General features: G+C 45.7%; 3 protein-coding genes across 8 annotated transcripts in view; 1 reads left to right on the top strand and 2 right to left on the bottom strand.

Annotated features, from left to right (window-relative positions):
• LGALS12 (galectin 12) overlaps positions 1-12,058 on the bottom strand; it is a 131,333-nt gene extending 119,275 nt beyond the window's left edge. The window contains exon 1 of one of the 6 annotated variants that reach the window (XM_063944869.1): positions 11,915-12,058. In XM_063944869.1, coding sequence (XP_063800939.1) covers positions 11,915-11,959 — 45 coding nt within the window. In that variant the 5' untranslated portion in view covers positions 11,960-12,058. Of the gene's footprint in view, positions 1-10,468; positions 10,573-11,605; positions 11,760-11,914 lie in introns of those variants that run through there. The other 5 variants (XM_063944870.1, XM_063944871.1, XM_063944872.1 and 2 more) reach the window with 5 other exon arrangements.
• Positions 12,059-96,622: 84,564 nt separating this feature from the next.
• LOC134968684 (paraneoplastic antigen Ma1 homolog) lies at positions 96,623-97,489 on the bottom strand. The gene has a single exon (XM_063944201.1). It carries the CDS (start codon positions 97,487-97,489, stop codon positions 96,623-96,625), a length of 867 nt encoding a protein of 288 aa, XP_063800271.1.
• A 20,266-nt stretch (positions 97,490-117,755) lies between these two features.
• On the top strand, positions 117,756-276,200 carry LOC134970028 (solute carrier family 22 member 6-A-like). The gene is made up of 10 exons (XM_063946145.1): positions 117,756-118,139; positions 119,289-119,392; positions 119,518-119,672; positions 180,988-181,156; positions 182,942-183,065; positions 192,065-192,180; positions 224,368-224,582; positions 225,342-225,450; positions 275,376-275,579; positions 275,893-276,200. The coding sequence occupies exons 1-10, from the start codon at positions 117,756-117,758 to the stop codon at positions 275,975-275,977; spliced, it is 1,665 nt and encodes a 554-aa protein (XP_063802215.1). The 3' UTR covers positions 275,978-276,200.
• Positions 276,201-288,358: the final 12,158 nt, after the last annotated feature.

Here is a 288,358-nt window from a genome sequence, read left to right as displayed (position 1 = left end):
ACACCGTGACTGAGGAGTGAGGGGGAGGGATGCAGACGGGCAGAGGAAGCAGGACTCCAGCCTAAGAGAGTTAGCCATGCCAAGTCTCCAGCAGCAGCAGATCCCAACAGGTTGGAGTGTAACAGCAGCAGCCAGCAGCAGTGACTCCAGTAAGACACATCTGTCTGTCACCACTGTTCTGTCCCTAATACCAATCTCTCCCGTGCCCTGTGTTCTTTCATGTCCCTGTCACCCCTGGCCTTGCCCTGTTACCCCTATCCTGGCCCTGTCACCCCTGTGCTCGCCCTGTCAACCGTATACTGGCCCTGTCACCCCTGTCCTGGTCCTGCCACCCCTACCCTGGCCTGTCACCCCTATCCTGTCCCTGTCATTTCTGTCCTGGCCCCGTCGCCCCTGTCCTTGCCCCGTCACCCCTGTCCTGGCCCCATCACCCCTGTCCTGGCCCCGTCACCCCTGTCCTGGCCCTGTTACTGCATACCCTCCAACTACCTTTTTGGCAGGTACAGTACCAGCAGCGCCTCCAGACCCCTCCCCAATGCACCACACCTTCCCCTCCACCACATGCAGCACTCCACCCCTCCCCCACACGCTGTGCCTCCAGACCCCCTACACCACCCACGGCTCCCACTCCTCCGCCCCTCCACCACCCACAGCACCTCCAGACCCCCTCCACCATCCACCCCCCCATATATGTCCCCCCCCCACACCTGCCGCCCTCCACCCGCAGCATCTGCAGACACCCTCCTCCATCTGTGGTCCCCCCCTTCACCCACCCACGGCACCTGCCCCTCCACCACCTGCAGCGCCTCCGGACCCCCTTCCCCATCTGCCGCACCACCCGTACCTGCCCCTCACCCCTGTTCTTGCCCCGTCACCCCTGTTCTGGCCCCATTACCCCTGTTCTGACCCTGTCACCCCTGTCCTGACCCTGTTACTGCATACCCTCCAACTACCTTTTTGGCAGGTACAGTACCCGCAGCGCCTCCAGACCCCTCCCCAATGCACCACACCTACGCACCTTCCCCTCCACCACATGCGGCACTCCACCCCTCCCCCACACGCTGTGCCTCCAGACCCCCTTCACCACCCACGGCTCCCACTCCTCCGCCCCTCCACCACCCACAGCACCTCCAGACCCCATCCACCCCCCATATATGTCCCCCCCCCACACCTACCCCCCTCCACCCGCAGCATCTGCAGACACCCTCCTCCATCTGTGGTCCCCCCCCTCACCCACGGCACCCCCGCACCTGCCCCTCCACCACCTGCAGTGCCTCCGGACCCTCTTCCCCATCGTACCTGCCCCTCCCCCACCCCCGGCACCTCCGGACCCCTTACCCCACCCCCGGCACCCCCGCCCCTTGCCATCCCACAGCACCTCCGGAACCCTTCACCCATCCACAACATCCCCGCACCTGCCCCTCTCCCACCCGTGACACCCCTGCCCCTCCCCCACTTGCAGTGCCTCCGGACCCCTCCCCCATCTGCAGCCCCCACTCATCTGCCCCTCCCCCACCCGCAGCACCTCCCGACCCTTCCCCATCTGGGCCTCCCCCCGCTTCCGCCCCCCCTCCACCCGCAGCATCTACAGACACCCTCCCCCATCTGCAGTCCCCCCAGCACCCGCAACATTCTGTACATCGTGCCCTGCAGGTGCTGTTCACGCCGTCGCAAGGGGCTGCGCCTCCTTCACCATAGCACGCCCTTTCATTGTGCAATATTTAACCACTAGCAAAGGAATGCAGGTAATACTCCATATAATGCAAATATTGAACCCCAGAAAGGCATGCAAGGGTTAAGGGGGCGTAGCCCCTTGCGACGGTGTGAAGAGCGCCCGTAGGGCGCGATGAAGCACCTAATATATATATATATATATATATATATATATATATATATATATATATATATATATATATATATATATATACATATATACACACACACACATTATATATATATATATATATATATATATATATATATATATATATATATATATATATATATATATATATATATATATATATACACATATATACACACACACACACACACACACAGACACACAGAGGACTGATCTCCCTCATATTTTAACTATTTTAACCATTTGTATTTTAATTTGCATTTACACTTGTTATCTGAAATCTGCTTCTGTACTAATTATCACTTGTTTCTTTTTAACCAAACTGCATTTGCAGTGCGTTTTAATGTATTAACAATAACCATGTTAGGATCTTTTACATTCACACTACCTATCTTTACTATACACTAACCTTAATCATTTCATTCATTTGTTTATTCAACATCTGTCAAAATTGGCTATTATTTATTTTGCAAAAAAAATATATATACCATATATAAATACATATACAGTATATACAACCTTTTTTCATTTATCAATAACACTATCCAGTAGCACCAGAGGTTTTTTACTCTAGACAAAGTATCGAACTTGTAGAACTTAGCAAACGTGTTCGACCCTAACCAGGTAGCTGCTCGGCAAAGCTGAATAGCCGCGACACCTCGGGCAGCCGCCCAGAAAGAAATCCCTTTACGGGTAGAGTGGACCTGAACAGATTTTCGAACTGGCAATCCTGCCATAGAATAAACATGCTGGATAGTAAGCCTGATCCAGCAAGAAATTGTCTGCGTAGAAGCAGGACACCCAATCTTATTGGGATCATAAAGGACAAACAGTGCGTCCGACTTCCTGTGACGAGTAGTTCTCTTCACATATATTTTCAAAGCCCGCACAACATCCAAGGACTTTGAGGTAATCGAGGTGTCAGTAGCCACTGGCACCACAATCGGTTGGTTGATATGAAAAGCCAACACAACCTTTGGAAGAAATTGCTGACGCGTTCTGAAGTAGGGCTCTTGTGCGACAATGTAAGTAAGAAACTTTATGTCCACCTCCAGTAAAGGTTCGAACCAATCCGATTGCAGGAACTGCAGCACCACATTAAGATCCCAAGGTGCCGTAGGAGGCACGAAGGGTGGTTGGATGTGCAGAACCCCTTTTAAGAATGTCTGAACCTCAGGGAGAACAGCCAATTGTTTCTGGAAGAAAATGGACAAGGCCGAAATCTGGACCCTTATGGAGCCCAAACGTAAGCCCACATCCACACCTGCTTGCAGAAAGAGGAGAAAACGTCCTAGTTGAAACTCCACCATAGGAAACTTCTTGGATTCACACCAAGACACATACTTTTTCCAAATCTGATGGTAATGCTTAGACGTTACTCCCTTCCTAGCTTGGATCAGAGTAGGAATGACTTCGTTCGGAATGCCCTTCTGAGGTAAGCTCTGGCGTTCAACCTCCATGCCGACAAACATAGCCCTGGTAAGTCTGGATAGGCGAACGGCCCCTGCTGTAGAAGGTCTTCGCGAAGAGGAAGAGGCCTCTGATCCTCCAGCAGTAATTCCGGAAGATCCGTGTACCAAGCCCTTCTTGGCCAGTCCAGAGCAATGAGGATCGCCTGAACTCGTTCTTTTTATTAGTATGAGAATCCTTGGGATGAGTGGAAGTGGAGGGAACACCTACACTGACGAACACCCATGGAGTTACCAGGGTGTTCACCGCCACTGCTTGTGGGTCTCTTGACCTGGAACAGTACCTCCGAAGCTTCTTGTTGAGGCGAGAGGCCATCATGTCTATCTGAGGTACACCCCATTGGCTTGTTACCTCTGCGAATACCTCCGGGTGGAGGCCCCATTCTCCTGGATGGAGATCATGTCTGCTGAGGAAGTCCGTTTTCCAGTTGTCCACTCCCGGAATGAAGATCGCCGACAGTGCCCCCGCATGCCTATATACCCAGAGGAGGATTCTTGTTACCTCTGACATTGCAGCTCTGCTCTTCGTTCCGCCCTGCCTGTTTATGTAGGACACCGCTGTGACACTGTCCAACTGAACCTGAATGGCTTGATCTTGCAGAAGATGTGCCACTTGTAGAAGGCCGTTGTATATGGCTCTTAGTTCCAGAATGTTTATTGGTAGGATAGATTCCTGACTTGACCACTTTCCTTGGAAGTTTTCCCCCTGGGTGACTGCTCCCCAACCTCTGAGACTTGCATTCGTGGTTAGAAGGATCCAATTCTGAATCCAGAACCTGCGGCCCTCGAGTAGGTGAGAAGTCTGCAGCCACCAAAGGAGTGAAATTCTGGCTTTCGGCGACAGGCGTATCTGCTGGTGCATGTGAAGATGTGATCCGGACAACTTGTCTAGGAGATCCAGCTGGAAGAATCTAGCATGGAATCTTCCATACTGCAGAGCCTCTTAGGAGGCTGTCATCTTTCCCAGAAGGCGAATGCACTGATGAACCAAAACCCGGGCTGGCCTCAGGACATCCCGGACCATTGACTGGATTACCAACGCTTTTTGCACTGGTAGAAACATCCTCTGTACTACCGTGTCGAGTATCATCCCCAGGAAAGGTAGTTTCCTTGTCGGCTCCAAATGCGATTTTGGAAGGTTCAGGATCCAACCATGATCCCAGAGTATTTGAGTTGAGAGAGCAATACTCTGCAACAGCCGCTCCCTGGAAGATGCCTTTATCAGTAGATCATCCAGATATGGAATTATGTTCACTCCCTGTTTGCGGAGGAGCTTCATCTCTGCCATCACCTTGGCGAACGCCCTCAGTGTTGTGGAGAGGCCAAATGGCAGGGCCTGGAATTGGTAGTGACAGTCTTGTAGACTCCATCTTGAACTTGAACACCCTCAAGTGGGAGTTCAATGACTTTAGGTTCAATATTGGTCTTACCGAACCGTCCGGTTTCGATACCACAAACAGGTTGGAGCAGTAACCCTTGTTGTGTAGGTGAGGTGGAACCGGAACAATGACATTTGTTTGTACCAATTTTTGAACAGCTTCCTGCAGAATTGTACTTTGTCATAGAAGCTGGTAAGCCGAATTTGAAAAATCTGTGCGGTGGGAGTTCTTGAAATTATCACATATCACTATATTTGATACCAGCCAGCATCAATACCCATGAAAATGCTTTTATAAATTACTCCATACTTCTATAAAAACAATTTATATTTCATTTACACTGAGGAAGCCGCCAATCCATAGAAGGCGGGGAAACGCGTCTGTACGATCTCCCAGCTCACGGGACACAGTTACAGATCACACATTTGCCGGTTTCTTACAGCATACCCCATTGCCAGAGAGAAGGGGTGAAAGTGGTGAGAAGTGACCGTTCACGGACTCCAGATAAGGCTGCCGGGGAGAGCTCCAGCCGGGAGGGACATTATACCATATCTTTGATTTCACAGGCATGCTGAATGGTCCAAAATTACACCCTGGTAATTAAACTGCATATGGAAGCTATGGACTTCTCACCTTAATGCTGCATGGTTATGCATGAACGGTTTTCCTTATACCAGGTGCGGTAAGAAAAAGCCACTAATCAAGTTAAAAAGCTATTATATGCTGTGTGCAAATTATAAATCAAAGAGATAACAGCTTGTAAAGTGCATGATTCATACTAACATCACGTTTTGTGGAGTAATTATCAAACGCGCTGAATGCTTTGTGAAGAAAAAGTCACAAAGTTACATAAGATAAGATAACAGACATTGAGTGCAAAATATTAACAGCTTGTGACGTGTCCGATCAGGGCCGGCTCCAGGCCTACTAGCACCCTGTGCGAGAAAATGTAAAAGCGCCCCCTCCCATAGCGCGCGCTCCTGGAAAAGTGTGCGTGGCCTCCTGAAAAAAGTGGGCGGGGCCTCACAACTTCATATTATCACACTACAAATAAATAAATATATTTTCACACCCCCTCTATGCACACAATTAGCAGCATTACATATAACAGCTACAGTAGTGTTCCTTACACACAATGTCTCTAGTATAGTGCCAGCTACACATAATGTCTACAGTAGTGCAGTGCCAGATAGACATGACATGCACCGCAGCAGTGCCAGCTACACATGACATGCCCCCAGCAGTGCCAGCTACACATGACATGCCCCCCAGCAGTGCCAGATAGACAGGACATGCCCTGCTGCAGTGCCAGCTACACATGATATGCCCCCCAGCATTGCCAGCTACACATGATAGTGTTCACTCTAGGATTTTTTTAGGGCAGGGGTGCTGATCACGGGGAGGGCACATTTTGCATTTGGGAGGGCACATATTTAAGTTAGAAGGGCAAAATTATGTACATACTGTAATGCTTGTTGCTCCGTTCAAAATCATGGACCTTGCGCGCCGAAGTCGCGCATCAAAAATTTAGGGGCGTTGCTTCGTGGGGAAGGGGCGAGGCCACATAATAGTGGCAATTCGCATTACACCACACAGTAGTGCAGCTAATACACATTGCACCAGGTAGAACCTCCTATACACACTGCGACAGGTAGAGCACGTTAAGACACTTTGCGCCAGGCAGAGCACGTTAGACACTTTGCGCCAGGCAGAGCACGTTAGACACTTTGCGCCAGGCAGAGCACGTTAGACACTTTGCGCCAGGCAGAGCACGTTAGACACTTTGCGCCAGGCAGAGCACGTTAGACACTTTGCGCCAGGCAGAGCACGTTAGACACTTTGCGCCAGGCAGAGCACGTTAGACACTTTGCGCCAGGCAGAGCACGTTAGACACTTTGCGCCAGGTATTGCACTGAGACATGGGAACACTACATGATATGCCCCCCAGCCGTGCCAGCTAGACACGACATGCCCCCCAGCCATGCCAGATGCACATGACATGCCCCCCAGCAGTGCCAAATGCACATGACATGCCCCCCCAGCAATGCCAAATGCACATGACATGCCCCCCCAGCAGTGCGAGAAACATAATTGCCCCCACAGTGCCAGATACATAAATGCCCCCCACAGTGCCAGATACATAAATGCCCCCCACAGTGCCAGATACATAAATGCCCCCCACAGTGCCAGATACATAAATGCCCCCCACAGTGCCAGATATGCCCCCACAGTCCCAGATAGATAAATGACCCCACAGTGCCAGATACATTAATGCCCCCTCACAGTGCCAGATAAATGCCCCCACAGTGCCAGATACATTAATGCCCGATCACAGTGCCAGATAAATGCCGCCACAGTGCCAGATACATCAATGCCCCCCCCCCCCCCAGTGCCAGATATGCCCCCACAGTGCCAGAAATGCCCCCACAGTGCCAGATACATTAATGCCCCCCCACAGTGCCAGATAAATGAATGTCCCCCACAGTGCCAGATAAATGTCCCCCACAGTGCCAGATAAATGTCCCCCACAGTGCCAGATACATTAATGCCCCCCCCCAGTGCCAGATATGCCCCCACAGTCCCAGATAGATACATGACCCCACAGTGCCAGATACATTAATGCCCCCCCCTCACAGTGCCAGATAAATGTTCCCCACAGTGCCAGATAAATGTCCCCCACAGTGCCAGATACATTAATGCCCCCCCCAGTGCCAGATATGCCCCCACAGTCCCAGATAGATACATGACCCCACAGTGCCAGAAATGCCCACACAGTGCCAGATACATTAATGCCCCCTCACAGTGCACAGATAAATGCCCCCACAGTGCCAGATAAATGCCCCCCCACAGTGCCAGATAAATGAATGCCCCCCACAGTGCCAGATACATTAATGCCCCCACTGTGCCAGATAAATGCCCCCCACAGTGCCAGATAAATGCCCCCCACAGTACCACATATGCCCCCAGTACCTGCCGTGCCGAGGGAGGGGGAGTGCTGCTGTGCGCGCCGCTGTCTGACACAGAACTGTGCGCGCTGTGCGGCGCCAGTGTCTGACATCAGACGCCGGCGCCGCATAGCGCACACAGCTCACTAACAAGCGGGAGGACAGCAGGGGAGATCAGGGCCGGCTCCAGGCTCCGACATGGCGGCGCCCTTTAAGGGTGGCGCCCTGCGCGGCCGCTCGAGTCAAACATGCCTCGAGCCGGCCCTGTGTCCGATTCATACTAACACTACGTTCTGTGGAGCAATTACCAAATGTGCTGAATGCTCTGTATTATAGAAGCTAACAGATGCTGAGTGCAGATTATTAACAGCTCGTGAAGTGCATGATTCATAGCTTATGTGGAATAACTAGCAAGCGTATTGTTAGTTCAGGTGGTACAATGTATCACTGAAGATTACAATAAAGAGACTTTGTTGCCATTAGCTTTTTAATGCAGCTGCTCGTATTTGTTGCTTTTTAGTGAATGTAAAAATTACTATATTGTAAATGAAATATCAATTGTTGTTATAGAAGTATGGAGTAATTAAAAAAGCATTTTTATGGGTATTGATGGTGGCCGGTATCAAATATAGTGATATGTGATAAAATGTATTAAAATAAAAATCTACTACAGATTAAATAGCGCTTTCCTATTGTTTACTTTTTTCTGTCCTATATAAGGGGTTTAAAACCGATTACCCCTGGGAAAGCAGCTCTTTTTTTCTGTTCAATAGTGGCGCCTGGAATTTCATTTAGTTCTTGAAATTCCAGCCTGTACCCCTGGGTAACAATATCTTGGGGTCTAGGCATGACGTTGCCCAGATGTGACTGAAATCTCTTAGTCTCGCTCCCACCTGCCTGACTTCCAGGCTGGGAGGTCCATTGTCATGCTGAAGTTTTTCAGAAATCAGAACCTGGTTTCTGTTCCTGGGAACCTGTCGCAGCAGGTTTTCTGGATTTTCCACGACCTCCTCGAAAGAAGGTGGGGGAACCTTTGGATTTATTTTTGAATTTTGCGGTCCGAAAGAACTGCAGATTAGGTGTAAGATATGATTTCGTAGCCGGTGGAGCTGTGGAAGTAAGAAATGTCGACTTACCCGCCGTTGCTTTGGATATCCATGTATCCAGTGCATCCCCAAACAAGGCCTCACCTGTGAAGGGTAGGTTCTCCACACTTTTCTTGGATTCTGCGTCTGCCGACCATTGTCATAGCCACAGACCTCTGCGTGCCGAAACCACCATGGTTGAGACTCTTGCATTAAGCAGGCCAAGGTCCTTCATGGCTTCTACCATGAAACCTGCAGAATCCTATATGTGACGCAAAAACAAGTCAATGTCACTCCTATCCATGGAATCTAATTCATCAAGTAAGGTGCCTGACCACTTTACTATGGCCCTAGAAATCCACGCACAAGCGATAGTGGGTCTCTGAGCCACCCCTGTAGTAGTGTATAGTGATTGGAGTGTAGTCTGAATCTTTCGGTCAGCGGGCTCCTTTAAGGAGGCTGTGCCAGGGACAGGTAGAACCACTTTCTTTGACAATCTAGATACATTAGCGTCCACTATAGGCGGACAGGCGGACATTCCCACTTCTTTCTATCCTCGTCAGGGAAAGGGAAAGAAAAAAGCATTCTTTTAGGGATTTGGAAACTTTTCTCTGGGTTTTCCCAGGTGTTTTCAAATAAGGGGTGTTACTCCTTAGAAGCAGGGAAGGTAACGGAGGATTTCTTATTTAAAATAAGTCTCTTTATCCTGAACAGGTACCTTCTCAGTGATATTTAAAACATCCCTAATTGCCTCAATCATCAGTTGCTCCCCCTTAGCCAGGGCTGCACCCCCCCCCCCCCTCATATCCTCCTCACCGTCCCCTGTATCAGAGTCGGTATCAGTGTCAGCTTGCATTATCTGGGCAAGTGTACATTTTTTCGGGTATGCAGAGGGGTTGAGAGACGTAGCAGAGGGGTTTGAATACATCATATCCTCATTTTTTCAAACACTGCGTCTCTTACTCAGTATATGACACCTTAGCTGGAATTTGAGATATCATTCCCTTTAAGGCATCCACCCATGCGGGTCGGACCGAGAAGGCTGAGAATTACATTACAGTCTTGAGTACATGGAATAGACTCCTCAGGAGAAGCTATACATTCTGCTGCACAGGACACAGAGTCCCTAGACATGCTAAAGTGGTAACACACTTAGACACACAGGAAATTGTCAGACACAGTTTCCCCCAGAGTACCTTCAGAGAGTCACAGAGTATTAGGAGCCAGCCACACCGCGCCCTTGTAAACTGTTATTATGATAAAAACCCGGCGCTAACTAGCTAGCCTTAATAGGGTAGCTAGTACTATTATCACACTCCCCCCTGTCTATAACACCCTGGTACCACAGAGGTATTGCTGGAGTTATGTGGAGGGCAGCACTCCCTGCCAGCGTCGCTTCAGTGTGATCTGCAGGGAGAAAATGGCGCTGGTGAGTGCTGGATCCGCTCTGAGAGGAAGCCCCACTTCCTGTTATGGCACGCGGCTTCCCGCACTTATTCTTTATACTGGCCTGAGGTTTTTTTATGTGTTAACAGCGGGTTTAGCCCATGTTATCTAATGTGACCAGTGTAGGGTGTTTATGCGCTGGCTCAGGACACCCCTCAAACGTCGACATGTGCATGTTGCTGAGCCTTCCAGGAGCGCAGCCTGTCAGAGCTGCCCTCCAACCTTTGTGCCGCCATACCCGTCGGCGACCCACTAATCGGGACGCAGGCACTGTACTCACCACTCTATCTTCTGGCTCTGTTAAGGGGTGGCGGCGTGCGGCGGGAGTGAGCGGTCGCCTCGTGGGCTTGCGATCATTTACCTCAGGAGCTCAGTGTCCTGTCAGCAGAGTAGAGAACCATTATCCCCCCCCCTCCCTCCCCATTCCCCCTAAGTCCCACGAAGCAGGGAGACTGTTGCCAGCAGCCTTCCTGTAAAATAACAAACTCTAGAAATAAAAAACTAAAAGAACTCCAAGGAGCTCCCCTAGCTGTGGCCGGCTCCTCCGGGCACATTTTCTAAACTGAGTCTGGTAGGAGGGGCATAGAGGGAGGAGCCAGCCCACACTAGTAAACTCTTAAAGTGCCAGTGGCTCCCAAAGGAGCCACCTATACCCCATGGTACTAAATGAAACACCAGCATCCTCTAGGACGTAAGAGAAATACAATTGATATTACTCCTGAAGATTAATATAATGTAATAGCTGGAACTGTGCTACCAATAATGTCCACAATGTTCAATTACTATATACTGCAAATTATTCTCCACAATAAATTATTTAATCCTATGTAATAAAATGCTAACGCTACCCCTCACCTCTGTGGGTGGAATTCAAGTGTTTTGTGCACCGTTTGCCACCCAACAGAGCAATTCAAGTGTTACTCCATACAGGAGAGCACAGCCGCCGGCGCTGACATTACTGTTATGTTGTTCTGTCATTTTGACGTGTTGAGAACTAGTAAGACAATAAGAAACCACAAAGGCACCAACGCCTGCGGAGCAGTTTCATATAGCACCCGTATGCTTTAGTTTTTATTCACTGTTGATGGCAGTACAGTATGTAAAAAGATTGTGGTGGGGGCCAGTTTGCAGAATACCTTATTTTCTCACCCAGATGATTTAACAATAATAATAATAATAATAATAATAATAATAATACTAATAATTTGCACTTAGGAATAGTTACTTTACTGTTTTCTATGTTACACAAGAGAGAACCTTATTCATGAAAATAAAATGGTCCAGTTGCGCCCATCTATCTTCTACTTTGTGTACCAATACAAGCGTCTAATATATTCTAACTGTCCATAGTCTGCAGTTTTATATTGTAACTCAGTAGGCAATCACCATAGCAGATAAGAACTTTGCTACCTCTAACCTCTCACTACTAGCGCGTCCTGATGTCTGCAGCTTTTGCATTGTCATCCTGACACAGTATTCCCATATGCTGGTCTTTTGCATTGTCATCCTGATCCTGACACAAGTTTCCAATATGAGTTACTTTCTCACAAGTTAAACTTTGTACATTGTTTCTCCCCCCTCCCTCCTCTGTAACTTCTGGCACTGCTCCAGGTACATGGAAGCACCACGTGTCATGTATGACAACGCTGTGTGTGGGCAGCAGTTGGCTGCTGCACTTGCAGGAAATGTATAGTCCTCCCTTATATTGCCCTTACAGTGTACACACCGGGTAGAAGACAGGCGGCTGTAGCAGCAGGGAAAGGGGATCCATGTCTGTCTGTGCTGGGCAGCTGGTAATCACAAGTCACAGCAGCAGGGAAGTGATCAGAGGAGGATACCACCACGCCTTATTAACTTAACCCATCTCCTGCTGGAATTAAACAAACCACCGCTTCTTCATTAAGCTGTGTCTTCATTCACTAGTACATTATGCATCATACTCAGTCAGTAGCAGACACTGGACCTATATAATTCACTTGCATCCTGCACCCATATCTAACTATCTGTTTCTGCAGCAGGCCTACACGTATTTGCAGCAAGGAGCTTCCATCATAGCAGTTTCTCTGTGTACAAACCATGACCAGTTATTATCACCAGTATTTCACAAGGTGATTCCCATGACTATAATAGTGTGGCAGACATACATTTTAAGTGTTAAACTTAGTTAATTATAGTAAGTACTAAATGGTGAAGTGAAAGGTTTTTTTTTTAAATAAATTATATGTACTGTATGTTAAAGCAGGGGCGTAAGTTCATCCCAGTCGCCAGGAGGCAAAATGGAAGTTTAGTGCATATATACATATACACACAACTTACAGAATTATATAGATAACACTCTCAGATGGTCTAGACCAGGCATGTCCAAACTGCGGCCCTCCAGCTGTTGTGAAACTACATATACCAGCATGCCTTGACCCAGTTTTGCTGTCAGAGAATGCTAAAGCTGTGTCGGGGCATGCTGGGATGTGTAGTTTTTCAACAGCTGGAGGGCCGCAGTTTGGACAGGCCTGGTCTAGACCACAGGTTCTCAAACTTGGTCCTCAGGACCCCACACAGTGCATGTTTTGCAGGTAACCCAGCAGGTGCACAGGTGTATTAATCACTCACTGACACATTTTAAAAGGTCAACAGGTGGAGTAAATTATTTAAATTGTGATTCTGTGAGGAGACCTGCAAAACATGCACTGTGTGGGGACCTGAGGACCGAGTTTGAGAACCTATGGTCTAGACCACAGGTACTCAATCTTGGTCCTCAGGACCCCACAGAGTGCATGTTTTGCAGGTCTCCTCACAGAATCACAAGTGAAATAATTAGCTCCACCTGTGGACCTTTTAAAATGTGTCAGTTAGTAATTAATACACCTGTGCACCTGCTGGGTTACCTGCAAAACATGCACTGTGTGGGGTCCTGAGGACCGAGTTTGAGAACCTATGCTCTAGAGTCTAGAGCATAGGTTCTCAAACTCGGTCCTCAGGACCCCACACAGTGCATGTTTTGCAGGTAACCCAGCAGGTGCACAGGTGTATTAATTACTAACTGACACATTTTAAGAGGTCCACAGGTGGAGCTAATTATTTCACTTGCAATTCTGTGAGGAGTCCTACAAAACATGCACTGTGTGGGGTCCTGAGGACTGAGTTTGGGAACCTGTGGTCTAGAGCAGGCATTCCCAACCACTGTCCTCAATGCACACTAACAGTGCAGGTTTTAGTGATATCCAGGCTTCAGCACAGGTGACTTAATTAGTAGCTCAGTTATTTTGATTTAACCATCTGCGCTGCAACCTGGATATCACTAAAACCTGCACTGTTGGTGTGCCTTGAGGACCGTGGTTGGGAATGCCTGGTCTAGAGGGACCGGAGCCTGCAGTGAATTGGCAGGGCTCCAGCTATGCTGTGAGACAAAGCAGGGCCGGATTAAGATTTGGGGGTGCCTGGGGCACTTAAGACAGTGGGGCCCCAATGGAAGGTGGAGGATGTATTTTAAATTGTGCATACCTCCCAGCATGTCCCATTACAGGAGGGAAAAAATACTCTCTACCTGGACTTCCCACTTAATATATGATTGACGTCACCTGTGGTGAACTATTTAATTGATAAGAAAGGTACTTCAACACAGGGGGGATGTAGTTATGTGACCAGCGGTCAGGTAACCACCGGTCACAATACCGACGGCTACATCCCTCCCCCTCTAAATCACGACAGTCGGCATGTCGACTAACAGGGACTACTCCCACTCGTGGGCGTCCACGACACCCATAGAGTGGGAATAGAACCTGTGGCGAGCGCAGCTCACCACCAAACCCGCAAGGGCTTTGTTGTGCTTGCCCCCCACACCGGTCAACCATACCCAACCCAACACAGGTGATTGATATCATAAATTAAGAAGGAAGTCCAGGTATAGAGCATTTTGGGGTAGATGTATGATCACCTCCTTACCGATCGTTACAGCCGCTGTGTCTATTTGCCACCTTATCGCGGTGATCCGTCTGCATAGATCACCGGAATGTATGACCCCCTGGCCTGGCATCATAGCGATGCGCTATCTCTCTGGTCCGGTGATGTGTCTGTACGCGTTCGTTGTGGTCCCGTGTTGTGGAACCCTTCCAGCCTTGCACGTCTTCCTGCGCATGAGCGATTCATTTAAGTACTCCAGGGATCTGAGGCCAGCATGGCAGCGCGCATGCGCTGTCTCCCCAGCTCCCAGCGACCTGTGCAACGTGACCCAGCGCATGCGCAGAGAAGTCCTAAGGACGCAGAGGGCTGTCAATAAAGTTTTATAAAAAATAAAAAAAAACACATGAAAGCAGCTACAGTGCTGCAGCACCAGCCCTGACCTGGCGAAGTGGCAGAGGGGACTTAATGAGCGGTGAGTGACAGTCCTGCCGTTAATACATCAGGGGGGCAGCAAATAGGTATAGGCACAGCGCCCCAAACGATGCGACACCATGCGCATTGCGATTGCCTAAAAATCCCGCTGTGAACCGCATCATACATAGCAGTGATGCGGTAACAGCAGGAGTTAGCGTGCGCTATGTGCAAAAAGCACATAGCGCATGTTCTGCCCCTTTGTCCCTCCTGGAATGGGTCATGGTGGGAGGTATAGATTGTGTATATTAAATTTAAACCAATGGTGTGTATTAGTATTAACTAATAGTTTAATAATGCCTGGGTACTGTTTATTGCTCCACCTAATTGAAAGACAACTATTTTATAAACTTTTCTTGTAGTAAAACAAAGACAACTTAACCTTAAAAATACACATAGAAAAATAAAATAATTTATCTTGTCACATGCAAGAATAGCAGCAACCTCTGTACTACTTACACATTGGAACAGGACTCAGGAGGACTCTCTGTGTGTGTCTCTATCTCTAGACCAAAATTGTTTATTTGCATAACAGTTTACACAGGACTCAGACACCCAGGCAGGGAGGAGGAGAAGCTGGGATCCCTCTGTCACTTACAGCTCTCTCCACCCTCCTATCCTGTGGCCAGAAAGTCTCTGCCTGCACTGCATACTGTCCTGCTCACATTCTGGCTTCTGGTTCTGCTGCTGCACAAGAAGGAGAGTTAGTGATGTCACTATGCTCCAGCCAGGATGCCCCCTGACCAATGCAGTATGCCCTGCATCCCCCCTTAATCTGGCTATGTGAAAAGGCTAGTGGGTCAGGGTTAGACTCATGAGATTCAGTTGTCTGCAGCATGCAGAATCAGCATTCACCAGTGGGTCCATCTCACAGTCCAGCAGCGGTGGGTGCACCATCAGTTGCTGCAGCACAGGTTGGTTGGTACAAGGTGGGAGCCATAATCTCCCCTATTGCAGGTGTTAGGGCTCCTGTGACAGAGACGATTAACTCTGCTGCAGCAGCGGGTGCGCCACAGAGCTTCGTTGGAAGAGCAGCGGTCACACTTGGATACATACAGGAGCTGCTGTACATGCAAGGGCCCCTTCAGGGCTTGGAGCCCGGAGGCAGATGTCTCCATTGCCTCTGGAAGTTACACCCCTGTGTTAAAGTATACTTATTGCATCTAGGGGAATACTGTGCATATTATACAGTATATACACTGCCGTATGTTCAACAGGCTATACCAGTGGATCCCAAACTCGGTCCTCAAAGCACAGTATCAGTTCAGATCTTAAGGATTTCCATGCACAGCATATTAAGCACAAGTGACTAGATTAGTACCTCAGTCAGTTTAATTATGCCATATGTGCACAAGCATGGATATCCTTAAAACCTGGACTGTTAGGGTGGCTTGAGGACTGACTTTAAGAAACCATTGGTTATACTACCTCAAACTTAATATTTCCAAAACAGAGTTAATTATATTTCCACCGGCCAATAGCAGTTACCAACCTGATATTTCTATCACTGTTGAGAACTCAACAATCAACCCTACACCAGCTCGCTGCCTAGGTGTCATCCTTGACTCTGAACTGTCCTTTGTTCCCCACATCAATCTGTCTCAAAATCATGTTACATGCATCTAAAATACATATCCAAAATACGATCATACCTTACACAAGACACTGCTAAAACTCTAATCCATGTTCTCATTATTTCCTGCAGTGATTATTGCAATAGTCTTCTTACTTGTTTTACCAAAAAGAGACTCTGACCATTACAATTCATTCTGAATGCAGCTGCGAGGCTATTCTTCCTCACTAGATGTTAATTGTCTGCAGACCCACTATGTCAGTCCCTCCATTGGTTACCTGGATTCTACCGTATTCACTATTAAATACTTTTACTCACACACAAGGCTATTAACCATACTACACCAACATACATCTCTTCTCTTATCTCAAAATATCTCCCAACCCGTCCCCTTCGCTCTTCACAAGATCTGTATCTCTCATCCACACTCATTACTTGCTCCCATGCACGATTACAGGACTTTCTTCGGGCTGCACCCACTCTGTGGAATGCCCTACCACGTACAATAAGACTCTCCTCTAGTCTCCGAACCTTCAAGCGTTCCCTGAAAACTCACCTATTCAGACAAGCTTATCAAATTCCAGAACCACTCACTTTCCTATCCAATTATATCACCTCTGTACACTCCACACATATCCTCCACATATTTCATAATTGAGTACACTTCTCCTTGAGGGCTCTCTCTAGACGTCACCCACCAATTGTGGTCCGGTGGTGAGACATTGATTGAACGAGTGCCAAGATGCTTCCCTAGATGTAACAGACAAAAGACAGGATAATTACTATTCCTCTCCGGTCTCAGCCAAACACCTGTGCGTATTACAAGACCACCTTTCTCGGGATAGAGTGGATGATCATCCCTGGCACTCTTGACCTCAGATTCCGAGTGTCACCTATAGGTGTTCAGACACTAGGTGATACTACAACTCTATCCACTGGCTCTCGGAAGGAAGAGAGATAGGAAAGAAACAGACAACACAGAATATTTTCACCACTGGTATTTGCACCACTGGGAACAGCATCAGCAATCGTGGTCTATAACAGATGATAGAACACACCACCCACATGACTCCCTACGTCTTTCTAGCCCTAAAAGAGAGCCCAACCAACTAGGATCTTTATTCACTCAGCCCCTAACTCAACCAGGCTTGGTGTAAAACAATACATCCGTCTACAGATGTGGTGCACTAATTGGCCTTTCCCTTATAACTATTTTAAACTTACTAATAAATCAACTCAATATGGTAATAACAATAGCACAAAACAATCACAGTAAGGCAGGAGACAGTTCACTCTTCTATTAACCAATATGTCGTTTTAGTTATCCACATTGGTTCACTAGCTGAATGTACTTTTAAAGGTTCCTTTCTATTTTTGCTGGCCGGCCTCTATAGCTAGGGTACAGCACACATGGGGGCCAGGCAGCCCTAAATACAAGGGTAAAGGGACAGTTCCACCATGGGAATTATTCTGTTAGCTGGGCCTACAACTCAGATTTACCTGTGGGGGAATATACAAAAACCTTACTTAAAGGGAGGCATAGGGGCAAGGTGTGTCCAGGGCCTGGTGCCCAGGGGTCACTGTTCTGGGGCTTAGGCCTCAGACTTACTGTCTGCCTATATGGGGGCACAAAGGTGACCAACCATTGTGCCCCAGGGGGGTCACTTTAATTAATTAGGGTCTCGGGCTTTTGCCTGCCTACGTGGGAAAACACTAGTGAACCGGGTCTAATGTCCAGAGTGATTACAAGGGGCTCAGGCTATGGACCATTCTAAACTGCATACAGTTACCTGGGCCTAATGCCCAAAGTCACTTTATTCAAGGACTCGGACTCTCTGCCCGCCTATCAGCAGCAAATGCCTAAAGCCTGACTGTGCCCACAGGCCTAGTACCTGACACCTGGTGGTCTAGGGGGAAGTAAAAGTACTGTTGGTACTGCTGGCCCACAACTGCTTGCCAATATCATTGTGATAGGCTGCACTGGGGTGCTTCATATAGCTCCTTTGCAACCCACCACTGCAGTCCTCTCTGGTCCTCAGCTCCACCTTCCGCCATCTGCCAACGTCCTCAAAGCGCTGCCATGTTTACTTACCAAAGATCCAGTTGGTCTCCCAAAGACTCCAATCACTACTAGCACTACTTTAACTTACTAAGGTTTATTATAAAGGTCAGATTGGTAAAGCAGTGAGAACTGAAGCAGTGTACCCCTGGTGACTTCAGGGGGACCTTCATTATTGGGAGTACAACACATCATAGTCAAGTAGTGTTGGCTTGCTTATTGAACCTTCTTGCAGTATAAAGTGTAGTAGAAGACTTTAACTGGCTATTCAAGTTCCTACGATATCATATGAGCATCTTCTAAGCATTAATGAGCCCATTGGCATGTTGGGGAGATGTATCAAACCTGGATAGAAATAAAGTAGAGAGAGATAAAGTACCAACCAATCAGCTTTTAACTGTTATTTTTCAACCACAGATTGTAAAATGACAGAAGATGATTGGTTGGTACTTTATCTCTCTTCAAGGTTTAATACATCTCCCCCACAAGGAGAAAATGAGAAAGGTGATTATTTTTTTCTACCTTAAAGAAGGAAAAATAGGATTTTGATAACCCACCGGTAACTCCTTTTCTCCTAGTCCGTAGAGGATGCTGGGGACGATATCAAGACCATGGGGTATAGACGGGATCCGCAGGAGACATGGGCACTCTAAAGACTTTTCATTGGGTGTGAACTGGCTCCTCCCTCTATGCCCCTCCTCCAGACCTCAGTTGTAGGAACTGTGCCCAGGGAGACTGACATTTCGAGGAAAAGATTTACTTAAATTAGTGGTGAGATATCTACCAACTCACACCCTCAACCATGCCACACACGTGGCATTCCACATAACACACGCCAACAGGCATGAACTAATTGCAGCAACATGGTGAGACCAAGATAACACAACTTGTGTAACTGTAATAACTAAACTGCAGGTAAATTACGCACTGGGACGGGCGCCCAGCATCCTCTACGGACTAGGAGAAAAGGATTTACCGGTAGGTTATCAAAATCCTATTTTCTCATACGCCCTAGAGGATGCTGGGGACGACATCAAGACCATGGGGTCTATACCAAAGCTCCAGTACGGGCGGGAGAGTGCGGATGACCCTGCAGCACCGATTGACCAAACTTTAGGTCCTCATCGGCCAAGGTGTCAAACTTGTAGAACTTAACAAATGTGTTTGGCCCTCACCAAGTAGCTGCTCGGCAAAGTTGTAATGCCGAGACCCCCCGGGCAGCCGCCCAGGATGAGCCCACCTTCCTAGTGGAGTGGGCCTTTACCGACGTCGGTAACAGCAATCCAGCCGTAGTATGAGCTTGCTGAATCGTATTTCTAATCCAACGTGCAATAGTCTGCTTGGAAGCAGGACAGCCAATCTTGTTGTGATCATACAGGACAAACAGAGCCTCTGTTTTCCGTATACGAGCTGTTCTAGCAACACAGCTTTTCAAAGCTCTAACCACATCTAGAGACTTTGACTCAGCGAACGTGTCAGTAGCAACTGGCACCACAATCGGTTGGTTAATGTGGAAAGAGGAAACCACCTTTGGAAGAAAATGTTGACGAGTTCTCAACTCTGCCCTATCTTCATGGAAGATCAGGTAAGGGCTCTTGTGGGACAAGGCCCCCAATTCAGACATCCGCCTTGCAGATGCCAACGCCAAATGCATCACCACTTTCCAAGTGAGAAACTTCAACTCTATTTCTTGTCGAGGCTCAAACCAACCCGATTGAATTATCTGCAACACCACATTAAGGTCCCATGGTGCCACTGGAGGCACAAATGGAGGCTGGATGTGCAGAACCCCTTTCACGAACGTCTGAACTTCTGGAAAGGAGGCCAATTGTTTTTGAAAGAAAACTGACAAGTCCGAAATCTGGACCTTGATTGAACCCAATCTAAGGCCCGCATCCACACCAGCCTGCAGAAAATGGAGAAAACGTCCCAACTCAAACTCTTCTGTAGGAGCCTTCTTGGTTTCACACCAAGACACATATTTTCTCCAAATACGATGGTAATGTTAGACGTTACTCCTTTCCTGATCTGAATAAGAGTGGGGATGACTTCCTTGGGAATACCCTTTCGGGCTAGGATCCGACGCTCAACAGTCATGCCGTTAAATGTAGCCGCGGTAAGTCTTGATACACACACGGCCCCTGTTGTAGTAGGTCCTCTCGAGGAGGAAGAGGCCGAGGATCTTCTATGAGCAACTCCTAAAGATCTGGATACCAACCCTCCTTGGCCAGCTCAAACTCTTGTTCTTCTTATTATTTTGAGAACTTTTGGAATCAGTGGAAGTGGAGGGAAAACATATACCGACCGAAACACCCACTGGGTCACCAGTGCATCCACTGCTATTGCTTGAGGTTCTCTCGACCTGGAACAATATCTCTGAAGCTTCTTGTTTAGACGAGATGCCATCATGTCTACTTGAGGAACTCCCCAAAGACTTGTTACCTCTGCGAAGACTTCTTGGTGGAGGCCCCACTCTCCTGGATGGAGATCGTGTCTGCTGAGGAAGTCTTCTTCCCAGTTGTCCACTCCTGAAATGAAAATTGCTAACAGAGCTCTAACATGTCTTTCTGCCCAGAGGAGAATCCTTGTCATCTCTGCCATTGCCGCTCTGCTTTTCGTTCCGCCTTGCCTGTTTATATACGCCTCTGCTGTTACATTGTCCGACTGGATCTGCACGGGATCTTGAAGAAGATGTACCACTTGTAGAAGGCCGTTGTAAATGGCTCTCAATTCCAGAACGTTTTTGTGAAGGCAGGCTTCCTGACTTGACCATTTTCCTTGGAAGCTTTCCCCCTGTGTGACAGCTCTCCAGCCTCGGAGACTTGCATCCGTGGTTATTAGGACCCAGTCATGAATCCCAAACCTGCGTCCCTCTAGTAGGTGAGAACTGTGTAGACACCACAGGAGCGAAATCCTGGCTTTGAGGGACAGGATTATTTTCCGGTGTATCTGTAGGTGGGATCCGGACACTTGTCCAACAGGTCCCACTGGAATACTCTGGCATGAAATCGGCCAAACTGTATGGCCTCGTAGGCTGCTACCATTTTCCCCAACAACCGAATGCATTGATGGATCGATACGCTTGTTGATTTCAATATTTGTTTGACCATTTTCTGGATTTCCAGAGCCTTTTCCACTGGAAGAAATACTCTCCGTACTTCTGTGTCCAGAATCATCCCTAAAAAGGACAATCTTGTCGTCGGTTCCAACTGCGACTTTGGAAAATTCATGATCCAACCGTGTTGTTGGAGTATTGACAGGGAGAGTGCGATGTTCTGCACCAACTGTTCCCTGGATCTCGCTTTTATCAGGAGATCGTCCAGATAAGGAATTATATTGACTGCTTTTTAACGAAGGAGAACCATCATCTCTGCCATCACCTTGGTGAATACCCTCGGTGCCGTGGAGAGTCCGAACGGCAACGTCTGAAACTGGTAATGGCAATCCTGTACTGCGAATCTCAGATAAGCTTGGTGAGGAGGATAAATGGGAACATGCAAGTAAGCATCTTTTATGTCTACTGACACCATGAAGTCCCCCTCTTCCAGACTGGAAATCACTACCCTCAGGGATTCCATCTTGAACTTGAACCTTTTCAGGTAGAGATTCAGATTTTTCAGGTTTAAAATCGGTCTGACCGAGCCGTCCAGCTTCGGAACTACGAAGAGGCTTGAATAAAAAACCTTCTCCTTACTGTGCCAAGGGTACCAGGACAATGACCTGATCCTGACATAATTTTTTAATTGAATCCAGATTTGGCTGAAAAGTTTCAGACGTGCTCCCACCCGAGCGGACTCCCGCAAGGGAGCCCCAACGTTATGCTGCAGATTTGGCAGAAGCAGGGGTGGACTTCTGCTCCTGCGATCCGGGAGACGCTGCGGATTTCTTTCCTTTTCCCCTTCCCCTACCTGCAAAAAAAGGGGAGACCTTTGGCCTTTTTGTATTTGTTGGGCCGAAAAGACTGTATGTGAGAGTGATGTGTCTTCTTCGCCGGTGTAGGAGCATAAAGCAAGAAAGTCGACTTACCTGCGGTAGCCGCCAAGACTAACGCATCCAGCCCATCACCAAACAAGGCCTCACCTTTATACGGGAGAGCCTCCATATTTCTTTTGGAATCTGCATCAGCATTCCACTGGCGAATCCACAATGCCCTCCGAGCCGATACTGCCATGGTAGCGGTTCTTGATCCCAAGAACCCAATATATTTCATGGATTCTAGTACGTACGCAGCAGCATCTTTGATATGACCTAACGTTAGGAGTATCTCGTCTCCATCTATTGTGTCAATGTCTAATGACAAGTTTTCTGACCACTTTTCAATAGCACTACTCACCCACTCACAGACAATGGTAGGCCTGAGTAGTGTCACATTGGCCACATCAGTCAATCACCTCACTCACTTGCGGTCTGTCGGCTCCTTAAGTGAAGCCATTCCTGGCACAGGGAGAAACACCTTTTCTCTTTTATGACAGGGCCCTGTCTAAAATGCGGGGTGACTCCCACCTTTTTTGGAAAAAGGTAAGCTGCCTGATATCCTTTTGGGAATCAGAAATTTCTTTTCAGGTTAAATCAGACCTGAGGTGGAGGGAAAATTACATTACTTCTTTACTAAAGTAAACCCTCTCCTTGTGGTAAAAGAGGGGGCTTCGTAACTTCTAACACCTCCTTTTTAGCCAAAACATGTTTTGAATGCTTTTTTGCTAACTTAGGACCTATTCTCCTGGAATCACTAGTGTCGACATCAGTTTGTACTACTTGTGCAAATTTGTATGTGACCCAGAAAGGTCCCTGTGGATGAAAGGCAGAACTATTAAACAAAATCACATCTTCAACAGATTATTTTCATTTTCTGCATGAGATTCAGTCCAACCTCTTACTGATATGATTCACACTATCATGTAATCTTTCACCCAGTCAGGCTCTTGGTGTCATATTACACCTCTGTGTCCCTAACATGTCTCCACAGAGTTCCCTGCCACAGACATGTCACACACGTGCAGAACCACACCACAGACACTCCGGGATTTATAGGGGACAGACCCACAGTAAAATCTGTCAGAGGGACACAGATAGGATATTGCCAGTTCACAACCCAGTGCCAGTAACACAATGTCTGTGAACACAAAATGCCCACTGACATTCAGCGCTTTTATAATGTTAATCACACAATTATATAGCACCAAATTCACTGTGCCCCCTCCTGTTTTGCACCCTGATACTTGTTCAGTAGTGGAGGAGGACCAGTGTTGTCTCTGCAGCCTGAGGAGAGAGAGAGAGAGAGAGAAAATGGCGCTGAGCAGTGTGCTGGATGACTGAGGAGGAAGCTCCACTCTTCAATGGTGTGTTTCTCCTCAGCTTTTATGAGGTAATTTTTTATACTGGCGGGGGCAGGACTGTGCCTCAGAAACTTATGCCCCTTATTTATGCCAGTTTCCATAGGTTTCATGCTGCCCAGGGCGCCCCCCCGCGCCCTGCAGTGCCTGTGTATGTGTGGGCAATATGGCGCGCTGCGCTCCCGCCAGCCATGCGGTACCTTTAGCCGTCACTTTCTTGATTGAAGATCTGTCTTCTAACACTCACCTGTCTTCTGACTTCTGGCTCTGTGAGGGAGGTGACAGCATGCTGTGGGAGTGAGCATCTAGGCACGGCTAGCATTCAGTTCCCTTCAGGAGCTAATGGTGTCCTGTCAGCCAGAAGCAGAGCCATGAAACTCTTTAGGAAGTTGGTTCCTACTTCTGCCCCCTCAGTCCCACGAAGCAGGGAGTCTGGTGCCAGCAGATCTCCCTGAAAATAAAAAACCTAACAAGTATTTTCAGAGAAACTCAGTAGAGCTCCTCAGAGTGCATCCAGTCAGCCTGGGCACATTTCTAAAACTGAGGTCTGGAGGAGGGGCATAGAGGGAGGAGCCAGTTCACACCCAATGAAAAGTCTTTAGAGTGCCCATGTCTCCTGCGGATCCCGTCTATACCCCATGGTCTTTATGTCATCCCCAGCATCCTCTAGGACGTATGAGAAAGTGTATAAACTGCAATATTTTGTTTATGAAACACGGTTTCTACGTGTAATAGATACTAAGAATATTCAGTCAGCAATTGGCTCCTCTTTGCCATAAATATCTGTAAATCTGAATGTGTTTGGCTCTGTCTACTGTGGCTTTGTGTGAGGGGTGAAGCCCGCAGAAAATGCGAACGCGGCAAATGTCAATCAGGCAGAGGTGTTCACGGGGCAGGGGCAGCAATGCTCCGTTTCCTAGCCAGAGATGGAGTGTTGCAGGGGCGTGGCATCAAAACGGGGGACGTGGTGGCGTGAATGGGGGCATGACAGGGGAGTGAACGCGGCGGCTACGTGACATCACACGCAGCTGCTGTGATCAGAAAGATGGTGACGGGCCTTGGCAGGAGACAACTCTGATTTCTACGATCAAGCAGAAATTGTGATGCGATCACAATTTCTGCATGATCAAGGGGGTGCTGCGGCAATCAGCGTGCTACTTAGCTGAATTTGCAATCCAACCTGAATCAGGCCCTGTGTGCGTAATCTCAAAAGCATACTTGCTTTTTCTCACACTAGGGGCCGGATATAATGCATTATGGATCTTAAGGCACATTTCAACTCGCACCTTCTCGCACTTTGAGAATGTGCGAGTTGTTGACAAAATTCACATATGTAATGCAGTGCGAGTTTTAGTTAAAAACTCTACCTGTATGCGAGGTCTGGCGAAAATGTAGAGCTGAAACCTAGTGGTTAAATTCGCACCTTGTAATGCCTGTCACGAGAGGTCCCGGCATTCGATGAAATGAAAAGGAAAAATAATGCTAGAAACCCGGTCCACGCAACTGAAGGTGATCCATGTTTACGCATGGATCCCCTTTCTCTGAATGCTGGGACCCCTCGTGACTCCTGTCACCAGGGGACCCGCCAGCCAATCAGGGAGCGCCACATCATAGCGCTCTCCTGATTGGCTGTGCGCTCCCGGCCTGCCAATCTGGCGGAGCGCATAGGCTGTAATGGGGAAAGATATCCCTATGGAGGGAACCTGCAGTCTGTGGTAGACTGCAAGGTTAATTGAGGTCACCCACAAGAGGACCGATCTATGCCGGATATTAGGTGAGTATAATTTTTTATTTATTTATAGGTATTCTACTGGACAAGGGAACGTGATTGGCTGTGTGGGATGTAGGTATTTTTAAGTGTGTACGAGTGTGTAAGTGTATGTTAATAAAATGTTACTTTCACGGTGTGTGTGTGTGTGTGTTTGTTTAAAAAAAAGGGGACCCCTACTTCTCTTCCCCCCCCCCCCCCCGTATTTTTGGAACCAGGACCGGTCCAAGAGCCCGGTGCTGGCTGTTAAAATACGGGGAACCCTCTCATTCCCCAACAGGGCCGGCTCAAAGACTCAAAGAGCCTGGGGCTGGTTATGCTTGTGGGGGGGAACCTGCGTGTCTTTTTTTTTTTTTTTTACTCTTTCTTTACCTTTACAGGCAGAAGCATGCACGAATCTCATTGATCTGTGCATGCTTCTGTCAAAGTCACCTACCTGAACCTGGTCTATTTTTAGACTAGTTTTTGGTAATGTTTTGTGTGCGAGTTACAAACTCTCCTAGAATTACATTACCCGAGATCTATCTGTTGTATTGGAAAACATCTGGATGCGAGATGTCATGTGCAAGTTTTTAGTAAAGCCAGAAATATGCAAGTTTACTCACATTCGCACCCCAGTACATTGGTCAAGTTTGCAAAATGTGCGACTCTAGCGCTAAACTCGCACATTTGTGCAAACTCGCACTCCATTACATTTGGCCCAATGTCTGGGATGCTCACAAATCTTGTGTGGCTCTCTCGGAAGAGTAGTCAAGTCTACAGGATGTTGCCTGTGGCCACCCAGTGTCGCCCACTTCCTGAGTGAAGTGTGCAGTCAGTGATGTGATTCGCTCTGAATTGCGGCATTGTGCAGCTCGCTTTACAGTGCTGAGAATTGTGTAATTGTACAACAGGGGTCAGATCCACAGTGATGTGATCATGCCCCCACCGCCCACTTCTGACACACCACATCCCCTGTATCACAGACCTGGCTGTTCCCTCAAAAGTGAACGATGAACTGCAAAACAAAATATACATACGTAAATTATTTTTTTTTAACTATAAACATATTTAAAAAGCTCATACTGCGGAATTATGATCAAATTCAAATTTCAAACCACTTGTGACATTCGAGCATCTGTAATTATACTAACAATAGCCTAATATTGCTGAATAGAAATTTTTACATTAACCATCTTTAAAGTTGTTCTACTATACTTTACCTGTCTGTCTAAGCTACACCAAGCTTGTTCTGTCTCTCAGTACTTCTCACACTGCATTTATTAACTCAGCTAAGCCTTGTCTGTTTACACTTACAGTACAACGTGGCTGTCTTCTGACTAGTGTGCATACAATAAAGCTATGATTTGAATACTCATCGCATTATATCATTGTCTCTTTTGTTTTTAATCACTTCATACCATTCATATAAATATGCCCAGGGCCGGTGCTAGGGTGTTCGGCGCCCCCCTGCAAACTATAAATTTGCGCCCTCCGATATTCCTTTGGCGCGCTCCGGGAAAAGGGGTGTGGTCTCACAAATAAGGGGCATGGCCACACAATAGTACCCCCATTTAAAATTACACCACAATGTAGCACAATCTTATTAATCTTATACGTAATGCCCCACACGTAGTAGTAGTGTCCTTATATCTAATGCATCCCAGTAATAGTAGCATCCTTATACGTAATGCCACCCAGTAGTAGTAGTGTCCTTATACATAATGCCCCCCCAGTAGTAGTAGCGTCCTTATACGTAGTGCACCCCCAGTAGTAGTAGCGTCCTTATACGTAATGTCCCCCCAGTAGTAGTAGCATCCTTATACGTAATGCCCTCCCAGTAGTAGTAGCATTCTTATACGTAATGCGCCCCCAGTAGTAGTACCGTCCTTATACATAATGCTCCGCACAGTAGTAGCATCCTTATACGTAATGCCCTCCCCCCAGTAGTAGCATTGTTATACGTAATGCCCTCCCAGTAATAGTAGCGTCCTTATACATAATGCCCCCAAGTAGTAGTATCGTCCTTTTACGTAATGCCGCCCCCAGTAGTAGTAGCGTCCTTATACGTAGTGCACCCCAGTAGTAGTATCATCCTTATACGTAATGCCCCCCCCAGTAGTAGTAGCGTCCTTATACGTAGTGCACCCCAGTAGTAGCGTTGCTACACGTAATGCCCCCCCTGTAGTAATAGCGTACTTATACGTAATGCCCCCCCCAGTAGTAGTAGCGTCCTTATACGTAGTGCACCCCAGTAGTAGTATCGTCCTTATACATAATGCCCCCCCAGTAGTAGTAGCGTCCTTATACGTAGTGCACCCCTGTAGTAATAGCGTCCTTATACGTAATGCCCCCCCCAGTAGTAGTAGCGTCCTTATACGTAATGCCCCCCACAATAGTAGTAGCTTCCTTATACGTAATGCCCCCCCCCCAGTAGTAGTAGCGTCCTTATACGTAATGCCCCCCCCCCAGGAGTAGTAGCATTCTTACATGTAATGCCCCCCCCAGTAGTAGTAGCGTCCTTATACGTAGTGCACCCCAGTAGTAGCGTTGCTACACGTAATGCCCCCCCTGTAGTAATAGCGTACTTATACGTAATGCCCCCCCAGTAGTAGTAGCGTCCTTATATGTAGTGCACCCCAGTAGTAGTATCGTCCTTATACGTAATGCCCCCCCCAGTAGTAGTAGCGTCCTTATACGTAGTGCACCCCTGTAGTAATAGCGTCCTTATACGTAATGCCCCCACCAGTAGTAGTAGCGTCCTTATACGTAATGCCCCCCCAGTAGTAGTAGCGTCCTTATACGTTATGCCCCCCCCCCAGTAGTAGTAGCGTCCAAATACGTAGTGCACCCCAGTAGTAGCGTTGCTACACGTAATGCCCCCACTGTAGTAATAGCGTACTTTTACGTAATGCCCCCCCAGTAGTAGTAGCATCCTTATACGTAGTGCACCCCAGTAGTAGTATCGTCCTTATACGTAATGCCCCCCCCAGTAGTAGTAGCGTCCTTATATGTAGTGCACCCCTGTAGTAATAGCGTCCTTATACGTAATGCCCCCCCCAGTAGTAGTAGCGTCCTTATACGTAATGCCCCCCACAATAGTAGTAGCGTCCTTATACGTAATGCCCCCCCCGTAGTAGTAGCGTCCTTATACGTAATGCCCCCCCCCAGTAGTAGTAGCGTTCTTACATGTAATGCCCCCCCCCAGTAGATGCGTCGTTATACGTAATGCCCCCCCAGTAGTAGCATCCATAAAGCGCGCGCACAGACATAACACACACACACACACACACACACACTTCTCTCTCACCCTCCACTTACCTAAGCCAGTCTCCCTCTGTACAGCAGCCTGGTCCGTGTAGCCACGCCCCCTTCTGGCCCGTGTAGCCACGCCCCTTCTGGCCCGTGTAGCCACGCCCCCTTCCGTCCCGTGTAGCTCCGCCCCCTTCTGTCCCGTACTCGGCGCTGTCACACAGCACAGGTGAGGGGAAGGGAGGGAGGAGGCTTTTCATGCTGCAGGTGCCCGCTGCCAGTGCCCGCTGCCAGTGCCTGTCATACAGTGACAGACACAGCACTGGCAGCAGCTGCAGCAGGAGGGGGGACAGGACGGCGCAGCAGGGAAGGGAGGCAGACCAGGGGAAGCGCCTATCCGTCCCAGCGCCTCCCTGCACTGCATCCCTTTGCTGAGCGGGTAGCGCCGGGCCTGAATGTGCCTTAACTAGAGATGTGCACCGGAAATTTTTCGGGTTTTGTGTTTTGGTTTTGGATTCGGTTCCGCGGCCGTGTTTTGGATTCGGACGCGTTTTGGCAAAACCTCCCTGAAAATGTTTAATCGGATTTGGGTGTGTTTTGGATTCGGGTGTTTTTTTTCATAAACCCCTCAAAAACAGCTTAAATCATAGAATTTGGGGGTAATTTTGATCCTATAGTATTATTAACCTCAATAACCATAATTTCCACTCATTTCCAGTCTATTCTGAACACCTCACACCTCACAATATTATTTTTAGTCCTCAAATTTGCACCGAGGTCGCTGGATGACTAAGCTAAGCGACCAAAGAGGGCGGCACAAACACCTGGACCATCTAGGAGTGGCACTGCAGTGTCAGACAAAATGTCATAAAAATTGGCTCCAAACATCACATGATGCAAAGATAAAAAAAAAAAAAAAAAAGAGGTGCAAGATGGAATTGTCCTTGGGCCCTCCCACCCACCCTTATGTTGTATAAACAGAACATGCACACTTTAACAAACCCATCATTTCAGCCACAGGGTCTGCCACACGACTGTGGCTGAAATGACTGGTTGGTTTGGGCCCCCACCAAAAAAAGAAGCAATCAATCTCTCCTTGCTCAAACTGGCTCTACAGAGGCAAGATGTCGACCTCATCATCATCCTCCGATTCCTCACCCCTTTCACTGTGTACATCCCCGTCCTCACAGAGTGTTAATGCGTCCCCACTGGATTCCACCATCACAGGTCCCTGTGTACTTTCTGGAGGCAATTGCTGGTGAATGTCTCCAAGGAGGAATTGATTATAATTCATTTTGATGAACATCATCTTCTCCACATTTTGTGGAAGTAACCTCGTACGCCGATCGCTGACAAGGTGACCGGCTGCACTAAACACTTTTTCGGAGTACACACTGGAGGGGGGGCAACTTAGGTAAAATAAAGCCAGTTTGTGCAAGGGCCTCCAAATTGCCTCTTTTTCCTGCCAGTATACGTACGGACTGTCTGACGTGCCTACTTGGATGCAGTCACTCATATAATCCTCCACCATTCTTTCAATGGTGACAAAATCATATGCAGTGACAGTAGACGACATGTCAGTAATCGTTGGCAGGTCCTTCAGGCCGGACCAGATGTCAGCACTCGCTCCTGACTGCCCTGCAACACTGCCAGCGGGTGTGCTCGGAATTCTTATCCTTTTCCTCGCAGCCTCAGTTGCGGGAGAATGTGCAGGTAGCTGTTAACGGGTCATGTTCCGCTTGACTTGACAATTTTCTCACCAGCAGGTCTTTGAATCTCTGCAGACTTGTGTCTGCCGGAAAGAGAGATACAACGTAGGCTTTAAACCTAGGATCGAGCACGGTAGCCAAAATGTAGTGCTCTGATTTCAACAGATTGACCACCCGTGAATCCTGGTTAAGCGAATGAAGGGCTCCATCCACATGCCTATCGGAATCGCTCCGTCTTAGCTCCTCCTTCAATCTCTCCAGCTGCTTCTGCAAAAGCCTGATGAGGTGAATGACCTGACTCAGGCTGGCAGTATCTGAACTGACTTCACGTGTGGCAAGTTCAAAGGGGTGTAGTATGGCTGACCGACGCCGGGATCCCGGCAGCATACCGACGCCGGCATCCCAGCGGGGAGGGGCGAGTGCAGCAAGCCCCTTACGGGCTCGCTGTGCTCGCCACGCTGCGGGCTCGGTGGCGACCTGCGGTCGCCATGGGTTCTATTCCCACTCTATGGGTGTCGTGGACACCCACGAGTGGAAATAGTCCCTATTGGTTGGCATGCCGACCATCGGGATAGTGAGCCTTCGGGATGGTGGAGGAGGTCATGTGACTGTCGGTCAGCAGACCGCCGGTCACATGAATACCACCCGTTCAAAGGGTTGCAGAACCTTGCACAACGTTGAAATCATTCTCCACTGCGCTTGAGGTCAGGTGCATTCCCCCTCCTTTGCCTATATCGTAGGCTGATGTATAGGCTTGAATGGCCTTTTGCTGCTCCTCCATCCTCTAAAGCATATAGAGGGTTGAATTCCACCTCGTTACCACCTCTTGCTTCAGCTGATGGAGGGCCAGGTTCAGGAGTGTTTGCTGGTGCTCCAGTCTTCGGCACGCGGTGGCTGAATGCCGAAAGTGGCCCGCAATTCTTCGGGCCACCGACAGCATCTCTTGCACGCCCCCGTCATTTTAAAAAAAATTCTGCACCACCAAATTAAATGTATGTGCAAAACATGGGACGTGCTGGAATTTGCCCACATGTAACGCACGCACAATATTGGTGGCGTTGTCCGATGTCACAAATCCCCAGGAGAGTCCAATTGGGGTAAGCCAATCTGCGATGATGTTCCTCAGTTTCTGTAAGAGGTTGTCAGCTGTGTGCCTCTTATGGAAAGCGGTGATACAACGCGTAGCCTGCCTAGGAATGAGTTAGCGTTTGCGTGATGATGCTAGTGGTGCCGCTGCTGCTGTTGTTGCTGCGGGAGGCAATACATCTACCCAGTGGGCTGTCACAGTCATATAGTCCTGAGTCTGCCCTGCTCCACTTGTCCACATGTCCATGGTTAAGTGGATATTGAGTACAACTGCGTTTTTTAGGACACTGGTGACTCTTTTTCTGATGTCTGTGTACATTCTCGGTATCGCCTGCCTAGAGAAGTGGAAACTAGATGGGATTTGCTACCGGCGACACACTACCTCAAGAAATTCTCTAAGTCCCTGTGAATTAACAGTGGATACCGGACACACGTCTAACACCAACACAACTGCCAAGGCCTGAGTTATCCGCTTTGCAACAGGATGACTGCTGTGATATTTCATCTTCCTCGCAAAGGACTGTTGGACAGTCAATTGCTTACTGGAAGTAGTACAAGTGGTCTTCCGACTTCCCCTCTGGGATGACAATCGACTCCCAGCAGCAACAACAGCAGCACCAGCAGCAGTAGGCGTTACACTCAAGGATCCATCGGAGGAATCCCAGGCAGGAGAAGACTCATAAGACTTGCCAGTGACATGGCCTGCAGGACTATTGGTGTTCCTGTCTAAGGAGGAAATTGACACTGAGGGAGTTGGTGGTGTGGTTTGCAGGAGTTTGGGTACAAGAGGAAGGGATTTAGTTGTCAGTGGACTGCTTCCGCTGTCACCCAAAGTTTTTGAACTTGTCAATGACTTCTGATGAATGCGAACCAGGTGACGTATAAGGGAGGATGTTCCTAGGTGGTTAACGTCCTTACCCCTACTTATTACAGCTTGACAAAGGCAACACACAGCTTGACAACTGTTGTCCGCATTTCTGTTAAAATAATTCCACACCGAAGAGGTGATTTTTTTTTGTAATTTGACCAGGCATGTCAATGGCCATATTCATCCCACGGACAACAGGTGTCACCCCGGGTGCCTGACTTAAACAAACCACCTCACCATAAGAATCCTCCTTGTCAATTTCCTCCTCAGCGCCAGCAACACCCATATCCTCATCCTGGTGTACTTCAACAGTGACATCTTCAATTTGACTATCAGGAACTGGACTGTGGGTGCTCCTTCCAGCACTTGCAGGGGGCGTGCAAATGGTGGAAGGAGCCACCTCTTCCCGTCCAGTGTTGGGAAGGTCAGGCATCGCAACCGCCGACACAATTAGACTTTCCTTGGGGATTTGTGATTTAGAAGAACGCACAGTTCTTTGCTGTGCTTTTGACATCTTAACTCTTTTCAGTTTTCTAGCGGGAGGATGAGTGCTTCCATCCTCATGTGAAGCTGAACCACTAGCCATGAACATAGGCCAGGGCCTCAGCCGTTCCTTGCCACTCCGTGTCGTAAATGGCACATTGGCAAGTTTACGCTTCTCCTCAGACGCTTTTAATTTTGATTTTTGGGTCATTTTACTGAACTTTAGTTTTTTGGATTTTACATGCTCTCTACTATGACATTGGGCATCAGCCTTGGCAGACGACGTTGATGGCATTGAATCTTCTCTGCCATGACTAGTGGCAGCAGCTTCAGCACTAGGTGGAAGTGGATCTTGATCTTTCCCTATTTCACCCTCCACATTTTTGTTCTCCATTTTTTAATGTGTGGAATTATATGCCAGTAATATTATTATATCAATAGCAATGGCCTACTGTACTGTACAACTATATACTGTTGGTCACCAAAATGCTGCACTGTACTACTATATATACTGCTCACAAAAATGCAGCACAGATATGGAATGGATACTTGCAGTGACACGGAGGTGCAAGATACAGCAATGGCCTACTGTACTGTACAACGATATACTGTTGGTCACCAAAATGCTGCACTGTACTACTATATATACTGCTCACAAAAATGCAGCACAGATATGGAATGGATACTTGCAGTGACACAGAGCTGCAAGATGTAGCAATGGCCTACTGTACTTTACAACTATATACTGTTGGTCACCACAATGCAGCACACTGAGCACAGATATTTGCAGCACACTGAGCACAGATATGGAGCTTTTCAGGCAGAGAACGTAGATATTTGCAGCACACTGAGCACAGATATGGAGCTTTTCAGGCAGAGAACGCAGCCACGTCCTCTCCGTTCAATCTCCAATGCACGAGTGAAAATGGCGGCAACGCGCGGCTCTTTATATAGAATATGAATCTCGCGAGAATCCGACAGCAGGATGATGACGTTCGTCCGTGTTCGGGTTAACCGAGCAAGGGGGGAATATCCGAGGCTGCCTCAGACCCGTGTAAAATGGGTGAGGTTCGGGGGGGGGGTCGGATCTCGACGAACCGAGCCCGCTCATCTCTACTATATACTGTTGGTCACCAAAATGCTGCACTGTACTACTATATATACTGCTCACAATAATGCAGCACAGATATGGAATGGATACTTGCAGCAGTGGTGCAAGTGGGCGGGTACGGGTGGGTACGGCGTACCCGTAAGAATTTCGCCGTGGGTACGCCATACCCACACCGACGGGCCGCCGCTCCTCTTCCTTCCCTCCCTCCCCTGCTCCACGCCGCACCCGCCGTCCCCGCCGCACCGCCGCTGATGTGAGGGAAAGAGAGCGCAGCCTGCGCCTCTCCTTCCCCTCAGTCTCCGGTGGGTGTTTCAGTTTACTTCAGCGCCGATCCGTGAGCCAATCAGAGCTCGCACCGGCGAGCTCTGATTGGCTCACGGATCGGCGCTGAATTAAACTGAGACACCCGCCGGAGACTGATGGGAACGAGAGGCCAGGCTGCGCTCTCCTTCCCTCACATGACAGACAGGACGGCGACGGCAGCGGCAGCGGTGAGTAGGGGAGGGGGGCATGTTTACCTGGCACTGGGGGGGCATGTTAGACCTGGCACTGGGGGCATATCTGGCACAGGGGGGCATATATACCTGGCACTGGGGGATATCTGGCACAGGGGGGCATGTTATACCTGGCACTGGGTGATATCTGGCACTGGGGGGGCATGTTATACCTGGCACTGGGGGATATCTGGCACTGGGGGCATATCTGGCACAGGGGGGGTATATATACCTGGCACTGGGGGATATCTGGCATAGGGGGGCATGTATACCTGGCACTGGGGGATATCTTGCACTGGGGGCATATCTGGCACAGGGGGGGTATATATACCTGGCACTGGGGGATATCTGGCACAGGGGGGCATATATACCTGGCACTGGGGGATATCTGGCACAGGGGGGCATGTATACCTGGCACTGGGGGATGTCTGGCACTGGGGGCATATCTGGCACAGGGGGGCATATATACCTGGCACTGGGGGATATCTGGCACAGGGGGCATATCTGGCACAGGGGGGCATATATACCTGGCACTGGGGGATATCTGGCACAGGGGGGCATGTATACCTGGCACTGGGGGCATATCTGGCACTGTAGGGGCATTTCTGTATCTGGCACGGGGGGCAATGTATATCTGACACAGTGGGGGCATTTGTGTATCTAACACTGTGGGGCAATGTGTATCTGACACTGTGAGGCAATGTATGGCACTCTGGGGGCATTTCTGTATCTGGCACTGTGGGGCAATGTGTATCTGGCACTGTGGGGCAATGTGTATCTGGCACTCTGGGGACATTTGTGTATCTGGCACTGTGGGGCAATGTGTATCTGGCACTGTGGGGTTATATGTATCTGGCACTGTGGGGCAATGTATATCTGGCACTGTGGGGCAACGTGTATCTGACACTATTGGGGTCATACGTGTATCTGCCCCTCCCCCATATGTGTATCACGCCCCCATTTTCATTGGCCACGCCCCATGTGGCATTTGGCCACACCCATTTTTTTGCGCGCGCGCCCAGTACCCGTAAGACATTTTTTCTACTTGCACCACTGACTTGCAGTGACACAGAGCTGTAAGTTACAGCAATGGCCTACTGTACTGTACAACTATACACTGTTGGTCACCAAAATGCTGCACTGTACTACTATATACACTGCTCACAAAAATGCAGCACAGATATGGAATGGATACTTGCAGTGACACAGAGCTGCAAGATACAGCAATGGCCTACTGTACTGTAAAACTATATGATGTTGGTCACCAAAATGCTGCACTGTACTACTATATATACTGCTCACAAAAATGCAGCACAGATATGGAATGGATACTTGCAGTGACACAGAGCTGCAAGATACAGCAATGGCCTACTGTACTGTAAAACTATATGCTGTTGGTCACCAAAATGCGGCACTGTACTACTATATATACTGCTCACAAAAATGCAGCACAGATATGGAATGGATACTTGCAGTGACACAGAGCTGCAAGATACAGCAATGGCCTACTGTACTGTACAACTCTAGCCTTAACACAAAGGTTCCCAAACTGTGTGCCGTGGCTCCCTGGGGTGCCTCGGGACACTTGCAGGGGTGCCCTGGGTTGGTGGTCCAGGACCAATTCAAATTATTCATGGTCAATATAATAGGCAAAACCAGTGCTGGTGGCTGCCAGTCATAAAATATGTGGCCAAACAGAAGCAAATCTTGTCCCTCACCACACAACTGACCCTAAGGATAACATATAGAGTAGACGCAATCTACTTTATGTAATATTTCTTTCTAAATTTCTCAATAAAATATTTTTGGCCTAGGGGTGCCGTGAAAAAAATTCTGATATTCTAGGGCGCCGTGGTTCAAAAAAGTTTGGAAACCACTGCCTTAACACATACATCTCTCATGCAACATAATTCTTATGTACCCCATACACTTGTGAGATATCAGGTACAATCCTTAGATTTCGACCACATCTGTGAGTTAATTCGCAGGATTGCATGCACATTTCAGGTACCATGCGACGCGATGCGCGTGCACGCCGGTCGAATGTCGCTTCTCAAGATATTAAGTGCTGCACTTAATATTTATCGCATTGCAGTGTGATTGCATGTGTTTTTACAAACACATGCGATATATTGCACTGCGATGCACGATGGGCACCCGCCCGGGAGCGGCCAGAGGCCGCTCCCACTTGGCGGTGACATGCCCATCACGTGATTACCATATGATCTATCGCATGATCGCATGGTAATCACTGAACTGCCGATGCGATGCCCCGCGATGTTGTGTAGCGGGGGCATCGCACAAGTGTATGGGGGCCATTAGGGGCAGATGTATTAAGCATGGAGACGGCATGGAAGTGATAAACCAGTGATAAGTGCAAGTGATAAACGCACCAACCAATCAGCTCCTAACTGTTAATTACATATTGGAGCTGATCAGGGGCGTAGGGAGGGTGGTACAAGTTGAGCTTGAGCTCCAGGAGCCGCTGGGGACAGAAGGCGCCGGCTCACTGCACAGCTGAGAGCTGGGATCTCGGGCAGGGGTAGGAGGAGATGACTAGGAGAGAGGGAAGGGGTGGCCATCACAATGCCTGCATGTTGCATATCACTGAGTGCACAGTACAGAGAGTCCAGTGCAGTGCAGTGTGGAGTGTTGTTAGGGAAGAGGGGAGGTTTGGAGGCTTGTCAGAAGAACTTGCCTGGCTGTCAGGCATCTGCATTCAGTGATCTGGAACATGCAGGCCGTGTGGTGGCCACCCTTTCCTCAGTCCTTTCCTTCTACTCACGGAGGTCCAGCCTGTCAATCACATAGAAGCTCCGCCCCTCCAGGCTGGAACGAGGAGCTGCTCTGCTGCTGCCCTCTTGGTGAGAATTAATGTGTGTATACTGTGTGTGTATGTCTGTGTATACTGTGTTTGTGTGTAAATGTGTGTGTATATGTCTGTGTGCTAATGTGTATACATGTATGTGTGTGTTTATGTGTATATATATCTTTGTTTACAGTATGTGTGAGTATATGAGTGTGTTTATGTATCACACAACAAGAAGGGCGCCCGTAGCCCTATATCCTATGAGAACTTCCTAATCCTGCACAATTCAGAAAGAAAGAGGAGAGTTGCTAACCCCTAAAAACAGAAACAAATGCAAAGAACCAATCTGTGCGCAAAAGGATCACAATTAAAATATAATTTATTAAATTAATAATCCAATATTGGAAGAATTAAAGAGAATAAAATCTTTAGGAGTGACCACACAAATATAATAGCAAAATTTCACTAATACATTAAAAGACCATCTAAATCTCATATATTAAAACAAAAAAGTATCACAATCTTTCAAAGATGTAACTATCCCAAACTGATAATATTGTAACAATTCAGAATGTATTCCCAGATCGCAGTCTCACTTCAGTGCACCGACTCAGTACTTTTATATAATGTCCACACTGGCTGGCCAGCCTGTATTTAAATGAGATGTATATTAGCTCACTGGAATTCATCCAAAGAATCCGTTAATTGTTATGTGGAGTGTCTATGACACAATTCCAGAGCTTAGATATTGAAAGGAAAGTCACCCTGCAGTTAGAACCGCTTACATACCGTCCCAGCCAGGGAGCGTAGATGATTGAAAAGTGTCCCGTCCAGCTAAGCGGCACCTGACCTCCCGTGCCGCTGAAGTAGATAGCTGTTCACTGGAGGGTATTGGTATCAGTCGACCGTTGTTGTCTCTCGCCGGCACCCGCACTGGTAGCCATGTCGGGATAACCCAGGACCTCCGCTGTCTCTGTTTCACGAACCGGCATTCGTCATGCTGCCTGGGTGCTAACCAGATAGCGCGGCTGGATAGTCCTTTATAGCCGTAGTCAGATATACGAAGTCCCTTGCAACGGGTTAAGATTCTGTGCTTATTACCCAGCAATAGGGAAGTATTTGATGGTCCAAGTAAAAGGTCACTCCAAAGCCGTCAGCTAACGCGTTTCTCGACCATTAACCCCGGTCGTTTCATCAGAGGAAGGATAAGATAAAGGAAGTTCCAGTCCAACTATATTTAAAGCCCCAGGATAATTACCCAAATACAAACAGCTGACAAACTTAATCACACATGTGAATAGTTGAAATAATGTAGAGACCATGAAGTTTATACATCCACATAGCACAGGGGTGGCCAACCAGTCAGAGACAAAGAGCCAAGAAATCTTGTTAGGTACATCAAAGAGCCAACTTCAAGCCGAAGGCGCACTTGCAAAAATGGGGTGTGACCTTGTGCCTGCTAGGCCACGCCCCTGGTATAAAATACATTAAAAAAGCCAGATCCAACATAAAATACAATGAAAAAGCCACTTCTACATCAAATAATTGAAAAAGCCAGATCCGCATAAAATATATTGAAAAGCCAAATTCACATAATACACTTCAGTTCCCCCATGTGTCACTCCAGCCAGCACCCGCCTGTGTCACTCCAGCCAGCACCCTCCTGTGTCACTCCAGCCAGCACCCGCCTGTGTCACTCCAGCCACCACCCGCCTGTGTCACTCCAGCCAGCACCCGCCTGTGTCACTCCAGCCAGCACCCGCCTGTGTCACTCCAGCCAGCACCCGCCTGTGTCACTCCAGCCAGCACCCGCCTGTGTCACTCCAGTCAGCACCCTCCAGCCAGCACCCTCCTGTCACTCCAGCCAGCACCCGCCTGTGTCACTCCAGCCAGCTCCCCCATGTGTCACTCCAGCCAGCACCCGCCTGTGTCACTCCAGTCAGCACCCTCCTGTGTCACTCCAGCCAGCACCCGCCTGTGTCACTCCAGCCAGCACCCGCCTGTGTCACTCCAGCCAGCACCCGCCTGTGTCACTCCAGCCAGCACCCGCCTGTGTCACTCCAGCCAGCACCCGCCTGTGTCACTCCAGCCAGCTCCCCCATGTGTATTTGGCTCCCTCAGTTCTCAGTCCACGTAGTGCTGCTGCATGTCTGGCTGGAGTGCAGCGGTTTACAGATCTCTTGTGGTCACGTGACTTTGAGTGTTGGGAGCCACATTTGAATGAAGAAAGAGCCGCATGTGGCTCAAGAGCCACGCGTTGGCCACCACTGACATAGCACATCCAAATAATATGATGATATTCAGGAATGGAATGAAAAACTAACACATATATCCTATTTATACATTATGATCATATAGTATTACAAATAATATTATAAAAATGTGTACATCAAAAAATATATAAATATTACTCTAGAATGTTGCACAGATTACCAATCAAATAATGATATATACGTAAATAAAATCTATAAAGACGTGATTTCATTCATTTCTAACCTAATGAGCATACATAATTAATTAAGTTTTATTTTATTTTAATTTTAATTTTATTTGTGCAATGAGGTTTCAACATAAATTAAAAAAGTGTGTCAAATAATAACAAAAGGGTCGGTCTGTGGAGTCGACGGAGGGGCGACCCACACATACAGGAGAGATATATTTAAACTCATCCAAAATGTGTCCGCCGCCCATCCGTCAAAACTAAACACACAGCCTAAATAAACTAAAAATATACATAAATGGTATATTATTAACCCTATATTCTGTGAAGGAAAAAACTGTGAGAAAAAAAAAAATATATATATATATATATATATATATATAATACATGTGCTACATATCCCTAATTACTATAAATTATATTAAATATATCCATATTCTGCACACCTGTGTACACGTAACACTACATACATACACCCATGCACATATATCTAAATACCTATACTATATTAACGCTCAAACTACCTACAGACTACTATATTACAAAAACCCATGTTTTGCAAAACTAAAATCTGATGATTTAGAAAAAGAAGGAGAGAGATCCAAAAATCTTTTCATTTATCAATTTCTTACTGAACATCAGAACCTTAAGGGGTCGTTTGACAAGTCAAAGGAATATTTAGACATTATTAACTTCAACTGTATCATTAAGACCTTGTGGGGATAATGGTTGTAGCTGAAAGATCCAAAAGGCTTCACGCTTGCAAAGTCTGTTGAACCTATCACCCCCCCTAACAGTGGGCTTAACTTGTTCAATCGCTCTTAATGTAAGGCCTTTTAGATTCCCCTTTTGACATAAATTGATATGATTAGAAAGAGTATGTGTTTTCATACTCTTCATAATGTTACACCTATGTTCAAGGAATCGCACATGTAGGGGGCGTATAGTCCTAGGGCAGTACGGATGGTGTAATGGTTAGCATTACTGCCTCACAGCACTGAGGTCATGGGTTCGATTCCCACCATGGCTCTAACTGTGTGGAGTTTGTATATTCTCCCCGTACTTGCGCGGGTTTCCTCCGGGGTACTCCGGTTTCCTCCCACAATCCAAAAATATACTGGTAGGTTAATTGGCTCCCTACAAAATTAACCCTAGCGTGAATGTGTGTGTGTGTGTGTGTGTGTGTGTGTACATGTGGTAGGGAATATAGATTGTAAGCTTCACTGGGGCAGGGACTGATGTGAATGGCCAAAATATTCTCTGTAAAGCGCTGTGGAATATGTGTGCGCTATATAAATAACTGGTAATAAATAAATAAATAAATAAATAGTCCTCCCCACATATTGGATTCCACAATGACACTGAATTACATAGATTACATAATTAGATCTACAATTCAGATATGTAGTAATCTCAAATTCTTCTTTGGTTACATGTGACTTAATAGTGGTACATTTATGATCAACATTTGGACACGTCAGACATCTGTCCTTCCCACATTTAAAAAATCCCTTTGGTTTAGGAGGTAATCTAAATGTATGTTCCTTAGTATCTCCAGTAGATACTAAATGATCTCTTCTAAACATGCTTGGTGCTAATCTCTGTTTCAAATTCTGTGCCTTTTTAAAAACCACTGGATTCTTATCAGAAAATAAACCTTCTAAAAAACGGTCTGATTGTAAAATAGTGAGATTCTTGGAAATAATCTTCTTAATCTGACCCGCAGCTGAATTATATTGTGTAGTAAATGTGGGTAATTGATCAGATCTCCTATCTTTTCGAAGTGTTCTATTGTCAGGATTTAACATCAATGATCTAGAGTAACTTGAGGTATGTTCTAATGCCTTATCAAGGAGGTGGGTCGGGTATCCTTGTTTAACAAATGACATATACATGTCCTTGGCCTGTATATGAAATATTTCTTCAGAGGAACAGTTCCTTCGTAACCGAAGAAACTGACCTTTGGGAATGTTGTTTTTCCAAGGATTATAATGACTGCTCTTGTAATGTAGATAATTACCACAGTCCAGCTCCTTGATATATGTTGAAGATTCTATTTTCTGATCCTTAATATGGATGGTAATGTCTAGAAAATTTGATTAAGATAATCAGTGAAACCTACTAGTGATCTAGTGTCACCCTCCCAAATAATGAAAATATCATCGATAAACCTGCCATAGAGGACTAGATTCGCGCCAATGATGTTATTAAGAATAAACCTCTCCTCAAACCAACCTAAAAATAGGTTGGCGAAGCTTGGCGCAAATCTAGTCCCCATGGCAGTCCCCTTGTTCTGTAAGTAGAACCGAGAATCAAAGGAAAAATAATTATGTTCTAAAATGAATCTAATGGAAAGTAATATAAAATGACGTAAACTGTCAGAGACTTCCGGATCACGTGCCAGATAATAATTAATGGCCACCAAACCCCATTCATGTGATATGTTCGTATATAAGGACTCTATGTCACATGTAAATAATAAATATCCATCTTTCCACTTAACTCCTTCTAACTTCTGTAAAAAGTGAGTCGTATCCTTTATATGTGAAGGGAGAGAAATAACATATTTTTGTAAGTGAGCATCAACAAAAGAAGAATGGTTAGCTGTAAGAGATCCTACTCCAGATATAATGGGTCGACCTGGGGGGGAAACTAATGTTTTGTGCATTTTTGGGAGATGGTAATAAATTGGAATAATGGGATATGGTGTCCACAAATAATTCCAAATATCTTTGGTGATAACTTGTTGTTCTAATGCTAGATCAATCAGAGATTTAAACTCTTCTAAAAAGACACCTGTGGGATCAGCAGGTAGCCTCTTATATAGAACATCTCGTCATTAAGTTGCCTGTAGGCTTCCTTAAGGTATTCGGTCTGGTCTTGAATGACTTTGTCAGCTTGTTTGATTATAATGGCCTTATCTTTAGTAAGATTCTTAAGTGCCAATCTTTCTGATTTAGATAGATTATCTTTAAAAGACTTTTTTTCTTGTTGATCACATAAACGTTTAAAATCTCGCATGGTAGTGGAGTAGAAACCCTCCACAAAGGGACCTCTATGCTGAAGTGGATAGAAGTCTGACGCTTTCTTGAATTTCGATATTTTCTCACTACTAGAACTTTTAGTATCGAATATTGTAATAGGTTCTAAAACTGACCATCCTTCATTTTCCCCAATCAGCGACTCCAAAATGTCTAACGATAGGATATCATCCTTGTCAAGACAGACTGGGGTGCCTACAATTTTTTGTTTCTGTAGAGATTTCATTGTAAAATATCTCTTGCGACTTAGAGTCCGAGTAAATGTATTCAAATCAACAAATAATGTAAATAAATTTGGTTTGGTTTCCGGGGCGAATTTCAAACCCTTATTCAAAAGGGTGATTTCACCTGAAGTAAGGGTCTTAGTTGAAAGATTGAAAATACCCCTATTAGCTATCAGTTTCTTGGATTTTTTTGATTTATCTGACTGCTTGTTTGATTTCTTAATTCCTCCTCTACAGCCTCGTATTCTTCCTCTCTTCTCCTTTTTGGAGTGTGTCTGTTCCTTATTAACTCCCTCTGATTCGATTGTTGTAATTCTCAGAGTGATGCATTTCTCCTGTCTAAAAAATGAACCGAGGACTGTCCTCCTTGATCTGATCTGTCTCTGTAGGTCAAAGAATTATCATTTGTGTAAACCTAGCCATATCATTCCGAGTTCTCTGATGTCCCCTAGTGGATCTCTCATAATAATAATCATTCACATCTCTCCATGAAGTTGTCTCAAGACTCCTATTCCCCATACGATTCCTAGCTGTACCTGAATCGTATCTCTGTCTATAACTAGATTTCCTCCTCCTTTCCTGTCTATTGCCAAATCTCCCTGAGACTGTCTTTTGTTCATTATAATCCATAGTAAATTTACCAGAGGGTCTATTAGGAGACATATCTAGTCGTCCATTTCTTGATGGTGTTCTAAACCTCCTATTGAACGTACGAACTTGATCTAATAATCATTCCTATCTCGATATAATTTCTTATCCTTAAGGGCAATGAGAGTTTTCTCAAAGTCCTCTACTTTTCTATTTAATTTAATATCTTTAGCATCAAATTCTGGATGTTTAGAAAAGGCAAAAAGAGACTCCTGTACCCTCTCAATCTCCTCCTGAATTTTGAGAACCTTCTGTTCTCTGTGTTTAATCAAAAGTTTCATAAGGTTTTTTGAGCAATTATCTAAAACTCCATTCCATTCCTGAGTAAATGTAGAATCATCCTTAAAGGAACAGGACTTGAATATTCTGAGACCCCTTGGGATCATGTCTTTATCAAGATACTTTTGTAGTGTAACTTGATCCCCACCAATGATGTGTCTCAGAAATAAACAAGTCCTCCAGTTCATTGAATAAGGAAAACATGTCTGTTTTATCACTGTTCCCAATTGGTTCTAAACAAGTGGACTCTTCCTTTAAATAATTCTGCCTTCTTTCAAGTCGTTCTGATAGACATTTCAGCGAAGGCATTATAGTTATATTAAATGAATTATGTTATATACAATAAATACAAATAATAAAAAAAATATAAATATATAAAAAACAATGTTCACTAGGATATATTTAATATAATTTATAGTAATTAAGCATATGTAGCACATGTATTATATATATATATATATATATATATATATATATATATATTTTTTTTTTCCTCACAGTTTTTTCCTTCACAGAATATAGGGTTAATAATATACCATTTATGTATATTTTTAGTTTATTTAGGCTGTGTGTTTAGTTTTGACGGATGGGCGGCGGACACATTTTGGATGAGTTTAAATATATCTCCCCTGTATGTGTGGGTCGCCCCTCCGTCGACTCCACAGATCGACCCTTTTGTTATTATTTGACACACTTTTTTAATTTATGTTGAAACCTCATTGCACAAATAAAATTAAAATAAAATAAAACTTAATTAATTATGTATGCTCATTAGGTTAGAAATGAATGAAATCACGTTTTTATAGATTTTATTTATGTATATATCATTATTTGATTGGTAATCTGTGCAACATTCTAGAGTAATATTTATATATTTTTTGATGTACACATTTTTATAATATTATTTGTAATACTATATGATCATAATGTATAAATAGGATATATGTGTTAGTTTTTCATTCCATTCCTGAATATCATCATATTATTTGGATGTGCTATGTGGATGTATAAACTTCATGGTCTCTACATTATTTCAACTATTCACATGTGTGATTAAGTTTGTCAGCTGTTTGTATTTGGGTAATTATCCTGGGGCTTTAAATATAGTTGGACTGGAACTTCCTTTATCTTATCCTTCCTATGATGAAACGACCGGGGTTAATGGTCGAGAAACGCGTTAGCTGACGGCTTTGGAGTGACCTTTTACTTGGACCATCAAATACTTCCCTATTGCTGGGTAATAAGCACAGAATCTTAACCCGTTGCAAGGGACTCCGTATATCTGACTACGGCTATAAAGGACTATCCAGCCGCGCTATCTGGTTAGCACCCAGGCAGCGTGACGAATGCCGGTACGTGAAACAGAGACAGCGGAGGTCCTGGGTTATCCTGACACCGCTACCAGTGCGGGTGCCGGCGAGAGACAGCAACGGTCGACTGATACCAATACCCTCCAGTGAACAGCTATCTACTTCAGCGGCACGGGAGGTCAGGTGCCGCTTAGCTGGACGGGACACTTTTCAATCATCTACGCTCCCTGGCTGGGACGGTATGTAAGCGGTTCTAACTGCAGGGTGACTTTCCTTTCAATATCTAAGCTCTGGAATTGTGTCATAGACACTCCACGTACCAATTAACTGATTCTTTGGATGAATTCCAGTGAGCTAATAAACATCTCATTTAAATACAGGCTGGCCAGCCAGTTTGGACATTATATAAAAGTACTGAGTCGGAGCACTGAAGTGAGACTGCGATCTGGGAATACATTCTGTATTGTTACAATATTATCAGTTTGGGATAGTTACATCTTTGAAAGATTGTGATACTTTTTTTGTTTTAACATATGAGATCTAGATGGTCTTTTAATGTATTAGTGAGATTTTGCTATTATATTTGTGTGGTCACTCCTAAAGATTTTATTCTCTTTAATTCTTCCAATATTGGATTATTAATTTAATAAATTATATTTTAATTGTGATCCTTTTGCGCACAGATTGGTTCTTTGCATGTGTTTATGTATGTCTGTGTGTATACTGTATGTGTTTATCTGTGTGTGTGTGTGTGTGTGTGTGTATTTGTGTGTTTATGTGTGTGTTTGTATGTCTGTGTATATTTGTGTGTTTATGTATGTCTGTGCCTAAATGTGTGTGAATCTATGTATGCATGTATGTATGTATGTATGTATGTATGTATGTATGTATGTGTGTGTCGTGGTCAGTGGCGCACCCAGGGGGGTTTCCGAGCACCCAGAAACCCCTCTCCATTAAAAAAATAATATTTTTTTAATTTTTTTTAATTTTATTTAGCTGCATGAGTATTATTAATGGCTGTCTAGCATCCTCTGCAGCCTGCTGTCTTCCTGGTGGCACTTGTAAGTGCAATAAAAGTTAACTTTATTTTAATTATAGTACATATATATACATGTGCATACATATATACACATGTATATACATACATACATACATATAAACACACACACACACTTATGATATATATACATGTGTATATATACGTGTACAGTATGTGTATATATATATATATATATATATATATGCATGTTTAATATGCTATGTGTACGTGTATATGTATGTGTGTGTGTGTGTGTGTATATATATACATATATATATATATATATATATATATATATAGATATATATAGCAAACAGAGTATCCGGCACTAGGAACTGTCCCAAAACGAGACTGGCTTGCTCGGGTGCCCTCCCCTAGGGACCAAGCCCTGGTATATATTCGATAAACAGATGAGGCGGCAATCGGAGACTTGAAAACACAGCAAAAGTGTATTAGATGTGGATCAACGTTTCGGGGATCCACATCTAATACACTTTTGCTGTGTTTTCAAGTCTCCGAGTGCCGCCTCATCTGTTTATCGAATATATATATATATATATATACACACACGGTATATATATCGGGTGGTCTTCAGTATGCCGACTGATGGGATCCCGGCGCACAGTATACCGGCGCCGGGATCCCGACAGCCGGCATACCGACAATTGTTCTCCCTCGTGGCATGGCCGTAGCATGGCGAGTGCAGCGAGGCCGCAAGGGGCTCATTTGCGCTTGCCACACTGTCGGTAAGCCGGTGGTTGGGCTCCAGGCGCCGGTATGCTGGTCGCCGGGAGCCTGTCCGCCGGCATACTATAGTGAACCCTATATATGTGTAGATATGTATATATATATATATATATATATATATAATATATATATGTATATATATATATACACACACACACACACACACACACACACTAGTTTTACGGACCCAGCATATACTGGGTCACCTCAGTCCCCACCCCCGTGATTGGCTCCACCCAGTTCTGGAAACCCCCCCATGCAAGTCCTGCGTTTGCCACTGGTGGTGGGTGGGGGCGCTGTGACATGACCCTGCTCCGGGTGTCATGTCTCCACGCTACGCCTCTGGAGCTGATTGGCTGGGGCGTTTATCACCTTGTACTTATCACTGGTTTCTCACTTCCTTATGCCTTCTCCAGGTTAATACATCTGCCCCAATGTTCTTAATTTCTCCACCTCTACATTCTTTGGGATCTATTTATAAAGTCCTGAAAGACACTATCTCCAGGAAAAAATTGCTGTTTTCTCAGGATGGTGATAGCAGGTGACAGTAAAGGAAAAATAATATTTATTACTAAAATATAATAGCAGTTTTCCCTTTAAAAAATAACATACCTCCCAACTGTCCCAATTCCAGCGGGACAGTCTCGCTATTCGGACACTGTCCCCTGTCCCACCCACAGGCAGCAGTGTCCCACGGGCATGGAGTGCAGCTGGGGGATCCTTTGCAAAGCAGCGAGTGATCACTGAATAGATGCAGAATTTATTCAGTGCTGCGAGGTGAGCAGGGGGCTGCTTAGGGAGCGCTGGGCACGCCCCCACAATGCAGAAAAACGGATACATGTTCGATGCACATGTATTAATATTGTAAAAATACGAACATCTGTTACCAACTTTTTATTGTAACATCTACAATGTTTATGGCATATTGTTATGTAATTGATCTATGATCCCGCAATAAAATTTTTTTTTAAAATAAATAAATACACTTTCCCCAGCGATATTGACTGAACAATTGGGACGACAATGTTTTCTATAAGGCAGAAAAGTGATTCTTTCTTTTTTTTAAATGCATTTTATCTTGTTCCTCCTTTATGTTTTGTGAGCTTTTTGATACGAGTTATTGGTAATGTGTAAACCAATTAAAGTAAACAAGTTTTACTGCCAGGTGCAGATATTTAATAACATACTGTATTTATAACATACACGGTGAGGTCACATTATTATGACCACCATCCAATAGCCAGAGTAACCACCGTGTGCAGCACGGACAGCAGATAGACGGGTTGGGAGTGACTCAATAAGGTGCTGGTAGGTTGGCACAGGTATCTGGAGCCATGCTGACTGCAGGGTATGTGGCAGAGGAGCCGACGTTCACCTCTCACATCAATGGCAAGTGGTGCTTTGCAGTTTCCATGTCGATTATTCGCAAAGGTGCCATTTGTCCAGTCACGATACACCTTCACCACAGCAGCATGCAAACAGTTCACCAACTGCGCTGTTTCAGAAATACTGACACCCTTGGGCCAAAAGCCGATAATCATCCCCTTTGCAACTCTGATAAATCGCCCCTTTTACCCATGACAGCAACAAGTGATATGTGAGCAGACAGCCTATCGCACACCTTATATACCCACCAAGCCAACGTACGACATGTGACATACTTCATGGGCTAGGCGCTGCCGATGTCAAATGTAGGAGGTGATCATAATAATGTGACTCGACCGTATATATGTAATACAATTATGATTGGTATATGTTACAAAAAACTATTTTATTTATTTTATAAATGCTAGTGATTGTTACCAAACAATGGGCCTAATTCAGATGTGGTTGGAGATAATCGGTGCTTTGTGTCACAGGGTGCAACTCCAACCACATTTAAATTTGGCCCGATATGCCCCCTGAACCATTTTGATTCTACTAGGCAAACATAACTGCTTATATGTGGTTATGTACTATTATTGGTGAATGGTTGAGCACACTCAGATGAAGTCAGAGAAGGTCCCTGTTTCGGCAGGCTTCCAGTGTAGTTCATGAGGTGATTAACTATAAGGTATGTACACTGTTATACTGAAGGTTTTTTGCTACCGTTTGCCTGTGGCTTTGCTCACGTGGATGTCTGTTATTGTTCAGCAGAAATTAATTTTACAAAGACAGTACAGCCATATAATATTGCATTGTATATTTTATATTGTACACCTTGATCACAAAATTTCTTTGTAAACAATATGTGCAGTTTTTCCTTCAGGGATTTACAGAAAAAGATGCTTGGGGCTACTCACTCGTGAGCAAGCCACGTAAAGCTGCCCATGGGAGAAGCAGCTGGTCCTGAGATCTACGCATAAGTGGAACTTGTGATTGGTGCTTCTCTGCACTGGGCCATTCTTTCGACATTGCTCAAAACAGTCTGCGGGTGGTCCAGGGGATAACTCATTGCTGGTCTAGGCAGCAGTGGGCCCCTTATTCCTCAGGGCCCCAGTGCAATGCACATGCTACACCAATGGTAGTCCTGCATCTGGATCGCCTGCAGCCGTGAGCATTTGCCCCTGTGACTTGTTGATCATCATAGCATTGCAGACACCGAAAACTGCAGGCACTTTAATTGAAAAGGAAAATTGTATGGGATAAGGGTTGTACGCAGAGGCAGAACTCTGGGAGGCAACTGAGTCAGCTGCTGCCGGGCTCCTGCTTTGAAGGGGGGCACCTCCTTGTGTTCAGCGACATTAATCAATTAAGCTAATTGACAGCAGCCGGTATCTCTTCTGTAGCTGACTTCCCCACTAGTCACTACACCTTACAAATCACACCCTCTTTATTATAGATACACTGGAAGCAGACCCCTTACTGATGAAGCTATTTGCTCCTATAAAGGAAGCATGATAATTCTAACTATATGAAGGTATTTCTCTGACAATTACAAGTAACTTCATATAGTTAGAATTCTCATACTTTCTATGCAAGAGCAGATATCTCCATCAGTAAGGTGCATGTTTCCAGTGTAATATGCTGTGGGTTCTAATCCTGGATATGACACTTGCAAATTAATTGTCAGAGAAATAATCAGCATTGTGAGTGACTAAACAGATCTATGTAGTGTGTGGGTGGACCCCTACATAGTTCCGGCTAGTTGCAACGGTTTTGTAGTAGCTTCATATAGTTATAATCTGCAGGCTTGCTATGCAGGAGCAAATGTGTGTGTGTGTGTGTGTGTGTGTGTGTGTATGTATATATATATATATATATATACACACACATATATATATATGTAGAAAGAATAGAGGCGGCACTCACGCAGACTTTTGCAGGTGTAGAAAGGTCAGTTTAATATACCGACATGTTTCGGGGACTTGCCCCGTCCTCAGGGCCTTGAAGACGGGGCAAGTCCCCGAAACATGTCGGTATATTAAACTGACCTTTCTACACCTGCAAAAGTCTGCGTGAGTGTCGCCTCTATTCTTTCTACATGCATACGAGGTAATACCTCTGGGAGGGCACCGCAGCGTCTACATCCCTATAGAGGAGTGCCGGGACTTTCTGTGCATATATATTAGTGATGTGCACCGGAAATTTTTCGGGTTTTGTGTTTTGGTTTTGGATTCGGTTCCACGGCCGTGTTTTGGATTCGGACGCGTTTTGGCAAAACCTCACCGAAAATTTTATGTCGGATTCGGGTGATCCCATAGTATTATTTACCTCAATTACCATAATTTCCACTCATTTCCAGTCTATTCTGAACACCTCACACCTCACAATATTATTTTTAGTCCTAAAATTTGCACCGAGGTCGCTGGATGACTAAGCTAGGCGACCCAAGTGGCCGACACAAACACCTGGCCCATCTAGGAGTGGCACTGCAGTGTCAGACAGGATGGCCGATTTAAAAAATAGTCCCCAAACAGCACATGATGCAAAGAAAAAAAGAGGCGCACCAAGGTGGCTGTTTGACTAAGCTAAGCGACACAAGTGACCGACACAAACACCTGGCCCATCTAGGAGTGGCACTGCAGTGTCAATCAACACAGGATGGCACTTCCAAAAAATTGTCCCCAAACAGCACATGATGCAAAGAAAAAAAGAGGCGCACCAAGGTGGCTGTGTGACTAAGCTAAGCGACACAAGTGGCCGACACAAACACCTGGCCCATCTAGGAGTGGCACTGCAGTGTCAATCAAGACAGGATGGCACTTCCAAAAAATTGTCCCCAAACAGCACATGATGCAAAGAAAAATGAAAGAAAAAAGAGGTGCAAGATGGAATTGTCCTTGGGCCCTCCCACCCACCTTATGTTGTATAAGGACATGCACACTTTAACGAACCCATCATTTCAGCGACAGGGTCTGCCACACGACTGTGACTGAAATGACTGGTTGGTTTGTGCCCCCACCAAAAAAGAAGCAATCAATCTCTCCTTGCACAAACTGGCTCTACAGAGGCAAGATGTCCACCTCATCATCATCCTCCGATTCCTCACCCCTTTCACTGTGTACAACCCCTCCTCACAGATTATTAATTCGTCCCCACTGGAATCCACCATCTCAGGTCCCCGTGTACTTTCTGGAGGCATTTGCTGCTGGTTAATGTCTCCACGGAGGAATTGATTATAATTCATTTTGATGAACATCATCTTCTCCACATTTTCTGGAAGTAACCTCGTACGCCGATTGCTAACAAGGTGAGCGGCTGCACTAAACACTCTTTCGGAGTACACACTGGAGGGAGGGCAACTTAGGTAGAATAAAGCCAGTTTGTGCAAGGGCCTCCAAATTGCCTCTTTTTCCTGCCAGTATACGTACGGACTGTCTGACGTGCCTACTTGGATGCGGTCACTCATATAATCCTCCACCATTCTTTCCATGGTGAGAGAATCATATGCAGTGACAGTAGACGACATGTCAGTAATCATTGGCAGGTCCTTCAGTCCGGACCAGATGTCAGCACTCGCTCCAGACTGCCCTGCATCACCGCCAGCGGGTGGGCTAGGAATTCTTAGCCTTTTCCTCGCACCCCCAGTTGCGGGAGAATGTGAAGGAGGAGATGTTGACGGGTCACGTTCCGCTTGACTTGACAATTTTCTCACCAGCAGGTCTTTGAACCTCTGCAGACTTGTGTCTGCCGGAAAGAGAGATACAACGTAGGTTTTAAATCTAGGATCGAGCACGGTGGCCAAAATGTAGTGCTCTGATTTCAACAGATTGACCACCCGTGAATCCTGGTTAAGCGAATTAAGGGCTCCATCCACAAGTCCCACATGCCTAGTGGAATCACTCTGTTTTAGCTCCTCCTTCAATGTCTCCAGCTTCTTCTGCAAAAGCCTGATGAGGGGAATGACCTGACTCAGGCTGGCAGTGTCTGAACTGACTTCACGTGTGGCAAGTTCAAGGGGTTGCAGAACCTTGCACAAAGTTGAAATCATTCTCCACTGCGCTTGAGTCAGGTGCATTCCCCCTCCTTTGCCTATATCGTGGGCAGATGTATAGGCTTGAATGGCCTTTTGCTGCTCCTCCATCCTCTGAAGCATATAGAGGGTTGAATTCCACCTCGTTACCACCTCTTGCTTCAGATGATGGCGGGGCAGGTTCAGGAGTGTTTGCTGGTGCTCCAGTCTTTGGCACGCGGTGCCTGAATGCCGAAAGTGGCCCGCAATTCTTCGGGCCACCGACAGCATCTCTTGCACGCCCCTGTCGTTTTTTAAATAATTCTGCACCACCAAATTCAATGTATGTGCAAAACATGGGACGTGCTGGAATTTGCCCAGATGTAATGCACGCACAATATTGCTGGCATTGTCCGATGTCACAAATCCCCAGGAGAGTCCAATTGGGGTAAGCCATTCTGCGATGATCTTCCTAGTTGCCATAAGAGGTTGTCAGCTGTGTGCCTATTCTGGAAAGCGGTGATACAAAGCGTAGCCTGCCTAGGAACGAGTTGGCATTTGCGAGATGCTGCTACTGGTGCCGCCGCTGCTGTTCTTGCTGCGGGAGGCAATACATCTACCCAGTGGGCTGTCACAGTCATATAGTCCTGAGTCTGCCCTGCTCCACTTGTCCACATGTCCGTGGTTAAGTGGACATTGGGTACAACTGCATTTTTAGGACACTGGTGAGTCTTTTTCTGAGGTCTGTGTACATTTTCGGTATCGCCTGCCTAGAGAAATGGAACCTAGATGGTATTTGGTACCGGGGACACAGTACCTCAATCAAGTCTATAGTTGCCTCTGAATTAACGATGGATACCGGAACCACGTTTCTCACTGCCCAGGCTGCCAAGGCCTGAGTTATCTGCTTTGCAGCAGGATTACTGCTGTGATATTTCATCTTCCTCGCAAAGGACTGTTGGACAGTCAATTGCTTACTGGAAGTAGTACAAGTGGTCTTCTGACTTCCCCTCTTGGATGACGATCAACTCCCAGCAGCAACAGCAGCAGCGCCAGCAGCAGTAGGCGTTACACTCAAGGATGCATCGGAGGAATCCCAGGCAGGAGAGGACTCGTCAGACTTGACAGTGACATGGCCTGCAGGACTATTGGCTTTCCTTGGTAAGGAGGAAATTGACACTGAGGGAGTTAGTGGTGTGGTTTGCAGGAGCTTGGTTACAAGAGGAAGGGATTTAGTGGTCAGTGGACTGCTTCCGCTGTCACCCAAAGTTTTTGAACTTGTCACTGACTTATGATGAATGTGCTGCAGGTGACGTATAAGGGAGGATGTTCCGAGGTGGTTAACGTCCTTACCCCTACTTATTACAGCTTGACAAAGGCAACACACGGCTTGACACCTGTTGTCCGCATTTGTGTTGAAATAATTCCACACCGAAGAGCTGATTTTTTTTGTATTTTGACCAGGCATGTCAATGGCCATATTCCTCCCATAGACAACAGGTGTCTCCCCGGGTGCCTGACTTAAACAAACCACCTCACCATCAGAATCCTCCTTGTCAATTTCCTCCCCAGCGCCAGCAACACCCATATCCTCATCCTGGTGTACTTCAACACTGACATCTTCAATCTGACTATCAGGAACTGGACTGCGGGTGCTCCTTCCAGCACTTGCAGGGGGCGTGCAAATGGTGGAAGGCGCAAGCTCTTCCCGTCCAGTGTTGGGAAGGTCAGGCATCGCAACCGACACAATGGGACTCTCCTTGGGGATTTGTGATTTTGAAGAACGCACAGTTCTTTGCTGTACTTTTGCCAGCTTAAGTCTTTTCTTTTTTCTAGCGATAGGATGAGTGCTTCCATCCTCATGTGAAGCTGAACCACTAGCCATGAACATAGGCCAGGGCCTCAGCCGTTCCTTGCCACTCCGTGTCGTAAATGGCATATTGGCAAGTTTACGCTTCTCCTCAGACACTTTTAATTTTGATTTTTGGGTCATTTTACTGAACTTTTGTGTTTTGAATTATACATGCTCTCTACTATGACATTGGGCATCGGCCTTGGCAGACGACGTTGATGGCATTTCATCGTCTCGGCCATGACTAGTGGCAGCAGCTTCAGCATGAGATGGAAGTGGATCTTGATCTTTCCCTTTAACCTCCACATTTTTGTTCTCCATTTTTTAATGTGTGGAATTATATGCCAGTATCAATAGCAATGGCCTACTACTATATTTACTGCGCAAAACTAAAATGCACCACAGGTATAGAATGTAGATGGATAGTATACTTAATGGATGACGAGTGACGACACAGAGGTAGGTACAGCAGTGCACTCTGCACTGTACTCCTCCTATATAATATTAATTATACTGGTGGTCCCCAGTCCCCACACAATAAAGCAGCACACTGAGCACAGATATGGAGTGTTTTTCAGGCAGACAACGGGATGCAGTCACTTTACCTCCAATCATAATCCCGACGGACTATATACCGACACCCATTGACCGATGGTCGAAATCCCGACAAGGTCTAAATACCGACACGGACTAAATACCGACATGTAAAATACCGACAAGGTCTAAATACCGACATGTAAAATGCCGACAGGTCGAAATACCGACACAAGTTTTTCATGATTTTTTTCATTAAAACCGACTTGTTCATACTTTACCGTCCCAGTGGACCTGGAGGGGGAATATAATAGTGTGCCCGAAGCATGGCGAGCGCAGCGAGCCATGCGAGGGGACGCGGTACACTTTATATGGTGTCCATGTTGATTTATGTCGACATACACACAAAAAAACATAAAAAAATGCATGTCGGTATTTCGACCTGTCGGCATTTTACATGTCGGTATTTAGACCTTGTCGGTATTTTACGTGTCGGTATTTAGTCCGTGTCGGTATTTAGACCTTGTCGGGATTTCGACCATCGGTCAATGGGTGTCGGTATATAGACCGTCGGGATTATGATTGGCGGGATTTCATACCGATCCCCAGACAACGTATACTGGTGGTCACTGTCAGCAAAACTCTGCACTGTACTCCTGCTATAGCTGCTCCCCAGTCCCCACAATTAAGCAGTGTGAGCACTCAGCACAGATATATTATGCAGCACACTGAGCACAGATATGGTATGGAGCGTTTTTTTCAGGCAGAGAACGGATAAAAACTGGTGGTCACTTATCAGCAAAACTCTGCACTGTACTCCTCCTAACAGCTGCTCCCCAATCCTCCCCACAAATAAGAAATAAAGTAAACCAATCAACTTCTACAATAAACGGAGAGGACGCCAGCCACGTCCTCTCTAGAGATGAGCGCCGGAAATTTTTCGGGTTTTGTGTTTTGGTTTTGGGTTCGGTTCCGCGGCCGTGTTTTGGGTTCGACCGCGTTTTGGCAAAACCTCACCGAATTTTTTTTGTCGGATTCGGGTGTGTTTTGGATTCGGGTGTTTTTTTCAAAAAACACTAAAAAACAGCTTAAATCATAGAATTTGGGGGTCATTTTGATCCCAAAGTATTATTAACCTCAAAAACCATAATTTACACTCATTTTCAGTCTATTCTGAATACCTCACACCTCACAATATTATTTTTAGTCCTAAAATTTGCACCGAGGTCGCTGTGTGAGTAAGATAAGCGACCCTAGTGGCCGACACAAACACCGGGCCCATCTAGGAGTGGCACTGCAGTGTCACGCAGGATGTCCCTTCCAAAAAACCCTCCCCAAACAGCACATGACGCAAAGAAAAAAAGAGGCGCAATTAGGTAGCTGTGTGAGTAAGATAAGCGACCCTAGTGGCCGACACAAACACCGGGCCCATCTAGGAGTGGCACTGCAGTGTCACGCAGGATGTCCCTTCCAAAAAACCCTCCCCAAACAGCACATGACGCAAAGAAAAAAAGAGGCGCAATGAGGTAGCTGACTGTGTGAGTAAGATAAGCGACCCTAGTGGCCGACACAAACACCGGGCCCATCTAGGAGTGGCACTGCAGTGTCACGCAGGATGGCCCTTCCAAAAAACCCTCCCCAAACAGCACATGACGCAAAGAAAAAAAGAGGCGCAATGAGGTAGCTGACTGTGTGAGTAAGATAAGCGACCCTAGTGGCCGACACAAACACCGGGCCCATCTAGGAGTGGCACTGCAGTGTCACGCAGGATGGCCCTTCCAAAAAACCCTCCCCAAACAGCACATGACGCAAAGAAAAAAAGAGGCGCAATGAGGTAGCTGACTGTGTGAGTAAGATAAGCGACCCTAGTGGCCGACACAAACACCGGGCCCATCTAGGAGTGGCACTGCAGTGTCACGCAGGATGGCCCTTCCAAAAAACCCTCCCCAAACAGCACATGACGCAAAGAAAAATAAAAGAAAAAAGAGGTGCAAGATGGAATTGTCCTTGGGCCCTCCCACCCACCCTTATGTTGTATAAACAGGACATGCACACTTTAACCAACCCATCATTTCAGTGACAGGGTCTGCCACACGACTGTGACTGATATGACGGGTTGGTTTGGACCCCCCCCAAAAAAGAAGCAATTAATCTCTCCTTGCACAAACTGGCTCTACAGAGGCAAGATGTCCACCTCATCATCATCCTCCGATATATCACCGTGTACATCCCCCTCCTCACAGATTATCAATTCGTCCCCACTGGAATCCACCATCTCAGCTCCCTGTGTACTTTGTGGAGGCAATTGCTGCTGGTCAATGTCTCCGCGGAGGAATTGATTATAATTCATTTTAATGAACATCATCTTCTCCACATTTTCTGGATGTAACCTCGTACGCCGATTGCTGACAAGGTGAGCGGCGGCACTAAACACTCTTTCGGAGTACACACTTGTGGGAGGGCAACTTAGGTAGAATAAAGCCAGTTTGTGCAAGGGCCTCCAAATTGCCTCTTTTTCCTGCCAGTATAAGTACGGACTGTGTGACGTGCCTACTTGGATGCGGTCACTCATATAATCTTCCACCATTCTTTCAATGTTGAGAGAATCATATGCAGTGACAGTAGACGACATGTCCGTAATCGTTGTCAGGTCCTTCAGTCCGGACCAGATGTCAGCATCAGCAGTCGCTCCAGACTGCCCTGCATCACCGCCAGCGGGTGGGCTCGGAATTCTGAGCCTTTTCCTCCAGACTGCCCTGCATCACCGCCAGCGGGTGGGCTCGGAATTCTGAGCCTTTTCCTCGCACCCCCAGTTGCGGGAGAATGTGAAGGAGGAGATGTTGACAGGTCGCGTTCCGCTTGACTTGACAATTTTCTCACCAGCAGGTCTTTCAACCCCAGCAGACTTGTGTCTGCCGGAAAGAGAGATCCAAGGTAGGTTTTAAATCTAGGATCGAGCACGGTGGCCAAAATGTAGTGCTCTGATTTCAACAGATTGACCACCCGTGAATCCTTGTTAAGCGAATTAAGGGCTCCATCCACAAGTCCCACATGCCTAGCGGAATCGCTCCGTGTTAGCTCCTCCTTCAATGTCTCCAGCTTCTTCTGCAAAAGCCTGATGAGGGGAATGACCTGACTCAGGCTGGCAGTGTCTGAACTGACTTCACGTGTGGCAAGTTCAAAGGGCATCAGAACCTTGCACAACGTTGAAATCATTCTCCACTGCACTTGAGACAGGTGCATTCCACCTCCTATATCGTGCTCAATTGTATAGGCTTGAATGGCCTTTTGCTGCTCCTCCAACCTCTGAAGCATATAGAGGGTTGAATTCCACCTCGTTACCACTTCTTGCTTCAGATGATGGCAGGGCAGGTTCAGTAGTTTTTGGTGGTGCTCCAGTCTTCTGTACGTGGTGCCTGTACGCCGAAAGTGTCCCGCAATTCTTCTGGCCACCGACAGCATCTCTTGCACGCCCCTGTCGTTTTTTAAAAAATTCTGCACCACCAAATTCAAGGTATGTGCAAAACATGGGACGTGCTGGAATTTGCCCATATTTAATGCACACACAATATTGCTGGCGTTGTCCGATGCCACAAATCCACAGGAGAGTCCAATTGGGGTAAGCCATTCTGCGATGATCTTCCTCAGTTGCCGTAAGAGGTTTTTAGCTGTGTGCGTATTCTGGAAAGCGGTGATACAAAGCGTAGCCTGCCTAGGAAAGAGTTGGCGTTTGCGAGATGCTGCTACTGGTGCCGCCGCTGCTGTTCTTGCGGCGGGAGTCCATACATCTACCCAGTGGGCTGTCACAGTCATATAGTCCTGACCCTGCCCTGCTCCACTTGTCCACATGTCCGTGGTTAAGTGGACATTGGGTACAACTGCATTTTTTAGGACACTGGTGAGTCTTTTTCTGACGTCCGTGTACATTCTCGGTATCGCCTGCCTACAGAAGTGGAACCTAGATGGTATTTGGTAACGGGGGCACACTGCCTCAATAAATTGTCTAGTTCCCTGTGAACTAACGGCGGATACCGGACGCACGTCTAACACCAACATAGTTGTCAAGGCCTCAGTTATCCGCTTTGCAGCAGGATGACTGCTGTGATATTTCATCTTCCTCGCAAAGGACTGTTGGACAGTCAATTGCTTACTGGAAGTAGTACAAGTGGGCTTACGACTTCCCCTCTGGGATGACCATCGACTCCCAGCAGCAACAACAGCAGCGCCAGCAGCAGTAGGCGTTACACGCAAGGATGCATCGGAGGAATCCCAGGCAGGAGAGGACTCGTCAGAATTGCCAGTGACATGGCCTGCAGGACTATTGGCATTCCTGGGGAAGGAGGAAATTGACACTGAGGGAGTTGGTGGGGTGGTTTGCGTGAGCTTGGTTACAAGAGGAAGGGATTTACTGGTCAGTGGACTGCTTCCGCTGTCGCCCAAAGTTTTTGAACTTGTCACTGACTTATTATGAATGCGCTGCAGGTGACGTATAAGGGAGGATGTTCCGAGGTGATTAACGTCCTTACCCCTACTTATTACAGCTTGACAAATGGAACACACGGCTTGACAAATGTTGTCCGCATTTCTGGTGAAATACTTCCACACCGAAGAGCTGATTTTTTTGGTATTTTCACCAGGCATGTCAACGGCCATATTCCTCCCACGGACAACAGGTGTCTCCCCGGGTGCCTGACTTAAACAAACCACCTCACCATCAGAATCCTCCTGGTCAATTTCCTCCCCAGCGCCAGCAACACCCATATCCTCCTCATCCTGGTGTACTTCAACACTGACATCTTCAATCTGACTATCAGGAACTGGACTGCGGGTGCTCCTTCCAGCACTTGCAGGGGGCGTGCAAATGGTGGAAGGCGCATGCTTTTCACGTCCAGTGTTGGGAAGGTCAGGCATCGCAACCGACACAATTGGACTCTCCTTGTGGATTTGGGATTTCGAAGAACGCACAGTTCTTTGCGGTGCTTTTGCCAGCTTGAGTCTTTTCAGTTTTCTAGCGAGAGGCTGAGTGCTTCCATCCTCATGTGAAGCTGAACCACTAGCCATGAACATAGGCCAGGGCCTCAGCCGTTCCTTGCCACTCCGTGTGGTAAATGGCATATTGGCAAGTTTACGCTTCTCCTCCGACAATTTTATTTTAGGTTTTGGAGTCCTTTTTTTACTGATATTTGGTGTTTTGGATTTGACATGCTCTGTACTATGACATTGGGCATCGGCCTTGGCAGACGACGTTGCTGGCATTTCATCGTCTCGGCCATGACTAGTGGCAGCAGCTTCAGCACGAGGTGGAAGTGGATCTTGATCTTTCCCTAATTTTGGAACCTCAACATTTTTGTTCTCCATATTTTAATAGGCACAACTAAAAGGCACCTCAGGTAAACAATGGAGATGGATGGATACTAGTATACAATTATAGATGGACTGCCGAGTGCCGACACAGAGGTAGCTACAGCCGTGGACTATTGTACTGTACTGTGTCTGCTGCTAATATAGACTGGATGATAATGAGATGTAGTATGTATGTATAAAGAAGAAAGAAAAAAAAAACCACGGGTAGGTGGTATACAATTATGGATGGACTGCCGAGTGCCGACACAGAGGTAGCTACAGCCGTGGACTACCGTACTGTGTCTGCTGCTAATATAGACTGGTTGATAAAGAGATGTAGTATGTATGTATAAAGAAGAAAGAAAAAAAAACCACGGGTAGGTGGTATACAATTATGGACGGACTGCCGAGTGCCGACACAGAGGTAGCTACAGCCGTGGACTACCGTACTGTGTCTGCTGCTAATATAGACTGGTTGATAATGAGATGTAGTATGTATAAAGAAGAAAGAAAAAAAAACCACGGGTAGGTGGTATACAATTATGGACGGACTGCCGAGTGCCGACACAGAGGTAGCTACAGCCGTGGACTACCGTACTGTGTCTGCTGCTAATATGGACTGGTTGATAATGAGATGTAGTATGTATAAAGAAGAAAGAAAAAAAAAAACCACGGGTAGGTGGTATACAATTATGGACGGACTGCCGAGTGCCGACACAGAGGTAGCTACAGCCGTGGACTACCGTACTGTACTGTGTCTGCTGCTAATATAGACTGGATGATAATGAGATGTAGTATGTATAAAGAAGAAAGAAAAAAAAACCACGGGTAGGTGGTATACAATTATGGACGGACTGCCGAGTGCCGACACAGAGGTAGCTACAGCCGTGGACTACCGTACTGTACTGTGTCTGCTGCTAATATAGACTGGTTGATAAAGAGATGTAGTATGTATGTATAAAGAAGAAAGAAAAAAAAACCACGGGTAGGTGGTATACAATTATGGATGGACTGCCGAGTGCCGACACAGAGGTAGCTACAGCCGTGGACTACTGTACTGTGTCTGCTGCTAATATAGACTGGTTGATAAAGAGATGTAGTATGTATGTATAAAGAAGAAAGAAAAAAAAACCACGGGTAGGTGGTATACAATTATGGACGGACTGCCGAGTGCCGACACGGAGGTAGCTACAGCCGTGGACTACCGTACTGTACTGTGTCTGCTGCTAATATAGACTGGTTGATAAAGAGATGTAGTAAGTATGTATAAAGAAGAAAGAAAAAAAAACCACGGGTAGGTGGTATACAATTATGGATGGACTGCCGAGTGCCGACACAGAGGTAGCTACAGCCGTGGACTACTGTACTGTGTCTGCTGCTAATATAGACTGGTTGATAAAGAGATGTAATATGTATGTATAAAGAAGAAAGAAAAAAAACCACGGGTAGGTGGTATACAATTATGGACGGACTGCCGAGTGCCGACACAGAGGTAGCTACAGCCGTGGACTACCGTACTGTACTGTGTCTGCTGCTAATATAGACTGGTTGATAAAGAGATGTAGTATGTATGTATAAAGAAGAAAGAAAAAAAAACCACGGGTAGGTGGTATACAATTATGGATGGACTGCCGAGTGCCGACACAGAGGTAGCTACAGCCGTGGACTACTGTACTGTGTCTGCTGCTAATATAGACTGGTTGATAAAGAGATGTAGTATGTATGTATAAAGAAGAAAGAAAAAAAAACCACGGGTAGGTGGTATACAATTATGGATGGACTGCCGAGTGCCGACACAGAGGTAGCTACAGCCGTGAACTACCGTACTGTGTCTGCTGCGACTGGATGATAAATAATGATATAAAAAAAATATATATATCACTACTGCAGCCGGACAGGTATATATTATATAATGACGGACCTGCTGGACACTGTCTGTCAGCAGAATGAGTTTTTTATAGAATAAAAAAAAAAACACCACACAAGTCACACGACGAGTGTTTAACTTTTTCAGGCAATCACAATATAGTATACTACTAACTATACTGGTGGTCAGTGTGGTCAGGTCACTGGTCAGTCACACTGGCAGTGGCACTCCTGCAGCAAAAGTGTGCACTGTTTAATTTTAATAATATGTACTCCTGGCTCCTGCTATAACCTATAACTGGCACTGCTCCCCAGTCTCCCCCACAATTATAAGCTATGTGAGCACAGTCAGATATATACATAGATGATGCAGCACACTGGGCTGAGCAGTGCACACAGATATGGTATGTGACTGAGTCACTGTGTATCGTTTTTTTCAGGCAGAGAACGGATTATATTAAATAAAACTGCACTGTCTGGTGGTCACTGTGGTCAGTCACTACTAAACTCTGCACTCTCTACAGTACTCCTAAGCTCCAGTAAATCAAGTGTCTCTGTCTCAAATCAATCTCACTCTCTCTCTTCTAATCTAAATGGAGAGGACGCCAGCCACGTCCTCTCCCTATCAATCTCAATGCACGTGTGAAAATGGCGGCGACGCGCGGCTCCTTATATAGAATCCGAGTCTCGCGAGAATCCGACAGCGTCATGATGACGTTCGGGCGCGCTCGGGTTAACCGAGCAAGGCGGGAAGATCCGAGTCGCTCGGACCCGTGAAAAAAAACATGAAGTTCGGGCGGGTTCGGATTCCGAGGAACCGAACCCGCTCATCTCTAGTCCTCTCCCTATCATCTCCAATGCACGAGTGAAAATGGCGGCGACGCGCGGCTGCTTATATAGAATCCGAATCTCGCGAGAATCCGACAGCGGGATAATGACGTTCGGGCGCGCTCGGGTTAGCCGAGCAAGGCGGGAAGGTTCTAACCTGCCTCGGACCCGTGTGAAAAAGGTGAAGTTCGGGGGGGGTTCGGTTTCGGTGAAACCGAACCCGCTCATCACTAATATATATATATATATATATATATATATAGGGTTGGCACCAATATTTTCCTTGCCTCCAGACAACTGGGACAAACTTACGCCACTGGTTGTACGTGGTATAAACACAGTCTCACCTGCGCCACATCCAGCTAGAATCTTTGCTTTCATTAGGTTACTCTGCAGAGCAGTCAATTTAAGTTGGGTTCTGTTGCATAACTTGGGCGGAGTCAAGTTCTGTAGAAGCATGTTCGGACCACCAACTTTTAGTGCATCGAATGTCAAGCGTCTGTTTTTTCCTACTGTATATTGGTCCTTTCCCTGCTGTCACATTAAGATCATACATAGCTCAATTTCTTTATAGGTCACTAAGCTATACAATAGTGAAAATGCAATCCAAATTCACCCAGTAGTTTTTGCGTAGTGCTGGAATGAACAGACAGACAAAAGCACCCCCTTCCCCTATTTTTTCATCTCCATAGTTCACAAACAGGTCTTAGAAGTATATTTCGCAAAACAAAAATGGTATGTACTGGCACTACCTTACAGTTTTATTATATGTATATTAGAGATGTGCAGCGGGCATTTTTCGTGTTTTGTGTTTTGGTTTTGTATTCGGGTCCGCGGTCGGGTTTTGGATTTGGACGTGTTTTGGCAAAACCACCCTTTAGGGTTTTGGATTCGGATGTGTTTTGGATTCGGGTGATTTTTGAAAAAAACACAAAAACAGCTAAAATCATAGAATTTGAGGGGTCATTTTGATCCTATACTATTATTAACCTCAATAACAATAATTTCCACTCATTTCCAGTCTATTCTGAACACCTCACAATATTATTTTTAGTCCTAAAATTTGCACCGAGGTCGCTGGATGACTAAGCTAAGCGACCCAAGTGGCCGGCACAAACACCTGGCCTATCTAGGAGTGGCACTGCAGTGTCAGACAGGATGGCACTTAAAAAAATAGTCCCCAAACAGCACATGATGCAAAGAAAAAAAGAGGTGCACCAAGGTCGCTGGATGGCTAAGCTAAGCGACACAAACACCTGGCCCATCTAGAATTAGACTCCAGTATTATGTGAATTATAAGGCAATATCACTGGAATTATTCGTTATAATCAATGGAATTATTGGTCCAAATCACTGGAAGAAAATGACAAAATCACTAGAATTAAAAGGCAGTATCACAGGAATTATTTGTTCTAATCAATGGTATTATTGGTCCAAATCACTGGAAGAAAATGACAAAATCACTGGAATTAAATGGCAGTAATGTTGGGAATTATATCACATGCCAGTACCACTGGATATATACGGAAATGTCAGACAGGGTGGCACTTTTAAAAAAATAGTCCCCAAACAGCACATGATGCAAAGAAAAGAGAAAAAGAGGTGCACTGACACTGAGCACTGACCAGTGATTCTGAGTACTGATGATACTACTGAGCAGTGATACTGAGCACTGATGATACTACTGAGCAGTGATACTGAGAACTGACACTGAGCAGCACGATGCAGCACAAGACACTGAGCACTGCCCAGTGATACTGAGCACTGATGATACTACTGAACAGTGATACTGAGCACTGATGATACTACTGAGAACTGACACTGAGCAGCACAATGCAACACAAGACACTGGGCACTGACCAGAGACACTGAGCACTGATGATACTACTGACAGTGATACTGAGCACTGATGATACTACTGAGAACTGACACTGAGCAGCACGATGCAGCACAAGACACTGTACTAGTATTAGTAATGTAGTATTTCTGAGCACCACAATGCAGCACAAGACAATGAGCAGTGATACTGAGCACTGATGATACTACTGAGTACTGACACTGAGCAGCATAATGCAGCACAAGACACTGTACTAATATTAGTAATGTAGTATTACTAAGCAGCACAAGACAATGAGCAGTGATACTGAGCACTGATGAAACTACTGAGAACTGACACTGAGTAGCACGATGCAGCACAAGACACTGTACTAGTATTAGTAATGTAGTATTACTGAGCAGCACAAGACAATGAGCAGTGATACTGAGCACTGATGATACTACTGAGAACTGACACTGAGCAGCACAATGCAGCACAAGATACTGTACTAGTATTAGTAATGTAGTATTACTGAGCACTACGATGCAGCACAAGACAATGAGCAGGTATACTGAGCACTGATAATACTACTGAGCACTGATACTGAGCAGCACGATGCAGCACAAGACACTGTACTAGTATCAGTGAGCAGCACAAAAGCACTCTGGAATTGTCACCCCCCAGATACCACTGTGACTGGAATGATGATGAACGATACACAGTCACAGGACACTACTACCACAGCACCCTACAGCAGCAAGATGCAGCACAAGAGAGACACTGTACTAGTATTACTGAGCAGCAATAAGCACTGATACTGAGCACTGATACTGGGAACTGACACTGAGAGAACGTAGCCACGTCCTCTCTGTACTCTCTACAACGCCCGAATGAAAATGGCGGCGACGCGCGGCTCTTTATATGGAATCTGAATCTCGCAAGAATCTGACAGCGGGATGATGACATTTTGCCTTGTTCCGGTTTTCCAAGTCAGGCGGGAATAACCGAGCTGGGCTCGGACCCGTGTTTGACACGTGGAGTTCAGGGGGGTTCGGTTCTCGGCGAACCGAACCCGCTTATCTCTAATGTATGTATATCTTGATGAATTAACCTATGTAAAATGTTCTGAAATGTTGACTACTGCAATTTGGGGTCCACAGTTATTTGTGTGTAGCCGCCTTAAGTGCTGCCCGCATGGTCTCATGTTATTGGATTGTGCTCCGGGCCAGGAACAGTAATTGAGGAGGGCATGAAGCATGGTATATCTAAATTTTTTGAGCATCAATTTACTAGGGAGTGGTATTGTATGTGGTTTGGAAACTGTCACACATCAATTGTGTCTTTAGACTGAAGCTGCGAGGTTTACTGTCCTGTAGTTTGGAGGCTGAAAACTGAAGCTGCATCCGATCCAATGACTTGTGGTTTGCAAATCCTACACCACATGTGGCTTAAGCCAAAACACAGTCGGTATCCCAGTCAGGATCCCGGAGGTCACAATACCAACGCCGGAATCCCGACAGGGGTTGAAATACTGCCGCCAGAATACACGACACAACAACCATAGAGGGAGACTATAACCTGTGGCAAGCGCAGCGAGCCACCGTGCCCTCAGTGTGGCAAGCATAGCAAGCCCACAAGGGGCTTTCTAGCACTCACCCTGCTGCCGGCATTCTGGCGGATGGGATCCCGCTATCAGGATCATGACAGCTGGCATCCCGCCCGCCGGCAAATAGTACGTATCCCGGTAAAACCATATATGAAACATCCAGGTTAATACAGGGCCAGTGCTAGGGTATTTGGCGCCCCCCCATTGCAAACTATAAATTTGCGCCTTCACTCCCACACACAATAGAGGGACAGCGTACGCCAAAGTCTCACAAGGAAGGGGCGTGGCCACACAATAATACCCCCAATTCAAATGATACTACAGAGTAGCACAATCTTATTCACATTACACCGCACGTAGTGCCCCTGATTGATATTGCACTACATAGTAGTGTATCTTATGCACATTACAACGCACAGTAGTGCCCCTAATTCATGTTCTGACACACAGTTGTGACCATTATTCACATTACGTCACACAGTAGTGCCCCTTAGTTACGTTAAGCTACACATTAGTGCCTCTTATACGCATTACGCTACACAATAGTGCCTCTTATTATACACAATGTTCACAGTAGCGTCCCTTATACACATAATGTCCACAGCAGTAATGCCCTTCCCAGATAATGCCCACAATAGTAGTGCCACTCATGATGCCCACAGCAGTAGTGTCCTTTACACATAATGCCCACAGTAGTAGTGCCACACATACTGCACACAGTAGTAGTGCCACACATAATGCCCACAGCAGTAGTAGTGCCCCTTACACTTACCGCCCACAGTAGTAGTGCCACATATAATGCCCACAGTAGTAGTGTCCCTTAAACATAATGCCCAGAGTAGTAGTACCACACATAATGCCCACTGTATTTGTGAATTCACAATAATTATTATTCATACATAAAAATATTATTAATATTATGTATTGTCACATGTTATTATTACATATTATTAATATAATAAATATTAGTATAATTATTATTACTCACAATAATAATAATTCACAGTAATTGTTAATAAAAACAATATTTAATATAAAGGTCAAAAACACTGGGTAGGTAGCACACGTACAAGATAAAAAAAAATGAATCAAGTTTTTCTGTCCATTGGGGGAATCATAAAAAGCCTGCCAGTTACCACCTCACTAATCCCCTCGATGAAGTCCAAAACATATGACGAAACGCTTTGGAACTGGAACTGAATGTACATCCCTGATTTTGTTTTTATTCACAATTAAGTGTTCATGCTGGATTACTGTTCTCTAAGATGTGATCACAATATTTAATTTACAATATTTATGGTCTAAACTGTAAACACAATGGGGGTCATTCTGAGTTGATCGCTCGCTACGGATTTTCGCAGCGCAGCGATGAGGCAAAAAAATCGGCATTTCTGCGCTTGCGTATGCACCGCAATGCGCTCGCGTGACGTACGGGTACAAAGGCCGTTGTGGTTTGTACTGGCGGCCGCAAGAAGATTGACAGGAAAGGGGCGTTTCTGGGTGTCAACTGACTGTTTTCAGGGAGTGTTTGCAAAAACGCAGGCGTGGATGAGCATTCGCTGGGCGGGTGTAAGACGTCAAATCCGGACACGAATAGGCTGAAGTGATCGCAAGCACTGAGTAGGTTCAGAGCTACTCTGAAACTGCACAAACTGGTTTTGCAGAGCTCGACTGCACATGCGTTCGCACTTCTGCTAAGCTACAATACACTCCCCAGTGGGCAGCTGCATAGCGTTTGCACGGCTGCTAAAAACTGCTAGCGAGCAATCAACTCGGAATGACCACCTATGTTATATGCTTTTTTTTTTTCTTTATCCACATATTGCTATTACCACTGGTCACATGACCGAAGATGCTCCACATGAGATATATTTCTATCCTTTTATCCTTTTTTAACTGCACTATTTCAGAGGGTGAACTTGGTCATCCACCACATAATATACAACAGTAGGTGCTCTGAATTCTCTATTGGTTTATAAATTGCTAAACTGTGGTTTACAGTGTACTGGGCCAGAGCTGCCACTCACTATTTGAGGAGTATTTTTTAGATATTATTTCAGTTCTTTCACTGCTCACATTTTGTCACGATTATCACATGTGAATATCAGGTTTACCTGTGCACTTTTCAATATAGTTTGCATATATAAAGTGGGGACAACGACAATGTGGAACGGAGTTCCACCACCTGTAATTGTAAGTGTCACTGATGAGCTGCAGCCACCTCCCCCTTCCGCAGGTCCTGTCGGCTTCATGGTCATCCGCCACCTGGGACCTACCCCTCCTGGTACTCACACACGCTGTGTCTTTCAGACAGCATTCGTCCCCTCCTCAGGTCCCAGCAGCTTTCTTTTCCGGCACTGTGTATGTCATGTCATCACCGCTACTGAAGTGAAGAGCCACGAAGAAGAGCAGGCTCTGTGCATGCTGAAGACAAGGTGAGAGGGAGCTGAAGGGACACAGAGAGACAGGGAAGCTGCTGGAGGGATACAGGGCATGGAGCTACTGGAGGGACACGGGCCGTGAGCTGCTGGAGTGACAGAGGCAGGGATGTGTATAAGGGGCACTACAGTGGGCATTATGTATATAAGGGGCAATTCTGTGGGCATTATGTGAGCATTATATGTAAGGGTACTACTATGGGTATTATGGTGGTCATTCCGAGTTGTTCGCTCGTTGCCGATTTTCACTATGCTGCGATTTGTTGCTAAATGCGCATGCGCATGGTACGCAGAGCGCATGCGCTAAGTTATTTTACACAAAACTTAGTAGATTTGCTGGTGTTCGTGCGGCGCTTTTCAGTTGCACTGCTGATCAGTGAATGATTGACAGGAAAGGGGCGTTTCTGGGTGGTAACTGAGCGTTTTCCGGGAGTGTGCTAAAAAACACAGGCGTGTCAGGGAAAAACGCGGGAGTGTCTGGAGAAACGGGGGAGTGGCTGGCCGAACGCAGGGCGTGTTTGTGACGTCAACCCAGGAACTAAACGGACCGAGCTGATCGCAATCTAGAAGTAGGTCTGGAGCTACTCAGAAACTGCAAGAAAATATTTAGTAGCAGTTCTGCTAATCTTTCATTCGCTATTCTGCTAAGCTAAGATACACTCCCAGAGGGCAGTGACCTAGCGTTTGCAATGCTGCTAAAAGCAGCTAGCGAGTGAACAACTCGGAATGAGGGCCTATGTGCGTAAGCGGTAGTACTGCTGTGGGCATTATGTGTAAGGGGCACTACTATGGGAATTGTGTATAAGGGGTACTACTGTGGGCATTGTGTATAAGGGGCACGTGAATAAAGGGCACTACTGAGTGACATAACGTGAATAATAATATACATATATGTATATATATATATATATATATATATACAGTTGTGCTCATAAGTTTACATACCCTAGCAGAATTTGTGATTTTCTGGCCATTTGTCAGAGAATATGAATGATAACTCACAAACATTTCTTTCACTCATGGCTTAGTGGTTGGGTGAAGCCATTAATTGTCAAACAACTGTGTTTACTCTTTTTAAATCATGACAACAGAAACTACCCAAATGACCCTGAGGAAAAGTTTACATACCCCAATTCTTAATACGGTGTATTGCCCGCTTTAACATCAATGACAGCTTGAAGTCTTTTGTGGTAGTTGTGGATGAGGATCTTTATTTTCTCAGATGGTAAAGCTGCCCATTCTTCTTGGCAAAAAGCCTCCAGTTCCTGTAAATTCTTGGGCTGTCTTGCATGAACTGCACGTTTGAGATCTCCCCAGAGTGGCTCAATGATATTGAGGTCAGGAGACTGAGATGGCCACTCCAGAACCTTCACTTTATTCTGCTGTAGCCAATGACAGGTCGACTTGTCCTTGTGTTTTGGATCATTGTCATGTTGGAACATCCAAGTACGTCCCATGCGCAGCTTCCGGGCTGATGAGTGCAAATTTTCCTCCAGTATTTTCTGATAACATGCTGCATTCATCTTGCCATCAATTTTGACCAAGTTTCCAGTGCATTTGTAGCTCACACATCCCCAAAACATCAGCGATCCACCTCCGTGTTTCACAGTAGGAATGGTGTACCTTTCATCATAGGCCTTGTTGACTCCTCTCCAAATGTAACGTTTATGGTTGTGGCCAAAAAGTTACATTTTGGTCTCATCACTCCAAATGACTTTGTTCCAGAAGTTTTGAGGCTTGTCTCTGTGCTGTTTGGAGTATTGTAAGCGGGATGCTTTGTGGCATTTGCGTAGTAATGGCTTTCTTCTGGCGACCCGACCATGCAGCCCATTTTTCTTCAAATGCCTCCTTATTGTGCATCTTGAAACAACACCACTTTTTTTCAGAGAGTCCTGTATTTCAGCTGAAGTTATTTGTGGATTTTTCTTTGCATCCTGAACAATTTTCCGGGCAGTTGTGGCTGAAATTTTTGTTGGTCTATCTGACCATGATTTGGTTTCCACAGAATCCCTCATTTTCCACTTCTTAATTAGAGTTTGAACACTGCTGATTGGCATTCTCAATTGCTTGGATATCTTTGTATATCCCTTTCCTGTTTTATACAGTTCAATTAACTTTTCCGCAGATCCTTTGACAATTCTTTTGCTTTCCCCATGACTCAGAATCCAGACACATCAGTGCAGCACTGGATGAAAGATGCAAGGGTCTATCAGGAGTCCATAAACTCACTGACCTTTTATACACACACACTGATTACAAGCAAACAGATCACAGGTGAGGATGGTTACCTTTAGTAGCCATTCAAACCCGTTTGTGTCAACTTGTGTGCATGTTATCAGGCCAAAATCTCCAGGGTATGTAAACTTTTCATCAGGGTCATTTGGGTAGTTTCTGTTGTCATTATGATCTAAAAAGAGTAAACACAGTTGTTTGACAATAAATGGCTTCACCCAACCACTAACCATGAGTGAAAGAAAAGTTTGTGAGTTATCATTCATATTATCTGACAGATGGCCAGAAAATCACAAATTCTGCTAGGGTATGTAAACTTATGAGCACAACTGTATATATATATATATACACACAGGGCTATTTTTCGTCTGTCATTCCTGAAGGTGTTCTGAAAAATGACATCACCAGGATTGTCCTGGTCACTGGTGCCACAAAGGTTTTCTTCTTTGGGAGGGCGGGTGCAGGGGTGAGGAAGCATAACAGTAGCCTCTGCAGCCCCCACAGTGGCTTGAGAGCGCCGGGGGCTGCAGGGGCACTTCTGCCGGTAGCAGTTTAAAAAAAACCCTCTAAAAATGGTCGCCGCCGAGGAGACAGATGCTAATAGTCAAGTAGGACCACTAGCATCTGTTTCCTCCTCGGCAGTGGCCATTTTTAGAGAGTTTTATTAAACTGCTACCAGTGGAAGTGACCCTGCAGCCCCTGGTGCTCTCAAGCCTCTGGAAAGTGCCGGGGGCTCTCCAGTGGAAACTCTCTCCACTGGAACTCCCCCCTTCCAATGCCAGCGAGTTAAGGGGATCAGTGCAAAGTCCAGAGAACAGGAGGGAGAGGATGGAGAGCTGGGGACAGGGGGCGGAGAGTGGGAGGGAAGGGGCGGAGAGCGATAGGGAAGGGGTGGAGAAGAAGTGCATTGGGGTAGATGCATGAAAGTGCATTATGGTGGGGAAGTGGTATCAGCGCACATTATGTGTGCTGACTCCGCTTCCCCCAGGTATTAATGCATAAAATACAAAAAAAAACAGAACTACGCTTCTCATCCGGGTACGGACATTTATTGCACAATACAATATTTAAAAATGATGACACCGGCCGGTATCACAAAAATGTAAATAATAAAACACAATAATACTCAATTAACCATAGACCTAACTACTAGGTTTCATGTGCACATATAGCCAATAAAACACTCCATGGTGCAAATTCAGGTTGGATCGCAAATCGCAATCCAACCAAAATTTTTGCAGAGGGGCCGTGGGCACATGCGCAGCGGGCCGTACTGTGGGGGGCTGCAGAAAATGCGATCGCCTCTGCCTGTTAATCAGGCAGAGGCGGTGGCGGGAGGGGGGCGGCAACGCTCCATTTCCAGGGAGGAGATGGAGCATTGCGGGGGCGGGGCATTCCAAATGGTGGGTGGCGAACGGGGGCGTGTCAGGGGCGTGGTCGTGGTGGATGCGTGACGTCACACGCAGCCGCCGCCGGCAGGAGTCATCAAGCAGAAATTGCGAGGCGATCACAATTTCTGCTTGCTGCAGGGGGGGAGGCGCCGGTCAGCATGCTGGGCAGCCTTGCCCAGAGCTGGGCAGCCCCCAGCATGCGAGCAAAAGGATAGCAAATTCTGCTGATTAGCAGAATTTGCTATCCTTACTGAATTGGCCCCCATATGTTTACCATTAATAATAAATATCACTGGACTTATAACATGCTCCCCCTTTGTAATGATTGACAACGGGGTACTCAGGCAGAATAGTTGTAGAAGCGGGGAAACGTGAGTCACAAGCGGGGTTACGTGAGTCACGAGCCGGCCGACTGACTATTCTGCCTGAGTACCCCATTGTCAATCGTTAGAAAGGGGGAAGAGAAGGCTGTTGGCATGTGGACCCCAGTGCTAAGGGGTGTCGAAGTCAAAAAAAATTACATAAAGAGAACATACAAACTACACACATTATGAGTCGCTATACTTGCAAATACGCGCAGCGAGCACAGCCATATATGGTAACACACGCATTTACACGGACATGCCACAGAGATGGATTCGACACTTATTTCATACAGTACATAACTATAATAATATCAAGCGCCAGACATCATGATGATTTAAAATTATATATATATTGAAGTAATGTCATGTATGTGTATTATTTGAACGAAACCAGATAGACCTGTCATGTTTACTATTGAGGCAACCAGATTGATGTGTAGATTCATTTGATGCTTGTTGTGAAGTTGTGGGACATTGCAGCGGATAATTATGATTGAATGTATAAAAGCTAAAATCACTTTTATTAGAACAATAGATATTCCAAACAGGTGGTGGACAGGAAACTCAGGCCAGCCCTTTGGACGTCCCCAAGGCTGAACCTGTTCAGCATATACAAAGAAACTAGTGACTCATCATGAATGAGAGAGAGTCCCCTCCCCCAAACTAGATAACACATGGCTGATCACACAGGAAGGTAGTTCCTGTTTTGGTCTCAGAGTTGCTGTAAGGTCTCAGAGGATGATGGACTTGCTGCCAGTTCAGTTCCTGTATTTATTTACACAGAGAGACATAAGATGCATTGGAGGGAATGGTAATTGTATCGCTGGCATGTAACTGTATGTAACTGTATGTAATTGTATGTTTTAACTGCTTACTGTGTGAGTGTAACCATGTAACTATAGGTATACTGTACATTGTAATATATATTGAATCCATATCCTTTTAATAACAAATATATACATCAATGAGCTTTGGAACTCAGATAATGTGTGGGTGTATTGTTTTCTCTTATGGGATGCAGTGTTTTGCGATGTATAGCGCACATTCATGGGATATGGTAATAAGAGGTGCAGGCGTTTACAATATATATTAGAGCAGGCATTTTAAATATTTGTGAGAAATCAATTTGGCATTCTTAGGGGGAATAAGGTGTGCGCTCCAGTATCACTGTGCTGACTTAACACACTAATAACAGCAGGACTGTTTATGTTGAATGGCTGCATGTTTGCAGGACGCCTGCACTGTTTCATAATAAGTTGACAGCTGGACAATGGGGGTCATTCCGAGTTGATCACTAGCTGCTGTTGTTCGCAGTGCAGCGATCAGGCTAAAATTCTGCATTTCTGCGCATGTATATGCACCGCAATGCGCACGCGTGATGTACGGGTACAAATTCCTTTGTGGTTTTGCACAGGTTCTAGCGAAGCTTTCAGTCGCACGGCCGAATGCAGGAAGATTGACATGAAGTGGGTGTTTCTGGGTGTCAACCGACCGTTTTCAGGGAGTGCTTAGAAAAACGTAGGCGTGTCAGGGAAATTCGCAGGCGTGGCTGGGCGGACGCTGGGCGGGTGTGTGACGTCAAAAGCCGTCCCTCCGTCGTTAGAATCAACGCACACGAAGAGTAACTACAGGGCTGTTCTTGTTTTGCACAAAATGATTTTGCAGGCGCTATGCAAAGCACTTCTGCAAAGCAAAAATACACTCCCCGGTGGGCGGCGACAATGCGTTTGCACGGCTGCTAAAAGTAGCTAGCGAGCGATCAACTCGGAATGACCCCCAATATATGTAGTCCGGAGGAGCATGTTATAAGTCCTAAGTCAGAGGCTAACAAATATATTAACCCCTGCATGGTTGGACTTTATTAACCCCTCCATGTTATATACGGCTGAACTTTTGTACTAATATGCATGCATTATACAGTATATTCATACCTCCCAACATGACCCTCTCCAGGAGGGACACAGTGCTCTGCTTCTGGGCTTTTCTCTAAAGGTGCATACACACGGAGCGATATAACTGAGCGATTTTGACTATATAGTCAAAATCGCTCAGAAAGTTAGTGCAGATTGCTCCGTGTGTACACAGCCAGCGATAGCGATGCGCGTCCCCGCTAGGTCGCTATCGCTGGGAAAAATAGTCAGTGCAGGCAAGTCAATTTTGGCTATGTCGCTGCAAAAGTTAGTCAAAATCGCTAACACTTTAAGAGGCCAGCGATTTTTCCCAGCGATAGCGATGTGCAGGCGGCGGTGGTGCGGGCGGCGGCGGGTTGTGGCGGCGGGTTGTGGCGGCGGCGGGTTGCGGTGCGGGCGACGGCGGGTTGCGGCGGCGGTGTGGGCGACGGCGGGTTGCGGCGGCGGTGTGGGCGGCGGTGGGTTGCGGTGGCGGTGTGGGCGGCGGCGGTGCGGGCGGTGGCGGGTTGCGGCAGCAGTGCGGGCGGGGGAAATTTACCTTTCTATTGCAGAGTTTGGCAGCGGAGCGGTACCAGTTTCAAAAATGGCGCCTCAGCGTCATTTTTGAAATTCAAGATGGCCGCCGCGAGCCAATCACGGCTCGCCGCGTCATCGCCCCGCCCCCTCCCGCTGACTTATATAAGTCAGCGCGAGGCAGCGGCTGTCAGTCCGACGGCGGAGGAGGAGCGGAGAAGAGCTCCTGAAGACGCCGTGGAAGTCCTGGATGGGCGGCGGCTATGCAAAAGAGCTTAGCAGCCGCCGCCCACCAGGTGAAGACGCCGGAGCGAGACCCCAGAAGCCCTGGGGAGGTGGCGCCCCCCCAGGTGAAGACGCCGGAAGCCCTGGGAAGGCGGCGGCCATGCAAAAGAGCTTAAAGGCCGCCGCCCCCAGGTGAAGACCCAGTTTAATAAAGGATTTTTAAAAGAATGTGTTGTGTTTTTTTTTTTATATTTTCTTTACAGGTGGACTACAGGTGCCAGCGGGCCCTTTATGTCCGGGCATGCTGGCACTTGTGGTTCTCCAAGTGCCAACATGCTGGGGCAGGCTTGCTGGGACCTGTAGGCCTCCTGTAAAGAACAATATTACTATTGAAAGGCTATCAGCCTCCCATCCACCGGGCCACGGATGGGGGGGACAGCCTCGGGCTTCACCCCTGGCCCTTGGGTGGCTGGAGGGGGGGACCCCTTGATTTAAGGGGTCCTCACTCCTCCAGTGTACCCCGGCCAGGGGTGACTAGTTGGGGGGGTAATGGCACGGCCGCAGGGACCAATATAAAAGTGTCCCCCGGCTGTGGCATTATCTCCCTGGCTAGTGGAGCCCGGTGCTGGTTTGGAAAATACGGGGGACCCCTATGTCTTTTGTCCCCCGTATTTTTTAAACCAGGACCGGACGCAGAGCCCGGTGCTGGTTGTCTAAATATGGGGGAACCCTACTCATTTTTTCCTCTGTATTTTAACAACCAGGACTGGCTCAAAGAGCCCGAGGCTGGTTTTACATAGGAGGGGGGACCCCACGCAAATTTTTTTTTTTAACTTTCAGCTATTTAAATACCAGCCACCCTGTAAAATCGTCCTATATATGACACTCATCCCCTTATTTAAATGAGATAGTCAAAATCTCCCATAGCCAAAATCTCCCATAGCCAAAATCTCTTGCATAGTTAGACAAAATCTCTGGTAAAGTTAGTCAAAATCTCCTACTGCCAGTTCAAGGGAAAAGTTAGTCAAAATCTCTCATAGCCAAAATCTCTCCGTGTGTATGCACCTTTATTGTATGATTGCCATCACCTGTGTTGAACAGGTAAATGGATAAGAAAGGTGTTTCAGCACAGGTGAGGGCAATTATACATTAAGAGAAAAGTCCAGGAACAGAGTATTCTGTCCCTCCTGGAGAGGGTCATATTGAGATATATGTATATTAATCATACTTGCCCACCTGACCCTCTCCATGAGGGAGAAAATGCTCTGTTCCTGGACTTTCCTGGTAATGTATGATTGCCATCACCTGTGGTGAAACACCTTTCTTATCAATTAACTAGCTCACCACAGGTGATGGCAATCATACATTACCAGGAAAGTCCAGGAACAGAGCATTTTCTCCCTCATGGAGAGGGTCAGGTAAGCAAGTATGATATTAATGATATTTATTATTAATGGTAAACATATGGAGTGTTTTATTGGTTATGGGGCTAATTCAACAAGGAACGCAAAACTGCAAAAATTGCGAGAATACGTAAAATCTGAGACAAAAAATACAAAATCTGACACAAAGAATACAACTTCTGAGACTTAGCAAAAACTGCGTATGCACTACGAAAACTAGGCGTGTAGGGGGCGTACTAAAGGGCTGGACTCGCAAAAACTAAGAGCAGGGGCGTGGTATTTGCGTATATGCAGATTTTAGATAGGCGGGGCATACGCATTTTTTGCAACTGAACGCACGTTTATGGTTTGCAGTTTCTGAGTGACTACAGGTCTACCTTAAAATCTGCACAAGCTGACCTCAGTTGTAGAATGTTCGATGTATACTGCAATCATTGCTTCAGTACACCCAGCTGAAGCAGCTCACACTGCTGACCACAATTCAGTTTATTCAGCTGCATTGAAACTTAACAACATGTAAGGGAGCTTCAAACTATTTAACACATGTATTACTCTAAGGGGCCCTACTCACTGGCCGACCCGCCGCCGAGCTGCCCGACGGCGGATACGGCCGACGAGCGACCCGGCGGGGGGGAGGGGGGGCAGTGACGGGGGGAGTGAAGTTTCTTCACTCCCCCCGTCACGCGGCTGCATTGAAGTGCAGGCAAATATGGACGAGATCGTCCATATTGGCCTGCATGCACAGCCGACGGGAGACCAGCGATGAACGAGCGCGGGGACGCGCATCGTTCATCGCTGGAGTCTCCACACTGAAAGATATGAACGAGTTCTCGTTCATTTATGAACGAGATCGTTCATATCTTTCAGAAAATCGGCCAGTGTGTAGGGCCTATAAAACACAGGTTCTCAAACTCGGTCCTCAGGACTCCACACAGTGCATGTTTTGCAGGTCTCCTCACAGAATGACAAGTGAAATAATTAACTCCACCTGTGGCCATTTAAAAATGTGTCAGTGAGTAATTACTTCACCTGTGCACCTGCTGGGTTACCTGCAAAACATGAACCGTGTGGGGTCCTGAGGACCGAGTTTGAGAACCTATGCTCTAAAACATAGGTCTGCAAACTCGGTCCTCATTACCCCACACAGTGCATGTTTTGCAGGTAACCCAGCAGGTGCACAGGTGTATTAATTACTCACTGGCACATTATAAAAGTTCCACAGGTGGAGCTAATTATTTCACTTGTGATTCTGTGAGGAGACCTGCAAAACATGCACTGTGTGGGGTAATGAGGACCGAGTTTGCAGACCTATGCTCTAAAATATATGTTAGTAGTACTGTAACCTGATAATTCTTTAAGTTAATAACAATGCAGGTTTGTCTAGAACACACTTGTTTTCCTACAAACATGTACAATAACATTTACAAGCAAGTTTTTTTTAATTTTTGGTTTGGTTAATGGCTTTTTGTTTAAAAGCTGAGTTTTTTTTATGATTTAAAGCAACAAACAATTATTATCTTCAAAAATCATACCCACATACATGTGTAAGTTGTTTTTTTTAAATTCCCTTTGACAAAGAAACATGTTCAATAACATCACCACAATAATTGTGATTTTGTGGACATTTTAATTATGCACCACTTTTTTTTAATATATTTTCACATTAAACAATAACATAAGTGTAACACCCCTCTACCTGGACTTTCTGGGTAATGGTGTGTATTTAAACTCTTTCCGCTTTGCAATGCTTCTCACCTTGTACTTCTCTTGGTATTAGTGCCTCCACCCGAATCTTGACGTGACGTGCTCTTCTGGGAAGTGTTCAATTTTGGAAACACCAGAGGGAGACTCGGGAAACCCTCTGCCCACCACGTGCTTAGACCGACCCCACTACAGGAATATATCACACGGATATGTTGCAAAAGTCACCCTGGCACATTTATTAAAGGGTCTGGAATAGCAATTGCTTTTATGCATTTATATACAAGGGACTATAGTAGATCAATAAAAGAGGACATATACTAAAGGCATAGGAACATGTTGGTCAGTAATGCACACACATATTTAAAGGGTGTATAATGCAGTAATAAGAAAAATGAACATAACACATGAATCTGCTTTCTCCTGTCTGTCTGTCTGTCCCTTCCTGAACTTCCCTTTTGTATGCAGATAACACCCTGGCCTTTGCAATCACTGACTGGGTAATGACAACTTAAAACAGCAGTATCACAAGGAATTTCACACATACCACATACAGCATTAGACAATACATCCCCCACTATAGTGCACTGTTATTTCAGAGTTCCTTATCTTCTGCATGCTACAGCTTGACGGAAAAGGTACTTTAACAGGTTCCAATTGGCACGTTCAGCAACGCTGGTACTTGTAGTTCCACAAACTGATTCTTGGTGAAATCACACACTTTGTTAGCTACTATTTATCAGTCTTTACCAAGAAACATAACACTGTAAACCATTACTTATCTCACATTCCTCCAAAGTGTGTCCCTCTGCAAACTGTCCTCTCCAGGGGTCAAAAAGGAAGGTTTGAAATGCATTATTCTCTGTAGGCCACTTAACTTCATCAGACTGGGGTTCTCCCTCTCCGTAGGGCTCTTTCTGTACAGTCACGTGGACTTCTTCCCCAGTATTCTCCAGTCATTGTCAGCTGCATCTTAGCTATATCCCAGACATGGTTCCTTCTCCCTCCTCGACCTCGGCCATCTCCTCCTCCACTCCCCTGGACAAAAGCATTCCATTCTCCACTCCCCCCTCCCCATGCCCTGTTTCTCCACCCCCCCGACAGCCTCTGCGTGTCTCTCTGTATATCCTCTGAAACCCAAGGCTGTCTGGGAGATGTAGTCTCTAAACACAAAATGGCCAGTGTCCAATTTCACATTTGCTGCCTTTCATAAGCGCTGGGCACTACATACTCCGCTGACAAAGTGATGAGCCTGTTCCACACCCTGAAAAGGAATATGTGTTAAACCGTTTTGTCTGTTTACACATCCACACATACCCTGACAAGCTCCTACGATGACAGGGGTGGGCCCCAAATAAGGCCAAGGTTAGACCCAGTGAGGGTGAACCACCCTGGGCACTTCAACTTCAATGGCCCTTCCTAACTCATCATAAGTAAATATCATAGGGGCCCTAGTGGTGCGTCTGGGTCGGCTAATAGCTGGAAGGGCTCCCTCATCTCCCTCTGACACCCTTTCTGGTTGTTCAGCCTCTCCCCCAACATCTCTCTCTTCTGGTTGGTCCTGAGCCTGTCCCTCAGGTTCTATAACTTCCACCGTTACTTCAGGTACGACCTCCTCCAACCTGCACACCTGTTCTCCTCTTGGCTCTCCTGTAGCTCTCTCAGTAGACCTGTGGGGTCTAGTGACCTCATGACTTTGAATGACAGTCTCATTTTCCGTAGTAGGAGAATCATACCCCCATTCATTCATCCTCACTGCAATCTGTCTCTTTATAATCTCTAGTTTCCTCTCTCCTGGTAGACCTCAGTCTTCCTGGCTTCCTCCAGGGCACCCTCTCGGTGGTCTCAACAGCATGCTCGGTCTTGAACCTCACATCTCTCCCAATCGGTAATAGGTGTTGACGGTGATAAGTCTTTATGGGCCCTGTTTGTCCTTCAGGCCTTACACGGTAAACAGGTGCCCCAGACATTTTGGCCACCACTTCATAGAGTTCTTCTCTCCATCGATTTGCCAATTTATGCTTTCCTGGTATTCCCAGGTAGCGGAGCAGTACTCTGTCTCCTATCCCCAGTACATTCTCTTTCACTCGACTGTCATATCGAGTCTTGTTTCTCAAACCAGACTTAGTAGAAGCTTCTTGAGCCAACTTGTGAGCATGTCTCAGTTCTTCTCGCAGTCTCTGCACATACTGTAAATGTGTCTCCCCCGAGTGGGAAACCTCCATTATTCCGAAACAAATGTCTACAGGCAGTCGGGCTTCTCTTCCAAACATAAGGAGGTATGGTGTGACAATGCTAAATTCCTTTGTCGTATAAACAACCCTTTATGAAGCTAAGAACACTGTACGCTGTTTACTTAAGAAGTACCGTAATGATACGCTATCTGCGTAACGATCGCTCAGCCGTAGGCGAGACGCTCAAGCGTCACGTTCGCTCGCGGCCCAGTGATCACAGGACACGTTATTGGTTATGTCTAGGGGAAAGATTCGCTGTAGCGTAGCCTACGCTCGAGACCACGAGGAGGTCACCAGCGATGCAGACGCTCACAACACTATACCTTTATGATAAAACCTTATACCAAAGAAATACAAAGAATACCTTAATGTGAGTACAGGGTGTAAGTGCAACCTTGTGTAACCTGACTAACTACAAAGCTGCTTGAGCGTCACCGACGCTCAAGTGAACACTTAACACTATAGGAAATACACAGATGCTGGTTTAGGTTCCAAAGCCTATTAACTGTATTATATCTAATATACTTGTAAAAGGGGATAACAGTACAAATGATACACTACAATATAACAGAGACTTCCTAACCACAGAACTAAAATACAAAAAGACAATACTACTCTGACCTAAATGAAATACAATACAATACTATAATACTATGGGAGATATAGGAGAAAAGAGGAGAGAGAGAGAGAGAGAGAGAGAGAGAGAGAGAGAGAGAGAGATAGAGAGAAATTGGCTCACAGAAAGACAATGATTACGGAGAGAAACTTACGCACAAAGGGTATGATCGCCTGCGCCTCGATATCCAGCTCCCGGCTATCAGCAGATAACCGTTGATGAGAGAGTGAGAGCTGGATGTGGTCGGCCTGCCTATTTATGCCCCACACACAATGCAATCTCCTGGTCCTACAATCCCATTGTCCATTGGCCGAAGGAATTCGGCCCTGCATCATAACAAAAGGTCATAGGGTGATTCATACAGGTGGGCTGTGACGATTTCCAACAGCTCAGGTGGGTGGGAAACTAGGTTTCCCGCCGCATACCTGAGTATGTGTAAATAATAGAAATGGACATAAACTTCTTATGTCCATAACTATTCGCACGAGCGATTAATACGCTCCAAACCAACACCGGAATATTGCTAATTAAATACTCTTCCGATGGGTACCAAACACTGCTGTATGATTCCTGTTAGACCCTTCGTACGATATAAAGAGGGATTCCTCAGCTCTGGGACATTGTATTTTAACCTAAATTTCAGAATCTATCAAAGGGACCATGATCTATAAACTACATTAATTGTGAAAATATGTAACGAATGAGTCGCACGCTACGACTATATAAACTCTACCGTGAATACGCATACCGCGCCTGCGAGTGCACGCTATTGCGGGTATGCGCCTCCACGGGAGAGCGTACGCACGCGCAGCGCGGACCAGTGTGCGGTGCAAATATGGCAACGTGCATTGAGACATTTTTCTGACTTTGACAGTCCACCCTTTGGCAGTCAATAATAACTGCCACCTTCTAAAATATTTAAGGAGAAAAATGTAAGTCAGGGGTTAATTGATTTCCATGGTTGGGTAGGGGAGAAGAGTGGAGTAGGTGTGAAAAGGGTATGACCTAGTGAGAAAGTAGAAGCATGTGTGTATGAGTCCATGTTTGGAGGGTCATGTATCATCGTGCCGTACGTGTGGTAAATCAAGCTTCGAGGTATTGCGAAGTATACATTTGAATTCCTTCTTATCCTGTGGTACAGGTCTGTGGATGGGCTGTCAAACTCTACCGAGCTCATTTCGGCTGTGGTTGTAACAAAATGGGGATGCACATTTTAGTTGATGATACATGAATGGGGGAGGTATGTGGTTGCTGATATCTGTGCCTGTATTCCCTATCGACTATGTGTGTCGTTACCTGAGGGTTGTAGAGATGAAGATAAAGAATACTTACGAAAAATGCAATGATATTCTATGTCAGGGAAATGTACATCTGTTGTTGAAGTTGTGTTCGGTATCTGTTGAGAGTCGTCTTCTTTGCGCTGTTTTGCTCCTTAGGCATGAGCAACAAGCTTTGTCAGTGCCATCAGATTTACAAAAATGTTGGGCTAGCGTGAGTTTAAAAATACTAGGGAAACTGGGGATCCATGGCAAAGTTCATCAAGTGTCCATATTTAAAGTTGTCAAATCTTCTTCTTTGGTCAATCCGTTGTCTGTATACATCTCGTCTCGTCAGCTTCCTCGTCCAAGGGGGTCTTTGTATCTGGGAGAAAAGCAGAAAAACAGGTGAAAGAAACGGACCGTATAATCGCATTTTCATCACATTCTGGTTTCTATCATTGGGTCATAAATCAAATCCAGGTTAATTACAGTTTCCTCACTCCTCAAGCTCATCACTTTTGTACTTTGTTTGCACCTCATTAAAGCCTGCCCGCATCTAAATATCAATCCAATCGATATAACGACACCCAAGATACATAGTAGAAACTTTCCAACATCCATTATGACTCCTTGAGCCCAGTCTCCTAAACCGGAGAACCAATTTCGCGGGTTCAACCATGACACCCAACCAGTCAGCTCATTACCTACAGCAGCAAGGGTGAGATTGTGTTTTCGACGAAATTCCCACTTCAATTGGAGAATATCGTCCATCTTTTGGTCTATGACCTCTACCGGATCCTCGGTGCTATTTGTGATATACGTGCAACACTTTATGCCGTACTGTGTTGCCAATGTAACACAATATCCGCCTGTTACTGCTGTAAGATAATTAAGAACCATCCTATGCTGAACTAGTTCTGTTTTGTAAGCTTGAAGTTCTCTTCCAGTGTATCTAAACGTGTCATCATACATTTCAGTGATATTATCTAACAAATTGGCGAGTGCGGAAATGTATCTATAATTCATCACACCTCGAGCGGTGCGAGTGAAATCTAACGCTACCAGAACCTGAATCCCGGTGGATTCATGGATAAGATCAGAGGCCGGATGCTCTAACCTTTCTGACAGTTGTCTTTTAACTCGGTGCTCGTAATGAGTGTGAGTATAAGGAGCTTGGGCACCACGGTGTATGTCCTTCATTTTGTCATGTGTAACAGTCATCACTTCAGGCAATACTTTTCCAATATAACACAATCCTTCAGAGTTTGGGGCAAGCCACTTGTACGCCTTTCTCCCACATATGAAATATGCGTCATCGGGGAGAACATAGGGGACGGAGAAGGACATGACCATGTTACAAACCTTCCAGGTGAAATCTCCTGACCCTAATTCTTCCATCTGCTTAATGCACGTATCAGTTTGTATGATATGTGCACAGTATCCTGGTGATACCTCTCCAACTCTAGTAATCCTATTTCCTAAGGTATATCGATACCGGAAAGATTTTCCTCTACTGGCTATGTGGCGTACCAGCTCTATATCTGTAGGCATTCTATCTGCTCTGTGTGAAAAGGTCATGGTAAGGTTGCTCCATGACACTTCCCAATTTCCCGGCCTACGGGGATTGGAGATATTAAAACATATGAGGGACCTATCCACATGGTATTGGTGGAGCTTCAAACTAGGAGGGCTGGAGATGTTAAACCTCCGGTCCACCGGTCTCCCACCACTTAGCTCAAGTACCTCCCCTAACGTTAAAGGAAATGGTACTAGCCCTGATTTACTGTGACCCTGAGGTACTTGAGAGCATACCCAACAATCGGTCTTGTTTAACACATTACCCACTAGAGAGTGATAGTCACTCAATGGATGCCGGTCCATATGGATATTAAAACTAGATTGGCATTTCTTTATGCATCCATCTTCAACCAGATTATCACAGAGCCTACAGATACAATTTTCTTCAGCTAACAATCCATCACAATTTCTTCTATCGGATCGTTTTCTGATACTCGCCTTTGCTTGTTGGTTTGGTTGATCTTGGAAAACTACGCCTCCATCATCATAATCGGAACCCATTCCAGAACCTCTCTCGACCTCTATGGTACTCTCGCCGGAACAGACTGCTCTGGTCAACATCATGGTTAACATCAAAATCCGGATCACAGTCTCTTGGGGCAAGTCCATCTTTGAGGAGGAAATAGAAAAGAATGAGAAGGGGGAAAAAGAAATTTTAAAGGAGAGGGGATGGGAAGTGGAGAAAAACAATAAAAGGGAGAGGGGAGTCGACAGCTGCTTTCGATCTTCAAGGCTCAGGTGCCGCCTCAGTCCTCCTGGAACAGACACTCCAGTGATACAACCTCTACCGTCTGTTCCTTATCACGGGACTTCTCGGGATCAGCAACCTTCTTGCAGTGGGATGAATGGACCCAAGTCTCTCTCTCAGCAACCTTCAATGCTGTGGTGCTGGTCAATAAGACCTGGTATGGTCCTTCCCATCTATCAATAAGACAACCTGAGCGTAGAAAATTTCGTATCATTACATAATCCCCAGGTTCAATGTCATGACAATTACTACCTGGTAGATCAGGAATCACCAACTTCAGATTATCATTTTGACTCCTCAACTGCTTACTCATGTTAATCAAGTATTTTACAGTTACTTCATTGTTACATTTCAAATCATCCTGAGGGTTAATCATGACATGCGGTTGTCGACCAAACAGAATTTCAAAAGGGGACAGGTTAAGAGGGGACCTGGGAGTGGTTCTGATGCTATACAAAACAATGGGTAAAGCTTCTGGCCACGTCAATCCTGTCTCTGCCATTACTTTACTCAATTTATTTTTAATAGTGCTGTTCACTCTTTCGACCTTCGCACTCGCCTGTGGACGGTACGGAGTGTGCAGCTTGCTATCAATACCCATCAACTTACACATTCCTTGAAAGACATCACCTGTAAAATGGGTACCCCTATCACTTTCAATGATTCTAGGGATACCATATCTACATACAAATTCCTGCACAATTTTCTTAGCTGTAAACATGGCAGTATTTGTAGCTGCTGGAAATGCTTCGACCCAATTCGAGAAAACATCTATACAGACAAGTACATATTTCAAATTTCGACATGGGGGCAATTGAATGAAGTCAATTTGTATTACTTGGAAAGGGCCGCCGGCAGGTGGGATATGGGATGGTTCTGTAGGTATTGCTTTTCCAATATTCTTTCTCAGACAGGTAAGGCATGACATTGCTCTTTTACCCGCATGAGAGGAGAATCCTGGGGCGCACCAGTATGCTCTTACCAATTTGCACATCCCCTCCTTGCCTAGATGAGTCAGCCCGTGAGCTGCTTCAGCCAGACATGGAAGGTATGCCCTGGGGGCCACTGGTTTACCATGTCCATCCGTCCAGAGCCCTGAGGACTCCTGGCCATATCCCTTTGCCTTCCAGACTGCTCTTTCCTGTGTGGAACACAAATTCTGCATCTCACACAACTTCTGTGTGTTGATGGTATTAAATACCATCAACTGTGTGGTGTCTGTCTGTATGGGGGTAGCAGCTGCAAGCTTTGCGGCTTCGTCTGCTCGGCTGTTACCAAGGGATACTGGGTCTTGGCTATATGTATGTGCTTTACATTTGATAACAGCCACTCTGTCGGGTTCCTGTATCGCTGTTAGAAGCCTTTTTATATGAGCTGCATGCGCTATCGGTGTACCAGCCGCCGTCATGAAATTTCTGAGCCGCCATAGGGCTCCGAAATCATGGACTACCCCGAAGGCGTATCTAGAATCGGTGTAGATATTGGCTGACTTACCCTTAGCCAATTCACATGCTCTGGTTAGGGCGACCAGTTCAGCAACCTGGGCTGAGTGAGGTGGGCCTAGCGGTTCCGCTTCTATGGTGTCTTGGTCATCTACGACTGCGTATCCAGTACACAAGTCTCCCGAGTCTGACTGTCTATGACAACTACCGTCCGTGTAGAACGTGAGTTCTGCATCTTCCAGTGGATTGTCACTGATGTCAGGCCTTGCGGTAAAATTTTGGGTCAAATATTCCATACAATCATGTGTATCTTCCTTTGCATTAAATCCTCCTTCCCCATCACTCTCACCTTCCACCCTTTGTGTCTGACCAGGCACACCTGGGAGAAATGTTGCAGGGTTTAATGCACTGCATCTCCTTATGGTGATGTTTACGGGGGCCATTAATGCCAATTCCCATCTTGTAAACCTTGCTGATGAGACGTGCCTGGTTTGGGCAGAATTCAATAAGGCAGATACCGCATGCGGTGTATGGATTGTGAGGTTGTGGCCTAGCACAACATCTTCGCTTTTTGTCACTAGCAATGCTATCGCCGCAACGCTACGCAAGCATGTGGGGAGGGATCGCGCTACCGTGTCTAGCTGAGCACTGTAGTATGCAATTGGCCTGCTGGCATCACCGTGTTTTTGTGTTAGTACACCTGCTGCGCACCCAGCACTTTCTGTTCCGTATAGTTCAAAGGGTTTCCCATAGTCTGGCATACCTAGTGCTGGTGCCTGCGTTAGACACTGTTTGAGTCTCTCAAATGCTGTTTCGGATTCGTCTGTATGCGAAATCCGATCAGGTTTGTTTGAGGAGACCATTTCCTGCAAAGGTAGCGCCAATATGGAAAACCCTGGGATCCAATTACGGCAATACCCACACATTCCTAAAAACGTCCTGATCTGTTGCTGGGTTTGTGGCAGTGTCATGTCTCTAATGGCTTGGATTCTATCAGCGGTCAGGTGTCTCAGTCCTTGTGTTAGACAGTGTCCCAAATATTTTACCTTAGCTTGGCATAATTGCAACTTGTCTTTGGAAACCTTGTGACCTGTGTCTGAAAGATGAAACAGGAGCTGTTTCGTATCCTTCAGAGATGCTTCCAGTGAATCTGAACACAGTAATAAATCGTCCACATACTGTATCAATACTGATCCACTGTCTGGTTGGAAAGACTGTAAACAATCATGCAAAGCCTGAGAAAATATACTTGGACTATCTATGAAACCTTGGGGTAACCGAGTCCACGTGTATTGGACTCCTCTGTATGTGAATGCAAACAAATATTGGCTGTCAGGGTGCAGAGGTACCGAAAAGAAAGCGGAGCAGAGGTCAATAACAGTGAAAAATTTGGCAGTGGGAGGAATTTGCATTAGGATGACAGCTGGATTTGGCACTACGGGGAACTGACTCTCAACTATTTTGTTAATCCCCCTTAGATCTTGCACTAGCCTGTAACCCCTCCCCCCACTCTTTTTAACGGGGAAGATGGGACTATTTGCTGTGCTGGACGTTCTTACTAGAATGCCCTGTTGTAGCAAGCGCTCTATTACGGGAAAAACTCCTAACTCCACCTCTGGCTTCAGAGGATACTGTGGGATTTTTGGAGCTATCCTACCATCTTTTACTTGTACAACTACTGGAGCTACATTTGCCATTAATCCAGTGTCCTGTCCATCTTTTGTCCAAAGTGACTCTGGTATCTGAGATGTCATCTCTTCTACTTGGGATGGATTCCTATTTGTCATAATGGAATGTGACATTAATTTTGATGGGGAGTCTAACATGTCTCGTACTTCCTGAGCGTGATTCTCAGGGATGTCCAAGAATACACCTTCAGGAGTACAATAAATGACGCAACCCATTTTACATAGTAAGTCTCTTCCCAGGAGATTGGTTGGTGCCGATGCAGCCAGCAAAAAGGAATGCTTGGTATGCAAAGGCCCTATTGTAATCTCGGCTGGTTTGCTAACAGGGTAGTGCTGGACTACTCCTGTTACTCCCATGGCTGGAATTGTCCTACCAGTGGTTCTCATGCCCACTGTCGAATTTATCACTGACTTGGCCGCCCCTGTGTCTACAAGAAAGTTTAAAGTTTTACCAGCTACATTGATTGCAATTTCTGGTTCGCTTCCAAGACTAGCAATCAACTTAACTGGGTGCAGATTACAGGTATGGCCACACCCCTATTGGGTATGCTGACCTCCCTGAATCCCGTTGGCAGCAACTACTTGTGAGGGGGTTAGCTGGGAACTACCAGAGGCATGCCAATCTCTGTTCGGGGGATATCTTTTTGTTTCCCCTGTATGTGGCTCAAAACTCCGCCTCTGTGGACCCTGCTCCCAATGTCGTGTGTTGTGTTGTTGTCTAGGGGGTTGAAAAGATCTTTGTACATTCTTTGTTCTACATTCTCGTGCATAGTGTCCCGGTCTGTTACAAGAAAAACATGTTATTACACTTGCCTTACCCACAGGATTCGGTGGTACATACGCAGGCTGCCTTGTGGTCAGCGCCTGTATACTTACGGACATCAACTTATCACTTTGCGACTCTCTGTGCCTAGTGATGTTTCTGTCGTGATCAATAGCAGCCTCTCTCAAGCCGGACACTGACAGACCTCGCCAGCATGGTTGCGTGGTCTGAACCCTAGTCTTTAATGTTTCCTTTAAACCATCCATCAGTACAGATACTGCTACTTCCCGATGGTTTGGGTTGGTCTTTATGTCTTCTATACCCGTGTACTTTGCCATTTCTAATAGTGCCCGGTGAAAATACTCTGTTGCCGTTTCGGACTCCTTTTGCTTAATGGAAAATATTTTATTCCATTTAACAACGGCTGGGAAATACTCCTTTAGCTGTAAATTTATCCTTTTTACATTATCCTTGTTGTACACGTCTGTAAGCGGTACATCTTTATCCAATGCACAGTCAGCTAAAAATTGAGTTGCGTCAACATTGGAAGGTAAACAAGCTCTTAGCAGTATCTGCCAATCCTTGTTGTTGGGTTCTACAGTGTTACCTAGATCCCTGATGTATTTTTGGCTAGCAACTAAATCCTTCCTGGGGTCAGGAAATTCGGACACTATTGTTCTTAATTCCATTCTGGAAAATGGAGTGTACATGGCAATGTTCCTTATGGGAGTGGCTCCAGACACATCTGTTTTTCCATTGGGAACTGCTATTACCCTTACAGGAGCAATTCTAACAGCCTCTTCCTGTGTAGATTCTACAGCTTGTTGTGGTACAATTGTTTCAGTGTAGTGCATGGTGCCGTACTTACCCGTTGACACGACCTCACCTATCCCTCCGCTAGGGGCTTTCACTAATCTCGTGGGTGTCGCTGTGCCTACTGTGGTCTCTGCTATGGTGGCTGCAAGAGAGAGAGCTGAAATTGTTGCTGAATCGTCTTCTTGATCACACTCCTGAGGAAGGTTCAAAACAGGGTACATCTTGCACGGGTTAATACTTGCATGAGTTATTTGGTTAACATCATTAACATTTACAGGGTTACTAAGAGTTTGTGTTTTACAACCCAGTGCGTTTCTCTCCGCAATCAACTTCTCTCCTGCAATGTATGGTGGAGGAGGAGCTGTGGCTATCAGCTTCCTGACTGCCCCAGATCCTGCCGCCAGAGCCAAACCTCTCTGTATCTCACCTTCCTGGTGCCATAACTGTAAATAATCATGATGCTGAATTCGTCTCTTTGCTGATTTTACGAGACATATCCTCCTCCTTAAATTTTGTAACACTTCTGGACTGAAGCTACCTATTCTTGGGAATTTGTCCCTGTCTTGTACAGTCATTCTCTCCCATTCATCACATAAAACCTCTGTGTGACTACCGTATTTTTCACACATTACATATCGTGCCGACCCAACTGGTCGGTTCTCTGAATCAACCCGAACCGAGGTTGATCGCCCCCTACCTGAACAAATGGCCCCCATAATCTGCAGGCGTTGCTTATTCCTCCTTGGATCTTTATCTCAAGGTTTTCAGCGAACCCTTACAAACAAACCAAGATGTCCTTGGGCAGGCCGGCGGTGGTGGTTTATCAAGTACCCCACTTACTTCTCGCCCACGTTGGCCAGTACTGCAATCACTGTAACCAGAGCTGCTGTACCCAACCTAGGGCCCCTGTGAACCTTTATTTACTGGGGCGCGTTCCCCAGCAAGTATCGGTTGTTGGATAGTTCCTGAGTGACCAGCGAACTTCCCTTCCAAAAATAAAAAATTACACAAATCACGTCAGAATGTACAAATAGCGTTTGTGACCACTTTACTCTAATGGTATTAGGTCAGATTACTAACTACTGCACACAATTACGTGCGGTCCAATCGTTCAGTACACGAGCACTACTTGTCATGTACTGAAAGATCAATGGAATCGATGTTTCCGGCCGCGATTCCTTCAGCAAGAGCTTGTATGGCCTATATGGGTTCTGCACCAACACCCCAGGCGTTGTGCCACTGGACTTTTATAGCGGACCTCTTACCTTACGACCTCCTGGTCTTGTTACCTTATGACCTCCTGGTCTAGTTACCTTATGGTCCGCTATACTCTAATGCTCAAATATTATTTAACCAGGGATGCCTCCCTAGCCACCGTATATGTCACTTACACGTGTGTCCCTTGACGAGTACCCGGCTTTCCTTTTGGTTCCACCTTAAAGTTATATAAACTTTTGTATACAAAACACACTCACTCAACACATGTACACTTTTGTTTCTATATCTATTTCTGCGCAGAAATTGTCTTTAGGCCAAAAGTGTTACCAATTAGGAGCAGGATCTGTTAAACTAAATTTCAGATTTTTCCAAAAATAGATTTGCGTTATTTACCGCGTCGCGTTATCTACCGCTGTGCGTTAATTATCGCCTTTGCGCTAATTCTCGCTTTGCGCTAATTCACCTTTTTCGTGACTTGAGCTACGTGGGCGTAACCGGACGCTACGTTGCGTAATGTACGCTGCGTGCGTCTGCCTTTTGGATTGCGTACGCTAGTCTTTGTTAGCGACACGTGTACGCAATGCAAAGATCCACCGTAACACAATATATACTTTTATCAATGTAAATGATCCCTGATCATCTACCGCAATCCACACTGACTGCCTTGTCTCCTAGACAAATCGTGTGTTGTTCTATACTTTAACTATTACCTTTACTATGAAATAACAGCAAATCTCTTTTTAGCACTTTCTATCAACTATAAAATTGGCAAACAGGAATAGTGATATACGAAAATGAAACAGAAATGCAGATATATATGTATGCGTGCGTGTATACGCAAGACAGAAGAGAAATAAAACAGTTTTTAAAAGACACAAGCGTTTTGTTCTTACTTCCGGTTCCCGGATTCCTTCAGCACTCTTTATCTAAGCGAAGCAGACGCTTATCCCGTCAGCACTGTGAGACAACCTCCCACCCTTTGCTGGAGGGATAATGTCTGCTGATCTACCTAGTGCAGATATGAGAAGGATAGGACGAGTCCCCAATTGACAATGCTAAATTCCTTTGTCGTATAAACAACCCTTTATGAAGCTAAGAACACTGTACGCTGTTTACTTAAGAAGTACCGTAATGATACGCTATCTGCGTAACGATCGCTCAGCCGTAGGCGAGACGCTCAAGCGTCACGTTCGCTCGCGGCCCAGTGATCACAGGACACGTTATTGGTTATGTCTAGGGGAAAGATTCGCTGTAGCGTAGCCTACGCTCGAGACCACGAGGAGGTCACCAGCGATGCAGACGCTCACAACACTATACCTTTATGATAAAACCTTATACCAAAGAAATACAAAGAATACCTTAATGTGAGTACAGGGTGTAAGTGCAACCTTGTGTAACCTGACTAACTACAAAGCTGCTTGAGCGTCACCGACGCTCAAGTGAACACTTAACACTATAGGAAATACACAGATGCTGGTTTAGGTTCCAAAGCCTATTAACTGTATTATATCTAATATACTTGTAAAAGGGGATAACAGTACAAATGATACACTACAATATAACAGAGACTTCCTAACCACAGAACTAAAATACAAAAAGACAATACTACTCTGACCTAAATGAAATACAATACAATACTATAATACTATGGGAGATATAGGAGAAAAGAGGAGAGAGAGAGAGAGAGAGAGAGAGAGAGAGAGAGATAGAGATAGAGAGAAATTGGCTCACAGAAAGACAATGATTACGGAGAGAAACTTACGCACAAAGGGTATGATCGCCTGCGCCTCGATATCCAGCTCCCGGCTATCAGCAGATAACCGTTGATGAGAGAGTGAGAGCTGGATGTGGTCGGCCTGCCTATTTATGCCCCACACACAATGCAATCTCCTGGTCCTACAATCCCATTGTCCATTGGCCGAAGGAATTCGGCCCTGCATCATAACAAAAGGTCATAGGGTGATTCATACAGGTGGGCTGTGACGATTTCCAACAGCTCAGGTGGGTGGGAAACTAGGTTTCCCGCCGCATACCTGAGTATGTGTAAATAATAGAAATGGACATAAACTTCTTATGTCCATAACTATTCGCACGAGCGATTAATACGCTCCAAACCAACACCGGAATATTGCTAATTAAATACTCTTCCGATGGGTACCAAACACTGCTGTATGATTCCTGTTAGACCCTTCGTACGATATAAAGAGGGATTCCTCAGCTCTGGGACATTGTATTTTAACCTAAATTTCAGAATCTATCAAAGGGACCATGATCTATAAACTACATTAATTGTGAAAATATGTAACGAATGAGTCGCACGCTACGACTATATAAACTCTACCGTGAATACGCATACCGCGCCTGCGAGTGCACGCTATTGCGGGTATGCGCCTCCACGGGAGAGCGTACGCACGCGCAGCGCGGACCAGTGTGCGGTGCAAATATGGCAACGTGCATTGAGACATTTTTCTGACTTTGACAGGTGAGTATCCAGTTGACTCATTTTTTGTGCAGTTATATGCATGTACTAAGTGACTGTTGTGCCTACTCCAGTGTGCCTTCCTGGCAGTGCCCAAAGTGCCCATCATGTTGAGAAGGGTTCGATTGAATCTCTCTGGCTGCGGGTCCCCTTGTGGATGGAATGGTGTCGTCCTCGACTTCTGTATCCCGCACAATTCGCAGATCTCTTTTATCAGCCGACTCTCAAAATCTCTTCCTTGATCAGAATGGATCCGGGCTGGAAGTCCATATTGCACAAATAATTTCTCCCATAGAATCTTGGCAACAGTTGTGGCTTTTTGATCTTTGGCTGGGTAGGCCTGGGCGTACCGAGTGAAATGATCTGTCACGACGAAAATATGTGCTGTGTTGCTTTCATCTGGCTCTACAGAAAGGAAATCAATACACACCAGCTCTAGTGGCCCATCACTCTAAATGTTTTTCAATGGTGCAGCTCTTTCGGGCAGTGTTTTACGCAGAATGCAAGTCCCACAATTTCTGCAATATTTTTCAATATCAGTCTCCATCCTTGGCCAATAGAACCGATCGGCAATCAACCCGCTTGTTTTCTCAACACCTAAGTGCCCATGTTGGTCATGTAGGGCATTCAGTATAGAATCACAATGTTTATTTGGCAGAACCAACTGTCTTCTTACTCTACCATCTCGGTGGGTAGATTCCCTATAAAGGAGGCCTCCTCTGACCATCAGAAATTCTCTTTGCCTGTGCATTTAGATGGCTTCTTCTGTTTTAAGGGCCTTTGGCCCCAACCTCTCATTGTTCTTTATCATCCAATAGACCACTCCTAGGGACAGATCTTCTAGTTGATCACTTTTCAGCTGTTTCCTACTGATCCTCTGCAGATCACCAGTTCAAACTGACTCAGCCAGCAATAATGTTTGGGCAGTGCCGCTTCTGAAACTCCCAATGCAGTGACACATTCTCTCACAGGTGGCACCACCACTCTTCCTTCATGGCACATACCTCTTACTTCTGGAGCAGGCACTTCAACCCACTCCTCTTCAGGTGATTCCGCATGTCTTCCAGCCAACCTGGACAAAGCATCAGCATCAATGTTTCCTTTGCCAGGTCGGTACTTCAGCGTGAAGTCATACACAGCCAAAGCTGCCAGCCATCGATGTCCTGTGGCATCCAACTTTGCTGTAGTCTGGATGTATGTCAACGGATTGTTGTCAGTATGGACTTCAAATGTAGCACCATACAAATAATCATGCAGACGGTCGACAATGGCCCATTTTAATGCCAAGAATTTCAGCTTGTGCACAGGGTAATTCTTTTCGCTGGGTGATAGGCCTCGGCTAACATAGTGCACAGGCCTCATCTGGCCTTCTTGTTCTTGGTAAAGTTCTCCTCCGAGTCCATCATATGATGCATCTACATGAAGAATGTATGGAATGTCAGGGTTTGCATAGGCGAGCACTGGAGACTGGGTAAGACCCACCTTCAATCTCTTGAATGCAGTTTCACACTCTTCTGTCCATCTTTCCCCAAATAGGTCATTAACACGGAGAAAGTGTTTATTTCCTTGCTGGGTCATCCACCCCTTCACTGGTGGGTACCCTTTGGTTAATTCTGTCAAAGGCTTGGCTAGTTTCGAATATCCTGGAACAAATCTTCTGTAGTACCCACAGAACCCCAGAAAAGACCTCAGTTCCTTTAGTTTTGTGGGCCGTGGCCACTCTTCCACTGCTTCTACTTTGGCTGGGTCAGTGGAAATCCCTTCTCTGCTGACAATGTGCCCAACATACTTGACTTGCTTCTGGCATAGTCGACACTTTTCTAAAGATAGCTTTAGCCCTTTACTCTTCAATCGGTCAAGTACTTTGAGCAATCTCTCGTTATGTTCTTGTAGAGTCCTCCCAAAAACAATCAAGTCATCCAGATACACGATTACCTCACGGAAATTCAGGTCCCCCACGGTCTCATCCATGCACCTCTGAAAGGTGGCTGGGGCACCTTTTACCCCCTGTGGCATTCTCTTGAACTGAAAGAACCCTTCAGGGCATATGAAGGCTGTCTTCTCAGCATCTCCCGGACTCATTAGAATCTGGTAGTACCCACTCCTGAGGTCTAGCATAGAGAACCATTTGCTTCCTTGCAGACAGTCAAGTGCCTCATCAACTTTAGGCACTGTGTACTGGTCTGGCACTATTCGCTTGTTAAGAGTTCGGTAGTCCACACACATCCAGATATCACCATTCTTCTTACGAGCCACCACTATTGGAGAGGCATAGGGACTCTCTGATTTTTCAATGACATCATTCTCCAGTAGACCTTTCAGATGACTTCTTACATCATACAAATCCGCAGGGGCCAATCTTCGTGACCTTTCTCGAAAGGGTTTTTCATCAGTAAGACAAATCTTATGTTGGACCCCTCTAGCCAGCCCTAGGTCCCAATCTCCTAGGGAGAAAACATCTCTCCTCTCTAACATTTCTTTGATCAGTCTGTCTAGATCGACTTTCATGGCATCTGTACCTTCAAAGCATGGTTGGAAACTGTCTGCAACCAACACACTCTTTTTCTGAGCTTCTTCTGCCTCCTTTTTTCGATAGGCCGCCAGGCATACAGGATGAATGGTGAGCGTCTGGTAATATTCCTTTCCACCCTCCTCTCTGCACCATTGGGCTAGGGTATTGAACAAATGGGCATTGGTTCCTATGATAACTTGCACATCTCTATCCTCTTCTTCTGGATCGGGACACACAAGGGCGACTACTTGCACTTCTTTTTCAATCCCAGCCACTTCTCTTGGGAACTTGAGGTCCACTGTGATGTATCCGAGATATGGATAGCTCTGTTCACTGAGGCCCCAGATGGTCAGCCCAGACAATGGATGTACCTTGACATCCGACAGATTCTCACGAAACCACTACTCGAACACAATGGACAGCTGGGAACCACTATCCAGTAGAGCCGTACACCTCTGTCCATTCAATAAGGCAGTCATGTGAGGCGCTGGACCGACTAGGCCAGGTGGCAATATATTCCAGGTAGCAGGTGAGTTCCCCACAGCATTGGTACTAACTTTCTTTAGGGGGCCAGGGTGGGGTCTTCTGGTCCCCCTTTCTCGTTTCCCGAAGGCTGTTCAGGTTGTGGGGATTGCTTATATGATGACCTCTGATTCCATCTGGCTGGACACTGTCTAGCTATATGTCCAGGCCGACCGCACTCAAAACATCTTCTGGGGTCACCTCGACTCTCTAGTTGTATTGGAGATGATGGATGCAAAGGCCTTGGGGCCTCCCTAGCTGTCTGAAGGGCTAACAGACGGTCTATCTGTTCCTTCTGCACTTGAAGGATCTTCAGCAACTCCACCTCTTTTGCACTGGTTTCCTGCTTCAGGCTAACAGTCTTTATCTTTTTGGCCACATCATCTCTAGCTTTGATTATAGCTTCCTCTTGTTTGACTTCATTGATTAGCTGGTTGAAATAAGGAGCTGGGTTTCTAGTAGAGTCTCCCCGGAGCTTCAATGCAACTGGGTCTAAAGACAGTGCTCCTCTTAGTAACTGTTGCATGCGACTCCCATCTACTTCACTGAGGGTCATTTCTACCTTTTTCCACAATGCGGTAAATTAGCTTGTCCAGGCGGTATAGATATTTGGACAATCTCTCCCCCGGCTCTTGATAGGTGTTTCTTAACTTGTAAAGGAGGTCAGTGGCATCTTCTGATGTTCCAAACTCTCTTTCCAGAGCTGCTAGATAGTTCCGTGCAGTAGCATTAGGGTCACTCCGACGAGTGGCCTGCACAATCTCCATTGCTGGACCACGTAAACTCTCCACTATCCGTTGTCTCTTTGCAGTCTCAGGACAGTGCCACTCTTCCATGTACTGGATTGCAGTGTCTTTCCACACCTCATAGGCATCTTCTCCAGTTGGAACAGGTTGGACACCTGAGAAAGGTCTCAATCTCCTATATCCACCATCATACTGGTTTCTTCCCAGTTGCTCCACGAGTTTATTCATAGCGACCAAAAATAATTGACTCTGCATGTCAGAGGCTCCATCTAGGCCCAGAGGTGAATCATCTTGTCTTCGAATGTCAGGGGACTGTACAATGGGGCTCCTTGCCCTCTCTTCAGTAGGACTTGATTCTTGGGCAACTCTCATCCCCTCACTTGGCTTAAGAGGCAACACTACACTCCAACGTTTGCTTCCCTCATATGAAAAAACAGCAGGGATCAATCCTCTCTCCAACACAGCATCGCTCTCTAGCAGCACAGCATCATCCCTCCTGCCCAGTACATTTGGCCTCTGCATCCCTGTCCGATCTGCAATCATCTTGGTAACCTCCTCATATGGAACTTCCTGCAGTTCACCGCACAAAACAAAACAGCATTCTGAATCTTTGGATAGTTGTTCATACCAACCATATACTTCTTCTGGCTTCAAACTAGCCATGGCGCCCGCCTGGTAAGCAAATTCTGAGTTAGCTGTACGAATCTCAGCAGTGCCTCCACTGTAACACCCCTCTACCTGGACTTTCTGGGTAATGGTGTGTATTTAAACTCTTCCCGCTTTGCAATGCTTCTCACCTTGTACTTCTCTTGGTATTAGTGCCTCCACCCGAATCTTGACGTGACGTGCTCTTCTGGGAAGTGTTCAATTTTGGAAACACCAGAGGGAGACTCGGGAAACCCTCTGCCCACCACGTGCTTAGACCGACCCCACTACAGGAATATATCACACGGATATGTTGCAAAAGCCACCCTGGCACATTTATTAAAGGGTCTGGAATAGCAATTGCTTTAATGCATTTATATACAAGGGACTATAGTAGATCAATAAAAGAGGACATATACTAAAGGCATAGGAACATGTTGGTCAGTAATGCACACACATATCTAAAGGGTGTATAATGCAGTAATAAGAAAAATGAACATAACACATGAATCTGCTTTCTCCTGTCTGTCTGTCTGTCCCTTCCTGAACTTCCCTTTTGTATGCAGATAACACCCTGGCCTTTGCAATCACTGACTGGGTAATGACAACTTAAAACAGCAGTATCACAAGGAATTTCACACATACCACATACAGCATTAGACAATACATCCCCCACTATAGTGCACTGTTATTTCAGAGTTCCTTATCTTCTGCATGCTATAGCTTGACGGAAAAGGTACTTTAACAGGTTCCAATTGGCACTTTCAGCAACGCTGGTACTTGTAGTTCCACAAACTGATTCTTGGTGAAATCACACACTTTGTTAGCTACTATTTATCAGTCTTTACCAAGAAACATAACACTGTAAACCATTACTTATCTCACATTCCTCCAAAGTGTGTCCCTCTGCAAACTGTCCTCTCCAGGGGTCAAAAAGGAAGGTTTGAAATGCATTATCCTCTGTAGGCCACTTAACTTCATCAGACTGGGGTTCTCCCTCTCCGTAGGGCTCTTTCTGTACAGTCACGTGGACTTCTTCCCCAGTATTCTCCAGTCATTGTCAGCTGCATCTTAGCTATATCCCAGACATGGTTCCTTCTCCCTCCTCGACCTCGGCCATCTCCTCCTCCACTCCCCTGGACAAAAGCATTCCATTCTCCACTCCCCCCTCCCCATGCCCTGTTTCTCCACCCCCCCGACAGCCTCTGCGTGTCTCTCTGTATATCCTCTGAAACCCAAGGCTGTCTGGGAGATGTAGTCTCTAAACACAAAATGGCCGGTGTCCAATTTCACATTTGCTGCCTTTCATAAGTGCTGGGCGCTACATAAGGAATGTTAATAATAACAAAGAAACATTAATATGTCATGTATGTAAACTTTCAACATAAAAAAACAACTATTTTTTTTCCTTTTTCCGCCTGCATTTGCGGAAGTAGCTCATCTTGTTGTTCGACGTATCCTGTCAGTAGGTATGGTTGGCTCAATGTTATGTGTGGCTGATGTTAAATTGTGACATCAGAAACCTTTAGCAAAAAATGCGACTAAGTGTACGTTTTTTCACAAAAAATGCGGAATTTTAAATCTCATCGCAAAATTTGCAAATTTGACAAGTCCACCTTTTTTTGTAACATTAAATTAGTGTTGTAGATTTTCTGTTTGGGCGTGCTTTCGCAATTTTGTGATTGGTCGCAGTTTTTGCTAATTTGTACTTTTTATGATCCTTACCGAATTAGCCCCTATATGTGCACATGAAAACTAGTAGTTAGGTCTATTGTTAATTGAGTATTATTGTGTTTTATTATTTACATTTTTGTGATACCGGTCAGTGTCGTCATTTTTAAATATTGTATTGTGCAATAAATGTCCGTACCCGGATGAGAAGCGCAGTTCAGTATTTTTTTGTATTTTATTCAGTAATTGTTAGGGTCTAAAAAAACCTGACCCTTGGAACTTGCTGCTGACATTCTGGGATAACAGTGGCGCCGGGTTCTCTTTTTATAATTTGTTCCAGCACCTGCAGCTATCGATTTCAACAGCTGCAGGTGTCATTGCCCTTTCTTCACAGCAGGGACAGCGCTTTCCCTGGCTGTGGTGAGTGCCGACTCCGGGCTGCATAGAAGATCTCGCGGGAGTAGGGAGATCTTGACCATGCGCAGTGGAGCCAGCCGGGCAGGGATACACAGTGGGGATCCCCTCTTCAGCAGACAAGATGTTAATACATCTTGTTGATGTTTCTTCTTGCTTCTCCTCGAAACAGGAAGTGCTACAGCGGCACGATCCATGCAGCTATAATACATATTCCGCATTGTGTGTAATGTCACGGGTGTTGCCACCTTCCAGCTGGGATATTAGTGCTCGCCACCTCTAAATTAAGCCAGCAGGAGAGAGAATTGACTGCATAGGAAAGGAATGAGTTAAACATCTTGTGAGGGGTGGACCTAGCTGTAAGGAAAGTACAGCCTTTGGAAAAAGGGGAGGGTTTAATATATATAGGGAAGGCTAGGCAAGTTTGCTCTCTCTTGTTGGTGAATTGCCTTGTGAGTGGGTGAGTGCTGCATAGCAGAGCTCCCCATTTTTTTGGATTGTGCGTTACCAGTTAATTATATTTGTGGGCTCTCCCCTGCATTCCCCTTTATTCAAGATGACTTCCCGCCCTCGACGTTCCGCCGGGACCCCAGCTCGGTACCGCGCTTCTGGCGGTGGAGCTGGACCCGAGGAAGGGGTGGCTGGCCTGGGGGACGAGGATCCATCGCCTGGGGCCTCCACAGGCTCGGGCAGGGACGCAGAGCGGCGGACCAGGTCAGCCTCGCTGCTGGGGGCCTGGCCGGCTTTGCCGGGCGGGGGCGGGCGGCGGGGTAGGCCGGAGGTCTGGTCAGGCCGACCGGAGGTGGAAGGGCAGCAGCCCTCACCTCCGAGCGTGGCGGAAGAAGCAGCACTCGGCTCCTATCACTTCCCCCTTGCAGAGGCCGAGTGGAGGTGCCAGGCGCGGGGGGGGGGGGGGGGTGGCTGTTAGCCGCGCGAGGCTTGTCGCGGGGCCTCGCGCGGCAGTTGATCAGGGGAATGCGGTTGGGAGCTTGCTGGCGGGAAGCAGTGGGACGCGCGCACGAGGTGCGCGCGCGCCCACGCTCGCCTCCGGCGGCGCCGTTCGCGCACGTGTGCGCCGCTAGCCTCCTTGTCTCCCCAGCTCACTCTCCGGCAGCCGGAGTCTGGCGGGGGTCAGGGGGGGAGGAGAGGCAGTACACAGATAGGAGGCGGCAGGGCCACACAACAGGCGGCGGGAGCTGCATTAGAGGGTTTAGCAGCGCGAAGAGACGGGGCGCGCGCACGAGGTGCGCGTGAGCCCGTGCTCACTGCAGGCGGCGCCGTTCATGCACGTGCGCACGCAGCGGCGCCGCATGTCTCTCTGTCTCCCCAGCTCACTCCCCTGGAGCCGGAACCCAGCGGCATGCGGGGGAGGAGGGGGGACAGGGAATGGGTTAGTGGCCACAGGGCTGCTACACGCGCTAACCAGTCTCGCCGCGGCTCCCTCCCAGTGGCCGGAGATAGCTCCGGTCTGCAAGGGGAAGGGGCGAGCGTAGATTTAGAAAGCGAGGGCAGCGCTGGCACCGACGGCCAGTCCCCCGGTAGAGGCAGAGTTTGGTGGGGGACTGGTTCGCAGTGGGTCAGGGACGCCCCCTTTTCCCCACCGGGGCAGCGGGCGTCGGGTTCCCGGTTGACGCCTGTCGGGCGTCGAGCGGGTAGTAGCGCGCGGGCCCCGGCTGGGGGTCCCTCGGGGTCCGACACCGCGTTTTGGGGCGGTCAGGACCCCTCCGGAATGCTGGCGTCGGCCCTGGCCACGGTGGTGGCGGCATTAGGGCCGCTGGCCGCGGCTGCATCCCCGGGGGTAGCTGCAAGTTCCATCACGCCTGCGGTGGCAGGCGGGTCTGGTGGGCGGACGGTTTCGGCGGCGCAGCGAGTTGCCCGCGCCTGACGGGAGCTCGGGGTGGCCGCCGCGGAACTGGATCATTGTCCAGGACAGGACGGTCAGGGACGCGCGGCAGAGACGCCCCCCTCACAAGTTGCTCGGCATGCGCCGCGATTGCTTGCTGGGTCCTTCGCTCCTTTCTCTTCTACAGGGGATCGCGGTGAAATGGAAATGGCAGAGTCCGAGGAGGAAGACGCCGGTTTTGCCACACCGGAGGATTCCGTGTCGGGGCATTCGACGACATCAGGTGAGGTGGTACAGTCGGTATCGGGCTCCTCCACGAGCTCTAGCTTTTCCTCTTCCTCCTCTTCCTCTTCTCTGTCGTCGCCGACGTCCGAAGTCAGTAGTACGACTAGGGCGAAGAAGCGTGCGACGAAATTCGCCAAGAGGGCGGCGGGTCAGCAGAAGAGGCGGAAGAGGCGCAAGCGGCTTAGCGAGGAAGCTCGCAGGGCCAAGAAGCGCCGCGATTTGCCCGGGGTTGTTCGCTGCGACTACACTGCCGTAATGCGGGGGCTGAGGGATAGCTGCCGTAGGAAGATTCGCAGGGGGGACTTCGTTGATGTGTTCGTCTTGACAAAGGACGCGAAGAAGGAGTATAAGTCGGCGGCAGCAAAGAAGGGCATCGGGGCCGAGGCCTTCCGTACCTTCGACAACTGGCTAGCCGGCTTTTGGGTCTTCGCGGCTTGTTACCTGGAAGATAGGCCGGACGAGCACATGAACATCATTCGGTACCTGCATCTCATACACGACATGCAGCGCACATCGGCGGGCTCTGAGTGGCGTAGGTATGACCAGGAGTTCAGGGAGAAGCAGGACGGGTTACAGGTCATGGACTTTGGGTGCAAGGACGTCGAAGTCTGGCTCAAAGTCCCTCGGGCTTCGCAACAGGCTAAGGAGCCCCGGAACGCAGGGGCGGACGCGCACCGCGCAGGGTCGTCCGCCCAAGGGTCCGGCGCGGACGGCGGATCGGCCAAGCCAGGTAGGTCGGCCGTCCGTGCAGGGGGGCAAGCCGCCACAAAAGGAAAATGTTTCGCGTTTAACAACGCGGCCTGTTCCTTCGGCAAGCAGTGTCGTTTTCGACACTTGTGCTTGCAATGTGGCGGATCCCACCCAGCCTCCTCCTGCTTCAAAGGCAGTCGTCAGGGTGCCCGTGGTAAGCAAACTTACCCAAGACAGGCCGCGGGCGGGCGGGAGCGCTCCGCAGAGCTCCAACGCCAATTAATTTGGATACAATGGGTAAGTGGTTGGATTGGTATCCAAATAGGGAGGATGCGAAACTTCTGTTTTCCGGTTTTCGTTTTGATTTTCGCTTGCCTGTTGCGAGCGAGGTGTCAGTTCGGGCCCAGCGGAACCTCCAGTCTGCCCGAGCCTTGCCGTCGGTGCTGCGGGAGAAAGTGGATAAGGAGGTCAGGTTGGGCAGGATGGAGGGACCGTTTATTTCACCCCCGGTGGATGGTTTGGTCATCTCTCCAGTGGGGGTGGTTCCCAAGAAGACTCCAGGCGCTTTTTGGCTCATTCAGCATCTTTCTTACCCGTCGGGGGCGTCGGTCAATGACGCGATACCGCCGGCTCATTGCTCGGTGGTGTATCAGTCGTTTAACGAGGCGTTGGAGCTGGTCCGCAGTTACGGGACTGGAGCCCTCATGGCTAAGATTGATGTTGAGTCCGCTTTTCGGTTGCTGCCGTTGCATCCGGACTCATTCCGTTTTATGGGTTTTCGGATTGGAGCGGAGTATTTCATCGACAAATGTTTGCCGATGGGATGTTCCGTTTCATGCTCGTTTTTTCGAACGGTTTAGCACGTTTCTACATTGGTGCGTGGAGTCTTCGTCAGGGGGTCACGGGGTCGCCCATTACCTCGATGACTTCCTGTGTGCGGGTCCGGCAAATTCACCGCGGTGCGGCGACTTGCTTTTCAGCATCCGAGCTCTGTTTTTCCATTTCGGCGTTCCCGTGGCCGAGGATAAAACAGAGGGACCGGCCTCCTGTTTGTCATTTTTGGGGATTGAGATTGACACGGTGGCGGGATCGTGTCGACTGCCACGGGACAAGGTGGTGAAGCTCCGCAACGTTATTTGCCGGTTCGAGGGGTTGCGTAAAGTCACGCTGCGGCAGGCGCAGTCCTTGCTGGGCATGTTGAACTTTGCTTGTCGGGTAATACCGATGGGCAGGGTTTTCTGCCGGAAGCTAGAAAGGGCGACTGTGGGGTGTGCCAGACTACACCATTTCGTGCGCCTGTCCTCCGAGATTAAGAGGGATTTGGCCGTATGGGCCTCGTTCCTGGAGGACTTCAACGGGGTGTGTATATGGCAGGCCCCAACGGTCGACAGCGCTAGGTTGCAGCTGTTCACCGACGCAGCGGGTGCCTCTGGATTCGGTTGCTATCTGGAGGGATCTTGGTGCGCGACCTCGTGGCCGGCGAATGGCATCGCGAGGGCTTAACTAAGGACCTTTTGCTTCTTGAGCTTTTCCCCATTATGGTGGCGCTGGAGGTCTGGGGCGATCGTCTGGCTCATTGCAGCATCTTGTTTAGAGGTGACAATCTGGGCGTGGTGCATGCGATAAATAACCAGAGGGCGAAGTCGCTGGTAGTTCTGCGGGTGCTGGGTCAGTTGCTATTGACATGCCTACGTAGGAACATGTGGTTCCGCGCGCAGCATGTGCCTGGTCTGGAGAACGGAATTGCCGACGCGTTGTCACGAGGGCAGTGGGAAAGGTTTTGTTTGTTGGCTCCCGAGGCCGACGAGCATGGTTTTCATTGCCCCGGTTATGTCTGGCAGGTGATCGGGCCGGACTGGAGGGTCTAGCGTTGCGGTCAGTCGCGCCAACCACGCTGAAGGCTTACGGACAGGCTTGGAACGAGTGGGAGGAGTTTGTTCGATGGCGAAATCAACAAGGTAAGAGCGGGCATCGGATGATGCTCTCTTTCATCTGGCAGCTGTATGTTTCGGGTAGGTCCAGAGCGGTGGTATCCCGGTACTTGGCTGGTATTTCGTTTTTCAGCAAAATCAAGGGCGTCCCCGACGTGACGAAAAGTGGGATTCTGCTGAAGGCGATGAAAGGATGGGCGCGCGTCGCGCCGGCGCCGCCTGACAAGAGGCGGCCCATTGATGCGGCCTTGCTGCCGGCTGTCATCAGGGCGGTTGGAGGTATCGCGTCGTCCATGTTTGAGTCGCTGTTGTTCAGTTTGGCATTCTCAATGGCTTACCACGGGGCCTTTAGGGTTTCGGAATTGGTAGCGCCTTCTAAGCGAGCAGATTCGCGCATGCTTGTCGGGGACGTGGTGGTGGGTGAGAGGTCCTTGCTATGCAGATTGCGTTGCTCTAAGACGGACCAAGTGGGGAGAGGTCGATGGGTCACCTTGGTTCCGGCACTTGAGGAGAGCATTTGCCCAGTAAGGTTGGCAGTGCAATATGCGGCAGTACGGCCCGAAGGTCGGGGGTCATGGCTGCTGCATTACGACGGGCTGCCGGTGACGAAATATCAATTTCGTTGGATGCTGGGTCGCTGTCTGGCGAGCTTGGGCCTTCCACCCGTTGCTTTCGGGACACATTCCTTCCGCATAGGGGCTGCGACGTCGGCTGCGGCGGCGGGATTTTCCATGGCTGAAATCCAGGCGGTGGGGCTAGGGAAGTCGTCAAGTTACAGAAGATATATTCGCCCCGTTGCATGAGATGTTGGCTTGCGCGTGGTTTTTTGTTTAATTATAGTTGTTATGATCATGTTGTTACAGTTCAGTACGTTCTTGTATTGTGCGTTTGTTTGTCTTCCCGTTTTATCCTACTCAGGGATTAGCCACTCGCCATTGCTGGCATGAGCCGGCAGCAGGGGTCTGGAGTTCTTTTGCGATTTTTTGCCTGACTTGACGGACTGAATTCTAATCCACAATTCGGCTGATCAGTTCTAATCAAAGTCCCTCAGCAGGTTTATACGCTTTCACCTCCAGCTGAGTTCTTACATGTTTTTCCCTTGTTTATACCCCCCCCCTCCCCCACCCCCTCCACCCGTTTAATTTCTTAATTTAATTTGAATTTTCCCATTGTGTGTTTATGTACGCTTCAAATTGGCTAGAAGCTTGTGCAGATCGGCTAGGCCGTGACTTCTGCAATAAATGAAAACTCAATTTTTTCTTTTGGCAGATCCTTCAGGTTAAATGCATTTAATAAACAATGGATGGATAATTAGTAACCAATTTTACCCCTTTTCCTCCTCTTCAGGCTGGTTTGAAGATGACTTGACTATTTGGGTGGTTGGCCACTCTTATGTCTATTGGGCCGCCAAGTTTTTGGCCTCGGAGGGGGCTCAGATGTTCCCTAGGGCTCAGGGAGTTCGGTGGCTTGGTTGGCGAGGAATGATGTGGAAAGATCTGAGAAGTAGACTAGTCAGTCAGGCCAGCAAGCATGGAGTCCCTAGGGTGCTGGTTGTCCACCTAGGTGGCAACGACCTGGGGAAGAGGACATCTTTGGAGTTGCGGTGGGCCATGATACAGGATCTGGCAAGTGTGGCCGCAGCATGGACCAATTGCGTATTGGTGTTCTCCTTGATGGTGCCAAGGTTGAGTTGGCGAGGTGTGGCGGACGGTCGCCTGATTGATGAGGCCAGAAAAAAGGTGAATGGGGCGGTGGCGAAGTGGGTGCTGTCCCACGGAGGCGAGGTAGTTCGCCACCCTAGGATTCGGTTCCGAGACAGTCACCTTTTTCGGCCTGATGGTGTGCATCTATCCAATGAGGGGATGATGCTTTTCCTGGAGGATCTGTGTCTTGTGTTGCAGGAGTTAGGGTGAGGTTATGGTGGCGGTGCGAAGACTCTGGGGAAGAGTCTTTCGCTGTTGGCGGAAAAGAACGGCAGTTTGTAGTTGTATGGTAAGCTGTAGTGATTTACAGTTTGGTGTGGTTTAGGTGCACTCACCTCCATCGACTTATTGGCCGCTCGACCACCAGTCCGGGTGGCAGCGGCAGGGCACCCATCAGGGTGGGTAGTCACTGTGGGGGTTGAGTTGTCACCTATTACCGATTTTGATAGTTTGTAGTTAAATTAGGATGTTTTCAAATTTTTGCATTTTAAGGTTAGCGTTAGTTTTATAGAGCCGTTCTTTTTTCTGCCACCATATGCCGGCTGAATCGGCATCTTAACAAAGTTTTCATTTACAGGTTTGCTATGGTTAGGGTCAAATAAATAGCTAGCAATTTTTCTGCCAAATTCAAGTCTCCGTGTCTTTATTTTTTGGTATTAGAGGTAACGAATGCTTTACTTTGAATGAAGGGGTCCACCAAATATCACTAGGATGTTTAGGAGAGAGAATTGACTGCATAGGAAAGGAATGAGTTAAACATCTTGTGAGGGGTGGACCTAGTTGTAAGGAAAGTACAGCCTTTGGAAAAAGGGGAGGGTTTAATATATATAGGGAAGGCTAGGCCATTTTGCTCTCTCTTGTTGGTGAATTGCCTTCCCGCCCTGTTGGTAGAGGTTCTGGCACGGAGTGCCTTGGCGTTGAATTGTTGGCTGGGTTTATCGTTGGCTATTTATTGGCGGAAAAGAATGGCAGTTTGTAGTTGTATGGTAAGCTGTAGTGATTTACAGTTTGGTGTGGTTTAGGTGCACTCACCTCCATCGACTTATTGGCCGCTCGACCACCCGTCCGGGAGGCAGCGGCAGGGCACCCATCAGGGTGGGTAGTCACTGTGGGGGTTGAGTTGTCACCTATTACCAATTTTGATAGTTTGTAGTTAAATTAGGATGTTTTCGAATTTTAGCATTTTAAGGTTAGCGTTAGTTTAATAGAGCCGTTCTTTTTTCTGCCACCATATGCCGGCTGAATCGGCATCTTAACAAAGTTTTCATTTACAGGTTTGCTATGGTTAGGGTCAAATAAATAGCTAGCAATTTTTCGGCCAAATTCAAGTCTCCGTGTCTTTATTTCTTGGTATTAGAGGTAACGAATGCTTTACTTTGAATGAAGGGGTCCACCAAATATCACTAGGATGTTTATGACCTGGAGAATTTTCTGAAGTACAAAGGGCCTAATTCAGATCTGATCACTAGCAGGCGATTTTTGCACTGCTGTGATCAGATAGTCACCGCCCACAGGGGAGTGTATTTTAGCTGTGCAAGTGTGTGAACGCATGTGCAGCAGAGCTGTACAAACTAATTTTGTGCAGTCTCTGCTCAGCCCAGTCCTTACTCAGCCGCTGCGATCACTTCAGCCTGTCCGGGACCGGAATTGATGTCAGGATCCCTCCCTGCAAATGCTTGGACACGCCTGCGTTTTTCCAAGCACTCCCTGAAAACAGTCAGTTGCCACCCGGAAACGCCTTCTTCCTGTCAATCTCCTTGCGTACGCCTGTGCGATTGGATTCCTCGAAGAATCCCATTGCAGGGCGATGATCCCCGTTGTTGCCATCCGTCGCGCCTGTGCATTGCGGTGCATACTCATGCACAGTTCGGACCTGATCGCAGGCTGTGAGAAAACGCAGCCTAGCAATCAGGTCTGAATTACCCCCAATGAGCGGTAAGTGTAAAACACAGCTCATTATTGAATACCTAAAGCATTGGTTCTCAAACTGTGTGCAGTGGCATCCTGTGGTGCCTCGGGACACTTGCAGGGGTGCCCTGGGTTGGTGGTTCAGGACCAATTAAAATGATTTATAGTCAATGTAATAGGCAAAACAAGTGCTTGTGGCTGCTAATCATAAAATATGTGGACAAACAGAAGCAACTCACCACATAACTGACCCTAAGGATGACATATAAACACAATTGACTAAATTTAATATTTATTTTTCAATTTCTCAATAAAAAACTTTTGGCCTAGGGGCACCGTGAAAACAATTCTGATACTCTAGGGCGCCGTGATTCAAAAAAGTTTGAGAACTACTGACCTAAACCATACTGTTTGTATGTGAATACAAATTCTTTGCTGCTGCCTCCAATTAGTTAAACAGCGCTATCTGTGTTAATAGATAGCCACAAGGTAAATAAACACTTTTTAAAACAAGAAATGAGTGATAAAAGCTTTATCACTCATTCTTAAATGGGGCCCAATGTTTCTCAAGGGTCACATATAGAGCCTATTTCAGATCTGATCACAGCAGCAAATTTGTTAGCTAACGGGCAAACCATGGCCCTCATTCCGAGTTGTTCGCTCGTAAGCTGCTTTTAGCAGCATTGCACACGCTAAGCCGCCGCCTACTGGGAGTGAATCTTAGTTTAGCAAAATTGCGAACGAAAGTAAAATACCAAACTTCATAGCAAATTTACTTGGCGCAGTCGCAGTGCGAACATTGCGCATGCGCAATTAGCGGAAAATCACTGCGATGCGAAGAAAATTACCGAGCGAACAACTAGGAATGACCACCCATGTGCACTGCAGGGGGAGCAGATATAAAATGTGCAGAGAGAATTAGATTTGGGTGGGGTGTGTTCAAACTGAAATCTAAATTCCAGTGTAAAAATAAAGCAGCCAGTATTGACCCTGTACAGAAACAATATGACCCACCCAATTCTAACTCTCTCTTCACACGTTATATCTGCCCCACCCCCCTGCAGTGCACATGGGGGGTCATTCCGAGTTGTTCGCTCGTTACCGATTTTCGCTATGCTGCGATTTGTTGCAAATTGCGCATGCACAAGGCACGCAGGGCGCATGCGCTTAGTTATTTAACACAAAACTTAGCAGTTTTGCTGTGGCATCTGTGGCGCTTTTCAGTTGCACTGCTGTTCGGTAAATGATTGACAGGAAAGGGGCGTTTCTGGGCGGCAACTCAGCGTTTTCCCGCCGTTGGCTAAAAAACACAGGCGTGTCAGGGAAAAACGCGGGAGTGTCTGGAGAAATGGGGGAGTGGCTGGCCGAACGCAGGGCGTGTTTGTGACGTCAAACCAGGAACTAAACGGACTGAGCTGATCGCAATCTGTGAGTAGGTCTGGAGCTACTCAGAAACTGCAAGGAATTATTTAGTAGCAGTTCTGCTAATCTTTCGTTCGCTATTCTGCTAAACTAAGATACACTCCCAGAGGGCGGCGGCCTAGCGTGTGCAATGCTGCTAAAAGCAGCTAGTGAGAGAACAACTCGGAATTAGGGCCATGGTTTTGCTCATTAGCTAACAAATTTGCTGCTGCGATCAGATCTGAATTAGGCCCATCATTTTTTTAAAGGTTGTCTCGGAACAACCTCTGTGGATAATGGGCCTAATTCAGATCTGATCGCAGCAGCAAATATGTTAGCTAATGGGCAAAACCATGGCCCTCATTCCGAGTTGTTCGCTCGCAAGGCGAATGTAGCAGAGTTACACACGCTAAGCCGCCGCCTACTGGGAGTGAATCTTAGCTTCTTAAAATTGCGACCGACGTAGGCGCAATATTGCGATTACAAACGAGATAGCAGTTTCTGAGTAGCTTCAGACTTACCCTGCCTGTGCGATCAGTTCAGTGCTTGTCGTTCCTGGCTGACGTCATAAACACACCCAGCGTTCGCCCAGGCACTCCCCCCGTTTCTCCGGCCACTCCTGCGTTTTTTCCGGAAACGGTAGCGTTTCCTGCCACACGCCCCTAAAACGCTGTGCATCCGCCCAGTAACACCCATTTCCTGTCAATCACAATGCGAACGTCGGAGCGATGAAAATGCCGTGAGTAAACTTACTTTCTTCATAGTAAAGTTACTTGGCGCAGTCGCAGTGCGAACATTGCGCATGCGCACTAAGAGAATTCTCACTGCGATGCGATGAAAAACTCCGAGCGAACAACTCGGAATGAGGGCCCATGTGCACTGCAGGTGGGGCAGATATAATGTGCAGAGAGAGTGCAGGGTAAATACTGGCTGCTTTATTTTCACACTGCAATTTAGATTTCAGTTTGAACACACCCCACCCAAATCTAACTCTCTCTGCACATGTTATATCTGCCTCCCCTGCAGTGCAGCATGGTTTTGTCCATTAGCTAACAAATTTGCTGTTGCGATCAGGTCTGAATTAGGCCCCATGTTCAGTATGTGACTGCAACTAACTTGTCAAGCCTGTGACATGAATCATTCCCAAGATTGGGATGCCCTGCAAAACCCAACCCTGCTATTGCTCAATAGAATGAGATTTAACTCCTTTCCTACCACATAAGCACAAAACCTTGTAATCATTTAAAAAAAAAAAATTAATAGAAAAGTCCTCCCTCCCGTCCTCATAGTTTGTCACTCAGTGATACCTCCTGGGTCAGACTAGCAGGACAGCTCCCACTGTCAGCTAGGAATGTGACATTTGATTAGAAAAGGGCAGGCCTGTGGGAGACTGGTGACCTTGGAAGGCTAGTCCCCTACAGTTGCACTCACATCTGCTTATATAGATCTATATATATAAATTTCTATTTATACTGTAATCTTTTGATGAAGGAGACAGACCAAAGTGAGAATATGACTTCCAGACCATACTGTCTCAGATACCTTCCAAAGTAAATGTTTGTGCCATTAGGAGGATTAGCTTGTGTCCCTTTCATAAGTAGAGACTTCTCAGTGCACTTTCTTCCATCCACTGTGCCCCATTTGATTCTCTCCTTGTCGCTTCCCCAAAACACTTTTTGACTGGCCCATTTGATGAGAATAACACTTAAGGTGCATACACACGGTGCATATCGCACTGTGTGTATTAGCTTCTGATACCGATGCGCAGTCCCACGTGCTCGGCATCGCAAGAAAATATAGTGGGTGTAGTCAGGGCCGATACAGACTACATGCCTTCGGGCACAATATACGGCCTAATTCAGACCTGATTGCTGTGCTGCAAATTTGCAGAAGTCTGCGATCAGATAGTTGCCACCCAGGGAGAGGGAAAACCTGCACCATGCAAGTGTGCAAATGCATGTGTACGTCGTGTGAAAATTCCGCCAGACAGCGGACAGCTGCAAATCCATTCGGAAATCACTCACCATAGAGTGCGATACAAACAGGCTGTTTGGGGCCGAAGCTGACGTCACACACCCTCCCTGAAAACGCTTGGGAATGCCTGCGTTTTTCTGACACTCTCTGAAAATGGGCAGTTACCACCCCCAAACGTCCTCTTCCTGTCAATCACCTTGCTATCGAAATTATCGCACCATCCTGTCACTGTTTGGCGACGCACCTGTGCATTGCGGTGCATATGCATGCACAGTCATTCGATAATCGGCTGCTGTGCGAATTCGCACAACAGTGATCAGGTCTGAATCGGGCCCATAGTCAGTATCGGGCGCGACACCCCATCGTACCGTGTGTATGCACCTTTAGACAGACACCGATCTAGGAAACCATAACCCATACACCGGGTGATCCAGTCGCTCATACTGAGAAAAGAGCAACTTTATCTGTGGGCCTGATTCAGAGTTGCACAGTAATTCTGCAGCAACTGTGTACACTGAGCCTGATTCAGATGTGGTTGGAGGTGCTATCGCTGCTGCTTACATATAAATCATTACTCCTGCATGCATTACTGATACGAGCCGCATCCAAGGACGCAGTATCGGATCATCTGCGACACCATTGGCCGGCTGTGTGACCCATGGGGTCGCGCTAGTCAGCTGCTGCAGAAGCTATTACCAAGAGGCCAGGAAATCTCTGTCTTTGGATGCAGATTCTGGCATCATCTCTCTCCCACAGTGGCGGCAACACATCTTCGTTCTGAGAAATGGAGGCAGTCACGGCCCCCTCTCCACCCCCAAATGGCATCTGACTGTCAATCACTGAGTCTCTTCTCCCCGCTGCACCTGTCAAGCTCTAGGACAGGCAGCGGTGTCAGCAGCTTCAAGCTGATCTCTGTGTATGTACCGCATACTCCCCCTTTTCTCCCCTCCTGTGGACATACTGTATGTGTAAGGGGCACTACTTCTGTGGGCATTATGTGTTGCACTACTACTGTGGGTGTTAAGTGTAAGGGACACTACTATTACTGTGTGCGTTATGTGTAGCACTACTACTGTGGGTGTTAAGTGTAAGGGGCACTACTACTGTGGGTATTATGTGTAAGGAGCACTACTATTACTGTGGGCATTATGTGTGGCACTACTACTCTGGGTGTTAAGTGTAAGGGGTACTACTATTACTGTGGGTATTATGTGTGGCACTACTACTGTGGGCATATGTGTGGCACTACTACTGTGGGTGTTAAGTGTAAGGCGCACTATTACTGTGGGCATTATGTGTAAGGGGCACTACTACTGAGGGCATTATGTGTTCAGTTCCTTCTTTCCGTTACTGAGGTCTTTTCATGCCTCAGTTCAATCTTCCACCATCAACCTGTTCCCATCTACCTCCACCCCTCCCTAGCAAATGTCTGATGGCACATACTGCAATTCTTTAAATTGTAACTCTCGAGGTCGGTTCCTGGAGGTGGTAGAGGCCTTCCTGATGTTAAACTCTGCTATCTGACATCCCACTTCTCCCATATTATTGCTTCTTACTCTCCTCCGGGCTCTGTTTCCTGGCTTGACATTGAATCAGCCTACGTTACTCTCCCGGACCTGACCCACTTACGGGGTCTAGCTCATGCATCTACACTGATCACCAATATTAAATTTAATACTAAACTCTGGGATTTTTACCTCCTCAGCATCCCCCTTGACTCCTATGTGGCCCAATCCACAGTTTCCTCCTGGAACCTCTACCACAAGGTTCCGTAATTGGACTCAAGTGGGGCTTAAATTCCCCACTTATTTTTCAGATCAAGGTCAATGGTTATCTTTACCTGAATTACAACAGAAAACTCCATCCCAGACACTTAATCCTTTTGCATTCCTTCAAATTCGCTATTTTTTACACTCCCTGCCCTCACTCTCTGTTCTTAGAGCCCTTACCCCATTTGATAATCTTATGTGTACATTGCCCTTTGTCTAAAAGCTTGATTTCCCAGCTTTATGACCTCTTTCTTGATGCCACCCTCCCTTCTTTGAGGCCCCATTAAGTTGCCTGGGAACAGGACCTTGGACCCCCTCCGGATGATGAAGCCTGGAACGACATGAGAGCTCTATTGCAATCAAAATAAAAGAGACGGCATAAAAAATCTATTATCGCTGGTATTATACTCCAGAGAGACTTAACACATTGTTCCCATCTTCCTCACCCGATTGCTGGTGGGGTTGTGGCTCCAGAGTTTCTATGATCCATATATGGCGGACCTGTCCAATTATTGCCCTCTTCTGGTGTTTGGTATATGGCCTTTTGAATTCTCTCGTAGAAACTCTGGCACCAAAAGATCCCTAGATGTTTTTATTGTGCTTCCCCATCCTGGGCCTCAGTAAATTTTCTAGAAAACTGGCAGCGCATATTTTGGCAGTGGCAAAATCCTTGACTGCTCTAAACTGGAAACAGACCTCTTCCCCACCTCTCTCTGCACTGAAGACACAGATTTGGCATGTTGCGGCCATGGAGGAGATAAGTTAGAGGACATGTTTTTACCCAGGTCTGGTCTCCTTGGTTTTTGCGGAAAATAGACCCACATCCCCTCTTGAATTTTACCCACATGCATAGACCAATGGGCAACAAATGTTATTTCCTCTTTGCTTCTCTCTCTCTACCCCCTGTGCTGGTGTTTATATATATTTTTTCTTCTCTAGCTTTCAATGCTTATTATGTATTTCCCCCTCTCTATTCCCCTCTCCTTTTCATTGGTGACTTACAGTTTTGTTTCTATTATGTTTACTACCATATTTACAATTTGGTCTATATTGGGCTATTGTTGCCCTCTTTTTTCTGTGTTTATTCTTGTTTTGGATATCCACTTAAAATAAAGAATTATAAATTGTAACTCTTCACTGGTACTTGTGATTTTCTTTCTTCTCACATCTCTCCTATCCCCAGCCTCCCTTTCAAACATTTTTTTTCCTCTTGTTTCCAAAATTCTTGCATGCCTATTGTACAACCATCTCATCCACTTTCTCTCCACACTCACCCTCCTTTGCCCTGTCTAATCGGGTACCTGCTATATAAACTTCATTAAGATTAAAGTTTAGCACTGCATAGTTTTGTTAAGTCTGTGTTCATTTATTATAACCCAAGTAGCTTATATTACAGTATATAGTATACAGTTGTCACACTGTGACCCCCATATATTTCATGCAGTTTACAGTGCATTCCCCACATTTTCAACTTCCTCTCATTTATCCCCCACTGATCGCAGTGATTCTTTAACTCTGTTGGACTCTGACTCTCTATATAATCCCACACCTAGACGCGAATACCTGTATTGCCTGTCACTTTCTTGAAAAGTCTGCAAGTTCTGCCTGCCACACTCTACCTTAGTAAGTGGTGCACTGTGATGTCATTCCTAATGAACCTCTGAGTCTATTACATGAATCTACTAAATTGAGTAAACTAGAAATCTTTGCTTGCGCTTCTGCTTGGATTCTGCAGGTAAGATTTTCAAATATCATATATGCATTTTTAATAAAGTAATTTATGTTCAGAGCTCACAATCTAACATTACGGGCATAAACATGAGCAGATCTTCATAGTCAGTATTGGTATATTATCATTGATAATACAGAATATTTATTTGAATACTTTAAGAGCTTATTGTTTATTACTATTTATAATTTCTACATTATCTTTATTAAGGTGTTTTCATTGTTTCAAGTAACTGACCATTTCCACTGTTATTGTTTTGCAAATCAAGGTTATTGGAAACATTGTATAATTAACGAGAAAAATGACACCTGCATCATCTGAAAGAAACTGAATCTAAAGGGGGGTACACACGTAGAGATTTCTCCCAGAGATGTGTGCTGAGCGTTCTAGCACAGATCGCTCAGCACACATATCTGGACGCTCAGTACACAACGCGATGTGTGCTGAGCAAGGAAAAAACAAACAAAAATGCTCACTTCAACCAGCGATCTGACTAGATGTGGCATGCATGCTGCCAAGTCTAGAGCCGGCGATAGTGACGCGCGGGGCTGCGCATCGCTGTCGCCGGCACCCCTACACATGGAGTGATGTGTGCTTAATTTCTAAGCAATCTACTCAGATTGCTTAGAAATTAAATACACATCACTATGTGTGTACCCCCCTTAACCCCTTCAGTGGCGGGTTTTTCGAATTTGGTCACACCTCCCAGGGCAGGTTTTTAATTTTTTTACCTGCGCATTGCCAGAGGTTTCATGCGCGTTGCCAGGGGTTTCATGCGCATTGCCAGGGGTTTCACGCGCTGTGTCATGCTTTTTGACAGGGGTTTTATGCTCTGGGATCCATGCTCGTTGCCGTGGTGAATGCTCGTTGCCTTAGGGAATGCTCATTGCCTAGGGGTAGCTAGGGTTGGCCATCGACCATCGATTATTCAAAATCATCGATGGTCTATGACCGATGTTGAATACTTTTATCATCGATGGGGGAGAACCAGATGGTTTCCCGCCATTGATGGTTCAGTGCTACTGAACTGATTTTTTTCTTCTTCTAAAAAAAACCTGTAGGATTTGGCCTCAAATTGAATACTGAACTGTCGGATCTGACATCATAGACCCCTTAATATCCTGCAGATGTACATACTATAGAGGGATCACAGCAGATCTCCAATATCTGCTGCAGTTCCTCCATTTCCGACTGCATCCACCGTCTTCAGATGACATTACCCTATGATAGCCTAAGGCTACTAATTTGCAAAAATTATCGGGCAATAGCCGCCACATGCATGGTCTGCTGACCGCACATGTGCAGAATGTCCCGCGCTCCTGGTATAGAAGGGAAATGAGTGCTTTTGGAGCCCTTTTCCCTAAATGTGATTTTTAGTACATTTGTAGTACATAATTTATTATTACTGTGAATAGCAGTGATAAAAAATTCTACATATTGGGGTATATTTAATTGAAGTCGAAAGCTGCCGTCTGTCGAAAAGATGGCAGTTTTTGACATTTTTAGGTCAGAAGGGTTTCCGACCTCTTCAATATAACCCCAAATTTTTCGACAAGTCGATGAATTCGACTTGTCAAAAAGCACGTGGATCGGTGGAATAGCTGCCGATCCACGTGCTAGGTCGAAAACGGTTTTGGCCCCCTTTTCGACCATCTCATTTCGAATTTAAAAAAAGTTGAAGTGAGATGGGGAGAGCAGCGCTGGAGACGTGGAGAGCCGAGGCGGGGATGGGGTGAGCAGCGCTGTTGGATGTCACAGCCTCTGCTCACAGCAGCGTCCACCCGGTTCCAGCAAGCGAGATCGGCGTGAGCGGTGGCTGTGATGCAGGTACTTAAGAGAGATGGGACGGGGAGAGGCAGACAGACTGGGGGGGGGGGAGACGGGGGAGAGCCGCGGGCAGACGGGGGAGAGCAGTGCTACAGCAGCAGCGGATCTCCCCGTCTCCCCTCCCGCAACTCAATTCGACTTTCTTAAAAGCCAAATTGAGATGTCATTGAATAGTCCAGGTCGGATCCATTCCGACAAATGAATGTCGGAATGGATCCGACTTCAATTGAATATACCCCACTGAGTCTGAAACCCAAAAATTAGTAAATATTCTCCTATGAATCTAAATAAAATTCAATGATTTGTAATAAAACAGCAGTATTATCTAAGAATTTTTACAAGGGGTTTAAATACGTACTCAGAGAATAAAGAACATAGGACCTCATTCAGTAAGGATTGCAAAATTAGCAATCTGCAGTCCGCCTGATTATTGAACAACTGTGCATGTGCAACGTTCGCATTGGGCACGCGCGAGTAAAAATAGCGACAGCAATTGCATACACATCTGATCGCAATGCAGCCGCTTTTTGACTGACAGGAAGCCGGCATTTCAGGGCAGAAACTTGCCGTTTTCTGTGTTTATCTGAAAAATGCAGGCGTGCCCAGGCGTTTTTAAGGAGGGTGTCTGACGTCAGCGATGACTACTTCCAGCCTCTTGTGTCACAAGAATTGTGGATGGCCTTGGCTGGCACAGATAGGAAAAACCTTCAATGTTTCGGGAATTGCGATCAGCACCGCGTATTGCGATGCATTCGCAATTTCTGCAATGGGCGTTTTTTCTCTATTTCTGGGCGGCAACCATTTGATCGCAGCAACTGCTTTTTAGCAGAAATTGCAATCCTTACTGAATGAGGTCCATAATTCTGAGCAAGAGGAAAGGATTTTTATTATAATCTTGTTTAAGAACACGTGTTTCCATAGGCATTCTCATACAGGATTATAATAAAATTCTCTCCTTGACGTGAGTACTTCACTAAACAGAATCTAAAACTCTTAACTTTGTTCTGTGTGGCATTGTGCAGTTATGTTTTGGGATAGCTACTGTTAAATTTACATTTCCAGAGAAATATAAATATATTTATCTACAGTAAGAATACAGTCTACTTCCATATTTGAGAGGTCAAGTTGAGTTGTCAGTCATGGCTTTTGCTGATCTGCTGGAGAAAACTGGAGGCATGGGACGGTTCCAGATCACACAGGTTATATTACTGTGCATTCCGATATTACTGACGGCCAGTCATAACCTTCTACAGAACTTCAGTGCTGCAATTCCAAGTCACAAGTGCAAAATAAATTACACTGGGATTCTTAACAGTAGCTCTGTCAGGGATGGCTGGGTGAGGGTGCTCAGTCCCCTGGATGAAAATGGGAGGCCTGAGTCATGCCTGGAGTTTGTTGAAGAACAGTGGAGGATGGTGGATTCCAACAGTACATTCTGCAATGTCTCGTCTGTGCAGACAAGAGAGTGCATGAGTGGATGGGAGTATAACAGGGATGAATTTAGCTCAACCATAATCACTGAGGTAAGTGCTCCAAGGCACTAGGAGGCGGGCACAACAAGTAATCAAGGAACATTTTTAATGAATGTATTAGTTAGTATAAAATCCTAATTATATATTGTTACTTTCACTGGAATAATAATCTGAGTAAGGGAAAGCTTTAGGTTACCACCTAAAAACAATATAAAAATCACAGGTGCACAAATGGGTATTTCTGGGTACCAAGAAACACCCCCTGAAACCTTCCTTGACAGACCGATGCCTCCCTGAAGGACGTACAAAGGTGGCGAGGTCAATACTGATGGCAGGTGCCCCTATCAGAAACCTATATATATCGTTAGTGTGTGTTACTGTATATAAAATATATACAGTGTGTGCATGTGTTATTATATATCCTATATATATGTGCATGTGTTACATATCCTATGTAATATACAGTATATGTGCTTTTTATATATATATATATATATATATATATACAAACAGAAAATCCAGCACTCATCAGAGTAAGCTCACTTATCCTCAACAATTCAATAAATAAATGATGGGGGTTTAGTTAGTGGATTGGCCAATGCACGGAAGCCTGCAAACCACTCGCCAAGGAACCCCACCTTCATGCAGGTCCTACACTATCACAGAGTGATAGATTGCTAAGGAACAGCTGAGACAGGTTCAGGATAATAGAGTCCACATAGGGGTGCATGAGAAAGCTAGTGGCCACAGTTAATAAGAGTCAACCATAGATTAACCCCGTCATATACACAAGTAGAAAACCACAGCACTCACCACCCCAGATGCGGGGCACAGCAATGCACTTACCACTCATAGGGTGGGGTGCACGTAACACAGCACTCGCCACTCCAGTAGCAGGGTACACAGCTGCACTTACCACTCATAGGGTGGGGTGCATGTAGCCCATGACCACATCACTCTAATACATACAAACAGAAAACCCAGCACTCACCAAAGTAAACTCACTTTTCCTCAACACTTCAATAAATAAATGATGGGGGTTTAGTTAGTGGATATATATACACACACACACTGGTTGGATAGATAGATAGATAGATAGATAGATAGATAGATAGATAGATAGATAGAGATCTGAACCTATAACAGCAGACACATAAAATACCCAGCATTTTGTTAATGTAGAGATGATGACTTTTATAGTGGGATTTGGTATGCGGAAGGAAAAACAGAAGACAGCTGGCTCAGTCCATATATATGTCAGGTGTGTTGGTCGGAGCCATAATTCTTGGAGGTCTATCAGACAGGTGAGTAACATTTTTTAACCTCTAATGCTCTCCAACTGAATTTACTGTCACTTACAGTATCTGCTGTTGCCTATGCCCATACAATGATGCAGACCATCATAAAGAAGGTTCTCAATCTTTCCTAGATATGGCCGAAGGGCATTGCTGATCTGGTCTTATTTCCAAATTGCTGTCAGCGGGACTTGTACAGCCTTTTCCCCAAATTACCTCTCCTACTGTGTGTTCCGCTTCCTTGTTGGAATGGCTCTGTCTGGAATTAGCATCAACACTACAGCATTAAGTATGTAGAAGGACATTTATACAGTATCTTTTTATGTTGAAAAGAAAGTATGGTGGACACTTTTGACCATGTGATTAGCTGCTGTACATTACTAAACCCTTAGGGGCCTATTTATCAAACAGTATTTGTGGCTTTTTAATACATTTAAATCACTTCTTATCTCTCCCTCACCAATCCCACCAACTCCTATTAGTGCACAAGATCTTGCTTCCTATTTCAAGGACAAGATTGATAAGATCTGGAATTAAATTGTATGCTCTTTCACAGACAGTGACCTACTCAATTCCCTTCCTGAACCCTCTGGCACCTTGTCTTCATTTGAACACATAAATTAAGATGAAGTATCTACACTCATCATCTGCCTACTCTACTACCTCTCCTCTTGATCGTGTACCCTCACAAACAAGTAAAGCTCTGTCTCCTGTTCTCATCCCAATCTTTACTAAAATCTGTGATCTCTCTCTATCTACTGGTATCCTTCCATCCCTGTTGAAACATGCAGTGATCACTCCCTTTCTGAAAAAACAAAATTCTGACTCAAGCTCTATCTCAAACTACCGTCCCATCTCTCAGCTCCCATACCCATTCAAGCTACTTGAGATACTTGCCTACACTCTCCTCACACACTTTCTTAACTCACACAACTTATTGGATCTACTTCAGTCAGGCTTTCGTGCCCAACACGCCACAAAAACAGCACTGACTAAGGTAGTGAATGATCTGTTCACTGATAAATCTAAAGGCCATTATTCACTAATTATTCTCCTTGATCTCTCTGCTGCTTTTGACACTGTTGACCACTCTCTTCTCATACACACACTACAATCCCTAGAGCTCTAGGGCACAACTCTTTCTTGGGTCTCAACTCTCAACGTACCTATCTAATTGCTCTTTCAGTGTTCGCTTCTCTGATTTCACCTCCTCTACGATACCTCTATCAGTTGGAATACTGCAAGGCTCAGTTTTAGGTCCTCTGCTTTTCTCAATATATACCACATCAGCTCTTTCAGATTTCAGCATCATCTGTATATGGATGATACTCAAATCTACCTATCCTCCCCAGGTTTGTATTGGGCTGTATCACTGAATACCTTTCTGCCATTTCATCTTGGATATCATCTCCCCACCTCAAACTTAATATTTCCAAAACAGAATGAATTATTTTTCCACTGACCATTAATAGTTACCAACCTGAAATATCTATCACTGTTGATCACTCAACAATTAACCCTACCCCACAAGCTCGCTGTCTAGGTTCATTCTTGACTCTGAACTGTCCTTTGCTCCCTACATTCAGTCTGTCTCAAAATCAATTTACTTCTAAGAAACATATCAAAAATACGATCATATTTTACACTGCAAAAAGTCTAATCCATGCATTGATTATTGCAATAGTCTCTTTACTGGTCTTCACAAAAATAGGCTCTCACCACTACAGTCCATTTTGAATGCAGCTTCAAGGCTGATTTTCCTTATCGTCTGCAGATCCACTCTGTCAGTCCCTCCATTGGTTACTGGTATTCTACCATATTCATTATAAAATACTTTTACTTACATACAAGGCTATTAACCAAACTGCTCCAACATACATCTCTTCACTCATCTCAAAATATCTTCCTACCCGACCTCTCTGCTCTGCACAAGACCTGTGTCTCTCATCCACATGCATTACTTGCTCCTACTCAAAATTACAGGACTTTTTCTGGGCTGCACCCACTCTATGGAATGCCCTCCCACACACAATAATACTCACCTCTCATCCCCAAACCTTCAAGCGTTCCCTGAAAACTCACTTCTTCAGACAAGTAACCTTCAATGTCTCCTATTTAATTATATCCTCTTTGTACAGTCCACACATAACCTCACATATTTTGTCTTTCTTCACTTTCTCATTCTCCTGACCCTTGGCCAACATTGCTGGGTGACCATATCATACAGTCCATTAAGAACCTTTGCAATCCGGCAAGATCATTATGCAATAGATAGCACCTATCCTTGTGTATCAATGCCTGTTTGCTTATAGATTGTAAGCTTGCGAGCAGGGCTTTCCTACCTCTATGTCTGTCTGTTATTACCCAGTTTTGTTCTATTACTGTTTCTCCAATTGTAAAGCGCAACAAAATATGCTGCGCTATATAAGAAACTGTTATGCACACCAGTGCCTGCAGGAAAGTACTGGTGTCAGAACTGTTATGCACTCCAGTGCCTGCAGGAATGTACTGGTGTTTGAACTGTTATGCAAAACAAATGGACTCACAGACAGACTGGGGAATATGACATAACGTACACAGAAGGTGATAGGGTAACAAAATACACACAAGGTGAACAGAGAAGCCCAGAGGCTAAGGAACTGGGTATCTCCCTTGTATTAGAACTGCTCAGATGGGAAAAGCAAGATGTTGTGTTTTAATACGTAGAGAACCCGAAATGCTGTTGCTAAGGGCAACAGCAAAACCCTAAAGGGTTACCAACGGGTGTGGCAGTAAACTCCTTGGTCAGAGATGGAATGATAGACACAAGGAGAGTCTCCACAATCCTAATTCTCACTTGCAGTGCACAGGTTCAGCTTACTGCCACTAAACTGACCCCTGACACCTAGCACAGTGAGACAGGATTAGACAGGCAAGTCTTAGAATACAGCCGCAAACTTGCTAAGTTCACAGAGTAGTAACAGAACCCCAGCAAGCTAAACGACTGACTCCAGTCTTACTGCTAGGTCTGGATTGGCAGAGTGTAATACCAAATCCCCAGGCCTATTTGCAGTAAGCAACAAACAAATACAAAGCTACACAGTACTGGTTAACTTTCAGGAACTGACTAACCAACAAAGATTCAGCAGCATCTGCTTACCCTGAGAAGAGGCCTTATAAAGCAGGTGCTGTCCACGCCCCACTCAGACCTCACAGACTGTGAGCACAAAAACCAGCACCGGATCCCCTGCCGTGCACAGAGCCTATAACCACTGCACAGCAAAAGACCCGAACCGGAGTATCAGCTGCGCTCAGGTTACTCCGCTAGCACTTGTCTCCCGGTTGCCATGACGACGTGGCAGCACAGGGCAGGAGACCCTAACAGTACCCCCCCTCTGACGAGGGGTCAAAGAACCCCTACCACCGGGTTTATCGGGGAACTGCGAGAAGAAAGAGCGTATCAGTCTGGGGGCATGAAGATCACAACTGCGCACCTACGACCGCTCCTCCGGGCCATACCCCTTCCAGTGCACCAAAAATGACAGCCGACCCCGAACCACCTTGGAGTCAAGAATCCTTTCAACAACAAACTCCCTCTGGCCACGTATCAGAAGAGGGGAAGGTCTTCCACTGGAAGAAGGATTACTAATCGCCCGTTTTAAAAGGGAACAATGAAATGTTTTATTGATACCCAAAGAACGGGGCAGATCTAACTGAAATGCCACCGGATTGATAACCCTGGTGATCTTATAAGGGCCGATGAACCGGGGGCCTAACTTATGAGATGGCTGTCTCAACTTCAAATTCTTGGTAGACAACCAGACGAAGTCTCCTAATTTGAAGCTGCAGGGTCTTTTCCGCTTATCAAAAACCCTTTTGGTCACTAATGACACAGACACAAGGGCTTTCTTCACTTTCCGCCAAATACCTCTAAGGACCGAAACCACAGAGGAACCACCAGGCGTGGAGTCCAGGGGGTCAAAAGAATTGGCCTTAGGATGATGCCCATACACACAAAGGAAGGGAGAGATCCCTGTAGCAGAGTGAGCCGCGTTGTTATAGGCAAACTCCGCCATGGACAGATGAGCAACCCAGTCAGTCTGACACTTGGAGACATAACACCTGAGGAACTGCTCCAAGGACTGGTTCACCCTTTCAGTCTGCCCATTAGACTGCGGATGGTAGCCTGACGACAAGCTGACAGAAATCTGGAGATCGGAACAAAATGCCCTCCAGAATTTGGCCACAAACTGGGATCCGCGGTCAGAGACCACATCAAGTGGCAACCCGTGGAGACGCACAACATGCAGCATAAATAATTCAGACAGGCGTCTGGCCGATGGCAGCCCAACCAGTGGAACGAAGTGCGCCATCTTCGAAAACCTGTCAACGACAACCCAGATGGCTGTCATCCCCGAGGATTTGGGCAAGTCCACCACAAAATCCATTGAAATGTGGGTCCATGGCTTATATGGGATAGAGAGTGGATGTAATGGGCCAACAGGAACCCCTCTAGGAGTCTTATTTCTGGCACAGATGTCACATGCCCGAACCCACTGATCCACATCCTTAGCCACCGAGGGCCACCACACCACCCTAGATAGCAACTCCCGAGTTCTGGCAATACCCAGGTGACCTGCCAACTTCTTGGCATGGAATTCCAGGAACACTCGCTGTCTTAACCTAGGAGGCACAAACAAAAGACCTACCGGAAGGTCTGGAGGAGCCTGCTCCTGTGCTCTAAGGACTAATGATAAGAGGTCCTGGGTAATGCCCACTTTAATACATGATGGGGAAACAATGGGCAACGGCTCCTCGGTGGTCTCCTGGATTGGAGCAAAACTCCGCGAGAGCGCATCAGCCTTGATGTTTTTTGACCCAGGGCGATATGTTATAAAAAAATTAAAGCGAGCAAAAAACAAAGCCCATCGTGCCTGCCTGGCATTGAGACGCTTTGCTGACTCTAAATATGCCAGATTCTTATGGTCAGTGAGAATTGAGACCACAAACTTAGCCCCCTCAAGCCAGTGTCTCCACTCCTCGAGTGCATCCTTAATAGCCAACAATTCCCGGTTACCCACGTCATAATTCATCTCGGCAGGCGAAAATTTACGGGAAAAGTAAGCACAGGGATGAAGGAGATTATCAGACACTCCCATCTGAGAAAGCACTGCCCCAATACCCATCTCAGAGGCATCCACCTCCACCACAAAAGGACGCTCTGGATCTGGGTGTCGCAGCACCTTGGCCGAAACAAATGCCCTTTTGAGACGGGCAAAAGCCGCTTTAGCCTCACAAGACCAGTGAGCAACATCCGCCCCTTTCTTAGTGAGTGCCACCAAGGGCGCCACTATAGACGAAAATCCAGCGATAAATCGTCTATAAAAATTCGCAAAGCCCAGGAAACGCTGAAGCGCCTTCAAACTAGTGGGCTGCACCCAATCCAGGACTGCCTGTACCTTGGAACCCTCCATTTGGAAACCTTCTGGGGAGATAATATATCCTAGAAATGCGATTTGCTGAACTTCAAATTCGCACTTCTCCAGCTTCGCCCCAAGCCGGTGGTCTCTGAGTTTCTGGAGGACTAAGCGTACATGCTTCCGATGTTCCTCCAGGGAATGGGAGAAGATTAGGATGTCATCTAAGTATACAACTAAGAATCTATCCAAATATTCCCTGAGCACATCATTCATGAAATCCTGGAAGACTGCCGGGGCATTACAGAGCCCAAAAGGCATCACCAAATATTCATAATGCCCTGAGTGGGTATTAAAGGCAGTCTTCCATTCATCCCCCTCTCTTATTCGGATTAGATTGTACGCACCGCGTAGGTCAATCTTAGAAAAAATGGTGGCAGTACGAAGCTGGTCAAACAAGACCGAAATGAGAGGCAGTGGGTATGAGTTTTTAATCGTGATACGGTTCAATTCCCTGAAGTCGATGCAGGGTCGCAACGAACCGTCCTTTTTACCCACGAAGAAGAACCCCGACCCAACTGGAGACTGTGAAGGTCTGATAAATCCCTTAGCCAAGTTCTCCTGAATGTACTCTGCCATAGTCTGAGTCTCAGGACGTGACAGGGAGTACAACCTGCTCTTGGGAAGCTTAGCATTTGGCAACAAATCAATGGCACAGTCATAGGGGCGATGGGGAGGTAGTACCTCTGCAACTTTTTTGGAGAACACGTCCGCAAAATCTGCATAACACCCTGGCAATCCTGGCAAACTTAGCTGCGAGAGCCTGACTGGAAGGCTCAAGCAACTCCTGAAACAATCAGTACCCCAACTAAGAATCTCCCCAGAGACCCAGTCAAATTGAGGATTGTGGGCCCTTAACCAGGGTAACCCCAACACCAATGGGGCAAAAGTACAGACAGTCACATAAAAGGACAATTTTTCAGAGTGTGTGGCTCCAATAAACAAAGAAATCTGGCTAGTGCAAGAGGTAATTTTACCTTGGGATAATGGTTCCCCGTTTAACCCACAAATCTCAATTTCCGATGCCAAGGGTACTAAGGGAACAGAGTGTTTCAGGGCGAATTGGCGGTCCATAAAAACCCCGTCGGCCCCACTGTCCACAAAGGCCTCAGTCTTGACAGTTTGACCGAGGATCTTCAAGGTCACCGGAATGATAAAAGTCTTCTTGGGAAATTCTGACTTCTGGCCTGACAGGATATTTCCCATCACCCTCCGGCCCTGAAGTTTTCCAGCTTTTCTGGGCATGATACTACCACATGACCTTTATTCCCACAGTACAAACACAACCCCTGCTGTCTCCTCCGCGTCTTCTCGCGCGAGGAGAGGCGGGTAGCCCCAATCTGCATAGGCTCCTCGGAAAATTCCTCAGAGTCTGAGGTTCCCTTGGGAAGGAAGGAAATCTCAGTCTCCCTTTCAAGCCTACGCTCTCTCAGCCGTCTATCCACCCGGATGGATAACTGCATGAGCTGATCCAAGCTATCAGGCAAGGGATATTGTACCAGTTGGTCCTTTATCTGGTTAGAAAGACCTCTTCGGTACTGGTGTCTCAGGGCTGGGTCATTCCACTGGGTATCATGGGCCAACCTCCGAAACTCCGTACAGTAAACCTCAACTGGCCTTCGCCCTTGCTTAAGGATCGAAATCTGAGCCTCGGCTGAGGCCGTCTTGTCAGGGTCATCATACAACATGCCCAGTGCCGTAAAAAAAGCATCAACACTTTTAAGCGACGGACAGTCAGGCTGCAACCCATATGCCCAGACCTGTGGGTCTCCTTGTAGCAAGGAAATCACTATGCCCACCCGCTGAATCTCCGACCCAGAAGACTGAGGCCTAAGCCGGAAGTATAGCTTGCAGCTCTCCTTGAAACAAAAGAACTGCGAGCGATCTCCAGAAAAACGATCCGGGAGATTTACTTTCGGCTCCTTAACCCCTGCAGGTGCTGCTGCTGCGGGAGCTCCGCCAGCAGCCTGGGAGGTGTGCATTTTAATGGACAAATCATTAAATTGTCGAGTCAGGACCTGCACCTGATCGACCACCTGTTGCAACGTATTTTGAGGGGTATGCTCCATATTCCCACAAAATTTCAACAGGAGTATTAGGCTGCTGAATATGTTATGCACACCAGTGCCTGCAGGAAAGTACTGGTGTCAGAACTGTTATGCACTCCAGTGCCTGCAGGAATGTACTGGTGTTTGAACTGTTATGCAAAACAAATGGACTCACAGACAGACTGGGGAATATGACATAACGTACACAGAAGGTGATAGGGTAACAAAATACACACAAGGTGAACAGAGAAGCCCAGAGGCTAAGGAACTGGGTATCTCCCTTGTATTAGAACTGCTCAGATGGGAAAAGCAAGATGTTGTGTTTTAATACGTAGAGAACCCGAAATGCTGTTGCTAAGGGCAACAGCAAAACCCTAAAGGGTTACCAACGGGTGTGGCAGTAAACTCCTTGGTCAGAGATGGAATGATAGACACAAGGAGAGTCTCCACAATCCTAATTCTAACTTGCAGTGCACAGGTTCAGCTTACTGCCACTAAACTGACCCCTGACACCTAGCACAGTGAGACAGGATTAGACAGGCAAGTCTTAGAATACAGCCGCAAACTTGCTAAGTTCACAGAGTAGTAACAGAACCCCAGCAAGCTAAACGACTGACTCCAGTCTTACTGCTAGGTATGGATTGGCAGAGTGTAATACCAAATCCCCAGGCCTATTTGCAGTAAGCAACAAACAAATACAAAGCTACACAGTACTGGTTAACTTTCAGGAACTGACTAACCAACAAAGATTCAGCAGCATCTGCTTACCCTGAGAAGAGGCCTTATAAAGCAGGTGCTGTCCACGCCCCACTCAGACCTCACAGACTGTGAGCACAAAAACCAGCACCGGATCCCCTGCCGTGCACAGAGCCTATAACCACTGCACAGCAAAAGACCCGAACCGGAGTATCAGCTGCGCTCAGGTTACTCCGCTAGCACTTGTCTCCCGGTTGCCATGACGACGTGGCAGCACAGGGCAGGAGACCCTAACAGAAACTTCATAAATAAATACTACGTATCCCTGGAATGTATGAAGGAGGGATCACAGCGCTGTGATCCCTCCATTGCCGTCCGCAGCCGCATCCTCCATAGTTTTCTTTGGGGGATGCAATGCTGCCCGATGTATCAATAACGCATTCCCGATATACACTTTGTGGGATGTAGTTCCGGCAGGGTTCCCCAGCAACACTCCGCTGAAAATATCCCCTGTGCACGGCGGTAAATCCTACCGCGCATGCGCAGAGGCCCGGACACCCTGCTCAGCACATTGCAGGGACGGGCTAATTTAAAAGCTCTTGTCCCTGCATGCACTGTATAATACATCCCGCCGATAGGATCGCATAACGCCGGGTACATCGCCACCCTGGCCTGAGGAAAGGAGACGCCGTTAACACTCTGCAGACTAGATTCGCTGTACGTCTGCCGGGTGGGCGGGGACAAGGGGGGGCAGCAGGCTGAGCCATTGCCGGAATCAAGTGGGCGCAGCCACCAACGCCACCAACGCTGCTGATAAGAATTGCAGGACAGCGGCAGCAGAGAATGAAGAGCGAGGCTCCTCTATATTAAAGAGTTGGACCTCACTGCTAGGCTAGTCAGGTTGGTAAGCCTCTGATTATAGCTGGCTGATCTGTGCTCCTCCTCACCTCTGTACTCAGTTCTGCTCCATTTACTTCACATTGTAGGTATGACTTCTGTCTCTCCCAGTAGGTCACCATGTCACCAGTGTGAATGTCTCCAGTCCCCCCTCACCAGTCACCATTGTGTATGCCCCCCCCCCCACCAGTCACCATTGTGTACGCTTCTGTCCCCACTCTGGCCACAGTGTGTCTGCCGTAATGTATAAAAGGGGGACGCTGTCTGTCGTACTGTGTAAAAAGGGGGACGCTGTCTGCTGTACTGTGTAAAAAGGGGACGCTGTCTGCCGTACTGTGTAAAAATGGACGCTGTCTGCCATACTGTGGAATAAGGGGACGCTGTCTGCCGTACTGTGGAATAAGGGGACGCTGTCTGCCGTGCTGTGGAATAAGGGGACGCTGTCTGCCGTAATGTGTAAAAAGGGGGACGTTGTCTGCCGTAATGTGTAAAAAGGGGACGCTGTCTGCCGTAATGTGTAAAAAGGGGATGCTGTCTGCTGTACTGTGGAATAAGGGGACGCTGTCTGCCATACTGTGGAATAAGGGGACGCTGTCTGCCGTAATGTGTAAAAAGGGGACACTGTGCCGTAATGTGTAAAAAGGGGACGCTTTCTACCGTACTGTGTAAAAAGGGGATGCTGTCTACCGTACTGTGTAAAAAGGGGACGCTGTCTGCTGTAATGTGTAAAAAGGGGGACGCTGTCTGCCGTAATGTGTAAAAAGGGGACGCAGTCTGCCGTAATGTGTGAAAAGGGGACACTGTCTGCCGTAATGTGTGAAAAGGGGACGCTGTCTGCCGCAATGTGTAAAAAGGGGGACTGTCTGCCGTAATGTGTAAAAGGGGCTCTACCTGGTGTAGTGGCGCTACTGTGTGGTGTATTTTGAATAATGGAGACTACTGTGCAACGTAGTATGAATTGGTATTATTTTGTGGCCACACCCCTTCCCCATGAAGCCACGCCTCTATATTTTTTATGCGCTCCTACGGCGCGCACTGCCCATTTTACGTAAGGGGGGGCACCAATGCCGCTTCTTGCACACAGCGCTTAAATGACTAGTTATGGCACTGCACCAACCCCCCCTCCCCCGCAGCTCATCGCCAGTGTATATTTCCCCTAGGGCCACAGTTTGCTAGGAAGCTAGGGGCGCCAAACAGATTATATCTTGCCCCCCCCAACCTAAAACTGTTCTGACGCCCCTGGCTCTGAGTGGTGTAGTATCTCTGAGTAACCATACTGTAATGATCCCTTATTAACAGCAGTTCAGTAATGAAATCAGATACAGTACATTATGCAGTTTAATCACCTAAGGATGTATTTGGCTGGTGTGTGGGTTGCACAGTGCTGGGTGATTGCTGTGCTCCCAGTCCTCTGCAGGTGCTGCTAATTGGGTAATGCTGAATTTGTGTGTTTGCAGTGGTTTCGGCAAGGCAGCTCGCCCCCCCCCCCAAACATGAGAGGCGCCGGCCAGGCCCGTTGCCACCACGCATACGCGGGGTACGCGGCTGCATAGAGCGCCAGATGATGAAAGTGCTGCCGCAGATACCCGCAGCCACGCCCCCCCCACCTCCTGCTCATTGTCCTCCCGCGATCTGGGTGCACAGCATCTCCCATCATTCTCCCTCCCCATGCTCATGGATGCCCAGTCTTCTTCCGCGATGGCGGCACAGTCTCCTACCGCGATCGCGAGGCAAAGCTCGGTGACTTCCCACTCCCGCGGATGCGGGTACACAGCACCCGCCTCCCGCAATCGCAGGTGTCACTCCCGCTATCGTGAGTACACAGCACATCCCCTCCATGTGACCAGGAGTGAAGGCAAGGCCGAAAAGTGTATGGAGGCAGAGTCAGCCCAACGCAGACTGGACCACCTCCGCAGAGCAGCAACAGTGGAGCCCAGAGGTGAGCAGCACTGCGTATCTGGTGCTGGGGGCATGTGTGTGTCAGGCACTGGGGGGGCATATGTGTATCTGGTGCTGGGGGCATGTGTGTGTCAGGCACTGTGAGGGCATATGCGTATCTGGCGCTGTGGGGGCATGTGCGTATCTGGCGCTGTGGGGGCATGTGCGTATCTGGCGCTGTGGGGGCATGTGCATATCTGGCACTGTGGGGCCATATGTGTATCTGGCACTGTGGGGGTATATGTGTATCTGGTGCTGTGGGGGCATATGTGTATCTGGCACTGTGGGGGTATATGTGTATCTGGCGCTGTGGGGGCATATGCGTATCTGGCACATGTGTATCTGGCAAGAACAATTAAGCTGTGCGCTCGGTGAGTGGTGGTGTATATGATTGTCAGCAGCGACTTGGAAAGGGAATGCCAATCCCTCAGAAAAACACTCGATAGAACAAAAACCAAGTTGCGCTTAACAATCAAAGATGAAAAACATTTATTTAAAAATTAACAGCAATTCTCCCGGGAGTACAATTAATATAAAACAATTATCATAAATCTACACGGTACATAATCACTGTGCCCAAATGGATTATAATGATACAGATCTCATTTGACAATTAAAACATATGACCCCAAGAATATTGTAATGAATACAACAACAATAATAACGATTATTAGGCTCTTATGATCAACAAATGGGTCTATGTGCCGATGGTAACTCACTTATTGTGTGGAAGTCCCAAACAGTCCTTATTCCATACGGACGTATATCAGTTCCAATGTTCCTATAATGGAAAATGCCCTTGCACTAGGATTTTAACGCTCAAATAGATGCAGGGGTAGACAAATGGACTGTGTCCAACAGAACCATGCTGTTGTGATGGTATTAGCAGGGAGAGCCCGGAGTGATGTTATTACAGCCGGCTGTTTGCCCCTGCACAAAGGAGGGAGAGCAGTGTCTGCACTAGCCGCCGGGTTAGAATGGAATGCAGCCGTGTGCAGGCTGTCGGACCTGGACCGCTAGATGTTACCTCTGCGACACGATGTCCGTAAGCTCTCACCTGGAACGGCTGGGCTGACCTCCCACGGGCAGCTCCGATTGAGCCTCCCTGCACTTCACCTGATGTAGAAGGGGAATTGTTGGAGCCACGGATGTATTGCGCTGGCTGTGTGTGAAAGCCAGCCACGCTCTGAATAGCGATGTTGGGGCTGCGCCTCCTTACCGAGCTCCAAATCAGCCTCACTGGAATATGCCGCCGACGGAATCAGAAGGCACCGGAGCCCCGGCACCTAAACGTCAGCTGGGCAGTAGAGAGCTGTCAGACTCAGCGGCCGTTAAGGACTGGTCTCCTGTGGTGGCTCAGATTGATCTAGACTTCAAATAGTGAAAGGGTACACCTGTATCCTTAATGCGTTTCAACGCCAACAGGGCGTCTTTTTCCAAAAGGCAGGTAGAACAACTTTAAAGATGGTTAATGTAAAAATTTCTATTCAGCAATATTAGGCTATTGTTAGTATAATTACAGATGCTCGAATGTCACAAGTGGTTTGAAATTTGAATTTGATCATAATTCCGCAGTATGAGCTTTTTAAATATGTTTATAGTTAAAAATTGTAATTTACGTATGTATATTTTGTTTTGCAGTTCATCGTTCACTTTTGAGGGAACAGCCAGGTCTGTGATACAGGGGATGTGGTGTGTCAGAAGTGGGCGGTGGGGGCATGATCACATCATTGTGGATCTGCCCCCTGCTGTACAATTCCACAATTCTCAGCACTGTAAAGCGAGGTGCACAATGCATCTGTATCTGACACTGCTCTCTTTCCTCTCCCTCTCCCTAACACTCCTCTCTCTCTCTCTCTCTCTCTCTCTCTCTCTCTCCCTAACACTCTCTCCTCTCTCTCTCCCTAACACTCTTTCCTCTCTCCCTAACACTCTCTCCTCTCTCTCCCTCCCTAGCACTCTTTCCTCACTCTCTCTCCCTAACACTCTCTCTCTCTCTCTCTCTCTCTCCCTAACACTCTCTCCCCTCTCTCTCCCTAACACTCTTTCCTCTCTCCCTAACACTCTGTCCTCTCTCTCCCTCCCTAGCACTCTTTCCTCACTCTCTCTCCCTAACACTCTCTTTTCTCTCTCTCTCTCTCTCTCTCTCTCTCTCTCTCTCTCTCTCCCTAACACCCTCTTTACTCTCTCTCTCTCTCTCCCTCTCTCTCTCCCTACCTAACACTCTCTTTCCTCTCTCTCTCTCTCTCTCTCTCTCTCTCTCCCTAACACTCTCTTTCCCCCCTCTCTCTCTCTCTCTCTCTCTCTCTCTCTCTCTCACACACACACACACACACACACACACACACACACACACACACACACACACACACACACACACACTCTCCTCTCTCTCTCTCCCTAACACTCTCGCTCATCTCTAACACTTTAGCTTCTCTCTCTTTCTCTCTGTAACAGCAGTGACATGCGGTGAGGTCAGTGGCTGGTGAGGCATGCCCGATAAAGACGCCCCTATGGCTGCCGCCGAGGCGGATTTAGCCCTACATGGTGTCCTAAGCAAGAAACCAATTTAGGGCCCCCTTCCTCATAGAATCCATAGCACTATATACTGTCATCAGCCCCTGGCTGTGCCTGCTGTGCTTTTGTCTTCTTCTACCTGCACTACTGCAGTAGGGGCAGATTCCGGAGCCTCCTCTCGGACAGCATGGGGACAGACTCTGCTCGCCTTCTGACCATCGGCATCTCGAGCGCCAGGATCCCGATACCATCCCTCACAGTGGCAGGACAAGAGAGTGGTGGGCCCAGGTGCAACAATATGCATTGGCCCGCCTGCCCCCCTCCCATCTTCAAAATAGGGACAGCACGCGCCACCCAAAAAATGGGGTTTTGTCTTATTAAGAAGGGTCATCGCCACACAATAGTACCAACAATTTAAACTTCCCCACACAGTAGTGCTCCTTATGCACGTTACGCCTACACAGCAGCGCTCCTTATACACCTTACACCTACACAGCTCCTTATACACCTTACGCCTACACAGCAGCGCTCCTTATACACCTTACACCTACACAGCAGCGCTCCTTATACACCTTACACCTACACAGCTCCTTATACACCTTACGCTTACACAGCAGCGCTCCTTATACACCCTCCCTGTCTGCACCGCAGCGCTCCTTATACACCTTCCACACCTACACAGCAGTGCTCCTTATACATTTTCCACGACTACACAGCAGCGCTCCTTATACACCTTCCACGCCTACACAGCAGCACTCCTTATACACCTTCCACGCCTACACAGCAGCGCTCCTTATACACCTTCCATGCCTACACAGCAGCGCTGCTTATACACCTTCCATGTCTACACCGCAGCGCTCCTTATACATTTTCCATGACTACACAGCAGCGCTCCTTATACACCTTCCACGCCTACACAGCAGCGCTCCTTATACACCTTTCATGTCTACACAGCAGCGCTCCTTATACAGCTTCCACGCCTACACAGCAGCACTCCTTATACAGCTTCTACGCCTACACCACAGCGCTCCTTATACACCTCCCACGCCTACAAAGCAGCGCTCCTTATACACCTTCCACGCCTACACAGCCACGCTCCTTATACACGTCACGCCACACAACACCTTACGTCTATAGATAAACAGGGTGTAGTATGTGTTGCCGGCGGTCGGGCTCCCGGCGACCAGCATACTGGCGCCTGGAGCCCGACCGCCGGCATATTGACAGCGTGGCGAGCGCAAATGAGCCCTTTGCGGGCTCACTACGCTCGCCACACTGCAGGCACAGTGGCGTGCTACGCGCGCCATGCAATTTATTCTCCCTCTAGGGGGGTCGTGGACCCCCAAGAGGGAGAAAACGTGTCGGTATGCCGGCTGTCAGGATTCCGGCTCTGGTATACTGTGCGCCGGGATCCCAACAGCCGGCAAACTGAAGACCACCCGATAAACATATACACAAACAGCAAAATACCCATAGTAAAACACACACACAGCTAAATCCACACACTGCAAAATAAACACACACACAGACAGCAAAACGAACACACATACAGCTAAACAAACATATATATATATATATATTTGTATATATATATTCTCTATATCTTTCGTATTTACAGTTTTTTTGTCAAAATCCCCCCCCCTCCCCCCCCAACATACTGTGCCCCTCCTGGCTGGCAGCGCTCTTCAGTGGGTCTGATGCGTCCATCCGTATTCCACAGTGACAGCGTGCTCCTGAGGTCCGAGGCTCTCCCTCCCTCTTCTCCCAGCATGTTGCAGTGGTGGGCTCGGCCAGCAGGGAGACACAGAGCTGGTCAGAGGAGTGTGAACTGTGTGACGGCCCGCAGCAGCGTGGACGCGGTGCACAGTTCAAAGAAGGGTGATGAATGATCTCATCACCCTTCTCTCTTCCTGTCGCCGGGGACCGCATTCAGGCTACCTCCTCTGTTAGGGGTAGGGTTAGGGTTGAGGAGAGCAGCCGAGGGTGAAAGGAGTAAAGCTGCTGCAAGCCGGGGTGATCGCAACACCGTAAGTAGGCCGGACCCCAAGGAGAGATTAGAATCAGCTGCCCAATGATATTTGCCACAATGACAGGGGCGTGCTTTCATATGGGATGAAAGCACGCCCCTGTCACTGAGGCACTTATGCTAATGCCGCTTGTACTGCTTTATTTAATGGGCTTTTACAGCCCTCCGCATGGCCACGCCCCCTGCTTCCTGCACTTTATCATTAGCCGTGGGAGGCACCGCTGTCTGTGCCTCCAATACACATTTAAACCTATTTTATAATGTCAAAATTATTACAATAACAGCAAGCAGATACTTATAGCACAGAATATGTGTCATAAGTAGAGATGTGCACCGGAAATTTTTCGGGTTTGTGTTTTGGTTTTGGATTCGGTTCCGCGGCCGTGTTTTGGATTCGGACGCGTTTTGGCAAAACCTCCCTGAAAATTTTTTGTCTGATTCGGGTGTGTTTTGGATTCGGGTGTTTTTTTTACAAAAAACCCTCAAAACAGCTTAAATCATAGAATTTGGGGGTCATTTTGATCCCATAGTATTATTAACCTCAATAACCATAATTTCCACTCATTTCCAGTCTATTCTGAACACCTCACACCTCACAATATTATTTTTAGTCCTAAAATTTGCACCGAGGTCGCTGGATGACTAAGCTAAGCGACTCAAGTGGCCGGCACAAACACCTGGCCCATCTAGGAGTGGCACTGCAGTGTCAGACAGGATGGCACTTAAAAAAATTGTCCCCAAACAGCACATGATGCAAAGAAAAAAAGAGGTGCACCAAGGTCGCTGGATGGCTAAGCTAAGCGACCCAAGTGGCCGACACAAACACCTGGCCCATCTAGGAGTGCCACTGTAGTGTCAGACAGGATGGCACTTAAAAAAATTGTCCCCAAACAGCACATGATGCAAAGAAAAAAAGAGGTGCACCAAGGTCGCTGGATGACTAAGCTAAGCGACCCAAGTGGCCGACACAAACAACTGGCCCATCTAGGAGTGGCACTGCAGTGTCAGACAGGATGGCACTTCAAAAATAGTCCCCAAACAGCACATGATGCAAAGAAGAATGAAAGAAAAAAGAGGTGCAAGATGGAATTGTCCTTGGGCCCTCCCACCCACCCTTATGTTGTATAAACAGGACATGCACACTTTAACAAACCCATAATTTCAGCGACAGGGTCTGCCACACGACTGTGACTGAAATGACTGGTTGGTTTGGGCCCTCACCAAAAAAGAAGCAATCAATCTCTCCTTGCACAAACTAGCTCTACAGAGGCAAGATGTCCACCTCCTCCTCATCCTCTGATTCCTCACCCCTTTCACTGTGTACACCCCCTTCCTCACAGATTATTAATTCGTCCCCACTGGAATCCACCATCTCAGGTCCCTGTGTACTTTCTGGAGGCAATTGCTGGTGAATGTCTCCACGGAGGAATTGATTATAATTCAATTTGATGAACATCATCTTCTCCACATTTTCTGGAAGTAACCTCGTATGCCGAGTACTGACAAGGTGAGCGGCTGCACTAAACACTCTTTCGGAGTGCACACTGGAGGGGGGGCAACTTAGGTAAAAAAAATAAGAATTTACTCACCGGTAATTCTATTTCTCGTAGTCCGTAGTGGATGCTGGGGACTCCGTAAGGACCATCGGGAATAGACGGGCTCCGCAGGAGACTAGGCACTCTAAAGAAAGATTCGGTACTATCTGGTGTGCACTGGCTCCTCCCTCTATGCCCCTCCTCCAGACCTCAGTTAGGGAAACTGTGCCCGGAAGAGCTGACATTACAAGGAAAGGATTTTGGAATCCAGGGTAAGACTCATACCAGCCACACCAATCACACCGTACAACTCGTGATAACCTTACCCAGTTAACAGTATGAACAATAACTGAGCATCACTCAATGGATGGCTCATAACAATAACCCTTTATTAAGCAATAACTATATACACGTATTGCAGAAAGTCCGCACTTGGGACGGGCGCCCAGCATCCACTACGGACTACGAGAAATAGAATTACCGGTGAGTAAATTTTTATTTTCTCTGACGTCCTAGTGGATGCTGGGGACTCCGTAAGGACCATGGGGATTATACCAAAGCTCCCAAACGGGCGGGAGAGTACGGGTGACTCTGCAGCACCGCATGGGCAAACACAAAAGGTCCTCCTCAGCCAGGGTATCAAACTTGTAGAATTTTGCAAATGTGTTTGAACCCGACCAAGTAGCAGCTCGGCAAAGATGCAATGCCGAGACCCCTCGGGCAGCCGCCCAAGAAGAACCCACCTTCCTTGTGGAATGGGCTTTTACTGATTTTGGATGCGGCAACCCAGCCGCACAATGATCCTGCTGAATCGTGTTACAGATCCAGCTAGCAATAGTTTGCTTTGAAGCCGGAGCACCCAGCTTGTTGGATGCCCACAGGATAAACAGCGAGTCAGTTTTCCTGACTCCAGCCGTTCTGGATACATAAATCTTCAAAGCCCGGACTACGTCCAGCCACTTGGAGTCCTCCAAGTCACGAGTAGCCGCCGGCACCACAATAGGTTGGTTCAAATGAAAAGATGATACCACCTTTTGCAGGAATTTCGGACGAGTCCGCAATTCTGCCCTGTCCATATGGAAAACCAGGTAGGGGCTTTTACCTGACAAAGCCGCCAATTCTGACACACGCCTAGCCGAGGCTAAGGCCAACAGCATGACCACTTTCCACGTGAGATACTTGAGCTCCACGGTCTTCAGTGGCTCAAACCCGTGGGATTTCAGGAAACTCAACACCACGTTAAGATCCTAAGGCGCCACTGGTGGCACAAAAGGGGGCTGAATATGCAGCACTCCCTTAACAAACGTCTGAACCTCAGGCAGTGAAGCCAGTTCTTTTTGAAAGAAAATGGATAGGGCCGAAATCTGGACCTTTATGGACCCTAATTTTAGGCCCATAGTCACTCCTGACTGTAGGAAGTGTAGGAATCGACCCAGCTGGAATTCCTCTGTAGGGGCCTTCCTGGCCTCACAGCAATCAACATATTTTCGCCATATACGGTGATAATGCTTCGCTGTCACGCCCTTCCTAGCCTTTATCAGCGTAGGAATAACTGCGTCCGGAATGCCTTTTTTCGCTAGGATCCGGCGTTCAACCGCCATGCCGTTAAACACAGCCGCGGTAAGTCTTGGAACAGACAGGGCCCCTGTTGTAACAGGTCCTGTCTGAGAGGCAGAGGCCATGGGTCCTCTGTGAGCATTTCTTGCAGTTCCGGGTACCAAGTCCTTCTTGGCCAATCCGGAGCAATGAATATTGTTCTCACTCCTCTTTTTCTTACAATTCTCAGCACCTTTGGCATGAGAGGAAGAGGAGGAAAAACATAGACCGACTGGAACACCCACGGTGTTACTAGTGCGTCCACAGCTATCGCCTGAGGGTCCCTTGACCTGGCGTAATACCTTTTTAGCTTTTTGTTGAGGCGGGACGCCATCATGTCCACCTGTGGCAGTTCCCACCAATTTGCGATCTGCGTGAAGACTTCCTGATGAAGTACCCACTCTCCCGGGTGGAGGTCGTGCCTGCTGAGGAAGTCCGCTTCCCAGTTGTCCACTCCCGGAATGAACACTGCTGACAGTGTGCTTACGTGATTCTCCGCCCAGCGAAGAATTCTGGTGGCTTCTACCATCGCCACCCTGCTCCTTGTGCCGCCTTGGCGGTTTACATGAGCCACTGCGGTCTGACTGGATCAGAACCGGTTGGTCGCGAAGCAGGATCTCCGCTTGACTTAGGGCGTTGTATATGGCCCTTAGTTGATGTGAAGGCAAGTCACCTGACTTGACCACAGCCCCTGGAAATTTCTTCCCTGTGTGACTGCCCCCCCACCCTCGGAGGCTTGCATCCGTGGTCACCAGGACCCAGTCCTGAATGCCGAATCTGCGACCTTCGAGAAGGTGAGCACTCTGCCGCCACCACAGGAGAGACACCCTGGCCCTGGGGAATAGGGTGATTAACTGATGCATCTGAAGATGTGATCCGGACCATTTGTCCAGTAAGTCCCATTGGAAGGACCTCGTATGGAACCTGCCGAAGGGAATGGCCTCGTATGAGGCCACCCTCCTTCCCAGGACTCGAGTGCAGTGATGCACTGACCCCTGTTTTGGTTTTAATAGATTCCTGACCAGTGTCACGAGTTCCTGAGCTCTCTCTATCGGGAGATAACCCTTTTCTGGTCTGTGTCTAGGATCATGCCTAGGAGAAGCAGATGAGCTGTAAGAACCCACTACGACTTTGGAATATATAGAATCCAGCCGTGTTGCCGTTACACTTCCAGAGAAAGTGATACGCTGTTCAGCAACTGCTCTCTTGATCTCGCTTTTATGAGGAGATCGTCCAAGTACGTGATAATAGTGACACCTTGCTTCCGCAGGAGCACCATCATTTCCGCATTACCTTGGTGAACATTCTCAAGGCCGTGGAGAGACCAAACGGCAACCTCTGAAATTGGTAATGACAATCCCGTACCGTAATTCTGAGGTACGCCTGATGAGGTGGATAAATGGGGACCTGAAGGTATGCATCCTTTATGTCCCAAGTCACCTTTCAGGCTTGCAATAACCGCTCTTAGCGATTCCAACTTGAACTTGAACCTTTTCAGGTATATGTTCAGGGATTTTAAATTCAATATGGGTCCGACCGAACCGTCAGGTTACGGGACTACAACATGGTCGAATAATAACCCCCTCCTTTTTGAAGGAGGGGAACCTTGACCACCGCCTGTTGAAGATACAATTTGTGAATTGCAGTTAACACTGTTTCCCTCTCGTGGGGGGAAGCCGGCAGGGCCGTCGGTGAGGGGGCATCTTCTCAAAGTCCAGCTTATATCCCTGAGACACAATATCAATCGCCCAGGGATCTAACAGGGAGTGAACCCCCTTGTGGCTGAACTTACGAAGGCGTGCCCCCACCGGGCCTAGCTCCGCCTGTGGAGCCCCAGCGACATGCAGTGGATTTTTGTAGAGGCCGGGGAGGACTTCTGTTCCTGGGAACTAGCTGTGTTGTGCAGCTTCTTTCCTCTGCCGCCGCCTCTGGCAAGAAAGGACGCATCTCGGACTTTCTTGTTTCTTTATTCGAAAGGCTGCATTTGATAATGTCGTGCTTTCCTAGGCTGTGCAGGAATATAAGGCAAAATATTAGAATTTACCAGCTAAAGCTGCGGAGACCAGGTCCGAGAACCCTTCTCCACACAATCCTCAGCCTTCCATATGCCTCTTAAGTCGGCATCATCTGTCCATTGCATATTCTACAGGACACGTCAAGCAGAAATCGACATAGCTTTGACTCCAGGACCCAGTATACTCATGTCTCTTTGGGCATGTTTTATATATATATCTATCTCTTAAGACAGCATCTTCAATATGTATATATCTATATATATACATATATATATATATATCTATATGCATACTAGGGTCTCAATCTCTGCTGATAAGGTACCTGTCCACGCTGCCACAGCGCTATAAACCCCTGCCGACACAATCGCCGGTCTGAGTAGTGTACTAGAATGTGCACGCTATCTGCAGGATCCCTGAGAACAGCTAGTGCTACCGTCTGGGCAAACGTGACACCCTAGGGGAAGATTCCCATCACATCCTGGCCCTAGTGGGGAAAGGATACTGCCTGAGAATTCCTTGTGGGAAGCTGCAGTCTCTTGTCTGGAGATTCCCGCCCTTTTTCCTCATGAGAGGAGGGAAATTTACCTCAGCTTTCTTCCCCTTAACATGTGTACCCTTGTGTCAGGGACAAATGAGTCATCAGTGATATGCAAATCATCTTTTATTACAATAATCATATATTGAATACCTTTCAGCCATTTTGGCTGTAACTTTGCATTATCGTAGTCGACACTGGAGTCAAACTTCGTGTCGATATCAGTGTTTATTATTTTGGATAGTGATCATTGAGAGACTCTGAAGGTCTCTGCGACATAGGGACAGACATGGGTAGATTTCCTGTATGTTCTCTAATCTTTTGTGCAATAAATTCACCTTAGCACTTACACATATCCAAACAGGTGTCGGCGTTGTCGACGGAGACACCCTCTCTCACACATATTTTCTCTATCTCCTCCTTAGGGGAGCCTCTTACCTCAGACATGTTGACACACGCGTACCGACACACCACACACACAGGGGATGCTCTATTTGAATACAGTTCCCCCACAAGGCCCTTTGGAGAGACAGAGAGAGAGTATGCCAGCACACACCCCAGCGCTATATAACCCAGGGATTACACTACAACTCAGTGTTTACCCAGTAGCTGCTGTATATACAAATTTGCGCCTAAATTTATGTGCCCCCCCCCCTCTTTTCACCCTTTGTGTATCTGGATACTGCAGGGGAGAGCCTGGGGAGCTTCTTTCCAGCGGAGCTGTGAATAGAAAATGGCGCTGGTGTGCTGAGGAAGAAGGCCCCGCCCCCTCAGCGGCGGGCTTCTGTCCCGCTTTCTGTGTGAAAAAATGGCGGGGGTTTTTACATATATACAGTGCCTGACTGTATATATGTATTTTATGCCAAAAAGGTACTGCAGTTGCTGCCCAGGGCGCTCCCCCCAGCGCCCTGCACCCTACAGTGACCGGAGTGTGAAAGTGTGCTGGGAGCAATGGCGCACAGCTGCAGTGCTGTGCGCTACCTTAAATGAAGACAGGAGTCTTCTGCCGCCGATTTCGCCGTCTTCAAGCTTCTGTTCTTCTGGCTCTGCGAGGGGGACGGCGGCGCGGCTCCGGGAACGGACGATCGAGGACAGGTGCCTGTGTTCGAACCCTCTGGAGCTAATGGTGTCTAGTAGAGATGAGCGCCTGAAATTTTTCGGGTTTTGTGTTTTGGTTTTGGGTTCGGTTCCGCGGCCGTGTTTTGGGTTCGAACGCGTTTTGGCAAAACCTCACCGAATTTTTTTTGTCGGATTCGGGTGTGTTTTGGATTCGGGTGTTTTTTTCAAAAAACACTAAAAAACAGCTTAAATCATAGAATTTGGGGGTCATTTTGATCCCAAAGTATTATTAACCTCAAAAACCATAATTTACACTCATTTTCAGTCTATTCTGAATACCTCACACCTCACAATATTATTTTTAGTCCTAAAATTTGCACCGAGGTCGCTGTGTGAGTAAGATAAGCGACCCTAGTGGCCGACACAAACACCGGGCCCATCTAGGAGTGGCACTGCAGTGTCACGCAGGATGTCCCTTCCAAAAAACCCTCCCCAAACAGCACATGACGCAAAGAAAAAAAGAGGCGCAATGAGGTAGCTGTGTGAGTAAGATTAGCGACCCTAGTGGCCGACACAAACACCGGGCCCATCTAGGAGTGGCACTGCAGTGTCACGCAGGATGTCCCTTCCAAAAAACCCTCCCCAAACAGCACATGACGCAAAGAAAAAAAGAGGCGCAATGAGGTAGCTGACTGTGTGAGTAAGATTAGCGACCCTAGTGGCCGACACAAACACCGGGCCCATCTAGGAGTGGCACTGCAGTGTCACGCAGGATGTCCCTTCCAAAAAACCCTCCCCAATCAGCACATGATGCAAAGAAAAAGAAAAGAAAAAAGAGGTGCAAGATGGAATTGTCCTTGGGCCCTCCCACCCACCCTTATGTTGTATAAACAAAACAGGACATGCACACTTTAACCAACCCATCATTTCAGTGACAGGGTCTGCCACACGACTGTGACTGATATGACGGGTTGGTTTGGACCCCCCCCAAAAAAGAAGCAATTAATCTCTCCTTGCACAAACTGGCTCTACAGAGGCAAGATGTCCACCTCATCTTCACCCTCCGATATATCACCGTGTACATCCCCCTCCTCACAGATTATCAATTCGTCCCCACTGGAATCCACCATCTCAGCTCCCTGTGTACTTTGTGGAGGCAATTGCTGCTGGTCAATGTCTCCGCGGAGGAATTGATTATAATTCATTTTAATGAACATCATCTTCTCCACATTTTCTGGATGTAACCTCGTACGCCGATTGCTGACAAGGTGAGCGGCGGCACTAAACACTCTTTCGGAGTACACACTTGTGGGAGGGCAACTTAGGTAGAATAAAGCCAGTTTGTGCAAGGGCCTCCAAATTGCCTCTTTTTCCTGCCAGTATAAGTACGGACTGTGTGACGTGCCTACTTGGATGCGGTCACTCATATAATCCTCCACCATTCTATCAATGTTGAGAGAATCATATGCAGTGACAGTAGACGACATGTCCGTAATCGTTGTCAGGTCCTTCAGTCCGGACCAGATGTCAGCATCAGCAGTCGCTCCAGACTGCCCTGCATCACCGCCAGCGGGTGGGCTCGGAATTCTGAGCCTTTTCCTCGCACCCCCAGTTGCGGGAGAATGTGAAGGAGGAGATGTTGACAGGTCGCGTTCCGCTTGACTTGACAATTTTGTCACCAGCAGGTCTTTGCACCCCAGCAGACTTGTGTCTGCTGGAAAGAGAGATCCAAGGTAGGCTTTAAATCTAGGATCGAGCACGGTGGCCAAAATGTAGTGCTCTGATTTCAACAGATTGACCACCCGTGAATCCTTGTTAAGCGAATTAAGGGCTGCATCCACAAGTCCCACATGCCTAGCGGAATCGCTCCCTTTTAGCTCCTTCTTCAATGCCTCCAGCTTCTTCTGCAAAAGCCTGATGAGGGGAATGACCTGACTCAGGCTGGCAGTGTCTGAACTGACTTCACGTGTGGCAAGTTCAAAGGGCATCAGAACCTTGCACAACGTTGAAATCATTCTCCACTGCACTTGAGACAGGTGCATTCCACCTCCTATATCGTGCTCAATTGTATAGGCTTGAATGACCTTTTGCTGCTCCTCCAACCTCTGAAGCATATAGAGGGTTGAATTCCACCTCGTTACCACTTCTTGCTTCAGATGATGGCAGGGCAGGTTCAGTAGTTTTTGGTGGTGCTCCAGTCTTCTGTACGTGGTGCCTGTACGCCGAAAGTGTCCCGCAATTTTTCTGGCCACCGACAGCATCTCTTGCACGCCCCTGTCGTTTTTTAAAAAATTCTGCACCACCAAATTCAAGGTATGTGCAAAACATGGGACGTGCTGGAATTTGCCCATATTTAATGCACACACAATATTGCTGGCGTTGTCCGATGCCACAAATCCACAGGAGAGTCCAATTGGGGTAAGCCATTCCGCGATGATCTTCCTCAGTTGCCGTAAGAGGTTTTCAGCTGTGTGCGTATTCTGGAAAGCGGTGATACAAAGCGTAGCCTGCCTAGGAAAGAGTTGGCGTTTGCGAGATGCTGCTACTGGTGCCGCCGCTGCTGTTCTTGCGGCGGGAGTCCATACATCTACCCAGTGGGCTGTCACAGTCATATAGTCCTGACCCTGCCCTGCTCCACTTGTCCACATGTCCGTGGTTAAGTGGACATTGGGTACAGCTGCATTTTTTAGGACACTGGTGACTCTTTTTCTGAGGTCTGTGTACATTTTCGGTATCGCCTGCCTAGAGAAATGGAACCTAGATGGTATTTGGTACCGGGGACACAGTACCTCCAACAAGTCTCTAGTTGGCTCTGCAGTAATGATGGATACCGGAACCACGTTTCTCACCACCCAGGATGCCAAGGCCTCAGTTATCCGCTTTGCAGTAGGATGACTGCTGTGATATTTCATCTTCCTCGCAAAGGACTGTTGAACAGTCAATTGCTTACTGGAAGTAGTACAAGTGGGCTTACGACTTCCCCTCTGGGATGACCATCGACTCCCAGCGGCAACAACAGCAGCGCCAGCAGCAGTAGGCGTTACACGCAAGGATGCATCGGAGGAATCCCAGGCAGGAGAGGACTCGTCAGAATTGCCAGTGACATGGCCTGCAGGACTATTGGCATTCCTGGGGAAGGAGGAAATTGACACTGAGGGAGTTGGTGGGGTGGTTTGCGTGAGCTTGGTTACAAGAGGAAGGGATTTACTGGTCAGTGGACTGCTTCCGCTGTCACCCAAAGTTTTTGAACTTGTCACTGACTTATTATGAATGCGCTGCAGGTGACGTATAAGGGAGGATGTTCCGAGGTGGTTAACGTCCTTACCCCTACTTATTACAGCTTGACAAAGGGAACACACGGCTTGACACCTGTTGTCCGCATTTCTGGTGAAATACCTCCACACCGAAGAGCTGATTTTTTTGGTATTTTCACCTGGCATGTCAACGGCCATATTCCTCCCACGGACAACAGGTGTCTCCCCGGGTGCCTGACTTAAACAAACCACCTCACCATCAGAATCCTCCTGGTCAATTTCCTCCCCAGCGCCAGCAACACCCATATCCTCCTCATCCTGGTGTACTTCAACACTGACATCTTCAATCTGACTATCAGGAACTGGACTGCGGGTGCTCCTTCCAGCACTTGCAGGGGGCGTGCAAATGGTGGAAGGCGCATGCTCTTCCCGTCCAGTGTTGGGAAGGTCAGGCATCGCAACCGACACAATTGGACTCTCCTTGTGGATTTGGGATTTCGAAGAATGCACAGTTCTTTGCTGTGCTGCTTTTGCCAGCTTGAGTCTTTTCATTTTTCTAGCGAGAGGCTGAGTGCTTCCATCCTCATGTGAAGCTGAACCACTAGCCATGAACATAGGCCAGGGCCTCAGCCGTTCCTTGCCACTCCGTGTGGTAAATGGCATATTGGCAAGTTTACGCTTCTCCTCCGACAATTTTATTTTAGGTTTTGGAGTCCTTTTTTTTCTGATATTTGGTGTTTTGGATTTGACATGCTCTGTACTATGACATTGGGCATCGGCCTTGGCAGACGACGTTGCTGGCATTTCATCGTCTCGGCCATGACTAGTGGCAGCAGCTTCAGCACGAGGTGGAAGTGGATCTTGATCTTTCCCTAATTTTGGAACCTCAACATTTTTGTTCTCCATATTTTAATAGGCACAACTAAAAGGCACCTCAGGTAAACAATGGAGATGGATACTAGTATACAATTATGGACTGCCTGCCGACTGCAGACACAGAGGTAGCCACAGCCGTGAACTACCGTACTGTACTGTGTCTGCAGCTAATATAGACTGGTTGATAAAGAGAAGATGTCTATGTAACTATGTATGTATAAAGAAGACTGAAAAAAATCCACGGTTAGGTGGTATACAATTATGGACGGACTGCCTGCCGAGTGCAGACACAGAGGTAGCCACAGCCGTGAACTACCGTACTGTACTGTGTCTGCAGCTAATATAGACTGGTTGATAAAGAGAAGATGTCTATGTAACTATGTATGTATAAAGAAGAATGAAAAAAAACCACGGTTAGGTGGTATACAATTATGGACGGACTGCCTGCCGAGTGCAGACACAGAGGTAGCCACAGCCGTGAACTACCGTACTGTACTGTGTCTGCAGCTAATATAGACTGGTTGATAAAGTGAAGATGTCTATGTAACTATGTATGTATAAAGAAGAATGAAAAAAATCCACGGTTAGGTGGTATTACAATTATGGACGGACTGCCTGCCGAGTGCAGGGACACAGAGGTAGCCACAGCCGTGAACTACCGTACTGTGTCTGCTGCGACTGGATGATAAATGATATAAAAAATATATATATATCACTACTGCAGCCGGACAGGTATATATTATATATTATATAATGACGGACCTGCTGGACACTGTCTGTCAGCAGAATGAGTTTTATTTTTATAGAATAAAAAAAAAACACACAAGTGAAGTCACACGACGAGTGTTTAACTTTTTCAGGCAATCACAATATAAGTATACTACTAACTATACTGGTGGTCAGTGTGGTCAGGTCACTGGTCAGTCACACTGGCAGTGGCACTCCTGCAGCAAAAGTGTGCACTGTTTAATTTTAATATAATATGTACTCCTGGCTCCTGCTATAACCTATAACTGGCACTGCAGTAGTGCTCCCCAGTCTCCCCCACAATTATAAGCTGTGTGAGCTGAGCAGTCAGACAGATATATATAATATTATATATAGATAATAGATGATGCAGCACACTGGCCTGAGCCTGAGCAGTGCACACAGATATGGTATGTGACTGACTGAGTCACTGTGTGTATCGCTTTTTTCAGGCAGAGAACGGATATATTAAATAAACTGCACTGTGTGTCTGGTGGTCACTCACTATATAATATATTATGTACTCCTGGCTCCTGCTATAACCTATAACTGGCACTGCAGTAGTGCTCCCCAGTCTCCCCCACAATTATAAGCTGTGTGAGCTGAGCAGTCAGACAGATATATATAATATTATATATAGATAATAGATGATGCAGCACACTGGCCTGAGCCTGAGCAGTGCACACAGATATGGTATGTGACTGACTGAGTCACTGTGTGTATCGCTTTTTTCAGGCAGAGAACGGATATATTAAATAAACTGCACTGTGTGTCTGGTGGTCACTCACTATATAATATATTATGTACTCCTGGCTCCTGCTATAACCTATAACTGGCACTGCAGTAGTGCTCCCCAGTCTCCCCCACAATTATAAGCTGTGCGAGCTGAGCAGTCAGACAGATATATATAATATTATATATAGATAATAGATGATGCAGCACACTGGCCTGAGCCTGAGCAGTGCACACAGATATGGTATGTGACTGAGTCACTGTGTGCTGTGTATCGCTTTTTTCAGGCAGAGAACGGATTATAAAGTAAACTGCACTGTCCACACTAGTAAACTCTCTCCACTCAGTCTCTACACTTCTACAGTAACAGTACTCCTCCTAGTCAGCTCCAGTAAATCTCTCTCAGTCTCTTATAATCTAAATGGAGAGGACGCCAGCCACGTCCTCTCCCTATCAATCTCAATGCACGTGTGAAAATGGCGGCGACGCGCGGCTCCTTTTATAGAATCCGAGTCTCGCGATAGAATCCGAGCCTCGCGAGAATCCGACAGCGTCATGATGACGTTCGGGCGCGCTCGGGTTAACCGAGCAAGGCGGGAAGATCCGAGTCGCTCGGACCCATGAAAAAAACCATGAAGTTCTGGCGGGTTCGGATTCAGAGAAACCGAACCCGCTCATCTCTAGTGTCTAGTAGCCTAAGAAGCGCAACCTAGCTGTAGACAGGTAGGTTTTCTTCTCTCCCCTCAGTCCCTCGTAGCAGTGAGTCTGTTGCCAGCAGAAGCTCACTGAAAATAAAAAACCTAACAAATACTTTCTTTTACTAGCAGGCTCAGGAGAGCCCACTAGGAGCACCCAGCTCTGGCCGGGCACAGATTCTAACTGAGGTCTGGAGGAGGGGCATAGAGGGAGGAGCCAGTGCACACCAGATAGTACCTAATCTTTCTTTAGAGTGCCCAGTCTCCTGCGGAGCCCGTCTATTCCCCATGGTCCTTACGGAGTCCCCAGCATCCACTAGGACGTCAGAGAAAAGCCAGTTTGTGCAAGGCCTCCAAATTGGCTCTTTTTCCTGCCAGTATATGTACGGACTGTCTGACGTGCCTACTTGGATGCGGTCACTCATATAATCCTCCACCATTCTTTCAATGGTGACAGAATCATATGCAGTGACAGTAGACGACATGTCAGTAATCGTTGGCAGGTCCTTCAGTCCGGAGCAGATGTCAGCACTCGCTCCAGACTGCCCTGCATCACCGCCAGCGGGTGGGCTCGGAATTCTTAGCCTTTTCCTCGCAGCCCCAGTTGCGGGAGAATGTGAAGGAGGAGCTGTTGACGGGTCACGTTCCGCTTGACTTGACAATTTTCTCACCAGCAGGTCTTTGAACCTCTGCAGACTTGAGTCTGCCGAAAAGAGAGAGCCAACGTAGGTTTTAAATCTAGGATCGAGCACGGTGGCCAAAATGTAGTGCTCTGATTTCAACAGATTGACCACCCATGAATCCTGGTTAAGCGAATTAAGGGCTCCATCCACAAGTCCCACATGCCTAGTGGAATCGCTCTGTTTTAGCTCCTCCTTCAATCTCTCCAGCTTCTTCTGCAAAAGCCTGATGAGGGGAATGACCTGACTCAGGCTGGCAGTGTCTGAACTGACTTCACGTGTGGCAAGTTCAAAGGATTGCAGAACCTTGCACAACGTTGAAATTAGAGATGAGCGGGTTCGGTTTCTCTGAATCCGAACCCGCCCGAACTTCATGGTTTTTTTCACGGGTCCGAGCAGACTCGGATCCTCCCGCCTTGCTCGGTTAACCCGAGCGCGCCCGAACGTCATCATGACGCTGTCGGATTCTCGCGAGACTCGGATTCTATATAAGGAGCCGCGCGTCGCCGCCATTTTCACACGTGCATTGAGATTGATAGGGAGAGGACGTGGCTGGCGTCCTCTCCATTTAGATTATAAGAGAGAGAGATTTACTGGAGCTTAGGACTAGGAGGAGTACTGTAGAAGTGTAGAGAGTGCAGAGAGTTTACTAGTGAGTGACCACCAGACAGTGCAGTTTATTTAATATATCCGTTCTCTGCCTGAAAAAAGCGATACACACAGTGACTCAGTCACATACCATATCTGTGTGCACTGCTCAGGCTCAGCCCAGTGTGCTGCATCATCTATATATATTATATATCTGTCTGACTGCTCAGCTCACACAGCTTATAATTGTGGGGGAGACTGGGGAGCACTGCAGTGCCAGTTATAGGTTATAGCAGGAGCCAGGAGTAAATAATATTATATAGTGAGTGACCACCAGACAGTGCAGTTTATTTAATATATCCGTTCTCTGCCTGAAAAAAGCGATACACACAGTGACTCAGTCACATACCATATCTGTGTGCACTGCTCAGGCTCAGCCCAGTGTGCTGCATCATCTATATATATTATATATCTGTCTGACTGCTCAGCTCACACAGCTTATAATTGTGGGGGAGACTGGGCAGCACTGCAGTGCCAGTTATAGGTTATAGCAGGAGCCAGGAGTACATAATATTATATTAAAATTAAACAGTGCACACTTTTGCTGCAGGAGTGCCACTGCCAGTGTGACTGACCAGTGACCTGACCACACTGACCACCAGTATAGTTAGTAGTATACTTATACTTATATTGTGATTGCCTGAAAAAGTTAAACACTCGTCGTGTGACTTCACTTGTGTGTTGTTGTTTTTTTTATTCTATAAAAATAAAACTCATTCTGCTGACAGACAGTGTCCAGCAGGTCCGTCATTATATAATATATAATATATACCTGTCTGGCTGCAGTAGTGATATATATATATTTTTTATATCATTTATCATCCAGTCGCAGCAGACACAGTACGGTAGTTCACGGCTGTGGCTACCTCTGTGTCTGCACTCGGCAGGCAGTCCGTCCATAATTGTATACCACCTAACCGTGGTTTTTTTTTCTTCTTTATACATACATACTACTACGACATCTCTTTATCAACCAGTCTATATTAGCAGCAGACACAGTACAGTACGGTAGTTCACGGCTGTGGCTACCTCTGTGTCTGCACTCGGCAGGCAGTCCGTCCATAATTGTATACCACCTAACCGTGGTTTTTTTTTCTTTCTTCTTTATACATACATAGTTACATAGACATCTCTTTATCAACCAGTCTATATTAGCAGCAGACACAGTACAGTACGGTAGTTCACGGCTGTGGCTACCTCTGTGTCTGCACTCGGCAGGCAGTCCATAATTGTATACTAGTATCCATCTCCATTGTTTACCTGAGGTGCCTTTTAGTTGTGCCTATTAAAATATGGAGAACAAAAATGTTGAGGTTCCAAAATTAGGGAAAGATCAAGATCCACTTCCACCTCGTGCTGAAGCTGCTGCCACTAGTCATGGCCGAGACGATGAAATGCCAGCAACGTCGTCTGCCAAGGCCGATGCCCAATGTCATAGTACAGAGCATGTCAAATCCAAAACACCAAATATCAGAAAAAAAAGGACTCCAAAACCTAAAATAAAATTGTCGGAGGAGAAGCGTAAACTTGCCAATATGCCATTTACGACACGGAGTGGCAAGGAACGGCTGAGGCCCTGGCCTATGTTCATGGCTAGTGGTTCAGCTTCACATGAGGATGGAAGCACTCAGCCTCTCGCTAGAAAAATGAAAAGACTCAAGCTGGCAAAAGCAGCACAGCAAAGAACTGTGCATTCTTCGAAATCCCAAATCCACAAGGAGAGTCCAATTGTGTCGGTTGCGATGCCTGACCTTCCCAACACTGGACGTGAAGATAATCTGTGAGGAGGGGGATGTACACGGTGATATATCGGAGGGTGATGATGAGGTGGACATCTTGCCTCTGTAGAGCCAGTTTGTGCAAGGAGAGATTAATTGCTTCTTTTTTTGGGGGGGTCCAAACCAACCCGTCATATCAGTCACAGTCGTGTGGCAGACCCTGTCACTGAAATGATGGGTTGGTTAAAGTGTGCATGTCCTGTTTTGTTTATACAACATAAGGGTGGGTGGGAGGGCCCAAGGACAATTCCATCTTGCACCTCTTTTTTCTTTTCTTTTTCTTTGCATCATGTGCTGATTGGGGAGGGTTTTTTGGAAGGGACATCCTGCGTGACACTGCAGTGCCACTCCTAAATGGGCCCGGTGTTTGTGTCGGCCACTAGGGTCGCTAATCTTACTCACACAGTCAGCTACCTCATTGCGCCTCTTTTTTTCTTTGCGTCATGTGCTGTTTGGGGAGGGTTTTTTGGAAGGGACATCCTGCGTGACACTGCAGTGCCACTCCTAGATGGGCCCGGTGTTTGTGTCGGCCACTAGGGTCGCTAATCTTACTCACACAGCTACCTCATTGCGCCTCTTTTTTTCTTTGCGTCATGTGCTGTTTGGGGAGGGTTTTTTGGAAGGGACATCCTGCGTGACACTGCAGTGCCACTCCTAGATGGGCCCGGTGTTTGTGTCGGCCACTAGGGTCGCTAATCTTACTCACACAGCTACCTCATTGCGCCTCTTTTTTTCTTTGCGTCATGTGCTGTTTGGGGAGGGTTTTTTGGAAGGGCCATCCTGCGTGACACTGCAGTGCCACTCCTAGATGGGCCCGGTGTTTGTGTCGGCCACTAGGGTCGCTAATCTTACTCACACAGCTACCTCATTGCGCCTCTTTTTTTCTTTGCGTCATGTGCTGTTTGGGGAGGGTTTTTTGGAAGGGACATCCTGCGTGACACTGCAGTGCCACTCCTAGATGGGCCCGGTGTTTGTGTCGGCCACTAGGGTCGCTTATCTTACTCACACAGCGACCTCGGTGCAAATTTTAGGACTAAAAATAATATTGTGAGGTGTGAGGTATTCAGAATAGACTGAAAATGAGTGTAAATTATGGTTTTTGAGGTTAATAATACTTTGGGATCAAAATGACCCCCAAATTCTATGATTTAAGCTGTTTTTTAGTGTTTTTTGAAAAAAATACCCGAATCCAAAACACACCCGAATCCGACAAAAAAAATTCGGTGAGGTTTTGCCAAAACGCGTTCGAACCCAAAACACGGCCGCGGAACCGAACCCAAAACCAAAACACAAAACCCGAAAAATTTCAGGCGCTCATCTCTAGTTGAAATCATTCTCCACTGCGCTTGAGTCAGGTGCATTCCCCCTCCTTTGCCTATATCGTAGGTAGCTGTATAGGCTTGAATGGCCTTTTGCTGCTCCTCCATCCTTTGAAGCATATAGAGGGTTGAATTCCACCTCGTTACCACCTCTTGCTTCAGATGATGGCGGGGCAGGTTCAGGAGTGTTTGCTGGTGCTCCAGTCTTCGGCACGCGGTGGCTGAATGCCGAAAGTAGCCCGCAATTCTTCGGGCCACCGACAGCATCTCTTGCACGCCCCTGTCGTTTTTTAAATAATTCTGCACCACCAAATTCAATGTATGTGCAAAACATGGGACGTGCTGGAATTTGCCCACATGTAACGCACGCACAATATTGGTGGCGTTGTCCGATGTCACAAATCCCCAGGAGAGTCCAATTGGGGTAAGCCATTCTGCGATGATGTTCCTCAGTTTCCGTAAGAGGTTGTCAGCTGTGTGCCTCTTATGGAAAGCGGTGATACAAAGCGTAGCCTGCCTAGGAATGAGTTGGCGTTTGCGAGATGCTGCTACTGGTGCCGCCGCTGCTGTTTTTGCTGCGGGAGGCAATACATCTACCCAGTGGGCTGTCACAGTCATATAGTCCTTAGTCTGCCCTGCTCCACTTGTCCACTTGTTCACATGTCCGTGGTTAAGTGGACATTGGGTGCAACTGCATTTTTTAGGACACTGGTGACTCTTTTTCTGAGGTCTGTGTACATTCTCGGTATCGCCTGCCTAGAGAAATGGAACCTAGATGGTATTTGGTACCGGGGACACAGTACCTCAAGCAAATCTCTAGTTTCCTGTGAATTAACGGTGGATACCGGAAACACGTTTAACACCGCCCAGGCTGCCAAGGCCTGAGTTATCCGCTTTGCAGCAGGATGACTGCTGTGATATTTCATCTTCCTCACAAAGGACTGTTGGACAGTCAATTGCTTACTGGAAGTAGTACAAGTGGTCTTCCGATTTCCCCTCTGGGATGACGATCGACTCACAGCAGCAACAACCGCAGCGCCAGCAGCAGTAGGCGTTACACTCAAGGATGCATCGGAGGAATCCCAGGCAGGAGAGGACTCGCCAGACTTGACAGTGACATGGCCTGCAGGACTATTGGCTTTCCTAAGGAGGAAATTGACACTGAGGGAGTTGGTGGTGTGGTTTGCAGGAGCTTGGTTACAAGAGGAAGGGATTTAGTTGGCAGTGGACTGCTTCCGCTGTCACCCAAAGTTTTTGAACTTGTCAATGACTTCTGATGAATGCGCTCCAGGTGACTTATAAGGGAGGATGTTCCTAGGTGGTTAACGTCCTTACCCCTACTTATTACAGCTTGACAAAGGCAACACACGGCTTGACACCAGTTGTCCGCATTTCTGTTGAAATAATTCCACACCGAAGAGGTGATTTTTTTTTGTAATTTGACCAGGCATGTCAATGGCCATATTCGTCCCATGGACAATAGGTGTCTCCCCGGGTGCCTGACTTAAACAAACCACCTCATCATCAGAATCCTCCTTGTCAATTTCCTCCTCAGCGCCAGCAACACCCATATCCTCATCCTGGTGTACTTCAACAGTGACATCTTCAATTTAACTATCAGGAACTGGACTGCGGGTGCTCCTTCCAGCACTTGCAGGGGGCGTGCAAATGGTGGAAGGCGCCACCTCTTCCCGTCCAGTGTTGGGAAGGTCAGGCATCGCAACCGACACAGTTAAGAGTAGGGTTCCAACAAAACCACCAGGTCCATGTAATTTTCATCCCATCCACAAGTGTACCATATGGGGCAGCCATGTTGGGCACACTTCAAAGGTTACACTGTGGGAGGTGAGCCATACAAGGGCCCAGTGCATATATGGGAAAACTGACACTTGTGTAGTAGTATAATGTACCCTGTATGTAGGGCGCAATGGCAGGGTGTGCAATCAGTGGAGGTAAACATTACAGGAAAAGCACACGGTGGGGTGGAAGAGAGAAAAAAAGAAGAAAAAACGGTACATGTTTTGCAGGTCACCTGTAGATTTTTAAAATGTGACAGTTGGTGATACACAGTGCACCTGCTGGGTGACATGGAAAACGTGAACCGTATGGGGTTCTGACTGAGGACCGAATTTGAGAACCACTGATCTAGATAATAATGCTCCCCTAATTGGCAAGCATTTACTCCTCCATTGTGTGATGGTTATACAGTAGAAGGTGATGAGTATAGCACCCAGTACTCCTTATACTGTCAACAGAAGCAGTAAGAAATGTCAAGTCTATTTACGCTTCCTCCCCGTGATTTATGTAGAATATCAGTATTTGGCAGAGATTAGGCCAGATCATGAATGCATATGTGATGTGTTAGAAGACAACAATGCTGGAATTGAGTGATTTCTGCACAACAGACATGGCTCTGAGGGCCTGTGGCATTCCCCAACTGGAGGAGGTGTATATATAGATATACAGAGCATCTGGAAAGTATTCACAGTGCTTCACTTTTTCCACATTTTGTTATGTTACAGCCTTATTCCAAAATGGAATAAATTAATTTTTCCCTCAAAATTCTACACACAATACCCCATAATGACAATGTGAAAAAGTTTTTTTTGAGATTTTTGCAAATTTATTAAAAATGAAAAACTAAGAAATCACGTGTACATAAGTATTCCCAGCCTTTGCCATGAAGCTCAAAATTGAGCTCAGGTGCATCCTGTTTCCACTGATCATCCTTGAGATGTTCTTACAGCTTAATTGGAGTCCACCTGTGGTAAATTCAGTTGATTAAACATGATTTGGAAAGGCACACACCTGTCTATATAAGGTCACACACTTGACAGTGCATGTCTGAGCACAAACCAAGCATGAAGTCAAAGGAATTGTCTGTAGACCTCCAAGACAGGATTGTCTTGAGGCACAAATCTGGGGAAGGGTACAGAAAAATATCTGCTGCTTTGAAGGTCCCAATGAGCACAGTGGCCTCCATCACACGTAAATGGTAGTAGTTGAGAACCACGAGGACTCTTCCTAGAGCTGGCCGGCCATCTAAACTGAGCGATCGGGGGAGAAGAGCCCTAGTCAGGGAGGTGACCAAGAACCTGATGGCCACTCTGTCAGAGCTACAGCATTCCTCTGTGGAGAGAGGAGAACCTTCCAGAAGGACAACCATCTCTGCAGCAATCCACCAATCAGGCCTGTATGGTAGAGTGGCCAGACGGAAGCCACTCCTTAGTAAAAAGCACATGGCAGCCCGCTTGGAGTTTGCCAAAATGCACCTGAAGGACTCTCAGACCATGAGAAACAAAATTCTCTGGTCTGATGAGACAAAGATTGAACTCTTTGGCGTGAATGCCAGGCGTCATGTTTGGAAGAAACCAGGCACCGCTCATCACCAGGCCAATACCATCCCTACAGTGAAGCAGGTTGGTGGCAGTATCATGGTGTGGGGATGTTTTTCAGCGGCAGGAACTCAGAGACTAGTCAGGATAGAGGGAAAGATGAATGCTGTAATGTACAGAGACATCCTGGATGAAAACCTCCTCCAGTGCGCTCTTGACCTCAGACTGAGGCGACGGTTCATCTTTCAGCAGGACAACGATCCTAAGCACACAGACAAGATATCAAAGGAGTGGCTTCAGGACAACTCTGTGAATGTCCTTGAGTGGCCCAGCCAGAGTCCACACTTGAATCCAATTGAACATCTCTGGAGAGATCTGAAAATGGCTGTGCATCGACGCTGCCCATCCAACCTGATGGAGCTTGAAAGGTGCTGCAATGAGGAATGGGCAAAACGGCTCAAAGATAGGTGTACCAAGCTTGTGGCATCATAATCAAAAAGACTTGAGGCTGTAATTGCTGCCAAAGGTGCATCAACAAAGTATTGAGCAAAGCCTGTGAATATTTATGCATATGTGATTTCTTAGTTTTTTTATTTTTAATAAATTTGCAAAAATCTCAAAAAAACTTTTTTCACATTGTCATTATGGGATATTGTGTGTAGAATTTTGAGGGAAAAAATAAATGTATTCCATTTTGGAATAAGGCTGTAACATTGCAAAATGTGGAAAAAGTGAAGCGCTGTGAATACTTTCCGGATGCACTGTATACTTGGCATAGGTTTGCATATTTATCCTTACTACTCCAGAATCCCTCTCCTCTATCTCTCTGCCCACTGTCTCCGCTCTGCGCCTCTCTCATCAGAATCAGAATCAGCTTTATTGGCCAGGTATACTTGCGTATACCAGGAATTTGTCTTCGGTTTGCTATACAACAGCCAAGTAGGTAACCGATAAGCAGGTGGGGGTGTGGGGGCAAGTAAAGTCATACAGATAGGTATATGTCTAGTCAGTAAACAGTAGCGGATCTTGCCACGGGCAAGCAGGACTTTTGCCCGGGGCGCCGCCTTCCAGAGGGCGACGCCGCCATCCGGAGGGCGCCGCACCATGGCAAGATCCGCTACTGTGCCCCCCGCCGCTGTGCCCCCCCCCTGTGCCCCCCGCCGCTGTGCCCCCCCTGCTGGCCCCCCGCTGTGAAGGGAACCAGACGCTACGCGTCTAGTTTCCCTTCGTGGAGGGGACCTTTGCTGTGCGGTGCGCACCGCACAGCATTGTGGCACAGATGCTAGGGGTGTTTTGGATTCGGACGCATTTTGGCAAAACCTCCCTGAAAATTTTTTGTCGGATTCGGGTGTGTTTTGGATTTGGGTGTTTTTTTTACAAAAAACCCTCAAAAGCAGCTTAAATCATAGAATTTGGGGGTAATTTTGATCCCATAGTATTATTAACCTCAATAACCATAATATCCACTCATTTCCAGTCTATTCTGAACACCTCACACCTCACAATATTATTTTTAGTCCTAAAACACCGAGGTCGCTGGATGACTAAGCTAAGCGACCCAAGTGGCCGACACAAACACCTGGCCCATCTAGGAGTGGCACTGCAGTGTCAGACAGGATGTCAGATTTAAAAAATAGTCCCCAAACAGCACATGATGCAAAGAAAAAAAGAGGTGCACCGAGGTCGCTGGATGGCTAAGCTAAGCGACCCAAGTGGCCGACACAAACACCTGGCCCATCTAGGAGTAGCACTGCAGTTTTCTAGCGAGAGGATGAGTGCTTCCATCCTCATGTGAATCTGAACCACTAGCCATGAACATAGGCCAGGGCCTCAGCCGTTCCTTGCCACTCCGTGTCGTAAATGGCATATTGGCAAGTTTACGCTTCTCATCAGACGCTTTTAATTTTGATTTTTGGGTCATTTTACTGAACTTTTGTTTTTTGGATTATACATGCTCTCTACTATGACATTGGGCATCGGCCTTGGCAGACGACGTTGATGACATTTCATCGTCTCGGCAATGACTAGTGGCAGCAGCTTCAGCACGAGGTGGAAGTGGATCTTGATCTTTCCCTGTTTTACCCTCCACATTTTTGTTCTCCATTTTTTAATGTGTGGAATTATATGCCAGTAATATATCAATAGCAATGGCCTACTGTACTGTACTGCTATATATATACTGGTGGTCAGCAAAATTCTGCACTGTCCTCCTACTATATACTGCGCACAACTAAAATGCAGCACAGGTATGGATGGATAGTATACTTGACGACACAGAGGTAGAGCAATGGACTACTGTACCGTACTGCTATATATATACTGGTGGTTAGCAAAATTCTGCACTGTCCTCCTACTATATACTGCGCACAACTACAATGCAGCACAGATATGGATAGTATACTTGACGACACAGAGGTAGAGCAATGGACTACTGTACCGTACTGCTATATATATACTGGTGGTCAGCAAAATTCTGCACTGTCCTCCTACTATATACTGCGCACAATTAAAATGCAGCACAAGTATGGATGGATAGTATACTTGATGACACAGAGGTAGAGCAATGGACTACTGTACCGTACTGCTATATATATACTGGTGGTCAGCAAAATTCTGCACTGTCCTCCTACTATATACTGCACACAACTAAAATGCAGCACAGGTATGGATGGATAGTATACTTGACGACACAGAGGTAGAGCAGTGGACTACTGTACCATACTGCTATATATATACTGGTGGTCAGCAAAATTCTGCACTGTCCTCCTACTATATACTGCGCACAACTACAATGCAGCACAGATATGGATAGTATACTTGACGACACAGAGATAGAGCAATGGACTACTGTACCGTACTGCTATATATATACTGGTGGTCAGCAAAATTCTGCTCTGTCCTCCTACTATATACTGTGCACAACTACAATGCAGCACAGATATGGATAGTATACTTGACGACACAGAGGTAGAGCAATGGACTACTGTGCCGTACTGCTATATATATACTGGTGGTCAGCAAAATTCTGCTCTGTCCTCCTACTATATACTGTGCACAACTACAATGCAGCACAGATATGGATAGTATACTTGATGACACAGAGGTACAGCAATGGACTACTGTACCGTACTGCTATATATATATATATATACTGGTGGTCAGCAAAATTCTGCACTGTCCTCCTACTATATACTGCGCACAACTACAATGCAGCACAGATATGGAAAGTATACTTGACAACACAGAGGTAGAGCAATGGACTACTGTACTGTACTGCTATATATATACTGGTGGTCAGCAAAATTCTGCACTGTCCTCCTACTATATACTGCGCACAACTAAAATGCAGCACAGGTATGGATGGATAGTATACTTGACAACACAGAGGTAGAGCAGTGGACCACCAGTCAGCACTGTCAGCAATCGTTAGAGGAGGTGCACTAGCTGACTTCTTCCGGAAGTCCACTATCATCTCTACAGTTTTGAGAGGGTTGAGCTCAAGGTTGTTGTGGCTGCACCACTGGACCAACCTGTCTACTTTCCGCCTATAGGCCGATTCATCCCCGTCCTTGATGAGGCCTATGACGGTGGTGTCATCGGCGAATTTGATGACCTTTACCGATTGCGCCTCTGAGGTGCAGTCATTTATGTACAGGGAGAAGAGCAGGGGTGAGAGGACACAGCCCTGAGGGGCCCCTGTACTAATGGACCGCACTTGAGAGGTGAATTCCCCCGCTTTCACCACCTGTGTCCTATCTGTCAGGAAGTCTACTATCTAGGAACAGGTAGCTTCTGGGACCCCTAGGCGAAGTAATCTCTTTGCCCCCCACCCTCTTTAATTTCTCTGCCCCCCACCTCTCTCTAGCCTCTCTCTGCCCCATTCTCCTCTCTATGCCCCTCCCCTGCTCTCTCTCCTCTCTCTACTCCCTCTCTCGATCCTCCCTTCACCCCGCCTTTCTCTCTCTCCACCCCTCTTTGCTCTCTCTCTTCTTAAATATCTCCTGCCAGATCCTATCTTGCTTCTTGCACCTGTCCACGTTTTTTTCTCCCCTTTTTTGTTGTCCCCTTTGGCTTGCTTCTCTCTCTCTGAAACTATACCGCAAACCTCTCAGCTCCCCATAAAAGAAAAATATAGATCCACCCCTACTGGCACTGCTGTTCGGGAATGATCCTGCTATGTTTCTAGCCTCCGCTGCTAGCAGCAGCTCTCCCAGCAGCAGCGCGGCTACTGGGAGAGCTGCTGCTGGTTGGTGCAGGCTGGAAACGTAGCAGAATCGGCCCCTACGCTGCCCAGGAGAATGCTCCAGAATTTGCCCACACTGCAGGAGTGCAGGTAGGACATGCACTGTTGCTGGACATGCGAGGGAAGGAGGCACATACACAGCAGGCACAGCTATGGGGCGGTGATGACAGCATATAGTGCTATGGATTATTTAAGGAGGGGACCCCAAATCGGTGGCTTGCTTAGGGCCCCACGAGGTCTAAATCTGCCTCTGGATCCCACCCAGATCACATGCAACTAGAGATGAGCGGGTTTTGTTTCCCTGAGAACCAAACCCCCCCGAACGTCACTACCCGAGCCCGAATCCGAGTCAGGCTCGGGTTCTCCCACCTGATTCGGAAACCAGAACGAGGCAAAACATCATCATCCTGCTGTCGGATTCTCGCAAGGTTTTCACTCCGGCATTGGAGAGTGTAGAGAGAGTATCTCCGTCCTCAATGTCCTGCATCAGTACAGTGTCCGTGTCTTGTGCTGCATCAGTCCAGTCACAGTGGTGGTGTCCTCTGCTGCCATATGTCCAGTGCTGCTGTATAAGTCCAGTCCAGTGGTGCTGTGTTGTGCTGCATCAGTTCAGTGGTAGTGTATTGTGCTGCATCAGTCCAGTCACAGTGGTGGTGTACCCTGCTGCCATATGTCCAGTGCTGCTCTATAAGTCCAGTCCATTGCAGTGGTGCTGTGTTGTCCTGCATTAGTACAGTGGTAGTGTCTTGTGCTGCATCAGTCTAGTCACAGTGGTGGTGTGTCCTCTGCTGCCATATGTCCAGTGCTGCTGTATAAGTCCAGTCCATTGCAGTTGTGCTGTGTTACCCTGTATCAGTCTAGTGGCGGTGTCCCTGTGCTGCTGTATATGTCCAGTCGTACTGCAGTATTAATCCAGTGGTACTAGCATATAAATCCAGTCCAGTGATACTGCCGTATATGCCCAGTGGTACTGCCATATAATTCCAGTGATACTGCTGTATATGCAGAGTCGGCCCTAACCAATATGATGCCCTAGGCAAGATTTTGGCTGGTGCCCCCTAGCACCACCGCTAGTTTTGCAGGAGATGCCTGGCATGAGTCAGCTGGCAGCTCTGCTAACGTCGGGCACCTTTTGTTTATGAAAATGCATCTTATTTGCATTACTATGTGTCTAGGATGCACAAGCAGCTTCTGCTGATTAAAATGATATGCAGCATGCCTATATTCTATGTGCGACTGTGGCTGTATCTGCATACGAAATGCTACATTACAGTAATTTCCAGGAATACACGCAACATAGCATTTCGTATGCAGATACAGCCGCAGTCACACACAGAATATAGGCATGCCACATATTTTAATCAGCAGAAGCTGCTGGTGCCCCTAAGCATACCAAATGCCCTAGGCATTTTCCTAGTTTGCCTATGCCTAAGGCCAGCTCTGCGTATATGTCCAGTGGTACTGGCGTATACATCCAGTGGTACTGGCGTATAAATCCAGTCCAGTGGTACTGCCATATAATTCCAGTCATACTGCCGTATAAGTCCAGTGATACTGCCGTATCAATCCAGTGGTACTGGCGTATAAATCCAGTCCAGTGATACTGCCGTATATATGTCCAGTGGTACTGCCATATAAATCCAATTATACTGCCGTATATGTGGTCAAAAAGGAAAAATAATCAGAGACCCAAGGCGCAATAACACTACTGCAGCTAACACGACAAAAGGTGGGCCACCTCACCCACATAAGCAAACATATAAACCAGAAAAAAGTCGAAATAAAGCGCTCAGTGCAATTCCATTAAAATATACTTAAAGTTCATAAATGTCCATGTAGGAATAATCAACTTCGTAGGTCAATCTTGCTGCTGAAATGTAGATCGGAACTTCTGCTTCACAAGTTGGCTCAAGACAATATAAAATAAAAGCAGAAATAACAGATCATGGTGCAGTATGTCCTTATGGAATACGAGGTTGATGTTATATCTGGTAACAGTAGATTCTCTATGCGATAAATGGCGTACCCCACTCACAAGAGAAATGGTAAAACTCCGCTCATAAAGGTATCTTTAACTCTATCATAACACACGGGTCGTGACAAGGAATGCGTACCATTACTCACTCTGGAATTAGCGTAGATCCTCACGTAGCGGTATCTTTTCTCGTCACTCCGAAAAATGAAATGTACTGGTGGCAATGAATTATAGTAAAAACTTTTTTATTATTATTAAAAAACAGGGGACCACAAATGGCTCAAGGTGGAACATGTGATAACTGGTGAGCCGTCGGCCGAAAACGGCAACTGCCAGCTGGTTCTAAAAACACAAAATTCCAGCCTCAAGAGGACAAGTGTGCATAATATCCTCCTGTATAACTTATTCCAACGCGTTTCTACCCTGTGAATGGGTCTTTTTCAAGGAAAAAGACCCATTCACAGGGTAGAAACGCGTTGGAATAAGTTATACAGGAGGATATTATGCACACTTGTCCTCTTGAGGCTGGAATTTTGTGTTTTTAGAACCAGCTGGCAGTTGCCGTTTTCGGCCGACGGCTCACCAGTTATCACATGTTCCACCTTGAGCCATTTGTGGTCCCCTGTTTTTTAATAATAATAAAAAAGTTTTTACTATAATTCATTGCCACCAGTACATTTCATTTTTCGGAGTGACGAGAAAAGATACCGCTACGTGAGGATCTACGCTAATTCCAGAGTGAGTAATGGTACGCATTCCTTGTCACGACCCGTGTGTTATGATAGAGTTAAAGATACCTTTATGAGCGGAGTTTTACCATTTCTCTTGTGAGTGGGGTACGCCATTTATCGCATAGAGAATCTACTGTTACCAGATATAACATCAACCTCGTATTCCATAAGGACATACTGCACCATGATCTGTTATTTCTGCTTTTATTTTATATTGTCTTGAGCCAACTTGTGAAGCAGAAGTTCCGATCTACATTTCAGCAGCAAGATTGACCTACGAAGTTGATTATTCCTACATGGACATTTATGAACTTTAAGTATATTTTAATGGAATTGCACTGAGCGCTTTATTTCGACTTTTTTCTGGTTTATACTGCCGTATATGTCCAGTGGTACTGCCGTATAAATCCAGTCCAGTGATACTGCCGTATATATGTCCAGTGGTACTGGCGTATAAATCCAGTGGTACTGGCGTATAAATCCAGTCCAGTGATACTGCCATATATGTCCAGTGGTGCTGGCGTATAAATCCAGTGATACTGCCGTATATGTCCAGTGATACTGCCGTATATGTCCAGTGGTACTGCCGTATAATTCCAGTGGTACTGCTGTATAAGTCCAGTGGTACTGCCATATAAATCCAGTCCAGTGGTACTGCCGTATATGTCCAGTGATACTGCCATATAATTCCAGTGATACTGCCATATATGTCCAGTGGTACTGCTGTATAAATCCAGTGGTACTGGCGTATAAATCCAGTCCAGTGATACTACCGTATATGTCCAGTGGTTCTGCCATATAATTCCAGTGATACTGCCGTATAAAGCCAGTGGTACTGGCGTATAAATCCAGTCCAGTGATACTGACGTATATGTCCAGTGGTACTGCCATATAATTCCAGTGATACTGCGGTATATGTCCAGTGGTACTGCCGTATAAATCAAGTGGAACTGGCGTATAAATCCAGTCCAGTGATACTGCCGTATATGTCCAGTGGTACTGCCGTATAAATCCAGTGATGCTGCCGTATATGTCCAGTGGTACTGCCGTATAAATCCAGTGGTACTGGTGTATAAATCCAGTACAGTGATACTGCCGTATATGTCCAGTGGTACTGCCATATAAATCCAGTGGTACTGGCATATAAATCCAGTCCAGTGATATTGCTGTATATGTCTAGTGGTACTGCCATATAATTCCAGTGATGCTGCCGTATAATTCCAGTGATACTGCCGTATAATTCCAGTGATACTGCCGTATATGTCCAGTGGTACTGCCGTATAATTCCAGTGATACTGCCGTATAATTCCAGTGATACTGCCGTATATGTCCAGTGGTACTGCCGTATAAATCCATTGGTACTGCCGTATAAATCCAGTCCAGTGGTACTGCCGTATAATTCCAGTGATACTGCCGTATAATTCCAGTGATACTGCCGTATAAGTCCAGTGGTACTGCCGTATAATTCCAGTGGTACTGCCTTATAAGTCCAGCGGTACTGACCTGTGCTGTATATTATTAACTCCATTTAAAGTGTTATTAATATTTAATCCAAATAATTTTGACAGGGTTTGCCCTGTGTGGTGTAGGGATACGCTATCCTGTGCCACACATTGTGTTATATAACTCCAGAAAAATAATGGAGAACAAAAATTTGGAGGATAAAATAGGGAAAGATCAAGAACCATTTCCTCATAGTGCTGAAGCTGCTGCCACTAGTCATGACATAGACGATGGAATGCCATCAACGTTGTCTGCCAAGGCCAAAGCCCAATGTGATAGTAGAGGGCATGTAAAATCTAAAAAGCCAAAGTTCAGTAAAAAGACCTAAAAAAATTAATTCAAATGGTCTGAGGAGAAACGTAAACTTGCCAATATGCCATTTACGACACGGAGTGGCAAGGAACAGCTAAGGCCCTGGCCTATGTTCATGACTAGTGGTTCAGCTTCACATGACGATGGAAGCCCTCATCCTCCCGCTAGAAAAATGAGAAGAGTTAAGCTGGCAAATTCATTAGTCACTATATGGCTACTTAGAATGGCCGACGGAAATAAGACGCTGGTGCCAGTGAAGCTGTGTAGAGTCATGGTCACAGGCTGATACAGGCTGATATGCATTTTTGCCGCCAGTTCCCATTACCTACCCCAAATGGTCACTGACTGTCAATCACTTTGAGAATAGATCCTCTCTGTGACCGCCATTGCAACACCATGGTGGCACGTGTGCCGTGCAACTTATACGCATGCTCAGGCTGCTGATAATCGCTCAACTGCGAAACAATCGGCTTTGTGTACATTACTGAATCAAGCCCAGAGTCACAGCTGTGATATCAGAGGCATGCACAGAGAACTGTAGGGGAAATGCAGTGGGTGTTCCTGGGCAGTGAGAGAGAGGTGGATAAGCGCACGTATGGAGACGGTCTCATCAGAACGTTAGTGAAGGTGATGGCATTCACAGACACTCAGCCGCTCACATAGGAGGCCATACTTGCAAAGAATCTGCACCTGTCATGGGGCTTGTACAAGTATTGATGGTGCGACCGATGGTGGGGTGAATGCGGGAGTCTCAGACCTTGCACAATCATACGCATGGATGCACACCAGGGAAGAACTTTGTTGCTGCATTTGCATAAAGTCGCAGATGGGTGACGGCAGAGTCGTCACCAGGTGTGGTGACACCCTCTGTGCACTCTGCATTATCCCCCACACACACCGCAGTGGCGCACCCAGGGGGTGTTTCCGAGTACCCAGAAACCCCCCTCCACTAAAAAAAAAAAAAACTTTTTTTTTTTTTTTTTTAGCTGCATGAGTATTATTAATGACTGTCTAGCGTCCTCTTCAGCCTGCTGTCTTCCTGGTGGCACTTGCAAGTGCAATAAAAGTTTACTTTATTTTAATTATAGTACATATATATCCATGTGCCTACATATATACACATGTATATACATACATACATACATACATACATATAAACACACACACACACACACACACACACACACACACACACACACACACACGCACACACACACATATGATATATATATACATGTGTATATATATGTGTACTGTATGTGTGTGTATATATATATATATGTATGCATGTTTAATATGCTATGTATATGTGTATATGGGTTCACTACGATCTCCCGGCGGCCGGCCTCCCGGCAACCAGCATACTGGCGCCGGGAGGCCGGCCGCCGGCTTACCAACAGTGTGGCGAGCGCAAATGAGCCCCTTGCGGGCTCGCTGCGCTCGCCACGCTACGCGCGCCACACTATTCTATTCTCCCTCCAGGGGGGTCGTGGACCCCCACGAGGGAGAATAAGTGTCGGTATGCCGGCGGTCAGGCTCCCGGCGCCGGTATGCTGGTCGCCGGGAGCCCGACCGCCGGCATACTGAAGACCACCCGTGTATATGTATGTGTGTGTGTATGTATGTATATATATATATATATATATATGTGTGTGTAGATATATGTGTATATATATATATATATATATATATATCCACGTTGATCCTGCACTCTCATCCCATAAATTCCAACGTTGCGGGTGCTCCCAATGAACCCAATCAGGTCCACTCGAACAGCAATATTTCCACTGGGTGGAAGGTGCACTCTCGCTGAAATGAATGAAGTCCGTTCTTAAAAAAGAGACTTTTATTGGGAAAGTCCAAAAGCCTTACATGTCGACGTTTCGGTCCGTATGACGAACCTTTCTCAAGACTAATGACTCTTTAGGTTAACATCGTTCATCAAATCTTAATCATGTGTCTATGAAAAAAACAAAGTATAGACAAATTCACATATACAGGGAACTACGCCTCCCAGGCCAAGTAACATCTGATCACCTTCCCATAGTATATTCGACTATTTAAATACACCATCTCACCAATTTCTAGTGTGTGTGACCATGCTACTTTTACATGAATCTACCACCAACACCTGTGACAAAGCCACACAAACTCATAGTACCATATACTGTAAAACAGCTCACCTAAGATCAGGTCATAATCATCAAAAAACTTTCTAGCACAAAAGGAATAGCATATCCGGACACAGCCATAAAAGTCGTAGATGTAAATGATATTGAATATACATCTAGAGATCGAATATTAACAATGGATTATACTCATGGTAGACAGAGAACACTTTTTTATACTTCATTAGGAATAATCACAAACATACCTGATCAAACAGATTCTGCTACCATGATGCAGCTACAGGGTCACGATATACACGACGTGCTGCATAAATAACAACAGAAAGTGCATCTATGTTTCACTTCAATATGAGTTCAATGAAAGGTAAATAGCACAAAGTGTAACACTTACAGAGGTCGGGAAAGGAGCAGAGCGTCCCTGTGCTGCATACCAAATGACAGCAACGGGACTGCTATTTAAATATCCCAGACCGGAAATGACCGGATACTTCATGTGCAACTCGCAAAGGCTTCCCGCCGATATGAACTCACGGCTAGTGCTCCACGAAGGGCTCTCAAATGCCCCACAGACGCGGCTCTCCAGCCGCACATCACAACCGCCGTCCAGAGCCACTCTCAACAATACCCGCAGTACTAAAAACGCTACTCCGGCAGGACGCGGAGCTCATGCGTTCCACCTGCCGGAAATGCGTTCCACAGGGCCGGAAATGACACGGGTATGCACCCGATAAACGAAAAAATCAGTGGGTGAACTCTAAATTGGGTTCCTACCCAAAATAATGCTCAAAAGGAAGTCTTACTCAGGTGACTGGGTACAATGTATCATGGGGCGTAACTCAAATTCAAATACCAAAACAATATCAAAGTGATCATGGGAAGTGACAAAATAATCAACACTTTACAGATGCCTAGGCCTGGGGGGTAGTCCATACAGACAAGCATTGCATAATGGGACTATTATAAACAAAAAATTAAAAATAAAATAAAATTAAAGGATACTGATACGTATAATTTCTCTTGTAGGAACCATTAGAGCCTAAAAATATTAGGCTGCCTATGTACACACTAGATTGATATATCAAATAACCATTACCTAATGTGATTAGAACAAAATGCATAAATAGCATCATCGCCTGGTGTTATGTATAATAAGGAGAACCGAAACAATCGCCCTCCAAGACACAAGTATATATCGATTTTCTCGGTTGTGACTGGTTCCAAGGGTACAATAAATGATATAGAAATAAACATAAATATAAACAAAAGGAAAAAACATTTTTATGTTATTACAAGAAAACATTAAATGGATTGGACTCATTTAGTCCTCTGGGAGCGACCGTATCCAACCGATGTATCCAATAGCTTTCGCGTCTCTTCAACAGCAGGGAGTAAACACGGTTTTCAACTTGTCTTCTAAACAATTGAATGAGGCCGAAATAAAACTTTTATCTAGAGGGTTAACCTTTGTGCCAGTATGTAAAACACAAACATTTAACAAATTAGTTGACCAATATAAATTTGGTAGGTCTATGAGGCTCCGTGAACACTTTTCAGATAAATCTACAGTTGGAGAAAAGAGTAGATTTCGTGGTAAATCACATTTTGACCCTCCATCTTCAAATCCAAGTATCAAAACATTCTTGAGATTGGTACAATCTGACATTGAGACAGACAAAACATCTAAGATGTATGACAATCTGACCCCCCCCCGAACGCTTGGCACTTAAAGCTTTCAGAGAGAACACTTCCATTGTTATCCGTCCAGCGGATAAAGGGGGAGCGGTCGTAGTCCAGGATTGGGCTGACTACGACCAGGAAATCCTACGCCAATTAGCGGATGCCAGGACATATAGACCACTAGATTGTAATCCAATGATTAAAATAAAAAACAAGGTTGATTCCACTATTCAATTTGGTTATGAGCAGGGCTGGATAAGTGATGATCTAAAAAAATTTCTGAAAGTGGATCATCCCAAATGCCCAATACTTTATACGCTTCCAAAAATACATAAATCTTTGGTCCACCCACCTGGCAGGCCTATTATAGCTGCTGATGGTTCTATATTACAACCACTAGCTATTCTAGTGGATAGCATTTTACAACCACTAGTATTAAATACTGATAGCTATTTAAAGGATACCGGTGATTTTCTGACTCAGTTACATGGGATCCAAGTAGATGGTGATAATTTGATGTTGGCCTCTTTAGATGTCTGTTCGTTATACACAGTAATTCCGCATCAAGCAGGGCTTGACACCATTAAGAAAAGTTTGTTGAAAGTTGAGAATCTTGAATTTCCAATTAACTTCATATTAGAACTCACTGAATTAGTATTGACCCAAAACCATTTTTTATACAAGGATAAGTATTTTATGCAAATCGCAGGCACTGCAATGGGGTCCAATTTGGCCCCTGCATATGCCAATCTCTATATGGCTGATTATGAGAACACACATTTATTACCAATTTATGGCCAAAAGATAATCTTCTATCGAAGATTCATAGATGATATCTTTTTACTTTGGTGGGGTACCGAGTTTGAGTTCATTTGCATGGTCAATGAATTAAATTCATTAGACAGTCCTATCCGTTTGACACATACCATCTCATCTAGCGAAATTAACTTTCTTGATGTTACCGTTATTAAAACGGATGCTGGTTTTATCTCTACTGTTTTTCGTAAATCTACAGATCGCAATCTGCTGTTACAGGCAGATAGTTTTCATCCTCCTGCCTTAAAAGAAAGTCTTCCCATTTCACAGTATCTACGAATCATGCGTATCAACTCTGAACCAGACCGTAGAAATATACAATGTACAGAGGTGACTTCTCGATTTTTGAGTCGAGGATATACACCTAGAACATTAGCCAAATGTCTAAATAGAGCTACTAAAATCTTTTTAGGTCAACAGAGTAAGACTAATAAAAACATAGATCGCATGATTTTCCCTACACAGTTTGACAATACCACCACTATACGGAAATCGCTAAGGAAGCATTGGCCCATTGTAGCCTCGGATGTCAATCTTCCTTTTTCTAAAATGAATTCACCCATGGTAGCCTACCGTAGAGGCGCGAACCTTAGACAACTATTGATGCACCCTACCATGTTCCCTAAAAAAGAATTGACTCCATTTCAAGTGATGCAGTCAAGACCAGGCAGCTACTCTTGTGGTAGCTGCACCACATGTAGATCTATGTTGACTGGTCCGGTGTTTTATCATCCGCATTCTGGTAAGGTGATTAAGCTAAGATATCACCTACATTGTCGGTTAGACCATGTAATTTATATCCTTAAGTGTCCATGTGGGCTTGTATACGTTGGTCTGACTACACGGCCATTTCGAGACCGGATGGCTAATCATCGGTCCTCGATTCATACTGCATTGACCACAGGCAAAACTGATAAACCGGTAGCCAGGCATTTTTTAACTGCCAAACATCAAGTTGCCAGTCTCAAATGTAAATTAATTGATTGGATTCCACCATGTCCTACTGGTGGCGACAGGTCCCTGCTGTTGAAGAGACGCGAAAGCTATTGGATACATCGGTTGGATGCGGTCGCTCCCAGAGGACTAAATGAGTCCAATCCATTTAATGTTTTCTTGTAATAACATAAAAATGTTTTTTCCTTTTGTTTATATTTATGTTTATTTCTATATCATTTATTGTACCCTTGGAACCAGTCACAACCGAGAAAATCGATATATACTTGTGTCTTGGAGGGCGATTGTTTCGGTTCTCCTTATTATACATAACACCAGGCGATGATGCTATTTATGCATTTTGTTCTAATCACATTAGGTAATGGTTATTTGATATATCAATCTAGTGTGTACATAGGCAGCCTAATATTTTTAGGCTCTAATGGTTCCTACAAGAGAAATTATACGTATCAGTATCCTTTAATTTTATTTTATTTTTAATTTTTTGTTTATAATAGTCCCATTATGCAATGCTTGTCTGTATGGACTACCCCCCAGGCCTAGGCATCTGTAAAGTGTTGATTTTTTGTCACTTCCCATGATCACTTTGATATTGTTTTGGTATTTGAATTTGAGTTACGCCCCATGATACATTGTACCCAGTCACCTGAGTAAGACTTCCTTTTGAGCATTATTTTGGGTAGGAACCCAGTTTAGAGTTCACCCACTGATTTTTTCGTTTATCGGGTGCATACCCGTGTCATTTCCGGCCCTGTGGAACGCATTTCCGGCAGGTGGAACGCATGAGCTCCGCGTCCTGCCGGAGTAGCATTTTTAGTACTGCGGGTATTGTTGAGAGTGGCTCTGGACGGCGGTTGTGATGTGCGGCTGGAGAGCCGCGTCTGTGGGGCATTTGAGAGCCCTTCGTGGAGCACTAGCCGTGAGTTCATATCGGCGGGAAGCCTTTGCGAGTTGCACATGAAGTATCCGGTCATTTCCGGTCTGGGATATTTAAATAGCAGTCCCGTTGCTGTCATTTGGTATGCAGCACAGGGACGCTCTGCTCCTTTCCCGACCTCTGTAAGTGTTACACTTTGTGCTATTTATCTTTCATTGAACTCATATTGAAGTGAAACATAGATGCAGTTTCTGTTGTTATTTATGCAGCACGTCGTGTATATCGTGACCCTGTAGCTGCATCATGGTAGCAGGATCTGTTTGATCAGGTATGTTTGTGATTATTCCTAATGAAGTATAAGAAAGTGTTCTCTGTCTACCATGAGTATAATCCATTGTTAATATTCGATCTCTAGATGTATATTCAATATCATTTACATCTACGACTTTTATGGCTGTGTCCGGATATGCTATTCCTTTTGTGCTAGAAAGTTTTTTGATGATTATGACCTGATCTTAGGTGAGCTGTTTTACAGTATATGGTACTATGAGTTTGTGTGGCTTTGTCACAGGTGTTGGTGGTAGATTCATGTAAAAGTAGCATGGTCACACACACTAGAAATTGGTGAGATGGTGTATTTAAATTAGAGATGAGCGCCTGAAATTTTTCGGGTTTTGTGTTTTGGTTTTGGGTTCGGTTCCGCGGCCGTGTTTTGGGTTCGAACGCGTTTTGGCAAAACCTCACCGAATTTTTTTTGTCGGATTCGGGTGTGTTTTGGATTCGGGTGTTTTTTTCAAAAAACACTAAAAAACAGCTTAAATCATAGAATTTGGGGGTCATTTTGATCCCAAAGTATTATTAACCTCAAAAACCATAATTTACACTCATTTTCAGTCTATTCTGAATACCTCACACCTCACAATATTATTTTTAGTCCTAAAATTTGCACCGAGGTCGCTGTGTGAGTAAGATAAGCGACCCTAGTGGCCGACACAAACACCGGGCCCATCTAGGAGTGGCACTGCAGTGTCACGCAGGATGTCCCTTCCAAAAAACCCTCCCCAAACAGCACATGACGCAAAGAAAAAAAGAGGCGCAATGAGGTAGCTGTGTGAGTAAGATTAGCGACCCTAGTGGCCGACACAAACACCGGGCCCATCTAGGAGTGGCACTGCAGTGTCACGCAGGATGTCCCTTCCAAAAAACCCTCCCCAAACAGCACATGACGCAAAGAAAAAAAGAGGCGCAATGAGGTAGCTGTGTGAGTAAGATTAGCGACCCTAGTGGCCGACACAAACACCGGGCCCATCTAGGAGTGGCACTGCAGTGTCACGCAGGATGTCCCTTCCAAAAAACCCTCCCCAAACAGCACATGACGCAAAGAAAAAAAGAGGCGCAATGAGGTAGCTGACTGTGTGAGTAAGATTAGCGACCCTAGTGGCCGACACAAACACCGGGCCCATCTAGGAGTGGCACTGCAGTGTCACGCAGGATGTCCCTTCCAAAAAACCCTCCCCAATCAGCACATGATGCAAAGAAAAAGAAAATAAAAAAGAGGTGCAAGATGGAATTGTCCTTGGGCCCTCCCACCCACCCTTATGTTGTATAAACAAAACAGGACATGCACACTTTAACCAACCCATCATTTCAGTGACAGGGTCTGCCACACGACTGTGACTGATATGACGGGTTGGTTTGGACCCCCCCCAAAAAAGAAGCAATTAATCTCTCCTTGCACAAACTGGCTCTACAGAGGCAAGATGTCCACCTCATCTTCACCCTCCGATATATCACCGTGTACATCCCCCTCCTCACAGATTATCAATTCGTCCCCACTGGAATCCACCATCTCAGCTCCCTGTGTACTTTGTGGAGGCAATTGCTGCTGGTCAATGTCTCCGCGGAGGAATTGATTATAATTCATTTTAATGAACATCATCTTCTCCACATTTTCTGGATGTAACCTCGTACGCCGATTGCTGACAAGGTGAGCGGCGGCACTAAACACTCTTTCGGAGTACACACTTGTGGGAGGGCAACTTAGGTAGAATAAAGCCAGTTTGTGCAAGGGCCTCCAAATTGCCTCTTTTTCCTGCCAGTATAAGTACGGACTGTGTGACGTGCCTACTTGGATGCGGTCACTCATATAATCCTCCACCATTCTATCAATGTTGAGAGAATCATATGCAGTGACAGTAGACGACATGTCCGTAATCGTTGTCAGGTCCTTCAGTCCGGACCAGATGTCAGCATCAGCAGTCGCTCCAGACTGCCCTGCATCACCGCCAGCGGGTGGGCTCGGAATTCTGAGCCTTTTCCTCGCACCCCCAGTTGCGGGAGAATGTGAAGGAGGAGATGTTGACAGGTCGCGTTCCGCTTGACTTGACAATTTTGTCACCAGCAGGTCTTTCAACCCCAGCAGACTTGTGTCTGCCGGAAAGAGAGATCCAAGGTAGGCTTTAAATCTAGGATCGAGCACGGTGGCCAAAATGTAGTGCTCTGATTTCAACAGATTGACCACCCGTGAATCCTTGTTAAGCGAATTAAGGGCTGCATCCACAAGTCCCACATGCCTAGCGGAATCGCTCCCTTTTAGCTCCTTCTTCAATGCCTCCAGCTTCTTCTGCAAAAGCCTGATGAGGGGAATGACCTGACTCAGGCTGGCAGTGTCTGAACTGACTTCACGTGTGGCAAGTTCAAAGGGCATCAGAACCTTGCACAACGTTGAAATCATTCTCCACTGCACTTGAGACAGGTGCATTCCACCTCCTATATCGTGCTCAATTGTATAGGCTTGAATGGCCTTTTGCTGCTCCTCCAACCTCTGAAGCATATAGAGGGTTGAATTCCACCTCGTTACCACTTCTTGCTTCAGATGATGGCAGGGCAGGTTCAGTAGTTTTTGGTGGTGCTCCAGTCTTCTGTACGTGGTGCCTGTACGCCGAAAGTGTCCCGCAATTTTTCTGGCCACCGACAGCATCTCTTGCACGCCCCTGTCGTTTTTAAAAAAATTCTGCACCACCAAATTCAAGGTATGTGCAAAACATGGGACGTGCTGGAATTTGCCCATATTTAATGCACACACAATATTGCTGGCGTTGTCCGATGCCACAAATCCACAGGAGAGTCCAATTGGGGTAAGCCATTCCGCGATGATCTTCCTCAGTTGCCGTAAGAGGTTTTCAGCTGTGTGCGTATTCTGGAAAGCGGTGATACAAAGCGTAGCCTGCCTAGGAAAGAGTTGGCGTTTGCGAGATGCTGCTACTGGTGCCGCCGCTGCTGTTCTTGCGGCGGGAGTCCATACATCTACCCAGTGGGCTGTCACAGTCATATAGTCCTGACCCTGCCCTGCTCCACTTGTCCACATGTCCGTGGTTAAGTGGACATTGGGTACAACTGCATTTTTTAGGACACTGGTGAGTCTTTTTCTGACGTCCGTGTACATTCTCGGTATCGCCTGCCTAGAGAAGTGGAACCTAGATGGTATTTGGTAACGGGGGCACACTGCCTCAATAAATTGTCTAGTTCCCTGTGAACTAACGGCGGATACCGGACGCACGTCTAACACCAACATAGTTGTCAAGGCCTCAGTTATCCGCTTTGCAGTAGGATGACTGCTGTGATATTTCATCTTCCTCGCAAAGGACTGTTGAACAGTCAATTGCTTACTGGAAGTAGTACAAGTGGGCTTACGACTTCCCCTCTGGGATGACCATCGACTCCCAGCGGCAACAACAGCAGCGCCAGCAGCAGTAGGCGTTACACGCAAGTATGCATCGGAGGAATCCCAGGCAGGAGAGGACTCGTCAGAATTGCCAGTGACATGGCCTGCAGGACTATTGGCATTCCTGGGGAAGGAGGAAATTGACACTGAGGGAGTTGGTGGGGTGGTTTGCGTGAGCTTGGTTACAAGAGGAAGGGATTTACTGGTCAGTGGACTGCTTCCGCTGTCACCCAAAGTTTTTGAACTTGTCACTGACTTATTATGAATGCGCTGCAGGTGACGTATAAGGGAGGATGTTCCGAGGTGGTTAACGTCCTTACCCCTACTTATTACAGCTTGACAAAGGGAACACACGGCTTGACACCTGTTGTCCGCATTTCTGGTGAAATACCTCCACACCGAAGAGCTGATTTTTTTGGTATTTTCACCTGGCATGTCAACGGCCATATTCCTCCCACGGACAACAGGTGTCTCCCCGGGTGCCTGACTTAAACAAACCACCTCACCATCAGAATCCTCCTGGTCAATTTCCTCCCCAGCACCAGCAACACCCATATCCTCCTCATCCTGGTGTACTTCAACACTGACATCTTCAATCTGACTATCAGGAACTGGACTGCGGGTGCTCCTTCCAGCACTTGCAGGGGGCGTGCAAATGGTGGAAGGCGCATGCTCTTCACGTCCAGTGTTGGGAAGGTCAGGCATCGCAACCGACACAATTGGACTCTCCTTGTGGATTTGGGATTTCGAAGAATGCACAGTTCTTTGCTGTGCTGCTTTTGCCAGCTTGAGTCTTTTCATTTTTCTAGCGAGAGGCTGAGTGCTTCCATCCTCATGTGAAGCTGAACCACTAGCCATGAACATAGGCCAGGGCCTCAGCCGTTCCTTGCCACTCCGTGTGGTAAATGGCATATTGGCAAGTTTACGCTTCTCCTCCGACAATTTTATTTTAGGTTTTGGAGTCCTTTTTTTACTGATATTTGGTGTTTTGGATTTGACATGCTCTGTACTATGACATTGGGCATCGGCCTTGGCAGACGACGTTGCTGGCATTTCATCGTCTCGGCCATGACTAGTGGCAGCAGCTTCAGCACGAGGTGGAAGTGGATCTTGATCTTTCCCTAATTTTGGAACCTCAACATTTTTGTTCTCCATATTTTAATAGGCACAACTAAAAGGCACCTCAGGTAAACAATGGAGATGGATGGATTGGATACTAGTATACAATTATGGACGGGCTGCCGAGTGCCGACACAGAGGTAGCCACAGCCGTGAACTACCGCACTGTACTGTGTCTGCTGCTAATATATAGACTGGTTGATAAAGAGATAGTATACTCGTAACTAGTATGTATGTATAAAGAAAGAAAAAAAAACCACGGTTAGGTGGTATATACAATTATGGACGGGCTGCCGAGTGCCGACACAGAGGTAGCCACAGCCGTGAACTACCGCACTGTACTGTGTCTGCTGCTAATATATAGACTGGTTGATAAAGAGATAGTATACTCGTAACTAGTATGTATGTATAAAGAAAGAAAAAAAAACCACGGTTAGGTGGTATATACAATTATGGACGGGCTGCCGAGTGCCGACACAGAGGTAGCCACAGCCGTGAACTACCGCACTGTACTGTGTCTGCTGCTAATATAGACTGGTTGATAAAGAGATAGTATACTCGTAACTAGTGTGTATGTATAAAGAAAGAAAAAAAAACCACGGTTAGGTGGTATATACAATTATGGACGGGCTGCCGAGTGCCGACACAGAGGTAGCCACAGCCGTGAACTACCGCACTGTACTGTGTCTGCTGCTAATATAGACTGGTTGATAAAGAGATAGTATACTCGTAACTAGTATGTATGTATAAAGAAAGAAAAAAAAACCACGGTTAGGTGGTATATACAATTATGGACGGGCTGCCGAGTGCCGACACAGAGGTAGCCACAGCCGTGAACTACCGCACTGTACTGTGTCTGCTGCTAATATATAGACTGGTTGATAAAGAGATAGTATACTCGTAACTAGTATGTATGTATAATGAAAGAAAAAAAAACCACGGTTAGGTGGTATATACAATTATGGACGGGCTGCCGAGTGCCGACACAGAGGTAGCCACAGCCGTGAACTACCGCACTGTACTGTGTCTGCTGCTAATATAGACTGGTTGATAAAGAGATAGTATACTCGTAACTAGTATGTATGTATAAAGAAAGAAAAAAAAACCACGGTTAGGTGGTATATACAATTATGGACGGGCTGCCGAGTGCCGACACAGAGGTAGCCACAGCCGTGAACTACCGCACTGTACTGTGTCTGCTGCTAATATAGACTGGTTGATAAAGAGATAGTATACTCGTAACTAGTATGACTATAAAGAAAGAAAAAAAAACCACGGTTAGGTGGTATATACAATTATGGACGGGCTGCCGAGTGCCGACACAGAGGTAGCCACAGCCGTGAACTACCGCACTGTACTGTGTCTGCTGCTAATATATAGACTGGTTGATAAAGAGATAGTATACTCGTAACTAGTATGTATGTATAAAGAAAGAAAAAAAAACCACGGTTAGGTGGTATATACAATTATGGACGGGCTGCCGAGTGCCGACACAGAGGTAGCCACAGCCGTGAACTACCGCACTGTACTGTGTCTGCTGCTAATATAGACTGGTTGATAAAGAGATAGTATACTACTAATATTATATATACTGGTGGTCTGGTCACTGGTCACTAGTCACACTGGCAGTGGCACTCCTGCAGCAAAAGTGTGCACTGTTTAATTTTAATATAATATTATGTACTCCTGGCTCCTGCTATAACCTATAACTGGCACTGCAGTAGTGCTCCCCAGTCTCCCCCACAATTATAAGCTGTGTGAGCTGAGCAGTCAGACAGATATATAATATATATAGATGATGCAGCACACTGGCCTGAGCCTGAGCAGTGCACACAGATATGGTATGTGACTGAGTCACTGTGTGCTGTGTATCGCTTTTTTCAGGCAGAGAACGGATATATTAAATAAACTGCACTGTGTGTCTGGTGGTCACTCACTATATAATATATTATGTACTCCTGGCTCCTGCTATAACCTATAACTGGCACTGCAGTAGTGCTCCCCAGTCTCCCCCACAATTATAAGCTGTGTGAGCTGAGCAGTCAGACAGATATATATATAATATTATATATAGATAGATAATAGATGATGCAGCACACTGGCCTGAGCCTGAGCAGTGCACACAGATATGGTATGTGACTGAGTCACTGTGTGCTGTGTATCGCTTTTTTCAGGCAGAGAACGGATTATAAAGTAAACTGCACTGTCCTCACTAGTAAACTCTCTCCACTCAGTCTCTACACTTCTACAGTAACAGTACTCCTCCTAGTCAGCTCCAGTAAATCTCTCTCAGTCTCTTATAATCTAAATGGAGAGGACGCCAGCCACGTCCTCTCCCTATCAATCTCAATGCACGTGTGAAAATGGCGGCGACGCGCGGCTCCTTATATAGAATCCGAGTCTCGCGATAGAATCCGAGCCTCGCGAGAATCCGACAGCGTCATGATGACGTTCGGGCGCGCTCGGGTTAACCGAGCAAGGCGGGAAGATCCGAGTCGCTCGGACCCGTGAAAAAAAACATGAAGTTCTGGCGGGTTCGGATTCAGAGAAACCGAACCCGCTCATCTCTAATTTAAATAGTCGAATATTCTATGGGAAGGTGATCAGATGTTACTTGGCCTGGGAGGCGTAGTTCCCTGTATATGTGAATTTGTCTATACTTTGTTTTTTTCATAGACACATGATTAAGATTTGATGAACGATGTTAACCTAAAGAGTCATTAGTCTTGAGAAAGGTTCGTCATACGGACCAAAACGTCGACATGTAAGGCTTTTGGACTTTCCCAATAAAAGTCTCTTTTTTAAGAACGGACTTCATTCATTTCAGCGAGAGTGCACCTTCCACCCAGTGGAAATATTGCTATATATATATATATATATATATATGTAGATATATATATATATATATATATATATATATACACACACACACACACACACACTAGTTTTACGGACCCAGCATATACTGGGTCACCTCAGTCCCCACCCCCGTGATTGGCTCCGCCCAGTTCTGGAAACCCCCCCATGCAAATCCTGCGTTTGCCACTGCACCGGACTTGCTTTATAATGACTAAGTAGGCATTTTCAATAGCTTAATCGTTCCACTAATTACATGTCATGTTTGGGGTTAAAAAGAAAAGGCCTCAACATCAACTTTTGCGTTAGATTATGCACCCAAAATTTAATGAAAGCATTTATTTTAGCAAAAAATAATTGCTTTTCAATAATTGTTTTTTTAAATACCCGCAAATTATGTCCACAGCAACTTTTTTATAATTCCTTTTGTATTTTTAGTTTCATTCCTTTGTAATTAAATGAAATTCGTAAGCTAACAACTTTCTAAAAGTAAGAGTGGTAAATATATAGGGTGGGATGTACTAAGGGGAAAATGTTACCAAAAATCCCAAAACCGGAATTTGGCAGCATTTCCCTTATGTACCAGGTTCCGGAATGCAATACATTCCAGAGCTTGGTCCCGATGGGTAACACCATCTGTGTTATGTGGCATTACCCAATAAAAGCTGAAGGGATTCTCTTTGCATTGTCCCTAAGAGAAACCCAATCGGATCCCTCCCAGCACCCCCTGCTGCAACGTGCATTACTCTGCACATGCACAGAAAGGCTCCCGGGTCCTAAATCTGGAAGTTCTTCTATCGCAAAGGACAGCTCTCTTTGGGAGGGCTGTTCTTTGTACATTTTCCAGGTACATACTAGTGTTAATAATGCCAGTTATGTACCTCATAAACAATTGAATCGCCCCCCTATACAGACGATTGAGATATAATATAACTTGCTGATATTTTGGGGATCAGCAAGGCTTTTGTCCACTCCTGTCAGGCTTATTTGTCACTTGTTACACAAGGGATTTTGTTTTGCCCTTAGATCAAAATGTTTCTGAAAGGCTGAACTTGATCTGAACCTTTTTTCAACTTTGCTAATTATTTAACTAGGATTATCATTTTTAAAATATGTATTAAAACTCGGGATGAGTTGGACAGATCTGCATGAACATAAATGGCAAGTTTTTGCATTCAGCGCAGATGAGATTCAGGGAAGGGAATCTGTTTCTGACGGATCTCTTGCACCTAGCATGGTACTGGAACAAGAGCCATAGGGCCTAATTCAGAGTTGATCGCAGCAGCAAATTTGTCAGCAGTTGGGCAAAACCATGTGCACTGCAGGGGAGGCAGATATAACACGTGCAGAAAGAGTTAGATTTGGGTGGAGTGTATTCAAACTGAAATCTAAATTGCAGTATAAAAATAAAGCAGCTAGTATTTACCATGCATAGAAACAAAATAACCCACCCAAATGTAACCCTCTGCAAATGTTTTATCTGCCACACCTGCAGTGCACATGGGGGGGTCATTCCGAGTTGATCGCTTGCTGCCGTTTTTTGCAGCACAGCGATCAGGTCACTACTACGCATGCGTATTCACCGTAATGCACAGGCGCGTCGTACAGGTACAAAGCGGATGGTTGCTGAGCAATGACTTTAATGAAGAATCCGTTCGCGCAGCCGATCGCAAGGAGATTGACAGGAAGAAGGCGTTTGTGGGTGTCATCTGACCGTTTTCTGGGAGTGTCCGGAAAAACGCAGGCTTGTCCAAGCGTTTGCAGGGCGGGTGTCTGACGTCAATTCCGGGACCAAAAAGACTGAAGTGATCGCAAGGGCTGAGTAAGTTCAGACTTACTCAGAAAATACACTCCCCTGTGGGCGGCGACTATGCGTTTGCACGGCTGCAAAAAGTAGCTAGCGAGCGATCAACTCGGAGTGACCCCCATGGTTTTGCCCAACTGCTAACAAATTTGCTGCTGTGATCATCTCTGAATTACCCCCATTATTAATGATGGAGGTTGCAGTCATTGACGTAAAATAAATAGGCGGCATGGGTATGCACTTGCAGATGCACAAAGCCCCACATTAGCACTACGGATTTTCACTTTAGCATTAGGCAGTAAATCAGGTTTCCGTGGCCATAACTACAGCGACTTTATATGTGACTCAGAATCACCCCCTAAGAGTGCAAAAGAACTGAATACCATGCATACATATGTTGAGCGAAGTGATGATACATTGCATTTATTCTATTTATTTCTCAATGTGGCAGTAGAGACCATCATGCTGTTTACATTGTGAATATGGTGTTTTATCATTGCAGTTGTAGAGTGGGTTCCAACCAAAGTTCGCACCATCACTGGTACCCTGGCAGGATATTCGTGCACAGTTGGGCAACTTATCTTGGCAGGCTTGGCATACGGCATCAGAGACTGGCGATGGCTACAACTGTCTGTCTCCCTTCCGTTTTTCATGTTCTTCCTCTACTCCTGGCAAGTATTATGTACTATGCAGCTGATTTATGTATAATAAAATATTGCCAAGCCATCATGGTGGATACATTGCTAATAGCACCTAATGGATAAATGTAAACCAACAACAACAAATGTCAACCAAATAAAACCAAGAAGAATATAATTTGTCCCCTATAGGACTGAAACATGGGACATAATGTACTAACAATTGGTTTGGGAGCTCATTGACTGTGTTTTAGAACTCCAGACCGCCAGAGGTACTGTACTAATCAGTGGTTTGGATGGTGGTTAGAATACCACCAGTGATGCTTGACAGGCTTCAGATGGGTAAGCCACCAACTGATTAATGGAATCAGCCAGCATATTTCAGAAAAATCTCTTTGTGTGTGTATATATATATATATATATATATATGTATACTGTATATCACCCCATCTCATTCTGCTCATGGCTAATTGTCAGCCCTGAGTAATTCAATTAAGGTTTGCTTGTTAGGCCCCAGATGGTGTACTGTACATAACACTGATTTTTCGTCACAGCCTCAGGGGCTACGAGGAAAAATTCATGTTACTGGTATCCTCTGGGAATTAGGGGGTAATTCAGACTTAATCGCTAGGCTGCGATTTCGTACAGCGGGCGATCAGGTCTAAACTGCGCATGCGTATGCACCGCAATATGCAGGCGTATCGCACAGGTACAAAGCGGAACGCCGCTCAGCGATGGGTTTGTGTGAAGGATGCATTCGCTCGGGCGTTTGCAAGGAGATTGACAGGAAGAAGGCATTTGTGGGTGGCAACTGACCGTTTTCTGGGAGTGGTTGGAAAAACGCAGGCGTGTCCGTGCATTTGCAGGGACGGTTCCTGACGTCAATTCCGGTCCTGGACAGGCTGAAATGTTCGCAGCGGCTGAGTAAGTCCTGGGCTACTCAGAGACTGCACAAAATCTGTTTGTACAGCTCTGCTACACATGCGTTCGCACACTTGCAAAGCTAAAATACGGTCCCCTATGGGCGGCGACTATGCGAACGCAGGACTGCAAAAAAAACCTAGTGAGCGAACAGGTCTGAATTAGCCCCTTAATGCGGAATGGGGAAAAATGTAGAATAATTGAATAGCTTCGGGAGTTAAACCCGGGGCTTTACCCGTGCAGTAAACACTGCGGGTAATTCAATCTGTCCCAATGTGTTTAGATCTAATCAGATCCCTCGCAAGGTTAGTACATCCCGCCCTAAATATGATAACTGAGTGCAATGTGTGGCGTTAACATCTATCCCATTGTATTATACACGTAGCTCCACATATGGATGGTTATGCCTTTTAAATTATGGCCGCTTTAAATCTACAGCTAAATCGCCTGAATCATACTGTACCAGCTCCTGCAACTTGTAAGTTATTGATAAGGGTCTATAATTGCATAGAGAAGCCTCTAGCCTTGGGCTATTGTAGAAGTAATATGTCTGACAGGAATACATATGTGTTCCCGGCAGACGGGATGCCGGCTGTCAGTATCCCGACAGCGGCATCCCACCTGCCAGAATGCCGGCAGTGGGGTGAGCGCTACAAGTCCCCTTGCGGGCTCGCTGCACACGCCACGATGCAGGCTCGGTGGGTCATTGAGATCGCCACACAATCTATTTTCACTCTATGGGTGTCGTGGACACCCATGAGTGGGAATAGCCCCTGGGAGCCGGTATTCTGGCTGTCTTGATTCCGGCAGCTGTCTCCTGACTACCGGGATCCCGACAGCCGGCAAATTGATTGCCTCCCATCTGATATTACTGTACATGGCTAATCTGCTCCACAGGTGGTACTCTGAATCTGCCCGCTGGCTTGTCCTCTCTGGTAATCCCACCAAGGCTGTCAGTGAGATGAAGAGAGTAGCCAAGTACAATGGGAAGGAGGAAGAGGCTGATAACATAACACTGGAGGTATGTTACATATTGCATTGTTAAAACTTCTTAATAATTGAATGGTAATGTACATAGGGAGAATGTAGATATGGTATGTGACTGTAGGGTTATGGATTAATGTATTGACATGGATTAGGTCGACAGTCAATAGGTCGACCACTATTGGTCGACATTGACATGCGAGACACAGGGAAAGGTTGACACATTAAAATGATCAACACGGGACAGGTCAACACATAAATAGGTACATTACACTTTTTAGGTGTAGTTTTTTGAGTAACATGACCGGAAACCCCAATTAGTGCACCGCGTACCCTTACATGGCTTGCTTTGCTCGCCATCCTGCAGGCACGGTGCCTCGCCCTGCTACCGCTGTGCTCGGCAGCGTTGTCCACATGGATGGTAAAGTATGAAAAAGTTAAAAACTTTAACAAGATTTTTTATGTGTCGACATGTCTGATGCAAACAATTTTAGCCCGTTGACCTTTTCCATGTGTAGACCATGTCAATGTCGACCAATGGTGGTCAACCTTTTGACTTTCGACCTAATCCATGTTGACCTACCATCTGGATACTGACTGTAGAAGGTAATTAAGGGGGACTATTGATCTTCCATATAGTTTGAGGACAGGGGGGGGGGGGGGGTCATTCTGAGTTGATCGCTAGCTGAAAATGTTCGCTGCTAGCGATGAAGCAAAAAAATGGCACTTCTGCGCATGCGTATGCGGCGCAATGCGTACGCGCAATATATTTTCACAACGACCGATGTCGTTTCACACAAGGTCTAGCGAAGCTATTCAGTCGCACTGCTGGCCGCAGAGTGATTGACATGAAGTGGGCGTTTCTGGGTGTCAACTGGCCGTTTTCAGGGAGTGTTCGAAAAACGCAGGCGTGCCAGGAAAAACGCAGGTGTGGCTGCCCGAACGCAGGGCGTTTGTGACATCAAAACAGGAACTGAACAGTCTGAAGTGATCGCAAGCGCTGAGTAGGTCTGAAGCTACTCTGAAACTGCACAAAATTATTTTGCAGCCACTGTGCGATCCTTTCGTTCGCACTTCTGCTAAGCTAAAATACACTCCCAGTGGGAGGCGGAATAGCGTTTACACGGCAGGTAAAAACAGCTAGCGAGTGATCAACTCGGAATGACCCCCCCCCCCGTGTTCTTACAGTTATATAGGTGGTGAAAGCAGAATAGTTATACAAATGGGAGTTATTGATTATGTAGGGAAAAAGAACAAATAAAAAATATAAAGTGAATATATCAAATTAAAATAAAGATGAATAATGTTAAAATAAAGATAAATAATATATTTCCAAAATGTGTGTAGATTGCAATGGCAAAGTGCATATGGAAATTATGGGCCTAATTCAGACTGGATCACTGCAGCGGCAGGGATCGCCATCTGCAGCCCTTTGGGGAGTGCGCCCGCGCACCCCGGGAGGCCCAGTGAGATGCTAAAAGCATAACAGGGCTGTGATCGCCTTTGCCTGATTGACAGGCAGAGGCGTTAGTGGGGCGGGAGGGGGCATGCCAATGGCCTTAGAACACCGTTGGTGGGGCGCGGTCCGGACAACGCAGGCGTTCCTGGACCGTTGGGGGGGTGGGGCGGGCCGCAGCTGCTGCGTGACGTCACACGCAGCAGCTGCGACCTGGGATGCGGCAGGTAGCTTTCGCACCCATGCGTGGAAGGGGGGCAGGGCCTGGGCCTGACATGCGGGGCGGACTAGCCCTGTGCTGGGCGGCCCCCCACATGTCTGAGTAACTGATCTGAATCACCCCCTATGTGCGCGCAAGTGTTGATATTACACAGTTATATAGGCACACACCAGCAGATGACTCAAACTATGAGCAGCCCAGTTACTTAACCAGAGGTGTTGGTTTATAGATAAACAGACAGACAGACAGACAGCAGGTACGGCCGCACTCACTGATGATTATTTATTTATTTATTAACAGTTTCTTATATAGCGCAACAAATTCCATTGCGCTTTACAACTGGACACAATTAGAAGACAAAACTGGGTAAAAAACAAACAGTCATAGACGTAGGAGGGCCCTACTCGCAAGCTTACAATCTATGGGGAAATAGGCATTGATACACAAGGATAGGTGCTATCTATTGCATAGTTGTCCACCAGATTACAAAGGTTCTTGGTGGGCTGCATGATATCACATCACAGCAGTGATGAACCAGGGTCAGGAGGAAGGGTGATGGAACAGACCTTGAGCACAGCTGGGTTTCATACATCTCACCAGCCGGTGGGCATATTGCATGTTGCAAACAGGTAGCAGTGCAGGAATGCTTGAACAGCTTTATGGCAGGTAATTACCAGGTCTCTCACATGAGCTAAGCAAGAGACGTCTGTCTCCCACAATGTAACTCTTCACAGTCTCACACAGTAAAGACAGGATGGCCCCTGCACATGCTTAGTAGAGATCTTGGTGGCCATCTTAGGTTAGGGCATGAAACCTCCCTGGAGAACAGGAAGACTGGATATCCTACACACAGTTTTTAAATATTTCTCTTACGTCCTAGAGGGTGCTGGGGTCCATATTAGTACCATGGGGTATAGACGGGTCCACCAGGAGCCATTGGCACTTTAAGAGTTTAATAGTGTGGGCTGGCTCCTCCCTCTATGCCCCTCCTACCAGACCCAGTTTAGAAAATGTGCCTGGAGGAGCCGGTCACAGCTAGGGAAGCTCTACTGAGCTTCTTTAGTAAAAGTTTTTTTAGAGTTTTTTTACAGGGAGGCTGCTGGCAACAGCCTCCCTGCATCGAGGGACTGAGGGACTGAGGTAGGGGGGGAGAGTAGTGTCCGCCCTGCGGGGTCTGAGCCTCTATCTCCGCTGACTGGACACTAAGCTCCAGAGGGGATAGATCGCTCCTTGCCGCAGGGGAACGCTCACCCCAGCAGCATGCCTCCACCCCCTTGCAGAGCTGAAGAGTGATGAGTGAGTCATCGGCCCCTGGCAAGCGGGGAGCCGATGTGAAGATAGCGGCAACAGGGTAGGGAGCGCAGTACTAACTGCGCTCCGGGGCTCAGCGGCACTTGGTGACTATACTGACCACACAGCCTGTCGGAGTCCCTGAATCTCAGCCAGCATCAAAAATCCTCAGGCCAGTATAATCTTCAAGAGCGGGAAGACAGTGCCATTACAGGGGCGGAGCTTCTCCTCAGAGCGGACCCAGCATCGTTCAGCGCCATTTTCCTGTCTGCATCCACGCTGCCTGTGAAGAGCAGTCCCTCCAGTGCAACTCCAGCTATCTGTACAGTACCAGGGGGTTGTAGAAGGTGGGGGTGGGGGGAGGCTGTATATAGGCTGTGTCACCTATTAAGGGACACAGTCAGCGCTGTTTAAGGGTCTCCCTATACCTGTGAAGCGCTGTGTGTGGGTTGGCTCCAATCTCTGCGTTTTTCTGCCATTCTTGGGGGGGAAACTCTGTCTACCCTTTACCCTGTGTGTATGTGGGGTGTGCAAGAAAACATGTCTAGAGACTCTGTCTCATATGCTGCAGAGGATATATCTTCTCAGGAAGATCCCATCCCATGTAATCAGTATTGCAATGTTGTAGCGCAGATCCCAGCTAGGGAACCGGAGTGGTTAGCCTCTCTTAGGGGGACTATTTCTCAGATTTCTGAAAGGGTTGCTAGGACTGAAACTGCAACTCCTCTATGGCTGTATGGCCCGGTCCTGTCCCCTGCGGTACATTCTCACAAACGTGATCTTGCCCACATTACACAGGATGACACGGATACCGATTCTGACATGGCAGACGGTGATGGGGATGTGTCGAGGGGGACGGCATCACTTGCCAAGGGGGTGCAGTTGACGATTGAGGCCATGCGGGATGTGTTAAATATTTCTGAGACAACCCCTGAGCAAGTTGAGGAGGCCTTTTTCACGGATAGTAAGAAAGCCCCGCTCCCTTTCCCTGCATCTAAGGAATTAAATGCTATATTTGAAAAATCCTGGGAAAACCCGGAGAAAAAATTCCAGATCCCTAAAAGGGTTCTGGTTGCTTTTCCCTTCCCGGAGAAGGACAGAAAAAAATGGGAGACCCCGCCTATAGTTGACGCGTCTGTCTCCAGGCTGTCAAAGTAGGTGTGGAAAATAAAAACAGCGCTAATAATAAATCTAAAAAACAGGTGTTTCCTTAAGATAAATCACATACGTTTAATGTTACTCAACATACATATAAATAAAAGTTCTCTCACAAATGTGAACCATAATAAATAGAGCCTCTATAGCCAGTCTCTGACAACCAACGTTTTGATGTAGATAAGCACACCTTTTAGTATTAGTAATGTCCCTGTGACCGGTCACAATATCAACAGGATCCTTAGTTTTAAATATGCAGCTATGTCCAATCTTGTGGTATAATTACCAAATATTTAGTGGATTGGCCGGGTATCCCACCTAGCGAGGGTCCAGAGGCTGTCTCCGATCCAACGCAGATGTTTGGTGGTTTTCCCTCTGTTAATTTTCCACGTCCATAGATTGAAGAATGTCCAAGATGGTGATGACTGCAATGGTATCCTGAAGGTGGCTTCAAAGTGTCAGGGTCAGGGCTGGTTCCCTTACGCGTTTCGCTGGCGTTTGGCAGCTTTATCATATAAATGCCAAACGCCAGCGAAACGCGTAAGGGAACCAGCCCTGACCCTGACTGTCTCTGTTTTTTAGATTTATTATTAGCGCTGTTTTTATTTTCCACATGTTGTATTTCTAGTCTATGAGAGATTGACTGTCTCTCACTTTAACAACAGCTTAGAGAAAGAGCACAATCATAGCGCCAGAACTTGTATTAAGCAATTAATACAAATATATCTTTCCTGTCAAAGTAGGTGGTCTTACCTGTCCCGGGATCTACCGCGTTGAAAGACCCGGCGGATCGCAAGGTGGATGCTATGCTCAAATCCATTTACACGGCTACGGGGGCGATCCTGCGGCCCACTATTGCCTGTGCATGGATTTCAAAAGCAATAGCAAAGTGGTCAATCACTCTGCAGGAGGACTTGATTACAATGGATAAATGTGACATTGATTTGTTTTTACGTAACATACAGGATTCTGCAGGGTTCCTGGTAGAATCCATGAAGGATCTGGGTTCCATGGCTGCGGGGATCTCCGCCATGTCCATCTCGGCTCGCAGGGGTCTCTGGCTGCTCCAATGGTCTGCGTACGCGGAATCCAGGAAAAGTGTGGAGAACCTACCCTATACAGGTCAGGCTCTTTTTGGGGAAGCGCTGGATGTGTGGATTGCCACGGCTACCGCGGGTAAGTCTCCTTTTCTTCCCTCAGCCGCACCGGCTACGAAGAAACCTTTTACTCCCAACACGTTACAGTCCTTTCAGCCTGCTAGGACTAGAAAGAACAAACCCTCTCACACCTTCTTTAGATGTGGTTGAGCCAAATCCAAGAAACCTGCACCTGCAGGTTCCCAGGACCAGAAGCCTGCTTCTGGTGCCTCAAAGTCTGCAGCATGATGGTGGACCGCCCAGCCTGGAGGTCGGTCAGGTGGGAGTGAGACTTCGACATTTCAGCCACGTCTGGATGTCATCCGGCCTAGATCCCTGGGTGCTGGATATTGTGTCCCGGGGGTACAGGCTGGAGTTTCAAACTCTTCCACCTAGCCGATTCTCCAAGTCAGGCTTGCCGGCTTTGCTGGTAGACGGGGAAGTACTTCTGGAAGCCATAAAAAAATTGGTGCTGTCAGAAGTAATTGTTCCAGTTCTGCCTCATCAGCTGAAGAAGGGTTACTATTCGAACCTTTTTGTGGTACCGAAAACGGATGGTTCGGTCAGGCCAATTTTGAACTTGAAATTGTTAAACCCTTATCTAAGGGATTTCAAAATGGAGTCTCTGAGAGCGGTAATCTCAGGTCTGGTGGGGGGGGGGGGGGGGTTCCTGGTGTCCCTGGACATCAAGGATGCGTACCTCCATATTTCGATTTGGCTTATCAGGTTTGCACTGTTAGACGATCACTGTCAGTTTCAAGCACTGCCGTTCGGTCTCTCCACAGCACCGAGGGTCTTCACTAAGGTGATGGCAGAGATGATGGTTCTCCTCCGCAAGCAGGGGGTGAACATAATTCCATATCTGGACGACCTGCTGATCAAGGCATCGTCCAGGGAGAAGTTGTTGAGGTCCATTGCTCTCATGACGCATCTGCTCAGGGAGCATGGTTGGATCCTGAACCTTCCAAAGTCTCATCTGGAGCCGACAAGGAGGCTGTCTTTCCTGGGGATGATCCTCGACACGGAGGTGCAGAGGGTGTTTCTCCCGGTGGAGATAGCGTTGGTGATACAGTCAATGATTCGGGATGTCTTGAAGCCTGCCCGGGTATCGGTTCATCAGTGCATCCGCCTTCTGGGGAAGATGGTTGCCTCCTACGAGGCTCTGCAGTACGGAAGGTTTCATGCTCGGTCCTTTCAACTGGATCTCCTGGACCAGTGGTCGGGATCTCACCTACACATGCATCAGAGGATACGGCTGTCGCCGAAAGCAAGGATTTCGTTTCTCTGGTGGCTGCAACTGCCTCACCTTCTGGAGTGCCAAAGGTACGGGGTTCAGGACTGGATCCTTCTAAACATGAATGCAAGTCTCAGAGGTTGAGGAGCAGTCACTCAAGGGGAAACCTTCCAAGGAAGGTGGTCAAGTCAGGAATCCCTTCTTCCAATAAACATCCTGGAGCTAAGAGCTGTGTACAACGGCCTTCTTCAAGCAGCACACCTTCTACAGGATCGGGCTGTTCAGGTGCAGTCGGACAAAGTGACCACAGTGGCCTACATAAACCGACAAGGCGGAATAGAGAGCAGGGCTGCAATGTCAGAGGTGACAAGGATCCTCCTCTGGGCAGAAAGACACGTGGTGGCGATGTTGGCAATCTTCATTCCGAGAGTGGACAACTGGGAAGCAGACTTCCTCAGCAGACACGATCTCCATCCAGGAGAATGGGGCCTCCACCCAGAGGTATTCGAGGAGGTAACCGGTTGGTGGGGGGTTCCTCACATAAATATGATGGCCTCTCGCCTCAACAAGAAGCTGCGGAGGTACTGTTCCAGGCCGAGAGACCCACAAGCAGTCGCTGTGGACACACGTAACAACGTGGGTGTTCCCGTCAGTGTATGTGTTCCCTCCACTTACTCTCATTCTAAGAGTTCTTCAGCTTGTACGAAGATTAAAGGTTCTGCCAATCCTCATTGCTCCGGACTGTCCAAGGAGGGCTTGGTACGCGGATCTGCTGGATCTACTGCTGGAAGATCCAAGGCCTCTGCCTCTTCGGGAGGATCTTCTATTATAGGGGCCATTCGCTTATCAGGACTTACCATGGCTACGTTTGACGGCATGGCGGTTGAGCGCCAGATCTTAGCTCGGAAGGGTATTCCAAGTGCAGTATTCCTGATAAAGGCTAGGAAGGGGGTAATGTCTAAACATTACCATCACATTTGGAAAAAATATGTGTCTTGGTGTGAATCCAAGAAGTTTCTTGCGGTGGAGTTTCAACTTGGACGGTTTCTCCTATTCCTGCAAGCAGGAGTGGATATGGGCCTGAAATTTGGATCCCTCAAGGTCCAGATTTTGGCTTTATCCATTTTCTTCCAGAAACAATTGGCTGCCCTCCCTTAGGTTCAGACCTTTTTGAAAGGGGTTCTGCACATCCATCCTCCCTTTGTGGTGCCGACGGAACCCTGGGATTTGGACGTGGTGTTGCATTTCCTGCAAACGGATTGGTTTGAGCCTCTACAGGAGGTTGAGGTCAAGTTTCTCACGTGGAAGGCTGTCACGTTGTTGGCCTTAGCTTCTGCGCGATGTGTGTCGGAATTGGGGGCTTTGTCCTGTAAAAGTCCCTATTTGATCTTCCATGAAGATAGGGCAGAACTCAGGACCTGTCAACAGTTCCTTCCTAAGGTTGTGACGGCTTTTCATATCAACCAACTTATTGTGGTGCCAGTGCCTACTGACTCCTCAATTGCGTCAAAGGCCTTGGATGTTGTAAGGGCTTTGAAGATTTATGTGAAGAGGACTGCTCGTCACAAAAAATCGGACTCTCTGTTTGTCCTGTATGATCCCAAGAAAATTGGGTGTCCTGCTTCTAAGCAGACGATTTATCGCTGGATCAGGTTCACCATCCAGCATGCATGTTCTACGGCAGGATTGCCGTGTCCAAAATCTATTAAGGCCCACTCTACTCGTGAAGTGGGTTTTTCCTGGGTGGCTGCCCGGGGTGTCTCGGCTTTGCAGCTTTGCCGAGCGGCTACTTGGTCTGGGTCGAACACGTTTGCTAAGTTTTACAAGTTCGATACTTTGGCCTCTGATGACATCAAGTTTGGTCAAGCAGTTCTGCAGGAGCCTGCGTGCTCTCCCGCGCCATTCTGGGTGCATTGGTACATCCCCATGGTACTAATATGGACCCCAGCATCCTCTAGGACGTAAGAGAAAATAGGATTTTAATTACCTACTGGTAAATCCTTTTCTCGTAGTCCGTAGAGGATGCTGGGCGCCCGCCAAGCGCTTCTTTATCCTGCAGTGGTAATTTGGTTCAGTACTGCCTGGTTCCTAGTTAAGTTCTGCGTTCTTTACTGTTTCAGTACTGTTTCAGCTGTTGCTGAGTTTTCCGGCATGTTAGCCGGATTTGCCTGTTGAGTGAGCTGGTATGAATCTAGCCACTATCTGTGTATTTCCTTCTCTCGAAGTATGTCGTCTCCTCAGGCACAGTTTCTAGACTGAGTCTGGTAGGAGGGGCATAGAGGGAGGAGCCAGCCCACACTATTAATCTCTTAAAGTGCCAATGGCTCCTGGTGGACCCGTCTATACCCCATGGTACTAATATGGACCCCAGCATCCTCTACGGACTACGAGAAAAGGATTTACTGGTAGGTAATGAAAATCCTATTTTTGCTTTTACTTATCTTGAGTTTACCCGTTTTCATATTTGTTATATTTTATTGATATCTGCATAAGGTTTTATGCCTTTTATATATGTCTTCTAGTGGTTTCTTTTTTCTCACTATAGTCTCTAAAGTCTGACATGATGAAAGAGGTGGCTTGTGCGAAAACAGCATATTCAGTTTTTCATTTGGTTCGAACTAATATCATGCTGAGAATATCCTGTGCCATGTGTTGTGTTTGGTAAGAAGGTAGTCCTCATCACTAGTCTCTAAATACTGTATGCTGACGTTCACCACAAAGAAAATAGCGGAGCCACTGGTTAAAGTACAAAAATCAGCACTCAGACAAAACTGGTTGTAAAAAACATAATAATAATAATAATAATAATAATAACAATAATAATGAAAAAATAAATATACACTTCATTTACATTTCAGCCTCACACTCACATTACAAAAAATGTAGAAACTAAGCAGGGTTTGGCATCGGAGACTGGCAGTATTTTTAACATGCTGGAGTCGAGCTCCCAGTACTGACCCATGATAAAGCATTTTTTTCGGGTTGGAAAATCTCAGTTACATAACAAGGTTTCTGCCCAGAGATCCTTAAAAAGAAGATTCTAGCTGGCAGCCGGCAGTAGTGGATCTTGCTACGGGCACGCAGGATTTTTGCCCGGGCCGCCGCCTTCCGGAGGGTGTCGCCGCCGTCCGGAGGTCACCGCTGCCGTGGCAAGATCCGCTACTGGTGGTTCCTCCCCGGTACTGTGCGGTGCTGTGCTGCGCAGTGCGCGATTACGGCATTGCGCACCACCCGGCATTGTGGGACCGGCACATACACGCTAGGGGTCATAATTGACCTCTAGTGTCTATGCTGTGCTACGGGAGAGACGTCATGACATCTCTCCCACAGATCCAAGGAGCGGTGCCGGCTGCCGGAGACGGAGGACAGCAGCGGTCGGGAAACAGGAGCGGGGATGGTGAGTATTTTTTTATTTTTTGGGGTGATCGGCGCTACTGGGGGCACAGTACTGGGGGCACAACTGCTAAGGGCACAGCTACAGGGGGCATAACTGACCACACCCCTTCTCCGAAGCCATGCCCCTATTTTTACGCCCTGGGCCCCACAAGGCCTAGATCCGGCCCTAGATTTAATCTAGAGAATGCAAGATGACCTTTTTGGATTTACTCTCTCTGAATATTTTGGAAGCTACGCCTTAGGGGTAGTGAAAGAGGATTAGGTCCTTGTGGGAAGCTTTGGTATAGAGTGTGCAAAATGTATCAAGCTTTGGAGATAGATTAAGTGGAGAAGTTGCACAAAGCAACCAATGAGCTTCTAACTGCCCTTTATCTAGCACTGTCTTTGAAATGACAGACCCTGATTGGTTGCTTTGGGCAACTTCTCCAAATTATCTTTCTCCAAGTCTTGAAACATCGCCCTCTAATAGCCTTACATGGATTTCCACAGGTTGGCAGTGAAGGGAAACCTGAAGACTAGAATAAAGGGAGCTTCTTCTTCTTACGGGACCACATACAGAATCTTTTGTAGCAAAGAGCACATGGAGCACAGATCTATGAAATGGAAAAAATAAATTCCCTTTAGGCTGGGTACACACTTATCGCTATATCCAGGCTTGGCGCTACCTGCTCAGCAAAGGGATGCAGTGCAGGTAGGCGCCAGGGAGGAGATGTGCTTTCCCTGCACTGCATCCCCGCTGCTCAGTGATGCAAGTAGAAAAAATGTCTTATAGGTACTGTGTGTGCGCGCCTCCCAAAAAAATGGGTGTGGCCAAATGCCACATGGGGCATGGCCAATGAAAATGGGGGGCGTGATACACATATGGGGGAAGGGCAGATACACATATGACCCCAATAGTACCAAATACACGTTGCCCCACAGTGCCAGATATACATTGCCCCACAGTGCCAGATATACATTGTCCCACAGTGCCAGATACACACTGCCTCACTGTGCCAGATACACAAATGCCCCCAAAGTGCTAGATATACATTGCCCCACAGTGCCAGATACACATTGCCCCACAGTGCCAGATACACAAATGCCCCCAGAGTGCCAGATATACATTGCCTCACAGTGCCAGATACACATTGCCCCACAGTGCCAGATACACAAATGCCCCCAGAGTGCCAGATATACATTGCCTCACAGTGCCATATACACAAATGCCCCCACTGTGTCAGATATCCATTGCCCCTCAGTGCCAGATACAGAAATGCCCCCACAGTGCCAGATATGCCCCCAGTGCCAGATACAGAAAGTGCCAGATATGCACCCAGTGCCAGATACAGAAATGCCCCCAGTGCCAGATACACATGTCCCCCCAGTGCCACATATGCTCTCAGTGTCAGATATGCCCCCAGTGCCAGATACACATGTCCCCGCAGTGCCAGATATGTCCCCAGTGCCAGATACACATGTCCCCCCCAGTGCCAGATATGCCCCCAGTGTCAGATACACATGTCCCCCCAGTGCCAGATATGCCCTCAGTGTCAGATATGCCCCCTGTGCCAGATACACATGTCCCCTGCAGTGCCAGATATGCCCTCAGTGTCAGATATGCCCCCAGTGCCAGAAACACATGTCCCTGTAATGCTAGATATGCCCCCAGTGCCAGATACACATGTCCCCCCAGTGCCAGATATGCCCCCAGTGCCAGATATGTCTCCAGTGCCAGATACACATGTCCCCGCATTGCCAGATATGTAACCAGTGCCAGATACACACGTCCCCCCAGTGCCAGATATGCCCCCAGTGCCAGATACACATGTCCCCCCAGTGCCAGATATGCCCCCAGTGCCAGAAACACATGTCCCTGTAATGCCAGATATGCCCCCAGTGCCAGATACACATGTCCTCCCAGTGCCAGATATGCCCTCAGTGTCAGATATGCCCCCTGTGCCAGATACACATGTCCCCTGCAGTGCCAGATATGCCCTCAGTGTCAGATATGCCCACAGTGCCAGATACACATGTCCCCCCAGTGCCAGATATGCCCCCAGTGCCAGATACACATGTCCTCCCAGTGCCAGATATGCCCCCAGTGCCAGATATGTCTCCAGTGCCAGATACACTGTCCCCCCAGTGCCAGATATGCCCCCAGTGCCAGGTATACATGCCCCCCCCTTCCCCTGCTGCTCACCGCTGCTGCTGTCCTGTGTGTGTGGGTGAGGGGAGGAGAGCTCAGCCTGCGCCTCTCCTGCCCCTCAGTCTCCGGCGGCGGTGCGGGTGTCTTCCTTCAATTCAGCGCCGATCCATGAGCCAATCAAAGCTCGCGGTCTGGCAGCCTTGGCAACCGGTCCGCGAGCTCTGATTGGCTCACAGGCCGGCGCTGAATTGAAGGAAGATACTGAGGGGCAGGAGAGGCGAACGCTGCGTTCTCCTCCCCTCGCAGCAGTGGTGGTGAGCAGCTCAGGGAGGGAGGGAGCGGCAAGGAGCGGCAGCCCATCGGCGGTGGGTACGGCGTACCCACGGCTAAATTCTTAAGGGTACGCCGTACCCACCCATACCCGCCCACTTGCACCACTGCCGCTGCTGCGCCTGTCCTTCCTGCTGCTGCTGCCGGCTGCTGTGCCTGTCACTGTATGACAGGCAGCGGTGTCGGCAGATTAAAGCCTCCTCTCTTCTCCTGTAACAGTGACTTTTAACTGATCGTATGAAGGGGGCAGAGCTACATGGGCGAAAAGGGGGCAGGGCTAAATGTTGAAAAGGGGGCGGGGCTACGCGGGACCAGAAGACTGTAGTACCACAGAGGAAATGCTGCTCCAGATCCTGCCAGCCAGACTGATAAGTGAAGGGAGAGTAAGTGTGTGTGTGTGTGTATGTGTGTATTTATGTATGTGTGCGGGAAGGGGGGGCAAAATGTGAATAAACTGCACTTCTGTGGGCGTTATTTGTAAGCTGCGCTACTACTGGGGGCATTATTTGTAAGCTGCGCTACTACTGGGGGCGTTATTTGTAAGCTGTGCTACTACTGTGGTGTTACGTAGTGTTCACGCTAGGCTGTTCTAGCAGGGCGCCGTGCCCTGCCCGATTTTTTAAGGGCAAAATCCGCCCTGCCCTTTCTGCGGTGCCCTGTTAGAACAGCCGGCTGCTTCCTGCCCTCCCAGCATGTAAAGATGACGTGCGCATGCGCGCGGCATCCATTCACGCTGTGGGAGAGCTTGGGGGAAGCCCAGCACCTCCGTAGGTGCTGGGCACGCCCCCAACAGTGATGCCGCCGCCCGCCCCCTGTTTTAACGTCTGTGGGCTGAACCGTCCACTTTTATTACGTGTATTGACTAGAGATGAGCGGGTTCGGTTCCTCTGAATCCGAACCCGCCCGAACTTCATGTTTTTTTACACGGGTCCGAGCGACTCGGATCTTCCCGCCTTGCTCGGTTAACCCGAGCGCGCCCGAACGTCATCATCACGCTGTCGGATTCTCGCGAGGCTCGGATTCTATCGCGAGACTCGGATTCTATATAAGGAGCCGCGCGTCGCCGCCATTTTCACACGTGCATTGAGATTGATAGGGAGAGGACGTGGCTGGCGTCCTCTCCGTTTAGAAATAGATAGGAGAGTGAGACACTTCATTTACTGGAGCTTAGGAGGAGTACTCAGAGAGTGCAGAATTTTGCTGATAGTAGTTAGTTAGTTATACTAGTGACTGACCAGTGAGACCACCAGTGCAGTTTTATTATTATTTAATATAATCCGTTCTCTGCCTGAAAAAAACGATACACAGTGACTCAGTCACATACCATATCTGTGCTCAGCCCAGTGTGCTGCATCATCTATGTATAATATCTGACTGTGCTCACACAGCTTAATTGTGGGGGAGACTGGGGAGCAGTTATAGGTTATAGCAGGAGCCAGGAGTACATATTAAACAGTGCACACTTTTGCTGCCAGAGTGCCACTGCCAGTGTGACTGACCAGCAGTGACCTGACCACACTGACCACCAGTATATTGTGATTGTCTGCCTGAAAAAGTTAAACACTCGTCGTGTGACTTGTGTGGTGTTTTTTTATTCTAAAAAAACTCATTCTGCTGACAGACAGTGTCCAGCAGGTCCGTCATTATATAATATATACCTGTCCGGCTGCAGTAGTGATATATATATATTTTTTATATCATTATTTATCATCCAGTCTATACTAGCAGCAGACACAGTACGGTAGTTCACGGCTGTAGCTACCTCTGTGTCGGCACTCGGCAGTCCATCCATAATTGTATACCACCTACCCGTGGTTTTTTTTTTCTTTCTTCTTTATACATACTACATCTCATTATCAACCAGTCTATATTAGCAGCAGACACAGTACAGTACGGTAGTCCACGGCTGTAGCTACCTCTGTGTCGGCACTCGGCAGTCCATCCATAATTGTATACCACCTACCCGTGTTTTCTTTCTTTCTTCTTTATACATACTACATCTCATTATCAACCAGTCTATATTAGCAGCAGACACAGTACAGTACGGTAGTCCATGGCTGTAGCTACCTCTGTGTCGGCACTCGGCAGTCCATCCATAATTGTATACCACCTACCCGTGGTTTTTTTTTCTTTCTTCTTTATACATACTACATCTCATTATCAACCAGTCTATATTAGCAGCAGACACAGTACAGTACGGTAGTCAACGGCTGTAGCTACCTCTGTGTCGGCACTCGGCAGTCCATCCATAATTGTATACCACCTACCCGTGGTTTTTTTTTTCTTTCTTCTTTATACATACTACATCTCATTATCAACCAGTCTATATTAGCAGCAGACACAGTACGGTAGTTCACGGCTGTAGCTACCTCTGTGTCGGCACTCGGCAGTCCATCCATAATTGTATACCACCTACCCGTGGTTTTTTTTTTCTTTCTTCTTTATACATACTACATCTCATTATCATCCAGTCTATATTAGCAGCAGACACAGTACAGTACGGTAGTCCACGGCTGTAGCTATCTCTGTGTCGGCACTCGGCAGTCCATCCATAATTGTATACCACCTACCCGTGGTTTTTTTTTTCTTTCTTCTTTATACATACTACATCTCATTATCAACCAGTCTATATTAGCAGCAGACACAGTACGGTAGTCCACGGCTGTAGCTACCTCTGTGTCGGCACTCGGCAGTCCATCCATAATTGTATACCACCTACCCGTGGTTTTTCTTTTCTTTCTTCTTTATACATACTACATCTCATTATCAACCAGTCTATATTAGCAGCAGACACAGTACGGTAGTTCACGTCTGTAGCTACCTCTGTGTCGGCACTCGGCAGTCCATCCATAATTGTATACCACCTACCCGTGGTTTTTTTTTTCTTTCTTCTTTATACATACTACATCTCATTATCAACCAGTCTATATTAGCAGCAGACACAGTATGGTAGTCCACGGCTGTAGCTACCTCTGTGTCGGCACTCGGCAGTCCATCCATAATTGTATACTAGTATCCATCCATCTCCATTGTTTACCTGAGGTGCCTTTTAGTTGTGCCTATTAAAATATGGAGAACAAAAATGTTGAGGTTCCAAAATTAGGGAAAGATCAAGATCCACTTCCACCTCGTGCTGAAGCTGCTGCCACTAGTCATGGCCGAGACGATGAAATGCCAGCAACGTCGTCTGCCAAGGCCGATGCCCAATGTCATAGTACAGAGCATGTCAAATCCAAAACACCAAATATCAGTAAAAAAAGGACTCCAAAACCTAAAATAAAATTGTCGGAGGAGAAGCGTAAACTTGCCAATATGCCATTTACCACACGGAGTGGCAAGGAACGGCTGAGGCCCTGGCCTATGTTCATGGCTAGTGGTTCAGCTTCACATGAGGATGGAAGCACTCAGCCTCTCGCTAGAAAACTGAAAAGACTCAAGCTGGCAAAAGCACCGCAAAGAACTGTGCGTTCTTCGAAATCCCAAATCCACAAGGAGAGTCCAATTGTGTCGGTTGCGATGCCTGACCTTCCCAACACTGGACGTGAAGAGCATGCGCCTTCCACCATTTGCACGCCCCCTGCAAGTGCTGGAAGGAGCACCCGCAGTCCAGTTCCTGATAGTCAGATTGAAGATGTCAGTGTTGAAGTACACCAGGATGAGGAGGATATGGGTGTTGCTGGCGCTGGGGAGGAAATTGACCAGGAGGATTCTGATGGTGAGGTGGTTTGTTTAAGTCAGGCACCCGGGGAGACACCTGTTGTCCGTGGGAGGAATATGGCCACTGACATGCCTGGTGAAAATACAAAAAAAATCAGCTCTTCGGTGTGGAAGTATTTCAACAGAAATGCGGACAACAGGTGTCAAGCCGTGTGTTGCCTTTGTCAAGCTGTAATAAGTAGGGGTAAGGACGTTAACCACCTCGGAACATCCTCCCTTATACGTCACCTGCAGCGCATTCATAATAAGTCAGTGACAAGTTCAAAAACTTTGGGCGACAGCGGAAGCAGTCCACTGACCAGTAAATCCCTTCCTCTTGTAACCAAGCTCACGCAAACCACCCCACCAACTCCCTCAGTGTCAATTTCCTCCTTCCCCAGGAATGCCAATAGTGCTGCAGGCCATGTCACTGGCAATTCTGACGAGTCCTCTCCTGCCTGGGATTCCTCCGATGCATCCTTGCGTGTAACGCCTACTGCTGCTGGCGCTGCTGTTGTTGCTGCTGGGAGTCGATGGTCATCCCAGAGGGGAAGTCGTAAGCCCACTTGTACTACTTCCAGTAAGCAATTGACTGTTCAACAGTCCTTTGCGAGGAAGATGAAATATCACAGCAGTCATCCTGCTGCAAAGCGGATAACTGAGGCCTTGACAACTATGTTGGTGTTAGACGTGCGTCCGGTATCCGCCGTTAGTTCACAGGGAACTAGACAATTTATTGAGGCAGTGTGCCCCCGTTACCAAATACCATCTAGGTTCCACTTCTCTAGGCAGGCGATACCGAGAATGTACACGGACGTCAGAAAAAGACTCACCAGTGTCCTAAAAAATGCAGTTGTACCCAATGTCCACTTAACCACGGACATGTGGACAAGTGGAGCAGGGCAGGTTCAGGACTATATGACTGTGACAGCCCACTGGGTAGATGTATGGACTCCCGCCGCAAGAACAGCAGCGGCGGCACCAGTAGCAGCATCTCGCAAACGCCAACTCTTTCCTAGGCAGGCTACGCTTTGTATCACCGCTTTCCAGAATACGCACACAGCTGAAAACCTCATACGGCAACTGAGGAAGATCATCGCGGAATGGCTTACCCCAATTGGACTCTCCTGTGGATTTGTGGCATCGGACAACGCCAGCAATATTGTGTGTGCATTAAATATGGGCAAATTCCAGCACGTCCCATGTTTTGCACATACCTTGAATTTGGTGGTGCAGAATTTTTTAAAAAACGACAGGGGCGTGCAAGAGATGCTGTCGGTGGCCAGAAGAATTGCGGGACACTTTTGGCGTACAGGCACCACGTACAGAAGACTGGAGCACCACCAAAAACTACTGAACCTGCCCTGCCATCATCTGAAGCAAGAAGTGGTAACGAGGTGGAATTCAACCGTCTATATGCTTCAGAGGTTGGAGGAGCAGCAAAAGGCCATTCAAGCCTATACAATTGAGCACGATATAGGAGGTGGAATGCACCTGTCTCAAGCGCAGTGGAGAATGATTTCAACGTTGTGCAAGGTTCTGATGCCCTTTGAACTTGCCACACGTGAAGTCAGTTCAGACACTGCCAGCCTGAGTCAGGTCATTCCCCTCATCAGGCTTTTGCAGAAGAAGCTGGAGACATTGAAGGAGGAGCTAACACGGAGCGATTCCGCTAGGCATGTGGGACTTGTGGATGGAGCCCTTAATTCGCTTAACAAGGATTCACGGGTGGTCAATCTGTTGAAATCAGAGCACTACATTTTGGCCACCGTGCTCGATCCTAGATTTAAAGCCTACCTTGGATCTCTCTTTCCGGCAGACACAAGTCTGCTGGGGTTGAAAGACCTGCTGGTGAGAAAATTGTCAAGTCAAGCGGAACGCGACCTGTCAACATCTCCTCCTTCACATTCTCCCGCAACTGGGGGTGCGAGGAAAAGGCTCAGAATTCCGAGCCCACCCGCTGGCGGTGATGCAGGGCAGTCTGGAGCGACTGCTGATGCTGACATCTGGTCCGGACTGAAGGACCTGACAACGATTACGGACATGTCGTCTACTGTCACTGCATATGATTCTCTCAACATTGAAAGAATGGTGGAGGATTATATGAGTGACCGCATCCAAGTAGGCACGTCACACAGTCCGTACTTATACTGGCAGGAAAAAGAGGCAATTTGGAGGCCCTTGCACAAACTGGCTTTATTCTACCTAAGTTGCCCTCCCACAAGTGTGTACTCCGAAAGAGTGTTTAGTGCCGCCGCTCACCTTGTCAGCAATCGGCGTACGAGGTTACATCCAGAAAATGTGGAGAAGATGATGTTCATTAAAATGAAATATAATCAATTCCTCCGCGGAGACATTGACCAGCAGCATTTGCCTCCACAAAGTACACAGGGAGCTGAGATGGTGGATTCCAGTGGGGACGAATTGATAATCTGTGAGGAGGGGGATGTACACGGTGATATATCGGAGGATGATGATGAGGTGGACATCTTGCCTCTGTAGAGCCAGTTTGTGCAAGGAGAGATTAATTGCTTCTTTTTTGGTGGGGGTCCAAACCAACCCGTCATATCAGTCACAGTCGTGTGGCAGACCCTGTCACTGAAATGATGGGTTGGTTAAAGTGTGCATGTCCTGTTTATACAACATAAGGGTGGGTGGGAGGGCCCAAGGACAATTCCATCTTGCACCTCTTTTTTCTTTAATTTTTCTTTGCGTCATGTGCTGTTTGGGGAGTGTTTTTCGGAAGGGCCATCCTGCGTGACACTGCAGTGCCACTCCTAGATGGGCCCGGTGTTTGTGTCGGCCACTAGGGTCGCTTATCTTACTCACACAGCTACCTCATTGCGCCTCTTTTTTTCTTTGCGTCATGTGCTGTTTGGGGAGGGTTTTTTGGAAGGGACATCCTGCGTGACACTGCAGTGCCACTCCTAGATGGGCCCGGTGGTGTTTGTGTCGGCCACTAGGGTCGCTTATCTTACTCACACAGCTACCTCATTGCGCCTCTTTTTTTCTTTGCGTCATGTGCTGTTTGGGGAGGTTTTTTTGGAAGGGACATCCTGCGTGACACTGCAGTGCCACTCCTAGATGGGCCCGGTGTTTGTGTCGGCCACTAGGGTCGCTTATCTTACTCACACAGCTACCTCATTGCGCCTCTTTTTTTCTTTGCGTCATGTGCTGTTTGGGGAGGGTTTTTTGGAAGGGACATCCTGCGTGACACTGCAGTGCCACTCCTAGATGGGCCCGGTGTTTGTGTCGGCCACTAGGGTCGCTTATCTTACTCACACAGCTACCTCATTGCGCCTCTTTTTTTCTTTGCGTCATGTGCTGTTTGGGGAGGTTTTTTTGGAAGGGACATCCTGCGTGACACTGCAGTGCCACTCCTAGATGGGCCCGGTGTTTGTGTCGGCCACTAGGGTCGCTTATCTTACTCACACAGCTACCTCATTGCGCCTCTTTTTTTCTTTGCGTCATGTGCTGTTTGGGGAGGGTTTTTTGGAAGGGACATCCTGCGTGACACTGCAGTGCCACTCCTAGATGGGCCCGGTGTTTGTGTCGGCCACTAGGGTCGCTTATCTTACTCACACAGCTACCTCATTGCGCCTCTTTTTTTCTTTGCGTCATGTGCTGTTTGGGGAGGGTTTTTTGGAAGGGACATCCTGCGTGACACTGCAGTGCCACTCCTAGATGGGCCCGGTGTTTGTGTCGGCCACTAGGGTCGCTTATCTTACTCACACAGCTACCTCATTGCGCCTCTTTTTTTCTTTGCGTCATGTGCTGTTTGGGGAGGGTTTTTTGGAAGGGACATCCTGTGTGACACTGCAGTGCCACTCCTAGATGGGCCCGGTGTTTGTGTCGGCCACTAGGGTCGCTTATCTTACTCACACAGCTACCTCATTGCGCCTCTTTTTTTCTTTGCGTCATGTGCTGTTTTGGGAGGTTTTTTTGGAAGGGACATCCTGCGTGACACTGCAGTGCCACTCCTAGATGGGCCCGGTGTTTGTGTCGGCCACTAGGGTCGCTTATCTTACTCACACAGCTACCTCATTGCGCCTCTTTTTTTCTTTGCGTCATGTGCTGTTTGGGGAGGGTTTTTTGGAAGGGACATCCTGCGTGACACTGCAGTGCCACTCCTAGATGGGCCAGGTGTTTGTGTCGGCCACTAGGGTCGCTTAGCTTAGTCATCCAGCGACCTCGGTGCAAATTTTAGGACTAAAAATAATATTGTGAGGTGTGAGGTATTCAGAATAGACTGAAAATGAGTGGAAATGATGGTTTTTGAGGTTAATAATACTTTGGGATCAAAATGACCCCCAAATTCTATGATTTAAGCTGTTTTTTAGGTTTTTTGGAAAAAAACACCCGAATCCAAAACACACCCGAATCCGACAAAAAAAATTTGGTTAGGTTTTGCCAAAACGCGGTCGAACCCAAAACACGGCCGCGGAACCGAACCCAAAACCAAAACACAAAACCCGAAAAATTTCCGGCGCTCATCTCTAGTATTGACCACGCCCCCTATTTTGCATGGCCACGCCACGCACACTCTTGTGCCCCTCACAGTCCGGCACCCTGCCCTGCCCAGATCCTAGAGTGAACACTATTACGTGTAAGCTGCGCTACTACCCGGGGTGTTACATGGAAGCGGCGCTACAACTGGGGTGTTACGTGTAAGCTGTGCTACTACGGGGGGCATTATTTGTAAGCTACGCTACTACTGGAGTGTTACGTGTAAGCGGCGCTACTACTGGGTCGTTACGTGTAAGCTGCGCTACTACTGGGGGCGTTATGTGTAAGCAGCGCTACTACTGGGGTCGTTATGTGGAAGCGGCGCTACTAATGGGGCATTATGTGGAAGCGGCGCTACTACTGGGGTATTATGTGGAAGCTGCGCTACTACTGGGGCCGTTACATATAAGCTGCGCTACTGCTGGGGCCGTTACATGTAAGCTGCGCTACTACTGGGGTCGTTATGTGGAAGCGGCGCTACTACTGGGGCATTATGTGGAAGCTTTGATACAACTGGGGCGTTATGTGTAAGCAGCGCCACTACAGGAGGTGTTTTAAATGGGGGTACTATTGTGTGGCCACGTCCCTTCCTTGTGAGACCACATCCTTTTATTGACAAGCGCTGTCCCTTTGTAAAGTATTAGAGGGCTCGAATTTATAGTTTGCAGGGGGAGCCCGAACACCCTAGCACCGGCCCTGGCTATGTCATTCGTACAACTGACGGACAATATATCGGTCACCCGTTGGCTGCTGTGACAAACCATATTAATCACAGATATATTGTGTTGGTTGTATATCTGTACATCTGCCAGTTTGTACAGACAACCTGCTGAAAAATCCATATGCCAGTTGCAGGAACCACTGTCAATAGCATCATCGCTGGTTGAGCATCTTTAAATGCCCACCCAGTTGTGATGTCTGGCCAAACATATTGCGCCGCCAATCGGTAAGTGTATTTATTACGTTTCTCATATAGCGCAAATATTCTGTTGTACTTTACAATTGGAACAGTAATAGAACAAAACTGGGTAATAACTGACAGACATAGAGGTAGGAAGGCCCTGCTCTCAAGCTTGCAAACTATTGTATTACAAAAATTGGCCTCTCAGTTGGCAGGTCCGGCATTAAAGTATGTACCCAGTCTAAGAGGCCCATTTATTAACATTATTTTTTACTAAAATAATGTGAAAAAGGGTGTTTTCACATCCTTTTCACATTATTTTAGTATCACCTAAATGTATTAAAGGGCATTTGGAGCAGTTTTCATGAAAAACTGCTCCAAACCCTTTAATTCACTTTTTTCTTTTTTAGTAATCCACATCGCATTCCCCATATATGATGGGAAAAGCGATGTGGACAAATTAACCCCCTAAAAAATGTGCAAAAATACCGCAGTGTGCACTGTGATAAGCTGAGCTGGCGAGATCGTAGGGCAGCACTGCGATCTGTACCCTTTTGCCCAGCTTTCTCTGCCCTTGGTGAGCGCTGCTGGGCGCTGGGTCCCCATATTCTGCGCTGTGACCCTGGTGCAGTAAAGTGACACTGCAAAGCGGCAGTGAACTTTGCAGCATCGGAGGGCAACTGCAGCACACAGGATCCGCGCCTGGCAGCCCAGCAGGAGCAGCACGGACTGGCTCCCTGGATTGGCAAGTATATTGACCTGCTGGGGAGGGGGGGGGGGGGTCCGCAGCGCAGGGGGGTAGTCGCGATGGGAGGGGGTCGAACAGGCAGCGGAGGTAGCGGCGATGTCAGTGGGGGTGGCGCATGCGCAGCAAGATATCAGGTTTTTTTTAATGAAAAATACCCCGCTGATGCTGCGGAGTGTCATCGCAGGGACAGAGTTTGCTCGCAAGCTCTGTCCCTGCATGCAATAATTGATACATTCGTGCGATGTAATCAATTATCGCAGTGCGAGTTTGGGCGATTTTATCACATGACATACGCATCCAAGAAGGCGGAAGGTTATAAATAGGCCCCTAAGTCACTTTTGTGCTTACAAATGGTTACAGCACTAAGAAATGTTGTGGCCTCTTTCAACGTTGTAATATCTATAGTCCGTGCACTTAGCGGTGCATATTTTGGCCAAACAGAGACTAAAAACAGCCCTGACATACAAGGTACACCATCCCGCATCTGTGCATGTAATGTACAAAAAGTTTTAGCAGTGTTACTGCCAACCAAACCAGAACACAGCTGGAAATTGCATTTAGACAGTACAATAGCTTCAGCTTATGACTGTATTAAAATCATGTCTGAGAGTCTGACTGAGGCTGAGCATCTATTTTGTTAAGTATGGAAACACAGACCAACCCACCAACACTCTCGGACATAGAGGGATACAGAATTGTCAGTCTAGAACCTATAGAAGTGTGTTGGTTGTGATGTTAGTGTATTAGAATGCTTAATATTTGTAGACACTCCCTTACTAATCTGTGTAAGCCTGAATCTTCAGTGATAGTCCCTAGGACCAGGGGGATGCTGGGAAGTGGGTGGTCCAGTGTGCAGTGTGCCAGGAGATGGTGATGGAATAAAACAGCACAGCAGTGAACTCACATGTCTCTGTGTCCTTATGACTGGATTTACAAACATATGAACAAAACATGGTGTCAGAAGAAGTTTACCTTGGACTGCTAGTGCTCTCATGCTGTGAAAGAATCTTGCAGAAGTCTGTAAGGCTGTGATACTCAGTGTCTGCAAAGCCTGCCGTGTGCTCCTCTCTTCAAACAGTGAGTAACCATGGATAAACTAGCTCCTCCAACCGGCATGCTGATGTCTGGTAACTTGTCTGAAAACTGGAAAAGATTTAAACAAAGATTTAATATATATCTTGCTGCATGTGGAGCTTATACAGAGGCTGACAAAACTAAGGCATCCATTTTCCTCCATGTGATAGGAGAGGATTTGCTGGACATTTATAATAGTTTTCAGTTTGATGAGGGGCAGAATATGGTGCTATCTTCTATAATGCAAAAGTTTGAAGATTACTTTGTGCCAAGGAAAAATGTGACATATGAAAGATATAAGTTTTTCACATGTGATCAGAAGTCTGTAGATGGATTTGATCAGTATGTTACAGAGCTGCAATCACTCAGTAAAACCTGTGAGTTTGGTGATTTAAAGCACAGGTTCTCAAACTTGGTCCTCAGGACCCCACACAGTGCATGTTTTGCAGGTCTCCTCACAGAATCACAAGTGAAATAAAATGCTCCACCTGTGGACCTTTTAAAATGTGTCAGTGAGTAATTAATACACCTGCGCACTTGCTGGGTTACCTGCAAAACATGCACTGTGTGGGGTCCTGAGGACCAAGTTTGAGAACCACTGATTTAAAGGATTCACTGATTAGAGATCGTATTGTCTGTGGAATACCCGATAATGGACTCAGAGAGAGACTGCTGAGAGAGCAAGACCTAACACTAGACAAGGCAGTGACTATGTGTAGATCTGCAGAAATAACTAGATTTCAAGCCAAAAAGTTACACAAGGACGCTGATGGTGCTGTCTATGTAGTGCAGAAAACAGAGCCAAACAAACCTCCATTCTCAAGAATGAAGCAGTCTAAGCCACAGTCTAATAAGGAAATGTGTAGTAGATGTGGAAAAGCTCACAATCCTGAAATGTGCCCGGCTTATGGTAAAACCTGCATGAAATGTGGTAGACTTAATCACTTTGCCAAATGCTGTAAAATGAAAAGTGAAACAACCAATGTGCATTCTGTTAAACAAACAGAGGAATTATTTGTGTATTGCATTGAACTTTGCAGTGCAGATAAGAAAGAATGGATTGTCCCTTTAACTGTGAACGAGATTGTCATTCCCTTTAAGCTTGATACTGGCGCGCAGGTGAATTTAATATCGTTTCAAGACTATAAGACTTTTAGAGTAAAACCTAAAATTCATCCAGCCAAAGTGAAAGTTACAGGGTACACTGGGGAGGAAATTCCTGTGAAAGGTACATGCTTAGTGACACTGAAATATAAGGGACAACAGTTAAAACATCTCTACTGATTGTGGATAAAAATGTGCAAAGGATTCTAAGATTAAGTTCCTGTGAGAAACTAAGCTTGCTAAAGAAAGTTTTTATGGTGACATCACAAGTAAAAGATGACTGCAAATCAATGTTTACAGAATACAGAGACTTGTTTGAAGGTCTAGGTTGTTTGCCTGGAGAGCATAAAATAAATATAGACACGCAAGTTTCTTCAGTGATACACCCCTGTAGGAAAGTGCCGTTTGCGCTGAGAGAAAAACTGAAACAAGAGTTAAATCGCATGGAAGCCTTGGGTGTGATACAGAAAGTTGATGAGCCTACTGAATGGGTAAGCTCCTTAGTAATTGTTGAAAAGAAAAATGGACAACTCAGAATATGTCTAGACCCCAGAGATTTAAACAAAGCTATTAAACAAGAACATTTCAAACTACCAACCAGAGATGAAATCATGTCGCAATTTGCGGGAGCAAAATGGTTCAGTAAATTGGACGCATCTTCAGGATTCTGGCAAATGAAGCTGGATGAGGCCAGCTCAAAGCTTTGTACATTTAATACACCAGAAGGTCGATACAGATTTCTTTGACTACCATATGGAATATTGTCTGCTCCAGAAGTATATCACAAAAAAATACACATGATTTTTGAACATATTCCAGGTGTTGAAACAATGATGGATGACATTATTGTCTGGGGATCTACAAAGGAAGAACATGATTCTAGATTGAGACAAGTAATGGAACTTGTCAAGAAAGTGAATCTAAAGCTAAACAAGGACAAATGTGAATTTGGCGTGAATACACTTACCTTTATGGGCGACGTGGTCTCGGATCAAGGTGTAAAACCAGACCCAAGGAAAATATCAGCCATAGTGAACATGGAACGTCCTAACAACAAAGACGACGTCAAAAGATTCCTAAGAATGATTACTTACTTAGGAAAGTTTATTTCTCAACTTTCTGAACGAACAGCCTCTCTTAGATGGTTGTTGGACAAAGATAACGAGTGGATGTGGTCACATGAACAAGAAGAAAGTTGGCAAAACTTGAAACAGATCATTACAGAGCAACCAGTGCTAAAATTCTTTGATCCGGCGAAAAGAATAAGAATTTCAGGAGATGCTTCGCAATTTGGCCTAGGCTCAGTGCTGTTACATGAACATGAGGATACATGGCAACCAGTAATCTATGCATCAAGAGCACTGACAAGTGCTGAAACAAGGTATGCTCAGATAGAAAAAGAACTTCTAGCGATCACATATGCATGTGAGCGATTTCATCAGTTTGTGTATGGTCAAACATTTACAGTGGAAACTGACCACAAGCCATTGGTAGCTATCATGACTAAATCATTACATGACTGTCCCATGAGAATTCAACGAATGCTTATCAGACTACAGAAATATGATGTACACTTGGTGTACTGTTCCGGCAAATACATGTACATTGCTGACACACTTTCTCGTGCTGTGGGCAAAAGTGAAGGTTCCAAAAGTCTGATGGATGAAGAGATAGAAGCCTATGTTAATTTGATCGTAGCTTCTCTACCAGTGTCTCTTGCAAGACAAGAACAGATTAGGAAAGAAACTGAGACAGATGACACAATGAAAGTGTTGAAAGATATCATTCTGAAAGGTTGGCCAGCAGAAAAACATGCATGCCCGCTGTCTATCCATGATTATTGGATGTACCGCAGTGACCCTACAGTTGTCGATGGTATTATTTACAAAGGCAATAGGTTTGTCATACCTGCACGACTAAGAAAAACTATGCTGTGCAAGATATATGAAGGCCACTTAGGAGAAGAAAAATGTAAGCGGAGAGCGCGTGAAGTTATGTATTGGCCAAGAATGAACGAAGACATAGCACAGACTACAGCTACATGTGAATTATGTCTTATCTATAGACCGATACAACAAGTCGAGCCACTGAGTCCTCACGCAGTGCCAGAGAGACCGTACCAGAAAGTTGGCACAGATTTGTTTGATTGTAATTGGAAAACGTACATTGTCGTGACTGCTTATTACTCTAACTACCCTGAGGTGAAGACACTACATACAACTACTAGTAAAGCCATAATCAATTGCATGAAGTCAATCTTTGCAAGGCATGGTGTTCCTATGGAAGTGTTCACTGACAATGGTCCTCAGTTTTCCAGTGCTGAATTTAGACAATTTGCTGATGAGTGGGAATTTGTCCATACTACGTCAAGTCCACACTATCCACGCTCAAATGGGTTGGTGGAAAGTTCAGTAAAAACTGTAAAGAGTCTCATGAAAAAAGCTCAAGAAGGTAAAGAAGATTTCTACAAAAGTCTTTTAATCTACCGCAGTACACCTTTACAGAATGGACTTTCTCCTGCACAAATGCTGATGGGAAGGAGGATTAGAGGAAATCTCCTGATACATGATGAACTGCTTAATACACATAACTCAGCGTTGGTCAGACTGAGTAAGGAACGTCAACAGGCGAAACAGAAACTGTTCCATGACAGGCGAGCAAAAAGCTTATCTGATCTAAAATCGGGTGACCAAGTCCATCTCAGAGATCACGAGATATGTATTTGGGTGCAGAAAGGTATTGTGCAAGTACAATTATCACCAAGATCTTATACTACAGTATACGTACTGAGCGTGGAACGGAAGTAAGAAGAAATTGGGTGGATTTAAGATCTCAACCTAACCATAATGACTGAAGAATACCCTTCATCTGACATGTATGATGATCCTGATAATGGTGAACAAACCACGATTCTAGAAAGGTCCTATATGGTCATTGAAACACAGACTGTGTATGAAAGACCCAAAAGGGAAATACACAGACCTGAGAGACTCATTGAAACATGTTAGATGATGTTCTTAATATGACATTGTTAATTGTTGCATTGAAGCGTACAGGGCTTATCTTTAAAGAAAAGAGGATGTGATGTTAGTGTATTAGAATGCTTAATATTTGTAGACACTCCCTTACTAATCTGTGTAAGCCTGAATCTTCAGTGATAGTCCCTAGGACCAGGGGGATGCTGGGAAGTGGGTGGTCCAGTGTGCAGTGTGCCAGGAGATGGTGATGGAATAAAACAGCACAGCAGTGAACTCACATGTCTCTGTGTCCTTATGACTGGATTTACAAACATATGAACAAAACATGGTGTCAGAAGAAGTTTAACTTGGACTGCTAGTGCTCTCATGGTGTGAAAGAATCTTGCAGAAGTCTGTAAGGCTGTGATACTCAGTGTCTGCAAAGCCTGCCGTGTGCTCCTCTCTTCAAACAGTGAGTAACCATGGATAAACTAGCTCCTCCAACCGGCATGCTGAAAACTGGAAAAGATTTAAACAAAGATTTAATATATATCTTGCTGCATGTGGAGCTTATACAGAGGCTGACAAAACTAAGGCATCCATTTTCCTCCATGTGATAGGAGAGGATGTGCTGGACATTTATAATAGTTTTCAGTTTGATGAGGGGCAGAATATGGTGCTATCTTCTATAATGCAAAAGTTTGAAGATTACTTTGTGCCAAGGAAAAATGTGACATATGAAAGATATAAGTTTTTCACATGTGATCAGAAGTCTGTAGATGGATTTGATCAGTATGTTACAGAGCTGCAATCACTCAGTAAAACCTGTGAGTTTGGTGATTTAAAGCACAGGTTCTCAAACTTGGTCCTCAGGACCCCACACAGTGCATGTTTTGCAGGTCTCCTCACAGAATCACAAGTGAAATAAAATGCTCCACCTGTGGACCTTTTAAAATGTGTCAGTGAGTAATTAATACACCTGCGCACTTGCTGGGTTACCTGCAAAACATGCACTGTGTGGGGTCCTGAGGACCAAGTTTGAGAACCACTGATATAAAGGATTCACTGATTAGAGATCGTATTGTCTGTGGAATACCTGATAATGGACTCAGAGAGAGACTGCTGAGAGAGCAAGACCTAACACTAGACAAGGCAGTGACTATGTGTAGATCTGCAGAAATAACTAGATTTCAAGCCAAAAAGTTACACAAGGACGCTGATGGTGCTGTCTATGTAGTGCAGAAAACAGAGCCAAACAAACCTCCATTCTCAAGAATGAAGCAGTCTAAGCCACAGTCTAATAAGGAAATGTGTAGTAGATGTGGAAAAGCTCACAATCCTAAAATGTGCCCGGCTTATGGTAAAACCTGCATGAAATGTGGTAAACTTAATCACTTTGCCAAATGCTGTAAAATGAAAAGTGAAACAACCAATGTGCATTCTGTTAAACAAACAGAGGAATTATTTGTGTATTGCATTGAACTTTGCAGTGCAGATAAGAAAGAATGGATTGTCCCTTTAACAGTGAATGAGATTGTCATTCCCTTTAAGCTTGATACTGGTGCGCAGGTGAATTTAATATTGTTTCAAGACTATAAGACTTTTAGAGTAAAACCTAAAATTCATCCAGCCAAAGTGAAAGTTACAGGGTACACTGGGGAGGAAATTCCTGTGAAAGGTACATGCTTAGTGACACTGAAATATAAGGGACAACAGTTAAAACATCTCTACTGATTGTGGATAAAAATGTGCAACGGATTCTAGGATTAAGTTCCTGTAAGAAACTAAGCTTGCTAAAGAAAGTTTTTATGGTGACATCACAAGTAAAAGATGACTGCAAATCAATGTTTACAGAATACAGAGACTTGTTTGAAGGTCTAGGTTGTTTGCCTGGAGAGCATAAAATAAATATAGACACGCACGTTTCTTCAGTGATACACCCCTGTAGGAAAGTGCCGTTTGCGCTGAGAGAAAAACTGAAACAAGAGTTAAATCGCATGGAAGCCTTGGGTGTGATACAGAAAGTTGATGAGCCTACTGAATGGGTAAGCTCCTTAGTAATTGTTGAAAAGAAAAATGGACAACTCAGAATATGTCTAGACCCCAGAGATTTAAACAAAGCTATTAAACAAGAACATTTCAAACTACCAACCAGAGATGAAATCATGTCGCAATTTGCGGGAGCAAAATGGTTCAGTAAATTGGACGCATCTTCAGGATTCTGGCAAATGAAGCTGGATGAGGCCAGCTCAAAGCTTTGTACATTTAATACACCAGAAGGTCGATACAGATTTCTTTGACTACCATATGGAATATTGTCTGCTCCAGAAGTATATCACAAAAAAATACACATGATTTTTGAACATATTCCAGGTGTTGAAACAATGATGGATGACATTATTGTCTGGGGATCTACAAAGGAAGAACATGATTCTAGATTGAGACAAGTAATGGAACTTGTCAAGAAAGTGAATCTAAAGCTAAACAAGGACAAATGTGAATTTGGCGTGAATACACTTACCTTTATGGGCGACGTGGTCTCGGATCAAGGTGTAAAACCAGACCCAAGGAAAATATCAGCCATAGTGAACATGGAACGTCCTAACAACAAAGACGACGTCAAAAGATTCCTAAGAATGATTACTTACTTAGGAAAGTTTATTTCTCAACTCTCTGAACGAACAGCCTCTCTTAGATGGTTGTTGGACAAAGATAACAAGTGGATGTGGTCACATGAACAAGAAGAAAGTTGGCAAAACTTGAAACAGATCATTACAGAGCAACCAGTGCTAAAATTCTTTGATCCGGCGAAAAGAATAAGAATTTCAGCAGATGCTTCGCAATTTGGCCTAGGCTCAGTGCTGTTACATGAACATGAGGATACATGGCAACCAGTAATCTATGCATCAAGAGCACTGACAAGTGCTGAAACAAGGTATGCTCAGATAGAAAAAGAACTTCAAGCGATCACATATGCATGTGAGCGATTTCATCAGTTTGTGTATGGTCAAACATTTACAGTGGAAACTGACCACAAGCCATTGGTAGCTATCATGACTAAATCATTACATGACTGTCCCATGAGAATTCAACGAATGCTTATCAGACTACAGAAATATGATGTACACTTGGTGTACTGTTCCGGCAAATACATGTACATTGCTGACACACTTTCTCGTGCTGTGGGCAAAAGTGAAGGTTCCAAAAGTCTGATGGATGAAGAGATAGAAGCCTATGTTAATTTGATCGTAGCTTCTCTACCAGTGTCTCTTGCAAGACAAGAACAGATTAGGAAAGAAACTGAGACAGATGACACAATGAAAGTGTTGAAAGATATCATTCTGAAAGGTTGGCCAGCAGAAAAACATGCATGCCCGCTGTCTATCCATGATTATTGGATGTACCGCAGTGACCCTACAGTTGTCGATGGTATTATTTACAAAGGCAATAGGTTTGTCATACCTGCACGACTAAGAAAAACTATGCTGTGCAAGATATATGAAGGCCACTTAGGAGAAGAAAAATGTAAGCGGAGAGCGCGTGAAGTTATGTATTGGCCAAGAATGAACGAAGACATAGCACAGACTACAGCTACATGTGAATTATGTCTTATCTATAGACCGATACAACAAGTCGAGCCACTGAGTCCTCACGCAGTGCCAGAGAGACCGTACCAGAAAGTTGGCACAGATTTGTTTGATTGTAATGGGAAAACGTACATTGTCGTGACTGCTTATTACTCTAACTACCCTGAGGTGAAGACACTACATACAACTACTAGTAAAGCCATAATCAATTGCATGAAGTCAATCTTTGCAAGGCATGGTGTTCCTATGTAAGTGTTCACTGACAATGGTCCTCAGTTTTCCAGTGCTGAATTTAGACAATTTGCTGATGAGTGGGAATTTGTCCATACTACGTCAAGTCCACACTATCCACGCTCAAATGGGTTGGTGAAAAGTTCAGTAAAAGCTGTAAAGAGTCTCATGAAAAAAGCTCAAGAAGGTAAAGAAGATTTCTACAAAAGTCTTTTAATCTACCGCAGTACACCTTTACAGAATGGACTTTCTCCTGCACAAATGCTGATGGGAAGGAGGATTAGAGGAAATCTCCCGATACATGATGAACTGCTTAATACACATAACTCAGCGTTGGTCAGACTGAGTAAGGAACGTCAACAGGCGAAACAGAAACTGTTCCATGACAGGCGAGCAAAAAGCTTATCTGATCTAAAATCGGGTGACCAAGTCCATCTCAGAGATCACGAGATATGTATTTGGGTGCAGAAAGGTATTGTGCAAGTACAATTATCACCAAGATCTTATACTACAGTATACGTACTGAGCGTGGAACGGAAGTAAGAAGAAATTGGGTGGATTTAAGATCTCAACCTAACCATAATGACTGAAGAATACCCTTCATCTGACATGTATGATGATCCTGATAATGGTGAACAAACCACGATTCTAGAAAGGTCCTACATGGTCATTGAAACACAGACTGTGTATGAAAGACCCAAAAGGGAAATACGCAGACCTGAGAGACTCATTGAAACATGTTAGATGATGTTCTTAATATGACGTTGTTAATTGTTGCATTGAAGCGTACAGGGCTTATCTTTAAAGAAAAGAGGATGTGATGTTAGTGTATTAGAATGCTTAATATTTGTAGACACTCCCTTACTAATCTGTGTAAGCCTGAATCTTCAGTGATAGTCCCTAGGACCAGGGGGATGCTGGGAAGTGGGTGGTCCAGTGTGCAGTGTGCCAGGAGATGGTGATGGAATAAAACAGCACAGCAGTGAACTCACATGTCTCTGTGTCCTTATGACTGGATTTACAAACATATGAACAAAACATGGTGTCAGAAGAAGTTTAACTTGGACTGCTAGTGCTCTCATGGTGTGAAAGAATCTTGCAGAAGTATGTAAGGCTGTGATACTCAGTGTCTGCAAAGCCTGCCGTGTGCTCCTCTCTTCAAACAGTGAGTAACCATGGATAAACTAGCTCCTCCAACCGGCATGCTGATGTCTGGTAACTTGTCTAAAAACTGGAAAAGATTTAAACAAAGATTTAATATATATCTTGCTGCATGTGGAGCTTATACAGAGGCTGACAAAACTAAGGCATCCATTTTCCTCCATGTGATAGGAGAGGATGTGCTGGACATTTATAATAGTTTTCAGTTTGATGAGGGGCAGAATATGGTGCTATCTTCTATAATGCAAAAGTTTGAAGATTACTTTGTGCCAAGGAAAAATGTGACATATGAAAGATATAAGTTTTTCACATGTGATCAGAAGTCTGTAGATGGATTTGATCAGTATGTTACAGAGCTGCAATCACTCAGTAAAACCTGTGAGTTTGGTGATTTAAAGCACAGGTTCTCAAACTTGGTCCTCAGGACCCCACACAGTGCATGTTTTGCAGGTCTCCTCACAGAATCACAAGTGAAATAAAATGCTCCACCTGTGGACCTTTTAAAATGTGTCAGTGAGTAATTAATACACCTGCGCACTTGCTGGGTTACCTGCAAAACATGCACTGTGTGGGGTCCTGAGGACCAAGTTTGAGAACCACTGATATAAAGGATTCACTGATTAGAGATCGTATTGTCTGTGGAATACCTGATAATGGACTCAGAGAGAGACTGCTGAGAGAGCAAGACCTAACACTAGACAAGGCAGTGACTATGTGTAGATCTGCAGAAATAACTAGATTTCAAGCCAAAAAGTTACACAAGGACGCTGATGGTGCTGTCTATGTAGTGCAGAAAACAGAGCCAAACAAACCTCCATTCTCAAGAATGAAGCAGTCTAAGCCACAGTCTAATAAGGAAATGTGTAGTAGATGTGGAAAAGCTCACAATCCTAAAATGTGCCCGGCTTATGGTAAAACCTGCATGAAATGTGGTAAACTTAATCACTTTGCCAAATGCTGTAAAATGAAAAGTGAAACAACCAATGTGCATTCTGTTAAACAAACAGAGGAATTATTTGTGTATTGCATTGAACTTTGCAGTGCAGATAAGAAAGAATGGATTGTCCCTTTAACAGTGAACGAGATTGTCATTCCCTTTAAGCTTGATACTGGCGCGCAGGTGAATTTAATATTGTTTCAAGACTATAAGACTTTTAGAGTAAAACCTAAAATTCATCCAGCCAAAGTGAAAGTTACAGGGTACACTGGGGAGGAAATTCCTGTGAAAGGTACATGCTTAGTGACACTGAAATATAAGGGACAACAGTTAAAACATCTCTACTGATTGTGGATAAAAATGTGCAACGGATTCTAGGATTAAGTTCCTGTGAGAAACTAAGCTTGCTAAAGAAAGTTTTTATGGTGACATCACAAGTAAAAGATGACTGCAAATCAATGTTTACAGAATACAGAGACTTGTTTGAAGGTCTAGGTTGTTTGCCTGGAGAGCATAAAATAAATATAGACACGCAAGTTTCTTCAGTGATACACCCCTGTAGGAAAGTGCCGTTTGCGCTGAGAGAAAAACTGAAACAAGAGTTAAATCGCATGGAAGCCTTGGGTGTGATACAGAAAGTTGATGAGCCTACTGAATGGGTAAGCTCCTTAGTAATTGTTGAAAAGAAAAATGGACAACTCAGAATATGTCTAGACCCCAGAGATTTAAACAAAGCTATTAAACAAGAACATTTCAAACTACCAACCAGAGATGAAATCATGTCGCAATTTGCGGGAGCAAAATGGTTCAGTAAATTGGACGCATCTTCAGGATTCTGGCAAATGAAGCTGGATGAGGCCAGCTCAAAGCTTTGTACATTTAATACACCAGAAGGTCGATACAGATTTCTTTGACTACCATATGGAATATTGTCTGCTCCAGAAGTATATCACAAAAAAATACACATGATTTTTGAACATATTCCAGGTGTTGAAATAATGATGGATGACATTATTGTCTGGGGATCTACAAAGGAAGAACATGATTCTAGATTGAGACAAGTAATGGAACTTGTCAAGAAAGTGAATCTAAAGCTAAACAAGGACAAATGTGAATTTGGCGTGAATACACTTACCTTTATGGGCGACGTGGTCTCGGATCAAGGTGTAAAACCAGACCCAAGGAAAATATCAGCCATAGTGAACATGGAACGTCCTAACAACAAAGACGACGTCAAAAGATTCCTAAGAATGATTACTTACTTAGGAAAGTTTATTTCTCAACTCTCTGAACGAACAGCCTCTCTTAGATGGTTGTTGGACAAAGATAACGAGTGGATGTGGTCACATGAACAAGAAGAAAGTTGGCAAAACTTGAAACAGATCATTACAGAGCAACCAGTGCTAAAATTCTTTGATCCGGCGAAAAGAATAAGAATTTCAGCAGATGCTTCGCAATTTGGCCTAGGCTCAGTGCTGTTACATGAACATGAGGATACATGGCAACCAGTAATCTATGCATCAAGAGCACTGACAAGTGCTGAAACAAGGTATGCTCAGATAGAAAAAGAACTTCTAGCGATCACATATGCATGTGAGCGATTTCATCAGTTTGTGTATGGTCAAACATTTACAGTGGAAACTGACCACAAGCCATTGGTAGCTATCATGACTAAATCATTACATGACTGTCCCATGAGAATTCAACGAATGCTTATCAGACTACAGAAATATGATGTACACTTGGTGTACTGTTCCGGCAAATACATGTACATTGCTGACACACTTTCTCGTGCTGTGGGCAAAAGTGAAGGTTCCAAAAGTCTGATGGATGAAGAGATAGAAGCCTATGTTAATTTGATCGTAGCTTCTCTACCAGTGTCTCTTGCAAGACAAGAACAGATTAGGAAAGAAACTGAGACAGATGACACAATGAAAGTGTTGAAAGATATCATTCTGAAAGGTTGGCCAGCAGAAAAACATGCATGCCCGCTGTCTATCCATGATTATTGGATGTACCGCAGTGACCCTACAGTTGTCGATGGTATTATTTACAAAGGCAATAGGTTTGTCATACCTGCACGACTAAGAAAAACTATGCTGTGCAAGATATATGAAGGCCACTTAGGAGAAGAAAAATGTAAGCGGAGAGCGCGTGAAGTTATGTATTGGCCAAGAATGAACGAAGACATAGCACAGACTACAGCTACATGTGAATTATGTCTTATCTATAGACCGATACAACAAGTCGAGCCACTGAGTCCTCACGCAGTGCCAGAGAGACCGTACCAGAAAGTTGGCACAGATTTGTTTGATTGTAATGGGAAAACGTACATTGTCGTGACTGCTTATTACTCTAACTACCCTGAGGTGAAGACACTACATACAACTACTAGTAAAGCCATAATCAATTGCATGAAGTCAATCTTTGCAAGGCATGGTGTTCCTATGGAAGTGTTCACTGACAATGGTCCTCAGTTTTCCAGTGCTGAATTTAGACAATTTGCTGATGAGTGGGAATTTGTCCATACTACGTCAAGTCCACACTATCCACGCTCAAATGGGTTGGTGAAAAGTTCAGTAAAAACTGTAAAGAGTCTCATGAAAAAAGCTCAAGAAGGTAAAGAAGATTTCTACAAAAGTCTTTTAATCTACCGCAGTACACCTTTACAGAATGGACTTTCTCCTGCACAAATGCTGATGGGAAGGAGGATTAGAGGAAATCTCCCGATACATGATGAACTGCTTAATACACATAACTCAGCGTTGGTCAGACTGAGTAAGGAACGTCAACAGGCGAAACAGAAACTGTTCCATGACAGGCGAGCAAAAAGCTTATCTGATCTAAAATCGGGTGACCAAGTCCATCTCAGAGATCACGAGATATGTATTTGGGTGCAGAAAGGTATTGTGCAAGTACAATTATCACCAAGATCTTATACTACAGTATACGTACTGAGCGTGGAACGGAAGTAAGAAGAAATTGGGTGGATTTAAGATCTCAACCTAACCATAATGACTGAAGAATACCCTTCATCTGACATGTATGATGATCCTGATAATGGTGAACAAACCACGATTCTAGAAAGGTCCTACATGGTCATTGAAACACAGACTGTGTATGAAAGACCCAAAAGGGAAATACGCAGACCTGAGAGACTCATTGAAACATGTTAGATGATGTTCTTAATATGACGTTGTTAATTGTTGCATTGAAGCGTACAGGGCTTATCTTTAAAGAAAAGAGGATGTGATGTTAGTGTATTAGAATGCTTAATATTTGTAGACACTCCCTTACTAATCTGTGTAAGCCTGAATCTTCAGTGATAGTCCCTAGGACCAGGGGGATGCTGGGAAGTGGGTGGTCCAGTGTGCAGTGTGCCAGGAGATGGTGATGGAATAAAACAGCACAGCAGTGAACTCACATGCCTCTGTGTCCTTATGACTGGATTTACAAACATATGAACAAAACATGGTGTCAGAAGAAGTTTAACTTGGACTGCTAGTGCTCTCATGGTGTGAAAGAATCTTGCAGAAGTCTGTAAGGCTGTGATACTCAGTGTCTGCAAAGCCTGCCGTGTGCTCCTCTCTTCAAACAGTGAGTAACCATGGATAAACTAGCTCCTCCAACCGGCATGCTGATGTCTGGTAACTTGTCTGAAAACTGGAAAAGATTTAAACAAAGATTTAATATATATCTTGCTGCATGTGGAGCTTATACAGAGGCTGACAAAACTAAGGCATCCATTTTCCTCCATGTGATAGGAGAGGATGTGCTGGACATTTATAATAGTTTTCAGTTTGATGAGGGGCAGAATATGGTGCTATCTTCTATAATGCAAAAGTTTGAAGATTACTTTGTGCCAAGGAAAAATGTGACATATGAAAGATATAAGTTTTTCACATGTGATCAGAAGTCTGTAGATGGATTTGATCAGTATGTTACAGAGCTGCAATCACTCAGTAAAACCTGTGAGTTTGGTGATTTAAAGCACAGGTTCTCAAACTTGGTCCTCAGGACCCCACACAGTGCATGTTTTGCAGGTCTCCTCACAGAATCACAAGTGAAATAAAATGCTCCACCTGTGGACCTTTTAAAATGTGTCAGTGAGTAATTAATACACCTGCGCACTTGCTGGGTTACCTGCAAAACATGCACTGTGTGGGGTCCTGAGGACCAAGTTTGAGAACCACTGATATAAAGGATTCACTGATTAGAGATCGTATTGTCTGTGGAATACCTGATAATGGACTCAGAGAGAGACTGCTGAGAGAGCAAGACCTAACACTAGACAAGGCAGTGACTATGTGTAGATCTGCAGAAATAACTAGATTTCAAGCCAAAAAGTTACACAAGGACGCTGATGGTGCTGTCTATGTAGTGCAGAAAACAGAGCCAAACAAACCTCCATTCTCAAGAATGAAGCAGTCTAAGCCACAGTCTAATAAGGAAATGTGTAGTAGATGTGGAAAAGCTCACAATCCTAAAATGTGCCCGGCTTATGGTAAAACCTGCATGAAATGTGGTAAACTTAATCACTTTGCCAAATGCTGTAAAATGAAAAGTGAAACAACCAATGTGCATTCTGTTAAACAAACAGAGGAATTATTTGTGTATTGCATTGAACTTTGCAGTGCAGATAAGAAAGAATGGATTGTCCCTTTAACAGTGAACGAGATTGTCATTCCCTTTAAGCTTGATACTGGTGCGCAGGTGAATTTAATATTGTTTCAAGACTATAAGACTTTTAGAGTAAAACCTAAAATTCATCCAGCCAAAGTGAAAGTTACAGGGTACACTGGGGAGGAAATTCCTGTGAAAGGTACATGCTTAGTGACACTGAAATATAAGGGACAACAGTTAAAACATCTCTACTGATTGTGGATAAAAATGTGCAACGGATTCTAGGATTAAGTTCCTGTGATAAACTAAGCTTGCTAAAGAAAGTTTTTATGGTGACATCACAAGTAAAAGATGACTGCAAATCAATGTTTACAGAATACAGAGACTTGTTTGAAGGTCTAGGTTGTTTGCCTGGAGAGCATAAAATAAATATAGACACGCAAGTTTCTTCAGTGATACACCCCTGTAGGAAAGTGCCGTTTGCGCTGAGAGAAAAACTGAAACAAGAGTTAAATCGCATGGAAGCCTTGGGTGTGATACAGAAAGTTGATGACCCTACTGAATGGGTAAGCTCCTTAGTAATTGTTGAAAAGAAAAATGGACAACTCAGAATATGTCTAGACCCCAGAGATTTAAACAAAGCTATTAAACAAGAACATTTCAAACTACCAACCAGAGATGAAATCATGTCGCAATTTGCGGGAGCAAAATGGTTCAGTAAATTGGACGCATCTTCAGGATTCTGGCAAATGAAGCTGGATGAGGCCAGCTCAAAGCTTTGTACATTTAATACACCAGAAGGTCGATACAGATTTCTTTGACTACCATATGGAATATTGTCTGCTCCAGAAGTATATCACAAAAAAATACACATGATTTTTGAACATATTCCAGGTGTTGAAATAATGATGGATGACATTATTGTCTGGGGATCTACAAAGGAAGAACATGATTCTAGATTGAGACAAGTAATGGAACTTGTCAAGAAAGTGAATCTAAAGCTAAACAAGGACAAATGTGAATTTGGCGTGAATACACTTACCTTTATGGGCGACGTGGTCTCGGATCAAGGTGTAAAACCAGACCCAAGGAAAATATCAGCCATAGTGAACATGGAACGTCCTAACAACAAAGACGACGTCAAAAGATTCCTAAGAATGATTACTTACTTAGGAAAGTTTATTTCTCAACTCTCTGAACGATCAGCCTCTCTTAGATGGTTGTTGGACAAAGATAACGAGTGGATGTGGTCACATGAACAAGAAGAAAGTTGGCAAAACTTGAAACAGATCATTACAGAGCAACCAGTGCTAAAATTCTTTGATCCGGCGAAAAGAATAAGAATTTCAGCAGATGCTTCGCAATTTGGCCTAGGCTCAGTGCTGTTACATGAACATGAGGATACATGGCAACCAGTAATCTATGCATCAAGAGCACTGACAAGTGCTGAAACAAGGTATGCTCAGATAGAAAAAGAACTTCTAGCGATCACATATGCATGTGAGCGATTTCATCAGTTTGTGTATGGTCAAACATTTACAGTGGAAACTGACCACAAGCCATTGGTAGCTATCATGACTAAATCATTACATGACTGTCCCATGAGAATTCAACGAATGCTTATCAGACTACAGAAATATGATGTACACTTGGTGTACTGTTCCGGCAAATACATGTACATTGCTGACACACTTTCTCGTGCTGTGGGCAAAAGTGAAGCTTCCAAAAGTCTGATGGATGAAGAGATAGAAGCCTATGTTAATTTGATCGTAGCTTCTCTACCAGTGTCTCTTGCAAGACAAGAACAGATTAGGAAAGAAACTGAGACAGATGACACAATAAAAGTGTTGAAAGATATCATTCTGAAAGGTTGGCCAGCAGAAAAACATGCATGCCCGCTTCTATCCATGATTATTGGATGTACCGCAGTGACCCTACAGTTGTCGATGGTATTATTTACAAAGGCAATGGGTTTGTCATACCTGCACGACTAAGAAAAACTATGCTGTGCAAGATATATGAAGGCCACTTAGGAGAAGAAAAATGTAAGCGGAGAGCGCGTGAAGTTATGTATTGGCCAAGAATGAACGAAGACATAGCACAGACTACAGCTACATGTGAATTATGTCTTATCTATAGACCGATACAACAAGTCGAGCCACTGAGTCCTCACGCAGTGCCAGAGAGACCGTACCAGAAAGTTGGCACAGATTTGTTTGATTGTAATGGGAAAACGTACATTGTCGTGACTGCTTATTACTCTAACTACCCTGAGGTGAAGACACTACATACAACTACTAGTAAAGCCATAATCAATTGCATGAAGTCAATCTTTGCAAGGCATGGTGTTCCTATGGAAGTGTTCACTGACAATGGTCCTCAGTTTTCCAGTGCTGAATTTAGACAATTTGCTGATGAGTGGGAATTTGTCCATACTACGTCAAGTCCACACTATCCACGCTCAAATGGGTTGGTGGAAAGTTCAATAAAAACTATAAAGAGTCTCATGAAAAAAGCTCAAGAAGGTAAAGAAGATTTCTACAAAAGTCTTTTAATCTACCGCAGTACACCTTTACAGAATGGACTTTCTCCTGCACAAATGCTGATGGGAAGGAGGATTAGAGGAAATCTCCCGATACATGATGAACTGCTTAATACACATAACTCAGCGTTGGTCAGACTGAGTAAGGAACGTCAACAGGCGAAACAGAAACTGTTCCATGACAGGCGAGCAAAAAGCTTATCTGATCTAAAATCGGGTGACCAAGTCCATCTCAGAGATCACGAGATATGTATTTGGGTGCAGAAAGGTATTGTGCAAGTACAATTATCACCAAGATCTTATACTACAGTATACGTACTGAGCGTGGAACGGAAGTAAGAAGAAATTGGGTGGATTTAAGATCTCAACCTAACCATAATGACTGAAGAATACCCTTCATCTGACATGTATGATGATCCTGATAATGGTGAACAAACCACGATTCTAGAAAGGTCCTACATGGTCATTGAAACACAGACTGTGTATGAAAGACCCAAAAGGGAAATACGCAGACCTGAGAGACTCATTGAAACATGTTAGATGATGTTCTTAATATGACGTTGTTAATTGTTGCATTGAAGCGTACAGGGCTTATCTTTAAAGAAAAGAGGATGTGATGTTAGTGTATTAGAATGCTTAATATTTGTAGACACTCCCTTACTAATCTGTGTAAGCCTGAATCTTCAGTGATGGTCCCTGGGACCAGGGGGATGCTGGGAAGTGGCTGGTCCAGTGTGCAGTGTGCCTGGAGTTGGTGATGGAATAAAACAGCACAGCAGTGAACTCACATGTCTCTGTGTCCTTATGACTGGATTTACAAACATATGAACAAAACATTGGTCACTTTATGCAAGCATCTATAGAGCAGACTCCCTCGCTAGGTATTGCAATGTTTGACTAAGCTGCCAATTTTAACCCTTCTCCCAGGTTCTCAACTAGTTTTGCCTTTTATGGATTGGTGATGGATCTTCAAAACTTTGGCGTCAGCATCTACCTTATTCAGGTTATATTTGGAGCTGTTGATTTCCCAGCCAAGCTAATTTCCACTACGTGCATGATCTACATTGGTCGGAGAATCACACAGTCCTTCTCCCTCTTCCTCGGAGGACTGGCTATATTGGCAAACATATTTGTACCAAATGGTGAGAGACACATGAAGGGTGGTCCAATAAGTAAGGTAACAATACCTCTCATGTGTGCAATGTTCTCCATTTTATTCCATTTTCCCACCAGGCCAGAGCAGGTAGACCACTGCTTCCCCTTACGACCATTAGACTGCGCCTCATATCAGTCATACTATCTCAACATCAGTTGTAAGATGGCGGGGCTGGCTAGAACATGGTCACACATTGAAGTGCATAGTGTGATCAGATTGCGGTCTAAACGGCACATCAGCATCTGAAATTCATCTCCAACTTGTCAAGATGTACGGTGATAATTTCATATCACGGAAACAGGTTTGGGTCTGGTGCACTGCTTTTGATAATGTGCTTGGCCAGCCGGATTGCTGCTCATCTTGAATGTCTGTCTTGCCGTTATGAAGGTCAGTGCACCAAACTCACCGTACACCTCAGCAAGTTGGTGATGAATTTAAAATGCTGATGTGCCCTTTAGACATAGAAATCTGATCATGCTCTGCACCTCCATATTTGACCATGCTTCCCACAGCCCCACCATCTTACACCTGATGTTGGGACACTATGATGGATATGAGGTGCAGTCTAATGGATGTGAATGGAAGCAGTGATCTACCTGCCCTGGCCTAGTGGGAAATTAGACTGGAATAGAGAACATTACACACATCAGAGGTCTTGTTACCTTACTTATTGAAGAACCCTCATATCTGCACTCTCTAGAAGTATCTTCTAAAGATGAATATCTAATTTATGTTGTGCTTTTAGACCTTCAGACATTGAGGACCATCCTTGCAGTATTTGGGAAGGGCTGTTTGGCTGCTTCATTTAGTTGTGTTTCTCTTTACACAACAGAATTGTATCCTACAGTCATCAGGTGAGTGTGCTATTCAAATGTCTGTGTGGAGTTTGTAAAATTTCTCCATATTTGAGTGTGGGTCTCCCCCAATTGCGCTGCTTTCTTCCCAGGGTCCAAACACATAGGTAGGTAGATTAATAGACTTAACCAATGTGTTTATTGTAGAGAAGTTAGATTTTAAGGTCCAATCGGCAGGAACTGGTGTGAATGAATGCATACAGATGAATCCTTATGCACCTAGCATCAATACGCCATACAGCGTGATACACCCGGTGCTACTGAGCAGCTCTGTGAGGTGTAGTGTACCATCTTTACCTTGCATCGTATTCACAGACTCATCAAAACACCATCAAAGTGTACCAAACACACGTGGCTATGACTTTAACTACTCTTGAGTTCATTTTAAACACGTATTACTCAGAGATGAAGCACAATGGAACATGGCATGGAAAATAGCCATGCCTGTGCATCACAGCATTTCGTATACACATTCAGACTCATTCACACACAGATGTACAAATGTCACACATCGAATTGATCAGTATAACCTAGCAGAGCAGTTTTGTTGCAGTTGTTTTATTTATATGATAAGATGTATATATTTAGTGAGAAAGACGCTTGGTGCTGGGACTGAGGCAAATGCCAAACCTAATTAAATAATTGTGGTGGTTGCCATAACATCAGTGGGCAGTACAGGCTTCTGCATGCAGACGCACGGATTCTCACATTAGGTAGCAAATCTGGGTTCCACCGCTGCCTGCATATATGTACAGTACAGCCACTTTGCATCTATCTCAGAGTCAGCTCCTTTGTACATTTACTGCAACGAACAATTCCATATGCAATAAGCTGCAAACACACTAAAGAATAAAAAGCACATAAAATGCTGGAACTACTGTACACAGCTAGATACAAATATATTAAAAATGAGCATTCATTACATATATCAAGAACAATCAGCAAAAAGGCTGCCTGTTTAAAAACTATAGTGTATGGTATACCTTGTTCTCACTTACACAGTTATTGGAGATCGGCAGCAAATTACGGGTGAAGCTACCCTGTTGAGCTTCACAAAAATATAGTAAAGACTGGATTAGTAATTGTGCGTATAGTAATGATTTACAAGGTAAATATGTGAATAAAAATGTCTTTACTAAATAAAAAATAATAATAATAAGGTAAATACAAAAATGAACTATAATTGTATTATATTTCTGTTACACAATAATACAGAGAGAAAAAAAAACCCATATACAAGGGGAGGGTAAAAGGGGATAGGGTTGTAGGGATAATGAATATAAATATGAGTCACTAAAATTGTCCAGAAATTACAATATATTCGTCGGTGATTATACACTCAATTGTGGCGTCCCACCTGTATAATGAGTGGATAAATAATGAACTATGTTTATCTCATCAGAGCTCTTGGGGAATTTCCATATGTAGTTTTGATGGTGATTACACAGTTTAAGTGTTATAAGTCTTTGTATTTAGAAACGAGGTACCCCTGTCTCTAAGGCGGGGGGATCGGATGCGGGGTTCAGGTGTGGGATGGGGAGACAGAACGTAAAAACCTAACCAGAAGTGTAAAAAAAAAAAATTATTATATTTGCTCTTGTAGAAGTCAATATTGATATTGATCCCTTAAAGACCATCATAATGTCACTGGTAAAGCAAGTAAATAAGGTATACAAATGCAGACTTAATATTCAGCATGTTATGGGTGGGCCCAGGTGCAACGATATGCTGTGGGCCCACTTTACCACAGGACATATACACAATAATGCACATCAACACTGGGGAGGGGGTCTATTCATGAAGCATCGTATACGCAGAAGTTCATTCTATAGTATGAGTGAAATGGCTGAGAGGGGCTGCTGCGCATGCCCAGCAATAGCAGCTCCTCCCTTGGGTCTTTGCTCACCTCACTGATCACTCCTCATTGCTTCAGCAGCAAAACTTTAACTTTGTGTGCCTGGGCCAATAATCTGTTGGGCATTATGTGTGTGCAGGTGTTCATATTGCAGAGTTATATAGGTACACACCAGCGGATGTCTTCCAACTACTGTATGAACTGCCCAGTTACTTAACCAGTGGTGTTGGTTCATTGATAGACAGCAGGTACAGTCGTACTCACTGTTACATGTACCCTGGTGATGGAGCGGAGCTTTAGTGGAGTGGGGTTTCATATAGTGCACAAGCCGATGAGTTTATACTGCAAACAGTGCAGGATTTCAGAACAGCTTTACAGCAGGTATTGACCAAGTCTCTTATAGGAGCTAAGCAGGAGACTTCTGTCTCCCACCACATTATTCAATACAGACTCACATGGCCACCATCTTCCATTGCTCTGTGGTCCAGTTCTGACACTAATGTGCCCACTGTAGGTGCTTTTGGTGGTGGATAGGGATCAGCATGGGCACTCTGATTGGTCAGCTGCTACGCTACCCCATATGCAACAAGCTTCGATTTACTGTGGCTTCTGACACCTTTCTATCATAGCCAGCATTAATCTATTCAGCAATTTGTGCTACAGTAGTTCATCTGTGGGATCGGATCAGACGGATTAGTCTTTGCTTCCCACTCACATCAATAAGCCTTAGGCAACCTATATCCTGGCGTCAGTTCACTGGTTGTCCTACAGTACCTTGCACCACTTTGGTAGGTACTTACCACTGCATATCGGGAAAACCCCACAGGACCAGGGCCGGATTATATGGGGGCGACAGGGGTGACCGTCCCGGGTCCCCCACACAGTCAGCAGAACTAATGGCTAGCAGAGCAGCATATTGCTGCCTGCGCTCCGTTTCTCCTCGGCAGCTCAGCTGTTCTATTTACAGCAGCCGCCGCCGCAGAGCTTACTGGCCTGGTGAGGATCAGTAGTAGCAGTAGCAGCACAACCTCACGGCTGCTATGGTGATGATGAGACCGTGGGGGTCAGAGGAGCATGTGCTGAGCCCAGATTGGTGAAGCCAAGCATATGCTCCTCTGACCTGAGCAGTGGGCGGGGCTACAACGGGCTGCTCTAGTTCTGTCCTGTCTGGCTGCTTGTCCAATGTCCATTTTAGATGAGGGAGCTGCTGCAGGAGTGAGAGGTACAGTACCAGTCTGTCTTTATACAGGTGTATATGTGTGGTCTTGCCTGTTTGTGTGACCCTGCATGTATAATATATATATATCCTATTATTTGAAATCCACAGGCAGGGATAATTAAGGTTTTTCACACAATTTTAATACAACATATAAAAGACAAATAGTAAAATTGCAAGCGTACAAAATAAAAGGAAATTCAGGCGTATCAGTCCATATAGGCAATCGGGTATATCCTGTTTCCCACAGATTTCCACAAAATAGTAAAAATGCAAACGTACAAAAACGTAAATTAAAAAGGCTTATCTGTCCATAAAGAGGTTCAGGTGCAGCAGTCCCAACGCGTTTCGTCAGTAGTTTGACTTCATCATGGGGATAGGGTCAGTGTAACAGAAGAGCCATATTTATACCTACAGATAATGTAGAGGTCTAGCACATGGCTAGGCTGATGATGACATCACTTCCTGTCCTGGACAACAATGTGTTCAGAAAACCTTAGTATAACATGATTTTATATATAAAAGTGAAACTTTAATGAGATAAAGGAGAGTTTATAAAACAATTAAAGCTGTTTTAATAGTGACTATGGGGAGTTGAGAACTGTGAACCGCAGCGTGGGACGCACGCTGGAACGCAAGAGTACTTCCGGGTATGGGTAGTATAGAGAAGGCGCACGTCATTTTCGGCATCTTGATTGATGACGTGCGGGCGGGTGACGTAGGGCTCCAGGGTCATGTGATGCGTCACTAATCGAGTGAAACGCACAGATGACCGCTAATTAAGCCGCATTAGCTTTAATGGGTGTAATTGAATATTATGAATTATAAAAGCTGGTTGGGTGCATCATAACTATTAAAACAGCTTGTACCGAATAAATATTGGTTTCAGTAGAAAATCAACTATATAAATAAACCTTATATCATGTGTCACACAAGCGTTAATTTCATTATACAGAAGAAAATAGTATTGAATATTTTTTCAGCATACAGGAATAGCTTAATAATGATAAGCTAATTAATAAGCTCCTAACCAATTATCAATATAAAATAAGGAATACAAAGAATAGTAATAAAAATAATAAACAGTAATCAATAAATTCAAAAGGTTTCAACAATCAAGTGCTGATCTGGGTTCAATCGTATGTTTGATGATCATATTGTCGATTGAATCCAAGGCCATAAATAAATAGAACATGTCTCTTTGGTTGGATAACAGAAAATTCAGAAATTGTGAAAGAATTAGACAACATCATGTTGGGATGATTATATACGTGCATAATTCCTTATCCCAGAACACGCATGTGAAGGTGACTGAGTGTGGCATGCATGAGAATTTTGTCGCAAAGTTGCCTCAAAAGGGGTGGGGAGGGGGGTGGGGCGGGGAGGTATTTTGAGTGGGGAGATCAAAATTAAAGGAGTTCTCTATAAAAAGGGTGCAATTTCAAAGGTATCGTCGAATCCAAGGGGTGACATAGTTTGAAGTTCAAAGATCCAGAACATCTCTCTTCTAGATAATCTATTCAATATATCGCCACCTCTTTCACCAGGTTTAATTAGTTTGATGGCTTTAAACGTTAAATCCTCAGGGTTGGAGTTATGTTTTTCCTTGAAATGTCTCGAGACATCATGATTCTCAATTTTATTCTTTATATTGCGGACATGCTCCTGTAGTCGAATTTTGAGGACTCGTTTCGTTTTGCCTACATATTTTAGGCCGCAAGTGCACTCTAGAAGATAGATGACCATGGACGAGTTGCAGTTCATGAAATCTTTAATTGTGTACTGTTTTGAGTTGTTAAAGTTGGAAAAGGTTCTTCTGATGGGATGTACATATTTGCACATATTACAATTTTTCACATTTATAGTTTCCTTTGCACTTGGCATTCCAGTCTTGGGTTCGGATTGTTCTTTCTTGAAAAGACTAGGTGCTAGAATGTCTTTCAGGCTTTTGGTTTTCCTAAAAACAATTTTCAGTTGAGGTGGGATGATTTCTTTAAGAACAGGATCAAGTAATAAGAGGTTCCAGTGTTTCTTGATAGAATTCCTAATAAGTTGTTCTTGACAGTTATAAGTGGTGATGAAGGGAACACAATTTTTGTATTCATCCGTGTTCCTGTTGTTCAGACTACTCAGTTCAGGTGTAACTCATGTCTTTTCCAACGTTTTTCTTATGGTGCTCTCTGGATATTCTATGTCCTTAAATCCACCTGCGTAAAGTTCAAGTTGTCTGTCACGTTCCTCCTGATTGCTGCAATTCCGTTTAATGCAGTGGAATTGTGAATAGGGAATGTTACGTTTCCAATTATTAGCATGGCAGCTTTTAAAAGTAACTGATAGTATCTACAGCCTTAATGAAGTTGCAGGTGCTGACGTGTTGGTTGATACTTGAAAGAGCCAAATCAAGGAAGTAAATTTTTGATTTATCGAGATGGTATGTGAACTTTAGGTTGTAGTCATTGTTTGAAATATGATTGAAAAACAATAAGAAATCTTCCTCTTTCCCTTCCCAAATTCTGAGAATATCATCTATGTAACGCGTATACAGTATAAACTGTTTGATGTGTGGGTTATTGTGATAAACATGTTGCTCCTCTCAGCTCCCCATCAGAAGATTAGCGAAACTGGGCGCGAAAATCGTCCCCATCGCTGTTCCACACATCTGTAGGAATAAAATGTCCTGGAACTTAAAATAGTTATGACAGAGAATTAATTTTATGAAATTGCAGATAGCATCCTCATGCGATAGAGATATATCGAGATCTCTGTCCAGAAATTTCCGACATGCTTCTATTCCTTTTTCATGTACAATGCAAGTATAAAGACTTTGTTCATCTACGGTTATCCAGATATACGTTTCTTTCCACTGTAGATTTGATGTAATATTCAACACATCATTTGTATCCTTAAGATATGATGGTAACTGTGTCACATACTTTTAAAGAAAAATATCTATATATTCTGATAAGTGTGCTGTCAATGAGTCTATTCCGGCAATAATTGGTCTGCCCGGTGGATTCTCAAGTGATTTATGAATTTTTGGTAGAAAATAGAAGATTTTAACAGAAAATAACAGGATTTGATGTCATCAAATATTGAAATTATTTTTCAAGGACATTGTTGTGAAGATAATGTACTAGTAAGGTTCTTAGTTCTTCCACAAAAATATTAGTTGGATCAATTGGAAGCCTTTTATAAGAGGACTCATCATTCAGAAGACGCAAGGCTTCTTTCACATATGCATTGCGATCCATTAATATGAGTCCCCCCCTTTATCTGCCTGCTTGATGACCACATCCTTATTCTCTTGTTGATGTTTTAGAGCTTCTTTTTCAGCATTCTTAAGGTTGGATAATTAGTTTTTTTCAATCTCTCCCTCACAGAGATCTTTTTTCACCAATTCATAGAATACATGATAAAATTTAGATTTTCTTTTGAGACCTGATTTTGATTGTTGAGCCACATGGATATCTGAGTTTTTTCTAGCAGTACCAGTGATCTTACAAATTTGTTTAAATCAATGAAAGTTTTGAATTTGTTGATCTGGTTGGAAGGTGCGAACTTAGGTCCTTTGCTAAGTAGTGAAATTTCTGCATTGTTCAAAGTATGTCTTGACAGATTAAAGATTCCTCTCTCTTTTGGATCTACTGCAGGTATCTCTTTCTGTTGTTTTGTCCTGCCACTGCCCCTGGTCCCTCTTCTTTATATATCTATCTTTATATATATATATATATATATATATATATAATGTTACAAAGAAGAGGCGGCACTCAGAGACTGTAGTTGTCAAAATTGTATTCCACACAAACGATCCTTTGTGTGGAATACAATTTTGACAACTACAGTCTCAGAGTGCCGCCTCTTCTTTGTAACATTGTCCCATCTGCACTGGGAAGGCACCGGAGCAACGCTGTTTCTTGAGGAGGGAGTGCCAGTCCACAGTAACTTTATATATATATATATATATATATTTGTGTGACCCTGCCAATATGTATATATGTATTGATAATGTTGATATTATCTTAAACCATAAAGCTATACCTTATAACACACTTTTACCATGGAGCCGCTACGGCCGCTAAACGTAATATTCACTCTATATACCTTTTACGCTATTTGCGTAATGAGTCCCGTACCACGTACGGACTCTGCGTACAAACGCCGCGCTGAGGGTACAAAGTACACGCAGCGCGTACACACTCAATTGATACACCTTAAACCTTCGTAGTAATGCAATGCAATGATATTATACTATACACCTTATGCAGTGCTGACAGTACAAAGTACCCGCAGCGCGTACACACCTTATTAATACACTTTTGAATCTTATACAGTTAGGCAATGTAATACACTTTAAACCCTAGCAGGAAAAAGAGGACACAACACCGATTTGTAGTTAAACACTGGGTTCCGACACCACAGAGTAATATATCTGAAAGGGGGTTAACAATACAATTTATACACTACAATACAACAGAGTAAATGGCTACAGTCAATGTACATACGTGAGAATATTCGCTTGCGCTTCCTGGTCCAGTCCTCCATTAATCAAATAGATAAAGTTTGTGAGTCTTTGTGTGTGGCCGGCCTGCAGCAGGCTTTATTTATACAAGTCTTCCAAAAGCAATACAATGGATACTGTAATCCCTTTGTCCATTGGACACAGGGATGCATCTTTACAGTACAGGAGAGGTCATAGGTTGATTTGAAAAGGTGGGCGATGTCTTTCTCAACTGCTCTTGTGGGTGGTCTTCTCTGGATTCCCGCCGCATACATAATATACAGTAAAAACAGTTTATATCTATATTCTGCTTCTGCACATAACTATCCACAGGAACATGCGATCTTCTGCAAACCAACACCGGAATGTTACCCTTAAAATACCCTACAGCTGGATACCAGACACCACCTTATAACCTTAGTCTGTCCCCTCCTATCATGTAAAGGTGAATCCCTTTGTTCTTAAATCATTTAAACTGTTGATACTTGCTGATGTGGTGCAGGGGGGATATGTGTACAATGTGCACTATTTGGATTAAATATGTAATGTTTTGATAACCCTCTATGCGTTCACAAATTCCGCCGTAAATACCCACACCACGCGCAGGACCGCGGGAGCGACCATACGCAAATTGCGGATATGTGCACGTACGGCGGAACAAGTGCACGCGCAGCGGGCATGTGTTTGTTTTTAGTACATAATGTGTGTACTGGAATATTTTTCGACTTTGACAGTCCACCCTTTGGCAGTCAACAATAACTGCCACTATCTAAACACTAAACAGAAAAATATATAATACAACATCTACAGATGATTGGATGGTAGGAGGAGAGGTGTAGGCGGGAAATGTATGACCTAGTGGGATAGTAAAAGCATGTATGTATGAATCCATGTCTGAGGGGCATGTATCATCGTGCTGTATATGTTCTAGATAAGCTTCGAGGTATTGCGAAGTATACATTAAATCCTTCTTATCCCGTATTAAGGGTCTGTAAGTGGGCCAACAAACATTACCGAGCTCTTTTTGGCTTCTTGTTCCAACAAATGGGGTGCACATTTAGTCGATGATACATGGAGGGGGAACATATGTGAGTGCTAGTATATGTGGATATCACCTGTCGACTATGTGTGTCACTAACTGAAGGTTGTAGAGATGAAGATAAGACACATATCTAATATACGTTCACATAACATTATCATAATCGTTCTTGGGTAGGGTCGATGTCTTTTCCGGGTCGGTGTATCTGGGCAAAGGGGGAGACAAAGGAAAAATGGGTGAAAGAAACAGGCCATGGAATTCATTTGCAATCCTTATCATAACACTGTCTCTATGGATGGGTCATAAATTAAATCTGCTGCTGTAACAATGCCCCCGCTCCTTAGACTCATCAATTTTGTTCCGTGCTTGCTCCGCTTTAGAATTCGAACACACCTAAATATCAAGCCAATAATTATGACGACTCCCAGGATGCAAAGGAGAAACTTCCCTACACTCATAATAACATTTTGAGCCCACTCTCCTAAACCTGAGAACCAATTTCGTGGGTTCAACCATGAGACCCAGCCGGTCAGTTCATTACTCACAGCAGTCAGGGTAAGGTTGTGTCTCCTTCGGAACTCCCACTTCAACTGCAAGATATCGTCCATCTTTTGATCGATGATCTCGGTTGGGTCATCAGTGCTGTTTGTAATATATGTGCAGCACTTCACACCATATTGAGTTGCCAAAGTGACACAGTACCCACCCGTCACGGCAGTGATATAATTGAGGACCATCCTATGCTGGATCAGTTCTGTCTTGTAAGCTTGCAACTCCCTACCCGTATACCTGAAGGTGTCGTCATACATCTCAGTGATATTATCTATCAAGTTCGCTAGCGCATGGATATACCTGTAATTTATAATTCCTCTGGCAGTACGGGTAAAGTCTAATGCGAGAAGGAATTGAATCCCGGTGGATTCGTGGATCAAATCAGAGGCTAAGTGCTCTGTCCTATCTATGAGGTGTCTCTTAACGATGTGTTCATAGTAAGTATGAGTATAAGGAGCCTGAGCACTGCGGTGAACGTCTTTCATCTTATCATGGGTTATGGTGATGACCTCTGGCAACACTCTTCCAAAATAACACAATCCCTCTGAGTTCGGGGCAAGCCACTTATACGCCTTCCTCCCACATATGAAATAGACATCATCGGGGAGAACATATGGGACAGAATATGACATTACCATATTACAAACTTTCCAAGTGAAAAACCCAATCCCTAGTTCTCCCATCTGCTCAGTACAAGTATCAGGCTGGATGATATGAGCACAGTACCCTGGTGATACTTCTCCAACCCACATGGTCTTGCTTCCTCGAGTATACCTATATCAAAAATACCTTCCACTGTTGGCTATTTGGCGTACAAGTTGCGAGTCTATGGGTATCCTATCAGCTCTATGCGAAAAGGCCATGGTCTGGTTATTCCATATCACCTCCCAATTTCCTGGTTTTCGGTAATTGGAAATGTTGAAGCATAATAAGGATCTATCTACATAATACTGGTGGAGCTTCAAACTAGGGGGCCTAGAAATATTAAATTTCTTGTCCACCGGTCTCCCACCCCGTAATTCGAGTACCTCATCTATTGCTAAAGGGTACGGTACTTATCCTGACTTGCTCTGACCTTGAGGTACTTGTGAGCACACCCATCATTCTGTCTGGTTTAAAACCTTACGCACTAGTGAGTGGTAATCACTCAATGGATGACGGTCCATGTTGATATTAAGGCTGGACTGACATCTCTGGATGCACCCATCCTCAACTATGTTCTCACAATTCCTACAAATGCAATTTTCCTCAGCCAATAACCCTTCACAGTGCCTCCGAGCTCCCTGACTACCAGATCGTTTTCTGATACTCGCCTTTGCTCGAGTGATGTGTTGCTCTTGGAATTCTACAAATCCGTCCTCGCCATCAGAACCCATTCCAGATCCTTTCTCGACCTCTCTGGGACTTTCACCGAAACAGACTGTTCTGGTCAACAGGGTTAACAGGAAAACCCGGAATGCAGTCTCTTGGGGTAAGTCCATCTTGTTAAGGGGAGAGAATGGAAACAAGAAGGGGGAGGAAAAGGAAAGGAGAGAAGGAGGGTAGTGGGAGATGGAGAAAATAATAAAAAAGAAAAACTGGTGCGACAACCGGCTCTGGTCTTGCTATTCTCCGCGCTCAGGTGCCGTCTCAACAGTACTGCCTCTCAACCTTCCCGGAACAGACACTCCAGTGATACAATGTTCTCTATACTCTGCTCTTTGTCACGGGTTCTCTCTGGGTCAGCGACCTTCTTACAGTGGGACGAGTGGACCCAAGTCTCTCTTTCGGCAACCTTTAATGCTGTCGTGCTGGTTAGTAAGACTTGATACGGTCCTTCCCAGCTGTCAATGAGGCAACCTGAGCGTAGAAAATTTCGAATCATTACATAATCCCCAGGTTCAATGTCATGACAATTACTGTTCGGTAGGTCAGGAATCACCAGCTTTAGATTTCTATTTTGATCCCTCAACTGCTGGCTCATCCTAACCAAATATTTTACAGTCACTTCGTTATTGCATTTCAAATCATACTGGGGGGTCTATTATTACATGGGGTTGTCGGCCAAAAAGAATCTCAAAGGGTGATAGGTTAAGGGGGGACCTGGGAGTGGTTCTGATGCTGTACAATACTAGTGGCAAAGCTTCTGGCCACAACAATCCAGTTTCAGCCATCACTTTGCTCAGCTTGTTCTTAATAGTGCTGTTTACTCTCTCCACCTTCGCACTCGCCTGTGGGCGGTACGGAGTATGCAGCTTGCTATTAATTCCCATCAGTTTGCACATAACCTGAAAGACTTCACATATAAAATGGGTACCCCTATCGCTTTCAATTATTCTAGGGATACCATATCTACACACAAATTCCTGCACAATTTTCTTTGCAGTGAACGTAGCAGTATTTGTGGCAGCAGGGAACACTTCTACCCAATTGGAAAGCACATCAATACAGACTATCACATATTTTAAATTCCTACAGGGTGGTAACTGTATGAAATCAATTTGTATTACCTGGAAAGGGCCGTCTGTCGGAGGGATATGGGATGGTTCTGTTGGTATTGACTTTCCAATATTCTTCCTCAAGCAAGTAAGACATGTCATTGCTCTCTTACCCGCATGAGAAGAGAATCCTGGCACACACCAGTAGGCTCTCACCATCTTACACATACCCTCTTTACCCAGATGAGTCAGACCGTGTGCCGCCTCAGCTAAGCTTGGAATATATGCTCTGGGGGCCACTGGCTCACCCTGTCCACCTGTCCAGAGTCCTGAGGACTCCTGGCCATACCCCTTTGACTTCCAGACCGCCTTTTCCTGTGGAGAACACAACTTTTGCATTTTAATTAATTTTTGTGTGTTGATTGTTTTGAATGTTATCAGTGATGTGATGTTCGCTTGTATGGGGGTGCTGGCTGCTGATTTAGCAGCTTCGTCTGCCCGGCTGTTACCGAGTGAGATTGGATCTTGGTTGTAAGTATGTGCTTTACACTTGATAACAGCCACTCTGTCTGGTTCTTGTATCACTGTTAGAAGCCTTTTTATGTGGGACGCATGCGCTATAGGTGTGCCAGCTGCCGTCATGAAATTTCTGAGGTGCCATAGGGCCCCGAAATCATGCACCACTCCAAAGGCATACCTAGAATCTGTGTATATATTGACTGACTTACCCTTGGCCAATTCACACGCTCTGGTTAGGGCGACCAGCTCAGAAACTTGTGCTGAGTGCGGTGGGCCCAGGGGTTCAGCTTCTATGATACCTCTGTCATCTACGACTGCGTATCCAGTACACAGGTCTCCCGAGTCCGTCTGTCTGTGGCAACTACCGTCAGTGTAAAAAGTAAAATCTACGCCTTCCAGTGGGTTGTCACTAATGTCAGGTCTTGCAGTGAAAGTCTGGTTCAGATATTCCATACAATCATGCGTGTCAGTGTCTGCACCAAATCCTCCTTCACCATCATTCTCATCCTCCACCCTTTGTGCCTGTCCAGGCACACCCAGCAGATAAGTTGCAGGATTTAGTGCGCTGCATCTCTTTATGGTGATGTTTACAGGGGCCATTAGTGCTAATTCCCACCTTGTAAACCGTGCTGATGAGACATGTCTGGTTTGGGCGGAGTTTAGTAAGGATGACACTGCATGAGGTGTATGGACTGTCAGAATGTGTCCTAACACTACGTCTTCGCTTTTACTCACTAGCAAAGCTATTGCTGCAACACTTCGCAAGCATGTGGGGAGAGACCGCGCTACGGTGTCCAACTGTGCACTGTAGTAAGCTACCGGCCTGCTGGCATCACCATGTCTCTGGGTTAGGACACCTGCCGCACACCCAGCACTTTCCGTACCGTACAATTCAAAGGGTTTTCCATTATCTTGCATGCCTAATGCAGGTGCCTGTGATAGGCACTGTTTGAGTCTCTCAAATGCTAGTTCGTACTCATCTGTGTGCGAGATCCGTTCTGGTTTGTTTTAAGAGACCATTTCTTGCAAAGGTAAAGCCAGTATGGAGAACCCTGGGATCCAGTTTCGGCAGTACCCACACATTCCAAGAAAAGTGCGGATCTGTTGCTGGGTTTGTGGCAGTCATGTCGCGAATCGCCTGTATTCTATCAGCGGTAAGGTGTCTAAGGCCTTGCGTCAAGCAATGTCCCAAATATTTTACCCTGGTCCGGCACAACTGCAACTTATCCCTTGAAACCTTGTGTCCCGTATGGGAAAGATGAAACAGAAGCTGTTTCGTGTCTTTCAAGGACGATTCAAGTGAATCAGAAGACAGCAGTAAGTCATCTACATACTGTATTAATACTGATCCGCTCTCAGGTTGAAAGGATTGTAAACAGTCATGCAGAGCCTGGGAGAAAATACTTGGGCTGTCAATGAAACCTTGGGATAGACGAGTCCAGGTGTACTGTACTCCCCTGTATGTAAATGCAAACAGGTATTGGCTGTCAGGGTGCAGAGGGACAGAAAAGAAAGCAGAACAGAGGTCAATGACAGTGAAAAATTTTGCAGTAGGGGGAATTTGCATGAGGATGACAGCTGGATTTGGCACTACTGGGAATTGGCTCTCAACTATCTTGTTTATCCCTCTTAGATCCTGCACTAGCCTGTAACCCCTCCCCCCACTCTTTTTCACAGGGAAGATTGGGCTATTGGCAGTGCTCGACGTCCTGACTAGGATGCCCTGTTGTAGCAAGCACTCTATGACTGGGTACACTCCTAATTCCACCTCTGGCTTCAGAGGATACTGAGGGATTTTTGGAGCTATCCTACCATCTTTTATTTGCACTACTACGGGAGCTACATTCGCCATCAATCCAGTGTCTTGTCCATCTTTGATCCAGAGGGATCTTGGTATTTGTGAGATCATTTCCTCTACCTTGGATGGACACCTGTCTATACCAGCAGAGTGTGACATTAGCCTTTGTGGGGTGTCTAACATATCCTGCAATTCCTGAACGTGATTCTCGGGTATATCCAAGAAGACACCCTCAGGAGTACAATATATGACACACACCATTTTACACAATAGATCTCTCCCAAGTAGATTAGTCGGAGCTGATGCAGCTAACAAAAAGGAATGCTTGGTCTGCAAAGGCCCTATCGTAATCTCCGCAGGTCTACTCAAAGGGTAGTGTTGTACTACTCCTGTTACTCCCATTGCTGAAATTGTTTTACCCGTGGTTTTCATACCTACCGTTGAATTTAACACTGACCTGGCCGCCCCTGTATCTACAAGAAAAGGTAATGATCTACCAGCAACATCAACTGTGACCTCAGGTTCACTACCAAGGCTAGCAATCAACTTCACTGGCTGCAGACTACAGGTGTAGCCCAACCCCTATTGTATATTGTGACCCTCCCGCAGCGCGCTGGCAGCTACAATATGTGAGGGGGGTAGCTGAGAATTTTCAGAGGTCTGCCAGTCCCTCCTTGGTGGGTACCTCCTTGTTTCCCCTGCGTGTGGCTCGTAACTTCTCCTATGCGATCCCTGATCCCTATTATGTGTATTATAATGTGGTTCATATCCTGGTCTAGGGGGTCGATATACCGTATGTGTGCCTTTATAACTACAGTTCCGTGCAAAATGTCCTTCCTTTCGACAGTTATAGCATACTACTAAACGTGACTTACCATCAGGGGTCTGGGGTTTTGGCTGATGCGGTTTGGTTGTAAGGGCATTTATACTTACTGTCATCAGCTTATCCCCCTGTGACTCCCTGTGCTTAATGACATTCCGATCGTGCTCGATAGCGGACTCTCTTAATGCAGCCACCGAGATCCCTCTCCAGTTAGGTAGAGTGGTTTGTACCCTTGTGCTTAATGTCTCTTTTAACCCGTCCATTAATACTGACACAGCTACCTCCCTGTGATGTATATTGTCCTTAATGTCCTCGATCCCAGTGTATCTAGCCATTTCCTGCAGTGCTCGGTGGAAATATTCAGATGCCGTTTCACCTTCTTTTTGTCTTATGGAAAAGATTTTATTCCATTTGACAACAGTAGGGAAATATACTCCTAATTGCAGATTGATTTGTCGTACATTCTCCTGAGTGTACTCATCAGTGAGAGGTACTTCTGCGTCTAATCTACAATCAGTAATGAATTTTGCGGGTTCAATATTGGAAGGTAAACATACTCGTAGCACTGTTCGCCAATCTTTGTTTGTGGGTTCGGTGGCGTTACCTAATTCTTTAATGAACCTCTGGCATGCGACTAGATCCTTTCTGGGATCGGGAAATTCAGACATAATTGTCCTCAATTCTGTCCGGGACCATGGACAATGCATAGCAATGTTTCTGATGGGAGTGACTCCCTGAGCGTCAGTCCTCCCATTGGGGACTGCGATCACCCTGACAGGATTTAGTTCAATTACATCATTCTGAGTTGATTCTACAATGTGAGGTGCAATTGTCTCTGCATAATGTACGGTACCGTACTTACCGGTGGACACTACCTCACTTATCTCTCCGCTAGGGGGCCTTACTACTGCTCTTGCTGGTTGGGCCGTGCCCACCTGAGTGTTCTGTATGGTGGCTGCTAGAGAGAGTGCCGATATTGTGCTGGGCTCATCTTCTTGCTCGCAGTCCTGAGGAAAGTTTAAAATGGGATATAACTTGCAAGGGTTAGCGTTAGTGCATTTATCAACTATACTCTTATTGGATACCAATATGCCATTGTCTGTAGCCACTTTCTCCCCTACAATATACGGTGGTGGTGGTGCGGTTGCCATCATTTTCCTGCTAGGTTTGGTACCTGCTGCGTGAGCTACCGTATATACTCGAGTATAAGCCGAGTTTTTCAGCACATTTTTTGTGCTGAAAAAGCTCCCCCTCGGCTTATACTCGAGTGATGCTCCCGGAGTCCTGTGCAGGAGCAGAGCGCAGGGAGCAGCCATGAGGGAAGTAGGAGGAGGAGGGAGGGAGGGGGGCTCGGGAGCCGCAGCAGCGCACTGTAATTGGTGCATCAACCAGTGACGCTGCTGCAGCCATTCTTCTCCCTCTCCATGCTCGCTGAAGCACCGCCGCGCCGCCCGCCTCCTCAGCCGCTGCGTTCTGTCCCAAGGCCGGCCACCGCTGCCCGCACCGCCTGCCGCAGCCTGCACTCCCGTGCCCCGTCATTGATGGTGAGTAGAGACAGGCTACGGGTGGGAGCGCGGGTGTGTCGGGGGGGGGGGGGGGGGGGGTCGCGGGGTAGTTGGGGGCTGGGCATATCTGGCACTGAGGGCATACGGTATCTGGCACTGTGGGGGCATATGTAGCACTGTGGGGGCAGATCTGGCACTATGAGGGCATATGTGGCACTATGGGGGATTATCTGGCAGTATGAGGGCATATATGGCACTATGGGGGATTATCTGGCAGTATGAGGGCATATCTGGCACTGTGGGGGCATATCTGGCACTATGAGGGCATATGTGGCACTGTGGGGGCATATCTGGCACTATGAGGGCATATGTGGCACTGTGGGGGATTATCTGGCACTGTGGGGGCATATGTGGCACTGTGGGGGCATATCTGGCACTATGAGGGCATATCTGGCACTGTGGGGGATTATCTGGCAGTATGAGGGCATATGTGGCACTATGGGGGCATATCTGGCTCTATGCGGGCATATCTGGATATGAGGGCATATCTGGCACTGTGGGAGCATATCTGGCACCGTGGGGGAATATGTGTATCTGGCAATGTGGGGGCATATCTGGCACTATGAGGGCAAATATCTGGCACCATGGGGGCATATTTAGCACTGTGGGGGTATATCTGGCACTGGGGGGCATATCTGGCAGTATGAGGGCTGTGTACGGCTAGAGCTGCATTTCCCACCCTAGGCTTATACTCGAGTCAATAAGTTTTCCCAGTTTTTTTGGGGAAAATTAGGTGCCTCGGCTTATATTCGGGTCAACTTATACTCGAGTATATACGGTAATTCTCTTTGCATATCGCCCTCTTGCTGCATAAGTTTAAACAGTTTGTGTGTCTGACCCTTTGCTTTCGGGATTTTATCAGACATATCCTAATCCTTAAATTCTGCAATACCTCTGGTTCAAAACTGCCTACCTTAGGGAATGGTTCCCTATCTTCCGCAGTCATACGTTCCCATTCATTGCAAAAAACTTGTGTGTGTGGTCCATGCTTCTCACACATTATGTACCTCGCCGACCCCCTGGGCCGCGGAATGTCAACCTGAACCCTGGTTGAACGTCCCTTACTTGAGCAACTGGCCCCCATATTTTGCAGGTATTGTCCTTTTGGCTAATCCCACATAAAAAAAAACAAATACTCAATATAAGGCAACGGTGAAAGTTCTCCGAGTGCTTTCACCCACTCACGCCACCGTTGGCCAGTACTACCATACACTGTTGATAGCGCAGGTAATGTACCCAACCTAGGGCCCCTATGTAACCTCTATTTACTGGAAGTTTCTGGGAATAATTTACGCTTTCCAGTAAATATTGGCCGTTGGAGATTTCCTGAGAGAGACCAGCGAAAACTCCCTAAACCTTTATTATACACAAATCACGCTTGCGTATGCTATATTCAGCGCTAATGATCCCGCGATTTTACGCAAAGCTCGTAAAAAGAGTATCACGTTGCGCTAACTATTGCACCCACGAACGCGCGGTCCAATCGCACAGTGTATAGGTAATTGTTACTTATCCGCCGTACGACCAATGGAATCGATTTTTCAGGCTGCAAAACCTCAGCCGGAGCGTATAAAAAACAGGCCTATATGGGTAAACCTCGCTAACCCCCTGGGCTGCGGTACTCTAAACCTCGCTGACCTCTTGGGCCGCGGTACTCTAAACCTCGCTGACCTTCTGGTCTGCGGTACTCTGCTACCTTGCTCCTTTGTACTTCAATCTATATTAAGATGAGTCAGCTGCCTCACGCCACCGAGTCTCCACTCACTCTGTGTACCACTTCTACGGGATCCCGAATTCCCTGAGTCCACAACACCTTTATTATGTTTGCTCACTCACGTTCGTTCACTCAAATATACTTTGTTTTTTCTGTACAGAAAATTAACTTTCATTCAGATAAACAGCCTTAGTACCAGAGGTAATACAGTAAAAAAGGTTTTATTTAAACTAAATTTTGGAAACCGAGCAATTTGTGCTATTGTAGCGTGGCTACTGTTCCGCCCCTAAACTAAACAATGCTATTGTGTAATTTGTACTTAGCGGTCGTACCCTTACGCACGTTGCGTAAACACGCGACCGTGCGTATGTCTTTACGTTGCGTACGCAGTCCGGTACTTTGTCCGAGACACGTGTACACAAACCGTATGTCCGCAATAGTACAAATCCCACACTTCTATAAATGTAAGCGATATTACCTATAATCGTTTACTTAACACAACACAGTTGTCTTTCTGTATAAACCTTTTTAACTAGGCCAGACTGTGTTTGTGTTTTACGTTTACTTCCTTAATATTTATTCTATATTTTTAACTAAATAGCAACAAATTTCTCCGTACAGGTCTAAATGAATCTAGTAATCAGTATTTATGGCAACAATATGAGCAGGTATACAAATACAAAGTACAGGTGTATGCTTGTGTTGTGTGCGCATTTAGCGCCAAACAGAAGTTCACAGACCTTTAAAAAAAAAAAATAGCTTTGCGTATTTACTTTACGGGTTCTACCAGCATCCCTACAAACCATGCAGAGCAGACGCCATCTAATCAGCAATAAAATAAGATTTTACTTACCGATAAATCTATTTCTCGTAGTCCGTAGTGGATGCTGGGACTCCGTCAGGACCATGGGGATTAGCGGCTCCGCAGGAGACAGGGCACAAAAATAAAGCTTTAGGATCAGGTGGTGTGCACTGGCTCCTCCCCCTATGACCCTCCTCCAAGCCTCAGTTAGGATACTGTGCCCGGACGAGCGTACACAATAAGGAAGGATTTTGAATCCCGGGTAAGACTCATACCAGCCACACCAATCACACCGTACAACTTGTGATCTGAACCCAGTTAACAGTATGACAAACGTAGGAGCCTCTGAACAGACGGCTCACAACAATAACAACCCGATTTTTTTGTAACAATAACTATGTACAAGTATTGCAGACAATCCGCACTTGGGATGGGCGCCCAGCATCCACTACGGACTACGAGAAATAGATTTATCGGTAAGTAAAATCTTATTTTCTCTGACGTCCTAGTGGATGCTGGGACTCCGTCAGGACCATGGGGATTATACCAAAGCTCCCAAACGGGCGGGAGAGTGCGGATGACTCTGCAGCACCGAATGAGAGAACTCCAGGTCCTCTTTAGCCAGGGTATCAAATTTGTAGAATTTTACAAACGTGTTCTCCCCCGACCACGTAGCTGCTCGGCAGAGTTGTAATGCCGAGACCCCTCGGGCAGCCACCCAGGATGAGCCCACCTTCCTTGTGGAATGGGCCTTGACAGATTTAGGCTGTGGCAGGCCTGCCACAGAATGTGCAAGTTGAATTGTGCTACAAATCCAACGAGCAATCGTCTGCTTAGAAGCAGGAGCACCCAGCTTGTTGGGTGCATACAGTATAAACAGCGAGTCAGATTTTCTGACTCCAGCCGTCCTTGAAATATATATTTTCAATGCCCTGACAACGTCCAGCAACTTGGAATCCTCCAAATCGCTAGTAGCCGCAGGCACAACAATAGGCTGGTTCAGGTGAAACGCTGACACCACCTTAGGCAGAAAGTGAGGACGCGTCCGCAGTTCTGCCCTGTCCGAATGGAAAATCAGATATGGACTTTTATACGATAAAGCCGCCAATTCTGACACTCTCCTGGCTGAAGCCAGGGCCAGTAGCATGGTTACTTTCCATGTAAGATATTTCAAATCCACCGTTTTGAGTGGCTCAAACCAATGGGATTTGAGAAAATCCAATACTACATTAAGGTCCCACGGAGCCACTGGGGGCACAACCGGGGGCTGTATATGTAGTACTCCTTTTACAAAAGTCTGGACTTCAGGAACTGAAGCCAATTCTTTCTGGAAGAAAATCGACAGGGCCGAAATTTGAACCTTAATGGACCTCAATTTGAGGCCCATAGACAATCCTGTTTGCAGGAAATGTAGGAATCGACCCAATTGAAATTCCTCCGTGGGGGCCTTCCTGGCCTCACACCACGCAACATACAGTATTTTCTCCAAATGCGGTGATAATGTTGTGCAGTCACCTCCTTCCTGGCTTTTACCAGTGTAGGAATGACCTCTTCCGGAATGCCTTTTTCCCTTAGAATTCGGCGTTCAACCGCCATGCCGTCAAACGCAGCCTCGGTAAGTCTTGGAATAGACACGGTCCCTGCTGAAGCAGGTCCCGTCTTAGAGGTAGAGGCCACGGATCTTCCGTGAGCATCTCCTGAAGTTCCGGGTACCAAGTTCTTCTTGGCCAATCCGGAGCCACGAGTATCGTTCTTACTCCCCTTTGCCGTATAATTCTCAGTACTTTTGGTATGAGAGGCAGAGGAGGAAACACATACACTGACTGGAACACCCACGGTGTTACCAGAGCGTCCACAGCTATTGCCTGAGGATCTCTTGACCTGGCGCAATACCTGTCCAGTTTTTTGTTGAGGCGAGACGCCATCATATCCACCTTTGGTTTTTCCCAACGGTTCACAATCATGTGGAAGACTTCTGGATGAAGTCCCCACTCTCCCGGGTGTAGATCGTGTCTGCTGAGGAAGTCTGCTTCCCAGTTGTCCACTCCCGGAATGAACACTGCTGACAGTGCTATCACATGATCTTCCGCCCAGCGAAGAATCCTTGCAGCTTCTGCCATTGCTCTCCTGCTTCTTGTGCCGCCCTGTCTGTTTACGTGGGCGACTGCCGTGATGTTGTCCGACTGGATCAACACCGGCTGACCCTGAAGCAGGGGTTTTGCCAGGCTTAGAGCATTGTAAATCGCTCTTAGCTCCAGTATATTTATGTGAAGAGACATCTCCAGGCTTGACCACACTCCCTGGAAGTTTCTTCCCTGTGTGACCGCTCCCCAGCCTCTCAGACTGGCATCCGTGGTCACCAGGACCCAGTCCTGTATGCCGAATCTGCGGCCCTCTAACAGATGAGCACTCTGCAACCACCACAGAAGAGACACCCTTGTCCGTGGCGATAAGGTTATCCGCTGATGCATCTGCAGATGCGATCCGGACCATTTGTCCAGCAGATCCCACTGAAAAGTTCGTGCGTGGAATCAGCCGAATGGAATCGCTTCGTAAGAAGCCACCATCTTTCCCAGGACTCTTGTGCATTGATGCACAGACACTTTCCCTGGTTTTAGGAGGTTCCTGACAAGTTCGGATAACTCCCTGGCTTTCTCCTCCGGAAGAAACACCTTTTTCTGAACCGTGTCCAGAATCATTCCCAGGAACAGCAGACGTGTCGTCGGGGTCAATTGAGATTTTGGAAAATTCAGAATCCACCCGTGCTGTTGCAGCACTACTTGGGTTAGTGCTACTACGTCCTCCAGCTGTTCTCTGGACCTTGCCCTTATCAGGAGATCGTCCAAGTAAGGGATAATTAATACGCCTTTTCTTCGCAGAAGAAACATCATTTCGGCCATTACCTTGGTAAAGACCCGAGGTGCCGTGGACAATCCAAACGGCAGCGTCTGAAACTGATAATGACAGTTTTGCACCACGAACCTGAGGTACCCTTGATGTGAAGGGCAAATTGGGACATGCAGGAAAGCATCCTTGATGTCCAGGGACACCATAAAGTCCCCTTCTTCCAGATTCGCTATCACTGCTCTGAGTGACTCCATCTTGAACTTGAATTTTTGTATGTACAGGTTCAAAGATTTCAGATTTAGAATAGGTCTTACCGAGCCGTCCGGCTTCGGTACCACAAATAGTGTGGAATAATACCCCTTTCCCTGTTGTAGGAGGGGTACCTTGACTATCACCTGCTGAGAATACAGCTTGTGAATGGCTTCCAATACCGTCGCCCTGTCTGAGGGAGACGTTGGCAGAGCAGACTTTAGGAACCGGCGAGGGGAAGACTTCTCGAATTCCAACCTGTAACCCTGAGATACTATCTGCAGGATCCAGGGGTCCACCTGTGAGTGAGCCCACTGTGCGCTGAAATTCTTGAGTCGACCCCCCACCGCCCCTGAGTCCGCTTGTAAAGCCCCAACGTCATGCTGAGGGCTTTGCAGAAGCCGGGGAAGGCTTCTGCTCCTGGGAAGAAGCTGCTTGGTGCACTCTCTTACCCTTTCCTTTGCCTCGGGGCAAATATGACTGTCCTTTCGCCCGCTTGTTCCTATAGGAACGAAAGGACTGCGGCTGAAAAGACGGTGTCTTTTTCTGTTGGGAGGGGACCTGAGGTAAAAAGGTGGATTTCCCGGCTGTTGCCGTGGCCACCAAATCCGATAGACCGACCCTAAATAATTCCAACCCCTTATACGGCAATACTTCCATATGTCGTTTGGAATCCCCATCACCTGACCATTGTCACGTCCATAAACTTCTTCTGGCAGATATGGACATCGCACTTACTCTCGATGCCAGAGTGCAAATATCCCTCTGAGCATCTCGCATATAAAGAAAAGCATCCTTTAATTGCTCTAAAGTCAATAAAATACTGTCCCTATCTAGGGTATCAATATTTTCAGTCAGGGAATCCGACCAAACCACCCCAGCACTGCACATCCATGCAGAGGCGATGGCTGGTCGCAGTATAACACCAGTATGAGTGTATATACTTTTCAGGATAGTTTCCAGCCTCCTATCCGCTGGATCCTTGAGGGCGGCCGTTTCAGGAGACGGTAACGCCACTTGTTTTGATAAGCGTGTGAGCGCCTTATCCACCCTAGGGGGTGCTTCCCAGCGCGCCCTAACCTCTGGCGGGAAAGGATATAATGCCAATAACTTCTTTGAAATTAGCATTTTTCTATCGGGGTTAACCCACGCTTCATCACACACTTCATTCAATTCGTCTGATTCAGGAAAAACTACAGATAGTTTTTTCAGACCCCACATAATACCCCTTTTTGTGGTACATGCAGTATCAGAGATATGCAAAGCCTCCTTCATTGCCGTGATCATATAACGTGTGGCCCTACTGGAAAATACGTTTGTTTCTTCACCGTCGACACTAGATTCGGTGTCCGTGTCTGGGTCTGTGTCGACCGACTGAGGTAAAGGGCGTTTTACAGCCCCTGACGGTGTCTGAGACGCCTGTACAGGTACTAACTGGTTTGCCGGCCGTCTCATGTCGTCAACTGATTTTTGTAATGTGCTGACATTATCACGTAATTCCATAAACAAAGCCATCCATTCCGGTGTCGACTCCCTAGGGGGTGACATCACCATTACCGGCAATTGCTCCGCCTCCACACCAACATCGTCCTCATACATGTCGACACACACGTACCGACACACAGCAGACACACAGGGAATGCTCTTATCGAAGACAGGACCCCACTAGCCCTTTGGGGAGACAGAGGGAGAGTTTGCCAGCACACACCCAAGCGCTATAAATATATAGGAACAACCCTATAGAAGTGTTGTCTCCCTTACAGCAGCTTAATATATCAAAAAACGCCAAAAAAGTGCCCCCCCCCCTCTCTGTTTTACCCTGTTTCTGTAGTGCAGTGCAGGGGAGAGTCCTGGGAGCCTTCCTCGCAGCTGAGCTGAGCAGGAAAATGGCGCTGTGTGCTGAGGAGATAGGCCCCGCCCCCTATTTCGGCGGGCTCTTCTCCGGTGTTTGTGAGACCTGGCAGGGGTTAAATACATCCATATAGCCCCAGGGGCTATATGTGATGTATTTTTTAGCCAGAACAAGGTATTCTCATTGCTGCCCAGGGCGCCCCCCGCAGCGCCCTGCACCCTCCGTGACCGTTGGTGTGAAGTGTGTGACAACAATGGCGCACAGCTGCAGTGCTGTGCGCTACCTCATGAAGACTGAAAAGTCTTCTGCCGCCGGTTTCAGGACCTCTTCACTTTTCGGCATCTGCAAGGGGGTCGGCGGCGCGGCTCCGGGACCGGACTCCATGGCTGGGCCTGTGTTCGATCCCTCTGGAGCTAATGGTGTCCAGTAGCCTAAGAAGCCAATCCATCCTGCATGCAGGTGAGTTCACTTCTTCTCCCCTAAGTCCCTCGTTGCAGTGAGCCTGTTGCCAGCAGGACTCACTGTAAAATAAAAAACCTAAAAACTTTTTCTAAGCAGCTCCTTAGGAGAGCCACCTAGATTGCACCCTGCTCGGACGGGCACAAAAACCTAACTGAGGCTTGGAGGAGGGTCATAGGGGGAGGAGCCAGTGCACACCACCTGATCCTAAAGCTTTATTTTTGTGCCCTGTCTCCTGCGGAGCCGCTAATCCCCATGGTCCTGACGGAGTCCCAGCATCCACTAGGACGTCAGAGAAAAAGAGTTTCCAGTGTATCCTATCGACCAGAAAAAGGTTTACGTAGGATACCTCTACGCCCTTTGCTGATAGATAAAGTCTGCTTTAACCTGTTAGGCTGCGGGTATGTGAAAAAAAACGGACAATGCCCCCAATTGATAATGTCGATATTATCTTAAACTATAAAGCTATATCTTATAACACACTTTTACCATGGAGCCGCTACGGCCGCTAAACTTAATATTCACTCTATATACCTTTTACGCTATTTGCGTAATGAGTCCCGTACCACGTACGGACTCTGCGTACAAACGCCGCGCTGAGGGTACAAAGTACACGCAGCGCGTACACACTCAATTGATACACCTTAAACCTTCGTAGTAATGCAATGCAATGATATTATACTATACACCTTATGCAGCGCTGACGGTACAAAGTACCCGCAGCGCGTACACACCTTATTAATACACTTTTGAATCTTATACAGTTAGGCAATGTAATACACTTTAAACCCTAGCAGGGAAAAGAGGACACAACACAGATTTGTAGTTAAACACTGGGTTCCGACACCACAGAGTAATATATCTGAAAGGGGGTTAACAATACAATTCATACACTACAATACAACAGAGTAAATGGCTACAGTCAATGTACATACGTGAGAATATTCGCTTGCGCTTCCTGGTCCAGTCCTCCGTTAATCAAATAGATAACGTTTGTGAGTCTTTGTGTGTGGCTGGCCTGCAGCAGGCTTTATTTATACAAGTCTTCCAAAAGCAATACAATGGATACTGTAATCCCTTTGTCCATTGGACACAGGGATGCATCTTTACAGTACAGGAGAGGTCATAGGTTGATTTGAAAAGGTGGGCGATGTCTTTCTCAACTGCTCTTGTGGGTGGTCTTCTCTGGATTCCCGCCGCATACATAATATACAGTAAAAACAGTTTATATCTATATTCTGCTTCTGCACATAACTATCCACAGGAACATGCGATCTTCCGCAAACCAACACCGGAATGTTACCCTTAAAATACCCTACAGCTGGATACCAGACACCACCTTATAACCTTAGTCTGTCCCCTCCTATCATGCAAAGGTGAATCCCTTTGTTCTGAAATCATTTAAACTGTTGATACTTGCTGATGTGGTGCAGGGCGGCTATGTGTACAATGTGCACTATTTGGATTAAATATGTAATGTTTTGATAGCCCTCCATGCGTTCACAAACTCCGCCGTAAATACCCACACCACGCGCAGGACCGCGGGAGCGACCATACGCAAATTGCGGTTATGTGCACGCACGGTGGAACAAGTGCACGCGCAGCGGGCATGTGTGTGTTGTTAGTACGTAATGTGTGTACTGGAATATTTTTCGACTTTGACAGTATGTATCTATGTGTGTGTGTGTGTGTGTGTGTGTGTGTGTGTGTGTGTGTGTGAGAGATCCTGCCTGTATGTACAGTATGTGTCTATGTGACCGTGCATGTGTGTGTGAGAGAGACCCTGCATATATATATGTAGGAGAGGTGACAGATTAGGAGATTCCACAGTGACAGGTGGCAATTTAGGTTTATGTCCCCTTTACTTAATTCTATAAATGTATATATGTGTATATATATATATATATATATATATATATATATATATATTACAGATTTCTTTCCCCTCTTAAATGCTCTGTTTATCAGTGTATTATGTAATATATATATATATATATATATATATAGAGAGAGAGAGAGAGAGAGAGAGAGAGAGCAATAAGAACAGCTTGCACGCTTGGAGACTTTGACAAACGGAAGACAAATGGAAGACACAGTGTTTGACATCATACACTGTGTCTTCCGTTTGTCAAAGTCTTCAAGAGTGCCAGCTGTTCTTTTTGCTGTATACAGTTCTCAATAGGCAGGGCACCAGAGCATTTATTTCATACACTACAAGTGGAGTGCCGGACACCTTCAGCATATATATATATATATATATATATATATATATATAATGAATAAAAGTATTCAGAGGGCGCACTGTAACTTCAACTCCAGATATTGGAAGCCAGCATGGACCGAATAGCAATATTTTTAATCAAACATTAAAAACATTAAAATCATACAGAAGTATAGTAGTTCATAAGCACATTATTCATTTGTACATATGTAACACTTCATAAATACTTTCATAAACCCAATGCGCTTCGTCCTATAAGGACTTCATCAGGGGTACAGTTCGTAGCTGGTCGTGGAGGAAAGAGGAAGGAGAGTAAAAAACAAGAAAAGAAGAATATCAATTGATGTCATGAAAATGCATTTCAATTTCAACATTCTTTTTCCTTAAAAAAGTACCTGATATTTATTCAAAAAGAAATATATATTCATTCAACTAATAGTCAAGAGTAGATAATTAATGCATACAGAGGATCATCAGACAATGAGAAAAGAGAGAAATATTCTCAACAGACGCAATTTTAGGTAATGACTACTTACTATGGGTACTGTTTCGGGTGGGTCCCGTGTAACCATAAAGTTTATTATTAGTGATAACCGTATTCCACTGTTAATAAAGGTATTTGATGTGTGGTGTTCTAAAGAGAATAAAGTTTGTCAGAAAGAACCCAATTACTTTTCATACTTTGAGCTATAATATGACATTAGTCACTCACATTAAATGAACCTCAAACATCCAAGGTCTTCCATGTAGAGTATAGTGGAAGTATCTAAAGAAAAAGGGGGTTGTCTCAGACTAAATTTAATTTACTATTATAACTAACCATTTGTAATTGTTATACTCACATTTGAGTTCAAAAAGTGCCCATAGCCAATTATAAACTGTCTTCAGGGATTTGGGGGAGATCAGATAAAATATAAATAAATTTGATAGATTTGGATAAGGTATATGCAAGCCTTTAAATTGAGGTTCTATTATCAGGGTTATAAATTAACTTACTTTTAAAACCAGAATCAATGATACCTGACAGGAATCCAGATAGGCCAAAGGCAACCAACTAAAAATTAAGTGGATTTAATTAGTTAATTAATTTAAAAAATTAGTAAACAATAAAGGGATATGCTGGTTACTTACATAGTAAGATCCTGGACCTTGTGACTGCCTTCTCTCCTCAATGTCAAGTGAACTGACATGTGAGGGCCTGACCTATTTATACCTGTAAAGGTATTACATCACTTCCTTTCTCTGCTGATAGGTCAAGCAATTAAACAGCTATAGAGGGCTTTTTTAACCCCCCCAATTCCAATTTTATTCTTGAACTTATAAAGGTCAAATTCATAAGTCAGGAGGGTAATATGGGGTATAGAGTAGAGGATTTAAATGAACAAATAATCATTTATTCCGGCTTTGCGTTCCACCTATCGTATGGTGGAACGCATGGACTTCCGTCCAATCGTAGCACCTCCCAATCTAGATAAATGTATTAAGCCCAGAGGGGACAAATGGTAAATTTTAATTAAACCCAGAGAGGGTACATCCGATTCGGGATCACTGCAGGTCCCGGTCGGTGCAACAAATAGAGCGTCCGTGTCCGCGGACCCGTGCGTTCCATCCATAGCTAGGGTGGAACGCAACGCGTCACTTCCGCGACACGGACCCATGCGTTCCTTCCATAATGAGGATGGAACGCAAATCGTCACCCCCGCGACAGGCGCTTGTGCGTTCCACCTGTCCAAACGGTGAGAAGCACAATATCAGTTCCTATTTACGCCAGGCTTTCCGCCCATACTAACAATACACTATACTATAAGAGTATTATATGATATATAGTGTCTCACTCTATGGTATCCCACATTTTTGACAGAATGCGTATTGATAGAATTTGAACGCTATTTTCTCAATGTCTTTACAAACGGTAACAATAATATAATATGACATACAAAAAATTCTGTTAGTTCACTTATCACATAGTTTATTTATAGATTTATATTCGAGAAATCCATATATCCTATTTATAGAGTATGGTGAATAAACAATAATTCACACAGTCATAATTGGAAGATCACAAAATAGTACATAAAAGAGATAGCCATAAATTTTCGGTTATTTGTTATTATAACATACAAAAGGTGTAATTAAGGTTATACATAACCTATAGAGTGTTACATATAGGACTTCTCTTATTATTAAGGGCTATTAGATGTAACATACATGAATCAAAGATATCAGGGGTTAAACATAACAAATGATTAGACGTCCCATGTCATCAATAGTTACTTCATTTCTTAAGGATGTATAAATATCATATTTCCATAATGTACTCTATTTTGACCAGAATAATAAACCTGACTCAACAACCCAGGAAGGAGACTATATCGATGTTCTCATTGAGACCAATCGGATGTAAAGTGTTTAGTGTGTAGATCCAAAATGACTCTCGTTTGGCTAGTATTAGATCTCGATCTCCTCCTCTTATATCTGGTTTAATATGTTCTAATACTGTGAAAGTCAGCCCGGTCACATTTGATTGATGAACTTCCGCAAAGTGTCGGGGCAAGCTGTGTGACATCATTTTATTTTTAATATTCCTCAGATGTTCCTGGACTCTAATTTTTAATCTACGTTTCGTTTTGCCCACATAGGACAGACCACAAGGGCAATTTATTTTATAGATCACGTATTCAGTCATATAGGTTACCCGATCTTTCAAAGAGTGAAAACTACCATTATCTAGTATTATTTTCACATTGGCCTTTTGCATATATTTGCAACAGATACAGTGGGTGCATGGAAAACAACCCCATTTGTTGCCCAAGAGGAGATCCTTTGAAGTGCTAGTAGGCTTCTCCACTTTGAGGGTGCTCGGTGCTATCATACTTTTTAGATTTGGGGCACGTTTAAAGACTAGCCTTGGTCTATCTGGCAGAGTGGGTCCTAAAATGGGGTCTTTCTGTAGTATGTTCCAATGTTTTTTCATTATTTTATTTATTTTATTAGCATCCTTACTGAACTGAGTGACAAAAGGTCTAGATTGGCCCATACTTTGGGAAGTGGGTTTTTTTTCTCTTATTAGTTCGACCCTAGATCTTTTGGAAGCTTTCCATCTGGCTTCGTTCAAAAAGTTAATGTTATATCCCCTTTCAATAAATCTATTATATAAGATGGTTGACTGTTCCCAATAACTATTAATATCACTACAGTTTTTACGGATCCTGACGAATTGAGAGTAAGGTACCCCATTCTTCCAAACAGAATGATGACAACTGTCGCTGGGTATATAACTGTTTGCGTCGACAGATTTAAAATGAGCCTTAGTGGTGACGCCTTCTAAATTGTGTCCCATCAATTCGAGATCCAAATAATCAATGGAGGTGGGGTTATGAATTCGACCTTTATAAGTTCAAGAATAAAATTGGAATTGGGGGGGGTTAAAAAAGCCCTCTATAGCTGTTTAATTGCTTGACCTATCAGCAGAGAAAGAAAGTGATGTAATACCTTTACAGGTATAAATAGGTTAGGCCCTCACATGTCAGTTCACTTGACATTGAGGAGAGAAGGCAGTCACAAGGTCCAGGATCTTACTATGTAAGTAACCAGCATATCCCTTTATTGTTTACTAATTTTTTTAAATTAATTAACTAATTAAATCCACTTAATTTTTAGTTGGTTGCCTTTGGCCTATCTAGATTCCTGTCAGGTATCATTGATTCTGGTTTTAAAAGTAAGTTAATTTATAACCCTGATAATAGAACCTCAATTTAAAGGCTTGCATATACCTTATCCAAATCTATCAAATTTATTTAGATTTTATCTGATCTCCCCCAAATCCCTGAAGACAGTTTATAATTGGCTATGGGCACTTTTTGAACTCAAATGTGAGTATAACAATTACAAATGGTTAGTTATAATAGTAAATTAAATTTAGTCTGAGACAACCCCCTTTTTCTTTAGATACTTCCACTATACTCTACATGGAAGACCTTGGATGTTTGAGGTTCATTTAATGTGAGTGACTAATGTCATATTATAGCTCAAAGTATGAAAAGTAATTGGGTTCTTTCTGACAAACTTTATTCTCTTTAGAACACCACACATCAAATACCTTTATTAACAGTGGAATACGGTTATCACTAATAATAAACTTTATGGTTACACGGGACCCACCCGAAACAGTACCCATAGTAAGTAGTCATTACCTAAAATTGCGTCTGTTGAGAATATTTCTCTCTTTTCTCATTGTCTGATGATCCTCTGTATGCATTAAATTATCTACTCTTGACTATTAGTTGAATGAATATATATTTCTTTTTGAATAAATATCAGGTACTTTTTTAAGGAAAAAGAATGTTGAAATTGAAATGCATTTTCATGACATCAATTGATATTCTTCTTTTCTTGTTCTTTACTCTCCTTCTTCCTCTTTCCTCCACGACCAGCTACGAACTGTACCCCTGATGAAGTCCTTATAGGACGAAACGCGTTGGGTTTATGAAAGTATTTATGAAGTGTTACATATGTACAAATGAATAATGTGCTTATGAACTATTATACTTCTGTATGATTTTAATGTTTTTAATGTTTGATTAAAAATATTGCTATTCGGTCCATGCTGGTTTCCAATATCTGGAGTTGAAGTTACAGTGCGCCCTCTGAATACTTTTATTCATTATCTATGTTTATCTCCCACTAGCAGGGAGACTTTCTTATGAGGTGCTGCCAAATTCTATATAGCGCGAGTTTGGGTTATTGTTGTTTAGATAGATATATATATATATATATATATAAAGAAGAAAGTCTGGCGGCACTCAGGAGACTTTTCAATGATGAATTTAATAGAGTAACATACTCTATTAAATCCATCATTGAAAAGTCTCCTGAGTGCCGCCAGACTTTCTTCATTATGTTTGGATGTTTTCATCTTATGGAGGGCACCGGAGCAGATGACACACCAGCAAGGGGAGTGCCGGCTGTTTTGTTGCTTTATATATATATATATACACAGGTTGAGTATCCCATATCCAAAATGCTTGGGACCAGAAGTGTTTTGGATATCGGATTTTTCCGTATTTTGGAATAATTGTATACCATAATGAGATATCATGGCGATGGGACACAAGTCTAAGCACAGAGTGCATTTATGTTTCATATACACACTATACACACAGCCTGAAGGTCATTTAATTCAATATTTTTAATAAATTTATGCGATAAACAAAGTTTGTGTACATTGAGCCATCAGAAAACAAAGGTTTCACTATCTCAGTCTCACTCAAAAAATTCCGTATTTCGGACGATTTGGATATCGGATACTCAACCTGTATATATATATACACACACACACACACACACACACACACACACACACACCCATTTATGTAATGCACTGATAAGCAGAGGAATTAAAAGGGCAGAAGTCTGTAACAACTATCTCTCTCTCTCTCTATCTATCTATCTATCGAAAGGGAGGTACACACTACGCAATTTTAGCCTAAAAAATAAACGATAACGACATAAATGTTGTTATCATTTATTTTTAGGCTTATATCATCCAGTGTGTATGGGGTACTATTGGTGTAGGATGAATGATGCGTGCTCCCGCACGTCATTCAGTGGTCAACAATATTGAGCTGACATGCAGCTCAACCCGTCAGTGTCAGGCTGAGCTGCATGTTCGGGAATGCCGGCGGTAACGTCACTGAACGTTATTGTTGAACAATAACTGTCGAAGTCAAAAATATTACATAGAGAGAACATACAGACTCCACACATTATGAGTCGCTATGCTTGCAAATACGCGCAGCAAGCACAGCAATATATGGTAACACGCATTTACACAGACATGCCACAAAATTAGATTCGACACATATTTCATACAGCACATAAATTGAACATATCAAGCGCCAGACATCATAAAGTTTTAAATTATATAATGGAGTAACGTCATGTATGTGTATCATTGGAGCGGTGCAAGATGGACATGTAATGCTTGGTGTCAAAGTAACCAGATTAATGTGTAGATTCATTTGATGCCTGTTATTAGGTTGTAGCACATTGCCATGAGAAGATATGATTAAATGTAGGAATATTAAGCCACAATTCAACTGACGACAATGGACATTCCATTTAAAGCATGTGATGGACAGGAAACCCGAGACAAGCAACCTTGAACAAAAGCCCTCACACTGACCAGTGACTCATCGTGAATGAGAAAGTTCCCTCCCTTAGACCAATAACAAGAGACCTGTGCACGCCCCCAACTCTCAGTGTATTGCTGAACACACACACACACACACACGGCCCTTTTTGTCCCAGATGCTGAGTGAGATAGAGTGTTGGTAATATTTTGCTGCTGTTAGCTGGAGTTGAGACACAACTAAAGATGGAGGAACTGGAGCGATTATAAATTGCATTGAGGGAAATGGTGATGTATTACTGGCCGTGTCTGTATTTGAATTAGTTTGTAATATCTACTTACTGTGTAAATTGTAACCATGTAACTATATATACTGTACATTGTGATATATTGAATACATATCCTTTTAATAACAAATATATACATCAATGAGTTTTGGAACTCAGATAATGTGTGGGTGTATTGTTTTCTCTTATGGGATGTAGTGTTTTGCGATGTACAGTATAGCGCACATTCATAGCACATGGTAATAAGATGCGCAGGCGTCCATAGTGTATATATTAGAGCTGGCATTTTAAATATTTGTTAGAAAGTAATTTGACACAGATAGAAAAGGGAAAGAGAGGTTTTTTTTTCTTTTTTTCTTCCAAGACTTGTGGAGTCTGTTTACTAGGGTAGGATAGCCATTGAAATGCAAATTAACTTATGTAACCACTTTTTCTTGTACAGGCAAGGCAAATATCTTTGATATGCAAATTAGAGGCAGTGAAGAGGGGAGGTGTCTCATAGGAGTGCAGTAAATTATATATATATATATATATGTATAATATTATTATAATTATGTTATATTTATATCAGTGTATGTTCTGCAAGATAGCTATCCAATCTGAATCATATAATTTAAATTATAGATCATTGCAGTCATTATAGATCTGTGTGAAATCGGATACATTTGTTTGCTATATAGATAAATTTGAAATAAGTGTATTAAGGGCGTAATCATAAAACATAAAACGCAGTTCTGGCCTAGTCGTTAAAAGTTTATACAGAACATGAGTGGGTTGTGTTAGTGAGCGATAATAGTTTGTATTGCTTACATTTATAGAGATTGTGTGGTTTATTGAGTTGCGAACGCACGTTTGTACACATGGTACGGACAAAGTACAGGAGCGCGCACATAGCGTAAAGGCACGCATGGTCACGTGGTTACGCAAGGTTGCGTAGGATTGCGGGCGCAAGGTATGAATCACACGATAGTTGTTTAATTAAAGGCGGGATAGTATACATTTTATACAATAGCACATACTTATCCAATTTCAAAAGCAGATTACCTTGAGACTTTGTTTAGACGGTACTGCCTCTGGGTTAAAACCATCAATCAAAGGGAGTGGTATTTTCTGTACAGAAAAGAAAAACACTGTGTATTTGAGTGAGTGAAAACAGATGTGAGTGGAGTTGAACCCCCGGAAATTCAAAGTCCCGTGGTGACACCAAGTAAGTGGAGGCTTGGTGGCGTGAGGCGGCTGACTTACGTTAATACAAATAGAGATATACGCAAATCGTGAGATTTGCAGAGGAGCGTGATATAGAATTGTGCATTGAGAAGTATAGAAATTGTGAATTGAAGTTTAAAGGTTTTGTGTTATGTTCCGGCTGAGGAGCGCAGCTTGTATATTCGACTCCAGTGGTCGTAGGGTGGATAGGTAACAAGTACCTATACGCTGTGCGATTGGACCGCATGTTTGTTGGTGCGATACGTGGCGCAGCTTGATACCCCTTTGCAAGCTTTTGCGTAAACCGCGGTATCATTAGCGCCGTGTAGAGCATCATTCCCCGGGGTTGGTGAGTTTGATCCTACGGTATTGCAGGTAGTATGTCTAACCAAAGTCATAATAAGACAAGAACGGAAATATAAGAACTGTTTGAACTTGTAGCTACAATAAACAAGTAGGAAAAAAAAGAGAAAGCAAGTGCACCGCTATATGTAGATGTGGAAGCAGTTTCGGCCAGCATACAAACTATAGAAAATAATAAAAATATGAAAAATATGAATGTAACCTATATATGTACTAATGAATGTCAAAGTTTTATCTAGGAGGAGAAGGCGACCTGACTGGTTTCAGCCATTTGTCATGCACTCAGAGGAGTATCCAACCGGTAAAAGAAGAGCAGTAGCCTGCGGGGGAAGTGGCTGAGACCAGTGGAACTGATAAGTATGGTGTCATTCGTGTACATATATAGTAAAACCCCAAAATAAAATAAAAATCAAGAAAGTAACGTCAGAAAGGGAGAAAAAACTGTCCGCACATTAGTATTTGCCAGTAGGAAAGCGGACAGAGACAGGGTAACCCCTGGGTATTTCTTTTAGTTACCATATAAGAAGTATTCATTCCTAGTAATGCCCCTAGTCAAGATGAGCTCGGAAATGGTGGTCATTCCGAGTTGTTCACTCGTTGCCGATTTTTGCTATGCTGTGATTTGTTGCTAAATGCGCATGAGCATGGTACGCAGCGCGCATGCGCTTAGTTATTTAACTAAAAACTTAGCAGTTTTGCTGTTGTTCGTGCGGCGCTTTTTAGTCGCACTGCTGATCTGTGAGTGATTGACATGAAAGGGGTGTTTCTGGGTGGTAACTGAGCGTTTTCCGGGAGTGTGCTAAAAAACGCAGCGTGCCAGGCAAAAACGCAGGAGTGGCTGGAGCAAAGGGGGAGTGGCTGGCCTTACGTAGGACGTGTTTGTGACGTCAAACCAGGAACTAAACGGACCGAGCTGATCGCAATATAGGAGTAGGTCTGGAGCTACTCAGAAACTGCAAGAAATTATTTAGTAGCAGTTCTGCTAATCTTTCGTTCGCTATTTTGCTGAGCTAAGATACACTCCCAGAGGGTGGCGGCCTAGCGTTTGCAATGCTGCTAAAAGCAGCTAGCGAGCGAACAACTCGAAATGAGGGCCTATGTACAAACCCTTAATACGGGGTGAGAAGGATTGAATGAATTCTTCGTATGACCTAGAAGCTTGATAATTTTTTTTTGTCTTTTGCAGTAATAGAAAATTCTCCGTCTGGATAAGATCACTGGTAAACACTAATTCGGCAAATGGGAGGAACGAAAGAAGTGCAACATTACCCTTTGACAGAAACCTGCTGAAGTTACGATTGGGCCACCACAATGCTAAACCCTTTCCTTTCCTTCTTTTTCCTAACAGCATTGGCCCCTGACTAACTTAATCGACAGAGATTTTGTTAAATGTGAAATACATATACTGTACTCCCACTCAGGAAGTACAAGGTATGTTAGACACCCCTCAAAGACTAATGTTGCATTACACTGTTCTAGATTCATGTCCATCATAGGTAGAGGAAATTATCTCACAGATACCGGGTTCCCTATGAACTTAGGATGGACAGGACACTGGATTGATGGCTGAAGTAGTCCCAGTAGTGACACAGCATGCACAAGCTTAAAGGGGGTAGACAAAGTAGGTAATCAATTCCCCGTAGGGCCCAATCCAGTTGTCATTTTAATAAAAATCCTCTCCACCTCTACAAACTCATCTATTCTGTTTCTCCACAGTTTCCTCTTCATCTTTTGTGTTCACACAGGGTGGTACAATACATGAACCCGATTACAGTTCAAACACTACATGCCTAATTGGTCCTTCAGAGTTCTGCCCTAACCCAGTATATCTCACCAGCACGATAACACCAGTATTACTGCAGTGTGCCTTGTCATGCACAAAGGGTGGAGGAAGGATTAGAATACTGGTGAAGGGAAATTTTTGTATAGACACTGATATGCCCGTTGGTGAACGCAGACCTGATATTTTCTTCTTTTTTCTCTCCTCTAGAGATTTTTTTTTTTTTTGGGGGGGGGGGGTTATGCTCATGGTACTCTACATTGCAAACATACAACAGTTAAATTAAGAATTTGTTCCCTACAGGAAAAGGAGGTCTGGAAGGCGAAGGGGTATGGTTAGGAGTCCCCAGGACTCTGGAGAGATGGACAAGGTAAGCCAGTGGCCCCCAGGACGTATCTCCCCAGTCTAGCTGAGGCGGCATATGGTCTGACTCACCTAGGGTAAGGAAGGTATGTGCAAATTGGTAAGAGCTTACTGGCGTGTACCAGGGTTCTCTTCTCAGGCAAGCAGGAAAGCAATGACCTGTCTTACTTGCATGAGGAAGAACAGTTGGTAAGGTAGTACTAACAGAGCCATCCCATATCCCTCCTGCAGACGAACCTTTTCAGGTAATTCAAATCGACTTCTTACAGTTAACACCCTTTAGGAGTTATTGTTATGTATTGGTGTGCACTGATGTTTTCTCAAACTGGGTAGAGGCATTTCCTGCCGCCATGGATGCTGCTGTGTTTACTGCAAAGAAAAATTGTGCAGAAATTTGTGTGTAGATATGGTACCCCTAGAAGTAGGAGCAAAGTGATACTGGACTATTGTGGTCATGGACACTGCCACTAGTATTATGTAGCATCAGAACCACTCCCAGATCTTCACTTAACGAATCAACCTCTTCGAAATTTTTGTTTTTGTTTTTGTGTCTTTTTGTTTTTGGAAGACAACCTCATGTCATGATTGATCCGCACAATGATCAGAAATACACCAATGAGGTGACAGTACAGTACCTTATCGAGATGAGCCAGCATTTGAGAACTTGACAAAAGAACTTGAAACTGTTGAATCCTGGTATGCCAAATACTAACTGTCTTGATTGTGAACCAAGAGACTGTGTGATTGTTCTTACGCTCAGGTTGCCTAATAGACAGGTGGGAAGGACCATACCAAGTTTTGTTGACAGCACGATCCCAGTGAAAGTAGCCGAGAGAGAGACTTGGGTCCACAATTCCCATTGCAGGAAAGTCTGTAGTCTGGAAGGAAATCGTAAATGGAGTGAGATCGCAAAAGTATCACCAGAGAGTCTGTTCCGTGAAGACTGAGAGGTGGCACTGTTGAACACTACCTGAGCATACTAAAGGATTACAGAAAGACCAGTCGTTGTAATTGATTTGCTATGGACAAGATTTGTTTTGTTCTATTTTTTTTTCTTTCCTCTTTCCCGCTGACAAACATTTTTTTTTCACGACATTTTATTTTTGCAAGGTTTTTCATGAGGAGTCGAGTGTGGGACTGGAACTGGTTCTGAAGAAAGGAGTGATTTCTTTATAGGATCCCAGGATTAGCCTATCAGTTTGTTAAAGCCAGAGAAAAATCAAAGGTCTAGTAGTTACGGAGTTCGGAGGTAACGTGATAGGCTATTGTCTGAGGAATACTGTATTTTGTAGTTATTGTGACACCATATTTGAAGATGAGTGCATCCAGAGATGTCAGTCTAGCAATAAGGTGACAGACATCCATTGAGTGATTACCACTCACTAGTGGGTAAGGTCTTAAACCAAACGGAATATTGGATGTGCTCACAGGTACCTCTAAGACGAAAAGATGCAGGACTAGTGCCATATTTTTTTTAGAGTTAGCTGAGGTACTTGAATTACACGGAAGGGGGAGGGGACCGGTGGACAAGGAATATAATATAACTAGACCCCCTAGTCTTAAGATCCACCAGTACCATAGATAAATCCTTGGTATGTTTAAATCTCACCAATTTCAGGAAATTGGGAGGTAATCAGGAACAATCAGACAATGGCTATTCACACATAGCAGATAAAGAGCTCATTAATATATGTGGAAGAAAGGTTTATGAGTGGCTCTCCCCGAACGCCGAAGGTTTATGTTATCTAGGAAGGACACTACTTATAACCCTTGTTCAATGATGAAACAGACCTAGCATACATTCCAGAAATGGAAACAATGTTCAGAAAATTATAGGAATATATAAATCATTAAAATTTTATATGTCACTTTCACGATTTGTTTGTGTTTTCTCCCTCTACCCAGCAGAACCTCAATCGAATCCAAACATCAGTGTACATAGATGTAGGTACATGTATGTGGGAAATATTCATTCAAATCAGACATCATAGGCCATAACACTGTCCCAGCATACTCTATAGGTTGAATGTTGTCCCACACCCAACCAGTGGTCCCGTGACTGCCGAGTGCATATAGAGGATGTCTCATCCTCCTCCCTGTCTTCCCCAAATATAGTCAAATGTCTGATTTGTGAAATGAATACATACGTGTGTCTAGGTCACCGATTATTATCTGAAATATTTTTCTTATGTTAATAATTTATGGCAGTTATTGTTTACTGCCAAAGGGTGGACTGTCGAAGTCAAAAATATTACATAGAGAGAACATACAGACTCCACACATTATGAGTCGCTATGCTTGCAAATACGCGCAGCGAGCACAGCAATATATGGTAACATACGCATTTACACAGACATGCCACAACCGACACATATTTCATACAGCACATAAATTGAACATATCAAGCGCCAGACATCATAAAGTTTTAAATTATATAATGGTGTAACGTCATGTATGTGTATCATTGGAGCGGAGCAAGATGGACATGTCGTGCTTGGTGTCAAAGTAACCAGATTAATGTGTAGATTCATTTGATGCCTGTTATTAGGTTGTAGCACATTGCCATGAGAAGATATGATTAAATGTAGGAATATTAAGCTATAATTCAACTGACGACAATGGACATTCTATTTAAAGCATGTGATGGACAGGAAACCCGAGACAAGCAACCTTGAACAAAAGCCCTCACACTGACCAGTGACTCATCATGAATGAGAAAGTTCCCTCCCTTAGACCAATAACAAGAGACCTGTGCATGCCCCCAACTCTCAGTGTATTGCTGAACACACACACACATGGCCCTTTTTGTCCCAGATGCTGAGCGAGATGGAGTGTTGGTAATATTTTGCTGCTGTTAGCTGGACTTGAGACACAGCTAAAGATGGAGGAACTGGAGCGGTTATAAAGTGCATCGAGGGAAATGGTGATGTATTACTGGCCGTGTCTGTATTTGAATTAGTTTGTAATATCTACTTACTGTGTAAATTGTAACCATGTAACTATATATATACTGTACATTGTGATATATTGAATACATATCCTTTTAATAACAAATATATACATCAATGAGCTTTGGAACTCAGATAATGTGTGGGTGTATTGTTTTCTCTTATGGGATGTAGTGTTTTGCGATGTATAGCGCACATTCATAGCACATGGTAATAAGATGCGCAGGCATCTATAGTGTATATATTAGAGCTGGCATTTTAAATATTTGTTAGAAAGTAATTTGAATTTTACATAATTTTCAATGTCTACGCACTATATCGTTGAACGCTATATCGTTCAACGATATAGTGGTCCGTCGCCTCGTGTGTTCCCGCCCTATCTATCTATCTATCTATCTATCTATCTATCTATCTATCTATCTATCTATCTCATATGTCCTAGAGGATGCTGGGGTCCACTTCAGTACCATGGGGTATAGACCGTTCCACAGGAGCCATGGGCACTTTAAGACTTTTCAAGAGTGTGAACTGGCTCCTCCCTCTATGCCCCTCCTCCAGACTTCAGTTTAGAAAATGTGCCCAGGCAGACTGGTCGCACTCTACTGGAGCTCTACTGAGTTTCACTAAAAGACTTTATGTTAGGTTTTTTATTTTCAGGGAGGCTGCTGGCAACAGTCTCCCTGCTTCATGGGACTTAGGGGGAGGAAGTAGGAACCAACTTCCTAAAGAGTTTCATGGCTCTGCTTCTTGCTGACAGGACACCACTAGCTCCTGAAGGGTACTGAACACTAGCTGCGGCTATGCGGTCACTCCCACAGCACGCCGTCACCCCCCTAACAGAGCCAAAAGTCAGAAGACGGGTGAGTAATATTACCGGAGATCTGCAAGAGGGACCTCCGGTCATCGTGACGGCTCAAGGTACCGCGCAGCGGGCGGGAACGCTGCACAAACATGCTATCCATTACACAGCGCACAGAAGGGTGCAGGGAGCGGGGAGGGGGGGGGGGGGAAGGCGCCCTGGGCAGCATGAAACCTACTCTTAGACTGGCAAAAGTAGTATATTATGCCGTGGCACAATCCTACACCCCCGCCAGTATAAATATTTTAGTGAAAAATTCTGAGGGGAAACGCGCCATTACAGAGGGCGGGGCTTCCTCCTCAGTCCGCCAACACACTGCTCAGCGCCATTTTCTCCAAGCAAGCTGCAGGGGAAGAAACTCTGGTCCTCCTCCACTTCTTAATTAAGTATCAGGGTGCAAATAAGGGGGGGCACAGTGTAAATTGGTGCTTAATTGTAGCTATTTGGCATTATAAAAGCGCTACTGGTCTCTGTGGACATTTTACATTACACAGGGATTTTAGTCAGGCGCTGAGTTGTGAACTGGCAAATCTTTTCTGTGTCCTTCTGACAGATTTTACTGTGGGTCTGTCCCCTATAAGCCCCGGAGTGTCTGTGGTGTGTTTGTGCACGTGTTGTGATATGTCTGAGGCAGGGAGCTCTTCCCCTAAGGGAGCCATTTTAGGGACACAGAGTTGTAATGTGGTGGCGCTGCCAGCACACCACGAGCCTGAATGGGTGAAAGAATTACGTGATAGTGTAAATCATATCAGTAAGAAATTAGATAAGTCTGAGTCTCATGCAGAAACCTTGAGAAAATCCGTGGAAGATGTGATTTTTAATAGTTCTGCCCTTTCATCCACAGGGGACCCCTCTGGTTCACAAAAAAGGTAATTTGCACAGGTAGAACAAACTGATACCGACACGGACTCTGATTCCTATGTCGACACTAGTGATTCCAGGGGAATAGATCCAAAATTAGCCAAAAACATTCAATACATGATTGTGGCTATAAAGGAGGTTTGGAAGTTACGGAGCACCCTCCTTTACCACAGGAGAAGGCTTACTTTTATAAAGAAAAGAAAATTAATGTAACTTTTTCTCCATCTCATGAGCTGAACAGTCTCTTTGAGGGAGTTTGGGCAAACCCTGAAAAGAAATTTCAGATTCCCAAAAGAATTCAGGTACAGTAGCTTACCCTTTCCCTTCAGAGGACAGGAAAAGGTGGGAGTCACCCCCCATTTTAGACAGTGCCCTGTCACGGTTAACAAAAAAGGTGATTCTCCCTGCACCTGGGACGGCTTCACTAAAGGAGCCGGCAGAACGCAAGTTGGAGACTACGTTAAAATCTATTTATGTGGCCAATGGGACACTACTCAGGCCTACCATTGCCTGTGCGTGGGTGAGTAGTGCTATTGAAAAGTGGTCAGAAAACTTGTTCTGGAGTTGAGAGCCATTTACAACGGCCTTCTCCAAGCGGTGCATCTGCTTCAAGGTCAACCCGTACAGATCCAGTCGGACAATGTAATAGCAGTCGCGTACATAAACCGTCAAGGCGGAACGAAAAGCAGAGCGGCGATGGCAGAGGTGGGCAGAAAGACATGTTAGAGCTCTGTCGGCAATTTTCATTCCAGGAGTGGACAACTGGGAAGCAGACTTCCTCAGCAGACACGATCTCCATCCAGGGGAATGGGGCCTTCACCACGAAGTCTTCACAGAGGTGACGAGTCTTTGGGGAGTTCCTCAAGTAGACATGATAGCATCTCGTCTAAACAAGAAGCTTCAAAGATATTGTTCCAGGTCGAGAGACCTGCAAGCAATAGCAGTGGATGCACTGGTGACCCAGTGGGTGTTTCGGTCGGTGTATGTCTTCCCTCCGCTTTCACTCATACCGAAAGTTCTCAAGATCATAAGAAGAACAGGGGTTCGAGGGATCCTAATTGCCCCAGACTGGCCAAGAAGGGCTTGGTATCCAGATCTTCAGGAGTTGCTAATAGCAGATCCTTGGCCTCTTCCTCTTCGCGAGGACCTGCTGCAGCAGGGGCCATGCGTGTATCAAGACTTACCGCGGCTACGTTTGACGGCATGGCTGTTGAGCGCCGGATCCTAGCCCGAAAGGTTATTCCCAAGGAAGTCATTCCCACTCTTATTCAGGCCAGGAAAGGAGTAACGTCTAGACATTACCACCATATTTGGAGAAAATATGTGTCTTGGTGTGAAACCAAGAAGGCTCCAACAGAAGAGTTTCAGTTAGGACGTTTTCTCAATTTTCTCCAGGCAGGTGTGGATGCGGGCCTACGATTGGGTTCAATGAAGGTCCAGATTTCGTCCTTGTCCATTTTCTTTCAGAAACATTTGGCCTCCCTTCCAGAAGTTCAGACATTCGTGAAAGGGGTTCTGCACATCCAACCTCCATTTGTGCCTCCTGTGGCACCATGGGATCTTAACGTGGTGTTGCAGTTCCTTCAATCGGATTGGTTTGAACCTTTCCAAGAGATAGAGTTGAAGTTTCTCACTTGGAAAGTGGTCATGTTGTTGGCCTTGGCATCCGCAAGGAGGGTGTCTGAGTTAGGGGCTTTATCTCACAAGAGCCCTTACTTGGTCTTCCATGAAGATAGGGCTGAGTTAAGAACTCGTCAGCAATTTCTTCCAAAGGTGGTTTCTTCTTTCCATATAAATCAACCTATTGTGGTGCCAGTGGCTACTGACACCTTCACTACTTCAAAGTCTCTGGATGTGGTCAGAGCTTTGAGAATTTATGTTGCAAGATCAGTGCGGATAAGTAAAATAGAGGCTCTGTTTGTCCTTTATGCTTCCAACAAAATTGGGTGTCCTGCTTCTAAGCAGACTATTGCGCGCTGGATCAGAGGTACGATTCAGCACGCTCATTCCATGCCAGGTTTGCCGATACCAAATTCGGTGACTGCCCATTCTACTAGAATGGTGGGCTCATCTTGGGCGGCTGCCCGGGGGGTCTCGGCATTACAACTTTGCCGAGCAGCTACTTGGTCAGGGACAAACACGTTTGCTAAGTTTTACAAGTTTGACACCTTGGCCGATGAGGACCTAAAGTTTGGTCAATCGGTGCTGCAGGGATGTTCGCACTCTCCCGCCCGTACTGGAGCTTTGGTATAACCCCATGGTACTGAAGTGGACCCCAGCATCCTCTAGGACGTATGAGAAAACAGGATTTTAATACCTACCGGTAAATCCTTTTCTCCTAGTCCGTAGAGGATGCTGGGCACCCAGCCCAGCACGTACTTTACCTGCAGTTGTTATTTTGTTGTAAGTTACACAGGTGTTGTGTTACAATTATTTTCAGCATGTTGCTGCAATAGTTATGCCCGTTGGCATGTGTTTTGTTGAATGCCATGTTGTGCGGCATGGTTGGAGTGTGAGCTGGTATGAATCTCATCATTAACTTAAAAGTAAATCCTTTTCTCGAAATGTCCGTCTCCCTGGGCACAGTTCCTATACTGAGGTCTGGAGGAGGGGCATAGAGGGAGGAGCCAGTTCACACTCTGGAAAAGTCTTAAAGTGCCCATGGCTCCTGCGGAACCGTCTATACCCCATGGTACTGAAATGGACCCCAGCTTCCTCTACGGACTAGGAGAAAAGGATTTACCGGTAGGTATTAAAATCCTATTATCTATCACAGTATACACTTTCATTGTATTGATAAGGGCCCCCACATGTTTGCTGCCCAGGGGTCCCCTCACACCTTAATCCGGCCCTGCACAGGACTGTTCACTTGACAGGTGCCATTGCAACAAGATAATCAATGCTATTCACTTCCTGTCATTGGTTTATATGCTATGGCTGATTGATGGATATACAGTACATATACACATATATGGAGAATGCACATTGCGGTACCGGTGTTACAAAAAACAATTTATCTTAGATGGAAATTTAAAACCACATACAATACAATTCATTTGAGAGAACTTTTTAGAAATGCTGCGTCCCCAAAAATGATCCTTTGCCAGTAGGGACTGAAAGAGTTCTATGGAATAGTAGTCCCCTTCATTTGCTACTACAAATCCTTTCATGAAGATGAGAATGAAGTGAATGTTCTTTTTATGTCTATAATGAGTAGTGATGAGCGGGTTCGGTTCCTCGGAAACCGAACCCCCCCGAACTTCACCCATTTTACACGGGTCTGAGGCATACTCGGATTCTCCCGTATGGCTCGGTTAACCCGAGCGCGCCCGAACGTCATCATCCCGCTGTCGGATTCTCGCGAGATTCGGAATCTATATAAGCAGCCGCGCGTCACCGCCATTTTCACTCGTGCATTGGAAATGTTAGGGAGAGGACGTGGCTGGCGTCCTCTCCGTTTATTAATAATATTTGTGCTACTGCTTATTGCTTAATTGTGGGGACTGGGGAGCAGCTGTATTATATAGGAGGAGTACAGTGCAGAGTTTTGCTGACCAGTGACCACCAGTATACGTTGTCTGCCCGAAAAACACTCCATATCTGTGCTCAGTGTGCTGCATATATCTGTGCTCACACTGCTTAATTGTGGGGACTGGTGAGCAGCTGTATTATATAGGAGGAGTACAGTGCAGAGTTTTGCTGACCAGTGACCACCAGTATACGTTGTCTGCCTGAAAAACACTCCATATCTGTGCTCAGTGTGCTGCATATATCTGTGCTCACACTGCTTAATTGTGGGGACTGGGGAGCAGCTTTATTATATAGGAGGAGTACAGTGCAGAGTTTTGCTGACAGTGACCACCAGTATATATAGCAGTACGATACGGAAGGCCACTGCTCTGCCTACCTCTGTGTCGTCAAGTATACTATCCATCTAGATTCTATACCTGTGGTGAATTTTAGTTTTGCAGTTTGCTGACAGTGACCACCAGTATATATAGCAGTACGGTACTGAAGGCCACTGCTCTACCTACCTCTGTGTCGTCAAGTATACTATCCACCTAGATTCTATACCTGTGGTGCATTTTAGTTTTGCAGTTTGCTGACAGTGACCACCAGTATATATAGCAGTACGGTACGGAAGGCCACTGCTCTACCTACCTCTGTGTCGTCAAGTATACTATCCATCCATACCTGTGGTGCATTTCAGTTGTGCGCAGTATATATAGTAGTAGGCCATTGCTATTGATACTGGCATATAATTCCACACAGTAAAAAATGGAGAATAAAAATGTGGAGGTTAAAATAGGGAAAGATCAAGATCCACTTCCACCTCGTGCTGAAGCTGCTGCCACTAGTCATGGCCGAGACGATGAAATGCCATCAACGTCGTCTGCCAAGGCCGATGCCCAATGTCACAGTAGAGAGCATGATGAGAAGCGTAAACTTGCCAATATGCCATTTACGACACGGTGTGGCAAGGCACGGCTGAGGCCCTGGCCTATGTTCATGGCTAGTGGTTCAGATTTACATGAGGATGGAAGCACTCATCCTCTCGTTAGAAAACTGCAGTGCCACTCCTAGATGAGCCAAGTGTTTGTGTCGGCCACTTGGGTCGCTTAGCTTAGCCACACAGCTACCTCATTGCACCTCTTTTTTTCTTTGCATCATGTGCTGTTTGGGGACTATTTTTTAAATCTGCCATCCTGTCTGACACTGCAGTGCCACTCCTAGATGGGCCAGGTGTTTGTGTCGGCCACTTGGGTCGCTTAGCTTAGTCACACAGCGACCTTGGTGCACCTCTTTTTTTCTTTGCATCATGTGCTGTTTGGGGACTATTTTTTGAAGTGCCATCCTGTCTGACACTGCAGTGCCACTCCTAGATGGGCCAGGTGTTTGTGTCGGCCACTTGTGTCGCTTAGCTTAGTCACACAGCAACCTTGGTGCGCCTCTTTTTTTCTTTGCATCATGTGCTGTTTGGGGACAATTTTTTTGAAGTGCCATCCTGTCTGACACTGCAGTGCCACTCCTAGATGGGCCAGGTGTTTGTGTCGGCCACTTGTGTCGCTTAGCTTAGTCACACAGCGACCTTGGTGCGCCTCTTTTTTTCTTTGCATCATGTGCTGTTTGGGGACAATTTTTTTGAAGTGCCATCCTGTCTGACACTGCACTGCCACTCCTAGATGGGCCAGGTGTTTGTGTCGGCCACTTGTGTTGCTTAGCTTAGCCATCCAGCGACCTCGGTGCAAATTTTAGGACTAAAAATTATATTGTGAGGTGTGAGGTGTTCAGAATAGACTGAAAATGAGTGTAAATTATGGTTATTGAGGTTAATAATACTATGGGATCAAAATGACCCCCAAATTCTATGATTTAAGCTGTTTTTGAGGGTTTTTTGTAAAAAAACACCCGAATCCAAAACACACCCGAATCCGACAAAAAAATGTCAGGGAGGTTTTGCCAAAACGCGTCCGAATCCAAAACACGGCCGATGACCCAAATCCAAAACCAAAACACAAAACCCGAATTATTTCCGGTGCACATCACTAATAATGAGGCCCTCACACTTAGTTAAGATATGTAACCTCCCGACAGTAAATAAACTTCAGTCTCCAATTGGAAATGCAAGTGATGTGTCCTTAGAAATGCACTTATGGATATGACTGCCTGCTCTTATCAAATGTACAATTCAGTTCCCAGGTTAGACAGTGGATAACCTGTCCAGACTGGTAATCCACTTTCTAACCTGGGAACTGAATCTGGGACTCAGGGTCGGCAGTGTCTACGTCGACACACATTAGGTTGACGCCTATTGGTCGACAGTGAGTAGCGACACAGGACATATGTTGACACAACCATTAGGTCGACATTAACAAGGACAACATGGAAAAAGGTAGACATGAGTTTTTTATGTTTTTTTGTTGTCGCTTTCTTTGTAAAGTAACCGGGAACCCCAATTAGTGCACCGTGTCCCCTCGCATGGCTTGCTTCGCTCACCGTGCTTCGGGCAAGGTGCCTCGCTTTGCTACTGCTGCGCGCGGCACAGGTTACCGTTACCAATTGTAGTCCACGTGGATTGTAAAGTATGAAAAAGTAAAAAAATAGATTTTTTTTTTTTAAAAACTCATGTCGACCTTTTTCCATGTTGATCTTGTTCATGTCGACCTATGTCCTGTGTCTACCTACTCACTGTCGACCAATAGGTGACGACTAATGTGTGTCGACCTGAACACTGTCGACCCAGAGTCCGGATACCGTTTAAACTTTAAACTGAAATCAAAATTTCAGTGTAAAACTAAAGTGAACATTTGTGGGCTACATACAAAAACAGCCAGTACTTATCCTGCACAGAAAACATTGAAATATATTTGCTCCCCTTGCATGGCAACATGGTTTGTTCCAGATACAAAGTTACTGTACTTGCTTTTTTTGCTTTACTTACAAACATGAATAAGGCCCAGTGTACATACTCAGATGCTGTTGTGATTGACACAGATGGTATCAGACATAGGTCAGAGAAGGGATGAGCCTTCCTGTGCGGTGTCTGGGAGGTGGCTAGACGCAGGGACGTGCGGTGAGCTAAATAGCTCAGGAGGCACTGGCTAGCACCAGAGCCACATTTACATGCAATATAGGAGCCAAAGGGTGCATGTGGGCATTACACACAGGTGCAGCAGTATACATTTCTGGAAAGTTAGTTCTGATCAAAGATGTGCGGAAAAGTTAGCCAGGTGAGGCACTGCCTCACCTGCTATAGACTTTTTACTCCAGAGTTTTGGCTATAAAAAATATTAGAATAATGCAAAAAAGATATTTCAAACATATTCTTTGTATTTTTCATATACTTTATACCAGGGGCGTTTTAAGAGAGGAAGAGGCCCGTGTTCAGCCTCCTCCGTCGGGCCCCCTCCTCTCTGCCCGGAGCGCCGTAGAGTCTGAGCACTAGAGGGCTCAGACTCTACTGCGCATGCGCAGATCTCCGGGAAAATGGCGTGGCGACCATTTTCCCTGAGGTCTCTCTACTGCGCATGCGCAGAATGCTGTGAAAATGGCCGCTGGGCCATTTCATTGTGTTCTAGCGGCGCTACGGATGCCGGCGCTGGACTTTGGAGGGGTAAATATTTACAAATGGGTGCAGTGTGTGCGGTGGGGGCCCGTGTGCAACGCACACACTGCATCCATTATAGAAACGCCAGTGCTTTATTCAGTCAAAACTCTGGCACAAACGTTAGTATGTCAGGAAAGGCTCTGCCTCTCCTGCCTCACCTCACCGCACGTCACTGGCTAGACGTGCATGCAAAAAGTGTTTGTCTTTTGGGTGTGTAATGGGAATGTCACAGGTGTGTCAGTGAAAGCAACTACGTTCAAAGACTCACAGCCACAGCCAGAGGAGGCCAGAGTCAGACAGAGAAACTGCACCTGCTGTAGGGCTGGTGCAGGTGTTGATTGTACCAGCGTTGGTGCGCTGATGGTGACGTCTAAAGAAATGCCGGCAGTATTAATGCGTGCAAAGACGCTGAAAGTGGACGTATCAGTGCTTGCACATTAAGACACAGGCTACAACACCAGGGGAAGGGCTGATAATAGCATTTCATATACTCAGAGCCATGATTCTGGCAATTGATGCAAGAACAGATGCAGTTGTGTCCATTTCTGAATCAGTCCCTATATGTCATATGTTATGTTTATTGAGTTCCCTATATTTGGCCACCCTGTCCAGGAATTGTTCCACATGTACATTTAAAATGACATGCAATTCCAATACAGACCTTTCAATCAGATTTCTATTAGAAATGGCAGCAAGCACAGTAAGAGTAAGCTGATGGTTGCGATCGTTATATGTGCACTCAGAGGAGAGACATCATTTATATATTGTAAACAGACATTTGCTATATGAGACTGTAGAGTATACTAAGGAAGAACTACTCCCATAGGCCCTCATTCCGAGTTGATCGCTCGCTAGCTACTTTTAGCAGCCGTGCAAACGCATAGTCGCCGCCCACGGGGGAGTGTATTTTCGCTTTGCAGGAGTGCAAATGCCTGTGCAGTCGAGTGGCTACAAACACATTTTGTGCAGAACAAGACCAGCCCTGTAGTTACTTATTCTGTGCTATGATTGCTGCGACAAAGGACCCGGAATTGACGTCAGATACCCGCCCTGCAAACGCCCGGTCACGCCTGCGATTTTCCAAACACTCCCCGAAAATGGTCAGTTGCCACCCATAAACTCCCACTTCCTGTCAATCTGCTTGCGTTCGGCTGTGCGAAAACCACAATGTTCTTTGTACCCGTACAACGCGCGTGCGCATTGCGGTGCATGCACAGGTTTGCCATTTTTTTAACTGATCGCTACGCAGCGAACAACGGCAGCTAGCGATCATTTCGGAATGAGGGCCATAGGCTCAACAAATGACAAGAAAATAGTGATCATGAAATTAGACAAGTAGCTTCAACATTAGAAATACAGTATCAAATAAATAAACCATTCAGAATGCATTCTCATAGCTGAATTCTGCAATGTTAGCCAGCAGAACATTACATTTGCCATTTCCATGTTTTGAGTGTCTCTCCGGGTTATTTTTTACCTTCTTGATGTAGCCTGTATACACTGTAGCATACATCTATCACAGATGTATTCTCGAAGTGGATTCTATACATACTGTATGTAGACAACTATCACTGATAATATAATGTATTTTCAGACAGAGTGGTCTGGGATTGGGTTCCACTATGGCACGTGTTGGAGGTATCGTGGCTCCTCTAGTGAAGATGCTGGGTGATTTCTATCCTTCCTTGCCTATAGTCATATATGGAGGTGCACCCATAATATCTGGATTACTCGTCTACTTCTTACCTGAGACAGTCAACAAACCACTGCCGGACACCATAGAGGAGATGGTAACAGGGTAAGTCCTATGTCTGCACTATTACACCAGTAAGTGTAATCCATGGAGCAACAGCTGTGAAAGAAATATGGGAAAATCTGAGATACCTTGAAAATACTATGCAGTTACGGAGTGGGGAATAATAATACATTTTGTGCATGTATGTTGTCATTGGATGTTAGTTATAGGGAGTGGCAGTCACAGTAACATTTTACTCTCTCTTACTCCCATTGGTTATGTACAACATAGTGAAATATGTGTAGATTTAGCTGAGGAAATGGAAATGATGTAATCACTAAATGGTTGTGATAATGTTATTTTCGTTGTAATACAGAAAAAAGCCACATGCGGAGGAACAGAAGAAGGACACAACACCTCTAAAGGCAGTAACCACAAATTCTGTACATGATGTGGTGTGATGTCAATAAAGATAACAGAAGTAAATACTATAATGTATTTATGTGAGTTCTTATGTGGCCTCATGAGACATATTCATTGAAGATTACTGAAGAGAATGGTACCTGAAATGTAACAACATAGCCTATCTGAGGACCTTTAAATCTAGGTCGCTAGCCTAATACTATCATAAATGGAATCAACCAAATTTAAGAAAACTGTATAATAAAAATAATCCAACAACAACCCTTCCTCCATCACTATATACAGTGCAGGTATACGTCTTACTGTCACTTTTTTGTTGGTGTGATAAACAATCAAAATGACAAATGCAGTATAGAAATATGAAATAGCCTTGAGCAATAAACAAACAAAATAACAGAATAGGCAAATATGAAAGTGCAAATAAACTTCAAAACATAAATAGAACAGTTTTACAGAACAGATCTATGAAGCACAGCAGGGCCAGGGAAGACCTGGGAGGGGGAGGGGGGATCGGGCATGGACCATTGGGGTAAGTTAGTGAGTAATCAAGTTGTCAGTACAATTTATCCATATACAAGTTTCATATCAAGTAATAGCGAGGAAGCAATTTCTAATACAGTGCTGGGTTGTTTCTGAGATAATGGTTATGCAACTCTCCCGCATCTCAAATAGACAATGGCTTTCTTTTTATAAGAAGGTTTCCACCCGATCCATGATGTAAAATAGCTTTTCTCAAAATAATGACGTGGATGGTTGATTTGTGGAATACATATCTGAAGTATGGTTTTCATAGCAGTAGCCGAGAGTGCTCAAAACATTGTACGACCACTATTAGAGATCATAGTAACTTGTGGTAATATGGTGAAGATAGCCCATAACATCTGGCGAACCTCCAAACATTTATCCAACATCTTAATTGAACAATCCCATACACAATTATACAGATCCGCCCTATGGAAATCACATTTGACACAAGTCAAGTTAACATAAGTTGCGGCAAATAGTAATTAAGAAGTAATGGTGAGGGCCATGAGTAATGAGTCCACAGAAAGGTGGGGGAAATGTTCTTGTCATTTGCTCAGCCCAGTGTTAAGAGTCCTATAGTTGTGTTGGGCCCACAAAAAGCATAATGAGATGATATGGCCTTATGAGGGGGATGGAGAGGAGAAGATGTGTTTCTAGAGGGTTTGACCAGTCACTAAAAGCATCAGCTAACATACAGCAGTAGCATAATGTTGGGCCTGAAGGAACGCCAGTGTAAAAAGATGTCCCATGTAGACCTCACATATCTTACTATAGGTCATTGGCTTTTTAGATTGTTTGCACAAAAGCTGTCCAACAGTGTGGAGACCCATTGTCTTCCAAGATTTAAAGGGAAATGTGTTTTCACCATTCTGAAAGTTAGGGTTGTTACTGGGTGGGGGTGGGGGGCAGGCGTATTGATAATTATTGAATGCACTTATATTTGTGATACAATATGTGCCATCATTTTCTTGTGGTTATTAAAAGAGGGTTAGAGGTGATATAGCGGGACATCACAAGCATGAGCAGATAGGACTTTAGGGAGACCCATATCAGACAAAAAAGGAGCATTCAAGAGAGGAGTGAGCATACAGGTCTGTGTCATGCAACCAGTCCCGTATATATCCTAAATGGGCTGCTAAATTATAGAGTTCTGCATTGGGCAAATTAATACCACCATTAGAACTAGATTGTAAAAGTTTAAAAATGCCTGTGAAAAACTTTTTTTATTATCCCGTATAAAATTACAAAATAGGGAACTAATATCTTGGACGTCCTTGTCAGCAAAACTGTGAGGTATTGGAGCAGATAGAGGAGTATAAGGAAGGAGATCATTTTTAATAAGTTAATCTTCCCCAAAAAGGAAAGAGGAAGATGACCCCCATCTCTCAATTTTTTTGCGCCATGCAGTTATGGCAGATGTAACATTGAGGTTGTGTAGAATACTCCAGTTTTCAGGAAGTTGTACACCCAGATAGGTGTTAGAGTCCGATGCCCATCGCATTGAAACATCCCAAGCCTTACATAACCCTGTCAAAGGTAGAGAGTAGAGATGCGCACCAGACACTTTTTTGGGTTTTGTGTTTTGGATCTGGATCTCCTTTCATGTTTTGGATCTGGATTGGTTTTGCTTAAACCACCCATTCGGTTTTTGGTTTGGATTTGGACTTTTTTGAAAAAAATATAAAAACAGCTAAAATCACAGAATTTGGTTTTTGTTTGTTCCTACAGTATTATTAACATCAATAACATTCATTTACACTCATTTCCAGTCTATTATGAACACCTCACACCTCACAATATTGTTTTTAGGCCAAAAGGTTGCACCGAGGTAGCTGGATGACTAAGCTAAGCAACACATGTGGGTGGCACAAACATGTGGCCCATCTAATAGTGGCACTGCAATGGCGGACAGGATGGCAGTTTTAAAAACTAGGCCCCAAAAAGCACATAATGCATAGAAAAAAAAGAGGTGCAAGATGGAATTGTCCTTGGGCCCTCCCACCCACCCTTATGTTTAAATAGGACTTGCACAGTTTAATAAACCCATTATTTCAGCAACAGGTGGTCTCCCTGGAAAAAGCTCGCCAAGTTCTCCGAATCATAGCTAGCTACAAACATACCACCTCCATATTTGATGACTTTTCACATTATGATAAGAGGTAAAAGGAAGAGGACAGTGTCAAGAAGGTGATAAAAAAAGTTAGAGAGACACACAATCAGGAACAACAAACAAGCTTTCTCCTCCACTCCTATCTTGGTGCGGAACAGAAAGCCTTTAAAAAAGCAAATGTATAATTACCACATTACTGGACAATCTGAAAAACTAGGGGCCAATGCCTTCGAATTTGTACCCCCTTCTCCATTTTTAGGGATTACGATAATCTCTGATTTAATGCTGGGATGCAAATAAACTGGTTTATACCACAGGATCAAGATTGGATATTTTCCCCTCTACGGAGTCTGGAGACTTATTTTGTGAAAATCCTGTGGGTTTTCTTTTATTCCATTTTTTAATTGCATTTTTATTTGCATATTTAGAGCCAGATGCCTTATTTTCATTTTTCACAGCTCCCAGTTACAGGCATGTGAGCATACTTGTCTGTACCAGTTACACGCATGTGAGCATACTAGAGATGTGCACCGGACATTTTTTTGGGTTTTGTGTTTTGGTTTTGGATTCGGTTCCGCGGCCGTGTTTTGGATTCGGACGCGTTTTGGCAAAACCTCCCTGAAAATATTTTGTCGGATTCGGGTGTGTTTTGGATTCGGGTGTTTTTTTAATAAAACCCCTCAAAAACAGCTTAAATCATAGAATTTGGGGGTCATATTGATCCCATAGTATTATTAACCTCAATAACCATAATTTCCAATCATTTCCAGTCTATTCTGAACACCTCACACCTCACAATATTATTTTTAGTCCTAAAATTTGCACCGAGGTTGCTGGATGACTAAGCTAAGCGACCAAAGTGGCCGACACAAACACTTGGCCCATCTAGGAGTGGCACTGCAGTGTCAGACAAGATGGCACTTCAAAAAAATAGTCCCCAAACAGCACATGATGCAAAGAAAAAAAGAGGCGCACTAAGGTCGCTGTGTGACTAAGCTAAGCGACCCAAGTGGCCGACACAAACACCTGGCCCATGTAGGAGTGGCACTGCAGTGTCAGACAGGATGGCACTTCAAAAAAATAGTCCCCAAACAGCACATGATGCAAAGAAAAAAAGAGGCGCACCAAGGTCGCTGTGTGACTAAGCTAAGCGACCCAAGTGGCCGACACGAACACCTGGCCCATCTAGGAGTGGCACTGCAGTGTCAGGCAGGATGGCCCTTCAAAAAAATACTCCCCAAACAGCACATGATGCAAAGAAAAAAAGAGGCGCACCAAGGTCGCTGTGTGACTAAGCTAAGCGACACAAGTGGCCAACACAAATACCTGGCCCATCTAGGAGTGGCACTGCAGTGTCAATCAAGATAGGATGGCCCTTCCAAAAAATACTCCCCAAACAGCACATGATGCAAAGAAAAAAAGAGGCGCACCAAGGTGGCTGTGTGACTAAACTAAGCGACACAAGTGGCCGACACAAACACCTGGCCCATCTAGGAGTGGCACTGCAGTGTCAATCAAGACAGGATGGCCCTTCCAAAAAATACTCCCCAAATAGCACATGATGCAAAGAAAAAAAGAGTCGCACCAAGGTGGCTGTGTGACTAAGCTAAGCGACACAAGTGGCCGACACAAACACCTGGCCCATCTAGGAGTGGCACTGCAGTGTCAATCAAGACAGGATGGCCCTTCCAAAAAATTGTCCCCAAACAGCACATGATGCCAAGAAAAATGAAAGAAAAAAGAGGTGCAAGATGGAATTGTCCTTGGGCCCTCCCACCCACCCTTATGTTGTATAAACAGGACATGCACACTTTAATGAACCCATCATTTCAGCGACAGGGTCTGCCACACGACTGTGACTGAAATGACTGGTTGGTTTGGGCCCCCACCAAAAAAGAAGCAATCAATCTCTCCTTGCACAAACTGGCTCTACAGAGGCAAGATGTCCACCTCATCATCATACTCCGATTCCTCACCCCTTTCACTGTGTACATCCCCCTCCTCACAGATTATTAATTCGTCCCCACTGGAATCCACCATCTCAGGTCCCCGTGTACTTTCTGGAGGCAATTGCTGCTGGTGAATGTCTCCACGGAGGAATTGATTAAAATTCATTTTAATGAACATCATCTTCTCCACATTTTCTGTAAGTAACCTCGTACGCCGATTGCTGACAAGGTGAGCGGCTGCACTAAACACTCTTTTGGAGTACACACTGGAGGGAGGGCAACTTAGGTAGAATGGTGAGAGAATCATATGCAGTGACAGTAGACGACATGTTGGCAAGTCCTTCAGTCCGGACCAGATGTCAGCACTCGCTCCAGACTGCCCTGCATCACCGCCAGCGGGTGGGCTCGGAATTCTTAGCCTTTTCCTCGCACCCCCAGTCGCGGGAGAATGTGAAGGAGGAGATGGTGACCGGTCACGTTCCGCTTGACTTGACAATTTTCTCACCAGCAGGTCTTTGAACCTCTGCAGACTTGTGTCTGCCGGAAAGAGAGATACAACGTAGGTTTTAAATCTAGGATCGAGCACGGTGGCCAAAATGTAGTGCTCTGATTTCAACAGATTGACCACCCGTGAATCCTGGTTAAGCGAATTAAGGGCTCCATCCACAAGTCCCACATGCCTAGCGGAATCGCTCTGTTTTAGCTCCTCCTTTAATGTCTCCAGCTTCTTCTGCAAAAGCCTGATGAGGGGAATGACCTGACTCAGGCTGGCAGTGTCTGAACTGACTTCACGTGTGGCAAGTTCAAAGGGTTGCAGAACCTTGCACAACGTTGAAATCATTCTCCACTGCGCTTGAGTCAGGTGCATTCCACCTCCTTTGCCTATATCGTGGCCAGATGTATAGGCTTGAATGGCCTTTTGCTGCTCCTCCATCCTCTGAAGCATATAGAGGGTTGAATTCCACCTCGTTACCACCTCTTGCTTCAGATGATGGCAGGGCAGGTTCAGGAATGTTTGGTGGTGCTCCAGTCTTCGGTACGCGGTGCCTGAACGCCGAAAGTGGCCCGCAATTCTTCGGGCCACCGACAGCATCTCTTGCACGCCCCTGTCGTTTTTTAAATAATTCTGCACCACCAAATTCAAGGTATGTGCAAAACATGGGACGTGCTGGAATTTGCCCAGATGTAATGCACGCACAATATTGCTGGCATTGTCCGATGTCACAAATCCCCAGGAGAGTCCAATTGGGGTAAGCCATTCTGCGATGATCTTCCTCAGTTGCGTAAGAGGTTTTCAGCTGTGTGGCTATTCTGGAAAGCGGTGATACAAAGCGTAGCCTGCCTAGGAACGAGTTGGCGTTTGCGAGATGCTGCTACTGGTGCCGCCGCTGCTGTTCTTGCTGCGGGAGGCAATACATCTACCCAGTGGGCTGTCACAGTCATATAGTCCTGAGTCTGCCCTGCTCCACTTGTCCACATGTCCATGGTTAAGTGGACATTGGGTACAACTGCATTTTTTAGGACACTGGTGAGTCTTTTTCTGAGGTCTGTGTACATTTTCGGTATCGCCTGCCTAGAGAAATGGAACCTAGATGGTATTTGGTACCGGGGACACAGTACCTCAATCAAGTCTCTAGTTGGCTCTGAATTAACGATGGATACCGGAACCACGTTTCTCACCGCCCAGGCTGCCAAGGCCTCAGTTATCCGCTTTGCAGCAGGATGACTGCTGTGATATTTCATCTTCCTCGCAAAGGACTGTTGGACAGTCAATTGCTTACTGGAAGTAGTACAAGTGGTCTTCCGACTTCCCCTCTGGGATGACGATTGACTCCCAGCAGCAACAACAGCAGCGCCAGCAGCAGTAGGCGTTACACTCAAGGATGCATCGGAGGAATCCCAGGCAGGAGAGGACTCGTCATACTCGCCAGTGACATGGCCTGCAGGACTATTGGCTTTCCTGGGTAAGGAGGAAATTGACACGGAGTTGGTGGTGTGGTTTGCAGGAGCTTGGTTACAAGAGGAAGGGATTTAGTGGTCAGTGGACTGCTTCCGCTGTAACCCAAAGTTTTTGAACTTGTCACTGACTTATGATGAATGCGCTGCAGGTGACCTATAAGGGAGGATGTTCCGAGGTGGTTAACGTCCTTACCCCTACTTATTACAGCTTGACAAAGGCAACACACGGCTTGACACCTGTTGTCCGCATTTGTGTTGAAATAATTCCACACCGAAGAGCTGATTTTTTTTAGTATTTTGACCAGGCATGTCAATGGCCATATTCCTCCCACGGACAACAGGTGTCTCCCCGGGTGCCTGACTTAAACAAACCACCTCACCATCAGAATCCTCCTTGTCAATTTCCTCCCCAGCGCCAGCAACACCCATATCCTCATCCTAGTGTACTTCAACACTGACATCTTCAATTTGACTATCAGGAACTGGACTGCGGGTGCTCCTTCCAGCACTTGCAGGGGGCGTGCAAATGGTGGAAGGCGCAAGCTCTTCCCGTCCGGTGTTGGGAAGGTCAGGCATCGCAACCGACACAATTGGACTCTCCTTGGGGATTTGTGATTTTGAAGAACGCACAGTTCTTTGCTGTGCTTTTGCCAGCTTAAGTCTTTTCTTTTTTCTAGCGAGAGGATGAGTGCTTCCATCCTCATTTGAAGCTGAACCACTAGCCATGAACATAGGCCAGGGCCTCAGCCGTTCCTTGCCACTCCGTGTCGTAAATGGCATATTGGCAAGTTTACGCTTCTCCTCAGACGCTTTTAATTTTGATTTTTGGGTCATTTTACTGAACTTTTGTGTTTTGGATTTTACATGCTCTCTACTATGACATTGGGCATCGGCCTTGGCAGATGACGTTGATGGCATTTCATCGTCTCGGCCATGACTAGTGGCAGCAGCTTCAGCACGAAGTGGATCTTGATCTTTCCCTTTAACCTCCACATTTTTGTTCTCCATTTTTTAATGTGTGGAATTATATGCCAGTATCAATAGCAATGGCCTACTACTATATTTACTGCGCACAACTAAAAGGCACCACAGGTATGCAATGTAGATGGATGGATACTAGTATACTTTATGGATGACGAGTGACGACACAGAGGTAGGTACACAGCAGTGGCCTACCGTACTGCTATATACAGTATACTGGACCTGGTGGACACTGTCAGCAAACTGCTAAACTAGTCTAAAAAAAAGGCACCACAGGTATACAATGTAGATGGATACTAGTATACTTTATGGATGACGAGTGACGACACAGAGGTAGGTACACAGCAGTGGCCTACCGTACTGCTATATACAGTATACTGGACATGGTGGACACTGTCAGCAAACTGCTAAACTAGTCTAAAAAAAAGGCACCACAGGTATACAATGTAGATGGATGGATACTAGTATACTTTATGAATGACGAGTGACGACACAGAGGTAGGTACACAGCAGTGGCCTACCGTACTGCTATATACAGTATACTGGACCTGGTGGACACTGTCAGCAAACTGCTAAACTAGTCTAAAAAAATGGCACCACAGGTATACAATGTAGATGGATGGATACTAGTATACTTTATGGATGACGAGTGAAGAAACAGAGGTAGGTACACAGCAGTGGCCTACCGTACTGCTATATACAGTATACTGGACCTGGTGGACACTGTCAGCAAACTGCTAAACTAGTCTAAAAAAAAGGCACCACAGGTATACAATGTAGATGGATGGATACTAGTATACTTTATGGATGACGAGTGACGACACAGAGGTAGGTACACAGCAGTGGCCTACCGTACTGCTATATACAGTATACTGGACCTGGTGGACACTGTCAGCAAACTGCTAAACTAGTCTAAAAAAAAGGCACCACAGGTATACAATGTAGATGGATGGATACTAGTATACTTTATGGATGACGAGTGACGACACAGAGGTAGGTACACAGCAGTGGCCTACCGTACTGCTATATACAGTATACTGGACCTGGTGGACACTGTCAGCAAACTGCTAAACTAGTCTAAAAAAAAGGCACCACAGGTATACAATGTAGATGGATGGATACTAGTATACTTTATGGATGACGAGTGACGACACAGAGGTAGGTACACAGCAGTGGCCTACCGTACTGCTATATACAGTATACTGGACCTGGTGGACACTGTCAGCAAACTGCTAAACTAGTCTAAAAAAAAGGCACCACAGGTATACAATGTAGATGGATGGAAACTAGTATACTTTATGGATGACGAGTGACGACACAGAGGTAGGTACACAGCAGTGGCCTACCGTACTGCTATATACAGTATACTGGACCTGGTGGACACTGTCAGCAAACTGCTAAACTAGTCTAAAAAAAAGGCACCACAGGTATACAATGTAGATGGATGGATACTAGTATACTTTATGGATGACGAGTGACGACACAGAGGTAGGTACACAGCAGTAGCCTACCGTACTGCTATATACACTATACTGGACCTGGTGGAAACTGTCAGCAAACTGCTAAACTAGTCTAAAAAAAAAGGCACCACAGGTATACAATGTAGATGGATGGATACTAGTATACTTTATGGATGACGAGTGACGACACAGAGGTAGGTACAGCAGTGGCCTACCGTACTGCTATATATAGTATACTGGACCTGGTGGACACTGTCAGCAAACTGCTAAACTAAAATGCACCACAGGTATAGGAATGTAGATGGATAGTATACTTAATGGATGATGACACAGAGGTAGGTACAGCAGTGAACTCTGCACTGTACTCCTATATATAATATTAATTATACTGGTGGTTCCCAGTCCCCACAATAAAGCAGCACACTGTGAGCACAGATATGGAGTGTTTTTCAGGCAGACAAACGTATACTGGTGGTCACTGTCAGCAAAACTCTGCACTGTACTCCTGCTATAGCTGCTCCCCAGTCCCCACAATTAAGCAGTGTGAGCACTCAGTACAGATATATCATGCAGCACACTGAGCACAGATATGGTATGGAGCGTTTTTTTCAGGCAGAGAACGGATAAAAACTAAACTCTGCACTGTACTCCTCCTAACAGCTGCTCCCCAATCCTCCCCACAATTATAGTAATAAACAAGCACAAGCAATCAAATGAAATCAACTGTCTTCTGACTTCTACTAAACGGAGAGGATGACAGCCACGTCCTCTCCCTATCATCTCCAATGCACGTGTGAAAATGGCGGCGACGCACGGCTTCTTATAGAATCTGAATCTCGCAAGAATCCGACAGCGGGATGATGACGTTAGTGCGCGCTTGGGTTAACCGAGCAAGGCGGGAGGATCCGAGTCTGCTCGGACCCGTGTAAAAAAGGTAAAGCTCGGGGGGGTTTGGTTTCTCGGAAACCGAACCCGCTCATCACTAATTCTGACATGGCTTGAGTCTCAGGAACTGACAAAGGATAGGTACGTCCTCGAGGTGGCATTTTCCCCGGAATAAGCTCAATAGGACAATCCCAGGGTCTATGCGGAGATAATTTATTGGCCGCCTGTTCCGAGAAGACATCTGTAAACTCCCGATAAGCCTCTGGAATAAGCTCTACATCCGACTTAGACGATGCACGAAGTGGGTAGACAGGAGTAAGACAATTTGAGTGACAGAAAGGACTCCAAGAAATTATCTGTGTCGACCTCCAGTCGACATGAGGGTTGTGAAGCTTGAGCCAGGGCAGACCAAGGACGAGATCGTGAGACATCTCCTGAATCACAAGGAACTCCAGATGTTCTTGGTGCAAAGCTCCCGCTTCCAGCTTAATTGGCATGGTATGACTTGTAATCAAAGCATTAGGAATTTGGATACCATTAATAGCAGTTATCGTAATAGGTCGTTCGACCGACTGTAACATCAAGCCCAAACTCTGGGCGCAGGAAAGGGAAATAAAATTCCCCGCATCTCCTGAGTCCAACAAAGCCTTAACGGTTTTGACTTCTGACTCAGAAAACAAAGACACTGAAAGTAGACAGTCCACTGCCGGAGAAGATTGAGAAACAACCCCTAGCTTGACTTCTACGGAACAAGCTAGGACTGCCCGTTTCCCGGGCGAGACTTGCAAGACTTGAGGAAATGATCCACGGCTCCACAGTAGAGGCAAAGTCTACCCTCACGCCGACGCTGACGCTCTTCTGGGGACAGCCGAGACCGATTAATCTGCATGGGTTCGTCTGGACTGGAATTGACTGTCTGCTTAGAAGGAAGAGATCGGAGCCTCGACCGGTCAGACCGACTACGTTCACCAGCTCGTTCCTGCATACGAAGATCCACCTTTACACAGAGTGAGATCAACTGTTCCAAGGAATCTGGCAAATCTCTAGTAATCAATTCGTCTTTTAAACGATCTGAAAGCCCGTTCCAAAAAGCAGCCCGAAGGGCATCATTATTCCAGCTCAGTTCAGAAGCTATAGTTTGAAAGTGAATTACATACTGTCCCACTGTACGAGAGCCTTGTCGAACTCGGAGCAAGTCAGCTGAGGCAGCAGTCGTCCTGCCAGGCTCATCAAAGATCCTTCGGAATGACGCCAAGAAGTTGGTATAACTGGAAACTAACGGATCAGAATGCTCCCACAACGGTGACACCCACTCCAACGCTGAACCCTCAAGTAATGAGATAATGTATGCCACTTTAGACCGATCAGTAGGGAAGTTGTGTGAGAGGAGTTCGAAATGCACCTCACACTGATTGAGGAATCCACAGTAATTTTTTGGATTACCGTTATAACGAGGAGGAGTGGGAAGCTGAAGGCGTGACCTGGTTCCAGACAAGGAGGAAACATTGCCAGAAACAACCACTGGAGCGGATACTGGAACTGGAGCTGGAACCACTGAAGCCAGCGAAGTCTGAATTTGATCTAGCCGACCAGATAACTCCTGGAGATAATGCATCACCTGATTCTGTGCTGCTTCCTGACTCTGTACTCGGGAAACTAGGTCCTGCATGGCGCTTGCCTCTGGGTTCTGATTCCCCGGGTCCATGTGGCCTGAGTATACTGTCACTGGCCTAGACTGAGGGTGTTGTGAACTCGGGGATTCTTCCGATGGTTGGGAAGAGGAACCACAACTGAGCTGGAAAAGGGAGGGCCTGATATAGGATCTCCTCATACAGGACGCTGACAGTGGAGTTTGATGAAATATGAAAGAGCTTTAGTGCAGAGGAAAACAACTTAAAGTCAAATACCAAAAAGGAATAAATGAAGGGAATGTCCAGACCCACTGAAGGGTTAAGTGGGGATGCTGGTAATTAAAGAAACTGTGGGTGATGTTTAAAAGTCACTGATAACTTGTGGAACTTATGAATGAAGATAATTAGCACAGATGGTTGAAGAACTTGTGAATGGTGACAGAGACGCTGATGATGTGAGAAACTGAAGTGCAGGGGTTTTAGACGCTGTGGATTTGTAGAACTTGTGAACGGAGACTGAGACGCTGATGATGTGAGGAATTGAAGTGCAGGGGTTTTAGACGCTGTGGATTTGTAGAACTTGTGAACGGAGACTGAGACGCTGATGATGTGAGGAATTGAAGTGCAGGGGTTTCTGACGCTGTGGATTTGTAGAACTTGAGAACGGAGACTGAGACGCTGATGATGTGAGGAATTGAAGTGCAGGGGTTTCTGACGCTGTGGATTTGTAGAACTTGTGAACGGAGACTGAGACGCTGATGATGTGAGGAATTGGAGTGCAGGGGTTTTAGACGCTGTTGGATTGTAGAACTTGAGAACGGAGACTTGAGACGCTGATTCCTAGGAGCACGGATGACTGGAGCGCAGAGAGATTACCGGCCGCTGAATACACTGAAGCTGGAGCAGTGAACTGGCAGCT

Source organism: Pseudophryne corroboree, chromosome 11 (assembly GCF_028390025.1).
Source record: "Pseudophryne corroboree isolate aPseCor3 chromosome 11, aPseCor3.hap2, whole genome shotgun sequence".
NCBI lineage: Eukaryota > Metazoa > Chordata > Amphibia > Anura > Myobatrachidae > Pseudophryne > Pseudophryne corroboree.
The sequence above is the reverse complement of the archived record's forward strand: the minus strand, read 5'-3'. Positions and strand labels throughout refer to the sequence as shown.

Bases quoted from the DNA above. Each gene is read 5' to 3' on its own strand.
- LOC134968684 (XM_063944201.1), bottom strand. From the start codon at position 97,489: ATGGCTAGTTTGAAGCCAGAAGAAGTATATGGTTGGTATGAACAACTA.
- LOC134970028 (XM_063946145.1), top strand. From the start codon at position 117,756: ATGGCTTTTGCTGATCTGCTGGAGAAAACTGGAGGCATGGGACGGTTC. The intron at 183,066-192,064 runs GTATGTTACATA...TTCTCACTATAG, and splicing joins CTGATAACATAACACTGGAG to TCTCTAAAGTCTGACATGAT. The intron at 224,583-225,341 runs GTGAGAGACACA...TTGTGCTTTTAG, and splicing joins AAACATATTTGTACCAAATG to ACCTTCAGACATTGAGGACC.